Source organism: Panthera onca, chromosome D2 (genome assembly GCF_046562875.1).
Source record: "Panthera onca isolate mPanOnc1 chromosome D2, mPanOnc1 haplotype 2, whole genome shotgun sequence".
In the NCBI taxonomy this organism is placed as follows: Eukaryota; Metazoa; Chordata; class Mammalia; order Carnivora; family Felidae; genus Panthera; species Panthera onca.
This window is the reverse complement of record NC_138349.1, coordinates 19438997-19706498: the sequence shown is the minus strand read 5'-3', so window position 1 is coordinate 19706498 and position 267502 is coordinate 19438997. Positions and strand designations below refer to the sequence as shown.

General features: G+C 40.2%; 5 protein-coding genes and 2 long non-coding RNA genes across 14 annotated transcripts in view; 6 read left to right on the top strand and 1 right to left on the bottom strand.

The window, feature by feature from the left end:
- LOC132684907 (uncharacterized) overlaps positions 1-6342 on the top strand; it is a 9954-nt gene extending 3612 nt beyond the window's left edge. The window contains exons 2-3 of the long non-coding RNA XR_009612863.3: positions 689-800; positions 3864-6342. This is a non-coding gene — a long non-coding RNA (uncharacterized LOC132684907). The remainder of the gene's footprint in view (positions 1-688; positions 801-3863) is intronic.
- Positions 6343-27844: 21502 nt separating this feature from the next.
- PDCD4 (programmed cell death 4) lies at positions 27845-56316 on the top strand. Its single transcript, XM_060641510.3, has 12 exons — positions 27845-27977; positions 33669-33775; positions 37071-37373; positions 39969-40063; positions 42670-42783; positions 45709-45930; positions 47868-47965; positions 48773-48887; positions 51956-52063; positions 52316-52426; positions 53053-53192; positions 55561-56316. The coding sequence occupies exons 2-12, from the start codon at positions 33733-33735 to the stop codon at positions 55619-55621; spliced, it is 1410 nt and encodes a 469-aa protein (XP_060497493.1). The 5' UTR covers positions 27845-27977; positions 33669-33732; the 3' UTR covers positions 55622-56316.
- A 1454-nt stretch (positions 56317-57770) lies between these two features.
- BBIP1 (BBSome interacting protein 1) lies at positions 57771-69296 on the bottom strand. Of its 5 annotated transcripts, XM_081790463.1 has the most exons (4): positions 67896-68239; positions 66509-66551; positions 58841-58918; positions 57771-58147 (listed from the first exon to the last, which is right to left on the bottom strand). In XM_081790463.1, exons 3-4 carry the CDS (start codon positions 58884-58886, stop codon positions 57981-57983), a joined length of 213 nt encoding a protein of 70 aa, XP_081646589.1. In that variant the 5' UTR covers positions 58887-58918; positions 66509-66551; positions 67896-68239; the 3' UTR covers positions 57771-57980. The 5 variants fall into 5 exon arrangements, with proteins under 5 accessions (XP_081646589.1, XP_060497501.1, XP_060497497.1 ...); XM_060641518.3 differs by lacking the exons at positions 66509-66551; positions 67896-68239 and adding an exon at positions 68566-68809; XM_060641514.3 differs by lacking the exon at positions 66509-66551 and having other exon boundaries at positions 67896-68232.
- Positions 67687-175692, top strand: SHOC2 (SHOC2 leucine rich repeat scaffold protein). Of its 4 annotated transcripts, XM_078434828.2 has the most exons (10): positions 68408-68501; positions 80145-80237; positions 116630-117574; positions 146163-146300; positions 159090-159220; positions 163480-163668; positions 167487-167609; positions 170944-171081; positions 171408-171525; positions 173593-175692. In XM_078434828.2, the coding sequence occupies exons 3-10, from the start codon at positions 116872-116874 to the stop codon at positions 173799-173801; spliced, it is 1749 nt and encodes a 582-aa protein (XP_078290954.1). In that variant the 5' UTR covers positions 68408-68501; positions 80145-80237; positions 116630-116871; the 3' UTR covers positions 173802-175692. The 4 variants fall into 4 exon arrangements, with proteins under 4 accessions (XP_078290955.1, XP_078290953.1, XP_078290954.1 ...); XM_078434829.2 differs by lacking the exons at positions 68408-68501; positions 80145-80237 and adding an exon at positions 67687-67793; XM_078434827.2 differs by lacking the exon at positions 80145-80237 and having other exon boundaries at positions 68382-68501.
- Positions 175693-192112: 16420 nt separating this feature from the next.
- On the top strand, positions 192113-207655 carry LOC132684904 (uncharacterized). Its single transcript, XM_060641513.3, has 2 exons — positions 192113-195460; positions 201503-207655. The coding sequence occupies exon 2, from the start codon at positions 206438-206440 to the stop codon at positions 207653-207655; it is 1218 nt and encodes a 405-aa protein (XP_060497496.1). The 5' UTR covers positions 192113-195460; positions 201503-206437.
- ADRA2A (adrenoceptor alpha 2A) lies at positions 207630-210945 on the top strand. The gene is made up of 2 exons (XM_060641512.3): positions 207630-207732; positions 208167-210945. The coding sequence occupies exon 2, from the start codon at positions 208200-208202 to the stop codon at positions 209550-209552; it is 1353 nt and encodes a 450-aa protein (XP_060497495.1). The 5' UTR covers positions 207630-207732; positions 208167-208199; the 3' UTR covers positions 209553-210945.
- Positions 210946-215697: 4752 nt separating this feature from the next.
- LOC132684900 (uncharacterized) lies at positions 215698-234490 on the top strand. Its single transcript, XR_009612861.3, has 5 exons — positions 215698-215946; positions 218735-218847; positions 219230-219358; positions 233235-233324; positions 234385-234490. It is a non-coding gene; the product is annotated as an uncharacterized LOC132684900 (long non-coding RNA).
- The last annotated feature ends 33012 nt before the right edge of the window (positions 234491-267502 follow it).

Sequence of the window (267502 nt, the reverse complement as noted above, 5' to 3'; positions counted from 1 at the left end):
TCCTGCCCCTTGCCGCTTGGTACACCCATCTCTGTCTAGACCTACACTGTGATCTGCCTGTTTTCTCACTCCTGGCCCAAGAGTTATTCCTCTGGGACTATTCAGAGCCTCTCTCCTTCCTTGCTGAAGAAAATTCTACCTGCCAAACATTTGCCCCTTCTTTTCTTATTAGAGCAGGGCTGGGGGAGAATCAGAGGAGTGTGGCTAGTGTGTGTGTTCTTTATAGATGGCCGAGATTGATTCCCAGAGAGAAGAAGGAAGGAGGGAGAGGGAAAGAGAATGCATTCTCTGTGGGGAAGACGTCAGGGAGGCTCTGTCTTACCCTGGTGGAGAGTAGAGATTCCAAGATGGAGAGACAAAGAGGCTTCTAGCCGGCTGTACAGTATTAGAGAGTTAGAGACCAAAAGAAATGGAAGCAGGGATTTAAGGGCATGTTACTACAGATTACATATTTGATCTCATTGTCCTTTGAGTGACCCAAATAACATATTTTGTTTAATCTAAGACAGGATCCGTTGTAAATTTCATCTTTATTTCTTGTTCAAAAAGAAGGAAAAAACACCTGCCAATTAAGTTCTAACAAAGTATTCTTAGCTAATTATTTGTTAGATGCAGCCTGACTTCAGGAATGTCAAAACGTGAAAAACTGCAAGTGTTTAAATATATGAATATGGTACTTTTACTTTAGAGTCTTCAAAATTCCACGACCTGCTGGGATTTATTCTGACTGCAGTCGCATATGTGCTTGTCCCCAGCTCCACCCCCACCCGTTCCAGGGAAGGACATTGATTCTCATCCTGGTAAGCTTCACTACATGCGCCTGGCACATCGTAGGGACACATTTACTCAATTAAATTTTATGGAGCAACCACATATTCTCAGGGGGGCTGCAGTCAGAGCCTCTCCAAATGTCTTCGTAAATATTTTCACTTAAATGGCAATCTGAAAGATGGCTAGACAGGGGTGCACACACACAGGCACGCACCGCAGTCTGGAAATCTGGATTGCCAGATGACCTGATTTCAGTCCTCCTGTGTGTGTGTGTGTGCGCGTGTGTGTGTGTTTATGAGGGCCTTGGTGTCAGTGTACCAATTATTCCCATTATCTCAGGCTCTTGGGGAAAGCCTAGATGGGGACTCCACACACAACACGCGTTTGTGCATGCTGCGAGGAGAAGGGGGAGGTTTTGCAGTGGTTTTAAGAAAGAAACGCTCTCAAGGCACCCGGGTGGCTCAGTCAGTTAAGGGTCCAACTCTTTTTTTTTTTTTTTTTTTTAATTTTTTTTTCCAACGTTTTTTATTTATTTTTGGGACAGAGAGAGACAGAGCATGAACGGGGGAGGGGCAGAGAGAGAGGGAAACACAGAATCGGAAACAGGCTCCAGGCTCCGAGCCATCAGCCCAGAGCCTGACGCGGGGCTCGAACTCACGGACCGCGAGATCGTGACCTGGCTGAAGTCGGACGCTTAACCGACTGCGCCACCCAGGCGCCCAAGGGTCCAACTCTTGATTTCAGCTCACGTCATGATCTCACGGTTCATGAGTTCAAGTCCTGCATCAGGCTTCATGCTGACAGTGTGGAGCCTGCTTGGGATTTTCTCTCTCTCTGTCTCTCAAAATAAACAAACAACAACAAAAAAATGCTCTCAAGTAATTGAGAGCATGGGGACAGATCAGATTGCCTACTGAGAAGAAGGGAGGTTTTATGACAGCATCCCCGAAGACTGCCATCATTTAAGGATGCGCAAAGAAATCTAAGAAAAAGCAGCCAGAGGGGCACCTGGGTGGCTCAGTCGGTTGAGCGTCGGACTTCGGCTCAGGTCATGATCTCACAGTCTGTGAGTTTGAGCCCCACATCCAGCTCTGTGCTGACAGCTCAGAGCCCGGAGTCTGCTTCAGATTCTGTGTCTCCCTCTCTCTCTGACCTTCCCCCATTCATGCTCTCTCTCTGTCTCAAAAATAAAGATTGAAAAAAAATTTTTTAAATAAAAAGCAGCCCAAGAATCTCCCAGGAGGAAAGCTGGGAGAATATGCCATTGAGCAGACTCAAGAAAGAGGGAAGAGGTGGCCATCGAAGGTGAATAGTTGAGCTGATTATCTATAATCCTGTTAGATAGATGATAGATAGATAGATAGATAGATAGATAGATAGATAGATTCAGTCATTCTGGGAATAAACATGTAGAAGATGCAGGGTGTTCAGTGGTAAATGTGGAGAAGGCTGGACAGGTAGAATTGCCTTTGAACCAATGCCATTTTAAAACTGCAATGACTTGTGTGCCATAATCTCTGTCGATTTATGTATGGATAGTGTAGACAGTTGTCCTCCATCCCCAGCTTCTGACACGTGGATCCCCTCTGCCTTGCTCCACCCCTTACCCCTGGGGGCCCACTAGGTTCCATTTCCTGAGTCAAGCCTGACCAAGATAGGAAACATAAACAGTCACACTCCACTGTTGTTGAAGGGGGCCACAGTAGAATACTGCCCCTGTAAACACACACACACACACACACACACACACACACACACACACACACACAGAGTTTGACCCAACCCAAGCTTAGCTTACATGGTCCTGCCTGCTGGGTTGAATTAATGTGCTTCCAAACTGTCTGCAGGTCCTGTCCTCAGGGGCTGGGCTCTTGCATGGGTGCCTTCTCCTCAGCTGTGATCCATTTTCCTGCCTGACCCTGGCCTCAGGCTCCCTCGGGAATAGGACTGTCCCGTAGCCCAGACATTTATTGTCAAACTTCTTTTACCCTGTTGAACTGTACAGGGTTGTTTTGCCTGTGTAGTATCCCTTCCCTCCTCTGCAGGTGAGGGAACCGCTCCTTGTGAGACCCCATTGGCTGTGATTTGGGTGGGCTGATCTGTCCCATCCTTCTCAGGGTAAAGGGATTTTTTTCCCAATTTAATACATTATTTACTTTGAGGGTAAAGGGATTTTTTGGGGTATAATCTCCCTGCGTGATCTATGAATCGGAATCCAGCAGCTCCTTTTCCTGCCATCTTTCCTACAAACCTTTACATATGGGAGTTAATATCTTCTCTGTGACTTTTGGCAGAACCGTCCAAAACAAACAAACAACAACAGCAACCGCAAAATAGGAAAACAAAATGAAACCAAAACCCACCATACTCCAATTCTGGGATTGCTATCTGTAAGTCTGTGGTTCTGTAGATCCCTGAGGGTCCTGAGATCATTTCAATGGATTCATAAGGTCAAAACTGTTTTTATAATAATATTGAGCTTTCATGTGCCTTTTTCTCCAAGTTGACATTTTCACCAAGAGTGCAAGCACAGTGTTAGACAAAATTACTGATATGTTGGCCTGAATCAATGTCGTGGCACCAAAGTGAACTTGTAGCCATTGTATCCTTCATTGCCACACATGTGCAGGGAAAACAAAGCCAGTTTCACTTAAGAAATCTCTTGATGAAGCAGTAAAAATGATTAACTTTATTAAGCCTTAACCCTTGCGTACACACGTTTCTAATATTGTGATGTGATGAAATGGAAAGTACCCATAAAGCTTGGGGGAGCCGTGAAGATACACCACTCAGACCTCCCGCTAGGGGAGCATCTGCTGTTCTCTGAATCTACCGCCATGTTCTTGCCACGGCCACGCTTCTCTCCGTCTGCTCCCAGCCAGTGATCATGCATCAACACAAGTTCATTCTTGACATGGGATTCCAACACCGGGTGACTTTGGCTTGAAGACCCTTCATTGGCCCGACTGAATCTTTGTTGAACTCTACACTGCAATCTGAGACGTTTCTTCTCTCCTTCCCCCGGGTTAGACCAGTATGGTGGGCCAAAGAGTCTCCTTGCTTCTCTACCTCTTGCTCTTTTTCCTTCACAGGTGATCTCCCCATCATGCCCATCTAATCTCTCCTTGGGATCTGTTCCTGAGAAGTCCTACATGTACATAAAGCTCTTCTACTGCATAACAAAATACTACGATTGTCTCATGAAAACCACCCATGTGATCGTTTGCGCCGTGAGTTGAGCCAGTGACTTTTTTCATAGAATACCATTTTGGCTGAAAAGAATGGCTGACTGGCAGACTGTGGTTATTCAGACTTGGTATGGGGCAGACGTTTCCTCAGAAATGAACGAAGTGGGCTTGCCATTTCAAGGAAAACAAATGACAGTTTTGTTGTCAACGATAAAATTTGAGCGCTGAAGCACAAACTGGAATTTTGAAAAGTCCTGTATCTTCACCATGAGCTCAATGGTTTCCCCATGCTCACAGGCTTTTCTGGTGAGATAGGGGGTGATACTAAATGATGGGATATTGTGTAATGAGATGGGTCAACATTGGAAGATTTGCAAAACTCAGTGAACCAATACTTTTCAAATAGCCCATCCGTGATGTTTTAAAAATCATTCACGGGTAGAAGTCTTATTAAAGTGAAGGACAGATCAATGGATTTTATTTTATTTTACTTTTTTTTAGATTTTTTTTATTTTTAAGTAATCTCTTCACCCTACATGGGGCTTGAACTCACAACCCCAGGATCAAGGGTCGTGTGCTCCACTGACCCAGCCAGCCAGGCACCCCAGATCAATGAATTTTAATGTAACAGACTATGAAAAGTTTATTGATATGGCTTCAGATTCCCCATTGCTATGACTACCCTTTATTAACTACTTCAAGGTCCTCCTAGACAGACTAAGAATCTAGACCTTCCCTTTGAGGTCCTTCTAGACAGACTAAGAATCAAATTGACATGAGACAAATTAACAGAAGAAAATCAAATGTAGTAGTATACGTACAAGGAATCCATACAAACATGGGAATTCCAAAGACAGGCAAATGAGGTATATATGTCATTCTGAACAAAAAAGAAGGAGGTAGGGGTCTGGATATCCAAAGGGAAAGAATACAATCCTTAGGAAGAATGAAAAAGAGTAAATGTTTGGTGAACAAATGTTTGCTGGGCCACTCAGAAACAATGGAAAAAAACAGAGGACTTTGACCAAACAGGGCTTGCCAGGTTCCTCTCTGGCCTATACCTAGTTCTGATCATAAAGCAGTGATCTACGGTGATAGCACTCTTCTTGGAAAGGGTCCTCTTTCTAAATTCTTTTTAGGCCATTGTTGGAGGTAAAGAACTTTTCCGGAATCTCCTGGGTTTTGATTGCTTTTTAACTCAAGAAAATCTTTATGCTAAAGTGGCCCATCCTGGGGCAGCCTGCCCTTGGCCCCCAGTACTACCATTGAATTTTGGTGTGGTATCCAAAAAGCATTACCACAATGATCTGAAAAAGTTATTAAAATATTCTTCCCTTCTCTACCCACATATCTTTGTGAGGCCAGATTTTATTCACATACTTCAACCAAAACAACATATTGCAACAAAATGAATTCAGAAGTATATAGGAAAATCCAGCTATCTTCTCTTAATCCTAAAATTAAAGAGATTTGCAAAAATGTAAAAACAATGACACTCTTCTTAGTAAATACTGTTTGTTCTGCAAAATATTATTTCCTCATAAGAATGTGTTCTTTAAATTCACATGTAATACATTTCTTATTGTTTTTTTAAATGAATTATGCATGTTTTAAAATTTTTCTCAGTTTTATTTGCTACTGTAGTTAAATATTTATAGCTAGAGTGCACATAATCAGGGACACTTAGACGGTTAAGTATCTGATTTTGGCTCAGGTCAAAACCCTGTTTTTCTCTCTCAAAAATAAATAAATGTTAAAAAAATTTTTGTTTAATGTTTATTTACTTTTTGAGGGGAGAGAGAGAGAGTGAATGTGAACAGGGAAGGGGCAGAGAGAGACACAGAGACAGAATCTGAAGCAGGCTCCAGGTTCTGAGCTGTCAGCACAGAGCCCGGCCCAGGGCTCGAGTTCACGGGCCATGAAATCATGACCTGAGCCAAAGTCGGACACTCAACCGACTGAGCCACCCAAGCTTCCCCAAAATAAATAAATATTTAAAAAAAATTTTTTTAGAGTGCACATAATCAGAAGTTCTTTGGGGTCCTACATTATTTGAAAGAGCTACTAGAGAATGACTGTTTATAAGGTTAGACAGACAGCTGTCCTTTTGTCATCATGTGGCAAGAAGCTGCCTGAAAAGGAAGGCAAGCAGAACTGAGAAACAGAGTCAGAGTCCAGATATATAAATATTTGGACCAAATTCCTGGGTGGCATGCCTGCAACACTGAAGAAGACATTCCAATTATGAAAGGCAATGACTTGTTTGCTTTGCGTTAGCTGCAATGAGTTGGAATTATGTCACATGCAACCAAGGATACTGACCAATAGCCCCATTTGTCCATTGGGCTGGCCCAAGGCTCCCTGTCCTTGACTCCTGCCTAAACTGGACGCCCCTGGACTCTGTACTTTTTGTTGTTTTTAATTGATAAATGTTTAATTTTTAAAAACCTGTCAACTAGTCTCCTGTAATTCAACTAATCTCATATGTAGGTATATACATTTTATTGTAATGTGGGATTCTTATAATGTGGATTGGGACCTCTAAAGCCCCAGAGACCCTTAAAATGTCCCTCCTCCCCATTACTTTCTTGATCTGTCACCACTGACTTTATAATGGGCCTATATACAATATCATCTGTAATGGGACCCTCCACCCTATATATCTTGCCACCTGCCATCATCCCAGTACAAACATTCACGTGCACATGAATCACCTTAGGGATCTTACAAAATGCAATAGGCCTGAGATTGTTCATTTTTAACAGGTTCCTGGGTGCTCCCCTCTGCTTCTGGTCCATGCCTAGAGTGCTGTGTGTCAGTAAACTCATTATTCTCAGGTTTGACGCTTTCAGTTTGTACCCTTCCTTGAGTCCCAAAGGCCCAGAACATGCAGTGAGTTGTGCTTTTATTAATCCAGGAGCTTTAATTGGGCAAGCTTTGAAACTGACAAGAGGCATGAGCCACTTGGCCAATGACAACCCGGTTAACAGCCTACCATCCCTATTTTTAAAGTCAAAGTAATTGTATGCACCCAACATAAAAAGTCAAATAGTGCTAAAAGGTTTATTTTAAAAAAGGACACTTCCGGGATGCCTGGGTGGCTCAGTCAGTTAAGCGTCTAACTTTGGCTCAGGTCATGATCTCACAGTTTGTGTGTTCGAGCCCTGAGCCCCGCAGCATCGGGCTCTGCACTGATAGCTCAGACCTTGGACCCTGCTTCGGGTTCCGAGTCTTCCTCTCTCTGTCCCTTCCCCTCTCTCTGTCTCTCTCTCTAAAATAAATAAACATCAAAAAAAATAAATAAAAAATAAAAAACGGCACTTTCTTGTGCCTCCCCACCTCCCACCGGCTCCCAACCACTCTCCGTTGTTTCAGCTGTTCCTTCAGATATTTCACTCCATGTTTCTAAATAATATGCATACATTCATTCTTGATAAGTGAATTTTAAACACTATTGACTTCCTTGGATGATTCGATAATTTTAGCTTGCTTACACTCTTCTGAACCTCCCTTCCTCCCATTCCAAATGGATATTTGTGTTTTTATTGTAGTTAAGTAGATATGAATCACTCGTGAGCCAAGTAGCAAACTGATCACATTCCCTTTCTTATATATATATTTTGTTAATCATTACCTCTTTCCGTTGTTGTTAGTTTCCTTCAAACTCATGGATAGGTCTTCTCATTCTATAACTAAGATTTTCCACAGGGTCAGATAATCTCTTGGTTCCTTGGGTTTTTTTGTTTTTTGCTTTTTGTGTTTTGCTTTTTTGCCTGGAGCTTCCCCCCAAGACTCTTTATCCTCTTCTGTCCCTTCATCCAGTTCAATTGGAACCACTTGCCCTCTGGACTTCCCTTACCTGTTGTCCCTGCCATCATCCTAGATGCCCTTTGGATCTCTCCTATCTTGTATCTCCTGTTTTCTGGAGCTCATACCTTTCTCTTTGTTTATTTGCTTTTGTTTTCAGCAGAACATACATTCAAATAGCTCCTAGAAAGCCTGAGAGGTAATAATTCTGGAATTTTGTGATTCTTGAAATACTTCTAACATTGGTTGGGAGTCTGGCCTAGTAGAAATTTCTGGGTTGAAAATCATTTTCTTTTTTTTTTTTTTAATTTTTTTTTAACATGTATTCATTTTTGAGAGTGAGAGAGACAGAGCACGAGTGGGGGAGGGGCAGAGAGAGAGGGAGACACAGAATCAGAAGCAGGCTCCAGGCTCCGAGCTGTCAGCTCAGAACCCAACGCAGGGCTCGAACTCATGGACTGCAAGATCATGACCTGAGCCGAAGTCGGACGCTCAACCGACTGAGCCAGCCAGGCACCCCGAAAATCATTTTCATATGGAATATCGAAAGCATGACTGCATTGTCTTCTCACTTCCAATGCTGCTTTTGCAAACTCCATGCTATTCTTATAACAGATCCTTTGTGTGTGATCTGATTTTTTTTTTTTTTTTTTTACCCTCCCTGGAAGCTTTTAGTGTCTTTCTATCCTCAGAGTTTTACATGTAACTGTGCTGTACCTTGGTGTGGGCCTTTAAAAAACTTTTTTTTTTTTTTTTTAGATTTATTCTACTGGTTTCTTTCTGCCTGGAGACCTATGAATGTTGTACTTTGACCTCTCCGCCACCTACCCTAAGGCTATCTCTGCAACTGGGTCAGTTTTCCTGTGAACCCTGTGCTGTCCATGCTGTGCCCTGTAGTTACAGAGATCAGGTCCATCAGTCAGAAAACTCCAGGGCACCTTGGATAAATAGTCTGTGTGAGTGGTCCTGCTAAAGCCATTCAGTGCACAACCTACACGCCTCTACCCGGTGATCCTGAGAGCCATGCTCCCCAAACTGTGTTCCATGGGATTCTGGTGCCGCAGGATGCTCCTCACAAAAAGGACGTAGTTAAACCAGCCTGTGAAGGCTGCCTTCTCTACATGCCTCGCTTGGAGATTCTCAGTGGAAATCTGCATGCTAACAGTTCTAAAGTCTTAGAATAAAGTAACATGATTGACTTCATTTAATCTCTTCTTTCCCCAACTACTTTACCATTTGAATCATGTTAATTCAAGAAAAGTTAGTAATATGTCACAGAATACTGAACTTTAGCAAATGTCATTGCTAAACTCCATGAGAGCAGAAACTGTCAGTTTTATTTTCTGCAGTGGGCCCGGGGCCTAATACAGTGCCCGGGACATAACAGGCCCCTGAAAATGATCTGTTGAGTAAACTAACGAGTCAGTGAATGATCGATGCTTTCACAAGTCCCTGATCTCCTTCGTTCTCTCTATATTTACAAGAAGTGAGGTCCCCTTAGTGCATTTTGCCATTTTGCTAGCATTGAATTCTGTGCTGTGGTCAGTTGTCTCTTCCAAATGATAGGTTTTTCAGGATGCAGTGAGATTTTAGATATTGAAATTTGTTCCCTCTGTGCACAGGGCTGGACTAGCACAACTGTTTCCCATTAACACAGGCGCTCTGAGGCCTCCCTCCGCTCCGTGGTTTGGGCTGGAGAAGAAACACAGGCAAGCCCTTCCCAGCGGTTTTCATGTGGTTGGCAAAGAGCTAACGCCACAGCCTTGGGAAAGGAAGGGCTTACAGCTCTTCTGACTCTACTCTCTGATCCTAGGCGTTTGGGCAATAACGAAGCTCCTGATCCCCTTCTCGGGAGCTGTCAGGCTCAGCCTACATGTCCTCCTTTGGAAAAGAAAGGGCACCAAGAAAGGGAGTGAAAATGTCTGGGAAATGTCAAGATTTTGAAAGTGTAGGATTTAGGGAGCTGAGGTGAGAGAGTGAGGATATCCTAATTTCTTTAAAAAAAAGGTTTTTTTAATGTCTATTTATTGTTGAGAGAGAAAGAGAGAGAGACAGAATGTGAGTGGGGAGGGGCAGAGAGAGGGAGAGACAGAGACAGAATCTGAAGCAGGCTCCAGGCTCCGAGTTGTCAGCACAGAGCCCAATGTGGGGTTCGAGCTCACAAACCACGAGATCATGATCCAGGTGCCCCAAGAGTATCCTACTTTCTATTATCTTCAAGTGCAGGAATTAGCAAACTACATCCTGAAACCAAACCCAGCCCACTCCCTGTTTTTATACTGTCCATGGGCTAAGCTTCATTGGAAAAAAAAAATTAAAAGAATAATATTTTATGAAAATTATATGAAATTCAACTTTCATTTTCAAAGAATATATACATATCTCATTACCTATCAGCATTAACAGATGAATGTTTGCAATAGATTTTGATGATAGAAGACATTGACTTTGGAAAAAGATTTTTTTTACGCTTTTTTATTTAAACAATCTCTGTACCAAACGTGGGGCTCAAACTCACGACCCCAAGATCAAGAGCCACACGCTCTACCAACTGAGCCATCCAGGTGCCCCAGAAAACACTGACTTTGAAACCCAATTAGGTGAAATGTTATTCCTCAAAAACAAAATTTATTCTTCTCATTAGGAGACCTGTATTATAAAAAAATATATACTCTATTATGATTATTGTGTTTAAATGTTATTACTAAAAATCTCATTAGAAATGTGTTATCTTTGGCTTTTTAAGTACCTATACAATAGCCTCAATTTTGCCTCTTGTCTGCAAAGCCTAAACTATTTACTGTCTGACCCTTTACAGAAAAAGTTTGCTGATCTTGCTCAAGTGGATTATCTACTGCGTTGGAATGACTTAAGCTGCCATATGTGGCTGGGGAGAAGGGAGTTTAAATAGATTCATCTAGTAGTCATTCAGTCAACAAGTTCTAATGTGAGCCTCCTATGTGCTGGGCCCTGAATGTACGATTGGTGGACAAAGCTGCCATGGTCCCTGCCCTCAGGGAGCTTATAGTCCAGACTCAGAGCACTGGAAATTCACCAGCCTGCGTGTGCATGTCTGTAAGGATATGCTAAGTCAGTGACCCCTGACAGCTTTAACGTCTCAACTTGTCAGTAGGTCACCTTGGCCAGGGCACAGCTGCCCAGAAGTGCTCTGTTGAGAAGTTCTGGAAGGGTGTATAAGGAAGGCAGGATCAGGTGAACACCACGAGACTAGTGAGGGAGAAGCCAAGTCCGGGAAAGTCAACCAGGATAGGGTTGCCCTGTCATATTGGTTCAGGCAAGAGGCCAGAGAGCCAAAAGCAGAGATGGCTTCAGAGCTACTCATAGACTTAATCCTGCCTGCCTAGGTCCCAAAGAGCCTGAAGAACCCTGCAAGCTATTCTTGCAGAGAAGCCTGGCAAAGAACATGGAAAGAACATGGGCTTTGGGGCCACGTGAACCTCATCTGGAGTCCTGGTTCTGCCACTCAGTAGCAACTCTGTCATCTGAACTTGGCAAGTCACAACTTCTATGTACCAAAGTAACCTTACATGTAAAGTGAACGTAGTAATTGATCTATTTAAAAATATGTAAAGAGGAAAGTAAAAGTCCTCATCTTCACCAGTCAAATCCCCCTCCTCAGACATGCATTATTAATATTTTGGTTCAAATACTTCCAGACTTTTCCCTAGGTTTATACTGCACAGATATATATGTATACACATGCATCTATTTACAAACCAAATATTACTGTACATACTGGTCTGTAACTTGATCTATTTCTGTTCAACAATCAATCATAGGGGTGCCTGGGTGGCTCAGTCGGTTAAGCAATTGATTCTTGATCCCAGCTCAGGTCATGATCTCATGGTTTGTGGGACTGAGCCCTGTGAGGGGCCCTGAGCTGACAGAGCAGAGCCTGCTTGGGATTCTCCCTCTCCCTCTCTCTACCCCTCCCCAGCTTGCACATGCACACGTGTGGGCTCTCTCTCAAAATAAATAAACCTAAAACATCTATTATATACATCACTTTAGGTCCATACATATAAAATATGACTCTTTATACCAACTCCATAGTGCTCCTTCATATAGCTAGGTGGCAATTAACACAACCTACTGATGGAAATTTGGTCAGTTCTGATGTTTTTCTGTCATCAAACGTGCTGCAACTGATGGGGATACTTATGAATCTATGTTATTGCTTCTGTAGGAGAGAGTCTTGAAAGTAGAATTGCTGGGTCAAAAAGTACACGTGTGGAAAGTACACACATTAGATTCTAACAAATCACCTACTTCCCAGAGGTGTGCCCTTTGCACTTGGACTTGCAGTCGATAATATCACGTGCTTACACATATCCTTATAAGCACCGGGTTCCATTAATTTTTTAGTCTTTGTATTTCCTTGACAACAGTAAAGTTGAACATCTTCTTATGTTTATTGGCCATCTGCCTTTCTTCTGTGAATTCTTTGTTTATATTCCTTGCCTATTTTTCTATTTGGATGTTTGAGCTGTTCTTCCCGGTAGGCATTTTTTTGTACATTAAGTGTCTGTTGGCAGAAAGAAAGGACATTGTGTTTTGCAGCTCAGTTAAATGTCTTGAATATCTTACCCAGGTCTACTATTTGGCTTTAAACTTTATGCTGTTTTTCATCATGTAGGAGTTTTAAATGTTTCAGTATTCAAACGTGTATTTTTTTTTTTTTTTCTGGTTTCTGGGTTTCCTGTCTTGCTTAAGAAGTCATCCTACCCTGATGTTACATAATTGGTCTCCTTTGTTATCTTATCATCTTTTTAAGGCTTCATTTATTTATATTCATATTGTTAATATTTTAGGAATTTCTATTTGGAGTAGATGAGGAATGTATGTTGATGATGTGTCTCTGAGGTTTTTCTTCTCTCATCACTTTGAATGCATTCAGGGACCCATAATTTTTTTGAGCCAAAAAGGCCTGTGTGCTGTGTGTTCCTATAAATGTACTCATTCCGAAGAACAGTTCCACAACTTGTTAATACAAATGTTAATACTGGTTATTTCTGTGTGATGGGATTAAAGATGCTTTTAATTGTTCTGTCTTGTCATATGTATTTTCTTGTTTTTTTTTTTTTTTACAATTTTTTTTTTTTGGTAAGTAGGCTCCACACCCAATGTGGGGCTTGAACTTAAGACCCTGAGATGGAGAGTCACATGCTTTACCAACCGAGCCAGCCAGGCGCCCCTCATTTCCTCTATACCTAGCATAGAGCCCGATCAGAGGTAAAAGTGTGGGGCTTAATTGGTTAAATTTCTCCACCGGCCCCCAGTATTCATGTGGACCTAAAGACAACAGCTTGGCTCATTGAAAAGGACATTTTCCCTAGTCAGAAATTTTATTCCCTGCCCCCCCCCCCTTTCTCCCACAGCGGGTATGCCACACATGTTGAGAACGTGAATAAAGGCAAAACAAATTTGCATTCCAGGCTAACTCACCAATAAACATGTTTGTTAGTACCGTTGCTAAATAGTCAGTGTTCGAGAATGATTTGAGACCAAGGGGTTTACTCCCCACTATCCCAATTGTTAATTTGGATAGGGTTTCATACCTTTTCGGGAGCTTCTCCGTTCCTATTATTTGATTTGATCCTGGGCTCCAAACACTGGTATGCAGAGAACAGGTATGACTGTGCCCTCCAGAGCACTCCCGGATTATATACGTCTTTCCCAATGTCTGAACGTTCAGAATACCAAAGAGTTTTCCTTTTAAGCACCGATACTTTATTAACTTAAAACGTTTGGAAGGAGATTTTCCTAAAATAATCGTCTATAGAGCCCTGCTTTGCTAAGTCCTTGAAAGTAGCCTTTATCACACTCGGCTGCTAGGCACGATGGCCCTTAGAGCTACTGACACATGTAAATGTGTTTGCCATAGTACTAAATGGCTTGTGTGGTTTTTAAAGATCTAGTTTCTGCCCTATGGTATTTCTTTTCCCTTCCTTGCTCTCTTGGTTGCCTTCAGTGTTTTTGTCAGTCATCAGTATGTCTATCTCTAACAGACCAACCCCTGCTAATCAATTGTTTGTCATCTGTGGTATGCCAGGAAGCCAGAAAACCAAGCCATATTCTCATTATACGTAAACTAAAGAAACCCAGGCTCCAGGAGAAGATCTTCGAGGGCTTTTCTCCACGTAAAGAACATGAGATAGACTGACAGTTAGAGTAATTTCTTTTGATTACCCAGAACTGTTTGGGGATTTTTCTTCCTGGTTGGCACATTGCTAAAAGCATTGGTTGTACTTTACAGATTAGGAAACGGATGCCAATGAGACAAGGTGACTCAGTCAAGGTCACATGGTAGCTGAGTGGCAGAAAAAGTCCTAAAACCTGAGGGAGCTTCCTCACCTCCATGGCCCTGTCAGGTTCAGACTTGTACTTTTTTTTTTTTTTTTTATAAAGCAAAAAAAATTTTTTAAGTTTGTTTTCAGAGAGTAGAGAGAGAGAGACAGAGCACATGAGTGGGGGAAGGGCAAAGAGAGCAAGGGAGAGAGAGAATCCCAAGCAGGCTCTGCACTGCTTGTGCAGAGCCCAGTGTGGGGCTTGAACCCACAAACCGTGAGATCATGACCTGAGCCGAGGTCAAGGGCCAGCCACATAATCAACTGAGCCACCCAGGCGTCCCTTGTACATGCTTTCTTTGATGAGCCAAGTGGCAGGAGCCTGGTTGGGGCAGACCTCACCATTGCCTCTTCTGTGTTTCTTGCCAGAAGTGTGGGCCCACTGCAGACCTCTGTTTCTCTGGGAGATTTAACCAAACCCACTACCCACCTGGACCCCTTTTGCTAATATGGAGCCTGGTAAATTGCTGTGTTTACATCCAGAGGGCTAGTTTATTGCTGCTCGGCACTGGAGAGGATTGTTCAATCTTATCTTCTCTGGATAGTGATGTACTGAGGGCTGCTCAGTTCTGACCTAGATTGCAAATTAGCCGCAAAACACCTAGTCCTGAGTACACATGCACACACGCACACCCATACACACACTTCTCAGGGAAATTAAGCCAACTGCAACTCACTGACACATCCTTTCCTCAACAGGCCGACTCCTTCCCAGAAGGCTGTGAGCTGGGCCAAGGCAAACTGGCAGAGCAGCAAGGTCCCGGGGCGCTGTGTTTATTGAGCCAGGACCATTTCCCGGAGCTGGATGCTTGCCTCCTGTCCCATATGCCTCAATCTCCTATCTTTCGTGCAAGGAGAAGGCTGGCTGAGAGGACCCAGAGGAGAGAGAGAGTGGGCATCGGGCTGCGGTACAAAGAATAAAGGTCAGCTTTCAAACCACTACATGTTTCAAACCCTGAGTTCAGAGAACAAAGACCCTGTAAAATGGTGGAACTGGAGTCTTTCTCTGTTAGAAATTCCACAGTGGTTGCTTTGGTTGGTGGAGGTCTAATGAACTGCTCCAGCCCCCATGGCTCTGAATCTGCCCACTGCCCTCGTCAGAAGCCTTTGATGGCGCCCAACAGTCTGGCCCCATAATGTCCAAACTATCATTCAAGACCTTTTATGGATTGGCCACGGTTTTACCGCCCTCTCAGCCCAGAATCACCCTCTTTCTGCTCTCAGCCTTTGCAGTCTTATCTGTACCCCTCCTAATACACTTATCACTTCCCACTGCACACTATACTTATTTTTATGGGTCTTATCATCCCTACTGGTCTAGTCTATGAGCTCCTTAAGGGCAGGGTCTATGCTTATCTTTGTACCCGGAGTCCTTAAAACAGTACAGGATGTCATGGGGTGTTCAATAAAATTTGTTGAATTAAACCAGGAACTCTCCTACAGGGCTGAGTTCACTCTGAGAGAAACAGGACATCCAGTGTCTCATCCACTGTCCCATGAGCAGGAAGGACACCTCCAACCCAGCTTGCATAGAGAGCATTTGAGATAGAAACCTCAAGGGCTTGTGGCCCAGCCCTTGCATTTCAGAGATAGGGAGACTCAGACCCAAGCACTGGGTTAAGAACAGTGGATGTTTTCATTTCATTTACAGCTGAGATAGCTGAAGGATCTCCCAGCGGAAGCTACTTTCCTAAAGCCAGACAGGTAGAAGGTGGTAGAGCTGGGATTTAAACCTGGGAATGCCTGACTCCACACCCATTTTCTGTTGTGAAGGCCCCTCTCCCCCCAGCCCCTGAAAATTCGGTTTTCCTGCTGTTTCCCAGAAAAGGGCTCTGGCTAGCCAAGGCCAGGGAGGGTTCAGACACTGAGGCAGGCAGCATTTGGCTCCAGTCCAGCCTGAGCTCCGTGGCTGGAGAAGCTATTTATGAATTCTGCCCGTCCCAGGTCTGGCAGCGCAGCTACCTCAGCTGGGTCTTTTCACAGAAGACCCGTCAGGCAGGTAGCAGAACATCACACAGAGCCTTTGTCTACAGGACACAGTGTTTTCCTCTGAGAAGTTTGTGTTGGCCCCGCTGGTGGGGGCAAGGGAAGTAGAGGCCTCCAGCCTTCTGCCCGCAGGGCACTGCTCCAAGGGGGCAAAGCTTGTGGCTCCCGAAAGTGAAAAGGTCAGAGGGAAGGAAAGGGAACTTGAGAGGAACCCAAGTAGAAACTCAGGAGAGGAACAGTCCGGGTGGTACTCAGGACAGTGGATTAGGAACTGCACAAGAGTAAATTGGGTTTTACATTGCCAGGCCGCAGAGGGCAGGGGAAACAGTTCAGGCTAATAGGTCACTGGGGGCCAAATCCTGCCCCTTGCTGCTTGTGAGGTCTCAGGCAATTTTTTGATCTTTCCGAGCCTCAATTTCCTTATCTGTTGTGTGAGGGAATTATAAAAATATCTTGCTGGGTGTGGTGAGGACCAGACACCTGGGAGGGTGCCAGGCACAGTAGTCACTCAACAAATGGTGGGGTCTTTATGAAATTTTGTAAACATTCCCTCAGTTTCCAGATTTAGGAGCTAATAAAGGACGGGGCTGCAGAGAACACCCGGGTAACGGTGTCAGATGACTGTTGACTGAGAAAAGGAAACGAAATCACCATGAATAGACCCACATTTAGAGGAACTCTGTCCCAGAAACAGTTGGGGGGAAGACGATCTGCTTCTAATCAGGGAGCAGCCAAAGGAAGAACTGTGGAATTTAGAGTTGTTGACCCATAAATGTTTTAAAGTCAGCATGTGTATGTGTGCGTGGGGTGTATGTGTATGTGTGATATTTGTATGTATTGTGTGGTCTGTACATGTGTGTGGTACACTGTGTGCAGTGTGTGTGTGTGTGTGTGTGATATGTGTATATGTGTGTGATGTATATATATGTTGTATGGTGTGTGTGTGTGTGGTAAGAGGATGTGTTGTATGATAACGTGGATGTGCTGTGTGGTGTGTGTGTGGGGGGGTGTATGTGTGTGGTTTATTGTGGGCGGTGTGTGTATCATCTCTCACAGTAAGATTTCGTCTTCTTCCTGGAGGCCTTGTAGTTCACCTTCACGAATGCTGAATAGCAAAGGAAGGAAAGAAACTTATTACATAAACGCTTGGTTCCTTAGCCTACGCTTTTTGTTTAACTTTCCCAAAGGCTCCCAGGCCAGGAACGTGAGGCTCAGAAGGGCCACTTGTCTAAGCTCAAACCATCTGGTTTGTGGCAGAGGCCAACCCTGGAGCCCATCTGCCTGAGAATAATGGTAGGTTCTGTTGACCTGACTCCTGAAAGAAGCACCCCTCAAATGCAAATGGAGCCAGGGTTTTGTTCTTGGGTCTGATCTTCAGGCAGCTTTCTTGTGGCATGTCACCTAAATACCTGAGCTCTGCTCTGGCTCCAAGGCCCGCCACTTCCTGCGCCGCACTTCACCACCTTGGGTTTATTTTTGTCAGCTCTTCCTCTGAGCCGATCCTCACCCCGGTGAAGCAGGCTCAGTGAGAACAGAAACAGTTTGGGGTGCTGGGTCTGGCCCCTGGGCTGGGGCAGAAACAGCAATCCTGCCTCAGCCCGTCAGGCCAGAGTGTTCCTGAGACAGCTGGAGTGTTATTCTGCACGTTCTGCCTGGAATCCAGCGTGGCTGGGTCCCCGGAGAGTTCCAGCTTCCTGCCATTCCCGGAGGCCCCTACAAACTGCCACGGTTTCCCTCCTCAGCATGGCCTCAGCAAAGTCAGGCTTCAGCTGCAGGCACTGAAGGCTGCTTGTTGTAGTTTATTGTCCTGAGCAAGTCCCTGCAGACCCAGCGAATGACAGGCAGGCATCTGCTGGGCTAAACCAGGAAGTGAGACTCCCACTGATAGCTTCAGACATGCTCTTGTACAGAAAACTAAAATGGTACTAGTTTCTTTATTCCTTCACCAAAGAATCTATTGTCAAGCACCTACTAAGTGTCTGATGCAGAGGCGGGTTTTTTGTCCTTCTGGAACCTACAGTCCAGTGGGGAGCCATTGTGAAAAGAAAGAGCTGAGCCTGGGAGAGGGCCATAAGACCAGAGGAGTGTATCCTGGGAGTGGTATCTTGTGGCCCCCCTTGGATACTAGGGCGCACACACTGTCCGGTGGTGTCTGGGGAAAGCCCTTCCATGGAACAAGTTCTAACTCATCTCTGGCTTTGTTGCCTGCAGCTCTGGGCCACTGCTTTTTATGACATCTTCCCTGTGTTATGCCTGCAAAATTTTTATAGAGCTTCCTGTACCTGGGATGCAGAAAGCACATGTAGCCTTAATACTTCCCCAGGGATTGTGCAAGAGCTCAAGACCTTCACAGGTAGTACTTAATGTGCTCCCAGGCCTCTAGTATTCCCTGGGAAAGCTTGCTGTCAGGGCGGTTACTGACTCCAACACCTTTGAAAGTGAGCTAGAGCCAGCACTTTTTTTCTCTGAGATAGAAGATTCTCCCTGAGGGTAATAATGCCTGTGGGAATGACTTTGGTCCTTTGAAAAGAGGCATTTGCTCTTAAGGTCACATGGTCATGCTTAGTAAAATCTTACTGGCTTCAAAGAGGCTGTGTAATTTGCAAAAAAAACCCAGCCCCATTGCCAGAAGTATTGAGGCACCGGTGAAGACGTGAAGGTTATATTGGAAAATTCTCAGGGAGAGGGTGTTGCGCAAAGTATAGGCTTTAATACATACCTGAAGAGGAAGAGAAGGAAGAACTTTTCCACCAGCAGGAAGCCCCAAGAGCATCCAATAGAAGCTGTGCAATTATGTAAACTTCTTTTTTATTTTTTAATTTTTTTTTTTTTTTTACGTTTATTTATTTTTGAGACAGAGAGAGACAGGGCATGAATGGGGGAGGGTCAGAGAGAGAGAGAGAGGGAGACACAGAATCTGAAACAGGCTCCAGGCTCTGAGCTGTCAGCACAGAGCCTGACGCGGGGCTTGAACTCACGAACCGCAAGATCATGACCTGAGCCGAAGTCGGACGCTTAACCGACTGAGCCGCCCAGGCGCCCCGCAATTATGTAAACTTCTTAAGTCAATTGGCTTCTTCAAAATAAAGAAGTATGGTAATCCTTATCTACATACAGTATAGAGCTTCTCAGAGGCCCAGAATATTGTCATGTTTCTTTTTTTGTGAATTTTTAAGCTGCAAATCTGATGGCCTTAATTTCCTTTTTTTAAAAATTGTTTTTAATGTTTATTTACTTTTGAGACAGAGACAGACAGAGCATGAACAGGGGAGGGGTAGAGAGAGAGGGAGACACAGAATCCGAAGCAGGCTCCAGGCTCTGAGCTGTCAGCACAGAGCCCGACGCGGGGCTTGAACTGACGAACCGTGAGATCATGACCTGAGCCGAAGCCAGACGCTCAACTGACTGATCCACCCAGGCGCCCCCTTAATTTCCTTTTTTTGACACTGCAAATTCTGTAAAAGAAATCATATCCATATAATTTGTTGCAAAATGTGAATTATTGACACTGAACTAACTGTGTACTGTTTGGACAGGGTCCCTTAAATTTTCTGACATTTTTTTTGTATGGGTGTGTTTTTTTTAAGTTCTTATGAGAAAGGGAAGGGAGGGTAAATGAACCACTGGGTGTCTGGGTATAATTTGAAGGTTCCTCCATCTAGATTAGCAATTTTCTCTTGATTATTCTCTGTTATATATAGCGGTGCTGTGAGAAGGGGGAAAGTATTTTTCAATATATTGGAGTTCTGCATTGCTTTTTTGGTAATAAATAATCAAGGCTACAAAATTTTTTTCTAAATAGAAAAGAGAAATTTTATAAGAAGACGGTATTAACCTAATCATCATGTAAGCACTCTGGATGAAGGAGTCTACAAAATTTTGTTTTATGATAACTTCTTCTCTTAGATTCTTCATTCATGAAGGGGGATGGGAGTAGGGAGGTGAGAGCAGAAAGAAGGGTTTCTCTTAAAAGACATTAGTTGTGTTTTTTAAAATAGTGTAACTTGCTTAAATTCCTTATGTGACATTAACATTTGTTAGCTAGTGTTTGTATTGAATAGGGTCTATGACTGACACAACTTTGCAGTGTTGGTTCCATCCTGTTCTAGTGCCTAGACATTTACCTTATCTCTTCAAAGGAGTCTTTTCTTTAAAAAATTGAGGTATGGTTGATGCGTAATGTTACCTTAGTTTCAGGGGTACAACATAATGATCTAACAGTTCTATATGCTATGCTGTGCTCATCATGAGTGTAGCTACTGTCTGTCACCATATACTGCTATTGCGATACCATTGACTATATTCCCTGTGCTGTACCTCTCATCCCTGTGACTTATTCATTCCATAACTGGAAGCTTGTATGTCCCACTTCCAAAGGATTCTCAAGAGACGATGGCTTACTGGCATAGCAGGTACTGTCTAGTCTCCTGGATAAAAATATGCAAAATCATAGAAAAGCGCTATATGCAGGATCTTAGGCCATCAGCCAACCCAGAGATCGTAGTGGTTAGATCACAGCCCAGAAAGAATCTGGGAGGCCTTTTGTGTTCTACACTTTCAGAGCAGTCAGAAGACCTATGGTCACACAGCCACACAATCCAGTAATAGAACAAGGATTGAAATTCAGGCCTCTTGCCTTCTAGCTCAGGTCCCATTCTACTATATAAGTACTTTCTTATATTATGTAAAAAAAGTGCCATGGTCAGGTAAGTTCAGTAAACATTGGGCTAAAGAGAATTAAATAGACTAATTTATGATAGGATTTCTCAGAGCCTTTAAAACACCATTTTTTATAGCGATCCTCCAAGAGGGGAGATGATAAGTAGTTTTTCCCAGTTAAGTTTATCCCAGAACCCTTCTGTGATAGAACATCTGCAGAGCATATTTTGAGAGACACTATGTACTGCTTTGTCTCTTAGATAAGTTCGAGGTTTTTTAAAAGATAAAGTCATGGTTATTGGAGCTATGACTTTCGGAAATGTTAGGAGGTTCAGTTTATAACTCTGGCCCATAGAGGTCAACATAATGGAAGGTAGCTACCATACCTGACTAGAATGACTACTGGGATGTCCCAAGATGACATTCCGTCTCTTTTTAGGACTATTGCTATCCTAAAAACCAATTTTGTTTCCCTTTGCTTCCCTGTTGTGGTTGCTTTGAAGGTGCTTTGATTCTGTACCTGGTTTGACATATAGAGGAAAGTTGGCACTTCTTGGTGGAATACCACTCTGTATATGGGCCCAAACATAATAATATACTGTATTCCAGAAGTTCTTGATCTTCTCTGGGACATGACTGTTTCAGGGGTCTCTTAAAAAAAGTTATAGACCCCCTGGGCTGAAAATGCATATTCATAATAAAATTTTAGGGTGGACTTCTTATACCCTTTGAAGCTCATCAGTAAATCACTGACCTAGATTCATTGCTCTCAAAAAGAACTTTATAAAACAAAATGCACACACACATACACAACACAAGAAATGGTAGTGGTAAGACTTTAGGTTGCCCCCTCAGGAGTAATTTTTTTTCTTTCTTTTGAATTCTTGGTTCTTGATGCCTTGATATCTACTATTTCCTGTTTCGATGCTGACTTTGTCAGTCGTGCCATAGGGCTGCCAATCATGTTGCTTTAAATGCAGGGTTTGGGGATTTCCTGGAACTGCTTTAAAATGTCAGTCCTTGTTTTTCTTTCTGGAAACTGCCCTTTTTGGAAAGAGACAGAGAGAGACAGAGAGAGGGAGGAAAGCAAAGACTGAGGGCAAGACATATGCAGAGAAGAACCATACAGAATAAAGGAAGGCAGCTGCGTATTGTAGGAAGAGGTACTACGACTGGCTATAACTTGCCTGGAGACAGACCTCTTCCCCTCTCTAGGCTTCAGTTTTTACATTACTATGCAAACAAGTGGACCCAGGGAGGCCATCTCCCGGGATTTTCTTCTGCTTCTGACCTTCCATGAAGCTAACTTCATTTTTAATATAAACATCTAATAATACAAAACAATATCTCCCTTGGCTTGCTCCTCACCTCTTCTTATTTTCCACTACTTTTATTTTGTTTTGCCCAAGATAGAGGTTTGATTGCTTCCTTTCCTTAACTTCCTTTTCTATGTGTGTCTCCATCTACCCAGCACTGACCTCTTGGGCCACCCTCCACTCCTTTCCCTGCAGATCAGGTTCTCTTAATCACAATCCATGATCATTCATTCCTTGTGTGTGTGTGTGTGTGTGTGTGTGTGTGTGTTTTTTTTTTTTTTTTCCAGTACAAAGAATCTCTCATTTCCACACCAGGCCCCCTGGGCTCTACTGCCTCTTAGGAGTTGAGCAGAAACTATTGCAGCACAGACAGGATGGGGGCATATAGGCATCTTCTGTGAGCTCAGTGCTCACTGGAGAGAAGAGGATGAACTCTGAGAAGTGTGCAGCCTAGGATCCTGTGTTCCAGAAGAATGCAAATAAAGCCCCTGGCGACACAATTCAGAAGCGCTTCTCTTCTCTGACTCAACATAATTAATTCGATGGAGGGTGTGGCAGTTGTAGGAAGTACTGGAAAAGCATCTGCTTGCATGGTCTTGTGATTGCAAAATTCTGAGGAGCTGAAGTTTTTATAGGCTTAAAACTCAGGCCAGGTATGGGAGATGTGTTGAAAATATATGGGCTTTTTGGGAAAAGATGATCTATTGGAGTTCCTGAATCTGAATTTAGTTTGTTTCTACACCCTAAGATGGCAGGAGTGATTTGGTGGTGGAAACAAAGATAAATGTACCAAGAAAACCTCTCGAAACTTGAAATGGGGAAGTAAAACCATATCAGCTTTTCTTGGTACTATTTAAAAATATTGCATCTACTTCTTTGTGGCATGCTGCCCATTAGTCTATGTTTTTTAGTCTAGGAAAGATATTCTTAAAAAATGCCCCCATCAACAGCTTCTAAATATCATTCTAAGCCTCCCTACCACCACTCCCCCTCCTCCCTCACTTCCAGGACCTTAAATGAACTCCACAGATAGCAGGAGGCTCTGGGGACCAAAATTGGCTCAGATATTTAACTTTTATTCAAGAGACTCAAAGTTGAGTGGCAGAAAGAATCTAGTCAAGGCCTGGGTACCAGAAGGTCTGGACTCCCCTGTCAATGTTGCCCAGCCCATGCAAGGGACACTGAGACCTCATTGGTACTCTGGCTCTACTACTGACTAGCTGTGTGGCTTTGGGCAACTCACTAAACTTCTCTGGGTCTCTGTTTCTGTTTGCAAAATGAAAGGTTTGGACTAGGGATCCCCCACATTTCCTTTATCATGAAAGTCCTATGATTACCAGTTACCGGCTCAAGCCCCATTTTCCTCATATTTAAAGCCAGGAGAGTAATATCTGCTTGTCCACGTCACAGGGAGGGGGCAAAAGTATATGTGAAAGTGCTCACAGAGCCCTAAAACACAACACAGATGTTGGTTATCATCATTATCAGAATTCTTTATGCAACTCTCCCCTCAGAGTGTGTTCCATGTCTTCTATCATTTCTGCTAAAGAGCAGTTCAGTGCCTTATAGGAATTCTTAAAATTCAGTCCTTGGTTTGACGAACTAGGAGGCAGAAGTCAGCTCAGGTAGATGTTGTGGCAAATGGCAGTGGTATCTGAAAATTCTTCTTCAGGAAGTGGGCTAAGGCTTCCCTCAGTCCCCAGAGAGAGACTGACTCTTTTTGATCTTATTCAAGGGCAGGAACAGTGCTTACTGACAAACTTGTGTCCTCAAATGGGGCTTTGCCCAAAGAATGAAAAGGCCTTGGAAGTTCCAAGGACAATAATAGTAATTTGAGGTGCTTATCTTTTGCCTAACATCTATGCATTTCCAAGTCATTTACTCACAATAACTCATTAGTGCTTCTAACAAGACATGAGCCTTCAGTCTTGCCTTTGTGAAGGTAGGAGGTGACGTTATCTGAGCTTTGCATTTAGAGAGAGCCCCTGGGGCGAGAGTGACAGTTCCTCTATCCACACCTGGCGATGAATTCTTCCCTGTCACCAGTGGCAAACCCTCACACCCCTGGTCCCCCACTACCAGGACTGCAATGGTGCCATCTCAGTGCCTTGCCCAGTGTCATGGTGTCAAAACTGGAATGACTCCTTAAAGACTCCCTGCAGGGGCCAACTCCTTTTACAGTGCAAGACTGAGGCGTTCAATCCACCCAGAGAGAGGAAGTGAAACACCCGAGGCAGCACAGCTAGCTAGAGATAGTCAATAACCCATCTTAAGAGGCAACACCTAGAAACTGTCCTCCACCCTAACCCCCATACACCTTAACAAATTAAACATTCTTTGTGTCCCTCCAGGTATCAATAGTGCTTAAACCTGGGGGTATGGGGAAGAAGAGAGACACGGTGTACCTCTCTGATCACACAGCACTGGTTCTGTTGCCACCTCTGAATGGCTGTCTCATTCCAGGCAACAGTGGTGGCCCCTCCTCGCCTAAACTGGAATGGGTCATTTTTTTTTTTAAATTTTTAAAAAAATGTTTATTTTTGAAAGAGAGGGAGAGGCAGACAGAGGGAGACACAGAATCTGAAGCAGGCTCCAGGCTCTGAGCTGTCAGTACAGATCCCAATGTGGGGCTCAAACTCGTGAACTGTGAGATCATGATCTGAGCCGAAGTTGGACGCCCAACTGACTGAGCCCCCCAGGTGGCCCTGGAATGGGTCATTCTTAAAGGAAATAGAAGTTGAACTCCCGTGATTCTGGAGAGAATGAGTTAAGATGAAGGGTTTTCCCCTTTTCTCTCGTCCAACAGCTAAATTAACACAAGCCCACAAACACAGGGCTTTAGGAAACAGAAAGTCAGGTTGTGAGCAATTATAATGTGGCCCAGAAGCCTGGGCAGCTCTATGCTTCAGACACTACTTACCCTACGGTAGAATGTCATGCCTTTTGCCAAGAACACAGCTGGGTCAGCTCTGTGCTTTTCACAGAACAGTCACACAATAAATATTTGTGGATTGATTTGATGGACAAAAATTCCTAGCACTTGGATACTTTTCCATTTTTCAGGTTATTCTTCTTTAATGTTTAGCAAAGGTGCACGTGGCCAGTGTTTAATACATCTGGAAGGAATGTTGATGATAGTGGCTGTCGTCTATATTTCCCAAACTGGTTTCTAAGTAACACTGATTAAATTAATTAGTGGGAGAAAAATTAAATAAGTTGGAGAAGTGCTACTTGGCTTCTTAACTCTGGGCTCTCAAGATTCTCAAGGCTCATTAGCTCATTAAAAATACCGAGAAGAGTTGGGCCTCCCCCCAAAACCAGCTTTAACTTCGTTAAAACAATTTCTTTCTGGGTTGATATGATTATAGAATAGTCCCTCCCACATATTTCTCATGATATCCATTAAAGTTCCACAAAATTCATGTTCTTTGGAAAATACCTTGCTAACCACTAACTGAACTCGATTTCTGAATTTTACTGGTGAAAAAAGAGGTCCTGAGAGGGGTTGAAGTTCTTAGAGGTAGTTAGTAGGGGAACTAGGACTAGAATCCCATTTCTTATTGCTTGGTCCAAACTAGAATCCCATTTCTTATTGCTAGGGCCATTCTCTAGGGTGGGTGCTGGGATGCCAAACATCATATCTAGGGATGATGGGTAAAAAGGATGTGAACATTTTACTGCACAATGCATTCTTTTGGGGTAATTTGCTAAAAAGATATAGGTTGTTTCAGATGCTTTTAAAAGTGGGTGATCACATCCTACTCTTTTGTTATCTCATAGATCTTGGGGTGCTTGTTCACTGTGGCCTGGGTATGCGATAGGTGTTTAATAAATATATTAAATGAATCAGTAAATTAAAGAACCCAGCAGAAGCTCAAGGAGGTTGGTGGCAGGGAGGAAGAAGAGTCACGAGCTGAAAAGGAGTGAGAAAAGGAAAGATGTGGAGAAAGAGGGGGATGGGTGAAGCAAAGGAGCCAGCAGTTACTGCTCAGTGGAGGACGGATGAACCCTGGCAGAGAAGAGAAACGAGACAGCTGCAGGTGATGGAGAACATGAAACAAAACAAAACTGAGTGACCGGGAAGCTTTGTTTTTAAAAAGTAAAAGTGACTCATAAGGCTAATTCAGATGCTGGACAAGCCAAGACGCTCTTGTCCAGGAGCGTGGGGATGAGCACAAAGTGCTGAGAACCTTTGTGAACTCAGATCGAGGAATTTTTATTGCACCAGTACAGTAAACATGCAAGGCATCTTCTTAAGACCTACAATGGTAACACATGAGCAAGATGTGAACTTGCCTTCAACAAAGTGACAGTTTAATGGGGGAGAGGAGCTAGGACAGGGACTCAGGTAGCACAATGCCAGGCCGAATGTTTCAATGTCCCCAGAGGTACAACAAGTCATTAGTGTGAGGAATCAGGAGACAGGAAACTCATATCAAGTCATGAGGCTGAAGAAGGCCTGTGTGGGAGAGCCAAGAGGGATGGAAAGGATTGTACCAGGTAGAGGTGGGGGATAAGAGAGGCGCTTTGAGGTGATACCATAAAGAAGCCTCAGGAGGTGGGGAAGCATATGGAACCACGAGAGGTCAAAGTAGTTTCCAGCCAAAGGGGCGTGTGGCCTGTGAAGGTGTGGAGACATGGCCAGAATGTCTTAAAGCCACACTCTGGGGCCCTAAATGCCTGGTTGAGGTACTGATGCTCCGGGTGGGCCACGGAAAGCTAAGGAAGGTTTTGTTGTTGTTGCCGTTGTTCAGAGAAGTTAATACTATTAGAGATGATTCCCAGGCAGGGTGACTGGCAGATAGAGGTAAGTCAGGTGAAGGAGCTTGCTGGGGGGGTGGGGGGTGGGGGGTGGGGGGGTGGAGGGGGCAGTTTGTGCTGCTGAAAGGCCGCATAGACCATTCATTCAGGTGTTGCACATTAGACAATCGTAAAATCTGGCCAGAGATAATGGCTGAGTTCTTTCCTGAGAGCACAAAGACAGCAGAAGGTTCTGGTCATTACCTCCGGGGAGAGGGAAGGAGGAAGAATGAAAGCACGAGATAAGCCAAAGAGAATGCAGCCAAGGAGGAAAGACTCAGAGACCAGCTGCCTGGGGTGCAAGTTTCAAGAAAGAAGTTATAGCGAAGTTTGAGAACCCCAGCCTTGCAGCGGGAATGCGGGAGTTTGAATCCCAGAGGCCTGACTAGTCATGATTAGCACAGGGACTTCAAAGAGGTTTTGAGTCTGTTTGTTTCCTCATCTGTGACATGGGAATGATTTCTATCTTCAAGGGATGAGAGCTTTCACGGAGATAAAATTCTTACTGTGCACACTGGGAGCCAAGGAGTGTACAGGACCAGCGGGAGAAGCATCCGTAGAGATTAAGGGTATTCAACCGAGGAGCCTCTGCAAATGGAGGCAGGGCCCTCAGGAAGCCCAACATTCAGGCGAGATTGCTGACTACCCTGTAAGAGGAAAGGGTGAGCGGGTCAAGGCAGCCTCAGCCTAGTCCTCACCCCAGAGCACTGCCTTTTCGCCTACGCTTCCATCTGGCGGCGCCTCCCAACCTACCGCCTCCAGCTTCCCGCCCGGCTCCCACTCCAGCCTGTCCCAGGAGTCAGGTGCGCATGCGCCCTCCGGAGCCCCAGCCCGGCTTTCCACGTTTCACTTCCCTCCCTTTTCCTCCTCTGCTCCCGCTCCACCGCCGCGATTGGCCAGCGGACCTCCTCGCTTTGACCAATAAACGCCGCTCTCTCGCCCCCGTGTTACTGGGTAGAACAAAACAAAAACAAACAGAGCGAGAGGGGGCAGAGACGCTCCGAGGCGACGGCAGAGGCTGAGCAGCGGGGTTTGGGCCGGCGGACAGAGGACCTGGGCAAGCGGCGGCAGCGGCCCGAGGGGTCAGTACCAGCGGGGCGGCTCGCACTCCCGGGACGACTGCGTCCTCTCCCTCAGCTCCGTCTCCTCTTGAGGCAGCCGCACGTTGGGAGGGGGAGGGGGCGTGAGGCCGCGGCCGAGTCCCGGCCGGGTGGGCGAGGGTCCGGCCTCCTGTTCGGAGCCACGCAAGTAGGGCCGCGGCCGCCCCAACGCCCGGGCGGCGGAGGGCGGGCCCCTGTTCCCTCCTTCTGGGCCCGGGCCCGGAGCGCGGTGGCGCGGGCCCGCCCCCTCCTGCATCCCCTCCCGCGTAGCGGGGTGCGCGGGGCGCTCGCCAGCGAGGGACTACTCCTCATCCTCGAGAAGGCCGAGTTTTCATTTTTATTTTGAGGGGAGGGCGTTGGGAGACGTCTTTCTGGCCTGACTGAAATCCTGTGAGGAAGGTTCGCGCCTCCCCCCCCCCCCTCCGGCGTCCCTTGGGGGGCCCCCCTGAAGACGCGGTCCCCCGCTCGGCAATCGCCGACCCTGGCCCTCGGCCCGCAACCCGGAGCCCAGGCCCGCCCCGCTGCGGTCCAGCAGCCCCTGGGGCCTGCCTGGACTAGGGCCCGCGGGGTCCCGGCCTGCACCCGCGGCGGGGAGGAGGGCCAGCCTCTGCGGGAGGGGCCGCTGGGAGGCGGACACGTGCCCGCCTCCCCGGCCCTGCGCGGACTTGGGGCAAAGGGGCGCTTTTTTAGTTCAAGTGAAAATCTCCCAGGGAAAACAAAGACAGGAAGGGAGCCCTCTTTCTGTGAAGCGCAGGCCGAGTCTGCTGCATTTGTCAATTCGGTTCTGCAATGTACACGAGAAGGGGTCCCCCGCCCCCCCACTCCGCTGGAGCTTCAAAAACTAACTGCAGAAGTCAGTATCTCCTGTTCGTATGCCCTTGTGAGAACTGGTTATGGAACCAGCAACTGTGCAGGGTCTACAATGAGTAAAATGATCAAAAATGCGGCTTCGTGTGGAAGACAAAAAAAAAAAAAAAAAAAAAAGAGTCACCGCCTGTTTTGTATTTTTTCTGCTAAGTTTTACGATTTGGGCATTCTTACTAATGTGAGGCTTTTTAGAAACCTTCATATACTCTTCTAAAAAGGGAGCACTGCAGATGTGTTCTGAGTTTAATTATTCGTATTTGTGCCATTAACCTTCCTTCATTATAGGTTTCTTAAATTCCTTACAATCTCAGCAGGGATCTTTGAATTATATTTTAATTTTTTTTTTTTTCTGTTGTAGTAATGAGAAAGGGAAAATAGTTTCTGGGAGTGCGAAAATACAGGACACTTTGATATTTTCTGCAGTGCTTGCTTTTGCATCATTGTGGTTGAATACTTTTAGCTGATTTTAAGTTGCTAATTAGCTGTGATTGTGGCCCTGGAATGAATACAAATAATTTTCTGGTTAGCATATGGCCTAAACTTGACTCCAGAAAATGTCAGAGTGGTTTGTGGGGTGTATTTCAGGAAACAGATTTTGGGCCGGGGGGGGGGGGGGGGGGGGGTGAGGCTCTGTCTTTTAGGGAATGTCTTGGCAATTGAATACTTCTGAGTATATTTTTCTGTAAAACTATTGAAGAAATGAAAATTGTTTAATGCTAGCCTTAGTTTTGCTCAACTTATATGTAGAGTTTTGTTTTTTTATTCAAAATTTTATTGTTTAGTATGAAGGATGTGGCTTTTGGAGTTGTTGCTTTATATTTTTGTTAACTTTGGGGCAAAAATCTTAAGGATTGTTAAGTAAACTGGAAAAAAGCTCCACGAATTGAAGAGAGGAAAAACATGCAATGTATTTTTATCCTTCTCTAAATTCTTAAAATGTCTGTGTTGCTATCAAGTGTGACTGAGTTCTTGATTGTGTTACCATTGCCTAAAGACACAGACAACACTTTTTTTTTGGGTTAGGATTACTTAATAAAAACAAATATGGTAAGTTATAGATGATAGTCATTACCTAATAATTTTCTTTGACTAACTGAATGTCTTCTGTGTAATAGTTTAAATAAATATTATTTTTAGTGTTTGGAAAGTAGTATTTAAAGTAGTATCTTTAAATACTGTGTTTTAATAAGCTTCTGTCTGTTAGCCCCAAAGACTTTAATAAGTCTGTGTTTTAATAAGCTTCTGTCTGTTAGCCCTAAAAAAGAATCTTCTTGTGATATATTAAAATCTTATATTGAACTTGTGCAAGCAGTACTGGATTGAAAAGGTCTGGTTTCTAATTCTGGTTCTTCCATTGAGCAGCTGTCTCTCTCTGGACAGATTAACTACCTTCTCTGAATTTGGTTGTGTGCAAAATGGAAACCTCAAAGTTCTGAGAAGTACATGAAATGATGCATGTAAAATTCTCTGTGAATTATAAAAGGCTTTATAAATATTAGTTATAATAATTTCCTTTAGTAGCAAGGTTCTGCAGAAAGTGTCCTGTCAATGATCATACTTGCATCAAGTATGAAAAAGACTTCCTAATGTAATTCTATTAAAAAGCTCGTACACACATCATAGGACACTTTCACTTTTCTGTGTCATGTAACCCATATACTGAAGTGAGATATGAGAAATTTTAAGACACGGAGAACACTATATGTTTAGGTTTACAAACTATTTTTGTGCATATATTTATATGTATCTCTATATACATATCTTTAAGGTTCATTTTCCCCCTTAAATCCAGAGTTGCTGGAAATTATGACATTAGAAAGATCATTATGTAGAATCTGTTTATTCTGAATAGAATTAGAGAGCGATCACCCCATTTTCTTCTGAAGCAATATAGCATCTTAGTAGCCTAAGGATTATGCCATATTCAGAAGTTTACCATTTTAGCATTAAGGTGTGTTTATTCTTGTTTTACAAAATAATACCCTTTTCTGGAGCAAAGGGGCTACAAACTTTTGAGATGTTAAAACGATATATTGAGGAATTTAAAAGTCAGTTGAGGGGTGCCTCACTGGCTCAGTTCAGTGCAGCATGCAACTCTTGATCTTGGAATCCTGAGTTTGAGCCCCATGTTGGGGGAAAAGTTCACTTAAAAAAAAGTTGAGTCCCAGGAGGCATCATATATTATTATCTTAAAATGAGTCTTATAGTAGGTTATTTGAGAAAGACTTTCCTTTAATTAGTTTATTAGTCTTTTTCATTAATTTGTGCATATCTTAAAGCACACTGCTCGTGAAATGATTATAAATGACTGGAAGGGCTTATATCTAACTTATGTGATTTGAACAGATCAATGGTTAAGTACTATAAACCACTATTTGAAAAATAGTTACAGAGAGATTCTAAAATCATATTTGGTTATACCTTCTGGTAATAGTTTTCATGAAATATATTTTGCTAGTCTTTCATGTAACATTAGATTTATATCACTAAGTTAAAGGTAACTGGTTTCAACACCTTACAGCATTAATAATTTTTAAGTCATTTTGAAGCTAAGGTCTAAAATACTGAGTTGCTACTACCATTGTACTTACTCCTTTTTTAAATAGTCAAGTTTTTTAAAAAATTATTTTATTTATTCTTGAGAGAGAGTGAGAGAATGTGTGTGAGCAGGGGAAGGGCAGAGAAAGGGAAAGAGAGAATCCCAAGCAGGCTCCACACCGTCAGTGTGGAGCCCGACATGGGGCTTAGACTCACAAACTGTGGGATCATGACCTGAGCTGAAATCAAGAGCCTGATGCTTTAAAAAAAAAAAAAAAAAAAAAAAAAAAAAGAGCCTGAGCTTAAGCTGCTTAACTGACTGAGCCACCCAGGCGCCCCTAGGCACATTTTTTTTTTTTTTTTTTTTTTTTTTTTTTTAAGGAGAATAGGAGGGGTGCACCTGGCTGGCTCAGTAGAGCATGTGACTCTTTTTTTTTTTTTCTTTTAATTTTTTAAAAAATATTTTTATTTATTTTTGAGACAGAGCATGAACAAGGGAGGGGCAGAGAGAGAGGGAGACACAGAATCTGAAACAGGCTCCAGGCTCTGAGCTGTCAGCACAGAGCCCCACGCGGGGCTCGAACCCATGGACTGTGAGATCATGACTTGAGCCAAAGTCGGATGCCCAACCACCTGAGCCACAGGCACCCCTAGAGGATGTGACTCTTGATCTCAGGGTTTTAAGTTTGAGCCCCATTGGGTCTGTAGAAATTTCTTTAAAATCTTTAAAAATTTTAAAAAATAAGAATGGGGTTTTCAGATTATGAAAATACTCTTTTTTCTTTAAAAAATTTTTTAAAGGTTTATTCATTCTTCAGAGACAGAGACAGTGGGGGGGGGGGGGGAGGGGCAGAGAGAGAGGGAGACACAGAATCTGCAGCAGGCTCCAGGTTCAGAGTTGTCAGCACAGAGCCCAATGTAGGGCTCGAACTCATGGATGGTGAGATCATGACCGGAGCTGAAGTCAGACGCTTAACCAACTGATCCACCTAGGTGCCCTGATTATGAAAATACTCTTATTATAGAAAACACCATTAAAAATTTCTCCCAAAGTCTTATAATGCTAATTATAGACACCTGGGTGATGAAATGTCAGCTGTATCTGCCTTCAGATGTGTTGTGTGATAAAGAACAGAATCCTGTGATATGCTTGATTAACCAAAACTGTTGCTTGCGTTTTGTAGTAGTTCTCAATTCATTGGTAGTGAACTATACAATATTATGTACATCAGATTAATTATGAGGACTGGTAGTCCTGAAAAATTTGGAGTATGTATATGCTGCTTTAACTTGAAATAACCATGTATAGCAAATACATCTTCAAGTTAGAGGGGTGCTTTGGCACATTCAGAAGTATGGAGGGTTATTTTGGACACAGATACACTTGTCAGGAAGATTGAAACCAAATGTTAATTGTGGTAAACTGTTTTTCAAAGTAAAGAGAGCTCTTTTTTTAAAAATGAAATTAGGGGAGGGGCGCCTGGGTGGCTCGGTTGGTTAAGCGTCCGACTTTGGCTCAGGTCATGATCTCACAGTCTGTGAGTTCGAGCCCCGCGTCAGGCTCTGTGCTGACAGCTCAGAGCCTGGAGCCTGTTTCAGATTCTGTGTCTCCCTCTCTCTCTGCCCCTCCCCTGTTCACGCTCTGTCTCTCTCTGTCTCAAAAATAAATAAACGTTAAAAAAAATTAAAAAAAAAAATGAAATTAGGGGAGCCTGGGTGGCTTAGTTTGGCTCAGGTCATGATCTCATGGTTTGTGAGTTCGAGCCCCACATCAGGCTCTTTGCTGTCAATGTGACGTCTGCTTTGGATCCCCTGTTCCCCTGTCTCTCTTCCTCTCCCCTGCTCACTCACACACACATACACGCTCGCTCGCTCTCTCTCTCTCTCTCTCTCTCTCTCTCCCTCTCTCTCATAAATAAATGTTAAAAAAAAATTATGTGCTGGGGCCCCTGGGTGGCTCAGTTGGTTAAGTGTCCAATCTCGGCTCAGGTCATGATGTGGTGGTTCGTGAGTTCAAGCCCTGTGTTGGGCTCTGTGCTGACAGGTCACAGCCTGAAGCCTGCTTCAGATTCTGTGTCTCCCTCTCTGCTCTTCCCTGACTAGTGCTATGTCTTTCTCTGTCTCTCAAAGATAAATTAAAACATCTAAAAAATTTAAAAAAAAAATTATGTGCTGGTTTTATTTTTTTTTACAATGTGATTAAGTAAATTGAATTTACCTTAATTCTATCAGTTTGGAAGATGTTGAAGGTTTTTTTTTCTTTTTAAGGAAATAGATCCCAAGGGAAGACTTCCATTAGTAATTCAATCAGTGCAAGTGACATTAAGAAACAATGGATGTAGAAAATGAGCAGATACTGAATGTAAACCCCACAGGTAAGTAAGAATATTTTGAACCTTGACTATATTGTGAGAAAGTTTGAGGTCATACCAAATTTTATGAAAACATAATACTAAAACCATCTTTACTTTAAAAGCCATCTTATTATGCTACAAGTAAGTTGTATTGTTTTAAAAAATCAAGTTTGTGATTCTTATTTTTGTAGAAATTCTTCACATGTTCTTTTCTGCCCATCTTTTCACATTCCATACATTCTAACTTTCCACTGTTTATAATAAACTATGTGCTACAGAATGGAGAAGAATAGTGAACTTCCTCATTAATATTTTCAAATGAACTAGTTAGTGGTTTCTGCAATATAAACTGTTATTGATTTCTTTGATTTCTTTCCTAGTAATTTATTATAAATTACCTATGGTATTTTCCTTATTTTCCATAAAAATGGTTTTGTAGAATATTTGTCCAAATGCTGAGTAACTTCAGACAACTTAAAATATACTTATAGCTTTCAGACTAATCTTTGTAGAGTTAAGTAGGATTTTGAAATATTCTGAATGGTGAGATTTTTCATCTTTTGAATTTTGGTTTTTTTAAAGTCAGATCAATAGTGGTTATGGAACCCTAAACCTAGGTAAGTATGAATAGTGAAATATAAATGAGTAATTGATAGAAACATGAATTAAAAATTATAAGGTCTAATATATAAAATATACCTAGATATGTTCTGCTGCAGTCATACAAACATATTTGAAAGGATATTAAAATAGTTGAAAAGAAATCCAATTGTAGGAAATGATGTTTAAATTGAATACTTAGGACTCCAAGGGACAGTTTAAAGCAGTTTATTATAATTTGAGGTCCTTTATCTTCTGGATGAGTTTGGTGGTTTGCCTTAATTGTAGAATAATGAAAGCAATATGTTACAGGTAAATGTTTAATGTTTTCTTCAATTACCTACTGTTACTTGAAATTCCATTTAACTTGTCTGATCTCTGGTCTTTTTTTTCTCCTTCCTCTTCTGCTTTTCTCTCTTATAACCACTCCCTTGTCCTGTGTCTTTAGCTGTCACTACTCTGCTGTACTCTAGCTCTGTATTTTCTACAGTTATAATCATCTGATATTTAAGCGTGGATTTGAATACTGGCCATAATCCTTTTTAGATATGTGACTTTTCTACGAAACATCTTCCATCTGTAAATTGAGGATAAACAGCTTTGTTATAGAGCTTTGTGAAGATGATAGATCACGTATGTAGAGTGCCTACCATAGAACCTGGTATCTAGTGGTAACAATGGTGACGATAATGACAAAAGAAGTTGCACTACTGCTGTGACTATGACTGTTGCTAGTAGTTGTAGTATAGTAGTTCAGTTATGATGATGGTTATGATGATGTCTTACACTCACCCTCTAACACTGACTTCCCATCTGAAAACTTTTAAGACTTCATTTCATGCTTCTTTATTCTGTTTAAAAGTCCTTTATTTTTCTTTAAGTGTCACTTTATTTAACCCAAAGTTACTACCCTTGCTCTTTTCAGTTAGTGAATGAATTATTGCAACATTTTCTTAGCTGGTCTCTCACTTTATACTTTCTCTTTTTCCTTATATATTCTGTATTCCTCTGCTAAACCAATCTCTCCATCACTGCATATGATATCAGTCTAAGCTCTGACCATTTGAATGTGGTAGTGGTCAGCAGTTATTCTGGTGACATAAGCAGGGGCAAGATTATGTAGGATGTTAAGTTACAAGATAATGAGTTTAAACTTTATTTTGAACTAGTGGGAAAACCTTCAAAGGGTTTTCACTGGGGGCATGTTTTACAGAATCCATTTCCATGCAGTTTGGAGAATGGTTGGAAAGCACAGAGACTAATGATGGACTCTATTTAATGTTGTTGTTTGTTTTTGATTATCACAGTGTTCTTAACTTTCATACTTTTTTGTTAAGAATTATAAAGATTTTTTTTTAATTAAAAAAAATTTTTTTAAGAATTATAAAGATTTTAACACATCTATGTTTTTTATAGGTTGACTTAAGAAATTTTCAGCTTCAACATATTAAGACATGTTAAAGTCTATACACATGGACTTGACACAGCCTAATTACATTTAGGAATGTTTAAAACCACTTGAGAGATTCAACTCTGACTTGACTTAGCCATAACAAACAAAACTCTGCCCCAAGGGTACCTAATTCAATAGCTTTCTGAGTTTTTTAGAGCAAAGCCAGGTATCTCCGTGGACATTTGAGTTGTTAGTATGAAGGATACTCAGGTGCTGAGGGTACAAAGAAGTACAGGTAAAGGCATGGTTCCTCTTTTGAGGCTTGTGACTTATTTGGAAAAGCAAGACTCCTGCATAAATAGAAATAACAAAGTGGTTTCTGTAATGTGGTGAGTGAATAGAGTGTGGGCATTAGTGTTATTGTGGCTAGAATTGTTAGGAAAGTTATGTGAAGGAAATAAAACTTGAGTATATCCTAAAAGATTTTGATAAGTGAAAACAGCAATGAGGATGACATTCTAAGTAGGACCATTGGGAACTCCAGATATGTTGCTGTCTTTCAGGGGATAATGTACAAATCTTACATAGGCTGGAAGATTTTCAGAAGATGGTAAGTAATACAAGTCAGGTTTGGAGAGGTGAATTAAAGCTTTAAAAGCAAGCGTTATCTTTCAGAGCAATGAAGCCTCAATGGTTCAGCTCAGTAGTATTATGTGATCATTTATTTGCCAAGTATCTTTCAGGTTCTTTGGATTAGAATATTTCCTAAGTATCTATAATTAATCAGGAGGTGTTTGGCAAGGTATTTAAACACTCTCAGTCTTAGTTTCCTTATCTGTAGTAATGATCCAGTATGTAATAAATAGTTCTCAAACTTGTGGGTAAATGACAGAATGCCCAGCACAGTGCCTGATAAATAATAGGCATTCTCTAAATATTAGTTTATCTCTCCTCTCAAGATTCTTAGTCTTTTCTTACTATCTCCAATTGCTTAACTCCCTTAGCTCACAGAAGTCTAAAGGATTTATTTGTGGTTGTATATTAACATAAAATTTTATTTCTAAACATATGAGATAACATTAAACTTTGCTCATTAAAATTCACTGTCTTAGTTTATTTTCTATGATAACGTGAAAAGTAATCCTGTTTAGTTGTCATTTATTAGATTGAATCATGTGAAATTTCCAATATGTGACTTGTTACTGACCTAAAAAATGTAATTTCATGTGATTCAACTTAAGGTAACTTATGACTATAACTGGTATGACAGTGAATGGTTAAAGTACTTACTTAGAATTTTCTTTCTTCATTTTCCTCTTTAAGATCCTGATAATTTAAGTGACTCTCTCTTTTCTGGTGATGAAGAAAATGCTGGGACTGAGGAAATAAAAAATGAGATAAATGGAAATTGGATTTCGGCATCCTCCATTAATGAAGCTAGAATTAATGCCAAGGCAAAAAGGCGCCTGAGGAAAAACTCATCCCGGGACTCTGGCAGAGGCGATTCAGTCAGTGATAATGGAAGTGAAGCCCTTAGAAGTGGAGTAACTGTACCAACCAGTCCAAAGGGAAGGTTGCTAGATAGGCGATCCAGATCTGGGAAAGGAAGGGGACTGCCAAAGAAAGGTTGGTGTGTTCCATTTCCACAGAAGCAAACAAAACAATATTACCTGGTTCTTATACTATGGTTTCCTTGTTCTAGGAATATGAGAAATTTAAACAATGATGGTGTAAGAGGTTATGATTTGTGTATATGTTTTTACAAAGTAATAATCTGAGGACCATCCCACTTGTTTTTAAGTTGAGCCTTTTTTCTTGAGATTCAGTTTCTTGAGCAGAACTTTCTTTTCAACAAAATATACATGGATGTTTTGTACAGTTATGAATTGTGCATGTATTCTCTAACTTTGCTTAAAAGTAGGGTCAGAAATTCATCATACCTGGGGTACCTGGCTGGCTCAGTCAGTGGAGTATGTGACACTCGATCTCAGGGTCATGAGTTTGAGCCCAATATTGGGGGCAGAGATTACTTAACTTGTAAAAGTTAAAAAAAAAAAAAAAAAAAAAGATTCATTATACCAATTATCTAATGAATATAATTATGTCCTTTGTTAAGAATACATGATAGATATAAATTGGATTGCTAATATCTGGATCAGAATTTTTAAAAAATTTTTAAAATGTTTATTTTTGAGAGCGAGAGAGACACAATATGAGTGGGGGAGCAGCAGAGAGAGAGGGAAACACAGAATCCAAAGCAGGCTCCAGGCTCTGAGCTGTCACCACAGAGCATGATGTGGGGCTTGAACTCATGAACTGTGAGGCCATGACCTGAGCTGAAGTTGGAGGCTTAACTGAGCCACCCAGGTGCCCCCAGAATTTTTTTTTTTTTTTAAGTTTATTTTGAAAGCACTCGAGCAAGCAGGGGAGGAGGTGGGGGGGGGGGGAATCCCAATGCAGGGGCTCCAGCTCGTGAACCAAGAATGGTGAGATCATGATCTGAACTGAGACCAAGAGTCAGTCACCTAACTTTAACTGAGCTACCTAGGCGCCCCTCTGGATCAGAATTTGAATAATTTTATAGATCTGGTTTTGAGTTCTCTTTGAGTGATTGGTTGGTTGGTTGATTAAAAGATTTTATTTTGTAAGTAGTCTCTCACCCAACATAGGGCTCGAACTTACAGCTTGAGATCAAGAGTTAAGATGCTCTACCCACTGAGCCAGCCAGGCACCACCCAAGTTGTGTTTTGCTCTCTTTTGGAAACTGAAGTGGATTGGTCTGTTTCACTGCTATTTCCAGGGCCTGGAGTAATTGCATATATTTAAATATTTGTTGATAAGGGGTCTGTTAGTTTTGGTCTATGGTAGGATTTTGATGTAATTTGGAGATTTCACTAGTTTCTGAATGGTGGGAACTTCAATTTGTAGCCTAGGAATCTTGTAAAATCTTTTTGTGATCTGCCAAAAACTGTTATTCTTGTTGAATGGCTCTACAACCATTGGTTGGATAAAAATGAATCCTAGTAACCAGATTCTGTTTTGTTCTAGTGGCAGGGATTATACTCTTGGTATAAAAATACAACCTAAAAATAATTGGTGATACTGAAAAATTCTTTAAAAATAATGCAATATGTTGAGACTTACAAAAACATTTCAGTTTAGAAAAACCACTTTGAAAGTTGGAATTGTTAAACTTCAACTGGTCAGTTTGCATATAGAAGTACAGAGAAATAAAGATAAGTGCAGTTAATGCTTAAATAGCTTAGTCATTTGTAACATATTGCCAGTTGTCAAGTATAGTTTAACGTGTACATTTATATTTAAAGAGTATTTGAGGGGTGCCTGAGTGGCTTAGTCTGTTAAGCCTCTGACTCTTGATTTCAGCTCAGGTCATGATCTCATTGTTTGTGGGATTGAGCACTTCAGGCTCTACGCTGGCACCGCTGAGCCTGCTTGGGATTCTTTCTCTCTGCTCCTCCCCTGTGCACGCAGTCTGTCTGTCTGTCTCTCTCTCTCAAGATAATTAATTAAAAGAAAATAAACGGGCACTTGGGTGGCTCAGTTGGTTTAGTGTCCGACTTCGGCGCAGTTCATGATCTCACAGTTTGTGGGGTTGAGCCCTGCTTTGGGCTTTGTGCTGACAGTGTGGAGCCTGCTTCAGATTCTCTGTCTCCCTCTCTGCCACTCCCCCCTGCCCCCCAAATAAATAAACCTTAAAAAAAAGGTTGACTTTGAAACACTTAACAGTGGAAACTGCTTTTTGTTAAATAATTTTTCCCTTGTTAAGTTTCCTATGCCACATCTTACTGGCTCAACATATTGTTGTTTTGGCCTTATGAAATGTCCAATAAAATTTAGAGCTCAGCTACATACAGTATCATGGCCCCTTGGGGTCCCTGATACAGCTATTTTTCTGTTCTTTTTTGGTTTCATTTTTGCTTTTAAAGCATCTGCCTTTTTAGTTTTAACTTTATAAGCTATTTCAACTTGATGTTTTGGAAATAGGTTATAAAATATATAATATCTAATCATTACTGAAAAAGTGATCTGAGTAAAAAATTTAAAGTATAACTCAACTGGAAAAAAATTAGCATAGAAATTAAAATTCAGTTTTTAACTGTTACTTAATATCTGAATATCTAGAATTATTTCAGATTTCAACTAAACTTTATGAACTATGAACTTTGTGTTCTTTTCTTTCTCAATTCTAAACTTTTTCAGGTGGAGCAGGAGGCAAAGGTGTCTGGGGTACACCTGGACAGGTATATGATGTGGAGGAGGTGGATGTGAAAGATCCTAACTATGATGATGACCAGGTATCAGTGTTTTACTTCCTTTTTAAAATCCATGTTTAAAATGCTTATAAATTTTTCACCTTCATGTTTGTAGTTTACTCATACGTTTGTCAGGTCCTACGTTCCATATCTATACTCTGTGCCTGTCAATCATATATATATGATTTGTAGCATGTGTGTATATATGTGTGTGTATATATATAATATGTGTGTATACACACACATTAGTATCTATATGTAAATCATACATATACTCAGTACTCTCAGACTGTTAGGTAAATTTTGGATTAGGAAACCAAATTAATTGATAGTGATAAATTTTCCCTTCATTTCTAAAGTGAGTCAAAAGTAGGTCTTTACAGATTCACTTAGGATTATCAAGCTGGTTATTTTTCAGTAAATTCTGTTGAGTTAATATAATTTCTATAGTAATGAAAATCGAGAAAAATAGATATTATTTTGAATATCATAAAAGAGTTAATAGGTATTAGGTTCCTTTTAAATATTACTGTTTAGGATGATAACCTTATGGTAAATTTTATTTTGGGAACATAAATGTCTTCAATATGAGAATGTAAGTTTTGTTTTTCTTCCTTATGCTGTGCCTTTTATTCCCATGACTTACTCATTCCATAACTGGAAGCATGTATTTCCCACTCCCCTTCATCAATCTTGCCCCTCCTCTCTGGCAACTGTCAGTTTGTGTTTGCAGGTCTGATTTATTTTGTTTGTTTATTTATTTACTTTTTTAGATTCCACATATGAGTGAAATCATATGATATTTGTCTTTCTCAGTCTTATTTCACTTAGGTCCATTGATGAGAATGTAAGTTTTTAATAGATTTTATAATGAACATATACATATATTTTATTTTTATTTTTTTAAAAACTTAATTTCTAAGTAATCTCTACACCCACCATGGGGCTTAAATGTACAGCCCCCAAGGTCAAGAGTTGCACACTCTGTCGACTGAGCCAGCCAAGAGCTCCTATATATTTATATTTTTAATGGAAAATGTGTAGCTTACAAAAGTAGAATAGTGTAATGAAACTGCTTGTACTCCTCTCCCAGCTTTACTGACTTCAATAATTAATAATTCATAGGCAGTCTTATTTTATACTGTACCTCTGTTTACTCTTCCTCTTATATCCCTCCTGCATGCACCACTCCCACCCCCCCATGCTCTGGATTATTTTGAAACAAATCCCAGACGTTATGATATCTTTTCTAAAGAACTGTCTTTGCATGGTGATAAAAATTTTAGATAGGAAATTATCAGGGCATATGGTAGATTGTTTTTATTGCATATTATTTGTATATACTTGTTTGTTTTAGCTAATTGTTGGACATGGAAATATTTTTTTTTTTAAGTTTATTTATTTATTTTGAGAGCGAGAGGGAGAGTGACAGAGCTGTCAAGGCAGAGCCTGCAGTGGGGCTTGAACTCACGAACCGCGAGATAAATAACGACTGAGCTGAAATCAAGTCAGATGCTTAACCAACTGAGCCACCCAGGTGCCCCTATATATCCTAATCTTAACATACAGTCTTTCAAGTGAGACTAAAACTAGTCACAAGTTGCACATAAACATTTCTGGCCTTTTTCCAGAGGAGAAGGGAGATAGAAAATTAATAGACATGAATTTCCTTGTTTTTTGAAATTTCTGTTGAATAATGCTTTTTCTTAGAGATTTTTTTTTTTTTAATTTTTTTTTTTTTTCAACGTTTTTTATTTATTTTTGGGACAGAGAGAGACAGAGCATGAACGGGGGAGGGGCAGAGAGAGAGGGAGACACAGAATCGGAAACAGGCTCCAGGCTCTGAGCCGTCAGCCCAGAGCCTGATGCGGGGCTCGAACTCACAGACCGCGAGATCGTGACCTGGCTGAAGTCGGACGCTTAGCCGACTGCGCCACCCAGGCGCCCCTCTTAGAGATTTTTTAGTCACTACAGCATTGATTCTTGTTACAAAGACTTTTATTATAATATTAATCATGAAATCTTTGGTTCCTTCATTTTTTTTTTTTAAAGTGAAGTTTTAATGAAAACAGTAGGTATGATAGGAAGTCATCTTAAGCTTCTTGGTCACTGAAGGACTGGTATTATGAGAGGTAAAAAAAAAAAAAAAATTAAGATATGGGGGGTTGGGAGCAAGTCATATTTGCTGTCGTTAGTAGTTCTAAACTGTTAGTTTTATTCATAGATTTGTAAAAAAAAAAAAAAAAAATGACATGGATTCTATTTTAGTATCAGTGTTCAAAGCATGTAGCACATCTTTTTCTTGTCCTGAATGAGGATGGAATATAAAATTCGTTGGGATATACAGTTAGAACATAAAAGTATTTATTTATAGTGTGTATGTGAACAGAGGAAGGGCAGAGGGAGAGGGGGAGGGAGAGAGAGAGAAAGAGAGAGAGGGAGAGTCATAGGCAGGCTCCGTGCCCAGCACAGAGCCCGTTTTGTGGCTTGATCTCACCACCGTGAGGTCATGACCTGCGCCGAAATCAAGTTGGACACTTACCTGACTGAGCCACCCAGGGGCCCTGGAATATAAAATTATAAACCAAATTTCATTTTATTTAGCATTTTATTCATTAATTTGTAATTTTTTTTCCTTCCCTTCCTAGGAAAACTGTGTTTATGAAACTGTAGTTTTGCCTTTGGATGAAACAGCATTTGAGAAGACTTTAACACCAATCATACAGGAATATTTTGAGCATGGAGATACTAATGAAGTTGCGGTAGGTTTAAAATTGCATGTATAATTTACTTAACATAGAAAAAACATTATTAAAAGCAAAACATCATATCCAAAATTATCCTTGATCACTGAATAAGTTTTAATAAGCATTTTCTTTTACGTAAATGAATTTCTAAGAAATGAAGTAAAATATCCTTAACTTAGTTCTTTCCTACTTGTGATGAAGGCTATATGCCATTCCCTACCTGAAAAACGGCACAACAATATTTTAACAATTTTTGTAATTATATATTTTTGTAATTGATAGTGTATAAAATATGATATAATTTCAGGCATCTATGAACCTTCTCAAACCTCTTCAGGAATCTCAGTTAAAAATGCCTGATTTAGGGGTTCCTGGGTGGCTCAGTCGGTTGGGCATCCAACTTCGGCTCAGGTCATGATCTCGCGGTCCGTGAGTTCGAGCCCCGCATCGGGCTCTGGGCTGACAGCTCAGAGCCTGGAGCCTGTTTTGGATTCTGTGTCTCCCTCTCTCTCTGACCCTCCCCTGCTCATGCTCTGTCTCTCTGTCTCAAAAATAAATGTTAAAAAAAAAAAATTTTTTTTTTAATGCCTGATGTCGTTCTATTTTTTTTGCCATTCATTTCAATGCTCAGGATTAAGATAAAATTTATCTTTGTATTCTGTCCAAAAGAAAGAGAACACAAAGATCTGAAAAAGAATGTATACAGAAACTAAGAGAACAAATGCTTTTTTGAAATGTAATTTGCGTGGGAACATTTCCTGTGTTATGAATTGTTCATAAAATAAATCTAAAAGGGTAAAATAAAATTACCTAACTAGGATTACTGACTTAAAGTACTAAAATTGCAGGTCTTTAGGGGATCCTGGGTGGCTCAGTTGGCTGAGCAACCAACTCTTGGTTTCAGCTCAGATCATGATCTTATGGGTTTGTGGGTTCAAGCGCCGTGTCTGGCTTTGCGCTGCTGGTGCGGACCTGCTTGGGATTCTCTGTCTCCGCCTCTCCCCCATTCATCATGCGTTCTGTCTCTCTCTCTCTCTCTCTCTCTCTCTCTCTTTTCTCTCAAAAATAAGTAAACTTTAAAATTGTAACTCCTTAAAAGGCTTTTTAATTTATACTCTTTTACTTCAGACTGAGCTTTCTTGGTTTGTCTAATACCATGAGGTCTGATATCCTTATATTTGTAGAATTTGAATATAAAACCAATATTTGTTCAGTGCATACCATGTGGAGGAATTTGTAATAGGTGATTCCTGCTCTTTTGAAGCGCAGTCAGGTGAGGAAAGAGATATATAAATAGATATTAAAATATCATGTGAAGCCTTGTATTGCAGAGAAAGAGTTTAAATCCTGTAAGGACAGGGACTATTGGAATCCTATGTACCTAGCCTGGGGACTAGTGGTCTACTATGTATTTATTAACTGAGTAGTATTATGAACAGAATATTATGGAAGCATAAAATGAAGTGTGTTAGAGATGATTCTGAACTATGTAAGGATAATTAGAAGTTTGCCAGGGTAAGACGGTTGAAGAGACTTTTCCAGAAAGAAGTATCATGTTTAAAGGCAGTGAGTGAGTTGTTCAAGCATAGTCCAGGAAGTTGAAATCGAGTGGAAGAGACTGCTCACAAGGACACCAGTTAGGTGGCTGTGAAAATAGTTCTGGCACTCTTTTAGTAGTATAACATGACTTAAACACTCTGAGAAAACTGTAAAAGGAAGGCACTTTAAATAACTGAGTTAGAATTTAGCCTCTAGGGCCATACTGTCTATATCCCACTTTCAACTTGGCCACTCCAGCTATATGTCCTCAGCAGATACTTAATTTTTCATTGCTTTGGGTATGATGGATATGATGATGACATCTCCCTGAAAAGGTGGTTTTGAGTCTTAAATAAGATAATAGAAACCAAAATGCCTGTTACAATGCTTGACACATTATATACAGTAGTATTAGCAGCTGCTATTATTATTTTTAATAGGAAATTTTAACTGAATCCCAGCATTTGAAGCAATAATTCCACTTAAAAACGATGGTTTAAGAACTTTTATGGATACCTGACTGGCTCAGTCGGAAGAGCATGTGACTCTTAATCACCAGGTCATGAGTCTGAGCTTCACATTGGGTCTAGAGATTACTTAAATAAACAAACTTTAAAAAAAAAGAGGGGGGGCACCTGGATGGCTCAGTGGTTGAGTGTCTGAGTTTGGCTCAGGTCATGATCTCGTGGTTTATGAGTTGGAGCTCCATATCGGGCTCGCTGCTGTCAGCCCAGAGCCCGCTTCAGATCCTCTGTCCCCCTCTCTCTGCCCTCCCCTGCTTTCATGTGCCAAATGCTTTCTCTCAAAAATAAACATTAAAAAAAAAAAAAAGATCTCCTTTGAACTTAATGTGAACAGTATAAACTTTAGTGCAAAGAGAAAACTTTGTAAAGTAGAGTATAAACAGCTTATGATAATGTAAAATGAATCTCTCCACAAATATTCATAAAAGAATATTCCTAGAAATTAGGGGTGCCTGGCTTGCTCAGTTGGAAGGGTATGCGACTCTTGATCTTGGGTTCACGAGTTTGAGTTCCACATTGGGTGTAGAGATTACTTAAATAAAAAGAAATTAAAAAAAATTATAAGGACAGGGTTAGTTAATTCCTAACACAAACTTAGCAATATATAGTTTCATACTGTTTTAGGTGTGATTCACATTCTTGAGTTTAGTGATGTTTAGATAGTTAAAGCTTGACAAAGTGGATCAATATCTAATTTATATGCACAGAAAGATGAATTTATCCTTTCCTACAAAATTGACTGCTTTTCTGATTATTTCCAAAGGGGAAGAGGTAAGGATCTATGGATAAAATCTTGATTTTTCAAAATTAAAATCATATTGAACTAAAGGTAGTGACATACTTTTTAACTTTTTTTTTTTTTTTTTTTTTTGAATAGGAAATGCTAAGAGATTTAAATCTTGGTGAAATGAAAAGTGGAGTACCAGTGTTGGCAGTTTCCTTGGCATTGGAGGGAAAGGCTAGTCATAGAGAAATGACATCTAAGCTTCTTTCTGACCTGTGTGGGACAGTAATGAGCACAAATGATGTAGAAAAATCATTTGACAAATTATTGAAAGATCTACCTGAATTGGCATTGGATACTCCTAGAGCACCACAGGTTTGTATGATTCTTTTTATTTGTTCTCTCCTTCCCCTTTCCCCACTACACTTCCAATTATAGAAATAATACATGCTTCTAGGAAACTTTAGTAGATAAAATGGGACAAAATGACCCATATTTTTTACCATACAAAAATAGCCCTCTGACATCTTAGCATATTTTTGTCTAGCTGTTTTTCTTTTTCAAATATAGTTTTCATCATACTGTAATTTTATATCCTGCTTTTCCACCCATGCTCTGTATAGTTTGTAGGTCTTTTGTTTTTTGTTTTGTTTTTTTGCTGCTTGTATATTCTCTATTATATGTGGTTAAGCTGTTGTATGATCTAGGATTTAAAAAATATGTAGATTGTTATAATTGAAGATTGAATTGGCTTGACTGATGTTTATTATAAAAATAATCATAAATAAGTCTGTTCCCCTTTGTAGCTTTGTGGGAAAATTATTAGAAAATTTATGATTTATGTTTCTGTTTAGATTCTGATCTCAAAGCCTTATGTATTTATTAGATTCAATACATGCTGATAGTATAATGTGACTTTCTGATTTGAAATTAAAAATGTGTGAAATTGTTTCTGTTTACTTGACCAGAGTTTTAAGTCAAGGTAGGAGCACTTGGGGCACCTGGGTGGCTCAGTCCGTTAAGCATCTGAATCTTGATACTGGCTGAAGTCATGATCTCACGGTTTGTGGGATTGAGCCTGCATCAGGCTCTGCACTGACAGCTTGGAGACGGCTTGGGATTCTCTATCTCCTTCTTCTCTGTCCTCCCCACTCCCCCCCCCCCCAAATAAATAGACATTAAAAAATTTTAAAAAGGCAGGAGCACTTAAACGTTAATTTAGGAATATATATATAAGTTAATTCCTAAATGCTGTTTCTTTTCTATGCCAGACAGTAGTCTGGTAAGGTATTGAGCTATGATTCAAACGTGGACTTTTTTTTTCTTTTTATACCAGGAAACTGGTATAAAACTACTCATATGTTAAAAAAATGATTACGTAAGCTCATATTATAGAATTTCTGAAAAATAAAGTCAAAATGAAGAAAAGCCAGCAGAAATAACCAGTGTTAACTGTTAAACATTTTGGTGTTAAATCTCTTTTACTTTCTGTGGATGTTTATCAGTGTATGGTTTTTGTATATCCTTGCATTTTTGTTTTAATAAGAAATGGAATTATACTGTATGTGCTGTTTTGTAAACTTGATTTTTCTTACACTATAAAAAGTAGTAAATGTATTTCCTAATGACCCCATAATGACCCCCATTGTATGTATCATGTAACCACACCTTTATTGTTGGACACTGAAGTTGTTTCCAGTTTTTATAAGAAATAATGTTATGCATAGGGTCGTCTGGCAAGCTTAGTTGGTGGAGCATGTGACACTTGGTCTGGGGGTCATGGGTTTGAGCCCCACACTGGGTATGGAGCCTACTTTAAAAGCAAAACAAAACAAAATAACGCTATGAATATACTTTCAGATAGAAATTTCTACACAGTGTTTTCTCCATACAATAAATTCCTTTAATCAGACAGTTTTTGAGAAAAACTAGTCCCATTTTTTTTTTTTTTTAAATTTCCAGAAGAGAGTTTTCTCTTAAATTTAGGTCACTGGCTTAACAAGCGTTTTTGATTATGTACTATGTTTCAGGCAGTGTGCAAGGTGTTGGGGGATTCAGTAGTGAGCAAAACTGATATGTGTCCTTCCCACCCCCCATGGGTAGTTACCTTGGAGGTTAAGATGTGGGAATGTATGTCAAACATAACTAGCAGGTGCTAGATAGATGTTTGAGTTTCCAACATGTCTTAGTTATTGATTCTGTAGTCCAGCCAGTCTTTATCATTTATGTATTAGAAATTGTATCCTATAGAGTTTCATTTTAGATTTTTTTATACAGCTTTTTTTTTTTTTTTTTTTTTTTTTTTTTTGTAGTTGGTTGGCCAGTTTATTGCTAGAGCTGTTGGAGATGGAATTTTATGTAATACCTATATTGATAGTTACAAAGGAACTGTAGACTGTGTACAGGCTAGGTAAGTAAATTAATTTTCCTACTTAGAATTTCAAAATTGGGGAAAATTCTACAGCATTTTATTGAAATGATATTTGAATTAATCAGACATTGTGGACATCTATTTGTGATTTGTGTATATTCTCCACTGTTAAAAAAATTGAGAGATTGTTGACATGATGTAATAGGAAGAGGACAGTACTGTAATGTAGAAGTTTGGGATTTTAACTAAGCCGTTAGCTACCTTTATGTCAAGCCGCTCTTCTCTGGGCCTCAGTTTCCTTACTTATAAAAATGAAGGGTTTGACTGAGAATGTTTCTTTAAGCTCCGTTCAGGTTTTCACATTCTGTAATTATTTAATATTCTAAGAAGATGGACAGTATTAACAAAGGAGCCCCATTTTCAATTTTATTTTATATTTATCTGCTACAGAAATATTAGGAAATAATGTTTTCACTCTTGTTCTTTGTTATAATTAATTTTAAGCTAAATGTGATATTTGGGAATCATGCCGTATGGTTTTTTGTAACTTCCTGGAAACTTAAATTTAGTCAGTGCCATGTCTTAGATTTGCTCAGGTGTAGATGTTAACTTAAATTTCTAAGACTACTTCAGGTCAGAATGGAATGGTTGCCCTGGTGGGAAGGTGCAGAACTATGTAAAAGTTAAGTTTTATGTGACATGTTTCCACTCAGTGTAGATCAATTATTTTGTAATAAGGTTAGATTTTGAATTTTAGATTGATTTTAGGTTACGTGAAAGCTTTTAGGTCAACCTGAAGCATTTCTAAGTTGTCAAAATTATTATTGTTGTTATTATTTCTGGTAGAGCTGCTCTGGACAAGGCTACTGTGCTTCTGAGTATGTCTAAAGGTGGAAAGCGCAAAGACAGTGTGTGGGGCTCTGGAGGTGGGCAGCAGTCTGTTAACCACCTTGTTAAAGAGGTAACTACTGGGTATTGTCTTTAACTTAATATACATGTATTCCTCAGGGGAAGCAAACTATGCCCTCTAGCTGGTATTTTTGTGGATAAAAATTAAGTTCTGTCTTAAAGCTATAAATGGAAAATTGGATAATCTTTGTGTATTTGGCTTTATTCCCTGGTGCTATAAATTATACAATAATTATATAATTATTATTAAATTTTTATGGCTTCCCTGACTAAAAAAAAAGACTGTGTTAAATTAAAAGGGCTCTCATAAGAATGCTGTATTTGAACCTGAGAGGAATGCCTGAAGTATTTTCTTGTAGTAGTAGTTAAAATTTTTCAAATACTGTCAACATAAGACTTTCTATTTTGTAGTTATTCAATAAATACATTTAAAAAAATTTTTATAGAGAAAGAGTATGAGACAGGGAGGAGGGCAGTGGGGCAGGGGGAGAGAAAGAATCTTAAGCAGACTCTCTGCTCATCATAGAGCCCAATGCAGGGCTCGATCCACGACGCTAGGATCACAGTCTGAGCCGAAATCAAGAGTCAGATGCTCATCCTACTGAGCCACCCAGGCACCCTAGTAACTACATTTTTATATGAGCAATTCGAAACTGGATACTCTTAGATCATAAGTTAGGAATTATGAACACTAGAGTAGATCAGAGTGGTCGATTTTTGTAAGGAAGTTCACTACTTGTGTGCATGCTTTAAAGTAATTGATTTATTTCATTAAAACGCCAGATTTATTCTCTATGGATTTTTTTTTTTTTCTGGCAGTAATGTTCTATAACAAGAAACCAGAAAAAGTACTTAATATTACTTGCAGATTATTAAGAAAATTAGAAGTCTTACAGTCTATGTACTTCTGACTTTTGAGTATAATCTTTTCATGTGACTATAGTTTTGATACTTAATAAATCTTTTAATGATATGTGTACCTAGTTTGAGTGTTAAGGAGCTTAAACTATAGATTTTTGACCAGTTTGCTTTTATATATCTTAGGATAGATAATGTCATGATTATAGTATCTGTTTTCAAAAAAAAATTTCATGTGGTTAGGAAGATTGAGGTATAAAAACAGTCAAGATAATGGCATTTTGGCAAGAAAATGATATAAAATGCATCTAGATGGGAAAGGAAGAAGTAAAACTGTCTCTATTCCCAGATGACATGATCTGTATACAGGAAATCTTAATGAATCCACAAAAAACAAAAAAACTCCAAACTGTCAACTAATAAATGAATCCAGCAAGATTATAGGATATAAGATTAATATACAGTATTCAATTCTACTTTTGTACACTAGCAACGAATGATATGAAATTAGGAAAACAATTGCATTTACAATAGAATAAAAAATATCAAAATACTTAGGACTAAATTTAGCAAAAGAAGTGCAACTCTTATACACCAAAACTGCAAAACATTGTTGAAATAAATTAAAACTTAAAATAGATATCCAGATATCCTATGTTTATGGATTGGAAGACTTAATATTGTTAAGATGATAACACTTAGGGTGCTTGCCTGGCTCAGTTGGAGGAGCTGCAACTCTTGATCTCAGGGTCGTGAGTTTGAGCCCAAGTTAGGTGTAGAGATTACTAAAAAAATAATAAACTTAAAAAAAATGATGGTAATATTCCCCCAAAATTATTATTTTGAGAAAGTGCCAAACTGTTTTATGTGAATTATCTCAATGAAAAAATAGTCAAGATAGAAATGGAAATAAAACTACCAATATGAGTTGACATTATTTGGGTATTCATTTATTTTTACATGGAAGGATGAGTTGGACAAAGAGGACTTTTAGAAATGTATATGTATGTATTTATAATTTATTATTCTCAAAAAATGCATGGAGCCTGATGGGAAACATTGAAATACTTCAAGTTCTATAACAAAGTTAAAAAACTGTAAGTGATATAATTTAAATAATAAATTTATTAATTTACAATTATAAAGTAAAAACACTTTATTCAAATGCCATGCTTTAAATATGTACTTTTTTTTTTTTAATGTTTATTTTATTTCTGAGAGACAGAGCACGAGGAGGGGAGGGGTAGAGAGAGAGGGAGACAGAGAATCTGAAGCAGTCTCCAGGCTCTGAGCTGTCAGCACAGAGCCCGATGCAGGGTTTGAACCCACGAACTGTGAGATCATGACCTGAGCAGAAATCAGTCGTTTAACTGACTGAGCCACCCAGGCGCCCCTAAGTATTTACTTTTCTAAAGCATGATAATAGATATTATTCAGTATGTATCAGTATCATCGGTATGTATTCTATTGATCAAATTTTACCCTTTATTAAATATATTGCAGAAGTTGGAAGTCAAAGATACTTAAATGAGATTATTTAATTAAGTGAGCCAACATTCATTGAGTGTCCACTAGGTGCAAAGGTGATTTTAACAGGCCATGTATAGGGAAGAACATTCTTGTTTGAAGTTCTTGTGCTGGAAAACTTTCCTCCTTTTCTCTGGAGCCATAGATGTTACTGTATTTGAATAAGAAAGTCAAGACTTGCCTCTTTAGTTACAACTAGAAACTGAATTCCAGATGAACATCTTAGATAATAGGTTTCAAATCTATTTGAAGAGAAAAGAGAAGCTGTATGGATATTTTTGCCCTGTCTAGTAAAGCTCTATTATCATCATTTTTTGGCTTCCAGTGACTATTAAGGTCATCCTGATGGAAGTGAAAGTGTGTGACACTGTAAAAATATATTTTGAGACTTTCAGCCAGTGCCCTCTAGTGGTCTTTAAAATCCCTTGTTTTACAGTGAGCATTGAAGTATTATGGTCACAACTGAGATTAAGTCTAGTCATAGATCTCAGTGATTATTAAGGCACACTGAAGCCCTGCATTTTCTTTATAATTATCAGCCATGTAAAAATTGGGGATTTACTTTTTAATTATGAAAAAAATTTTGTTATGATAGTGTTGTGTCAAGTCTGTATGTTCTTACACAGCTGTTGGTGACCTGCTATTTGAGAGTAAGTAAATCCTATAGGCAGAAAGCACAGTTTAAAAAAAAAAAAATTAGGAATTCTAATACATCTAAATTTTTAAATTTAATAGATTGATATGCTGCTGAAAGAGTATTTACTCTCTGGAGATATATCTGAAGCTGAACATTGCCTTAAGGAACTGGAAGTACCTCATTTTCACCATGAGCTTGTATATGAAGTAAGATTACTTTGACATTCCAAAGAGAGTTATTATTAAGTATTCCTTTTTGCACCACAGTGACTTAATGGTTCTTTAATAGTGTACATCTATTTTTATTCTTTTAAAAAATTTCAATGTTAAGGGAGAAAGTTGTTTTTAAATTTTTATAATGATTATAATTACATATAAGACAAAAGGGATCTGATACATTTTAGGAGCAGTTTCTTATATAAATTTAAATGACCAAAAATTCATTCATTCAATTTTTAGGCTATTGTAATGGTTTTAGAGTCAACTGGAGAAAGTGCATTTAAGATGATTTTGAATTTATTAAAATCTCTTTGGAAATCTTCTACCATTACTCTAGACCAAATGAAAAGAGTAAGTATAACATTATTTTGAACAATTTTTAGGCTTCTACCTTAAATGTATAATAATTGAATACATATTATGAATTGTCAATGAAATATTCTTTTAGGTATGTTAAATAGTATTGTGCCTATAGTTTTTTTTTTTTTTTAATGGTTGTGATTATGTTTGATTTCTTGTAAAGTAACACTTCATTGAGTTTTTTTCCTGTCTTTTTTAAAGATGTGATTGTTCTTCCTCAAGAGTTCTATTTTTAAGATATGATAGTTTTTATTTTGTATCTAGAGACAAACATGAACATGATCTTCTAACAAATATTCTTTAAAGTATTTAATTTATTCCTATTTAAGATATTGGTGAGGTGCTTACTTGCCTTATATTTTAAAAAGTGTACTAAATGTATACAGATGAAGAAATGTGTCCAGTGTCTGATGTCCACCTGAACTCTTTTAAGAGAAAAATTTTAAAGAAAACATTCTATGACAAATATTGTCTATACTTTTCAAAGATCAGATCTGACTTCAGTCTAATTTTATGAATGTTTTGTCTTTAAATGTCGTTTGATGACAGTGATGGGTCATATGGCATTATGTACTTTATATGGGCTAACAATTCTGTATATAATTTCATTGTTTTAGGGTTATGAGAGAATTTACAATGAAATTCCAGACATTAATTTGGATGTCCCACATTCATACTCTGTGCTTGAACGATTTGTAGAAGAATGTTTTCAGGCTGGAATAATTTCCAAACAACTCAGAGATCTTTGTCCTTCAAGGTACTTTATTACTTTTTTCCACATAAAATATTGGCTGAGGTGCTTGGAAAGGCTAAGCTGATTTTCTGTCATTCCAGAAAAATTCTGGAATTCTGTCAGAAAAGTAATATCTCCCCTGAAGCCACTCAAGAGTGAAAATCATGAGTTTTGAGTTAATAGAAAAACTAGGGCAAAGCTTATTTTGCCCCCTTGTAAAATTTATACAGGGCTACTTCATGAAGCCCCTTTTCACTGGAAGGAAACTAATTTTGTGTAGTAGTTCTGTGTACCAGGCTCTGTTCTAAGTAGTTGAAATATTTCAGAGTAGATATTATCACCAATGAGATGAGAAAATTAAGGTTTAAGGAGATGTAATAGAAGTTTTCTAAGTTCACACACAGTAAAGACTAAGGATGAATCCAGACCTTTTCTGGCTTCCAAGATATAGGCTATTCCTTACTCCATGTAGCTTCCTTTTATTCCTTCATAGAATGGAGAATTGAGGCTAATTGGGCCTTATCTCATTAGAAAGTATATGTGTGTGATTCTTTGGAGATACTGTATTTGTGCTACTAGGATCTAACTCTTTAGGAGTTGATGAATTTTTTTGTGGTTAAAATAAAGCTTATAATGTAAGTTTATAATAAATAGGTATAAATGTTAGTAATAGCTAAACTTGTGTATATCTGTTTTGTTTTTTTTTAATGTTGTTTATTTCTGAGACAGAGAGCAGGGGAGGAGTAGAGAGGGAGACGGAGAATCCCAGGCAGGTTCTATGTAGTCAGCACACAGCCTGACACGGGGCATGACCTCACAAACCATGAGATCCTGACCTGAGGCTACCTGGGTGGCCTGTGTGTGTCTGTTTTATGTAAATTTTAACTTTTTGTAATTTTTAAACTGAAAAAATTGCAAAGCTTTGTCTATTTTAAGTGCATTGTGAGAATTAAATCTCAGAAAAATAGTTCTTGGTAGTGTCTGTTGCTCTAGAAAGTTTAGAAGCTTTTGAGAGAAGAGGAGGAAGATACTGTTTAATGGCTTTGATAAAAATGTTTGCAAATATACATCTCCAAAATCTCTCTCTGTGCTTGGTGATGGCATCATTTATGTGCCAAGTTGTATACATCAGTAAATACTGCCAATGTTGGCAAGGGTTCTTGCTACTTACTGCTTTGTTCTGTATCTCAGTCTCCTTATATTTACAGTCTGAAGCCTGTATGTGCCAGAAAATGTAGCTGATTTCCACTTAGACTTCGTGTGAAAAGGGGTCAACACCTTGGCACTGGCTTTTTAAGTTTTTCATCCTCTGTTCAGAAGTCTAAATGGTCATTTTTATTGTGGCTTTACCCTCAAGGATCAGTTGAGGGAGATACCTAAATTTTCACTGTATGCTATAGAACCTTGACTTTTTATCCTCTATCCATTAGCCTATTTGGGTGAAGTGCACACTTGTGTGTGGTCTTGAATGCTTGTGCATGTTGGTCTAGGGTCAGAAAATGAGGACTAATCCTGGACAACTCTGTTTTCCACTTACTGCTTTAGGCTGCTGGTCAAATATTTCTCCTGGGCTGTACATAGCTACTATGTTTGGCTACATACAGCATAAGTGTGCCTACATTATAAAGCAAGACCTCTTGATTTTGATATAGCAGGAATCCCGGGGCACCTGGGTGGCTCAGTCAGTGAAGCGTCTAACTCTTGAGTTTTGCTCAGGTCATGATCACACCCTTTGTGAGATTGAGCCCCATGTTGGGCTGTGTGCTGATAGCATGAATCCCATGCTCGGGATTCTCTTTCTCTCTCAAAATAAATAAATAAACATTAAAAAAAAAAAAAAAAAGAAATAGCAGGAATCCTAAAATGGGGCATAGACAGGAATTAATTGGATTCTGATTTTTCCATGTTCAGGTTACGGCTTTTCTAGATTTGAGAAAAAGTTAAAACAAAATTTTTAACGTGGATATTTTCATAGGTTCTGTAGCTTTAATTTGCATAATTCCAAATCATGTTGGTGTCTCTTTGTCTCATTGTTTAGCTTTCAAATAATACTCAGAGAAGTAAATATTGAAGTTCCAAATAGCATGTTTGCCTTATATTTTAACTTTTCTTTTACATGACTCCATTTGACAATGAACTTATTCAATAATTAAGCTCTTATTTAACTAAAAACTGCTTGGATTAACATTAATAGTTCATTTGATTTGCTACCTCCTAGGATACATAGCAAGAAAAGAGTCTTTTTTCAAAAGGATTAGAGGCATGCTCACTTTTTTTTTTAAACAGAACCCTTCAAAACCTAATGACTAACCAAAAGAACCCAAGATGTTTGTTTGTTTGTTTATAGATAGAATTGATCTCCATTTTCATGTTTGTGTTCTTTTCATTACAGGGGCAGAAAACGTTTTGTAAGTGAAGGAGATGGAGGTCGCCTTAAACCAGAGAGCTACTGAATATAAGAACTCTTACAGTCTTAGATGTTCTAAAAAATATAAATATATCTGAATTGTAAGAGTTGTTAGCACAGGTTTTTTGTTTTGTTTTGTTTTTGAAGCACTTGTTTTGGGTACAAGGCATTTCTGAAATTTTATAAACTTACAATTTAAGGGGAATTTTTAAAGGAAGTGTTTTCTTTTTTCTTTCGTATTTTTGTTTTTTTGAGGGTGTAAAGGAGGGACAGAAGAGTAACCACTTCTTAAGTGGAATATTCTCATAAGCTACCTTTTGTAAGTGCCATGTTTATGACCTAATCATTCCAAGTTTTGCATTGATGTCTGACTGCCACTCCTTTCTTTCAAGGACAGTGTTTTTGTAGTAAAATCACTGGTTTATACAAAGCTTTATTTAGGGGGTGAAGTTAAGCTGCTAAAACCCCATGTTGGCTGCTGCTGTTGGAATACTGTGCTTTGGGAGTAAAAAAAAAAAAAAAAAAAAAAAAGTTATTTCTTTGTCTTAAAGAATTTTAAGAAAATGAGTTAGTCATAAGACTTATTCATTTTTCCAGGGAACATATTGATTGGTCTCAAAGACTAGAGAGTTAAATAAATGGTGGCTGGAACATCTATTTTTCTACAAAACTGGAAAAATGAACCTGGTTCTAAAAGAATGTATGACAAAATAAAACATGTGAAGCAGTGTTGATTCTTCATTGGGAGTACATTTATTTTAGGTCTTTTTAAAAACTTTTATTTTACACAGCAAATTTTAAGTCCTCTAAGGGAGCATATTTGAACCTAGTGAATTTAAACTTTGTTCTTTGCAAACTTTTAAATGAATAGTACTTGGGGCACCTGGGTGGCTCAGTCTGTTAAGCATCCAACTTTGGCTCAGGTCATGATCTTATGGTTTGTGGGTTTGAGCCCCACATCAGGCTCTGTGCTGATAGTTCAGAGCCTGGAGCCTGCTTCAGATTCTGTGTCTCCCTCTCTCTCTGCTCCTCCCCTGCTCACGCTCTCTCTCAAAAAATAAACATTAAAAAAAATTTTAAATCAAAAGTACAATCGTAAATAAATTCTTTTAATATTATATGTGGGAAATGCACGCATACTTATTTTCTGATCTTCTCTAAAGCTCAATGAAATTTCTAAAATTTCATCATTCTTAAATTCTGTTACCAGCTAATGTTTGTGTTATAAAAAATTCTTCAGTGACTCAAAAAGTTTTACATTTATCCAGTGTTTGAGAAAATAGTAGCTACCAATAAATAGCAGTTATCTAAAGAAGGATTACATTTCTAACCTCTTGTAGAGCCTAATTACTCGGCAAGGACTCAAGGTCCATGGTAATTTAAATGGTCTATTATTGATTGTAGCAACCAGCCAAGAATTATATTCAGAATTTACAAAGGTATTAGGAATATGCCCATTGCAGGTTTAGAATTAAACCTTTTAGAATTAAAACTCCAAATTTAATGTTGATATTTATCCCATGGGTTCTTTCAAGTCTGTAGTTTTAATTGTGTGTTTGATACCTGGATGATAAAGGTAGCCAGGTAATTCTTAGTCCTTAAAGTCAGTATAATTAAAAACTCGGGACTGGGGCACCTAGGTGGCTCACTGTTAGTTAAGTGTCTGACTCGATTTCTGCTCAGGTCACTATTCATGTGGTTCATGAGTTTGAGCCCTGCTTCAGGCTGCATGCTGACAGTGCGGTGCAGTGCAGAGCCTGCTTGGGATTCTCTCTCTCTCTCTCTCTCTCTCTCTCTCTCTCTGCTCCTCCCCTTTCGCACATTCTCTCTTAAATAAACTTCAAAACGTTTTATGAAAACAAAAAGCTCAGGGGACTACTGGATAAGTGAGGGTTTCAAATTTATTTAGTTTTGTCATTACTGGTAGAATCAGTTGGTTAGGCAAAATAGCCTTAAACATGAAACACAAAATTTGTAAAAGAGTTTTAAAGTTAGGTAATGTAAAAGCCCCAAAACGCTTTGTACAAGATTAGAATGTATCGTCCAATTCAGTTTTTAATAAACGTGTAAAGATTTTGTGAACATAAGAGTTGCATTTAGTCACTTGTGCCTAAGAATTTTACCCGTAAGACTGATAGGAATGGTGAACAATAATTTACAGTTCTAAAAACTTGGGTAAAAAAAAAAACATAAAATTTGGGTTCAAAGTTTTTTTAATTGCTTATGTTCAATACAAACCACAGTGTCTAAATTCACAATACAAGTTTCATTAGTCTTGGGTATTTTTATATTATTTATAAGCACTATCAGTTTTAACACACTGTTCTCAGCATACAGGTGCAAATTATTTTCTAGCTATTGTTAATACTAAGGTAGGGTATTCTGTAGAAGTGCTAAGTTATCATTCAGTGAGTTATTTGCTGTTGTTCCTTTTCTGCCATTTCTTGTTGGCGAATCGTATCCTGGGCTGCTTGCTGCATTTTCTCCAATTTTTCCAGAGTCAGAGATTTTAAGGGTAAAAGTTTGGGTTTACACAGCACCATTGTGGTTATATCTTCCACAGACAGCTGCCCTAAGTTTAAAAAGAAACAATTTGAGTGAGATGACCCAGTTGATTGGTAGTTTGGATTTGCAGCTAGAATGAAAGTCTAAAGACTTAATCCACTATCAATGAAAATCTTTTGTTTTCACAGTTACTTCAAATATATCAACATTTAATACTAGGGAGTTCACAAGGACGCCTTTTTGAACTTGGTACCTAAAATTCCAAGCTACCTATGAGACACACGACTCATTTTGTGTCAAATGTTTAATGTGCAAAAAGATTCAGGAGAAATACATAGTGCATAAAAATACTTAATATTCATGTTAATACCATTCTTTTACTATATTAACTACTGAATGTTAAACTGTCAGCTTTTCTTAATGATTGCTTGACTTAGGTTTCTTTTTCCCCATTTCCAGACCATATTTAACATTATGGTGAGTTACAGTACTAGTTTTTTCATTGAAAATTTCATATTGTAATTTGCAAATTTGAGTGTAACAGGATTCCTAGGTTGAACAATGATTCATTTGGTATCCTTTTACGGGGGGGGCGGGGGGGAAGCAGTGGATGAGTTCTTTATACTTGTAAAAGAGTGGATGGTGAATGTGGCATACAAGACACAAAATAGTTACAGATTTTAAGCTACTTAGCCTATGTGCCTACTACTTTTTAGGTACCTGTAATATTCTGTGACCTAAGTATTTGTAATTTAGATACCTTGTTTTGGAAGGACTTCCCGGAACATTGACTTCACTTCCGCCATATCTGAATTGTTGGATACAGCTAAGTTTTTTCCTTCAATGAGAAATCAATTGTTAACATTCAAGAATGAATTTCCAAAGCATATTGCTTGAGGTATTTCCATTATACTTTAAGAAGTAAAATCACAATTCCTACAGAAAATGAACTACCCTACCCTTGCATAATTTTCCTATTAATTTCCTAGGAGTCTTTTCATTGAAACAAGGTTGAGAGAGTTAATGTAAGGATCTGGAGTGTGTCGATGTTCTTTAATCAGTGGAGGTGTTAATTTGGAAGGCTACATGTTCTACGTTTTTTTCCCTTATAGTGAAAAATTGGTAGGGCTTCATTTATTAGGCATAATTACCTAATAGAGGCCAGCTGAGGAAAACCAAAAGCATTTTTGTGCAGCCATTTGGTTCACTGATAGCATCTCCCTGAATGTGGATGGGGTAAAAAAGTGTTACCATTTGGGAAGTGGGGTAAGGCAGGTAGTTAGGAAAAAGAGGAGGTAGTAGGTAAATATTTCCTAACGTTCCCACTTCTCAACAGCTAACAGCTGGCTTCTACTTTAATCCCTTTGCTATCATGACAAAAAGCATCCTAAGGAACAGTTATTGGCTATACCGGTCCTGTTTGTAAGGAGGCAACACAAATGGGTGAAACTGGCTCTTGAAGAACAGAAGTGAGGTATGCTTTCAGTTTACTACTTTCCTTTAATACAGAGATACTACATGCTAAAGTGCTAGCAAATACCTTTATCTTGAGTATTTTGTTAAGAACATACCAGCATATATGCCATCTCTGGCTGATGGCATTTGCTTCCAGTGTTACATTCCAGATTACTGCTATGCTGTATATTCAAGGTGTTCTGGATTGTAATTTGTAGCATGATCCTTTTACAAACACAGATGCTTCTCTAGACAGACCCACCCATTTTGCGATATTTCACCATACTGATGCAACCTTACCATGTGCCTTTCGCAACATCACCACAGAAGAAAGATTTATTATTTATAAAGTGGTGATGCTGGCGTGGTGCCTGCCTTTACCGCCCACTGCAAATTAGTTACAATCAAGTGAAGCTGCTTCTGGTCTGTTATTCCCACTCTACTACTAACTTTGACATTTGTAAAGAAAGCTTCCTCTTCCATCCAAGCCTCTCCTTTCTCATTCAAATTCCCATTCTGGAACATCTAAAGTTCCTAAGGAACCTCTATACATTTTCCAGAACTTTGTCATCAAAGTTTAACCCCTACACTGCTCTGTTTGGGAGTGAAGATGAAATAGGGAATGGACCAGGAATGAAGCAGCAACTCCTCATTAAATGGAATCTGAGATAAATGTAATATGCAATTTCCTTAGAATGCACAACTTCTTCAGCCATATTCTTTTCTTGTTAGGCCTGCTGTGGTATCTAGTGATCATTTCCCTTTTTTCCCCTGGTTATGTTGAAAGCTAATAGCATTGCAGATCCCTGATTAGCCTGAATATGAACTATAAGCTATAATAAACAGCCTCTCCACTAAAATATCACCATGAACATGTTGAGTAAGCCCTTATTTGTTGCAAATCTGACATGATATGCTGCCAAAAGGGAGGATAAACATTATAGATGTTGATAAATGTGAAAAGAAATAACAGTAGCCAAGAGTTTTTGTATCACCAATTTTTTTTTTTATCAGCAAAATATTGGATGAATACTTAAAATCTTCAATGTTTTATAGAGTAGCAACTTCAGCTACTCAGAACTCAATCACAATCCTTTGCTCTCTCTAATCTGTCCCTCTTTCACATCCAAAATCTGGCTGGAGGAAAACAATGAAACTTGGTGCTCTACTAAACCTTAGTTCTGTTTCACTAAGCTGCCATTGTTACTGCAAAGGGTGTGGGGCCAAAAGCCTGGTAGGGAGTGGGTTGGGTCTGGTGTGGGGAATATCAGTGCTGGCAGTCACTTGCCTGGGTGGAGTGTTGGCTTTACTAGGGTTGGCTATTGTTCTAGGCGCCCACCCCCCCTCCCCAGGCACTGGCAGGAGAGAAACAGGAAGGGAAGGGCTAAAATAAGCAAGGTGGTGGTTGGATGACCCTCACTGGCAAGGCTACAGTGTCTTGATAATCAACTGCCCAGGGAGTCCACAGTAGGAAGGAACATTTCTTTCCTTCACCTGCTAATGGCCAAACATGGGTGTTTTGTCTGGTGTAATGTGCCCTAAGGAGTTGTGGTTGCTTCTAAAGGTACTTTCTTATTATGATGAGGTAAGATGTGTGTACCACTAGGGACAAATGGGTCAAAGAAGAAACATATCAGCTATGACAGAAATTCACATGTATCATACAAGTGCCATGTAATTCAATTCAATAAATATGTGTCTATAACGTGCAAAGCACTATTCTTTAGTGAACAAAACAGACAAAACCTCAAACCTTTTGGAGCTTACACTCTAAAGAAAGTAAATAATAGGATGCTATAAGGTAGTAAGTGCTATAGAAAATAAAGTTTAACGGGATGTAGGAGTGCTGAAGTGGGTACTGTAGTTGAAGTAGAAAAATGATCATGGATTCATGAAGCAAGTGAAAATCATGTGACATTTTGGTGTGTGTGTTAGATCTTTTGAAATTGCAAAAATAATCTAAAGCTGACAGTATCCAGAGTTAGAGAAGGTAGAGAGAAATGGGCATTCTCTGTTGGTGGGTGGGTTTCTTGGTACAGATTTTTTAGATATTTTGTAGTATCTATTAATATTTTGTATTATCTACTGAAGCTAAATATGCACATTTTCTTTGACCCAAGCATTCTAGAATGGGCCCTGAAGAAATAATGCACCGGTGTATAAAGACATAAGAATAAGAATGTTCATTAAAGCACTGCATTGAAGAGCAAAATGTTCAGCAATAGGTGAATCTAAATATTCGGCAATATATCAAAGGTTAAATAAATTCTGTAACAGCCATACAATGGACTACTATGCCAGATTTTAAAATGATACATTTGTCAAGGTATATTTTAAGAGAAAACACATTCAATTGCAGAAGTAAAATTCTTACACTAATATAACCCAAACTTTTAATGCTTGGAGAATAGAATGTCAATAATTTTTGAAGCTCTTGGTCTGGGTAATTGGAAAATAATCTACTTCCTTTCCCCCCTTAGTTTCTTTAGTTTGTAATTTGTCCCAGAGATAATGGTTTTGATGGATAGTACATTTCAAAGTCATAACAAAGTAAGCAAACCTGTCGTAGCCATTGAGCTGGATGCCTAAAATTAATGCAGAAGAACTTGGAGGGGAACCAAATCTGTCATGAAATATTTTACAAAGCTGTAGGCATGGGAGTTGAAAGACACTTAAGTCTAGGAAGGATTACTACTTTATATCAATCATACACATGTTGATAATATAAGTTAATTTTACAACTTGGACAAGTTAAAAATTTCTGGGGTGACTTAATTTGATACTTGAACTAAACTGTGTATGGGACTGGACAAGAGCACTTAAGTGTCCTGAACCCAGAGAATATATGTCAGTGGTCCTCAAATTTTATGCTTGCATTAACACGCAGAGATTTTTATTCCATTTACTCATTCATTCATTTATAGTTTATTTATTTATAGTTTACATATTGAGAGAGAGAGAGAGAGAGAGAGAGAGAGAGAGAGAGAGAGAGAATCCCAGCAGGCACTCCGCCATCAGGGCAGAGCCCACCAAGGGGCTTGAACTCACCAACCGTGAGATCATGACTGAGTGGAAATCAAGAGTTGGATGATTTGCTAACTAAGCCACCCAGGTGCCCTCAGATTTTTAAAAACTAGGTAGAAAAACTAAATACCCCTTTACACATTTCTAAATTGACAAATAAATTTATTAAGTTCAAATAGTTCTAAAGACATAATTTCCAGCATATTTAAAAATAACTGTTATATCAGTCTTTTATTTTTTCGTTTTATTTTTTGAAGTTTATTTATTTTAAGAGAGAGAGAGAGAGAGTGAGTGCACGTGGGGAAGGGGCAGAGTGGGGGAGAGAGAATCCCAAGCAGGGCTCAAACTCACGAATCAAGACATCATGACCTGAGCTGAAACCAAGAGTTGGATGCTTAACCAACTGAGCAACCCAGGTGCTCCATATCAGTCTTTTAAAAATATATCCAACATAATCTCAATATCATAAAAACTTGACAGCTATTATCCTCCATTAGTAAAAAGAATGAAGAACTTACTTTTAAGTCAGAAAGTTTACATCTTTTTTCTCCCTAGACCTCTATTACCATTCCACTTAATTTTACTGTAATATATTTTCATGCTTAACCATATTTTAATGATTGATTATCCTACCATATTTCTCTACAAAAATGTTTACAAATGAAAAACTAAAATATTCTGGATTGAGTTATTACCATTATTAGTGAAAAATTGATCAAAATAAGTTATACATGGACAAAATAATTACTGAAGATAAAAAATAAAGTTAATGGCTGTATATCTATTAATAAGGACAGAGCTTTAAAAGTAAACACTGGACAGTGAAGACTGGAGTAGAAAGGATGCTCTTTTCGGGACAAGGGAATTTACTCTTTCAGAATGAAAAACAAATGTAACAAAAGAGGAATTTGGGATCATATGTTCCTATCCAAACACATTTTTCCTTTCAACAAACATACCAATGTCTATAATGCCAGTCACAGCTAAATGAAGGAGCTACAAGCGGATAAGAACCTTTTGGGGGTGCCTGGGTGGCTCAGTTGGTTAAGCGTCCGACCCTTGATTTTGGCTTGGGTCACAATCTCACAGTTGTGAGACTGAGACCCACGTCAGGCTCCATGCTGAGTGTGGAGCCTGCTCAAGATTCTCTCTCTCTCTCTCTCTCTCTCTCTCTCTCTCTCTCTCCCTCTCTCTCTCTCTCTCTCCCCCCGTCCCCCACTCGTTTTCTTGTCGAAATAAACATTAAAACATAATAAAAAATATGATAAAGCAAATCTATTTCATAATATAATTCAAGGTTGAGCAAATGTGGGCAAGTTTTTAAGTTGGTGGCAAAGAGTAAAAACCTTTAAAATTATAGGGAATAGAAGCCTGGTGTACATAAGACTCTATCTTGAATTTTTGATGGAAGTGACAAATGGAAGTTGCCTAACCTAAGAAAATAAATGTACCTGAAATATGTTTAGAAAAACATTTCTAAAGTATTTTCAGATTCTGGCCTAACTGCCAATCCTGTTTTCATATAAGAAACAAAGGTCACAAACTGGTGGCCCTTGGTCCTATCTGGTTAAATGTTTTGCTGGCTTGCTAAATGTTTAAAAAGTATTTGAAACTATGTTTAAAAATCACAAGATCTTCACATAAAGTCCAAATTTCAGCTCCTCTTGGCAAATCTGGCAACACTTCCCACGTGGCAAAATTTGGCTAGGGCTGGAAAGTAACGTCCCAGATGAACGTGGAGACTTGTCTAGTCCCCCACTTCTGCCTATTGTTCCCTTTCCCTTACCATCCTCATTGCTATAGGCACTTGATGTCACCACTTCAATAGAATACAGAAGAACCACTATAACACATTATATTCCAAATTGTCCTATTTTACCATTAATAGGTATTAAGAAACAAGATACAATCTTAGAGAACTGAGGGAGGTACCAGAAGCAATTTGTTTATGTAAAGGACAATAGAGGGTATTTTTTGGTGAATATTTATTAGTTTAGATCTTTTTAAGTAAATTCAATCTGCCTAGTACAGGTTGTGGATGGAGTGGCAGGAATTGCAGGAAAAATATGAAAGATTTTATTTGTTTTATTCAAGACTTATGATCAACTAACAGATGAATTTTCAAATGCATATTAGATTTCTGAACGTAAACTAACATGAAGGTGAAAGAGGGAGCCCCAAAAGAAGTGTTTTCTTTTTAGCAGACACAAAGTAGTAATGCTCATTCTCACTCGAGGGCTGCCCACATACTCGCAGAGTGCTTAGTTTGGATTGATAATGTTCATCTGGAGATGCCAAATAACATCATATGTCACGTATTTGGAAACTATAATAGTTCTACTGTGTTTGCTATCTGGCATCTGCTGGTAGGAAAATGTTGCAACATGTTCAATTTGGCTAATTAATTTAGACTCATGTGAATAAAATGTGCAGTGTTTAGCTTCTGAAATGTGCCTAGGCCTAAGAACAGGAACTGTTCTTCTTGGATGAACTTGGATGATGGTATACTTCACTAGCAGACACTACTATTAAGTTAATAGAAAATGACACATCCCACTCACACAAAATACCAGATGGCCAGCAGTTGCCTTGGTATCTGCTTTGATAACATCAAGATTCATCTGTATTTGAATTGCAGGGCCCACACATCTTTCATCAACAGTCCTCAGGGTGCCAGGAGTTGAAACTCATGAAACTATGCTGACATCAGTACACTGTTGCAGATTATGTTGCATCAGCTATAAGTGTAGGCAAAGTAGCAGCAATACTTTACTAAAGGTCGACAGCCGAGGACACTAGCACTTCCTCTCTACAGACAGGAGGATTGAATGCTAAATTCTTCTTTGTAGGACAGCATAGCAGGGTGTGTGTGCAGAGAAGTGGGATGCATTTAACTAGCCACTCATGCCACTGGTAGATGTAGTCACATTTGAGAAGGCTTAATTATTAATCATGATTGGAGAAGTATGAATACTGTGAAGTATTCTTGGGAAAAAATGTTAAATGGAATCTAATCAAGCCTCTAGATCAGTTTCTGATTTACAAGAAATAAGAAAAAAGGAGACATTCAAGAAGACCTCTGCTCTGGACTCTTTAAAATGCCAACGTTGGGGCGCCTGGGTGGCTCAGTTGGTTAAGCGTCCGACTTTGGCTCAGGTCATGATCTCACGGTCCGTGAGTTCGAGCCCCGCGTTGGGCTCTGTGCTGACAGCTCAGAGCCTGAGCTTGTTTCACATTCTGTGTCTCCCTCTCTCTCTGCCCCTCCCCTATTCACGCTCTGTCTCTGTCTCAAAGGTGAATAAACGCTAAAAAAAAAAAAATTAAAAAAAAAATAAATAAAATGCCAACATCACAGGAGAAAAAAAGATAGGGGAGTTGTTCTCAATTAAGGCTGAAGAGTTACAATACCCAAGCACAATACATAAACCTTGACTGGATTCTGAATTTTGTTGGAGGAGCAGGGGTAGAGATATACAAAATATTCTTAGGTCAAATGGGAGAATGTACATACAGACTAGATTTTAAATATTACAGAACAATTAATTTCCTTTGTTGTGATAATGATACTGTGTTTTGTAGAACTTTATAATCCTTAGGGAAATACATTTTGGAAATTTTAGAGGTTCCTGCTTAACAATAGGTCGGTAACCTATTTCCAAATAGTTCAACAACAATGAAAAAAGTGTGAGAAGTAATGAAATAAATATAGCAGAATTTAACAACTGTTGGATCTAGGTAAAGGGTATATGAATATTTATTGTATTTCCTTCAACTTTTTAATGTATGATTTCTGTTTTTCGAGGGAAGAAATCATGTTGGAAGGAATTCAGAGGGGAAGACTAGGAAAAGGTTGAGTAACAGGAACCACACTGAATTTGATAAACTAAAGCTGGCAGTGTCTTAGGTCCCCAGGACACCAAAAATATTCAACCTTTTAGGAAGTACTTACCAAAATAATATCATGTGCAGGATACTATGATAGGCAGATGAATCTGATAAAAACCATTTTAGACATAAACACAGTAGTAAAGCTAAGAACGTAAGCAGCTGTTATATAAAATAGAGACCGTCCTAAAAGAAGTACAGAAAGTGCTAGGTAAGCGCAGAGAAAACTGCTTCCTGTTGGAGAGAATCTGGAAACACATCTCCAAGGGTAACTAGGACATTAATATACAATCACAAAAGGTTAGTGCTTCAGTGATTAATCTTGGAAGAAACCAGAGTAGTTCATTTTGGTTAAAGCGTGAGTAGTAAGGTAGTAGAAAGAGATTAAATAATGAAGGTAGGTCTGCACCCTTGTTGAGAAAGTTCTCCTGGTCTTTTCCCCCCGCCCCCCCCCCCCCCCCCCCGCAACTTTAGGCATCCAACCCAGCATTACCAATCTGACTGACAGTTCTTGACTTAAGCCTACAGAAGGAACTACACGAGTTAAGGTGTGACAACTTTTGGAAAGAACCATGTAAAAGTATTACGGTATTTTTAAGAATATTCACAAGCAGTAAGTTAAAATGCAGACATGGAGGATTAGGACGGTATACCTCTACCCAGAACTGCAGTTAATGCTTATAAACCCACAAAAGAGGAGAAACAAAGAAAAGGAAGAAAATTCAAAATGTGAAGACAAGAGGTGGGAAAATAAGACTTAAGAGGTGTGGCCGCTGTGGTGGAGGACCACCTTTTTTCCATTCTAGCCAGCAATGGAAAACGTTTTCCTCAAGCTCCACAATTCTCCGTCCTCCAAAGGTCGGGATGGAAGTACTCAATAGGAATTTAAGGGGGCGCGGTCAGGAGCTCCAGCGGCGGGAGTGAGGGGCTCCGCCCCGTAGCACTAGCCTAAGCTCCCGCCGGGCCCAGCTGGCTGCAGCTGGGTTAGAGAGGATGGTGGAGCGGCCTCGCCCGACAGGGAACCTCAGAGGGGCGGAGGTAGGGCGGGCCGCCGTCAGGCCAGCCCGGAAAGAAAACCTTCCTCCAGCGGAAGCGGCTGTGAGCTCCCCTCACCTCCCCGGCTCTCCGTCTCCCGCGGGCCGTCTAGCTTGGGCCGTCTAACTTGGGCCGTCCTCGCGGGACAGGGCAGATCGGATCCTCACCTCACTTGGCGGCTCCAGTGGAAATGGGCACTCCCTGGGGTGCCGGGGGCTATTCCCACCCTTCCGCCATGACCCCATTCAGAAGTGCCAAATGCAACTTCCGGGCGGGACAGGGATTTTCGGAACCCTAACCTTTTGTCCACCTAGGTAAGTGATTAGAGGTCCCAGCAAAATAAGGGCCAGGAAACCTGCTCCTTCTTCTCCCCCAACCCGGGCAGGCGGTTCCGAATATGAATTAAGTTGTCTAACCTGGGATGACTGGTCACCTTTGGTCCTTTTTCGGGCCTACTTACAGACTCCTCTCTTCCCAGACTGCCCGATTGTTGCCCAGAGCAACGGTGAGATTGGACGAAGGGAAAACTACGTCACACTGGAGACGGGAGGCCAGGAAACTCCCTTTGCCATTAGCAGTTATGGCTGCCTTAGCGTCAACAGTCACTTCCGTTTGCGAGTTGTCACTCTACCCAGCCGGAGGCTTACTCTGTGGCCCGGCTTGCCAGCGGCGCCCAGTGGGCGGGAGAGAGGGCCTAGAGCAGCTGAGGAAAGGAAAAGGGCGGAGCGAGGGAAGCTGGCGCCAATGCCTCACTCTGATTGGACAGCGTCGTTGGCGCCAGTGCCTCACTGTGATTGGGTAGTGTCGATTGCCCTGGCCCCGCCTGTTTTTCTCCCAGCGAGTGACGGGCCTGAGCCGGAGGGGTGGGGCGGGGCGGTAGGAGCGAGAGTGTGTGGAGGGGCGGGCGGGGCGGGGCGAGTGGGGGAGGGGCGGGCGGGGGGCGGCGGTTGGGCAGCGTCGCTTCTAAGGAGGAGGAGGAAGGAGGGCGAACGAAGAGGATGGCGGAGTTGGGGCTCCTGACGGTAACCCGGGGCTGCTGAGGCGGGAGGGCGTTTGTCGGTCGGTTCTTCCTGCCTTCCTTCTTACCCGTCGGGCGGTCCTGTGGCTGTCGGTAGAGGGAGGCCCCGCGCGCCCTGAGGGGCTAGAGCCGGCGGGGCCGGGGCGAGGCCCGAGGGGCTGGGGCCCTGGGAGGCGCCGCGGCCGCCGCCGCTTTCCTGGGTGCTGTCGCAGGGAGGGCTGGGCCCTCGGAGCCGGCTCTTGTGCGGGGCCCCGCAGCTGGGCGCCGAGACCGAGCCGGTCGGCTCTGACAGCGGCCGGGGCTGGGCCTGCGGTGGTGGCGGGCGGCCGGGGCAGCGCCCGGGCGAGGGCGAGCCGGCGCGAGGGCGCGGGGCCGGGGGCGCCCGGTGGACGGCCCGGCTCCACTCTGCTCCCCGGGCACCTGGCCCAGGCTGCTTGGGCGCCCCGTGGGCGTCCGGGGGCTGTGTTAGTCGTTGGTGGGGGTCCTGGCGCAGCGCTGGTGGTGCGGGGTGGGGTATTTCCTCGCCCCCTACTCAAAGCCCACCACTCTCTCCCCGTCTTCTTTCGGTGAAGAGTGGTGAGTTGGCTTTGAGTATGTTGCCTGGTGAGGCGAGTTGTAGGCATCCAAGACCGCCCTGTTGGACTTGCCTGGTGGCAACCTCTTTCCGCCGTAGCTTTTAGGGATAGAGGAAAAGTACTCTTATCTCCTCCTCTCTTCTCCCCCCCCCCGCTCTTAACGCCGAAGGCTTCTGGGCCAAAAGGTTTTTCCCCAGCCCCTCAGTATCCATTGTTTTGTACCTTCCCCCTCCCCCGCCCCATGCCTAGGTAGAAGAATGACTTCAAACCATTAATTGCCCCCTCCCCCCTTTTTTAAATCAGTAGAGGTTTTGTGTTATTGTGTTTGTATGGATTTACAAACAGGTGGAGTGAATACCGATTCGGGAGTTGGAAAGATGCTTTTGTGTGAGTTTTTAAGCTTTCAGTGCTTACAGTTGGTGGGTGATTTGATTTTGTCTGTTGCTTTGTATCATAATGGGGGTGATGAGAATAAAAGAGGAAGCAGTGTTTTGCAACCTACCCAAAGAAATGTTTTTTAAGTCTCTGGGGATGCTGAAGCAAAATTGGGTTGCAGACGTGTACTGTATAGTATTCGCTTCCATCATGATAACTACCAACAGTCTATCTCTAAGCTTTCACTTGTGCAATTTTGTACACTTCTTCATAAATGTCAGCTTCTAGTATCTACTCGGCGCGATTCCTGGATCTAAAATTTCTTGTTTGTCAGAATTCTAGGGCATACTTGTGTATCCAAGCATTTTTGTATTTGAATGCAGCATTAACACATTGTCTTATTTTAAAGACGTCAGTTTATTAGTGTACTAATTTCTACCCTCATCCTTCGATGCCATAGCCCTTATAACTGTTAACATTATTTGAAGAAACTTAGCTCTTGGGTACAATTTGTAACATTAAGTAAGCTTACATTTATAGTTTGAGTTTACCAAATGTTGATGTTTTTCTGTGTGACAGTGACAAGAATTTTTAGGAATAACATGTATATGACCCTTCCCTACCTATGGCATTTCTACTGAATAGGATAAATCTTTTAAGTATTTATTTGGACATAAGGTACACTATGAAACTTGTTACTTAATTATGAATATACATTTGAAAAATAGCTCTTAGACAAGTAAATAAAGGCTTTAAGATTTGTAACTTTCAAATGGCTTAAATATATAAAGCTAACAAACTTTTTGAAATGCTAGTTTTGAGGGATGGATCCGGCCTATTTCTAAGATTACTACTGTAATCTTGTGTTTTAGTTTTTGAAGAAACAACTACATTTATCGTAGGTTGGCATTTGTTTAGTGATCTCTCATTGTTAATACAGTTTTCAAGTGTTTTTCTCTTGTTTTAAATTGTTACGGATTAAAGAGTGATATTAAGAGATACATTAATAGCTTGCAGCTGGGTTTTTTAAACGTTTTAAAATGATATTCAGAAAGTTGATTAGAGCTGTGTTGTGATAATTGTAGCCAGACTCATACAATTTGTGAACTTTGTGTCAGAAATTTGAAACATTTCACTTTTCAAAAGGAACACCAAAATTATACATTCTTGTGTTATATTTGCTGGAATTATGACTTTTAAGTTTTACTATTTCTTTAGTGACTTGGGACAGGGCTTGTCCCATGTTTAGAGAAATATAAATTGGAATTCTATGTGGAATACTCCCAAAGATGCCTCCTGAATAGCTTCTGATATATAGTGTGTATATATACACATATGTATATGTATATATATATATATATATATATATACACATACACAATATGTGTGTATGTATATATACATATATACATATATATATATATATATATATATGTATTTTTTTAAGTTTATTTTTTTAATAATCGTTACACCCAACGTGGGGCTTGAACTCACAAACCCAGGATCAGGAATCACATGCTTTTGTGACTGAGCCAACCAGGCACCCCTCTGTTGGTGCATTTTTTGACTTGCCTTACCCATGTGGGGAAAGGTAAATAAAATTGAATTTCTTTGTTATACAGGCAGTCATATTTGTTTTGAAAATATGCTGGATTATCAATATTTGTTGTGTAATTTAATATTTCTGTAAATTTGTGTTCTTTAAACAATTTATAGATTTTTTTCTAGTAAGATATTTAAATATAAAAATAAACTGTTATGGTTTTGATGTAAAATATACCTGAACCTGTATTTGCAGATAAAAGGATGAATATTTTTTGGAGGTTGAAAGAATATATCTTTAGAATTCAGTTTACTATATTCATGTATCATTTATGTACTATTCATGTATGAAAACATAAAATCTATGCTTATAACCAAAAAAACCAAAACAAGACCAGCTATTCCTCCCTCCCCCCCCCCCCCACCCCGCCAAAAAACAAAACAAAACAACACAGTAAAACCACCAAACAGGTTGACCTACAAATCCTTCAGTGAGTTCTGAGGTTTATATTTTGGCCTAGGTGGAAGTGTTCTTGAATTAGTTTATAAAGTATCAGGAGAGGAAATTTAGATATAGAATAAACACTGACTTTTCCTAATAAGACTAATAGGGAATTGATAAATATTTTGTTGTAGATAAATTAGATAGAAATTAGCTGTAATGTAGCAGAAGTATACATTAAGTATTTTCACACGGTACTTGAGAAATTAGTACTGCAAATATTAAATTAGTTTCTGTTTTTGCTTATTGTTTGACTCATGCATTATATATTATGCATTGGCATATTATAATTTAAGGCTAAATCTTTCATAGACTAAATTATTAAAAATTGCTATCCCTGTCTTCTGAATTTTGTTTTATTTACTGGTTATACCACGTCAAAGTGATGCCATATAAATCTTTCTGAACATTTTTTCTCCGATAATATAACAGTTAAAATTTTGTAATTTTGTAGCTCTCTTGTTTACATGGACTTTTAAAATCTGAAAAATTTCTAAGTCACAAGGTGACCTATGGAATGCTTGAACTTTATATAGAGTGTTCTGAAATGTAATTGCAGTCAGTGCAGGTTGAAAGGAACACACATAAGTGGGAAAAGCTGATTTATGTTCTAAAATATGTAATTGCATTATTTTTGAGGTAAACAAACTTTCATTCTTTGGTATTTTCCCCTGGTTCCCAACTTTTTTAGCACAGGATCTTTAATTCTGCAAATCAAAGTTCTAACACATGAAAAGAATATTCTAATTACAAAGAGCTCTTTAGCTTTTGAAATGTTGGTAACATGTGCTTTCTCCGAAAGTATGAAGTTTCCATTATCAAGATTTAAAAGAACTAATTAGATTTCACACGATAAATCTCATTCCTCTTCTTTAAAGATCAGAACTGATTGCAAAAAGTAGTGCATGCTGTAAAAGGTAAGGGTTCTTTTATCGGAAAGAATGAACATACTGCTTGAAGTTAAAACATTAAAGGAGACCTTAAAAGTGAGTATAATTGGTCCCTATGTGAAATGAACCTGAAAGACTTTTTATGAAGTATTTTGGCCTGTCTTCTAATGTTTATAGCATGGTGACCGCTCACAGTTTAAGCACTTTATTTGCCCTCAAATACTATTTGTAAATCCTACAATTTTAATTAATTTCACAACTTACAAAGATAAATCTTTTTTTCTTTTGGTTTTTCAAATATTTTGGAGGTAAAGTGGAAATTACCTGTTTTGACACTGATGAAATTAACTCCAAATTCTAGATATTGTCAGTTAAATTTGCACTTTCTGAGTTTCAGGTTTTGTGTTGTATAACACTCCTTCCTGCTTTCAGGGACTTTCACAGTTTTGTAAACAGTCTTTAACTTTCAAATTTTGTTCTATAAATATTTCTTACTATGAGCTTAATATTCATAATGTCAGACTTTCTAATGAGTGCCATGTATGTCCCAGACTCTGAGGATACATAGTTAAATATACTATGTTTCCTGCTTTTAGTAAGTTCACAGTTTGTTGTATGAACTGTACAAGTCAGTAGTTAATTGCTTTACAATGAGACAAGTGCTTTGATAGCGGTATATGCTGGAGAACTGAGCTGAGTTAAGGCACAGAATGCATGTGTAACCAGCAATGCTTGCTGGAAGATAGGACTTGAACTTAACTCTTGAGGGCTAAGTAGGATAGGTAGTGGATAGAAAAGCGTAGATGTTAGACATGGTAAGCTCCATTTGGAGAATTGCAGGTGAATAGCAATTTGGATTCTATGTAAGACCTAGTATTTTAGGTGATCGAGTAGGCATTCATTAAAGCCTGTACTTTTAGAGATTGTTATTTCTTGTGTTCCTAATTTAGTTTGGGCCTTGGACTGTGGATCTGCATGAATGTTAGGGATCTGCTTCAAATTATTATTTAAAACTTTTAACTAAGTACTTTTCATTAATATTTTAATTAAATACAAGAAGAACATATCAGCCTGATGTGGAATAATCCCCCAGGTTTAGAACTTGAATAGTTGTGTTTCAGAATCACATTTAAGTATCTTTTCTCAGCATTTATGCATCATGTTAAGAGTAATATTTATGAGCCTTCTCAGAACTCATGGTAAGTTTCTATTGTGCATTTAAAGTTATTCTTCTGGGGGAGCCTGGCTGGCTCAGTTGGAAGAGCATATGAGTTTTGATCTCAGGGTTGTGAGTTCGAGCCCCACGATGGGTACAGAGATTACAAAAATAAATAAACTTAAAAAAATAAAATTGACTCTTCTGAAAACATTAAAAGTCATTTTTTTCCATACTTATTTCAAAGTGCCACTTTTTCCTTTAGGTAAGTCAGACTGTATAATCAGCAGTTATGTTGTGGTAGAAGTCTTTGTATGGCTTATTTGAATTAAAAATTCTCTGAACTTGAATATTAATAATTTTTCCTATAGTATGATTTAATACTCCTTTGAGGGCTTTTTTTTTTTTTTTTTTTTTTTTTTTTTGCCATTCCAAACTCTGTTCCCTCCAGAGTGCCATAGTTTCTCATTTTAAAACATTCTCATACTGCTTTTTGTTGTTGCTTTTGATCCTTCCACTTGTGTTTTTTGTTTTGTTTTGTTTTGTTTATTTTTGAGAGAGACAGAGAGCGTGAGTTTGTGGGAATGGGGAGCAGAGAGAGAGACAGAATCTGAAGCAGGCTCCATGCTGTCACTGCAGAGCCTGATTTGGAACTTGAACTCACGAACCTTGAGATCTTGACCTGAGCCAAAGTCAGATGCTTAACCAACTGAGCCACCCAGGAACCCCTCCAGTTATTTTCATTATTCAAACTTGAGAAATTCCTTTGTAAAATTTTCACATTTTAGTAATTACATTATAAATTTTATATCCCCACATTTATCTCAAGGTTATTTATTGGGAAACTAAAACTTTCTGGTATCATCTCCTTGGATACAACCCCAAACATTCTTTACCTGGTGAACCTAATCCCCCTTCTGGCCTCAATATCATGTCGTTTGGGAGGTCTTCTTTGATCCTTAGGTTCTGCTGTTCTAGGGTCCCTTAACACCTGCACTGCCTCTTTTTTTCTTTTAACATTTTTGTGATGATGTGTGTAATATCTGTCTTTTTTGCAGACTGTAAGTTTCATGATAGCATCAGGTATGTCTGGCTTCTTTACTACCATTTCTGTAGTATATGTACAGTGTATAACTTTGTAGGCTCCTAATAAAAAAAAAATTACTGAAACTAAGTATTGAGCCCCAAAACAGACCACTAAAAAGGACAAAGAGATGTCATAGTCTTCTGTTCTTTAACATATTTTCTGCTCTTAGATTTCCTCAGGCCTTAATTGAAGGCTTTTTTACTCAATATACAATTAAGAAAGTTTAGTAGCCAAATGTAAATAGGACTGGGATATCTCCTAGAGGCCATAAGAGTTGAAAATAAGAGCAGAGGGGAAAACACTTAAAAATCAGATACAAGACATTTTTTTTTATATAACAGTTTAAGGCAACTTCATCTTGTGATAAACATATTTAGATCTTTCAAGACCCCATTTGTTTTATATGTGGAACAGTATAGCAGTAATGCTGATAGAAGAAGAAATTAATTGCTGTTAGTAAATTTTGTTAAAACACAGGACAGGGTCGCCTGGGTGGCTCAGTCAGTTAAGCATCTGAGTCTTGATTTTGGCTCAGGTCGTAATCTCGTGGTTTGTGGGTTCAAGCGCCAAGTTGGGCTCTTCATTGACAGTGTGGAGCCATTCTCTCTCCCTCTTTCTCTGTCCCTCCCTTGCTTGTGCGCGCGCTCTCTCTCTCTCTCTCTCTCTCTCAAAATGAAAAAAAAAAAAATTACACAGGACCATGTGTTGTATTTGGGAAAAGTTTTATATCTAAAATGATGTAATTAAAAATTTCAGTGTCAAGCTTTTGTTGGAAATATTTGCTTAATGAGGGGAAAACATAGTAGGCACCATAAGTACTGAATAATAAGTTGAAACAAATAATTATCTGAAAATACTGAATCACTGCAGTATAGTATTATTGCCTTACAATTTGTAGATGTAGTTTTTATACTGATCATGTTTCTTTGTTAGCTTAGCTATGAAATATGTAAAATTGGGTAACATGTTTTTGTTAGTTTTGAATAAAAACCTACCTGTTGCAATGATGTGACAAAATGACATAAATATTTCTGCAACTTTTGTTAAAGAGAGTAAGCTCTATGTATGTATGTATGTATGTATGTATGTATGTATGTATGTATTGTGTTTCTTGGTAACCTGGACTGGAAAAATTAGGTTGAGGGTTATAATTATTTCTTTGCTAGAAGTATGTGGAATCTAACAGATTGGGTGACCTGAAATAGATTGTATTTAATTCAGTTTTATTTTATATATCTTCTGGGATAAAGTATTCAAAATTTCACCTAAGGGCTTTAGTTCTTGTTCAGATATACTGCACTTTATCTTAATATTGTAATCTGTTGCATTCTAGGACTTTATAAGGATAGGTAGAAAAGCTAGTTATTTCTTGTTACTAAAACAAATGTTGGTTTATCTACCATGTGTTAATTACCATTTTAAACTCATAGAAATAGGATACTTATATACTAGGCAGCTGAAAATAGTAAGGTTTATGATTTAATCTTGAAGACATTTATTTCTGTATCTGGAAGTAGTGATTTGAAATTCTTAATACTAGAAATATGGCCTAGTTTCAGAACACCCACTAAGCAACTGTGAGAACTCAGCATGCTAAATGGCTTGTAGTGCTGCAGTATTTTTTAATTTTCCCCACCCCCTGTTATATAATGGCTTATAGTAGTACACACAGAACATGAGTATTTGGGACAAGAACAAATTGTATTCAAGTCTCCAAAACATGTGAGGCTGTCAGGTTTTTTTGTTGAGTACTAAGGAGCTAATGATGATCAAATATAGTGCTAATTAGTGATTGAATGACATACATCAGGTGGTGATGTTTTACGCAGCAAAAAAGGCAGGAAAAGCAAGAATTGTTTTCAGGCTTGAGAAAGATGACTTTTTAAAAAATGGGGTCACTATTTTTAAAACAAAAAAGTTGAATTAAAATTTTTATTTAGGTTTGATAGCTCTGATTTAAACATTTCCATGATGCTTGTGTACAGGGCTTAAAAATTTCAGTGGAAATAATCCTAAACATTTCCCCCAGAATGTTGTGCAACGGAAACATTGCGGCATTATGTCAGCCTGTGAGAACCAGACACTGAAACTGATTAGCACCTGCCTGTAAAGAATGAAATCTACTAGTTCTTATTCACTGTCCAGGAAAGTATGGTCGTAAAGGCGTTTGGTAAAACATTTCTTTGCCATCTTATTTTGTTAAAGGGACTGAGTTGATCAGCAGGAATTGTAATATGCAGATGTATATTAGAGTTAAAATGTTTCAGTTTTAAAGGTTTTTATGATACAGAAAAGGAAAGAATAAGTTTCTTTTAAAGTCACCTATTAATTCTTGCAGTTAGCTCTGTCAGTAATGCCTTAATGCATAACTAATTATATACAAAAATATAATGAACTTATTCTCGCTTCTCTCTACTGAAACTCCATTTTATCTGACATTCTCGCGCGTGTGTGTATTTGTGTGTGTGTGTGTGTGTGTGTGTGTGTAATAATTGATAATCATGATCCTGTGGCAAGATCTTGAAGATTTCTGTTTCATCAAAGAAAGTTGAAAATAATAAAATTGAAGTTTTGCTATACTTTATTATGTTCAGATTCTTTGAAAATTGATAATCCACAAATGGTAGGTAGATTCATGTGCAAAAAATAATTTGTTAATTAGCTTCTCTCTTTCCTGATTATACCATTGTCCAGTTTTTATAATTAACAATTTGATAATTGCATTGCTTTCAAGGGTAATTAAAATTAACTATTGCCAAATGTTTTTTCTTTCTGGCATGATTTAAATATCCTATCGCTACCTGCAAGTTACTAAATGATTTACATCTTTGTGGTGTAAGAATTTTCAATGTCGAAACTTGTGTGAACTACGTGAGAATAATTTTGGGATTATAGTCACAGGATGGTAGATAGTACACACCAGCTGGGAATTGGTTGGGTTTAATGTGTTAACTTACAAAAATAATGTCCTTTTATGTATATTCAAAAATGTAAGCAAGGGCTGCCTTTGAATATTTTGGATGGTTCTGATGGGAGAAATTATTTATTAACCTTAAGTTAAACTGGACTTGGCTGCTCAGTATATTTCTTTTGATCTTGTTTGACAAATCTTTTTGTTTTGGGATATTTTTGACAAATATAATACAGAGATAATGAGATTATATTTTTAAAGCCCAAAATGCATTCTGTAAATCCTATTTTAACTACCAGGACAGGTAGATAAATAAAATGGTTAGTTGAGCATCTGGTCTTCATCTAGTCTCAAAAATGGACTGTATAAATGTGAGAAAGGATATTTGCTTTATAATGTTATTTATTTATTTTTTAAATGTTTGTTTAGTTTTTGAGAGAGCGCGCATGAAAGAGTGGGGTAGGGGAAGAGAGAGGGGGAGACAGTATCCGAAGCAGGCTCTGGTCTGACAGAGAGCTCGGTGTGGACCCATACTCACACACAAACTGTGAGATCATGAACTAAGCAGAAGTTGGATGCTTAAGTGACTGAGGCACCTAGGTGCCCCTATCATACATATTTTTTTTAAGTAGGTTCCACACCCAGTGTGGGGCTTGACAAACTCATTGACCCTGAGATGGAGTCGAATGCCCTACCAACTAAGCCAGCCAGGCATCCCTAATAATGGCAACTTGACAAATACTGATTCTTAAATGTAAGATACCTACCTTGAGGCCACATAGCTTCTCATGTTGCTGTGTATAACATTATATTTGTTTACATGTTTTCTGACTGTTTCTGGTGAATAATTTATAGAATGAGTAATAGAAAGGATTTATAATCAGATAACACCTAGTGAAGGAATACGTGGGTTTATACATACAAAAATGAAGCATTTAGATATAGGTAACTTAATTTTAGCTTACAAGTGCTGAAAAGCATTTGTTTTTTAAGTTGAAAATACTTTATTGAATATAATATTCATCTTAGTGCATATAAACTAAGATAGCAATTACATTTTTTCTTTTTTTGTTTTACACTGATAATTAGGTAATCGTCTTTTTCTTTATTGTCTGTTGGTGCATAGTAAATGAAAAGTAACATATATTTTGGGAATACTTAGGTTTTGTGTGACATGTTTTGAGTTTCTTGGTAGAAAAAGCAGTTTAAGCAAACATTGACAGGTCAGTCTTTTGGGGAGAGTTGTTTGGGTGGCATAAGAATTTTCAGAGAATGATCAAGATATTTGATGTTTACCATTATATCTTAGTTCCATTGAGACATTTAAATCCCTCCTGCCCCACCCTTGCCTTTTATTTTGAGGCTTTGTTGGAGGATCCTGCAGTTTTTCTATATGGTGAGTCGAAGTGTTGTCCCAGAGAGCTGTAATTCCAATTATGGCTTATGTTGTGGGTTGGATAAATAGGAATTTTCAGTTCTTTGCTTAAAACTGCACAGAATCAGAATTTCATAATCTTAGGCTTTTCCAAAAGAAAAAAAAAATGCAGATTTTCCTAAAAACTCTCATGTATTTATCTAAATTAGCCCTATCTCTCCCTGCCAGTCCAAACAGTTTTCATCTTGTCTCCTCAGCAAAAGGAAAAAGAGTTGAATGAATGAATTTGAAGGTGCTAGAAGTTCTGTAGTCTTGACATAATTCTAATTAGCATGGGCTAGAGTGTTGTATTTTGTCACAGACTTATTAGCCTCCATGAAAACTAACTTTACCTCTGGTTCATTCATGCTACTTAATTTAATGTATTTTTTCCATTTCTGTCTGAACAGTAACATTCCTTTGAGCATGTTAATTTTGGGTGCTTTTTCAGTTTTGGGTCTTCTAGTTTTCAAGATTCCTTTTTTACACTTTTGAACTACAAACAACATATAGGTTTATGTGATTCGGAGGGGGAAACGTTTTATTTTTGTCCTTTAAACTACTTAAAAGAATAAAGAACATTTCAGATCTTTATAAACAAGGGAAAATACAATTGAAATCTTGTCATTTTTAGGTATTCATATCAAAATCTGAGTGACTTAGAGTTAATTTTAAGTAAAGTATAGGGAAACTATTCATGGGACAAGGTTTTTGTCCTTATTGGTTGACTGTCTTTATTCAACAAGTGTTCACTGAGCACTTACTGTGTACTTAATAAAAAGTTCATGGTATCTTTGAGGTTATTGCTTTGTTGAGTAAAAATTGCTTCTTTGTGTAAGGTGCCTACTGTCTACTAGGGGAGATAAAGCTAAGTTAACAAATATTTATAATTATTTCAGTAAATATAACTGCTATGTATGGTAAGTATGGTTTCTAAGTACTGTACTAGGATATGACTGTGAAAAAGGCAAAGGTATCCCTATTTTCCCACTTTAAATGAGAGAGTCAAGACAACTAACCTGGCACTTATAAAGTGTGATAAATGTCCTGATGGGAAGTTTAAGTGGGAGCTTGGAGGGCGGTCTATTCAGAAAGGCTTTTGAGTGATCACAGAAGTCTTCCCTGACCTCTGAGCTGAAATCTGTAGACTACAGGAGACTTAGCTCAGTGAACTGTAAACCTGTGTTTCTGACAGGAGGAAAGAATCGCTTGCGTACAAGTCCTGGGGACAGGAGGTAGCAGGACCTGATATGGGATCTGAAAGAAGTTCATGTGACCTGAATGCAAGGTGGGAAATACTGGAGTTGTAGCAGGGGCCAGGTCTTGAAAGGCTTGGTAAGAATTTTGGATTTTATCCTGAAGGTTAGGTTTGTGGGGGTCATCCACTATTCCCCAAGTGTTTTAAGTTGGACAGTAACCTGATTAGATTTGAGTATTTGAAAGATCACTGTAATTACAGTGTAGTGATTTGGTTAGGAGCAGGATGGGGGTGGTGTGGATGTGGTGAGATCAGTTACAGAGATGTTAGAGGAGAGAATTTAGTATGCCCTGGAGCAGGGTAGTGGCAGTGAGAATGAAGAGAAGTTGAAGAGTCAGACATTTTACAATGGATAGATAGGAGTTGGTGATTGTTGGGATGTGAGAGTTGAGCTGAGAGGAGTCAGGGTGACTGCAAGATTCCTGGTCCCCTTCCACCCTTCTCAGTTGGTTTCTCCTTAGATGTTATCTGTTTAAGAAGCTTTTCCTTATGGGCGACTGGGTGGCTCAGTCGGACATGTACTAGGTTTCGACTCACGTCATGATATTACATTTGTGGGTTTGTGAGTTTGAGCCCCTCTCTTTGAGCTCTGCACTGACAGGATGGATCCTGCTTGGGATTGTCTTTCTCCCTTTCTCTCTGCCCCTACTCGTTTGTGCTCTCTCTCAAAAGAAATGAATTTAAAAAAAAAAAAAAAAAAAAAGCCTTTCCTTATTTCTCTAAGCTCCAACACTGGTTTTTAAGTGCTTTCTCTTTGTGCTTCAGCACCTCTTACCACACTATGTTCTTGCCTTTTCCACTGGTTTGTAAGCTTACAGGCAAGTACCATGCCACCTTGTTGCATACTTAGCATCTTGCACAGTGCATGATACTTAGTATGTATTAAATGTCTGAATGAAAATAAAGTTTTTGTATTTATAGTTGGAGGAAAAAAACTTTTTCTGAAGCACCAGGTATCCAAAAACTTTGTTTATAATTTCAGTGTGAATCAGATCAGTCCATGGTCTTTTAACTAGCTTTTGTAAAAACAAATTGTAATTATAATTCAAATCTGAAGTGCTGGATATATTAGTTCTTCATAGGTGGGTTATCTTGGATTAAGATTTATGAGCTTTGATTATTATGGTGAGCTCCTTTTGTATTATACATTGTCTTTTTTAATAAGTAATTTTTTAATTAGCTTTATCCTTTGTCAGTTTAAAGTCAACATAACCAAACTATCACTGTTAGAATTTTTCTGTTTCAAAATGAAAATAGCTTTTTGGGGGGGTGCCTGCGTGGCTCAGTCAGGTAAGCTTCTGACTTCAGCTCAAGTCATGATCTCATGGTTCATGGGTTCAAGCCCTGCATCAGGCTCTGTGCTGACAGTGCAGAACCTGCTTGGAATTCTCTGTCTCCTTATCTCTCTGCCCCCTCCCCTGCATTCACTCTCTCTCAAAAATGAATAAACATTAAGAAAAAAAAGGAAAATAGTTTTTTTTTCCTTCCCTGATTATAAGAGGAATCAATGCTTATTTTATGCATTTAAAAAATAATACAGAGATTGAAAACCATCCTAACCCCCAAGGATAAATATTGTTGTCATTTGATGGGTGTTGTAGACTTTTAGGATTTTATATATATTTATGAATGCTGTGATTAAGTTAAAGGCCATCCACAGAGAGGAAATAGTTATGACATAAATATGTAAAAAAAAGGTATTAATATCCTTCATACAAAGAATCCTGATAACTACTATATAACCAAATAACTGCATAGAGATTGGGTCCTAAACTTAAATTCCTGCAGGAAACCAGGCAGGTAACATAAATGAGGGAACACAGTAGGGAGAATATGTGAGGTGGTTGGGTTGGAGAGTACTTGGAGGGCATAGCTTCTACTCAACACTAGTTGATTTTTGACCCAGTGGTGGCAATTTTTTTTTATTTTTTAAATGAGAAGTAGAGGTCTGGATTGTAGTGGATCTCCCAATTATAAAATAGTGGCAAATAAAAAAAATTTAAAACTGTAATGTGTGTTAAACATAATGTAGCCATGGTCTATATTTTGTTAAACCACAAATAGTGGAAGAATGGAAAAGTTTGTTTGCCCTCACTAATCAAGGAACTGTAGATTAAAATATATCGTTTTTCATATATCAGATTGATAGAAATGAAAGTGATTAATAATTGGTAAGATTGGGAGAGTATAAATTGATGTAGTCTCTTTGAAAGAGACCGATTGGAACTACCTATAAATATTTAAAATACTTATTAGGGACAAGAGGGGGAAAATGACGATGTAGGAGGACTCTGGGCTCACTGCGTCCTACGGATCACTTAGATTCCACCCACACCTGCCTAAATAACCCAGAAAACCGCCAGAAGACTAGCAGAATGGATTCTCCAGAGCCAAGCATAGACGAGAGGCCCACGGAAGAGGGTAGGAAGGGTGAGGCGGTGTGCGCTGCACGGACTGGAGGGAGGGAGCCAGGGCAGAGGGGCAGCCCGCCAGCCAAGCAGAGGCCCCGAGTCTGGCTTGCAAGAGCGGAGGGGCCGGACGGAGTGTGTTGGGACAGCAAGCAGGACTTAACATCTGGAAGGTTATAAGTTAACAGCTCTGCTCGGAGAGCGGGAAGGCTGGAGGACAACGGGAGGGAGAGTTGTTGAGCCCCAGATAACAGAGCGCAGCTTGGCGGGGAACAAAGGCGCTCGCCAGCGCCATCTCCCTCGCCCATCCCCCAGCCAAAATCCCAAAGCGAACCAATTCCTGTCAGGGAACTTGCTTGCACCACGCAAACACCAAAATGCTGTGCTTCTTCGGATCCATCCCTCCGGCGGGTCTGACTCCATCCCCATGCCGCAGGGCCCCTCCTGAAGTGGATCTCCAAAGGAAAAGCGAGCTGAGCCTGCCCCTCCTGCCCCTGTGCACCTTGCCGATCCACCCCAGCTAATACACCAGATCCCCAGCACCACAAGCCTGGCAGTGGGCAAGTAGCCCAGACGGGCCACGCCACCCCATAGTGAATCCCGCCCCTAGGAGAGGGGAAGAGAAGGCACACACCAGTCTGACTGTGGCCCCAGCGGTGGGCTGGGGGCAGACATCAGGTCTGACCAGCCCGCCCACCAGTGCAGGTTATTCAAGACAGCACAGGGGAAGTGCCCCGCAGTCCTGCACCACTCCAAGGACTATCCAAAATGACGAAACAGAAGAATTCCCCTCAGAAAAACGTCCAGGAAATAACAACAGCTAACGAACTGATCAAAAACGATTTAAACAATATAACAGAAAGTGAGTTTAGAATAATAGTCATAAAATTAATCACTGGGCTTGAAAACAGTATAAAGGACAGCAGAGAATCTATTGCTACAGAGATCAAGGGACTAAGGAACAGCCAGGAAGAGCTAAAAAATGCTATTAATGAGCTGCAAAATAAAATGGAGACGACCACAGCTCGGACTGAAGAGGCAGAGGAGAGAATAGGTGAGCTAGAAGATAAAATTATGGAAAAAGAAGAAGGTGAGAAAAAGAGATAAAAAAAATCCAGGAGTATGAGGGGAAAATTAGAGAACTAAGTGATGCACTAAAGAGAAATAATCTAACCATAATTGGTATTCCAGAGGAGGAAGAGAGAGGGAAAGGTGCTGAAGGTGTACTTGAAGAAATAATAGCTGAGAACTTCCCTGATCTGGGGAAGGAAAAAGGCACTGAAATCCAAGAGACACAGAGAACTCCCTTCAGATGTAACTTGAATCGATCTTCTGCAGGACATATCGTAGTGAAACTGGCAAAATACAAGGATAAAGAGAAAATTCTGAAAGCAGCTAGGGATAAACATGCTCTAACATATAAAGGGAGACCGATAAGACTAGTGACGGATCTCTCTACTGAAACTTGGCAGGCCAGAAAGGAATGGCAGGAAATCTTCAATGTGATGAACAGAAAAAAATATGTAGCCGAGAATCCTCTATCCAGCAAATCTGTCATTTAGAATAGAAGGAAAGATCAAGGTCTTCCCAAACAAAAACTGAAGGAATTCATCACCACTAAATCAGCACTACAAGAGATCCTAAGGGGGATTCTGTGAGACAAAGTACCAGAGACATCACTACAAGCATAAAACATACAGACATCACAATGACTCTAAACCCATATCTTTCTATAATAACACTGAATGTAAATGGACTAAATGCGCCAACCAAAAGACATAGGGTATCAGAATGGATAAAAAAAAACAAGACCCATCTATTTGCTGTCTACAAGAGACTCATTTTAGATCTGAAGACACTTTCAGATTGAAAGTGAGGGGATGGAGAACTATTTATCATGCTACTGGAAGTCAAAAGAAAGCTGGAGTAGCCATACTTATATCAGACAAACTAGACTTTAAATTAAAGGCTGTAACAAGAGATGAAGAAGGGCATTGTATAATAATTACAAGGTCTATCCATCAAGAAGAACTAACAATTATAAATGTCTATGTGCCGAATACAGGAGCCCCCAAATATATGAAACAATTACAAACATAAGCAACCTTATTGACAAGAATGTGGTAATTGCAGGGGACTTTAATACCCCACTTACAACAATGGATAGATCATCTAGACACATGGTCAATCAAGAAACAAGGGCCCTGAATGATACATTGGATCAGATGGACTTGACAGATACATTTAGAACTCTGCATCCCAAAGCAACAGAATATACTTTCTTCTCAAGTGCACATGGAACATTCTCCAAGATAGATCACATACTGGGTCACAAAACAGCCCTTCATAAGTATACAAGAATTGAGATCATACCATGCATACTTTCAGACCACAATGCTATGAAGCTTGAAGTCAACCACAGGAAAAAGTCTGGAAAACCTCCAAAAGCATGGAGGTTAAAGAATACCCTACTAAAGAATGAATGGGTCAACCAGGCAATTAGAGAAGAAATTAAAAAATATATGGAAACAAATGAAAATGAAAATACAACAATCCAAACGCTTTGGGATGCAGCGAAGGCAGTCCTGAGAGGAAAATACATTGCAATCCAGGCCTATCTCAAGAAACAAGAAAAATCCCAAATACAAAATCTAACAGCACACCTAAAGGAAATAGAAGCAGAGCAGCAAAGACACCCCAAACCCAGCAGAAGAAGAGAAATAATAAAGATCAGAGCAGAAATAAACAATATAGAATCTAAAAAAACTGTAGAGCAGATCAATGAAACCAAGAGTTGGTTTTTTGAAAAAATAAACAAAATTGATAAACCTGTAGCCAGGCTTCTCAAAAAGAAAAGGGAGATGACCCAAATAGATAAAATCATGAATGAAAATGGAATTATTACAACCAATCCCTCAGAAATACAAGCAATTATTAGGGAATACTATGAAAAATTATATGCCAACAAATTGGACAACCTGGAAGAAATGGACAAATTCCTAAACACCCACACGCTTCAAAACTCAAACTGGAGGAAATAGAAAGCTTGAACAGACCCATAACCAGCGAAGAAATTGAATCAGTCATCAAAAATCTCCAAACAAATAAGAGTCCAGGACCAGATGGCTTCCCTGGGGAATTCTGCCAGACATTTAAAGCAGAGATAATACCTATCCTTCTCAAGCTATTCCAAAAAATAGAAAGGGAAGGAAAACTTCCAGACTCTCATTCTATGAAGCCAGTATTACTTTGATTCCTAAACCAGACAGAGACCCAGTAAAAAAAGAGAACTACAGGTTAATATCCCTGATGCAAAAATTCTCAATAAGATACTAGCAAATCGAATTCAACAGCTTATAAAAAGAATTATTCACCATGATCAAGTGGGATTCATTCCTGGGCTGCAGGGCTGGTTCAACATTCGCAAATCAATCAACGTGATACATCACATTAATAAAAGAAAAGATAACCATATGATCCTGCCAATCGATGCAGAAAAAGCATTTGACAAAATTCAGCATCCTTTCTTAATAAAAACCCTCGAGAAAGTCGGGGTAGAAGGAACATACTTAAACATCATAAAAGCCATTTATGAAAAGCCCACAGCTAATATCATCTTCAATGGGGAAAAACTGAGAGCTTTTCCCCTGAGATCAGGAACACGACAGGGATGTCCACTCTCACCGCTGTTGTTTAACATAGTGTTGGAAGTGCTAGCATCAGCAATCAGACAACAAAAGGAAATCAAAGGCATCAAAATTGGCAGAGATGAAGTCAGGCTTTCACTTTTTGCAGATGACATGATATTATACATGGAAAATCTGATAGACTCCACCAAAAGTCTGCTAGAACTGATACATGAATTCAGCAAAGTTGCAGGATACAAAATCAATGTACAGAAATCAGTTGCATTCTTTTTTTGTTTTTTTTTAATCAGTTGCATTCTTATACACTAATAATGAAGCAACAGAAAGACAAATAAAGAAACTGATCCCATTCACAATTGCACCAAGAAGCATAAAATACCTGGGAATAAATCTAACCAAAGATGTAAAAGATCTGTATGCTGAAAATTATAGAAAGCTTATGAAGGAAATTGAAGAAGATACAAAGAAATGGAAAAACATTCCGTGCTCATGGGTTGGAAGAATAAATATTGTTAAAATATCAATACTACCCAAAGCTATCTACACATTCAATGCAATCCCAATCAAAATTGCACCACCATTCTTCTCGAAGCTAGAACAAGCAATCCTAAAATTCATATGGAACCACAAAAAGCCCCGAATAGCCAAAGTAATTTTGAAGAAGACCAAAGCAGGAGGCATCACAATCCCAGACTTTAGCCTCTACTACAAAGCTGTAATCATCAAGACAGCATGGTATTGGCACAAAAAACAGACACATAGACCAATGGAATAGAATAGAAACCCCAGAACTAGACCCACAAAAGTATGGCCAACTAATCTTTGACAAAGCAGGAAAGAATATCCAATGGATAAAAGACAGTCTCTTTAACAAATGGTGCTGGGAGAACTGGACAGCAACATGCAGAAGAATGAAACAAGACCACTTTCTTACACCATTCACAAAAATAAACTCAAAATGGATAAAGGACCTGAACGTGAGACAGGAAACCATCAAAACCCTAGAGGAGAAAGCAGGAAAAGACCTCTCTGACCTCAGCCGCAGCAATTTCTTACTTGACACATCCCCAAAGGCAAGGGAATTAAAAGCAAAAATGAACTATTGGGACCTCATGAAGATAAAAAGCTTCTGCATTGCAAAGGAAACAATCAACAAAACTAAAAGGCAACCAACGGAATGGGAAAAGATATTTGCAAATGACATTGGACAAAGGGCTAGTATCCAAAATCTATAAAGAGCTTACCAAACTCCACACCCAAAAAACAAATAATCCAATGAAGAAATGGGCAGAAAACATGAATAGACACTTCTCTAAAGAAGACATCCAGATGGCCAACAGGCACATGAAAAGACGCTCAACATCGTTCCTCATCAGGGAAATACAAATCAAAACCACTCTCAGATATCACCTCATGCCAGTCAGAGTGGCCAAAATGAACAAATCAGGAGACTATAGATTCTGGCGAGGATGTGGAGAAACGGGAACCCTCTTGCACTGTTGGTGGGAATGCAAACTGGTGCAGCCACTCTGGAAAACAGTGTGGAGGTTCCTCAAAAAATTAAAAATAGACCTACCCTATGACCCAGCAATAGCACTGCTAGGAATTTACCCAAGGGATACAGGAGTACTGATGCATAGGGGCACTTGCACCCCAATGTTTATAGCAGCACTCTCAACAATAGCCAAATTGTGGAAAGAGCCTAAATGTCCATCAACTGATGAATGGATAAAGAAATTGTGGTTTATATACACAATGGAGTACTACGTGGCAATGAGAAAGAATGAAATATGGCCTTTTGTAGCAACGTGGATGGAACTGGAGAGTGTGATGCTATGTGAAATAAGCCACACAGAGAAAGACAGATACCATATGTTTTCCCTCTTATGTGGATCCTGAGAAACTTAACAGAAACCCATGGGGGAGGGGAAGGAAAAAAAAAAGGTTAGAGTGGGAGAGAGCCAAAGCATAAGAGACACTTAAAAATTGAGAACAAACTGAGGGTTGGTGGGGGGGTGGGAGGGAGGGGAGAGTAGGTGATGGGTATTGAAGAGGGCATCTTTTGAGATGAGCACTGGGTATTGTATGGAAACCAATTTGACAATAAATTTCATATGTTAAAAAAATAAAAATAAAAAATAAAATGCGTATTAGTTTTGACCAAACAGTTCTGCTTTCAGGAATCTGCCTTGCAGAAATAGTAGGTCCTGTTTGTGAATATTTATGCTCAAAAAGCACTATTTACTGCCCCCCCAAATATATATATTTATATATATTTTGATGTTTATTATATCTTTGAGATAGCGCGAGCAGGGGAGGGGCAGAGAGAGGGAGACGGGATTCAAAGCAGGCTATGCACTGACAGCAGAGAACCCAATGCTGGGTTCTAACTTACAAACCATGAGATCATGACCTGAGCCAAAGTTGCACGCTTAATCAACCAAGCCATGCAGGGACCCCATATATATTTTTTTAATGAAAAAAAATGTAAATGAAAAAAGGCAAATAGAAACAACCTAAATGTCAGTCGATAGGAGAATGATTATATTATAGTTATACCACAAGTCATAGCAATGAAAAGAAATGAAGTATATTTGTATTCTTGTGTGGAAAGAGTCCATAACTTACTGCCTAATGCAAAAAATTATAATTTCATACATAAATTTGTATTATGCATATGCTATCATTTCAGGTATCTATATTATATTCCATTGTGTGGCAATATAATTTATGGAGACTACTGATGCCTGTGTTTCCAATGCTTTGCTATATGCACATTGCTGTGAACATTTTTTTTGTATATGTCTTTGAAGTGTTGTCTCCAAAGATAAGTTTCTTTTTATTTTTTAGTTATTTTAATCTTTTTTTAATGTGTATTTTTGAGAGAGAGTGATGTGAGGCTCAAACTCACAAACCATGAGATCCGACCCGAAATCAAGAGTTGGACACTTAACTGAGCCACCCAGGCATCCCTAATTTTAATTTTTTTTTTTTTTTTTTTTTTTTTTTTTTTTTGAGAGAGAGCACGAGCAGGAGAGGGGGTGGGGGTTGCTGGAGAAAGTGAAATCTTAAGCAGGGTCTACGCTCTGTGTGGAGCCCGATGTAGGTAGGGCTCAATCCTATGAGCCTGGGATCATGACCTGAGAGTTCGAAGCTCAACCCACTGAGCCACCCAGGAGCCCTCTTTTGTATTTTATGTGGTAACATTAAATATCTGAACTCCTGTAGATGCTTTGGTGGAGAAAATACATTTGTCTCTGAGAGTGTTTTTTGTGACCTGTGATCTGAGTAAATATACCTTAGGCATGGAAGTCAGAGAACTAACCAGAAAAGTAGCACTGTGTTCAGTCAACTTAAATTCTTTAAGGGTTTTTTTTTTTTTTATGTTGATTTTTAAGAGAGAGAGAGAGAGAGAGAGAGAGAGAGAGAGAGAGAGCGCGCGCGCGCGCGCATGTGAGTGGGGGAGGGGCAGAGAGAGAGGGAGACACAGAATTCAAAGTGGGCTCCAGGCTCTGAGCTTTCAGCACAGAGCCTGACGCGGGGCCCGAACTCACAAACTGCAAGATCATGACCTGAGCCGAAGTCAGATGCTTAACCGAGTGAGCCACCCAGGCGCCCCAATTCTTTAAGGTTTTTAAATTTAAGTAGTAATTTTTAGCTAACCAATACATGCTTATGGTACAAAATCTAAAAGATACAGAAATGTAAAGCAAATCTTGCTCTCACTCTGCAGCAGTCTCTTCTGCGTATTTTCCTTTCCTGGGAAACCACTACCAGTTTTGTGTGTTCTTCCACAGATATTTTATACATATATATGTATATATTTTTTCATAAATGGTAACATGATGTTGTTTTAAAGCTGAGTTTTCCTCACTTAACTATAATGAATCTAAAACTTCCACAGTGTTTTATATGTTGTAGGCCCTGTTCTATCAAGCGTTTGGATATTCATTGTTAATCTTCATCACAGCCTTGAGAGGCAGGTAGTATTATTATCCCCTTCATACAGAGAAGGAAACTGAGGCACAGAAACCTTAACATGCTAGTAAGTTGGGGAGTTGGAAGTTGTGGAACTCCCAAGAGTCTGGCTGCAGAGCCTTTAGCATTAGCTAGTATGCTTTACTGTCTGACTTGAAACAAGTGAGAAACATACATGGTTGGTACAGCATACTTTTTAGTAAATATATAGTATTTCATTGAATAAACAATAGTTTATCTAACCATAATGGAGATAAACTCCCGTTGGACGTGTGTTGTTGGATATATAGATTGTTTCGGTATGTTGCTGTTACAAATAATGCTGTAGTGAATATCTTTGTGCCTATATCTTTAGAATGCCTGTTTCATTTTGAACATAGTCTGCTTGTATTTCATTTTTGTCCTTTCACATTGGGGCAGGGGGAGTGTGGATCATTTATTCATACAATTATGTTTTATGATCTATCTGAGACTTTCTTTTAATGAATCTATTTAGCTCATCTGTATTTATTACAGCATTATGCTTATTTCCTCATCTTTTAAGAAATAAATCGAGGTATAGCAATTGAAGTATACTCAAAGGTGTAAAGCAGTGCTGTATAAAGGTATAAGCATATCTCAGTCCTATTTCCTCTCCATTCTTGAGGATTGTAACATTTACATTATATTCTATAGCTATAAATCTTTTTATCTTTTTTTTTTTTTTTTTTTTTCAGGCCAATAATTAAATGGACTTTATGCTCAAAACTTGCCCTTTTTTCATAATTTTTATTTTTATTCTTTGGATAGTTGAACTTTGTCAACTAGTGTTTTCTTCAAAAGCAGTTCATAAGAACAGTATTCCTTGAGTTCTTTCATATTCATTATTGTTTAACTGTTGCCATTTATACTAAACTGTATTCTTAGACTGGATATAAATTCTTGAGTCATACCTTTTTTAAACCCTTGGAGTTCTTAATAGGTATTGCTCTACTTTTTTTTAGCATTGAGTCCCTCCTTCCCTCCATTTTTGGGTAGTAATGATTTTGCCTCGGTTCTCAAAGAATTCTGTTTATTTATTTGTGGTTTTATTTTTATTTTTAAGTAATCTCTATGCCCAATGTGAGGCTTGAACTCACAGACCTGGAATCAAGAGTCTCATGCTCTACCAACTGAGACAGCCAGGCACCTCTAGAAATTGAACTTTCATGCTTTAGCTACTACCACTAATCTAGTATTCTGAATGGCATCTTGTTTTTCTTTTCAAAAAATTTTTTTAGATTTAAAATTTTTAAATTTTGAAAGAGAGGGGGGTGGGAGAGGAGCAGAGTGGGGGGTGGAGAGAGAGAATGAGAATCCCAAGCAGCTCCACGTTGTGTGTGCAGAGCCCGATGTGGGGCTTGAACTCAGGAAATGTGAGATCACGACCTGAACTGAAATCAAGAGTCAAATGCTTAACTGACTGAGCTACCCAGGTGCCCTGGCATCTTGTTTTTCAAGAGAAATGTGAATTTATTTTCTTCACTTAATGACTCTATTAAAAGAAATGTGGTTGAAAAATCTTTATAGCTGGTGGGCAAGCTTTCTTCTAGTCTCTGATTTGAACATAATCTTGTATTCATTTGACCTTGTTCTGTTTTACCTATCCATTAGCAAGAGCAGGATGACTGCTTGGAGAAACTAGGTATTTTTGTTTTCATTCCATTCCTTCTGTATGTTGGAATGTATTACTTTCTTAGCTTCAAATACAAATACATTCTAATAGCCTTATAGAAAATTTTAATGCCTGATTATTGGAGATTTCAGGGTTTAGTCTTTGTTATTCCAGTTACTCTGGTGTTTTTTAAATCTTAGAATTTTACAAAATTATTAAAAATTTATCAGTGTTTTAATGCTGATCTAGGTTTACTAAATATTTGTCGTTTGAGCACTTGAAACACTATGAGATGTTATAGATATTCCTTAGAAATGGTTTTTTGATCCAAATGTATTGGGAAATCTTGTATATTCTCTATCACAGGGTACTTTTTTTTTTTTTTTTTAATTCATTTTTGAGTGAGAGACAGCATGAGCAGGGGAGGGGCAGAAAGAGAAGGGAGACACAATCTGAAGCAGGCTCCAGGCTCTGAGCTGTTAGCACGGAGCCCAACATGGGGCTTGAACTCACAAATTGCGAGATCATGACCTGAGCTGAAGCCAGACCCCCAACCAACTGAGCCACCTAGGTGCCCCCACAGAGTACATTTTCATATCAAAAACAGATCATTTCTGCTGTAAGGACAACAGTATAATTATGTTTGAAACACATCTTATCCTAACTATAAGCCTGTTTGACCATGGAAGTAAATGTTGTAGAAATACATTTTGAGAAATACTAAGAATATAAATACGTTGTTAGGGTATTCCAAAACGTCTGTTTGCATGATGATTATTACCTGTAGTCATGGGGACCTAATGAACTTTTTAATAGGGATAAATTGTAAGTACTGTCTCACCTTGTAAATCTACTCAACACAATTACAGCAGTACCTTTACAGTAATCTTCAGGGTTTGTTTTTTGACCTGGACATTATGTTAGAATTGGTCTTCCAGTCTGAAAGTACTTCTTGAGTACTACTATGTGTCAAACACCCAGTATTGGTCCTTGGAACTACTTCCTGCTGACTTAGCAGTAGGAGTTTTAGAGCCTTAAGGTACCTGTGAGATCATGTAGCCCCCTAAACTCATTTTTCAGATGAGGCCTTTAAACGTAGCCATGCTCAGGTCACACTGTAATTAATCAAGGGTTTTGGAGACCAAACCTTACAGCTCCAGATCTTTTGGTCTTTTTTTTGACTACATTTTCTTTTCAATATATTACTTTTAATCACATTCCTTTTAAGATTGAGATTAGTAAAGAGATACATCCATTTAACATGAGAATTTGGGTTAGATTATAAGGTGAGTAAAATTTAATATAGATAGAACTTCCCAAGTAAGTCTCTGGACATCTAGGTCTCCCTTCACATATCTGAATTATTCTTTCTTTTAGTTAAGGGAAAAAAATAGTTTTAAAGTAAGCATGTACTGTTAGTATTATTACTAAGGACTAATTAGTGCTAGTTTTTAATAATTGGTGCCTAGGTCAAGGATGCATGAGTCAGGTTCTTTTCTAAATTGATCTGCATAATCACTTCCTAGTGGTCAGTTATGGAAACATTTATTTATATGTTCTATTAATGGAAAACTGGACCTAAATGACTGTAGAATTTAACATACTGAGTTTAAATTATAAAATATATTCTTTTTGTCATACTTTTCAGGAAGATACCACTCAGTAGAAAATGAACTCAAGGTAATGTGAATTATGCATTAAGACATATAATATATTATGGGGAGAAATTTCTCTTTTAAAAGTCCGTAAAGTACTAGTGTGGTCTATAGAATTAGGTGTTAGATGAGGGGAGAAATAATTTTTTTAAGATATTTAGATTTTCTGTATTTTGTTGGCTCTTTTTAGTCAACATTTTCTCAGACTATAGAAAGCAGTCCTATCTTTTCAAGTCTTGTTCTGTCAAAAATGTTCCTTGGTTCGTGTTTATTTACATCATTATTTATACCTATTTAATGTATCCTGAAATGGTATAGACATGGGTTAAGACATGGGTTTTGGAATCAGAACTTTGTTAGTCTTATGACTTTGCTTTATGATCTGTGTGATCTTTAATAAGTAATTTGATTGTTCTTGAGCCTCATTTCTTTTTCTGTAAGTGGGGATTAATCTGCCTCAGAATTGTTGCAAGGACTGAGTGAGAAAACAGCTAAAAGCACCTAGTACAGTGCCTGGTATGTAGTAAGTACTCAGTAAATATTATCTCTTGTTGCTCATGATGTTATTGTCAGATTCACACCAGAGTGTGGCAAATAATTTAACTTCCATAAATCTTGGTTGACTCCTCTGTTAATGGGAAGAATACTTTGGGTGCCTACTTCACAGTTATTTTGGAAATCGAATGTGATCACGTGATAGCAGTTATAAACTCTCAACCTATCTGAGCTGAGGTAACAAATCTTGTACCATTAGGACCAAACAGGTAAAAACAGAGGGAATGGAAATCTGCCTTTTGGGAAAGTTTAGCTGAGGGCTTCAAGACATATCTTATTCCCTTCTACTTCCTTCTTCCCTACCCACCCCCCACCCCTACATCACTCCCAATTCCCATGTCTTTTTCAGATAGAGGGATAAGCACTTAAATGAACAGTGTGGGATATATATATATATATATTTTTTTTTTTTTAATCTTCTTTGTTCTTAAACAGATGTGTAACTCTCACATAAATTACAAACTTTCTTCTAACAAAGACCCCCCCCCCCCAAACTTATGTTAAGAAGCCATACTTTCTGAAAAGCTTTACTTGAATCATATGCCCACCAGCCATCCATTAGGTGTTCATTTTTCTGTATCCTTACTGCAATGTTTTATATTTTCATCAATTTGATATATTATTTCTTATTGTATTTTTTTAAGATAAGTTTTTTATTTTATTTTTAATTTTTTTTAAGTTTATTTATTTTTGACAGAGACAGAGTGTGAGCATGAGCTGGGGAGGGGCAGAGAGAGAGAGAGAGGGAGACACAGAATCCGAAGCAGGCTTCAGGCTCCAAGCTGTCAGCACCAGAGCCTGACACAGGGCTCGAACTCACGAGCTGTGAGATCATGACCTGGGCCAAAGTCGGACTTTTAACCGACTGAGCCATCCAGGTGCCCCTCTTATTGTATTTTTAAATGCATGTTCTTCTGATGACTAGTAAAGATAATTTTCTAGATCTTTCATATAGCCAAAGGCAGGACTCAGAATCCATTTACTTTTATTTTTTATACTTCTTTAATTTTTTACCTTCTTAAATTTATATCCAAGTTAGTTCCATATAGTGCAGTAATGATTCCAGGAGTAGAATCCATTGATTGATCCCCCACATATAATACCCAGTGCTCATCCCAACAAGTGTCCTCCTTAATGCCCCTTGCCCATTTAGCCCATCCCCCCACCCACAATCCCTCCAGCAAACCTCTGTTTGTTCTCTGTATTTAAGAGTCTCTTATGTTTTGTCATGTTTTTATATTATTTTTGCTTCCCTTCTCTTATGTTCATCTGTTTTGTATCTTAAATTCCACATCTGAGTGAAGTCATATATTTGCCTTTCTCTGACTAATTTCGCTTAGCATAATACACTGTAGATCCATCCACATTGTTGCAAATGGCAAGATTTCATTCTTTTTGATTGCCAAGTAATATTACACTGTGTGTGCACGTGCGTGCGCGTACATACACACAACACATCTTTATTCATCAGTAAATGGGACACTTGGGCTCTTTCCATACTTTACGTATTATTGATAGTGCTGCTATAAACATTGGGGTGCATGTGCCCCTTCGAAACAGCACATCTGTATCCTTTGGATAATACCTAGTAGTGTAATTGCTGGGTCATAGGGTAGTTCTATTTTTATTGTTTTGAGGAAGCTCCATACTGTTTTCCAAAGCGGCTGTACCAGTTTGCATTCCTACCAGCAACGCAAAAGGGGTTCCTCTTTCTCCGCATCCTCGCCAACATCTGTTGTTCCCGAGTTGTTAATGTTAGCCATTCTGAGTGGTTTGAGGTGGTATCTCATTGTGGTTTTGATTTGTATTTCCCTGATGAGTGATGTTGGGCATCTTTTCATGTGTCTGTTAGCCATCTGGATGTCTTCTCGGGAAAAGTGTCTATTCATGTCTTTTGCCCATTTCTTCACTGGATTATTTGTTTTTTGGGTGTTGAGTTTGAGAAGTTCTTTATAGATTTTGGATACTAACCCTTTATCTGATATGTCATTTGCAAATATCTTCTCCCATTCCGTCGGTTGCCTTTTACTTTTGCTGATTGTTTCCTTCGCTGTACAGAAGCTTTTTATTTTGATGGGGTCCCAGTAGTTCATTTCTGCTTTTGTTTCCCTTGCCTCCGGAGACGTGTTGACTAAGAAGTTGCTGTGGCCAAAATCAAAGAGGTTTTTGCCTGCTTTCTCCTCGAGGATTTCGATGGTTTCCTGTCTTACATTGAGGTCTTTCATCCATTTTGAGTTTATTTTTTGTGTATGGTGTAAGAAAGTGGTCCAGGTTCATTCTGCATGTCGCTGTCCAGTTTTCCCAGCACCATTTGCTGAAGAGACTGTCTTTTTTTGCATTGGATATTCTTTCCTGCTTTGTCAAAGATTACTTGGCCCTACATTTGTGGGTCCATTTCTGGGTTCTCTATTCTGTTGCATTGATCTGAGTGTCAGCTTTTGTGCCAGTCCTATACTGTCTTGTTGATTACAGCTTTGTAATACAGCTTGAAGTCTGGGATTGTGATGCCTCCTGCTTTGGTTTTCTTTTTCAAGATTGCTTTGGCTGTTTGGGGTCTTTTCTGGTTCCATGCAAATTTTAGGATAGTTTGTTCCAGCTCTGTGAACAATGCTGGTGTTATTTTGATAGGGATTGCATTGAATTCGTAGACTGCTTTGGGTAGTATTGACATTTTAACAATGTTTGCTCTTCCAATCCATGAGCCTGGAATATTTTTCCACTTTTGTGTGTGTGTGACGTCTTCAATTTCTTTCATAAGCTTTCTCTAGTTTCCAGTGTATAGATTTTTCACCTCTTTCATTAGATAATTTCTAGGTATTTTATGGTTTTTGGTGCAATTGTAAATGGGATCGATTCCTTGATTTCTCTTTCTGTTGCTTCATTGTTGGTGTATAGGAACACAACCAATTTCTGTGCATTGATTTTATATCCTGCAACTTTGCTGATTCATGGATCAGTTCTAGCAGTGTTTTTGTGGAATCCTTTGGGTTTTCCATGTAGAGTATCCTGTCATCTGCGAAGAGTGCAAGTTTGACCTCCTCCTGGCCATTTTGGATGCCTTTTATTTCCTTGTGTTGTCTGATTGCTGAGGCTAAGACTTCCAATACTGTGTAGAATAACAGTGGCAAGAGTGGACATCCCTGTCTTGTTCCTGACCTTAGGGGGAAAGCTCTCAGTTTTTCCCCATCGAGGATGATATTAGTGTTGGGTCTTTCATATATGGCTTTTATGATCTCGAGGTATGATCCTTCTATCCCTACTTTCTTGAGGGTTTTTATCAAGAAAGGATGCTGTATTTTGTCAAATGCTTTTTCTGCATCTATGGAGAGGATCATGTGGTTCTTGTCCTTTCTTTTACTGATGTGATGAATCACATTGATTTAACCAGCCCTGCATCCCAGGTATAAATCCTACTTGGTCGTGGTGAATAATTCTTCTAATGTATTGTTGGATCCGGTTGGCTAATACCTTGTTGAGGATTTTTGCATCCATGTTCATCAGGGAAATTGGTCTATAGTTCTGCTTTTTAGTGGGGTCTTTGTCTGGTTTTGGAATCAAGGTAATGCTGGCTTCATAGAAAGAGTTTGGAAGTTTTCCTTCCATTTCTATTTTTTGGAACAGCTTTAAGAGAATAGGTGTTAACTCTTTCTTAAATGTTTGGTAGAATTCCCCTGGAAAGCCATCTGGCCCTGGACTCTTGTGTTTTGGGAGATTTTTGATTAGTAATTCGGTTTATTTACTGGTTATGGGTCTGTTCAAATTTTCTATTTCTTCCTGTTTCACTTTTGGTAGTTTATATGTTTCTAGGAATTTGTCCATTTCTTCCAGATTGCCCATTTTATTGGCATGTAATTGTTCATAATATTCTCTTATTATTATTATTTCTGCTGTGTTGGTTGTGATCTCTCCTCTTTCATTCTTGATTTTATTTGGGTCCTTTTTGTTTTTGATCAAACTGATTAGTGGTTCATCCATTTTTTTTTTTATATATGAAATTTATTGTCAAATTGGTTTCCATACAACACCCAGTGCTCATCCCAAAAGATGCCCTCTTTAATACCCATCACCCACCCTCCCCTCCCTCCCATCCCCCCATCAATTTATCCATTTTGTTAATTCTTTCAAAGTACCAGCTTCCAGTTTCATTGATCTATTTTTTTTTATTGGTTTTGATGGCATCGATTTCTGCTCTAATATTTATGATTTCCTGTCTTCTGCTGGTTTTGGGTTTTATTTGCTGTTCCCCCCCCCCCCCCCCCAGCTCTTTAAGGGGTAAGGTTAGGTTGTGTATCTGAGACCTTTCTTCCTTCTGTACATAGGCTTGGATTGCTATATACTTTCCCCTTATGACCAAAATGGCAGTAATTTCTTAAAGTTTAATGCAATGTAGATTTTAAAACTGTTATCATTGAAGTTCCCCCCTTTTTATTTAGAAGTGGTAAACTCATAGGAAGTTGCAAAATAGTACTTCACTCAGCTTCCCCCAGTGTTGGCATTTTATATAATTGTAGTGCATTGTCAAAATAGGAAGTTGACATTGATGTATTATTTTTTATTAGACGATAGACCTTATTCATTTTTTTGCCATTTTTTTAGGTATTCATTTGGGTGTGTCCATAATTCTGTGCTTTTAAATCCCATGTATAGAGTCCTACAAGCACAGTCAAGATATAGACTGGTTTCATTATCACAAAGGAACTCCCTCTCCACCTTGTCCTATCCTGACAATTACTGCTCTGTTCTCTATTTGTATAGTTTTTCATTTGAAAAATCTTGTATACATGGAATTACAAAGTTTGTAACCTTTTGAGATTGACTTTTTCATTAAGCATAATACCCTTGAGATCCATTCAGGTTATTGAATGTATCAGTAGTTCATTCCTTTTTGTTGCTGAGCAGTGTTATTACATTGTGTTGAATATATCAGAGTTTGTTTAACCATTCACCCACTGAAGGAGATTTGGCTTGATTCTTTTTTTTTTTTTTTTTTTTTTTTTTGCATTACAAATAAATATTATGGGGCGCCTGAGTGATTCAGCTGGTTAAGCGTCCCACTCTTGATTTTGGCTCAGGTCATGATCTTGCAATTTGTGGGATTGAGCCTTGCTTTGGGCTCTTGCACTGACAGCGCGGAGCCTAATTGGGATTCTTTTCTCCCTCTCTCTCTGCCCCTCTCCTGCTCATGTTCTCTGTCTCTCTCTCTCAAAATAAACAAAAATAAACATTAAAAAAAATTCAGATATTATTGACATTTGGTGTGCAGTTTTTTGCATGTATGTGTGAACATAAATATGTTTCTGGGGTAAATGCCAGAGTGAAATTTCTGGGTCATATATGGTAAGTGTACAGTTAATTTTATAAGTAACTACTAAACTATTTCTTCAGATACCTGGTTTCTCTGCATCCTTGTTAGCATTTGATATTACCACATTTTAAGGTACTCTGATAGGTGTGTAGTGATATTGGTTTTAATTTGCATTTGCCTAATGACCAATGATGTTGAACGTTTTATTTTTGCCATTTTACCATCTGTATTTCCTCTTTGGCCAAAGGTTTGTTATGTATCTTTGCCCATTTTTTAATTGGGTTGTTTTTTTAATGTTGTTTTGAGAGTTCTTTATGTGTTTGGATTAAGTCAACAAATTCGACTGTGTGGTTTGCAAATATTTTCTCCCATAGTTTATCTTTACATCCTACTAACAGGGTCTTTTGCGGTGTGAAATTTTTAAATTTTAATGAAGTGGGATTTATGAGTTTTTTCTTTTATAAATTGTGCTTTTTATGACTTACACCTGTCAAATCTAGGCCCCAAAGAATTTCTCATTTGTTTACCTCTCAAAGTTGTTAGGTTTATATTTTACTATCCATGATTTTGAATTAACTTATTTAATTTACTTTCTAATTATTGAATTAAGTTTTTATCAGTGAGATTTAATGTGAGGCTCTTTCTCCCTTTTTCACTAATCCTATGAATGTCTGAGTTCATCTAATGAACTTTTCATTCTATTAAAATAAAATTCATTGATCTGTTTTGTACTTTCAATGGATCTTTTATCCATGTGTGGTTTTTAAGTAATCATACATTAAGTAATCATAAATGATTTTAAATAATCATACATTAAGTAATCATGCATGATTTTAAGTAATTATACATTAAGTAATTAACTGGAAGATACTGGTTTATTGAGTTATACAGATTTTCTAAATGTTGACACCTTTTATTCTCTAGTATTTTAAAAAATCCACATTTGTTAATAAGGTCACTTTTTTAAAAAATTTTTTTTTTTTTTCAACGTTTATTTATTTTTGGGACAGAGAGAGACAGAGCATGAACGGGGGAGGGACAGAGAGAGAGGGAGACACAGAATCGGAAACAGGCTCCAGGCTCTGAGCCATCAGCCCAGAGCCTGACGCGGGGCTTGAACTCACGGACCGTGAGATCGTGACCTGGCTGAAGTCGGACGCTTAACCGACTGCGCCACCCAGGCGCCCCAAGGTCACTTTTTTTAAAAGAAAAGTCTTTAAATTGAGAAATTGAGTAGCTTTGCAAATTCGTGGTAAAGGATACATATTTTCAGAGTTCTGATTTTTTTTTAAGGTGTAATTTTATCATTGGGTACAAATATACTCGGTTTTCTGTGCAGTGACAGACTTGATTTTCGAGAAAATCTTTATCAGATACCCAGTCTAAACCCCAGATACACATTCCCCTTGGCCTGCTCAAACTCTGACTTCCTTTGCCAGGGAATTAGATCCCCTCTCTTGTGATACTCTTCTCATCTGCTTGGGCTTCTAATTTCCCTTGTGTTTTTTTGCTCTGACCCATAGATAATTTAGGAGGGTGATTTTTAATTTCTACATATATGTAAATGTTTCAAATGTTTCTGTTGATTTTTTATTTTATTCAGTTGTACTTGGACAGTGTACCTTCCTTTTTATTTATTGAGACTTTAATAATGTGATTTGTCCTGGAAGATATTTCATGTTCACTTGAACAGTCTATATTTTGCTGTTGTTGGGTGGAATGTTGATAAATTTCTCTTAGGACTAGTTGGCTTATAGTGGTGTTCAAGGCTTCTGTTTTCTTGCTTAGATCCTGTCTAGTTTTATTATTGAAAGAGTATTGAAGTCATTATTATTGTTAAATCATCTATTTCTTCAGTTCTGTCAGTTGTTAATGTATTTTGGTGCTCTATTAGGTGCATATATGTTTATAATTGTTACATTTTTTTCATGGGTTTACCCTTTTTTTGGTTATAAAATGTTCTTTGTCTTTAGTAGTTTTTTAAAAATGTTTATTTTTGAGAGAGAGAGAGTGAGAGAGCAAGTGAGCATGGGTGAGGGGCAGACAGGGATATAGGGGACCTGAAGCAGTCTCCTCACTGACAACAGTGACCTCGACGTGGGGCTTGAACCCACGAACTATGAGATCATGACCTGAGCTGAAGTTGAATGCTCAAGTAATTGAGCCACCCAGGCATCCCTCTAGTAGTAATTTTTGTCTTAAAGTCTATTTTGTCTGATAATAGTGTAGCCGCTTCAACTCTTTTTGGTTACTGTTGGCATGGTATACCATTTTTTGTCCTTTTACTGTTAATTTATGTTTTTTAGTCTATAGTGTCTTATAGACAGCATATAGTTAGATCACTTTTTTTTTCCATCTATTCTACCAACTTCTGCCTTTTAATTTGAGAGTTTATTCCATTCACAATTAATGTAATTATTGGTAAGGTATAATTTACATTTGCCACTTCACTGTTTTTTGTGTCTCATCTTTTTTCTCTATTTCTTCATTACTGACTTCTTTTGTGTTAACTAGATATTTTCTAGAGTACTGTTTTAATTTCTTTGTGATTCTTAGTGGTCGTCCTACAAAATTAATGCCTTAAATCAGAAGAATCTAGTTCTGATTAATATCAAGTTAATTTCAATAGTGTACGAAAACTTTGTGTCTATATACCTCCACTCCCTCCTCCTTTTTGTTGTTTATTATCATAAATGTTATATCTTTATACACACTGTGTGCCCATCAACACAGATGTGCAAGTATTGTGTATGAGGTTTTGTTTTTGTTTTTGTTTTTTGGTGGAGCCAGAAGTAGAGCCACATGTGTTTATTTAGTTTTTATTTAAATTCCAGTTAGTTAATGTAAAAGGTAGTATTCATTTCAGGTATATAATGAAGTGACTCAACATTTCCATTCATCTTGTCTTAAATTTTGTCTTAAATTGGATAGGAGAAAAAAGCTACAAGCAAGAAATACATTTATGTGGTTCTTTATATTTATTTTTGTAGTTAATTTTACTGGTGACCTTTAGTTCTTCATTTGTATTTGAACTACTGTCTAGTGTTTTTTCATTTCAGCCTGAAGGAGTTACTTTAGTATTTCTTATAGGACAGGGCAGCAACTAATGCTCTCAGTTTTGATTATCTGGGAATGTTTTAAGTTCATCTTCATTAAAGAATAATGCTAGATAAAGAACTCTTGATTGATGGTTGTTTTTTATTTCTTTCAGAACTACCTTCTGACCTCTTTATTTTTTGATGAGAAATCTGTTAATCTTACTATCTGTTACACATAATGAGTTATTTCTCTTGCTGCTTTCAAGATTTTCTTTGTCATTTTGTCATTTAGCAGTTTGGTAATGGTGCCTATGTGTAGATTTCTTTGAATTTATCATACTTGGAGTTTTTAAGCTTCTTGGAGGTATGGATTACTGTGTTTCTTCAAAATTGGAAAGGAACTTTTAGCCATTATTTCTTCTAATATTTCTATGACTTTCTCTTGTCTCTTTCTCCATCTCTCAGTAAAAATGTGTTGGCTCACTTGATGGTGTTCGACAGATTTCTGATGCTCTGTTCATTTTTATTCATTTTTTTTTTCCTCTTTCTGTTTCTCAGGCTGGATAATTCGGTTGACCTATCTTGACGTTCACTGTTTCTTCTGCCTTCTTATACCCATTGTTGAACCTTTATAGTGACTTTTTCATTTCAGTTATTGTACTTTCAATATCAGATTATGTTTGATTTTTCCCCCCAAATAATTTTCGTCTTTTTATTCATATTCTGTATTACGTGAGACATTTTGTTGAAAAATTACATTTGGACATTTTAAATAATAAATGAACATTTAAATTTTATGAACTGTTTAAATACAAAGGTTTAAATAACAAAACATGGCAACTATGGAGATTTTGTCTTTCCCCAGGGTCTATTTTTGTTGCTGCTTGTCGTGGTGGTCGTTGGTGTAGTGACTTTTCTGAACTAAATCATTTGTGTGTGGCAACTGAAGTCTCTACTTGTTTAGCTTCGTGGTTAGCTAATGATTGAACAGATATGTCTTTAAATGCCTGGAACCAAAGAACTCTGTTGTTGGGGATGTACCTTCAGCACTCAACCAGGCATTTGACCTCTCTGCCTTAGCCTTTACTTTCTGTTTGTGCAGGGCCCCTCAGTTAAAAGAGCTTGGGGCCCTCTCAGGTTTTTCCTGAGCTTATACACAACCTTGGATGTGCACACTAACTTAAGCATGTACTTCTAGATTCCCTGGAATGTGTTGGAAGTTTTCCAAGTCCCCATGGTATCTCAATCCTAGTTTTTAAGAACTTTTGGATTAGTCTGGTGTTTGCCCCACATGTTAGCCACCACCTCAACCTATAAATGTTTTCAACAACACTTTTCTTGGGGAAAATGTCTTTTGCACTGGGCAAGCTGAATTAAGTCAAATATAGATAGCATTGCAAGTGGTATCTTTCTGGGAGCTACCAGACAGTCCTAATAGTAATAATTTGGGGAGAATGAAGCTTTCAGTGACCTCCAGCTTTGTTTTGCTCCCTCTGATGGCAGCTAGGCTGCACTGGGAATATGGGCTATAATTTTTCAAGGCTGCCATCTATTTAGAAAGCAGGGAATGGGACTAGGACAAGTTAAAATGTCACAAAACTTGTTCTTGCTGAGAGTCCGTCCTTCCTTCCTTCCTTCTTTCCTTCCTTCCTTCCTTTCTAAAAGCACCCTGGGGCAAACTTTTGGTTAATTTTGAGAGTTCTGATAAAGTTGATTCCAAATGTTTTTGCCAGTTTCCCCATTGATTTTGCAGGGGATTGAATTTTTGGAGGTACTCACTGTGCTATTTTATTTTCTCTGATGTTACCGCCACTTGGGCTCTGACATCTTACACTGACAGGCCTCCATATTTAGATGTGGCCCCAACCCTCCAGATAATTTAAAGGTTATTGTCCTAAAAATTCAGGGATATGACAGAGTTATAAATGGTGGAAACATGCTCGTTAAATATATAGGCAGCACAATACTTAGTAAGGTACTAAACTGTGGGTTTTGTAGAGTCACCTGTAAGAGCTTCATTTGCTGTCCAGTCCGTATGTGCCTAATTGCCTAAAGTGACTTATCTGGATACAACAAATGTTTTACAATCCGTTTCTTTAAGACCACTCTGTCTTTTCAGATACAACTACTTGCAACTCTGCCTCTTGGCCTTGTGGCCTTTGACACTTTTGCTGGTTTTATATCTTTGTGTTTCACAAGGTACTCCTTGTCCTAAAGAATGTTGAAATTAAGGTATAAAAAATTACCTTTAAGATTCCTTACAGTTTGAAAAATTTTCTTACCTGTGTGAAAGATTATTTTTAATCTTATATAAAATGAAGTTTTTAAGACTTAGATTTCCCTTCTTTGGTTAGGTTTAGATTATTTGCTTTTATTGCCTTATATTACCATTATTGTGATGACTTTTATGTTTAGGAAAAATAGAAGAAAAGATTTGGCTCTAGAAAAATCTTTTAATAATAAAGTATTCTTTTTAATGAATACATATTATCAGTAAAATATATTATAAGTAGCTTACTTTTGTGAGATGTCAGATGTAATTGTAGCCTGTTTGTTAATTGAAAGAAAAGGTTTTAGTTGACCTGCAAAATTAGACATCTGGGTTGCCTTTTTAGGTGAGCTTGGAACTTTGTTCAGAGATTAAGAAAACAAGATACTCATTGGGTCCTTCTTTTCTTCATCCACCTATTCTTAAATGTTTATCTTCCCCAGAGTACCAGTATTTTCTCATTTTTGAAAAAAAAAAAATTTGTTTATTTATTTTTGAGAGAGAGAGGCAGAGTGTGAGCAGGTGAGAGCCAGAGAGAGAGGGAGACACAGAATCTGAAGCAGGCTCCAGGCTCTGAGCTGTCAGCACAGAGCCCGACGCGGGGCTCGAACTCATGAACTGTGAGATCATGACCTGAGCCGAAGTCAGATACTTAACCGACTGAGCCACCCAGGCGCCCCAGTATTTTCTCATTTTATATGCCCTCTGTGGATTTTCTATTCTCAAACCTTCAGGTGCCATTATGCTATTGATACCAAAGCCATAAGCTTATTTTTAGCCTAGACCTTTCTGTTTTATTCTAAATCCTGTTTTCAGGTGTAGAGTAGATGTTTTCACGGGATCCTCAGTAGAAGTTTGTTTACAATTTTACAGGTTTTCCTTTCTGGTTCCCTAACTTGGATAATCATGCTACATGTATCTGGTTATTTAAGCCAGCAGTTTGACATTACTCTGGATCTCTTCCCATTCATGGGGAATGGGGAGGATTACTCCCATTCATCTCCAACTGGTTTCATTCATTCTGTCTCAAAAATGTCTCTTGAGTTATTCTCGTCATCTACTGTTACCTCTGGTTTTAGTTTAAATCAGTGGTTCTCAGGTGCCTCAGACCTAATGTCCCATTTATATAACAAATTATTTTGTAATACTTCCTTTACTATACTGAAACGGTGGTAACCTACATAATTAAAAAAAATCCGTGTAATTGATTAATTGAAGGGAGAAATAAAAGAAAATACACCTTTTGTTTGTCAATATGAAAATGCTCAGGCACAATACTAGAAAATAATGAACAAAAAAGCTTGTACATTTAACAGTTGGAAACTTATTTGGGAGGGTTGTGTTGGTGACTCAAATGCGAAGATCTGTATGGGTGTGTGATGGTCAGAAATAATAAAAAATGAAATTCTTGAAGTTCTAAGCTAAACACAGTAACTTTCCTTCTAGACTGTAGACATTGTTTTCATTCCTGAAAAGTGAAAAAATTTAGAGTTTATATGTAAAATGGTTAGGTTCTAGGGGTGCCTGGCTGGCTCAATTGGTAGAGCATGCAACTTTTGATCTTGGGGTCATGAATTCAAGTCCCACATTGGGCATAGAGATTACTTTAAAAAATGGAGTTAGGTTCTAAGCATTAAAAATTATAAATAGGTGTTTCACCTAGGTATGTATACCTGATGAGAATTTAAACATTGTGCAGCGTGCAGAGATGGTTCTTCATACCTCCACACCCTGGCCCGTAATGCCAGCCACACTTCCCTAAACAGTGAGACAATGAACCTATAAATTTCAAAATACTCTTATTAAAAGTTGTTGAATTTATCATTATGTTTGGCATGGCTTCATTGCATGGTTTCCAGATTTGGTCCTGCATTGGAATCACCTTGAAAACTCTTTCAGCATACAGATTGCTATTTTCTACCTCAGATACTTATTTTGATAGCATTCTTGGATTAGGGCTTAGGATTTCTAAGCTCCCCAAATGATTCTCCTAAAACATATCTAGCACTGATTTGGGAGTATTTGAGATTCAATCATTAGATTCTGTAGTGGCCCTCTAACTAGTTTTTCTGTCTTCCTTCTGAACCCTTGACCTTTTAAAATCATTCAGAACAGTACCAGATAAATTTTTAAAAATAGGTCTGTGATCATGCCCTCTTCTTTTTCATGAGTCCTCTATTGGCTCTGCATATTTACTCTTGACAGCCCCTGAAAGTATTCTTCTAGAATATTAGGGTTTAGAGTGTAGAGTTTGAAAATTGTAGTGCTGCAGAATAAAGTCCAAATTACTAAGTTTGAATACTTAGCCTTTCAAGATTAGACAGTCTTGATTTCCAACCTTATTTTGGGGCCTAAACTCCAGTGTAGAAAAACTGCTTATGGTTCCCAGTCTGGATAATTTTCTCATGCCATTTCAAACTGCGCACACAATATCTGCCCATCCCCACAGAATGAATTTGTGAACCCCTCTTCAACTTTGAGGACTCAACTGTAGCCTCATCACAGTACTCCCCCCCCCCCACCCCTTCATCTTTGTGCTCTCATATTATCTTTCCTAAAGTTTTATAACTTGCTTGTTTCCCTCTCTTTGTGAGATCACTGAAGACAAAAATATTGGTTTTTGTTTGATTGGGTTTTTTTAGCCCCAGATAGAGTATAGTACCTGACTCATAGGTGCTTGGTGACTGAGTGGGGGTTGTTAGTTAGGATGATGGGGTTGTACTAGATGATCTCATAGGTTTTTCTAGTTTTGGTATTGATGGTATAAATATGACTGATAATTCCTTTCCCAAGAAAGTGTGTGCATTGTTTACCTTTAAATTTTTAGATTTATGTACTATGTACCTTTTAACGTAAAGACATGAGTATTTTTTATCGTGGTGGCTGTGCAGGTGAACTGTATCGCTGTAACACTGAGATAAATAACATTAGATATAATGGACCATGTGAATAATATTCACATGGCAGGTATTGAAGTGCATTGAGAGAATATAATCATAAGTATACTATGATAGTTTATTTCATAGGTCTCCTTTGACATTGGAAGAGTTTATTCATGTTCATAGAATACCAAACTGTTTTCCAAATTGGGAAAACTTTTGCAATCCCAGTAGCAGAGTTAGGGTTCCAGTTTTTCCATATCCTTGTTAATACTTGCTATAATCAGGATACCATATTGTTTTGATTTTGCTTCCTAGCACTCTAGCCCATCCTTTGTCCCCAGGAACCTTCTCTACCTTATCTGTAAATTTTGTAGTTGTCTAGGGTCAGGGTGTTTGTTACAGATGTCCTGAGTCTAGTCCTGAACTCCCCCTCCCCACCGCCCTGCTTTTGGCAGTGTTTATGGTCTTATAAACTAGCAATATGCTGATAACTCCCAAATTTGTTTTTGTGTCAAACCTCTTAGTTCCAGGATTCCCTTCTTCAGCCTCTCTGTCCATATAGAATATATTACTAAGTTTGTTAATTTTTTTTACTAAACATTTCTTGAATGTACCCACTTTCCATCTGTTGCATAATATTTTAATATAAGATCAAGTCCCACCTTGTTACTGCAGTGGTCTTCTAATTGGTCTCCTGCTTCTACTCTTTGCCTCAAAATCCATTCTGTATACAGTACTGTGAGAGATTAAAAACAGATCATGTTACTCTCTTAAAATCATTGAGTGGTTTAGAAGAAAATCTGTGCTCATTATAGCTACAAAACCCTGCGTAATCTTGTGTTCTTAAGTACAGTCTGATCTCAGATAGTAAAACCTTAGCCTCCATTTAGTTCCTCTGCCTCATAATGTTCTTGCATATCTCAGCCATTACATCTTATTTTCTTTTTATGGAATGCTTTTTTGTTTCTTTTTTCTACTTGACTGTAAGCACTTTGAGGGCAGGAACCATGTCTGTTTTATTTATCACTTAGCATGATGCCTAGCACACAGAGGAGTGCAATAAATACTTTATTAAATGCTTACATGATGTAATTATATTTCTTTTGCTTGAAGTCTTCCTTGGACTGTCAGTTAGAAACTGTTTATGTATGTCTTAGTAGTATTCATCTTCTATACACATGTTATTTATAAAATGCCTGAGTAAATAAAATTTCTGTGCATTGCTTCTTTACCATATTGCCAGAATTGTGCTCCAGAATAGTCTCTAGTTCCCTTCCTCTTGGGTCCAATATAGTTATAACTCATTTACCTTTTATTTTTCCAGGGTAATGTTCACCTTCAATTCTATGATACATGTCAGTTATGTTACTTGTGTTTAAATTTTAATCAGATGAATTACAAAATAATGAAATCGTTTATTTTCAAGGAAAGAAACTACTGGAACTGTCCTTTTAATCTGACCCTCAAATTCTAAGAGTACTGGTGTGACATTTGCACAACACTACTTAGCTGGATATCGATCGGCAGGTTATACCTCAGGCTTATGGTAGCATCCACGATAGCACTGTAGATATTTTTCCTCATTCCATTCCCATTTAATTTTTTTTTTTAACTAAAAGGTCAGTTTTTGTTAGATATGAAAATAACTAAGACTGGAGTTACTGAGTATTTTGATGTGTAATATTCTAGTTATCTTTTAATTTTATCTAGAAGACAAATGTATGCTTAGAATGTTCCTGATTTACCCACCATTATTTTATGAATGATAATTGTATTAACTAAAGTGTATTTAAATGTATTTGTACTTAAAAGAATCTTTTCTTTCCTGGTAATGTTGATGGAATATGTGCCTTCCCAAATTGAATGGTATCTGTAAATGGGTATATTTTTTATCTGATATTGAACAAGATTGAGAAAAATCTTTTCCCAGCCAATTTGAATTATTATTCATTTATTTAAAATTTTTTTTTTTTTTTTTTTTTTTTTTTTTTTTTTTTAAGTTTTCAGGGCACCTGGGTGGCTCAGTTGGTTGAGCATCAGTCTCTTGATTTTGGCTCAGGTCATGATCCCAGGGTCATGGGATTGAGTCCCACATTGGGCTCTGTGCTGAGTGTGGAGGCTGCTTAAGATTCTCTCTACCCCCCCCCCCCCCCCACCTCTATCCTGGAAAAAAAAAATTATTTTCATCATCTTTTTTTCAAAAATGAGGTTTTTAAAAGTTCAATTAAAAAAAAAACCTCTATGCTTTTTTATAATTTATATATGGTAGATTTGTATTGACCACTGTATTTTGTTTACATTTTTCATTTGAAATAATTTTAGATTGATAGAATTTATAAAAATGTACAGAGTTCCCCTTCTCTGAGAAATGAAGAGAAATAAATACTCTGCATTTATTTTCCACCAATAATGACATACAACTGTAGTACAATTATCAAAATCAGTAAATTGACACTGGTACAATATTATTAAGTAAACTGCAGTCTGAGATTTCACCAGTTTTTCCATGCAGTATTTTTTTTGGAGGGTGGACGTTGATTGTCCAGTGAAATTTTTTTTAAACTTATTTTGAGAGCAAGCGAGCACAAGCAGGGAAGGGGCAGAGAGGGGTGGGGAGAGAATCCCGAGCAGTCTCTGTACTTAAGATCATGACCTGAACCAACATCAAACAAGAGGTGGATACTTAACCCATTGAGCCACCCAGGCACTCTGATAGTCCTATGAAATTTGAAAACTTGTACAAATTCTTATAACTGCTACCGTAACAGTCAAAGTACACAACTGTTTCATCACTTCAAAGAGTCTCCCTCTTGGTACCCCTTCATAGTTCTCCTTTCACCCAGCCCTAAGCCAGAGCAACCACTGGATTTGCTCTCCATGGTTACACTTTTGCCATTTAAAAATAGTCCATGAACAGAATCCTACAGAATCACACATGCTAACTTTTGATACTGTTTCACTCAGCATAATGCTCTTGAGATCCATTCCAGTTTTTGTGTGCATGGATAGTTTGATCCTTTTTATTGTTGAACAGTGTTCCATTGTATGGATGTACCACAGTTTATCATTTCACCAGATGAAAAACATTTGGGTTGTTTCCACTTTTGGAGCATTTATAAATAAAGGTGCTATGAACGTTTGTATACAGGTTTTTGTGTGAATGTAAGTTTTCATTTCTCTAGGGTAAATACCTACAGGTGCAGTTGCTGGGTTGTATAATGTATGTTTATGAGAAACTGCCACGTTGTTTTCCAGAGTGGCTGTCAGTTTACATTCTCATCAGCAATAAGTGATAGATCCAGTTTCTCCACATTTTCACCAGCACTTGGTATCATTCATAATTTTTATTTTTGCTCTTCTAATAGGCATGTAGTTATATTTGCATTTCCCTAATGACTAATGATGTAGAACATTTTTGCATGTGTTTTTTTGGGGAGTGTCTCTATAAGTCTTTCACCCCTTTTCTAATTGGATTGATTGCTTTTTTATTATTTAAAGGAGTTCTTTATGTATGCCAGATATATTTTCTCCCAGACTGTAGCTTGTCTTTTCATTCTCTTCATAGTCCTTTGACTAGAGAGAGAGGACTTTTCTTAGACTTTTTTTTTTTTGTAGGTGCCTATTGGTGTTTTTGAATTTTGGCTTTTCTACTGCCAGGATATGTAGGAAACAAAAACAAAAACAAAAAAACGTAGAATGTATTACCAGGTTATCCTTCATCCAGGGTCCCTAGCCACTGTACCTTCATTTTTGTACCTTTCAGAATCTTCTGCTAGTTGCTTTATGTATTTTATCCAGAGTTATACATTATAATTCAAGGGAGGAATGGAGTCAGAGGGGTTTATTTCATCTTGTTTGGAACCAGAAGTCCTATTCATTGTAATTCAATATGCAATATTGTAAAACTTTCACATCCACATTTATGGTAAGACAGACTAAGGAATATATTTAGTATATGTGGCCTTATTGATGTGTTTTTTAAAAATATTTATTACATTTGATGATTATCATTATAGTCTTATACCAAGAATAGATCTTACTAGGCTGGTGCTTTCTCACTTCTGTCTCCCCTCCAGTCCTCCTTCCCCTAGATTTTAGGAAATTGTAGCTATTTTAGAAATTGCTAAAAGTAATGTGAATATAAGAACAAGGAAAAGTGTTTTTGTTTGTTTTTTACTTCTTGCATTCAGTTTGCATTCCTGAAAGGAATGATTTAAAATCAGAAATTGTGGGGGCACTTGGGTGGCTCAGTCGGTTAAGCACCTGACTTCTGCTCAGGTCATGATCTCACGGTTCCTGAGTTTGAGCCCCTGTGCCGTGCTCTGTGCTGACAGCTCAGAGCCTGGAGGCTGTTTCAGATTCTGTGTTTCCCTTTCCCTCTGCCCCACCCCCACTTAGGCTCTGTCTCTCAAAAATGAATAAATGTTAAAATTTTTTCTTTTTTTTTAATCAGAAAGTATGACTTGGAAAACTATCGCCTGAGGGCCAAATTCAGTATGAAGCCTCCTTTGGTAAACTTTTATTGAAATGTAGCCATACCTAGTCATTTACATACTGTCTACAGGTGTTTTCGTGCTATAGGTGTTTCATGATGGAATTGAGTATCTGTAACAGAACATCTGGCCCACAAAACCTAAAAAAATTAATATGTGGCCCATTACAGGAAAAATTTGCTGATCCCTGACTTAGAAGGTATTGGAGGCCTAAAGCATTGTAATCAGCATCCTCCTACAATGATGATCTGGACAGTTATCTTTGAAATACACCATGGTATAGTGGAAAGAACATACATGGGCTTAGAGTAAGGCAGACCTGGTTTTGAATTTTTCCTTACTTACCAGGTATCTGACTTCAGTGCCTCAATTTTCTTGTCTATAAATTGGAAATAGAGGAACTCTTCTACTCAGGGATTTGAAGTTAAGAATTTTCATAATTTGAGGGTGCCTGGGTGGTTCAGTTGGTTAAACGTCCGACTTCAGCTTGGGTCATAATCTCATGGTTCGTGGGTTCGAGTCCTACATGGGGCTCTGTGCTGACAGCTCAGAGCCTGGAGCCTGGTTCGGATTCTGTGTCTCCCTCTGTCTCTGCCCTTCCTCCACCCATGCTCTGTCTCTTTCTCTCGCTCTCTACAAAATAAATAAACATTAAAAAAATTAACCATTAAAAAAATAATTTTCATTATTTGGAACATAGCTATATACCAGAGAAAAATTGCATCAACTTAGACCTTTACTAACAGATGGCATTGGTAGTTTCTAATTTGGTGTCATTTTTGAACTAATGATAAAATGGACTCAAGGAATCTACCTTGGTTATAAGTAGAGACACTTTAAATATCTTCCTTGATGTGGTTGTGAGAATTTGAAGTAAGATAAAAAATTCATGTCAGGTGCTCTGTACGTGGTATTATGGGATGGGGAATGAAGGCATCTTTGGGAGTGGTAAAGATCCCAGTATAAAAACACCATTGCTAGCGTCAGCTTAGTAATTGGTGCAATTTTATGTTTTTTTCACTAGATTTTAAACATTTTTAGAACGGGTACTGTCACTTTCTGTTACATAAGTGGGTGCAAGAGTCAAATTCTGTGCAAATGTAGTTGTCTCCCACTATGTTATAAAGTGATTTTAAAAAACCTATTGAATAGTTAATTTCCAAGAACCATGAAAGAGTACTCACAATACTTTTTGCTTGTCAAAAAAATATTTAGCAGTGTCACCTGAGTGAGGTCTGGATTAGACTCATAACAACTTTGGGCTGTCAAGTCATTTGTTCTCTTAGACGACCTATATTTTTACTGGATGAAAATTTTTTAGTTAATAGTCAAGCCTGGTTAGTTAATTCCTTTCAGTATGGTGAAATGTCAAAGTCCAAATTCTATTCTCTGTAACTAGTTATATTTTTATGAACTGTGACTTAACTATTGTATGTACCAGTAAATCTCATTAGGTATAAGAATTATAGGATGAGCATGTGGGTCAGTTCAAATCCATCACTATTGCAGGAAAACTATTAAACAGCTCAAGTATCTCTAGTATTAATGTCAAATACAGTGGTGGTATTTATATATTTTGGGAAGTCTCTTTTCAGACTTAAGTAGAAACTTTAAATTATTAGTAACTTGTTTTGTCATTATACAGTTTTCTTTCCTGACCTCCCCCCATCCTCAATTTTCATTTTTAGTTTATTTTTTATGGGACCATTTTTAACATTTATAGCAGTATCATGTATGCGCCATACAAATATTTATGTAGTTGTTTGTTTTTTTAATTTTTTAAAGTAACCTCTATACCTGTAGTGGGGCTTGAACTCACAACCCCAAGATCAAGAGTCAGATGCTCTACTGACTGAGCCAGCAGGCACCCTCTCAGTTTTCATTTTTAAAATAATATTTAAGGAATACAGTATTTAATATACCAGTGGTCTGATGTTTGGTGTTTAGATTTGGTTATATCAAGTATTTCCAAAGTGGATAAGCATTTGCTGAGACCTTTCTTTTTAAAACATGTTTCCGAGATTATTCTTCTTAAAGATTCCAATTAAGTGGTTTAGGATAGAACCTGGGAATTTTATTTTATTATTTTTTTTAATGTTTGTTTGTTTGTACCTGGGAATTTTATTTTATTTTTTTAATGTTTGTTTGTTTATTTATTTATTTTCAGAGAGAGAGAGAGGGAGGGAGAGAGAGAGAGAATCTCACCAGGCCCTGTGTTGACAGTGCAAAACCCAGGGCAGGGCACAAACCCATGAACTGTGAGATCATGACCTGAGCCAAAACCAAGAATCAGATGCTCAACCAACTGAGCCACCCAGGCACCCTGGGAATTTTTTTTTTTTTTTTAACCAATATCCCAGGTTTATTTTATTTTATTTTTTGTTATTAGGGAAGTTTGGGAAACATCAGAATAGAAGAACAAGGATTCCATCTTAAAAAATGCCAAGTGTGTGTTTAAAAAAGTGTCATTTTTAACTCACAAAAATGCTTTTAAATCTGATTATTAAGCAGAAACTTTACTTTTTGAGAGGCTAGATTTGTTCTTTAATATGTAACATCTTTTAATACCATCTGCAACTCACTTTAAATTCAGTACATACGTACCTTGCTAAATAGAAATTTGATTTCCAGAAACTTGGCATAATACGTTTCTTATACACAAATCAATAAGCAGTGTCTGTATTCCGTCATCTGTGTATATCTTCCATTATTCTTTGTTGTATCATTTTAATAAATGTGCTTTCATTTTGGCTCATCAGCATTGTTTCTCAATCTGTACCTCTAAGGTTTTTTTTAGTCGAGTCTCCATTGTAGCTCAAAATATTTTCTCGTTTTGAAAGGATGGTGAGTGGGGGGGAGATAATAGCTTTTCTGGTGTGCTAGCAACTAATAGCATGTTTATATAATTGTAGAATCTTATAAGCTGATAAATTCAAACTCTCTAGTCTGGGAATTTACAGATCATCAGTCTTCTACCCAGTTCTGGTTATTACTGCACCTCTTACCCTTTGCTTCAGCAAAGTTCTACCTTTTCGCTTTCCTGTGGCAAACTAAGGTCATTCAGTATTCTTGGCCTAAATTACCTTTTCATTATATGTACCTGGACTGATTTGCTGAATGTTTTGGCTGTCTAATTAAACTGTAACCTTGTGTGGCATAGGGCTCACATCTTTTATATAGAAATTCTTAGCACGATCCTGTGCACATAGACTATTAAATACTATTGGTGTTTTCATAAAATTTTATTAACTTTTTTAACCTCTTAAGCTAATTGGATATTAGTCATTTTGTCTGTAATCTTTAAGCCCTACTACCACATAAAGATCCAGTTACTTATAAAATTAACAAGAGCCATGAAATACAAATTGTATTTATTTTTTTAATGTTTATTTATTTATTTTGAGAGAGAGAGAGCACGAGCAAGAGAGGCGGAGAGAGAATCTCAAGCAGGCTCCACAATGTCAATGCAGAGCCAGCACGGGGCTCAGTCTCACAAACAGTGAGATCATGACCTGAGACAAAATCAAGATGCTTAACCATCTGAGCCACCCAGGCACCCCCAAAAACAGTGAGATCATGACCTGAGACAAAATCAAGATGCTTAACCATCTGAGCCACCCAGGCACCCCCAAATTATATTTTAAATTTGAAAATGCTTAGAGGGAGGACTGCCTCCTTCACAAAGATTTTACTCCTGTGTTTAGCCTTTGTAGCTCGTTTTGGTCATTTTACCAGTGAACTTTTTCGATTTTTAAGAACCCTTAAGAGTCCTTGTCACTATTCACATGTTTTAGTATATAGATATCATTGGAGATTGCTCTCTCTTACTGTTTCTCAAAGGTGGTCCCTGCATCTACCTGCATTAGAATCACCTGGAATGGTTATTGAACTACACATTCTTCATGCCCTTTTACCTGAACTGTTTGCTGTGCTCCATACATATTTTACTTAGCTCATTTTGTTCTCTTGTGAAACTGTTCCCAATTCTATCATCGTGGCCTTTGAAATCCTTCCTGTTACCTAACGCTGTCTGGCAGTTAATTGCAGATAGAACAATTTTAGTATAGTGATTAGGAACACAGGCTATAGATATATACATTGGAATCTCAGCTCTGTTGCTTTTCCAAGATCACAGAACTAGTTACTTAAACATATTTCTGTGCCTTTGTGTCCTATTTATAAAATAGGGACAACAGTTGATCTCATAGGGCTGTTATATGTATTAATATTTGTAAATTTCTGAACAGTAGTGCTTGTACATAGAAAGCACTCAAACATTATTATGATTTCCCCCAATTTTCAGTTCTTACAAACTTACAGTAACTTGTACGCTTATCTTACCTCTTCCTGTTAGATTATAAAGTCCTTGAAGATAGAACCTGCCTTATTAATTTTTATAGCTTTTCAGTGGATTTTGCATAACAAAATGTTCAATAGAAAATTACTGCATCAAATCATAAAATGGCCAGATTTTCAGTAAGATTGTTTTTCAGAGCCCATTTACTTAATATAAATTATAATCTAAAGTAATTTAATATTCTTTCTGTATTATATTTCAGGAATTCTAATGAATCGTTGACCAGCAGCATTTTACCAGTTGGAATGAGTTATCAGAAATGGGCATAGTGCTTTTAGATCTAACATGTAACAGATGGCTGTTACTCCATGGTGATTACTTCTTCAAGCCAACACCTTTTTTGATTGTGTAGGATCTTTGTCTCTTCATCTTTGAATTCCAATGACTGTTGTTGGCAAATAAAACAAAGGAGTTCATGTAGTTTTTGCCGAAGCTTGAGTCACCATGAGTAGTAGTTTAGGAAAAGAAAAAGACTCTAAAGAGAAAGATCCCAAAGTGCCATCAGCCAAGGAAAGAGAAAAGGAGGCAAAAGCCTCTGGAGGTTTTGGGAAAGAGAGCAAAGAAAAAGAACCTAAGACCAAAGGGAAAGATGCCAAAGATGGAAAGAAGGACTCCAGTGCTGCCCAACCAGGGGTGGCTTTTTCAGTTGACAATACGATCAAACGGCCAAATCCAGCACCTGGGACTAGAAAAAAATCTAGCAATGCAGAGGTGATTAAAGAGCTCAACAAATGCCGGGAAGAGAATTCAATGCGTTTGGACTTATCCAAGAGGTCTATACACGTATTGCCATCATCAATCAAAGAGTTGACTCAATTAACAGAACTTTATTTATATAGCAACAAATTGCAGTCCCTCCCGGCAGAGGTGGGTTGTCTAGTAAATCTCATGACACTGGCTCTAAATGAAAACTCACTTACCAGTTTGCCTGACTCTCTTGATAACTTGAAGAAGCTGCGGATGCTTGATTTACGGCATAATAAACTGAGAGAAATTCCTTCAGTGGTATATAGGCTAGATTCTCTCACCACTCTTTACCTTCGCTTTAATCGTATAACTACTGTGGAAAAGGACATCAAAAATCTGTCAAAACTCAGCATGCTTAGCATTCGAGAGAACAAAATCAAACAACTACCTGCTGAAATTGGTAAGAGACCTTGGGTTACTATTATTTGTAGTATTTGTTATGCCAGATAATTTTGTCAAGTGCTTTTCCATATCAGAAAATATCTGATACTTGCCTAAAAACAGCTGATTTCTAAATGTCTTCTTTATGTTTTACTTTAATTATTCAGTTTTAGCAATATTATATGGTTTGAGATTATTTTATAAACTTAGAGTATAAATGTAGTTGGGCCTTTTTCATATGAACCTATCCTCTCATTTTCATTTGGAGAAAGTGAATACGTAGCAGTAAAAAAATATTTCCTGAATTTTTAACTTGTTACCATCTATTTTTAAAATATTTAAAAAGTACAGTAGATTCATTAAGGGTTACGTTTTCCAGTTCTTTCATTTGCCCTTCTTTATCTGAAAAATGTTTGTTTACTTTTACTTGACTTTTCTACCTAATTTGCTACAAAAGATTGGCATATCAGAGCCTTGTAAAAAAGCAAAAGAGTGGTAGTAGTATAAAAAATAGGAAATATGTATGTGTAAACAAGTCAGTAAAAGTAGTTATTTTCATTTTTAAGTTATGGAGTATAGTAAACCTTGACTTACCAATTTTGAGAAATTGATAAAGATATCTGGGCTTGATTTATAACATTTTTAAAAATTACATAAAAGTTGATTATGGAACTTTTTAAGGGAAGGTTTCTTTGTTACGAAAGGCACATTTATTCCGAATAAAATAGGTGAATTGAATATATTGTTGCTTGAGCATTGCTCTTATAGTGGGTAACAAAGGAAACTTTAGACACTGCAGCTTTGTAGAGATATAATATTCTGTAGGTGTGTTTAAAAATTTATTTAACTTTGAAAAAGGTATAAATTTTAGGTATTGTGCTCTTCTACATTTAACTCTAACCAGAAACTTAAAATCTTAGTTTAATTGGTTTAATTAAATGCATTTAGAAAGTCCATGACAGATTTTCTCAAGCAATGAACTGTACTTTCAAAATATGACTCACTTATGAGATATTAAAATATTCTCCAGAATTTGAATGGAAATATTCATTTTCATGTCTTCAGATAGGAATTGGTTGTTGATTGACTTTTGATTTCATACCAGATTTAGTCACAATTTCACCATAGTATATATGTTTCATTCTTAAATAGAATTAGAGACTGTTAGCAAAAGAAATGCTAAATTTTTATATAGAAATATAAAATGTTATTTCTTGTTTGTGTTCTTACTGTGTTGTGTATGTATTACACTCTATATGAAAATGTTGGCTTTAATTCACATGAGAGTCTTACTAAGGATTTTTTTTCCATAGAGATGTTATCAACTTACCTGGGAATTAAAAATGTACATTTCTTAAGAAATTACAGGATTTTAAATTTACTTCAGTTTGTTCTTAGCATATAGGTATAGCATTTTTACTAAAGTGAATGTATTTTTAAAAATTGGCAAATTTTATTTGGTTGTTATTTGTGTCTGCCTCATCTTTTGACCTTTAGGCCTAAGTTTGTAATTTTAAAAATAACCATGGAATTTGTTTAAGGAGCACCCTCCCACCATTAGTGGTGTTATTGAAGTTTGTGTTCTTGTAATGTTTGTATTTCTGTAAAAATAGTAACTTCATAAATGTTATTTTATTCCAGGCAGGGCATCAGATAGACAATAAACTGCTTTTAAAGATAAAAGTTAATATTTCTTTTTAAAAATTAAAAACAATTCTTTAATGTTTGTTTATTTCGGGGAGAGGGGCAGAGAGGAGAGAGACAATCCTAAGCAGGCTCTGTGCTGCCAGTGTAGAGCCTGGCATGGGCCTAAATCCATGACCTGAGCTGAAACCAAGAGTTGACTGCTTAACTGACTGAGCCACCCAGGTGCTCCAAAAGTTAATATTTCTTATTTATTTATTTAGAGAAAAAGTGCGAGTGGGTGAGGGGCAGAGGGAGAGAGAGAGAGAATCCCAAGCAGGCTCCCAAGGTTTTATTGCAGAGCCTGATGTGAGGCCTGATTTTACAAACTGAGATCATGACCTGAGCTGAAATGAAGAGTCTGACATGAACCGACTGAGCCACCCAGCCTCCCCGAAAAGTTATTATTTCTTGAAAAGAGTTAAGATTTATAAGGTTTAACTTAGATGCATGGATTTGGGGCAGATATTGGAGAAGTTCTATAAAGAACAGGAAAATAAAAGTCCAGTAAAAATAACAATCATAATAAAATATTGTTTGAGCACAATATGTCCTATAGTATACTTTGTATATATTATTAAGTTTTTATAGTAACCCAGTGAAATAGGCATTTCTTCCTGCATTGTACTGAAGTAGGACCTGAAAATGTAGAGAGATTAGATAATTTACTGAAAGTCATGTAGCTAGGAAGTTGACAGTCAGGTTTTGAACTGGTCTTATTGTACTGCTCCTCTAGTCTAGAAAAGTGCATCCCACTTCATAGTTGATGACTTAGTGGTCTGGCTGGTTCAGGGGATCTGTACTTTCAAAGAATATGCTAGGTTATTCTATGTATAGCTGCAGTTATTAGATTTTTTTTTCCCTTGGAGGGAGGAGGATGTTAGCAGCTTACTGGAGGTATAATTCACATACTGTACAATTCACACATTTAAAGTGTACAGTTTAGTGGGTTTCAGTATATTCATAGAGATGTGCAACCATCACGGTTTTAGAACATTTTTATTACTCTAAAAAGAAACTCTGTGCACTTTAGCAGTTACCCCTCTTCTGTTTTCTTGAAACCCCTTAGCCATAGGTAGACTAATTTATTTTGTTTCTATAGATTTGCCTGTTCTGGTTATTTCAGATAAATGGAGTTATACAATATGTGGTCTTTGGTAACTGACCCCTTTTACTTAGCATGTTTTCAGAATTCATCCAGGTTGTAGCATGTATCAGTACTTCTTTCCTTCTGATTGCTGAATAATGCTCCATTGTATTAATATACCACATTTCATTTACCCATTCATCAGTTGAACATTTGGGTTGTTTCCATTTTCTGACTGTTACAAATAAAATTACTGTGAACACTTGTGTCCGAGTTTTTGTGTGGACATTTGTTTTCAATTTTCTTGAGTTATATACCTGGCTGTGGAATTACTGAATCATATGGTAACTCTATGTTTAACCTTATGAGGAACTTCTGGACTGTTTACCTCAGTGGCTGCACCTTTTTACTTTCCCACCACAGTGTATGAGGGTTCCAGTTTCTCTGTATCCTCCACACCTTTGCTATCATCTTTTTATTATAGCCATTCCATGAGTATGAAGTGGTACGTTTGTGGTTTTGATTTGCAGAGTTTCGATGACTATGAATTTGTTTTTAGTTTTTGAAAGCTATCTTTTATTATAAAGAAAAAGACAAGTATTTTTTGTGATGCAGATCTTTACTGCTTTTTTAATTACAAAAAATAAAATCCTGAACCCCTTTGAAATTGTTTACAAATTAAGACCTATGCAGAAAGAACAAGTAAAATGGAAATTTGACATTTTTTAAAGTGTTATATACCTTTTATGTAGTTTGACTTACTGCTGAAACCCCTAACGAGAATTTACAATTCGAAATACATGGTCATTATCGTTTTATTAAATTTCTCTTTCTATGTATTAGATTTGCATTATTATAGATACTAGGTTCATATTATGCATATTGCATGCTTATTCTTTTCTTATATGAGTATACTATCAGTCTTGCCATCTAGCTTGTGTTCAGCAATATATTTGAGAAATATGAGAAATTAGAAGTTTTGAAATATACCCTACTGTTTAGTTTAAATAATATATATGAAATTTGGTCATGATGATACAAGCTGCTCTGCTTTATAGAGTATTCTTTAAGCATTAATGGCATCTTTATTAATGCCATGTGATTTCATACCAGTGATATATATTCACACGGGTGAACACTGGCAGAAAACAGTAAAAGGATACCAAACAGACAGTAAATGTAACCATGTGAAGAGCCAGAGATAATACATCAGAGTAGCCTAGAAAACTTCATTTGGTAATTTTCATTTACCTTTCTTTTTGTGTGATAAGGCATGGATGGACACAAAGTAAATGTCTTCTTGTGTTAAGTAGATAGGTGGAACACTTAGTCGTTCAGATAGGTGGAACACTTAGTCGTTCTTTTACTGATTAAAAAGTCATTGCTTTTTACTTTAGTGTTCCATCCTTCCTGCCCTAACCTTCTTTTACCATTTATAATCTTAAAAGAGACTCATCACTGTATACCAAGACAGTTAAATTGTTTTGAGAGGGAAAACAGGAAATAATCACTCCCTCTTCCCATAATTCCTACTGGTTCCCTTGAGTTTCATTCTGGAGGTATGTTTTTGTTTTTATAGTTTATTTATTTATTTTGAGAGAGACACAGCGCCTGTGAGGGAGGGGCAGAGAGGGAGAGAGAGAATCCCAAGCAGGCTCTGCACTGCCAACGCAGAGCCTGATGTGGGGCTCAAACTCATGAAATTGTGAGATCAAGACCTGAGCTGAAACCAAGAGTCAGACGTTTAAAACCCACTGAGCCACCCAGGCTCCCCTGGAGATGTGCGTTTGTAAATTTTTCTTTTTTTTTCTTTTTGGCCTGGATGGATTCCACTTAGGGCCATCAAATAGTCAATTTGAATAATTAGTTTAGGGATTTCTGGAAAATGAAGTTTTAAAGGATTTTATTCTTCTAGGAAAGAAACGGTTGCTCTTTGAAGCCAGGAAAAACTCCATCTTTGTCTTTCATGAATATTCCTACAGTTTGCCTCTGTTGAAGTATGGGCTAGTAGTTTTAGGATTTCTTTAAACTTTCCCCCTTATTCTTGTTAGAAGGAATATTTTTTAAAAAAATTATTCTTCCTACATCATATGTTCAATAAAATGCTACATCATTTCTGTATAATATACAATTCACATGAATTTGTCAAAATAACCTGTTTTGCTTATGAGAACGATATGTTAAAATGTATATGCTTTTTGGGAACTCAAATCATTTTTGCTCATTTGAAAGAAACCACTCACAACATTCAGATATACAGAATCAGCAACATTTTTTTTACTCATTTGATGCAGTCACAGTTATTGAAAAAATTCCTACCATACTGAAGTACTGCTGTGTTACCTTCTGTAAGTCAAGCTACATATATATATATAATTTTTTATATATAAAATCAATTTGTTTTAAGTTGAAGGATTAGAGATTTGAATTCCTTATGTTTTCTGTGATTTTTTTGTAGGTAATAAATGGTAAGTTTTCAGTAAATGAGGCTTGAAGTGAATTTAGTGAAGCCCAATACTATTATTACTCACAAAAAAATATATTTTTTTTCATTTTATTTATTTGAGAGAGAGGGAGCATGAGCCATGGGGGGGGGGGGGGGGCGGGGGAGCCCAACATGGGGCTCGATCTAACGACCTAAGCTGAAATCAAGAGTCACATGCTCAAGTGACCCATTTTTCAATATTAAATTGTAACCTTTAGTCCCTAAAATTCTTGAAATTCTCCCAGGACTGCCAGGGATGATAAAATTGCTTTCATGGTGTGGGTAATGATATTTAATCGATCCCATTTGAGTGTTTTGCACAAGTGCTAATTAGTAACTTAGTTTGGCAGGAAAAAGAAATCAGGAAAGGGAATTCATAGTTGTTAATAAGTAACTCCTTTTGGCTAGGAATCAGCAAGAAACCCAGAGACTTGGAAATGAACTATTAACTAACTTAGTTTATTGTTACCAGATTGTCAGATGTTTCACAGAACAATAGAAACCTGTACAAGTTGTTACTGCTAAAGGAGGCGGTAAGGGAACTGAGAGAATATCACTTGAGCCATCTTAGAAGGGGTTGATAGGATCAGAGAGAGGATAAAGTTGACTTTCCACCCTACTGAGGTGTAGGGAAGAGGGCAGTCATTGTATTCTAATGACAGCATGCTACTCATCCAAAGGAATATAGTCACTGTTGTCCATGTTGCCTAGTTGCAGATGCCCCTGCTTAGAAGAGCTTCTGAATTTGTCTTTGAAATGAAAGGGAGAATTAAGCATATAATACAAATTTAAGTAATACAGTAGTATAAATTCTGATGTAAGTTCTAAATCTGCTCAAGCTTGTGTGATAGATATTTCCAGCTCTTGTTAATTATGTGATTTTACAAATTATTTTAGTAAGATTAATGTGATTTTTCATAGAGTTAATCTCTGAATATTTTGGAAATATCCCTATAAGTTCAGGAATAAGTTATTTTTAAAATATCAGCATCTTTAATGTCACTTGAAAGGGAAGGTCGTATGGCTTCATTGGGCAGGTCACAACTTGTGAAATCTAATTATTTACCAGTATTTGAGTGCCTACTATGTACATTTTAATAGGGCCTTTTTCTATGTTGGTAGATTTAATTTATTTTTTAAATTACCTATACTAAAATTTTGTTAAAGAATTTGTATCTATATTCATCATAGAGTAGAATAGAATGGAATAGAATGCATCATCTGTAATTGTCTCTCTTTAATAATGGTTTGCTGTCAGAGTAATGCTGGCTTCATTTCACAGAATGAGTTGAAAAGTATTTCTCTTTTATGTTCTTGAAGAGTTTGTGTATAATTAGTATTTCCTCAAATGTTTAGAAGAATTTATCAGATATGCAATCTGAAGCTGATGTTTTCTTTATAGGAAGGTTTTTAATTCCTGATCTATTTTAGTTAATAGATACAGAATTATTTGAGTTTTCTGCTTAGTTGAATTTTGGTAGTTTGAATTTGTCAAAGCATTTATCTAATTTGTTGAATTTTAGGCATGAAGTTCTAATAGTTCTATATTTTATTAATGTCAGCAGTATGATTTGTAATCATGTCTTTATTTCATTCCTAATATTGGTATTTTGGTCTTCTTTGCTTGATCAGTCTGGCTAGAGATACATCAGTTCTATTGGTCATTTTTTTTTTTTTAACGTTTAGTTTTGAGAGACACAGAGCTTGAGTGGGGGAGGGGCAGACAGAGAGGGAGACACAGAATGCAAAGCAGGCTCCAGGCTCTGAGCTGTCAGCACAGAGCCTGACGGTGGGCTCGAACTCATGAACCGTGAGATCATGACCTGAGCTGAAGTTGGATGCTTAATGGACTGAGCCACCCAGATGCCCCTATTGGTCTTTTCAAAAGATAAATAAGTAAACCTGTTTCAGGTTTTTTCTATTCTCTTTGATTTTTTTTTTCTTTTTTTTTTTTTTTCATGCTTATTTAGTTTTTTTTTCTTTAGGTTTAATATGCTGTTTGTCTACTTTAAGTTATCAGATTAGATTGATTTTTTTTCATTATATGAACATTTCTTTATAAATCTCCCAAGTACTATTTTAGCAGCAGCATACAAATTTTGATATGTTGTATATTCATTGTTGTTTAGTTTTAAATATTCTTTAAATATCTCTTGTTAATTCTTCTGTAACCCAGGGATTCTTTAGAAGTGAATTGTTCAATTTTCAAGTGTTTGAGAGATGTTTTCCGATATTTTTGTTATTGATTTATAAAATATGGCCTGTCTTAGTAAATGTTCTGTATGCAGCTGAAAAGAATATACACTGCAATTTTTTTTTTCAAGCAAGGTCAAGTTAGCTGATAATTCATTTATTTTGTACCCCTATCAATCTTCTGTCTGCTGTTTTTTCAATCTGTTATTGGTTATAGATATACCTAGCATTTTTTTTGATGAGGTTACTTATATCATTAATAAATGTCTGTATTTCTGATAACATTCCTGGTAATACTTCTTTTTATAAATCCTATTTTATCTGCTATTAATACAGCCACTCCAACTTCCTTGTTAATTGGTACTTGCATTGTATATCTCTTGCCATTCTTTTACCTTTTTGTGGTCTTTACATTTAAAATGGTTTCTTGTAGACAGCATATAGATAGTTCTTGTGGTTTTTAATCCTGACAGTTTTTGTCTTACTGGAAGGGTTTAGACTATTTATATTTAATACAGTTTCAAATATGATTGAATTAAATCAATCTATTTTCTGTTTGTGCCATATGTTATTCTCCACCCCCCCCCATTCCATGCCTTCTTTTAGATTGACTTTTTTTTTACTTTTTTACAAATTCCATTTATTTCAACTGTTGGCATATTAGTTATATGCGTCTTTGTTACTTTGCTTTAGTATCTGGTCTGGTATTTACAGTACATATCATAACACAGTCTGCATTCAAATAATAGTATATCACTTCACATATATCCTAAGAACCTTACATAGAACACTTTTATTCCACTTTTTGCAGTTATTGTCATACCTTTATACTTCTTCATATATTATAAATCTCACAATAATACATTGATATTATTTTTACTTTAAACTTTATCATTTTTTTAATGTTTATTATTTTTGAGAGAGAGAGCACAAGTGGGGGAGGAGCAGAGAGAGAGGGAGACATAGAATGCGAAGGAGGCTCCAGGCTCTGAGCTGTCAGCACAGAGCCCAACGTGGGGCCCAAACTCATAAACCATGAGATCATGACCTCAGTCAAAGTTGGACTCGTAACCAACTGAGCCACCCAGGAGTCCATGAACTTTATCTTTTTTAAGCTTTCCAGTCTGAACAAATTTTGGACTTAGAAATTATAAAACCAATACACAGGGTTCTCATATACCCCTTAACCCAGCTTCTTCTCTTGTTAACATTCTACATAACCATTATATAGTGATAAAAACCAAGAAATTTACATTGGTACAATAATACTAAGCTACAAATTTTATTTTGATTTCCCAGTTTTTCCACTTATGTCCTTTTCCTATTCCAGAATCCTACATTACATTTAATAGATATCTGTACTCAACTCCAACTTGTGACAGTGGGAAAGATTGAAAGTCATTCCTTTTCTTTCATGACACTGATGCTTTTCAAGAGTACTGCTCTGGACGTCTGGGTGGCTCATCCATTTAAGCATCTGACTTCAGCTCAGGTCATGATCTTGTGGTTTGTGGATTATAGCCCTGCATCAGGCTCTGTGCTAACAGCTCAGAGCCTGGACCCTGCTTCAGATTCTGTCTCCCTCTCTCTCCCTGCTCCTCCCCCATTCGAGCTCTGTCTCTATCTCTCAAAAATAAACATTTTTTAAAAATTAAAAAAAAAAGACTACTGATCAAGTATAACATACTAGATCACTCTTTTTTTTGTTTGTTTGGATTATGTTTTTGCATGACTAGTTTGAGGTTATGTGTTTTGGCAAGAAAACCACTGAGGTGATTGTGGTACCTTCCCCAGTGAATCATATTAAGAGATAGGATGTTGATATGTCTAATTGCTGGTGGTTTTGACCTTGGTTATGGTGATTTCTGCTGTTCTTCTCCACTTCATTCATTCATTCACTCATTCATTCATTCATGTATTTATTGGTGTTTGTTTTGAGGGAGGGGAGGGGTAGAGTGAGAGAGGAGAGAATCTCAAGCAGCCAGCATGAGGCTTGAACTCACCAACCAGATCATGACCTGAGCTGAAATCAAGAGTTGGACACTTAACCAACTGAGCCATCCAGGTGCCCCCAGGCACCCCTCCACTTTAAAGTTAATTATTTTTTCTTTTTAATTAATAATTACCCTGAGGAGTGCTGGTGTTAGTCTATGACAGTATCTTGTTTTTCCTTCATCCTTTGCTCCTTAATTTTAGTATTCATTGGTGGATCTTGATCTTCCCTGAAACAATTATATTACTGTATTCTAATGGTGATTTTTAAAAAATTTCCCTCATTTCCTTTGCATTAATTGAAATTCTATAATGAATAGCTGTCCCTTCTCTCCCTCACTTATTTATTTATTCCATTACTTAAATTATATCAGTCTGGATTCATTTATTCTCTTCTGTGGTTCCAGCCCAGTGTTGTTATTTTGTTGCTCAATTTGTTCTAGCTTTGGTTATTGCTGACTCTTTTAGGTTGGTTCCTGTACCTTTTGCCATACTATCATCCTTCTCAGTTATCTTGTAAAGAGATTAAAAGATGCAAAAAAAAAAAAAAAAAAAAAACCCTTTCATGATTACACATGAATTTACCATTTCTAGTACTTTCATTCTTTGTGTAAATCTGAATTTCTTTTTCCCAAGAACTTCCTTTAACATATATTGTAGTACAGTTATGCTCATAATGATTTCTCCAGGCTTTTGTTTGTCCTAAAGCCTTTGTTTTGCTTTTATTTTTGAAAGCTATTTTTCTTGGTATAGAAATCTAGATTGACAGCTTTTCTTTTTTGCTGTATTTTAAACATGTCTCTCATGTCTCTCTGGGTTTGTTTTGTTTTGTTTGTTTTTCTGGCTTGCCTAGTTTCGAGCAAGAGTTTTGCTGTTATTGTTTCTGTGTAGTCTTTTTCTCTATATTTAAAATTTTTCTTCTTTGTCCCTGGCTTCCAGCAGTTTGTTAATAATATGCCTTTGTTTGGTGTTTTTCATGTTTCTTCTGCTTGGAGTTTATGAGCTTCTTGGATCTGTGGGTTTATGGTTTTCATCAAAGGTAGAAAGATACAGGCCATTATGTTTTGAAATTTTCTTGGTTTTGGTCCCCTCTTTGCTTTTCTATTCTGTGGATCTCTAACTATGTGTATATTGAAACTCATTATGTTACCTTTCAGGTTATTGATGTTCTATTCATTTTTTATGTGTGTTTTAGAATGTTCCTGTTGCTATTTTTTTTATTGCTCTATATGGTACCTTTTTTAGTGTCTATTATTAATCCCATAGAAAAAAATTTTAATTTTAGATATTATATTTTTCTTGGCATTTAGTCTTGATATAAGGTCTTTACTTCTATAGTATTTCCCTTTTGGGGTTTTGTTTTCTGACCCCTGTAACTTGGCAGAATTGAAATTCCAAAATCTTATCCCCACTGCAGATGGTAGCTGTCAAAATCTCTGCTTGGCTGTTATAGCTTTCTAGCTATTGTTTTTCCCCTAAGCTCCTTTCAGTCTTTTCTCCCATAGGTGTACTTTTGGAGTCAGTCAGGAATTTGAGGGGTATGAATATGCAGACTTTGGGACTCCACTCTTCAAGGTTTCCTCCTTTCCAGGATATCCAACCTTGAATTCCAGCCACTGTTACAATCCTAGACCTTGTCCTTTGGCTTCTCAGGCAGTAGGACTCTGGCTTTCTACTTGAGATTTATTTTCTGCTGGCAGATTTGTGAGTAACTTCATGGTAAAAGCCTTGCAAATGTGGATATTACCCAATGTAATTTCTTATGTAAGTTATCTACTGTTGCATAAGAAATTACTCTGAAGCATAGCTCTTAAAACAACACTCACTTCGAGTCCCGCGTCAGGCTCTGTGCTGACAGCTCAGTTTCAGATTCTGTGTCTCCCTCTCTCTGACCCTCCCCTGTTCATGCTCTGTCTCTCCCTGTCTCAAAAATAAATTTAAAAAAAAAAAAAAAAAGTTAAAAAAAAATTAAAAAACCAAAACAACACTCACTTACTACTATCTTGCAGTTTCTCTGGTTCAGAATCAGGCATAGCTTAACTCTCACCCAAGGGGTAGTCAGGACTGAGGTGTCATCTGAAGGCATGTCTGGAAAAGGGTCCACATCTGAGCTCATGTGGTTATTTTCAGTATTCACTTAGCTAGCAGGTTATTGGACTAAGGGATTTCAGCTTTTCCTGGCTGTTGGCTAGAGACTGCCCTCAGTTCTTAGCCACAAGGATCTCTCCAGCAGGGCAACTTGCTTTATCAAAGGGTGTAAGCTGAGAAGGCAATAGAGTGCTAGCAAGATGAGAGCACAATCTTTTATAACTTAATCAGAGATGTGACATCATTGTTTTCATAGTCTATTCATTAGAAGCAAGTCACTAAGTTCAGCCCACACTCAAGGAAGGGGTAATTATGCAATGTATACAGTTACGCATGAGACAGGGCCATTGGGGCCATCTTAAAACTCTGCCTACCACAGTTCCCATTTTGCAAGAGTTGAATTCCTTCTAGTTTCTGCGTTTAGTCTCTCTTCATGCTTTTATATAGTGTTTTTTTTAAAATAAAATAATTTATCCAGGACTCCACCATTACTGTTATTCTGAAGACCAATATTTGACTCTTTGCAGATACTAACCCCAACTCTCTCTTTGGAAGAAAAATGTTCTATCATGAGAACATTTTCTTCAGATCTGTATATATATTTTTTTCCTAATTAACCAATAGATTGTTACCTAGATGTCTCACTGATAGATTCAGCATGGTCAAAATATAACTCCTCACCACACATCTCTTCCTTTTGGATTCTGTTTCTCTCTTAATTGCATCATTACTTTCTCTGTCAACTCAGGTTCAAGATCTTGGAATCTGAGGATTTTTCTTCCTGTTTTAGTTCTTGTCAAGGTGTGGTCTAATCACCAGACAGATTGCTGGCTAACCAATTTTTTTGTCACAAGTTAATAACAGAAATTGAGAGTAAGCATTTAGAATCTTGTATAACAATTTGACATTGCTAGAACATCCAAGAACTCAATTTTGTAGTTTACAGAATATTAGTTCACAACCCTGGGAAAAAAACAAAAACCCAAACTAGTCATTCACTGCATATGATTTGAGAATCACTGTTCTTATCACATTCCTGTTGTTTTTTCCGTGTCTCTTAGTTGCTTGTATACTGGGCCTATTTATTCCACTGCTATTGATTATTCAGTGTAGTCCTCATATTATTTCATGTAGGCTAACAGCAGTAGCTTCCTGATAGACTGTGCTTCCTAATTCTGCTTGCTCCAGTACATCTTTCAAATCTATGAGAAAATAGACTTTTATTTATTTACTTATTTAGAAAATGTTAGTGGGGGAGGGGCAGAGGGGGGGTGGAGAGAGAGAATCTTAAGCAGACACCACACCCAGTGCAGAGCTGGATATGGGGCTCAGTCTCATGAGTGTGAGATCGTGACCTGAGCTGAAATCAAGAGTTAGTTGCTTAAATGACTGAGCCACCCAGGCACCCTGAGAAAATAGACTTTAGAACAACATCCTGCATATCATGCTTATTCAGAAACTTTAAATTGTACTTTATTACCTGAGCAAAAAGGTCTATATTCTTTAGTTTTATATTTAAGACTCCAGATCTCTTTTGTTCTGTTCCTGTTTTCCTTATTTCTCCTCACCTGTCCTGTGTTTCTGTTCACATATGCACATGGTTCCTCCTTGCTGTCCGTTACACTCTCATTTCTAACTTTATTTCCTTGCTTTACTTTGGTTTACAACAGTTATCACTTCCGATTACTTTATTTCCTTATTTTCTGATTTTTTTTTTTTTAATATAATTTATTGTCCAGTTGGCTAACATATAGTGTGTAAAGTGTGCTCTTGGTTTTTGGGGTAGATTCCCGTGCTTCATCACTTAGGTACAACACCCAGTGCTCATCCCAACAAGTGCCCTCCTCCCCTCTCCCCCACTCCCCCATCAACCCTCAGTTTGTTCTCTGTATTTAAACATCTCTTATGGTTTACCTCCTTCCCTCTCTGTATCTATTTTTTCCCCTTCCCTCCCCACCATGGTCTTCTGTTAAGTTTCTCAAGATCTGCATATGAGTGAAAACATGGTTATCTGACCTCTTACTGACTTATTTCACTCAGCATAATACCTTCCAGTTCCATCCATGTTGCTGCAGATGGCATGATTTCATTCTTTCTCATTGCCAGGTAGTATTCCATTGTATGTATAAACCACATCTTCTTTGTTCATGCATCAGTTGATGGATGTTTATGCTCTTTCTATAATTTGGCTATTGTTGGAAGCACTGCTATATACATTGGGGTAAATGTGTCCCTATGAATCAGCACTCCTGTATCCCGTGGATAAATTCCTAGTAGTGCTATTTGCTGGGTCGTAGTGTAGTTCTATTTTTAATTTTTTGAGGAACCTCCACACTTTTCCAGAGTGGTTGCATCAGTTTGCCTTCTCACCAACAGTGCAAGAGGGTTCCCATTTCTCCACATCCTCACCAACATCTGTTGTTTCCTGAGTTGTTCATTTTAGCCACTCTGGCTGGTGTGAGGTGGTATCTCAGTGTGGTTTTAATATGTATTTCCCTGATTTTGAATGATGTGGAGCATCTTTTCATGTGTCTGTTGGCCATCTGGATGTCTTCTTTGGAAAAGTGTTTATTCATGTCTTCTGCCCATTTCTTTACTGGATTATTTGTTTTTCAGATGTTGAGTTTGGTAAGTTCTTTATAGATTTTGGATACTAACCCTTTATCTGATACGTCTGTCGGTTGCCTTTTAGTGCCTTTGCAGTGCAGAAGGTTTTTATCTTGATAAGGTCCTGATAGTTCATTTTTGCTTCTAATTCCCTTGCCTTTGGAGGTGTGTCGAGCAAGAAGTTGGCTGCGGCTGAAGTCAAAGAGGTTGTTGCCTGCTTTCTCCTCTAGGGTTTTGATGGTTTTCTGTCTCACATTTAGGTCTTTCATCCATTTTGAGTTTATTTTTGTGTATGGTGTAAGAAAGTGGTCTAGTTTCATTCTTCTGCATATTGCTGTCCAGTTCTCCCAGCACCATTTGCTAAAGAGACTGTCATTTTTCCATTGGATGCTGTTTCCTGCTTTGTCAAAGATTAGTTGGCCATACATTTGTGGATCCAGTTCTGGGTTCTCTATTTTATTCCGTTTGTCTGTGTGTCTGTTTTTGTGCCAATACCATACTGTCTTGATGATTACAGGTTTGTAGTAGAGGCTAAAGACTGGAATTGTGATGCCTTCCTGCTTTGGTTTTCTTCTTCAGTATTACTTGGGCTATTCAGGGTCTTTTGTGGTTCTCTACAAATTTTAGGATTGTTCTAGCTTTGAGAAGAATGCTGATGCAATTTTGATTGGGATTGCATTGAATGTGTAGATTGCTTTTACATCTTTGGTTAGGTTTATTCCTAGGTATTTTATGGTTCTTGGTGCAATTGTAAATGGGATCAGTTTCTTCATTTCTCTTTCTGTTGCTTCATTATTGGTGTATAAAGATGCAACCGATTTCTGTACATTGATTTTATACCCTGTGACTGCTGAATTCACGTATCAGTTCTAGCAGTCTTTTGGTGGAGTCTTTCAGGTTTTCCATGTAGGGTGTCATGTCGTCTGCGAAAAGTGAAAGTTTGACTTTTTCTTTGCCAATTTTGATGCCTTTTATTTCATCTTGTTGTCTGACTGCTGATGGTAGGACTTCCAACACTATGTTAAACAACAGTGGTGATAGTGGACATCCCTGTTGTGTTCCTGATCTCAGAGGGCAAGCTCTCAGGTTTTCCCCATTGAGGATGGTATTAGCTGTGGGCTTTTCATAGATGGCTTTTATGATGTTTAAGTATGTTCCATCTATCCTGACTTTCTTGAGGGTTTTTATTTAAGAAAGGATGCTATATTTTGTCAAATGCATTTTCTGCACCTATTGACAGGATCATATGATTCTTATCCTCTCTTTTATTAATGTGATGTATCACATTGATTGATTTGCAAATATTGAACCAGCCCAGCAGCTCAGGGAATGAATCCCACTTGGTCATGGTGAATAATTCTTTTTATATACTGTTGAATTCGATTTGCTAGTATTTTGTTGAGAGCTTTTTTTTTTTTTTAATATTTTTTTAATGTTTGTTTATTTTTGAGACAGAGAGAGAGCATGAATGGGGGCTTGTCAGAGAGAGGAGACACAGCATCTGAAGCAGGCTCCAGGCTCTGAGCTGTCAGCACAGAGCCCGACGCGGGGCTCAAACTCACAGACCGTGAAATCATGACCTGAGCCAAAGTCGGAAGCTCAACCGACTGAGCCACCCAGGCGCCCCTCTTGTTGAGAGTTTATGCATCCATGTTCATCAGGGGTATTGGCCTATAATCCTCCTTTTTTGTAGGGTCTCTGTCTGGTTTGGGAATCCAGGTAATGTTGGATTCATAGAATGAGTCTGGAAGTTTTCCTTCCATTTCTGTTTTTTGGAGCAGCTTGAGAAGAATAGGTATTAACTCTCCTTTAAATGTCTGGTAGAATTCCCCAGGGAAGCCATCTGGCTCAGGGCTCTTATTTGTTGGACGAGTTTTGATAACTGATTCAATTTCTTCACTAGTTATGGGTCTGTTCAACTTTTTAATTTCTTCCCCTTTGAATTTTGGTAGTATGTGGGTATCTAGGAATTTGTCCATTTCTTCCAGGTTGTCCGGTTTGTTGGCATATAATTTTTCATAATATTCCCTGATAATTGCTTGTATTTCTGAGGGATTGGTTGTAATAATTCCATTTTCATTCATGGTTTTATCTATTTGGGTCCTCTCGTTTTTGAGAAGTCTGGCTAGGGGTTTATTAATTTTTTTTATTTTTCCAAAAACCAACTCTTAGTTTCATTGATATACTGTTTTGGATTCTATATTGTTTATTTCTGCTCTGATCTTTATTATTTCTCTTCTTTTGCTAGCTTTGGGGTTTCTTTGTTATTCTGCTTCTAGTTCTTTAGGTGTGCTGTTAGATTTTGTATTTGGGAATTTTCTTATTTCTTCAGATAGGCCTGGATTGCAGTGTATTTTCCTCTTAGGACTGCCTTTGCTGCATCCCAAAGGGTTTGGATTGTTGTGTTTCCATTTTCATTTGTTTCCATATATTTTTTAATTTTTTCTTTAATTGCCTGGTTGACCCATTCATTGTTTAGTAGGATGTTCTTTAACCTCCATGCATTTGGAGGTTTTCCAAACTTTTTCCTGTGGTTGATTTCAAGTTTCATAGAATTATGATCTGAAAGTGTGCATGGTATGATTTCAATTCTTTTATATTTATTGAGGGCTCTTTTGTGACCCAGTATATGATCTGTCTTAGAGATTGTTCCATTTGTACTTGAGAAGAATGTGTATTCTGCCTGAGGATGAAAAGTTCTAAATATATCTGTCAAGTCCATCTGGTCCAGTGTATCATTCAGGGACATTGTTTATTGATTTTCTGTCTAGATCATTTGTCCTTTGCTGTAAGTGGGGTATTAAAGTCCCCCACAATTACCACATTCTTACCAATAAGATTGCTTATGTTTGTGATTTATTTTATATATTTGGGTGCTCTTGAATTCGGTGTGTAAACATTTATAATTGTTAGCTCTTGATGGATAGACCCCGTAATTATGATATAATGTCCTTCTTCATCTCTTGTTACAGCCTTTAGTTTAAAATCTAGTTTGTCTGATATAAGTATGGCTACTCCAGCTTTCTTTTGACTTGTGGTAGCATGATAGATGGTTCTCCATCCCCTCACTTTCAATCTGAAGGGGTCCTCAGGTTTAAAATGGGTCTCTTGTAGACAGCAAATAGATGGGTCTTGTTTGTTTGTTTGTTTTTAATCCATTCTGATACCCTGTCTCTTTTGATTGAAGCATTTAGTCCATTTACATTCAGTGTTATTATTGAAAGATGGATTTAGAGTCATTGTGATATCTGTAGGTTTCATGTTTCTAGTGATGTATCTGGTCCTTTGTGGTCCTTGTAACATTCCACTCACAGAGTCCCCCTTAGGATCTATTGTAGGGCTGGTTTAGTGGTGATGAATTCCTTCAGTTTTTGTTTGGGAAAACCTTGGTCTCTCCTTCTATTCTGAATGACAGGCTTGCTGGATAAAGGATTCTTGGTTGTATATTTTTCCTGTTGATCACATTGAAAATTTCCTGCCACTCCTTTCTGGTCTGCCAAGTTTCAGTAGATAGGTCTGTTACTACCCTTAGGTGTCTACCCTTGTAGGTTAAGGGCCATTTATCCTTAGCTGCTTTCAGAATTCTCTCTTTATCTTTGTATTTTGCCAGTTTCATATATGTCCTGCAGAAGATCGATTCCAGTTACGTCTGAAGGGAGTTCTCTGTGCCTCCTGGATTTCAGTGTCTGTTTCCTTCCCCATATTGGGGAAGTTCTCAGCTATGATGTGTTCAAGCACACCTTCGACCCTCTGTCTGTCTCTCCTTTTTCTGGAACTCCTATGATATGGATATTGCTCAGTTTTCATTGAACCACTTAGTTCTCTAATTCTTCCCTTGTGGTCCAGAATTTTTTTATCTCTTTTTCTCAGCTTCATCTTTTCCATAATTTTATCTTCTGGTTCACTTAATCTCCCCTCTGCCTCTTAAATTCTCGCTGTCACTGCCTCTAGTTTATTTTGCACCTCATTTATAGCATTTTTAAATTCATCATGACTTTTTTAGTTCCTTGATCTCTGCAGCAATAGATTCTCTGCTGTCTTCTATGCTTTTTTGAAGTTTAGTGATTAATCTTATGACTATTATTCTAAATTCTTGTTCAGTTATATTGTTTATATCTGTTTTGATCCATTCTTTAGCTGTCATTTCTTCCTTGAATTTCTCCTGAGAATTCTTCCGTTTTGTCATTTTGGCTAGTTTTTTTGTCTCTTACGTGTATTAAAAGCTTGTTATATGCCCTGCACCTGCGAGCACTACTATATTAAAGAGGAGTCATACACTGTCCAGAGCCTGGCCCTTTAGGAGGTGTGTTTTGGAGAGTGTTACTTGCCCTCTGTTGTTGTGACTTGGGTTACTTTATCTCCCTACTCATAGTGATGTTTTGGATCCTCCACCAGGTGTGCTTTGATTTGTTTATTGAAGTAGCTCTTCGTCCTGTCAGGTTTTCCCAGTGGGTCCCTGGAAGCATCTCTGTCACTTTGCCGCCTGGGCTCTTGGAATTCAAAGTCCTTTGGCCTCAACACTGGTTTCTTTGTTTGAGAGATGAGGGAACTTTGGATCCCCCTACTTCTCTGCCATGTTGGTGCCTCCTTATTTTCTGATTTCTCTCCCTTCGTGCATAGTAGAATATAAGCTCCTTGAGAATAGACTTTGTTCACTGCTTAATTTCCAGTAGGTACACTATAAATTTTTCTTGAATGAATAAGTAAATGAGATGGTCATCCTAAAAGTAAAGAACTTTGACAATGAAAGGCCTTGAAGATCTACAAGAATGGTTTTTTAATGGTGAGATTTCACAAGCAGTGCCCTCACTGGCCTATATCAAATCACACATTGTCTCCTACTACTTTTAAGTTTCATGAGAACAAGTATTTAATGTCTTATAGTCTCTTTGTATATTTAGTGCTTAGTATTGTGCCTGGTAAAAAGAGTACACATGCGCCTGGTAAAGAGTTTTTTTCTGACTGATTGAATTAATGCTCTTAGAGCAATAATTTATCTTCTGTTATGTTTTATGGACATAGTTTATTCAAATGTTTGTATGATAATGTTCTTTTGTTACTGGTTAAACCCAACACATTTAGTTTTATCACCTAATCATATAATTTGTTAAGCTTCTACTATGAACAAAGCCATGTATAAAATATTTTTAACAATAATTATTAAAGGTCAAAAATCTTTCTAAAATAAGAAACTTAGAAAAATTCCCAATAATCCTCAAGAAGTTGGTATTTAACTGCATTTTAATAACTTGGCAATCTCCAGAAGAGGGGAAAAAACTTTCCTCCTCCTAAAAATCACCTTTCTGTTGTTTGATGAACATTAGTTTTACATTCCAACTATCTGACTTCTGGTTTTCAGGTACCATGTGTCCTGCTGCTTTTTGCATGTGGAACCACTACCTTTCTGTATTACAAAATGAAAGTGGATTGAATATATTAGAGTAACCTGGGGGACAATATTGCTTACAGAAATAGCGGGAAGAATCTCCCAACAAGAGTCTAGACAGTGTCGTCACCTTTGAGAAAGAATAAGTCCAGCATGCTCCATTGTCTGGATGTAGGATAATATATAATATCATGCTTAAAGAGTCTTAGATATAGTGTGCAACCTTTGCCTCCTCTAAAGATAAGATGAAAGGAAAATAATTTTTTCAGAATGGAATTAATTTAGACTTAAATTTTTAACTAAAAATTTTGAAGATTATTCATCTAAATACAAATTGAAGAAATGTTTTTTTCTGTTTCTCTGCCAGGTTTGGATTAAAGCATGTCCAAAGCAGGAGCTTGGGCCAGAGTTGGGGTTGTTTTGTTTTGTTTACTTTTTATTGATATATCATAAATGGACAACTGAAGATTGTTTGCCAACAAACAATTACGCTGTGTAATATCAGCGTCCAAGTTAAAAAATAGAGCATCAAGACCACTCAGGAGACTCCTTTCAGTCCCTATTCATTCCCATCAAGTAAACTTAGTATCCTGACTTCTACAGTCAAACATTAATTTTCCTTGTTTTTATATAAATGGAACCATAATCTCTGTATGTTTTTGTGTTTGAGTTCTTGGCATTATTCATCATAATTGATGTATGTATTAGAGGTAGTTTATTCTCGTTATTGCATATTATCCCGTAGTGTGAATATGCCACAATTTATCCATTCTGTTATTTGGTATTGTAATTTGGGGCTAATACAGATAGTGCTACTGTGTTATTGTGATAAAAGTCTACTGGTAAATATATGGATTCATTTTTATTGAATATATCCCTAGCAAAAGAATTGTTGAGCCTTTTTTTTTTTTTTTTTTTTGCCTCCCTAGTTTCCTCATATTATTTCTTTTTTGGGGCGTTATCTGTAGTTTCTGACCATCTTTTAAAATCTAGCTTTCCCCAATCCACCCAGCCAGAATCTTGTTTCTTGATTTACCCATCACTTTGTATTTATGTATTTACCTCCTATTTGATGCCTACAACATTCTACTTATTATTATATTTGTAGGTCTTAATTTTCCAGAATAAATTTTGTTCTTTTGGGGCAAACATTATCACATCATTACTGCTTTTCCATAGGGCTACTTTATGTCCTGTAAAGCTATACTTTCAAAAGACAACCACAATCGCTACGTACCTATTAGAATGATTAAAATCCAAAACACTGACTCCACCAAATACAGATGCAAAGTCTTTTTTCGTACTGGTGAGAATGCACAATGGTATAGACCCTTAGCAGACAGTGGCATATTCTTTCAAAGCTATACATAGGCTTACCATCACAGTCTATCAGACATGCTCCTAGTTATTTACCCAAATGAGTTGAAAACTTCTGTCCATACAAAAAGTTGCACCCAAAATATTTTTAGTGGTTTTATTCATAATTGTTAAAAATAGGAAGCAACCAAGATATCCTTCAATAAATGAAGGATAAACTGTGATATAGCCATACAATGGAGTATTGTTCGGTGATAAATGAACTATCAAGCCACAGAAAGACATAAAGGGACCTTAAATGCATATTGCTAAATGAAAGAAGCCAGTCTAAAAAATTTTACATCATTTATGATTCCAACTATACGTAACACTCTAGAAAAGGAAAAAGGAAAAGATCAGTGGTTGCCAGGGCCTCTGGGGGAGAGGGAAAGTGGGGTGAATAACTAGGTGAAGCAGGTGATTTTTAGGGCAGTTAAACTATTCTATACGATATTTGTAATGATGGATACATGATATTTTGTATTTATCAAGGCCCATAGAACTGGACAACCCAAAGAGTGAATGCTAATGTAAAATAAGAACTTTCAATTAGAAATAATATATCAGTGTTGATCTATCAGCTGCAACATGTGTACCACCTAATAATGGAAGATGTTAATAGGGGAAATTGTGGGGAAGAGCTATATGGGAACTCTCTGTACTTGCTGTGCAATTTTTCTGTAAACTGCTATAAAAACAACAACAACAAAAAACACTCTTATTACCATTACCACTATCTCCTTAGTCAAAGCTGAAATCCTTACCTTAGCCTATAAGACCTTAAATGAATCTGACTGAGATCTACTTCATCTCCTACCACCTGATTTCCTTAATCATGATTCCAGCCACATTGGCCTTCTGTTGTGTTTTGAACTACTCTCTTGCCTCAGAGTCTTTGTGCTTGCTCTTCACTCAGCCTGGAAAATTATTCCACCAGATAGTCTCATTGTTTCTTCCCTCTCCCATTATTTTAGGTCTGTTTTCAAATGCTACTTCATCGAGGGGCGCCTGGGTGACTCAGTCGATTGAGCGTCTGACTTTGGCTCAGGTCATGATCTCACGGTTCATGAGTTCTAGCCCCACATCAGGCTCTGTGCTGACAGAGCCTGGAGCCTGCTTCCAATTCTGTCTCCCTCTCTCTATGCTCCTCCCCTGCTCACACCCTGTCTCTCTCTCAAGAATAAAGAAAGGAAAAATATTTTTTAAAAAGTGCTACTTCATCGGGGTTTCTTTTCCTTTTATTTATTGTCAGCATCTACAATCTCCTTCCCCCATCATACTCTTCTGCTTTTATCTGGCTTTATTTTCTTTTATAGCTCTTAATACTTCCTCACCTTGATCATATGTTAGTTTATTTTTTCCTAATTAAAATATAAGTTCTATGAAGGCAAGCATTTTATCTTTTTTTCTCTTACCGTATCCTAGCACATGGTAGATGTTTAATAAACATTTGTAGAATGGATGACTGAATGAAGTCCGTGTTCTCTCTGTAGGCATATGTGTGGGAAATCAAATTTAAAATCAAAAGATTGCTTAGTAAGTGTGGAATATGAGTCCTAAGATGCATAATATTAATGGCTGACGTTAGCAGTACAATAGGGTGATCCGTTTGTTTTCACTGAAGGATGCATCTGCTCCACAGACAGGAAGCTTCTATTTGGGATCAGAAAGTGCTCTTCCATGAATAGTGGAGGAGAGACTGCTAGTGTTTCCCTCTTGAATCTCCCCCCTTTTTTTCTTCTTGGAATTAAAAAATACATAAAAACAAAAATTGCAAAATACAAATGTATGAAGTAGAAAATAAAAACCACTCTTAAACCCCATCAGAAGCAAGTCACTGTTAACACCTTGGTTATTGTCCTTGAAAACCATCTAGAATGGACTTACATTTTGTTTTGTTTTTTATTATATTTCATATGTGGTGAAACATGTTTACTGTGTAGCTGGACAGAGTGTAGAAATAGCAAATAGTGCTGTAGCAAATTATTTCATGAAGTGCTTAGATATTTAATATGTAAATATCTTGCAAATTGTAACCTAGGCTCTTACCCTGGCACAGTGTTGCCAACTACAGAATTTATCATATATTCATAATTTTCAGAGGTTTCTAACTGTCTGAATATGAACAAGAGAAGCTTGGGAAGTTATGAGTATTACTCTAAAGAAGAGCAATCTTAAACTGTCCCACCACCACCACCACTAAGAAGGTTTTGTTAATTGCATTAAATAGGACATTTTGGATTAGTTTTGAAAATATTTCAGATTTTCATGGAAACTATATATAAATGATAAACTTCCCTGAATTTTCCTAGATCTTTTTCTTTGGACTGAAGAAAATTTTAAGTTCTTCATGGGTCTTAAAATTTATACATGGATTTTGGGGAAAGTCTAAAATAATTTTCACATTTAATCCACAATACTATATATAACTATACTTAACTATATAATATATATAATATGCATTAATATAATGTATATAATAGAGTGTACAATCCAATATTTCAGGGACTAACAGACCAGATTTTTAAATCGTTATTTTTTTGTGTGTTGTTAAAATTAAATCACATTTCCTGAGTTTTAATCATCTTCAAAATATTTAGAGATTACTAGATTGTGAGAAAGAAGTATTAGTGTTACTAGGTGACACTCTTTCCTAATATGTCAGTATTACCATGATTTGCTGACTTTGCAGAGTTTTGTAGTGCTGGAGGATAACTTTCTGGAGAGAATATGTGTTCAAAATAGTCCAGTTGCCATGTGGTGATTTACACAAATCAAAAGGGTTTAACTTAATTTGAGTCCAGGTGATTATATTCTGCTTTTTAAAAACACTTTTTAGTTTTAATATTAGATAGTCGTATGCAAATTTCTGTCCTAAAATGTTAGTAACTAATCTATGTTCAGAGGTTATCAAACTGGCATTCTGAATACTGAAAAAGGTCCACAAATGTGTTTAGTAAGACAGTGTTTTGTTCTGTTTTAACCTAAGAATTAGTTAACATTTAAGCATTAAAAGATTTTACATGAAAATCTACGTTTCCAGCTTCTTTTGAAAAGTGTGAAAATTGGATAGTATTGAATTTTATTCCATCGTATCCGTGATTCTCAACTGAGGGCAATTTTGTTAATGTTACAACAGAGGACATTTGTTAATGTCTAGAGACAATTTTGATTGTTACAGCTTGGTTGGTGGGTGCTATTTGCATTTAATGGGTAAAGGCTAGGGGTGCTGCTTATACATAAGACAGCCTCCTATAGCAATGAATTATCCAGTCCAAAATGTCATAGTACTTAAGTTGAGGAGTCCCGCAGTATATTGGTAACTGAGTTGAATCACCCCTGTTCCATATGGGTTAAAGTTAAAGAAAGTCTTCCATCTTGCTTTATTTACTTGCCTCAACTCACTTTTGGAGTATCTTCCTTTAGGGTAGTAGAAGTTATTTTAATGGAAACTAAATAAGTATCATTTATTAGAAAATATGATGGCAAATATAAAAAAAAATGTTTTTGTTACTTCTGGCTTGAAGAGCATTAGAGCCCAAATTTTACCTTCCCCAGTTATCTTCATTCATTCTTTAAGTTAACGTGATGCTATAATACACACACACACACACACACACACACACACACACACACACACACACACACACAAAATACTAGATATAGAGGAGATAAGCAGGTATGTACACTTTAAGGATTATGTTTTGGAGAGTTGCTCCATTTGCCATTATGTAATGCTTTCTATATCCCTGATAATTTTCCTTACTTTGAAGTCAACTTTGTCTGAATTTATTGTAGCTACTCCAGCTTTCGTTTGATTAACATTAACTTTGTATTTCTCTATCCCATTACTTTTAATCTACCGGTGTCTGTATTTAAAGTGGCTTTTTGAAGACAACATGCAGTTGGGGTTTTTTTAATGTTTTTTTTAATGTTTTTGTTTTTGAGAGAGAGAGAGAGAGAGAGAGAGAGAGAACGAGTGGGGGAGGGGCAGAGAGAAAGGGAAACCCAGAATCTGAAGCAGGCTCCAGGCTCTGAGCTGTCAGCACAGAGCCCGACGCAGGGCTTGAACTCGTGGACCCTGAGATCATGTCCTGAGCTGAAGTTGGACGAACACTTAACTGAGCTACCCAGGTGCCCCTGGGTTTTTTGTTTTTTTTTTAATGTTTGTTTATTTTGAAAAAGAGAGTGCATGCGCACATGAGCAGTAGAGGAGCTGAGAGAATCCCAAGCAGGCTCCACACTGTCACCCCAGAGCCTGAAGAGGGACTCCATCTCAGAAACCCAAACTGTGAGATCGTGACAGGAGTCGAAATCAAGAGTCAGATGCTTAACCGACTGAGCCCCTCTGACAGTCTCTTTTATTTGGTATATTTATTACATATAAAATGTTTACTGGTTCTATTGGATTAATATAAACTATATTGGTAACTGTTTTCTATTAGCTGAACTTGTTCTTTCATCATCTTTTGCATTATTTGGTCTTAACTGAGGATTTTATATTACTCCATTTTCTCTCTTCTTAGTGTATTGTTTATACTTCTTTTAATTTTTAGATGTAAGAGTGAGTGTTTTGTCCTAGAGTCTGCAGTATGAATTTACAGCTAATATTAGTCAACTTTCAAATAACACTATACCACTTCATGGGTAGTGTGGTTACCTTAAAACAGAATATAGCCAATTCCTCCCTTCTGTCCCTTATAACACTGCTGTCATTCGTTTCATTTATCCTTAATCTGCAATCATCTAATATATTGTTGCTATTATTACTTTGAACAAGCCTGTTATCTGTTAGGTCATGCTCTTCTTTCATATAGATCCAAATTACCATCCTATATAATTTTCTTCTTTTTGAAGAACTTCTTTTAGTATTTCTTGCAAGACAGGTCTACTGGCGACAAACTTCGTCAATTTTTGTTTGACAAAGTCTTTATTTCTCTTTTACTTTTTTTTTTTTTTTAACGTTTATTTATTTTTGAGACAGAGAGAGACAGAGCATGAACAGGGGAGGGTCAGAGAGAGGGAGACACAGAATCCGAAACAGGCTCCAGGCTCTGAGCTGTCAGCACAGAGCCTGATACGGGGCTTGAACTCACTGACCGCGAGATCATGACCCGAGCCGAAGTCGGCTGCTTAACCGACTGAGCCACCCAGGCGCCCCAATTTCTCTTTTACTTTTGAAGGATACTTTCACTGGATACAGACTTTTAGGTTGATGGTTTTTTTCTTTCAAGACTAAGTATTTCATTTCTTTCTTTCTTTCTTTCTTTCTTTCTTTCTTTTTTTTTTTTTTTTTGCTTAAGTGGTATTCTGAAGAGAAGTCTAGTACAGTTCTTACCCTTGTTCCTCTAAAAGTAAGGTGCTTTTATCCTGTAGCTTCTTCCAAAATTTTCTTTGTGTCTTGGATTTTCTACAATTTGATTATACAGTGCTTGGGTAAGAACAGGAGGGGATTTTTCTTCTGTCTTCATCCTGAGAAACCTGAGTGGTAAGGCACAAGGGTCCAGTTTCTCCATCTCCTTGCCAACATTTGTTACTTTCTGTTTTTTGATTATAGCCATTCTTTTTATTTATTTATTTATTTATTTATTTATTTATTTATTATGTTTTTAATGTTTATTTTTTTTTTATTTATATATATATTTTTTTATTTTTTTTATTTTTTAATTTTTTTTAACGTTTTTTATTTATTTTTGGGACAGAGAGAGACAGAGCATGAACGGGGGAGGGGCAGAGAGAGAGGGAGACACAGAATCGGAAACAGGCTCCAGGCTCCGAGCCATCAGCCCAGAGCCTGACGCGGGGCTCGAACTCACAGACCGCGAGATCGTGAGATCGTGACCTGGCTGAAGTCGGTCGCTTAACCAACTGCGCCACCCAGGCGCCCCTTTAATGTTTATTTTTGAGAGAGAGAGACAGAGTGTGAGCAGGGTAGGGGCAGAGAGAGAGGGAGACACAGAATCTGAAGCAAGCTCCAGGTTCCAAGCTGTCAGCACAGCCCGACGCGAGGCTGAACTCACAAGCCATGAGATCGTGACCTGAGCCGAAGTTGGACACTTAACCGACTGAGCCACCCAGGTGCCCCTCAATTATAGCCATTCTAATGGATGTGAGGTGGTATCTCACTGTACCTTTGATTTGATTTTTTTTTTTAGTGAGTAGTGATATTGAGCATATTCGTATATTTAGTGGCCATTTGTAGATTTTTTTGGACAAATGTCTATTAAAGTTCTTTGACCATTTATGAATCGGGGTTTTTGTTGTTGTTGAGTTGTAAGAGTTCTTTATATGTTCTAGATATTAATCCTTTAGCAGATAACATGATTTGCAGATATTTTCTCCCATTTTGTGGGTTGCCTTTTCACTCTCGATAGTATCCTTTAATGGAACATATGTTTTTAATTTTGATGAAATTCAGTTTATCCATTTTCTCTTTTGTTGCCTGTATTTATAACAATGTGGCTTAATAATCCCAGACCCAATTTTCAGAGTTCTATGCACTTTATTTGCTCATCTTACTTTTTCAGTATTTCCAGCTTCTGCTTTTAGAACAAAAGGGAAATCATGAGGGAACCAATGTAGCTGTTCAAAAACTTTATGTTCAAATGTGCAACATTCTTTGTTGCAGAATAACACTAAGAATAATTTAAATTGCCAGTATAGCCCTTTCAACCAGAATGAGGAAAAATATACCTTATTTTCTAACCTTTTGCAGTACTGTTAAATCTAGAGTCAGTTTATAAATCTCATTTTGTTCATTTTTTTGTTTTTTAATATTTGTTTATTTTCGGGAGAGAGACAGAGTGTGAACAGGGGAGGAGCAGAGAGAGAGGGAGACATAGAATCTGAAGCAGCCTCCGGGCTCTGAGCTGTCAGTACAGAGCCTGACACGGGGCTCGAATTCACAAACTGCAAGAGGTCACGACCTGAGCCGAAGTCCAACGTTTAACTGACTGAGCCACTCAGGTGCCCCTCACTTTGTACATTTCTGTGACATCAGAATGTATGCCTATTTGAAAGCATATATGTTTTGAGATAGAAGGTGACCTGACCGTCAAATTGAACTCAAGATGAATTTGATATTTTGTGTTGAATTTGGTTAAAAAATTGGTGAGCTCTAGGGGCGCCTGGGTGGTGCAGTCGGTTAAGCGTCCGACTTCAGCCAGGTCACGATCTCGTGGTCCGTGAGTTCGAGCCCCGCGTCGGGCTCTGGGCTGATGGCTCGGAGTCTGGAGCCTGTTTCCGATTCTGTGTCTCCCTCTCTCTCTCTGCCCCTCCCCCGTTCATGCTCTGTCTCTCTCTGTCCCAAAAATAAATAAAAAACGGTGAAAAAAAAAATTAAAAAAAAAAAATTGGTGAGCTCTATTTAAAGTATGGAATTTACAAACATAAATGTGGTTGAATTGGTTACTTGAATCTATGTGTATAATATTGGTCGTCATTTATATTGATTGGTAGTCATTTATAATCAACATTTTAACTTTATTAGATGTCATTTTCTTTTTTATCATTATTGAGGTATAATTGACAGATAACATTACAGTAGTTCCAGGTGTACAACATAATGATTTAATATTTGTAAGCTGTCATTTTCTAACAGTTTCAGATCTTGTGTTTGTTACCTTTTCAGAAAGTATAATTATGATAAAAAACATGAAGTTTTCTTTCAGTTTTATTTAATATATTCATTAATAATTCTTGTTAAATTTTTATGTTGGTCAATTTTACAGGTGAATTATGTAACCTCATTACGCTGGATGTAGCTCACAATCAACTTGAACACCTCCCAAAGGAGATTGGAAACTGCACACAGATAACCAACCTTGACTTGCAGCACAATGAACTGCTAGACCTCCCAGATACTATAGGTATGAATGGAGAGAGAAGATACTGATAGTCATTTGTAACTACTTGGACATTAAAAAGACTATTTTTGATCCATTTCTATAAGAAAAGTTAAAAGATTAAAATTACCATTAAAGTAGTAAAACTTCTAAAAGAGAGTATTTTAAAAGTGGTTTTTATTTCCATTTCTTGGTGAAGAAAATAATTAGGTTTTAGGAAAGGAGTTCAATTAGACTATAAAAAAGAATGTTGAATATTGGATATTGAATATATATTTTATAACTGCTTAAATTGCAGAATGAGTGCATTTTTTGTTTTTGCTTATTTCAGAATGTTGCATGCTATTATATAGGGTGTGGTCCCTTTGCTAAAGCAAACCACACTGAAAAATAAAACCACTACTGTTCAGTTTTTAAAATCTTGGCCAACATAGCTTAAAGTTTGTTCATCTCTGCTATTGAAGGGACTAAGATAAGAGATGTCTTGACGTACAAAATGTGTTTCAAAGACCTAGCCACAGCCTCCAAAAGTTGGAAGTGCTTGTTGTGATATGTTTTATATTTATAGAGTCATGTTTATCTTTCTAAATGCCCATATAGTTGTACAAACCAGTAAAAGAAATTTTAAAAAGTTTGGACACCTTTTTAGTTATTAGTTTGTTATAAGGATACTATAATGTTTATTTAGGAAACTTATACCTGTACTTAATTTTTATAATTTCTATAATGAATATTTATGTGGTTCTGTTACTAAATCATAAGAGCCCTATGATGGTGATATCTTTCTCCAGAAAGATTTTCGTTTGTTTCTGTCAGGTACCTAAGGGACCACTTGAATGCTTCTGTGTTCTAAGGTTTGAGATTTTTCTGGTCCCTCGTCATTCAAAAGTACCGTGTAGACTAATTGGAGGGTTGTTTTACTTTGGTTTACTCTTAGTGCTAAGGTACAGCCCTTAGCTGTTGACATTGATTTCTGGACTCTCCACCCTTGGCTGGCTGTAGGTTTTGACTCTTGGCAGAAACATGCCCAATTAGCTGAATCTTCTAGTTAGAGAAGCACTCTTAGGACAAAATTTTCTCCATTATTTTGCTTATTTCTTTGGGTTCCCACCTGATTTCTGCCCTGGTTATTAGTCATTATCTTGTTAGCTCTGTGACTTTTGTTTTGGAAGAGTTTTAAATTTTTTTCAGTGGAAGGGTTTGTCTGAATTACCTAGTCTACTGTTACTTGAAACAGAAGCAGTCATTAAAAAATTTTTAAATAAGTTATATTAAATTGTTCTAGGTTACAGGACTACTATTTCTTCACGGGAAAGCAGTCTGAGACTTCTTTAGGATGTAACAGCTAGCCATTAGAACCTGTATCTTTGTGATTCTTGGTCCAGAGTTCTTTATATCACATTGTTATTTGTAAGACTAAGTGTTCTAGTTAGTCTTTGGATGTGTTTGGATGCAGTCTAGTCTTTGGATGCAGTCTAGTTAACTGCATTAGATTCATCTCTGAAAGGCAAGATGATGTACAGCATATAGTGAATTGCTCTACTAATATTCATAGTAATTTTACCAGATTTCCTGTGTAAATAAAAGAATCCCAATTTCTGGTTCAATAGAGACTGAATGCAATTCTTTCTTCCTTTTCTCTCTAAAATCTATTGAAATGGCCAAAAAAAACAAAGAAAAATGGCCCTTGAGGAAAAAGAGAAAAGATCTGTATTACATCTATAGAACATGATCAGGCTGATATAAAAAAGAAACAAAGAATACTTTGCTTAGAAATATCCTTGCCATGGGGCGCCTGGGTGGCGCAGTCGGTTAAGCGTCCGACTTCAGCCAGGTCACGATCTCGCGGTCCGTGAGTTCGAGCCCCGCGTCAGGCTCTGGGCTGATGGCTCAGAGCCTGGAGCCTGATTCCGATTCTGTGTCTCCCTCTCTCTCTGCCCCTCCCCCATTCATGCTCTGTCTCTCTCTGTCCCAAAAATAAATAAAAACCGTTGAAAAAAAAAAAATTAAAAAAAAAAAAAAAGAAATATCCTTGCCATATAAAGTTTAACTTTAAAGGAAATACTGTATAATATAATGAACACATCCAAAGACCAAAAGAGCGATGGTGTAGGATCAGTGGAAGAAGTCCCTTAGAATCTGGAACAAAAAGAAGATACAAAATATTTGAAATAGATACAAAATAATTGAAAAAGAGTCTCAGGAGACAAGACTAGGAGTTCTAGAAAGAGAATATAAGTAATACAATGAAGAAACTAATAAAATACACTTTTATAATCTTGCCCTGAACTTGACAAAAACCCAGCTAATATGATTGACATTGCTTACCAAGAAGACATAGTGAAAAAAGATACATTCTGGTAGTTTTAAAAATTAGATTTACGTAATTGCTTTGAATATACCTTCTAGTCACATATAATGTTCTAAAACTTGTCTTTGTCTAGTTTCAGTTTTAGGGTAATGCTGGTTACATATAGTAAGTATGGAAGTGTTTTCTACTCTTCAGTTTTGGGAACAGTTTGTATAAAATTATCATTATTTCTTCCTTTAAGCTGTGGTAAGATTCATCAGTGAAGCCACCTGGGTCCAGATGTTTCTTTGTAGGAATGCTTTTAAAAACAATTTGTTTCCTTAAAAGAGAGCTGTTTAGGTTATCACTTTATTCTTGAGCAAACATAATCATTTATGTCTTTCAAGGAATAGGTTCATTTCATTTAAGTTGTCACATTTAATAGGCATAAAATTGTTTATAATACTCCCTTATTAATAATAATATGGTAGTATTATAGAATCTATACTCTCATTCCTGATATCAGTAACTTAGTAGTAACTTAGATCTTCTCTTTTCCTGTTTGATTAGATTGTATCAATTATATTGATCATCTCTAAATTTTATTGATTTTCTCTGTTTCTTTGACTTTTATTTCATTGATTTCCACTTTGGCCTTTATTATCTGCTATGAGTTTTATTCTTTTTGGGTTTCTTATATTGGAAGCTTGATGTCATTGATGTGAGGTAGAGTTTGTACTACATACGGACATATTTAATTTGTGTTGTATGCTGTTACTTTGAAGATTTCTTCTCATACATGTATCTAGTGCTATAAATTTCTCCTTATGTACTGCTTTAGTACCATTCCCCAAATCCTGATATATTGTGTTTTTCTCTTTGGTTTTGTTCAAAATACCTTCTAATTTACTTTTTCGTTTCTTCTGTGATCTGTGATTTATTTAGAAGTGCGTTATTTAGTTCCCAGTATCTGACAATTGTCCAAGGGGTTTTCTGTTCATGATTTCTAATGTAATTCTGTTGTGATTGAAAACATAACTTGTGACCTGAATCATTTAAATTTATTGAGACTTCTTTTATGGCTCAGTATGTGATAAGTCTTCCATGTGCAGCTGAATATGTGTTCTGTGTTTACTGAGTGGAGTGACATAGATGAGGCAATCAGTAAATTTATTCTACTACCTGTCCTTTTTTGTCCTTATTTCCTCCTAATTTGTGTTACACTGTTGGGACATTCATGGTATATCTTGTGCTGACTGATCTCTGGTTCTTTTTCATCTTCATGTTCATTGACAGTTGTGTTGCCATGGTTGTCCCAGTCATCTCTTGGTTGGCTTAAGTCAGTCTTGTAGTGTTTTCTTAGAAACAGTTCATAAATAACCGTTCCCTAGTTATAGAATGTTTGTAGCCTTTATTTTTTTTTTTAATTAATTAATTTATTTTGAGAGAGAAAGAGAGAATCCCAAGCAAGCTCTGTGCTGTCAACACAGAGCCTGATTCAGGGCTTGAACTCAATGAACCATGAGATCATGACCTAAACCAAAACTGAGAGTCAGACAGTTAACTGATTCAGCCACCCAGGCATCTCTGTTTGTAATCTTTATATTTGAACAGTTTGGATGGATATAAAAATCATTGGGTCCAGCTTTGTTTACTTTAAGAATCTTTGTAAAACTAAGAGAGAGTTCTACTGTCTTCTGGCATTGAATGTACAAAAGTATGAGGCCAGTTCAATTTTTTCCCCATTGCAAGTGACTTAATCTTTTTGCCTGGCCATGCAGAGTACTTTTCTTCATTTCTGAAATTCAAGAACTCTAGTATATTTAAGAACTCTATTATAATTTTTTAGTGTTGATCTTTCATGGTCCATTTACCTGGGATACTCTGAGCCAACTAAACACATAGGTTTAATTTTGATAGTTTTATGTAGTTTATATACTTATTATAGTTTTCTTGGGTTATGTAGACCTATTTACATAGATTGTATATTCCTACATTGAAAGATAGGTCTGTAAGTTTGCTTGTTCTAAACAGCCAACTAATGGCAACAGTAAAGGAAAAAAGAAAGAATGATGCATAATCTTAACATGATCAGTTTTCAGTGGAATGTTATATAAAAGCACTTTAAAAAAGCAACTTCTTTTATAAAATTAAAGTCTTGCTCGGTTGTAGAAAGAAAAATAAAGGTTATTTATTGCAAATCAGCTAGGGAAACCAAAATTAAAGATGCTTGAACTGGTATTAATACTCATATCCCTCTCACTGATGCTTAGTCACTGTATATTTCTTAGGATATTATAGATGCTAACACTTTATTGGTCCTTAAGCGTTATCAGGCAAGTTCTAGTGTAGGGGCCTTTATTTATACTTCTTGGTGTCTCTGCTTATGATCTTTCTCTTAAATACCCACATAATTTCCTCTACTCTTTTAGCTGATCAAATGGATATATATAGGGTTTGTTCCTCAATCAGCCCTGTTCTTACTCTTAAATAGTCCAACAATGTTTTGTTTAATATTTTATGCATGTGTCTATATCTCTGTTATGTTAAATAACAATCAAAGGGGGATGAAATTAAAGTACAAAAATGAACAGCCCTGGCAAAAAGAGGAAGTATAGGTGGTAGTGGATGATAAAATCTTCCATTTACTAGGACTAGGGTCAGGGTGTCTTGGATTTACTTCCTTTGACAAAGAGTGACTTCTCCATGTAGCCGCCTTTCTCCTGGATTTCTTAATTGTATGTATCTCTTCTTCTATCAGAATTACTATATTTTAAGTATGTTTATTAATATGAAAACATTTGACTTCATTATTAATCTGTTGTGGTTAAGATATCATCTCAGAATAACACAAATGCCTCGCTTCTAGCATATTCTATGTGATCAGGTTACAAGTATGTATTGGAAATCAATGAGAACTGAAATATTAACAATAAGAAAAATTTTATTAAAAATTTTTTTAATGTGTATTTTTAAGAAAGAGAGAGAGAGAGAGACAGAGAATGAGCAGGGGAGGGGCAGAGAGAAGGAGACACAGAGTCCAAAGCAGGCTCCAGGCTCTGAGCCGTCAGCACAGAGCCCAATATGGGGCTTAAACTCCTGAACCGCAAGGTCATGCATGACCTGAGCTGAAGTTGGCCACTTAACCAACTGAGCCACCCAGGTGCCCCGACAATAAGAAAAAATTTAATATTTTATTTATTTTTATATGCTTTGATAGTTTTCAGCAAACGGAGTATTTATAACTGTTAATCCAAATAATGGCAAAGTGAATAAGTAATGTTTATTATAATTTTTTATAATATTGTCATTTTTTTAAGTTTATTATTTTGAGAGAGACAGAGACAGAGCGCCCAAGAATGGGAAGGAGAGAGAGAGAGAGAGAGAGAGAGAGAGAATGAGAATCCCAAGCAGGGTCCTATGCTCTCAGCACAGAGTCCTATGTGGGGCCCATACTCACAAACCATGAGATTATGACCTGAGCTGTAATCGAGGGTCAGACAATCAACTGAGCCACTCAGGTGCCCCTGTAATACTGTCATTTATTATTATTAAAAATGATTACTTTGCCTTTTCCATCCCTCTCATCCCCAGTATTTTGTATAGCAGAAGGTTGAGATTTGGTGAGAAATTTGAACATTTGGGTCTTGGTCTGTTATAAATCTCAACAGTCTTAATTGACCTTTGAGATTCTTCCTCTTGTTTATTGGAGAAGAGAAATTCACCCCAAAACATTTAGTAGCAAACTAACTGGAATATTGTTCTTCTGATACTTTTCCTTTTTTTTCCTAGTCTGCTTCTTGAAAAGTATAACTTAAAATGAAAAACAAACAAACAAAAATGAACACCTGTCCTGCACAGTTGATTTGAGTCCTGAGCAGCTGCTCTTCTCTCTTTTTTCTGGACCAGAGAAACTTGCCCTAATTCACAATTGAAATGAGATCTTTTAATTGTCACCTGACAGTCAGTTTTCTAAAAATCACTTTATTTCCTTGCCTTTTTTTTCTTACAAGTAGACCAAGATGTTTTTACCCCTTTCTTTAATTAACATGGACCCTCCTAGAGTAGTTATCACTGGTTGGCGGTAGTCACTGCCATTTACACCTTGTTCTGTGAAGAAGAGACAGAAGGAAGTGGGGAGGGGACAGCTGGTTGCAGTTAAGTGAGAGAGGACTTAAAAACATATTTACAGTCTCTCTGATTTAACCGTTAGTCTGCCCTGCTGAGTAAAAAGTATATTCTTTTTCATGTAAATATTTTCCCATTCAAGAGTCAGTTATGACTAAAAATAATTAAACTTCATTACAGCAGCCATTTTGTTTCGTTAAAGCCTTCTGAGATAACTCTGGTGATTTTCTGAAACCAGCGGTGGATAGTGGTGAAAGGTCTGAAATTGGAAAAAATGTTTTATTTTCTATTTCTTCTCAAATGAGATAAAGAAAGAAATCTGCAACAAGACCTGGCCTTGGAGGCTGGAGCACAGAACAATTCAGAGATCTTTTGTTGCACTGGGCTCTGAAGAAATGTTACAGTAATTATGGTTATAGCAACAAGTAGAGTTTTAATAATTACGTTTTAGGTAATTGCAGTGCAAATTCATATTGCAGCTTTACTAGTTTTCTTTTTAATTGTGGCATTCTTGTAGGTTTTCATTTAAGAATTCTTTATATTGCTTGCTTTTCAGTTTGATTTTAGTTTCTTAGTTCACCATTTCTGGAAAAAAAACCTTTGACATTATTTAATCATTAAAACTGTGTGTCTTTTCTGATTTGGTTTTTTTTTTTTTTTTTTTTTTGAGACTTTGTTAAAATAAGATTAAGATCATTTGAGTAAGAAATTTACTCAAAAGTTATACTGAATTAACCTAAAGGTGCTGATTATATTTGCTGAAGTTAAAAGCATCCAATTTTAATTCATAGCCATTTGATGTTGCTGTAATTTAAAAATGTGACAGCATAAGAAAGCAAGCTGTCAGAGCAGAGCACAGAACAACTTACATTTAAAGTTAAGCACTTAAAGCTAAATGCCAGTGATTGGCAGTGATCAGCCTACATTTATACACAGAAGCTCAGCAACATTGATTTTATTTCTTAGTCACAATGGCTCAACATTAAAGCAAGCTATGGCTTGATTTCTAGGCTGTGGTTTAGTTTGTGGTAAAACCTGCTTACTGAAAGAGGTTAGAGTTGAAACCACTGCAGCGGGTGAATCACAGTAAATATCAGATTTCTGATGTCCAGGTTTTTTTTCTGGCACAAGAGAGTTTTGATATTTCACCCTTCTTTTTTTTGAGAGTAATGGATTTTGGCAAAATGTGGATGACTCTGAACATGCCATGCTCTCAGTAAAGTGGTAAGGGCTTCACAAATGTGAGCTGTTCATCAGAATAGCATATTCTTACAGATTACAGTTTTGGAAGTTCAACTTCTTCTACCCCACAAAAAAGGAAAAAGAAAAAGTTCAAGAAAGTTGGAGGTACTATTTTTGCTTAAATAACCACTAATTTCTGTATTAGATAATGTCATGTGGCATTTTGACTACATCATTTTCATTTTGTAAATTTTTTTAATGTTTATTTTTGAGAGAGCACAAGCACAAGAGGGGCAGAAAGAGAGGGAGATACAAGATCGTATTTATTTTTGAGAAAGACAGAGACAGAGTGCAAGCAGGGGAGGAGGGGCAGAGAGAGACACACACACAGAATCTGAAGCAGGCTCCAGGCTCTGAGTTGTTATCAGTGAGCCGGATGGGAGAGCTCAAACTCCTGAACCGTGAGATCATGACCTGAGCTGAAGTCAGATGCTTAATCCACTGAGCCACGCAGGCTCCCCTCATTTTATAATTTTTAAAGAAACCTGTTCTAACTTTTTATTTTTATTTTTATTTTTATTTTTATTTTTATTTTTATTTATTTATTTATTTGAGAGAGAAAGAGAAAGCACATGAGTGGGGAAGGGCAGAAACAGAGGGAGAGAGAATCCCAAGCAGGCTCCATGCTCAGCAGGAGCCCGAATTGGGGCTTGATCTCTGGAATCCTGAGATAATGACGTGAGCTGAAATCAAGAGTCAGACACTTAACTGACTGAGCCACCCAGGCACCCCCATTCATACTTTTTAATACTGTAGAAACTAAAACATTTTACTATTTGTCCTCCTCTCTCTATTAGGGAGCAAAATGTAAAATCTTAAAATTATATGAGATGCTTTTCTTTGGTTCTCATTTTAAAATAGGGAGGGAAGGAAGGAAGGAATATTTTATTCTTTGCCTCTCCCATGCCCTCTGGCCACTATAGCTACAAGGCTGGTCAAGGTGGAAATTTTTCTACACACAGTGATAACATCTGATTTTAAAGAGCTTCAAAATGTTATAGTAAAAGTTTAATTTGCTATATGAAGTTAAAGGTAAAAAAGGCAGTCAACCTTAGGGAAAAAAATGGAAGTAAGACAGACCATCCCTTTCTGTCCTTCATACCACTGCTTTGCCTGTGGAAGAAACCTGTTGCATTTAATAAAAGGCTGAAGCATTTGCCAAGGAGTCTTTGAAATCTGCCTGAAGAGTAAAGTGCAAAGACTCCATAATTTTGTTCCATCAGTTGACATGCTTCATTCAATCACTGTTAAGAGTACAATAGTACAGAAATACAATATTTTAAACATTTTTAATTCTGATCAAGACCTAGAAGCTTTCTCTAATAACAAAAGATTAGTTATGGTAACCAAATTCTAAATGCTTATCAACTTAAAAGCCCAATAAATAGAAGCAGATTCCTAAAATTTATCGTCCAAAAGCAAAATAACTTTTGAATTTCTCACTTTCAAAATCAGAATAGGGGCACTTGGGTGGCTTAGTCAGTTAAGCATCTGCCCGTTAAGCATCAGGCTTTTAATTTCGGTTCAGGTCATGATCTCATGGTTTTTTAGATCATCCCCTACTTCGGGTTCTGTACGCGCTCGCTCACGCGCTCGCTCTCTCTCTCTCTCTCTCTCTCTCTCAAAATAAATAAACATTAAAGAAAAAAAGATAGTATGAGTGAAGGCCTGCTGTGTGCTTAGCACTGAAGCATACTCTGTGGGGAGATAGAAGTATGTAAGGTCTGTTACTTAAAGGGGTTTATCTATTGGGTGGAGGTAACTCATCTATGAAATGACAACATAAAAACAAGTATAATTAAATGCCATCTTATAGTGAAAACAGTATGCAGCCATAAGTCCAGTGTACAGGAAAATCAATGAGATCTTGATGGAATGGCCAGGGAAAGCTTCGTAAATGAATGAATCTGTTGGACTCCGTATGGAATAAAAATGTATTCCACGAGCACTACAGCATGGACCAACAGCATGGGAGTAAGAATGAACATATTTTGCTTCTGTGTCAAGAGGTATAACAAGCAAACTGGAGCACAATCAGTAGAGATCTTGAAGAATGATTACTTGATATAAGGAGCCCTCTGAGTTTGATTCTTGCTTTGCCAGTAACTAGTTGGTGGCTTTGGTAAGTCTCTTCCCATATCTTATGCTAAAGTCCATGCTTATTACCCTCAGATGGTTCTTTCTGCTGTTTCTTAGGTATTTTATCATCTTTTGCCTTTTTTCTTTTTAATCAGGGTGTCTATCTAAGAATTCAAACCACCACACTCTGTTTTTGCAGTTTATCTCATATCTACCCTTTATGCAGAAGATGAGCCTCACAATGTAAAGTGTCCAAATGTCTTACCTCTACATTAGTATAAAACCTCTCCATAATGTAAAATACTCATTCAAAAAAAGAATGGTAAAAGATTTTGCAGATTTTAAAATTAAAATACTTTAGAATTACAGATTTTTCTTTATCAAAATGTTTTTAAATGACAAAGCTATAGGGGCGCCTGGGTGAGCGTCCGACTTCGGCTCAGGCCATGATCTCACAGTCTGTGAGTTCGAGCCTCGTATCGGGCTCTGTGCTGATGGCTCGGAGCCTGGAGCCTGCTTCTGATTCTGTGTCTCCCTCTCTCTCTGCTCCTTCCCTGCTCATGCTCTGTCTCTCTCTGTCTCAAAAATAAATAAAAACATTTAAAAAAATTATAAATGACAAAGCTATAGAAAATTAGGAAAAGGCAAGTTCAAAGAAAAACATTTTAACCTTCGGTAATTCTACCACATAGAGATAACTTTAGTTTTGATATTTTCTTTCCACTCTTTTCCACTTGTTTTTTACATTGTTGAGATCATACAAAATGCATAATTTTTATTACCTTTTTTCACTTAACATCATAAAGTCACATCTTAAAATTTTTGTAACATAATTTTAATAGGTATAGGATATAGCAGAATATAGACATGTTCTATAGAATAAAATCATGTTTTGACCATCTGTTATGTATCACTCATTGTGCTACATATCTTATGCACATTGTTTAACCCTTAGAACCACACTGTGGAATATTTGGTGTTATCCCCACTTTATGGAAGAGGAAATAGTCTCAGTTAAGTAACTTTCCCAGAGTCCTATAGATCATGTAAAATCCTTTGTTTTGTCTGACACTGTGGTGTCTCCAGTTTAAGTAATTCTTCATGTATTCTTGAGTAAATAGGTTGACCCCATTTTTGTCACTACAAATATGACTATAATTAACATTTCATCATAAAACAGCTTATTTTATTTTTGCCAACCCAACTTTTAAGAAACATTTGTATCATATTCAATGTCATAATACAGTAATAACAATAGTAAATATTATTCTTGCCCTTATTTCTATTCTCTAAATTCTCTGGGGCTTTGGAAAGTCCTCCAAGCCTCAGCTTGTTTTTTTCCCCCTCCAAAATTGACACGTCTTACCAGAATGTCATTAGAAAGATTCTAGTGAAGCATCCTTAGTTAATTTAGAAAACATTTTAAAGACAAAATTGATTTGTTTTTGTTAAGTGATAGTTTTTATTGTTGCTTTTGAATTCAGTTTTCTGCCTATTGGAATCTTGCTTAAACAGAACCAGCAAACTATTGGCCCAGTTTCCAGACACTATCATAAGAAAGTAATGTAAATGAAAATAACATACCTCTGGAATAGATCTAATTACAATTCCTACAGGAATTGAAATGTATGCTAAGTTTTTCTGCATTATATAATGCTGGCTAGATTTATGGTATTGTCAGAATACTTTATGAATGACTAATTATTGTCTTGGAGATGTAAAGAGTAAGAATTGGCTCTGTTTAATCATTTTTTACAACTTTAATCACTGATCTCTTCAGCAAGAGGGAACGATGCAGATGAGTGATGACTAGATAGGATTATGAGGCGTAGTGACCTCCCTCGTGGGGTTCCAGGGCTTAATTTGTGTTAAAAGCTAATTATGTGTTTTCTGTAAGTACTGTGGTAATGTTACATCTCAGAAAGAAAGTTACCCAATAACTTTCTGAGAAATGGTCAAAGCAAAGAGAAAGAAATGGGAAGACTTCAGAAAGTTGGTAGAAGTTGACAGACATCAAAATATTGGTCTCCAAAAAGTTAAGTGTGGCACAGGAGGTATCTGCTGCTGTAATTTTTTTAACATTAGTAATACTGTTCAATTTAAAACTAGAGGCTACATTTGACATTTAAACCTGGCCCATCTAAAAATGTGACAGCAGCAGTTGTAATGTGAAGTCAGAAAAGAAATTAACCAGCCATGACAAATAGTTACATTGAACTAAATTCTTGCAACTGTTACCTTTTTTTCCCCCCTTTCTGGTATCAAAAATAAACTTGTTCTCTAGTGTATATTGTTTGGGAAATCAAGTTTGATTAAATTTTTTATGATGGCAGGTATCCTCATATTCATCTATGTAAGCTTACATGTAACTTGCCAATAAACTAGCCTATATTTCTACTCTGCTTTTTAATGTATTCAGTTATAGCTAATTTGTGCTTAAATTGGTTATGCTTAGATTATTAAGAGAGAATATAACTTTAACTTTCTAAAAAAATTTTAATGTAAAGGAATTTAAAAGAAAAATTCAGAAAATTTTTACCATCAGGTTGATCTTCAGAAATTTTGGAACGTTTGTATTTAAACTCATGAAAAATACTGAACCTTTCCAATCTCACAGAATAATTGTGCATTTGTATTTTAAATAATGCCATTTTAGAAATTTGGAAATTTATTTAAAATTACATGAACATTTTTATATATAACCATTGTTCTTTGTTGGATCAAGATCCCATATATACAAATGGGATGATTATTATAAATTTAAAACATACAGTACTTTGTCATTCAATTAGGCCATATCTAAATAGGTCAATTTGTTATTAAAGTATGCCAATAGTTTGTAATAATTCATTTTTAAAATTGACTTTATGACTGTGTATTTCATTATTTCTCTAAGACAAGTGGACACAAAAGTGGTTTCAGTTTCATCCTAATTGAAAGGGTAGTGTGTAGTTCCTTGGTGCTAGGAATTAAGGATCCTGCTGAAATAGTACTTCACAGTAATTCATATTACTGCCAGGGAGAGTGACAAGTTCATCAGATTTAAAAAAAAAAATTCTTTTTTGTGTTCACAGGAAACCTGTCCAGTTTAAGTCGTCTTGGTCTGAGATACAACAGATTGTCAGCAATACCCAGATCCTTGGCAAAATGCAGTGCCCTTGAAGAGCTGAATTTAGAGAACAATAACATTTCTGCTCTACCAGAGGTGAGAGGTGGTAAATCTTTACAGCTGGGTGAATAATTTGATTATTGAGATTGTTTAAATAATGAGCATGCTACAGACATTTAGCCATCACTAAGATAAATATTCCAAAGAAGAAAGAATAGGTATGATTATAGGAACACACTAATTTTTTTCTTTTTTTGTGTATAAAAGAGAGAAACTAAAGTGAGAGATCAGTGGCTGCTTTCCCGTAGAAATCTTGCTTGTGTCATTTTGGAATTGACAGCAAATGCTATTAAGGAAAAGTTGTATGGTTAGTTGTTTTAAAACTCTACCCCACCCAGTTCAGTTATTTTAAGAAGTCCTATAGAAAGATCATACAAGAAAGGAATGAGCTACATAGAATAGAACATACTATTTATTAATCAGATTAATATTAGCCACAACACTTCCATGACCCATATTATTACCCTGCGTATACAATAATATTAAAGCCTATTTAGCATATGCCAGTCACCAAAATTTGTTATTTTTTAACACATTATTTTTAATTTGGGTTTTGTTCTATGAAAAAATATTTTCACTTATTTTGCTTAGAGATTTATTGGGCAGAATGCAATATTCTTTTGTCTTTCCTTCTTTTGCTATATATGATTTTATCATACCCACAACTTGTATGTTTGCTTATGGTTTTTCAAGCATACTATCTTACTGTAGTATTCTAACAAATAAAAGAATGGAATTATGGGCTTAATTGATTGAGCTTTGCAAAAAAGTCTTAGACTATTTCTAGTTTTCCCGTGTGTGTGTGCGTGTGTGTGTGTGTGTGTGTGTGTGTGTGTGTGTGTATTTGAATTTAAAATAAAGGTATTTTGGGGGCGCCTGGGTGGCTCAGTCGGGTAAGTGTCCCAACTTTGCCTCAGGTCATGATCTCACGGTTTGTGACTTTGAGCCCAGCATTGGACCCTGTGCTGACAGCCTGGAGCCTGCTTTGGATTGTGTGTCCCCCTCTCTCTCTCTGCCCCTCCCATGCTGGTGCTTGTGCGCTTGCTCTGTCTCTCTCTGTCTCTCTATTTCTCTCAAAAATAAATAAACGTTAAAAATAAAGTTGCTTTGGGTGGATATTTTCAGATACATACTATGATTTATAACAATTTGAGTACATGAAGCTATGAACTTGTAGTGATTAGTTTATAAAATGTATTTAATTGATTTCTTAGGGATACAGCAAAAAGTAGTACCTATTAATTTTGCTTCTGTTGTTCTGGCTGTTTGGATTTTTAGAATACTGATCAGAGTACAAAAATGAGTTTTCCAGGATTGTAGTCTTCTAGGATGGACCAGTTTACTGCCACTGCTGTGTGACAGTATCTCACCCTGCGTTTTAAATAGGATAAGGAATAGAATCCACAGATTGTAGATACAGCCCTAACAGCTAGACTGTCTGGATTTTTGTCTTTCTTTGCTAGCGGTAATTTAGAATGGTAAAAATGGGTGGGGTTCTACTATTTAATATCATCCCCTTTGCTAACAGTAATTAGCACAGTATTTAGACCTTGTTGGGATTCTTTTAGGATGTGAGCTTAAATAAGACTGACTACTTTTACAATGTCTAGAAGACTAAATACAAAGACTGGGTACTTATTAAATTTCAAAAAGTGAGAAAATTAAAATTTTTTTTTATATCCACTTATATGTGGGGGGAAACTAATAATTGGGTATCTCTTAGGATACAGACATTGTGCTGAGTAGTTTCACATAAAATATTTTGCGACTGAAATTAGTCAAGATTTATTTTTGATAAGAGAATTATAAAGAGAACAGCTCTCTTCAGTCTTGCTGTGGAAGAAGTGGTGTGTGCGTGTGTGTGCACATGTATTTAAACTGGCCTGTTTGCAGATAGAGAAGCTCTGGGGAAAACCCTTGACTGGCCTTGTCCAAATCTGGGAAAGCATTAAGTCTCAAATAAGTACTTAAAAAAAGTGGTCTGTGTGCTTTGGAAGCAGCATATTCCTAATGCAAATATGTAATTATCTGCATTTATAATGAGCACAGTAAGGAAAACAATAAAATCCATTAGACAGCACTTACTAGACATTCAAGCTGGGTTAGGCATGTAAAATCAGGAAAGTGGTTTCAGTTGGGGCTCATGGCTGAAATCAGAGCCAGCAAAATGACTATATACTTTTCCATTTGATGACTGTCTGAAAATAGACTAGTTTTAGTGTGGATACAAACACATAAGAAAAAGGAATGTAATAAATTCAAGCACATGAGCTTAAGGTGTAAGGCTAGGAGCTCTACATGGATTATCCCATTTAATTCTTCACTATAATCGTACTAATTATTGGGGTATTATCAGCTAGGAAGGGTAATAAGACTTAAGGAGAGTTATGTTTTTGGCCAAATTTGTTACCTTAGATATTTTTCTGGGAGTACTGTGAGATACATATTGATTGTCTAATTCACTAAAAGTTACAAAACTGGTAAGTGGAAGTCCTAAGTGGGGATCCACATGTGTCTGACTTTAAAACAATGGTGAGCAACTGCAAAGCTTCATCATATGACCTAGGAATGAAAGGTTGGAGACCTGCCTTCTTGTTGCCACTTTTTAGATACCCTCAGTTGTTTGCAAAGAAGAATGTCCATAAAGTTAGCTGTAAGAATAATAAAAATAACATTTTTGCCATGAGACTCAAAACTTTGTGCATTGTTTCTGTAAAGTAGGATGTAGACATTTTTCTTGAATTGACTGCCATGCGGTTTTCTCACCACTCTCACCTGAGCTCTTCCTTTTATCTGTGCACATCAGTAGACAAATGTTGAAAGCTGCTTAATGTTAAGAATAAAGAACAAGTTTCAGTTCACCATATAATTATACCTTCAATTACATAGTTATTTCATTCCTTCGGCTGGCCTTGCAAATCAGCTGACACTTCAGGTACTAAGTCTTCAGTTTTCTCATGGTATACAGCTGGTATTTGAGCACTATTTAAAATAACACACCTCACATGGTTTGTTTCTTCCCTGCTTTCACTGTTTTTTCTACTTCTGAATATTTAAATTTTTTCCATCCTTCAAGATGTCAGTCTCTTCCTGCTTTTCCAGTTATTCCAGTATTCCTTCTTTTCTTTAAATAGAGAAGGGACTTACAATTTAAGCACTTATTATATGCTAGAGATTGTAAAGCTATGTATTTTATCTCTTTAAAGTGTCTCCACTACAACTTATAAAATAAGGCATCATCATTTTACAAAGGAATTAATTAAGGCTTGGAGAAATATTTTGCCCAAAGTCACAAGCTACTGAAAGGTAGAGCCAGAATTCCAAACTATTTTATAGCTCATACCAGTGTTTCTCAAATATTAATGGGGCTACAAATCACTTGGGAATCTCGTTAAGATTCATATCGATTCTGTAGGAGTGGGACCTAAGAGTCTAGATTTCTAACAAGCTAATGCTACTTTTCTTTCAAACATACTTTGAGTAACAAGAGTCAATTACATGTAATTTATTATTGATTATACAGTTATGTATTATTTTTTTACTATCCGTGTGCTTTATTTCTCTAAATAGGGTTTAGTCTTTTTAATGGCAGAGATTGTTTTGTAATACCTGAACACCTCGCACTGTGGTTACATGGTAGGAGGCTGAAGTAAAGGGATATGGGGCTATTCTGTGCAGTAAACACTGGATTGATAGATGGATATTTCCCTCTGAAATTTTCCCATATGGAAAAGCAATATTATGTAATATCAGGAAGTGTTATCTTCTGAATCGAATATTCCTTAGAGGAGCCATTAAATTACTGCATAACAGCTTACTCTGAGCCAGGTATTATGTTAATAATAATTTAGAGGATAATTAACTCAGACCTGAATAGGCTTGGTCATATAGCAAGTGGCAGGGCTGGGACTCAGACCCAGGACTGTCGGATGCCAAAGATTCTGCTCTGCAAAGTTCTTAAACTGGACGCTCAGGAGATAACCTCTTACAGACATATTTTCTTCATTGAGTGTTTTAAATAAGCCGAAGCCAATGAATAAAAATCAGAGTTTATATGAGTTTTCTGTTCTTTGTAAAATCTGAAAATCTGACTGTTGGCTTCACATTCCTAGAAGGCAACAATTAGCTAGAGCTGAGAAGTGACTGCTCTATATGAGGCATTACAGAGCCATCCCAACCAGTCTCTGTCATTTGTTACCTGTAAGGCCCTTTGAGGCATTTGTGACTGTCGCTCTGTACTCTGAAGTAAATCTTGTTACAATTCTGATTCCTATGTTTATTTTATTTGTTTACAGAGTCTTCTATCAAGTCTTGTGAAACTGAACAGTTTGACCTTAGCCAGAAATTGCTTCCAGTTATATCCAGTAGGTGGTCCATCTCAGTTTTCCACCATCTATTCCCTCAACATGGAACACAATCGAATCAATAAAATCCCATTTGGAATTTTCTCCAGAGCAAAAGTATTAAGTAAGCTAAATATGAAGGTAAGCCTCTGTTTGTATTGAGGGGGGAAATTTTGCTCCTATTACTAGTACTTCTATTAATATTGGCATTTTCTCTATCAGTGTGGAGAATAGGTACTTGTGTTTTGCTGATGGGGTCTAAACTGATAATGATAGTTCAGGGCAATTTGTATTAGATAACAAATATTTTAGCATTTTGTCCTAAAGAAATAATCATGAATGTCCATAAAAGCACAGTTGTAGGGATATTTATTGTAGAGCTTTCTATTTAACTGTTTAATTGGTACCAACTTAATAAAAATTTCATTTTTTAAAACTCCTATATCTTCAATGGAATTCTCTGAAGTCATTAAAAATAATACTCTAGTTAGGAGAATATTAAATGCCAGTTGAAACATTCTCAGTTTATCAACTAGAAAAAAGTTACAGCATGCAAGACTTTCCACGGTTTTTAAAAACTATTCTTAACGTTCATAATTAAATACTAGATATCTGTAGATTTATATGTATACATATAACCAACATTTATCAAAATGTTTATTTTTGGATATCAGAACTATGGATGGTCTTTTTTATTGAGGAATAATTGACATTGTATTTCAGTTGCACAACATAATGGTTCAATATTTGTATATTGGGAAATGATCATCACAATAAGTCTACTTAGCACTGATCGCCATACATACTTACAGAATTTTTTTTTCTTGTGATGAGAACTTCTAAGATTTAGTCTCTTAACAACTTTCAGATATGGAATACAGTATTATTAACTGTAGCTGCCATGCTGTATCTGACAGCGTCATGACTTATTTTGACTCTGTTCACCTAGTTTTCCACCTAACCTTCACCTCTGACAACCATCAATATGTTCTTTTTATTTTTGAGTTTGGTGTTTTGTTTTGATTCTGCATAAGTGAGATCATATGGTATCTGTCTTTCTCCATCTGATTTACTTCACTGAACATGATGCTCTCAAGGTCCATTCATGTTGTCACAAATGACAAGATTTTTTATGGCTGAATACTGTTTGTGTGTGTGTGTGTGTGTGTACTGAAACTTCTTTATTCATTCATCTGTGAACACTTAGGTTGCTTCCGTATCTTGGCTATCGTAAATAATGCTGCAATGAACAGGGGGATGCATATGTCTTTTTGAGTTAATGTTGTCATTTCCTTCAGATAAATACCAAGAAGTGGGATTGGGGGATTATATGGTAATTCTACTTTTGATTTTTTGAGGAACCTCCATACCATTTTCCATAGTGGCTGCACCCATTTACATTCCCACCAACAGTGCACAAAGGTTCTCTTATTTTTCTTATCTTCACCAATACTTGTTGTTTCTTGTCTTTTTGCTAACAACCATTCTGATAGGTGTGAGATGGTATCTCATTGTGGTTTTGATTTGCATTTTCCTGATGACTAGTGATGTTGAACATCTTTTCATGTACCTGTTGGTCATCTGTATGTCTTTGGGAAAATGTCTATCCACATCCGCTGCCTATTTTTTAATCGGATTGTTCTTTTGCTATTGAGTTATAGGGATTCTTCATATATTTTGGATGTTAACCCCTTATGAGATACATTACTTGGAAGTATTTTCTTTTGATGGGTGATCTTTAGTTTCTTTTTGCTTATCTATATTCTCTACAGTGAATATGTTTCACATTAAAAAGGAGGAACGAAATGAAACCTGATTTTTCCAATGATTTAATTTATAGTGAATAAACTTTAGGCTGAGAGGTGATAAATAAATTGGCCATATAGCTAATTTATGGCTGAAGTGTAGGAATCCAGGAGACCTAGATTTCCTGCTTCCAGGTATAAGTGTTCTTTCTGTTGTATCTTACTACATTCTTTTATCTTTGGTGAACTATTTCAGCATAATTGTGGTTCTTTAAACTGTAGTCTAAATGTACAATTTATTGATTCTATCTATACTTGTTCATAAATACATATTTTATATTCTTTAGAAGTATATAAGTGAACTAGTGGAAATTCAAGATAATCTTATAATCTTAAGCAGGTATAAAATGTATTGTTCATCATTTCAGTTACATAAGATTTACCAGTGGTAATGGTATTAATTCTGAATGGTCAGTAGAGGCTTAGAACAGCAGCAGTCCAGGTGTTCATTGGCTTTTGCATTTGGTGATACATTTTTATAGATATGACATTATTATAATGTTAGCTTAGGAAGGCTTGTTGTTTTCAGTGAAATAAGAAAAGTTTGAGTAGATCTTTGCCTTAATTTTTCTTCAATATGACAAATGTTTAATAAAACTTTTTTGTAAGAAGTCAAAATGAAACCTGACATTTTCCTCCTCATATAAACACCAGTAGTAAATTTTTTTAATGAAAATGCCTTATACAATTAATTACCAGTAGTTAATAAGTTTAATTGTTACAGTGGGGGCACCTGGATGGCTCTCAGTCGGTTTAGCATATGACTTCAGTTCAGGTTATGATCTCATGTTTGTGGCTTTGAGCCTTGCGTCATGCTCTGTGCTGACAGCTCAGAGCCTGGAGCCTGCTTCGGATTTTGTCTCTTTCTCTGCCCCTCTCCCACTTGCACTCCGTCTCTCTCTCTCTCTCTCTCTCTCTCTCTCTCTCTCAAAAATAAGCATTAAAAAATTTGTTTAATGTTATACTGAATAGGTAGTAAATATAAATATTATAATAAAATAAAAACTTGGTTTCAAATGGATGTTTGCTACTTTAGACTTCTCTTATGGATGGTTTTGTGTAAAATAAGACAAGTAATCCATGTATATTGCAGAAAAAATTTAAAATACAGATTAACAAAAAGGACATAAAATAATCCTACCACTGAGAGGTAGCATCACTGTTAACACATTAGTGAACATCAGGGTACTGATGGTCCTCTTTTGATACCAAAAGCCCCAACAAAAACAGTGTGGTAAGAGTTATTGATGAAGATGTGTTTAGACATAGACACGAAGAAGCAAGAAGAAAAATAGTGAATCACTGGCATATATTTCACTTTTTTCTGCATATAGCAATATCTACTTTTTTTTTTAATGTCTATTTTTGAGAAAGCACCAGCAGGGGAGGGGCAGAGAGAGAGGGGGACAGAGTTCGAAGTGGGCTCTGCAATGACAGCAGTGAACCCAATGCAGGGCTCAAACTCACGAACCGTGAGATCATGACTTGAGCCAAAGTTAGACGCTCAACTGACTGAACCACCCAGGCATCCCTATATATATCTCATTTTTAAACAAAATTAGTATCCTACTGTTTCATCATCTGTTTTTATTATTCACTGAAAAATGTATTTTTACCATCTCTTATATGGATTTTTAAAGTATAATTGTGGATACTTCCAATTAGTGTTTTAATGATTTAATTTGCTGTCTTCTTTAGACTTTTTTCTCTCCTATTTATTGCTCAGTATTTCTAGAATAGCTGAGCTTATTTGGTTTCCTCATGGGCTATAATTAGATGTTTCTTCTTCTATTGTGCTCATGACCATCCACATTTTATTCCATGATTGCTGTATATTATTGTGAAATGGGGAAAACCTGGTTTTCACTGGAACCTTTGACATCTCAGTGTTAGGTCTGTATAGTCTATTTTTCCATATCCAATACTGATAATCACATAAGGAACAAGCTTCCAGTTCAAAATAAAAACCTAATTACTGTCTGAAAAACTTTGGAGGCTTATATTTTTTGTTGCTTTTAAATTTCTTTATTTGGATATCAAAAAGGGGAATAAAGTTTTGTGTTTAATTAAGCATTCTCTTTCCATAGGGAGGTATATATATGGAGCTTAGTTTTTGTGGTTCTACCTTGGTTACTTTTTTTTTGTCTTTGCCAGGACAATCAGTTGACATCACTTCCCTTGGATTTTGGAACTTGGACCAGTATGGTAGAATTGAATTTAGCCACTAATCAGCTCACAAAGATTCCTGAGGATGTGTCTGGTCTTGTTTCTCTTGAGGTGAGTATAAAAGAGCCGTTTATTTAGAACTCCTTAAACCGTTCTGCAGTTACCTCACTTACAAACTTTCCAGTTCAAATAAGCAATTTCTTTGGGAGAAGATCATATGTAAAAATATTAGAGCTCTCTTAAACCTACAACTCCATTAGCTTGATGAAGTGTGAACATAATCTGGGCTCAATGCTTCTGAATTACTCTTGTCCACTAAAAGTTGGTAGGTTTGAATGCTATAATGTGTCTTTGAAAGAAAAGGTCTCTAGAATTTAGCATATTTTAGAACATATTTTTTCCCTTAACTGTGTTCAAGAATCCTGCACTCCTGGATAGGAAGAACAAATATTGTTAAAATGTCGATACTACCCAAAGCAATCTACGTATTCAGTGCAATCCCTATCAAAGTAACACCAGCATTCTTCACAGAGCTAGAACAAATAATCCTAAAATTTGTGTGGAACCAGAAAAGACCCCGAATAGCCAAAGCAATCTTGAAAAAGAAAACCAAAGCAGGAGGCATCACAATCTCAGACTTCAAGCTATACTACAAAGCTTAATCATCAAGGCAGTATGGTATTGGCACAAGAACAGACACTCAGATCAATGGATCAGAAGAGAGAACCCAGAAATGGACCCACAAACGTATGGCCAAGTAATCTTTGACAAAGCAGGAAAGAATATCCAATGGAATAAAGACAGTCTCTTCAGCAAGTGGTGCTGGGAAAACTGGACAGCGACATGCAGAAGAATGAACCTGGACCACTTTCTTACACCATACACAAAAATAAACTCAAAATGGATGAAAGACCTCAATGTAAGACAGGAAGCTATCAAAATCCTCGAGGAGAAAGCAGGCAAAAACCTCTTTGATCTTGCCCACAGCAACTTCTTACTCAACACATCTCTGGAGGCAAGGGAAACAAAAGCAAAAATGAACTACTGGGACCTCATCAAACTAAAAAGCTTCTGCACAGCAAAGGAAACAGTCAGCAAAACTAAAAGGCAGCCGACGGAATGGGAGAAGATGTTTGCAAATGACATAACAGATAAAGGGTTAGTATCCAAAATTTATACATACAGAACTTCTCAAACTCAACACCCAAAAAACAAATAATCCAGTGAAGAAATGGGCAAAAGACATGAATAGACACTTCTCCAAGGAAGACATCCAGATGGCCAACCAACACATGAAAAAACGCTCAACATCACTCATCATCAGGGAAATACAAATCAAAACCACAATGAGATACCACCTTACACCTGTCAGAATGGCTAACATTAACAACTCAGGCAGCAACGGCGGCACTATCGACAATAGCCAAAGTATGGAAAGAGCCCAAATGTCCATCGATGGATGAATGGATAAAGAAGATGTGGGGTGTGTGTGTGTGTATGTGTATATATATATGTATATATATACACATACACACACATACATACATATATATATATATATATATACACACATATATATGTATATATACGTATATATGTGTGTGTGTGTGTATATATATATATATATATATATATATATATATATATATATATATATGATGGAGTATTACTTGGCAATCAAAAAGAATAAAATCTTGCCATTTGCAACTACATGGATGGAACTGGAGGGTATTATGCTAAGTGAAATTAGAGAAAGACAAAAATCGTATGACTTCACTCATATGAGGACCTTAAGAAACGAAACAGATGAACATAAGGGAAGGGAAACAAAAATAATATAAAAACAGGAAGGGGGACAAAACAGAAGAGACTCATAAATATAGAGAACAAACAGAGTTGCTGGAAGGGTTGTGGGAGGGGGGATGGGTTAAATGAGTAAGGGGCATTAAGAAATCTACTCCTGAAATCATTGTTTCACTATATCCTAACTAATTTGGATGTAAATTTTAAAAAATAAAATTATTTAAAAAAAAAAACCAACACACAAAACCAAAAAAAAAAAAAAAAAAAGAATCCTGTATTGTTGTCTACCAAAATAATTCTAGATTCCTCAGACTGGCATTGAGAACCTTTCATACGATTCTGGCCCACTTTTACATACTATTTACCCATGTATTCTTTTATTTACTAATTAGACTGTTTTCTTTGTTGGAAATTTGTGCGTGTTTCTAACTCTGCACATTTAGTCTTACTGTTCCCAATATCTAGAATGCCCTCCCCTCATCCCTTTAATTTTTTCTTTTAAAAATTTTTTCCATAATTAAAGATTCATCTTAATGTTCTCTTTAGTCAAGGATGATTTCTCCTGCTTCTGAGTCCCTAGAATTTTCATCCTTTTGATGAAAAAGCTTACTAATAGTAAAATATTTTTTAAAAGTTTCCTCTGTATCCATGTTTTTAAAAAAAATCTAATTTCTTTTTTTTTAATCATTTTATTTAGTAAGCCAAAATAGTATGGCATAATGGTTAAAAAGCATGAGCTTTGAAGCAAGACAGATCTAGGTACAATTCCACTTTTATCTCTATGGATTTAACTTGTCCAAGCTTCTGTTTCCTCAGCTGTGAAATGAAGAAGATAGTATTTACCTCACAGGCTGTAGTTAGGATTAAATGTGATAACACACATACGCAATGCATTTAGTGCCTTGCAAGTAGTAAACTCAATAAATAATAGCTATTATCATTATTATCATTATTTTTTGGTCTTATTACATATGTTCATTTTACTATGTATGGTATAACTTTGGGGAAAACAAGTGGGCATAAAATATTAGCCCAAAACCTTACGTAGGTCTTTCCATTCAGTGCTTTTTTCACTGTCCCATACCTAGTATTGTCTCCCTACTTTCTCCACCACCACCACTGTAATTTCTCTAAGAAGAGGAACTATCTTTCTCAACCACTTTTTTCTCTCTTCGGTGTATTACAGGATGGCTTGCAATGTAATAAATATACCATAGCTAATAACTGTAGGGCTTTGAATTAGCAGTTTAGAAATCAGTTGTTAACCACCCTTAAATGATAGTTTGTAAGGGGTTTTGAACAAATAAGTGGCTTCCTATCAGATTCCCATTGGTAATCATTCAGTATCAAAACACCATTAACTATATGAATTTTAGTGCAAGTAGTTAATTTTACATTTTTTTGTAATATGGTTAAAGTTAAACTTTTGCTTTCATTAGCTTTGACTTAAAATCTTTTATTTCCAGTAACTATGGTGGTTTTTTTAAGAATAGTAAATTAAATGTTTTATGTTATATAAATGAACATTACCCTTAATATTCACTGTTTAGAAAATTAGTAGTTTAATAAATTTTAAGCCACACATGGTAATATATAACTCCCATTTCTTGAGTTACTAAATACTGTCAATAATTTCTCTTAGGTTCTAATACTGTCAAACAATCTTCTAAAAAAGCTTCCCCATGGTCTTGGAAACCTTAGGAAGTTAAGAGAATTGGATCTAGAAGAGAACAAATTGGAGTCCTTGCCAAATGAAATTGCTTATCTTAAGGATTTACAGGTAAAACATTATCCTGGTGATTTTATAGTTCTATGACTAAAGTTTTTGGGGTGCATTCCAAATTGTGCATTTTTCTTAAGAATTTGATCTAATTCTTGAATTAGAGATTTTTCTGTTGTAGCAGTAAGGCTCAGTTTTATGCTTATGTAGCCTGCTTTTTGTTTTCTAACAAATGATATATTTTGAAAGTAAAATTTATTGAGTGATTCTTACCCAATCTAATTTACTTATTAATTTCTTATTAGTTTAGTAGATGTATTGTTTTACATTTACATCAGTAGTAAGGAATATATATGTATTTCTCTTTTGTTTTGTTAATCTTTTAGAAATTAGTCTTGACAAACAACCAGTTGACTACCCTTCCTAGAGGCATTGGTCACCTTACCAATCTCACACATCTAGGCCTTGGAGAGAACCTACTTACTCATCTTCCTGAAGAAATTGGTATGAACCTTTTGGATGCTTGACTCTGTACTTACTAATTTGCTCTTGTATGTTCAAGCAGTGTTTCAGATAGGACAAATCTGTTTTTGTCATCTGATGTTACATCAGAGTCAAGATTTTTTATTTTGTATTTTTATAGAGCACCAGTTCTTAGTTCGTTGGTTAGTTTTGGTGAGATTTCCGCATGGGGTATTAGAGTTAATATTTTATTTGAGAATGTTGTAGCATACTTACATTTCCAGTATTTAACCTTATTTTAGAAAAGTTATCCTCTGTTTCCTCTACATTTAAAAATTATATAAACTTGAATTAAATTGGTAATATCCAATGCCAAAAGAACATTTCCTTATGAGGTTTTAGGATATTTGATTAAATTAATATTTGACAGTACTTTCAAATTTTCTAAGTGTTCATATCCATTATTTCATATAATCAATATGACTACCTTGAATTTTAGGCAATTCAAGTTGTAACCCCATTTTACAAAGAGAATCGATTGAGGTCACATTATAGTTCTTAAATTAGTAGTTTCACGCATTATTTTCTTGCATATATACCATGCTGTTTCAGACGCTTTTTAGAATAGTGATTAAGAATGAGTTTGGAATTGGGGTGCCTGGGTGGCTCAGCTGGTTAAATGTCCGACTCTTGATTTCAGCTCAGGTCATGATCCTCATGGTTGTGAGATCGAGCTCCATGTTGGGCTCCACTCAGGGTGTGGAGCCTGCTTAAGATTCTCTTTCCCCCTCTTCCTCTGCTTGTATGTGCACGTGCTCGCTCTCTCTCTCTCTCTCTCTCTCTCTCCCCCTCCCCCCCTCCCCCCTCCCCCCCCCCGTCTCTCTCTCTCAAAAAGAATGATTTTGAAGTTATAATGTAAATTATACTTCAATTAAAAAAAAAGAAGTAAAATAGACCATTCAAAATCTGGCCGTGCTGCTCATTGGCTTTATGGCTTTGGATAAGCCATAAGCCTTTAGGTTTTCTACTTGTGCAAAGGAAGGATGATAATAGTAACTTCTCATAGGGTTGCTCTGAATATTAAGTAAAATCTTAAATGTGAATATCCATTACCCGGTAGCCATTATTTTCATTAGTCTTCTGCATACAGCTATCAAATATTACAGATTTTTAAGTTTAAAAATTAGAAAACACTGGAGGTGACTTCATTTTTAGTATGTTTATTCATCTAGCCTCATGTGATTGCAGGAGACATTTGCCTACAAAGCGTGAATATCCTAAGAGAGTCTAAGATAAATTTTTCAAAGATTACATAAGTTGATTTTTGGCTTCCTGCCACATATGTGATAACCTCTCTTTGTGAAGGATTTATATACCCAGTAACAAAAATCTTTCCACATGATAAATTTATTAGTAAAAGAGATTATCACAGTATCTATAATAGGAAAGTGATGATAAGCACTGATTTACAATAAACTTACCTCTGGAGTTTTGAAAAAATGCATACCAATGCCAAGTTGTTCTGAACAGAATCCTTGGAGATACAGCATGTGTGTTAAAAAAAAAAAAAAAAAAAAAAAGTTTAAAAACCTACCATAAAGGAAGAAATTCTGGTTTAATTGGTATGGAGTGTGACCTGGATATAAGGGTTCTTTAAATTGGCCCCACTTGATTTGAATATGCAGCAAAATCTAAGACTGTGGTTGTAGAGCTTTAAAACTAAGAGACAAGAGGAAGAGGAAATATGTATTCAGTGTATATAATGCCCACATCATTCCCAATTGAATTTCTAAAATAGTAATGAATTAAAAAAAAATTTTTTAATGTTTTCTTATCTGAGAGACAGAGAGCAAGCAGGGAAGGGGCAGAGAGAGAGGGAGACACAGAGTCAGAAGCAGGCTCCAGGCTCTAGGCTCTGAGCTGTCAGCATAGAGCCCGATGTGGGGCTCGAACCCACGAACAGTGAGATCATGACCTGAGCCGAAGTTGGACACTTAACCAATTGAGCCACCCAGGTGCCCCTAAAATAGTAATGAATTTGTTAAAAAATAGTAATTGATTTTCTTTCTCTTTTTTTCTTTTTTTTTCTTTTTTTTTTTTTTTTTACAGGTACACTGGAGAACCTAGAAGAACTGTATTTGAATGACAACCCCAATCTACATAGCCTTCCCTTTGAGCTGGCTCTTTGCAGCAAGCTTTCAATCATGAGTATTGAGAACTGTCCACTCAGTCACCTTCCACCTCAGATTGTTGCTGGGGGTCCTTCTTTTATCATTCAGTTCCTAAAGATGCAGGGTCCGTATCGTACCATGGTCTGATACAAATCTGCTGGTCCCACACACTGTTCAAAAATAGACTGCCATTAATGTTTCATATCTATATCTGTATCTATTTATGTAGATATCGATATATTTGGCAGATTTATAAAGACTGCATTATGTGTTTCTGCTAATAGAGGAATCATAGCCATTTAGATTTTTTTTTTTAATTCTGTACAAAAGGCTTATATAAGTTTTCTTTGCTGAACTTCATGGATGTTTTTCTGTTGTGTAATATGATAATGCCAGTTTGCTTAAAACATTTGCCAACAAATTATGAAGTTATTAAATTTAAGGGCCAGAGGTAGTATAGTTACATATACTTTCTCTTAGCAAAAATAATGGACAGTTTTGTTGCAACTTTTTGTATACATTTTCCCCTTACCAATTGTCAGATCATTATAGTATTATAGGCCCTAAAAGTAGAATTTTTCTTTAACTTATTTTGAAATTTGAGATTTAAATTTTATATATTGTTTACAGTCAGAGTAAATCACTGGATTTTTTGTTGTTGTTGTTTGATTTGCTCTGTTTTAATCAGTGAAATCTAGTTTATATCCTCTGCTAAAGAATTTGCATCAGCTGGTTTAAATATTAAAAGATATTTGCTTGTTGAAACAACTGGCAAGTGAAAAGATACAGTCAAAAATTCTAGAATTCCTTTAATTGTGTTTCTCTGATCAATTGTAAAGCAAAATATCTGAAGTGAGTCTTTAGGTCGGGGGGAGGGTATTGAGACCTTTTCTAGTATAAATAAATATCTTTTCTTAAGTTTGGGGGAACAGAAACTTGTAGTATGAAAGTTGTCACTCCTGAAAGTTGCAGAATGACAAAAACTAACATTAATTTGGCAAAACAAAAACAAACCCTACACACCCATACACACACACATTCTATATATGTATATACAATGCTATATAGATATGTATTTATTATATCATAAACTACAATAGGTAACTTTAAGGATTTCTCCCTAGCCTTGTACAATGAAATGAATGTTTTTTCTTTGAACACTGCAATATATGTATGTTTCAAGGTTATTTAACAGTGTACTATGGTTTTATATCTTGACTTGCCTTGTACATCTTTCAGTTCTGGAATATCTGCGTCTAAGCACAATATCTTCACACTGTGCTGTATTGCTGCTGAACTAAATGCACTTTTCCCCACATGTGGGGCACTGGCTTCAAACAATTCAGTTCAGTACCTTTGATTTTAATCTCATCTTTCCTTTCTTGGTAGTTGTTAATACAATTATGGAGAAGAGGCACATTGTATAGAAGCCATTGACAGTTCAGTGGAAGTTCTGTAAGATGTGCATGTGCTATTTGATACATTTTCTTTTGCTTTACTGCTTTTAAGGCTAGCAGTATTGTAAGTGTGTGCCCCTTATACAGTAATCTTACTTTTGGTAGTGTCAGCCTAAGTCGATTTAATTATTGAAGAGACAGAGCAAGTGCATTCTAGATATCATCCTAGAAAACACTTCCCATATAACGAATATTATGTATAATTAAGTATTGCTGCTTGGTTTTCTTTTTTTTTTTTTTTTTTCTTCCCATTTAGATGGGCATTGTGTTTTAAATAAAACCATTTTTTAATTGAAGCTGTATTAAGGTAGAAATTTGGAATGTTTTGCTTTTTCTGGCACTCAAAATCAAGACTAAGTTTGTGGTTGAACCTGTATTCATAATTGGCAATTTTTTAAGGAACAAGTAAGAAATGGAAGGCAGGTGAAGATATAAAACCCTAGAATGCTTAAATGTGCTGTAAAACTATTGTAGATGTCACTGGATTTTACCAAGTAATATCCTTTCTTCTTTTTTTCCATCTACTGTGGCTTTTCAGTTAAAATTTTGTTTATAAAAGGAATTTGTTTATTACAGCTCTATATGCCTGTGTGTATGTGTGGTTTTTTAAAAAATATCATATCCAGGTGTGTTTATGTATAAAGATGATAGAACTTGAACTTTAAAGGCAGTAACCTAATGTCTTTTTTTTTTTTTTTTTGAGAGAAAAGGTTATTGTTTCTTAAAAATGAAAATAGATTTGATTTTTAAAACATTTTGGTTCCCCTGCTGTCATTTATGTTAGTCTTCAACAGAAAGAAATGCAGAAGGATCACACTCTTAACGTGAACAAGTAATGTTCTAGGCAAACCATATATAGCTGAGGACTTCTATAAAAAAGTTGTAAGAAGTATAAAACATATGTCCTTTTTAAGGCTGCTACCTTGTAAGAGCCCATGAATTTTGTTACTTCTAACAAGAAACTAAGTGGACTCTAATTGGGATACCCTTATGAAATTGATATTTAATATTTAAATAGTTTAGGGATACTGTTCAATGACTACATATAAGCAAATACTTTTCCTGAAACTGCAGTGGGACTCATTGGCATATCCAAACATTTTTCTTTCTTTTGAAGAAATCAGGTTTAAGTCTCTCTGTTAGGCTCAGTAAGTCTAAAAAAGGTTGGGGGGGGGGGGGGGGTTAGAATGTTACATTGTAAAAAGTTGCTCTAAACTTTGCTTTTTGTTAATATATAGTAGCAAAACTGCAATGACCATATCAACCAGTCCCTTTGTTGATAGTTCAGTACTTTTTAAATCCCATATGGTTATTTCATACAAAAAGGGGGAGATGCTAAATAATTTATGGACTTGATAGATGCACATGAAAACAGAAGATAGAAACTCTTGGAGGAGAAAATACACTAAACGTTTATTTGTACTTCTATTAAAAGGTGGGTGATAAATTGGAATGGCCTCTAAAAATGTAATTGCATATTTCTAACTTACCTCATTCTAAAGGCTGAATCATTTAAAATGTATAAATGGTTATACATTACAATTTATATAGTCTTTCTGTGATAACATTTGTTACAACTTTTCATGTCAGTTACTGCTAAGCCATGCATCTTGAGTCCAAATTTCAGCTTGCAGAATTTATAATTATTTATCAGTAAGAATGGGTTGTGGTTGAAGTGTATAAAATGGAACGCTTAGAAATGGGGAGCACTATTAGTCATTATGTTGGGCCCAACAGCCATGTGTCAGAACTGTCTCTGGAAAACCAGGTTATATGGTTATTCTTGGGTGATTAACATGAGATCCAAACAAATGGCACAGTGTATATAAACAAGCGAATAAATTCCTGAAATGTCCAAATTTAACTAAAACAAACAACTTATAAAGAAATGTTTCCTTCTGCCTATACCAGAGGATAAGGATGGTGTACTATATATCTTTGCTAAAACTTTCCTCTTGCTGTGTTCTTTGGTTTGTTTAGACTTTACAAGCCAATTTGGGCAGTTGGAAGACACGTGACAGTGGTAGACTCCCACATCTCTGAGAATTCGAATATGAAAGAATTATGATGTTTATACATAAAAGGATATCTTGAGTGTTATGTTTAAGAAAGAATGAAGAGAATGTTTTATAAAATAGATATCTGTACTTTGTTACTGACTAGAATGCCTTCTTAACCTGATTAACACTAATTCCAAGGAAACATTTGTGTGTTTATTTTTAACTTTGAAATAGAAGTTAAAATGTAAGTTTTTGGAGATTTTTAACTTTTAAAACTGAAGTTGGATCATTATTACCTTTAAACAAACTTTACACACTTGTTAACTATCCTGCTGACATTCTGTATTGTAGATATAAACTGTTTTGAATGTAAATACTTGCTAACAATCAAGACTTCACACTGGATCGTAATTTGTGGTGTTTTAGATTGGGGACTTGTTAAGGTTTGATAGGAGGAAGTATTACTGTCTATACTATGAAGTGTCTGCACCATTCAGAGTAGTGTGGATAGGACTGTCACAGGTTTTGCAGGTTGTGCGTTGTGCAACAACACTACACTGGTGGATGTAGTCACATCATAGATTTGCAGTTTTTCAGCAGATGGCAGTAAAGTGCCTCATTCTAACAAAATCAGTATATTATGTCAAATTTCTGACAGATGGAAGTAGAGAGTCTAGAGGAAGGAGCGTTTTTTTCACCCTCATTTGCCCAGTGGTACTAAGTGGGCTAGTGAGTCTTTGTGCAGATTATCAGAGCTCCGACCTAACAATTGTAACAATAATTGAATAATATTTAAGTTACATTATAAGCATTTTATATGTTATAGGTACTAGTAAAAATGCTGTTGATGCTCTTATTTGGAGGGGCACCTTGGTGGCTCAGTCTGTTAAGCGGCCGATTTTGGTTCAGGTCATGATCTCACGGCTCGTGAGTTTAAGCCCTGCATCAGGCTCTGCCTGCCTGGGATTCTCTCTCTCCCTCATTGCGCCCCCTCCTCGAAATAAACAAATAAAAAAATACTCTTAGAAAGTCTAAGAGGGACTTTATTAATGACCATTATTAATCAGATTTCATATGTTATTACTGGTATTATTTATATGGAGAATTCCAGTGGTCTGATCAGACTTAATATGCAAATAGCATTTGCTTTAGTTGTCTATACCATTTTCTTTAGATAATTTTGTAGAAATTATTCAGTAAGTCTGTCTAGCTAGCACTTAAAACTTGGTATCTACTACTGAAGGGAATATCATGTGTATGGCTCAAATGTTTTTTTATTTTAATATTTGTCTTTAATAGAAACATATACATAATTTTTCCTTGTTTAGTGTTTTTCTTCTTAGCTCAAAACTCACTTAAAAAAATTTTTTTTAACCTTTATTTTCAAGAGACAGAGACAGAGTGCGAGTGGGGGAGGGGCAGAGAGAGAGAGGGAGACTCAGAATCCAAAGCAGGCTCCAGGCTCTGAGCTGTCCCCTCAGAGCCCTACACAGGGCTCAAACCCACTAACCATGAGATCATCACCTGATCTGAAGTCAGACGCTTAACTGACTGAGCCAGCCAGGCGCCCCTCAAAACTCATTTTTAACAGTTGTCTTGTGATTGCTAAACAAGAATGTTAACAAAGTATTTTGTATATGGTGTCCTTTGATTATATTTTAACTTGCATGTCAGAACTTGTTTTTAATTAGATACATGATAATTTGCACAGTACAGAGTTTATAAGATAGGCAGTTACAAGATAGAACATTACAAAAATGATAGTATCTTAAAACCATATTTAACAGTTTTGACTTTTTTTTCCTAGTAAAGCTCAGCCTTCCCTTGATGTTTAACAGGACGTATACCGTGGTGAATACTTAGCTCTTCTGAATTATGTTTCAAGATCGGGAGGTATAAAATAGCATATAGAAAATGTACTTTCCTTTTTTTGTTTTTAAGTTTATTTTTATTTTATTTTATTCATTCATTCATTCATTCATTCATTCATTCAGAGAGACAGGGACAGTGTGAGTGTGGGAACAGCAGAGAGAGGGAGAGAGAGAATTCCAAGCAGGCTCTACGCTGCCAGCTGATGCAGGGCTTGAACTCCCGAAACTGAGATGATGAAATCAGAGTTGGAAGCTCAAGCGACTGAGCCACCCAGGCGCCCCAGAAAATGTACTGTTAACCTGAATTATATTGTCCATTATTTTGACCACATAAAAGTTACCTTTTTAAATTATCCTATATGAAGGTATTCAGTATAAATTATGTCTTTGTAAATGTTGTGCCACTGAGTCTTAAAAATTTTTCAGTGCTGCATGTAACTGAAATTGGACATGAAATCAGCCTTTGCAGTGTCCTTGAACTACAAAAATGTGGAACTGAGAGAAGGGACTCTACTACCATTTAATCTGGAAAACTTTAAAACAGCAAATGGCAACCATGAAGTATAGAAAAATAGGTGTACAAAAAATGCACCAAAGTATTTTGTATGGTCAAGAGTGACCTTCATTATACTTACTTATATTGTTTACTATTTATAAAACTACCAGCTATATGGGTTTTTGGTTTTTTTCCTGTTTTGGTTTTTCTACTAGGGTATATAATGACTGTATCGTGGAGATACTGAATTAGTAGAGGTAATCCATTCTTTGAGCCTTCACAAGCAAATGCTTTTGTAAGTTTTCATAAGAAAGTCTGCTCTGCCATTTAGGATGTCTTAGTAACTAAAGGAATTGAGCACAGGATTCCTAGAAAAATGAAGTTGGGATATTGGCTAATAAAGAACATTATTTAAATTAATGTTTTTAAATGTTTCATGATAACAACACCCATAAGGTTTGCCCAGTGGAAACTATCTAATTGGCTGAAGAAAAAAAGTTCTCAGGGGAGGCCACAAATACCAGTCCTATGCACAAGGTGATTAACTGTATCCTCTTTCCTCTTAACATTCTTTGGTACATGTTTTTTAAAAGGTCATTCTGACCACTTTGAGAAAGAGTGGATGAAGGGAATCAAAACTAGAGGTCAAGTGACCAAATGGGAAGCTGTTGGAGTAATCCGGGTGAGAGATGACAGTGGCATCAGGATTGAAGTAGTGGGGATGGAAAAAAATAAACATTAAGGGAGCCTTAGGAAGATATAGTGGTAAGACTTCATGATTGATCCGAAAAAGTGAGAGAATCAAATCTTAGTTCTAGGATTGTGGCTTAAGCATCTGAATGTATTTACTAAACTGGAACTTTGCAGGAGGACCAGGTTCTTCTAGTTTTTTGGGTATGGGGATAGGACGTGTTCTATCTGGTACCTGTGGGACCTCAAGTGGAGAGGTCAAGTAAGCATTTGGATGCTTATATCTGGTGCTTGATAGGTTAGACCTGGAAACCGACAATCCAGCATACAGGTGATAATTGAAACAATTTCCTAGGTAGCTCACGTTGAAAGGGAAGAGAATGGAATCCTCCAGGATGGAATCCTGATGAACTCCAAAATGTAGCTTTTGCAAGGTAGGGAGGGGCCTGGAAAGATTGCAGTAGCTGTAGTAGAATTGGGAAGGAAAGGAGGAATACGGTGTTCAGGAAATAGCCAGTTTCATTCAGAGTTCAATTTGTAAGTTATCAGTGTATTCTTCAATATCATTTTAATTTCTGTACCAGTTTTTCTGGAACTCTGCACTGTCCAAAATTGTTGCCACTGACTAGCTGCATGTAACTATTTAAAGTTAGATTAATTAAAACTAATTAAAATTTAACTTTAATTCCTCAGTCACACTAGTAACATGAATTTGTCAATAACTGTGTATGGTTGCTGACTAATGTATTAATGGAAATACAGAACATTTGTGTCATCAAAGAAAATCTGTTGCACAGTAATTCTCATTTATAGCCACTGTCCATAATTAGTTTTCAACCCTAAAGCTTGGAGATTATACCAAGTGCTTGTTTTTAAGATTGAGTGGAGGGTGCCAGATAAGGAATGTTAAGGGCAACTCTTCATGGTCTTTCCAATAAATTTTATATGGTTGCTTAGTTAAATTTGATTCCCTTTAATCTTATCTCTAGAAAAGTCACCTAAAGATTTAACCTATTTTTCTTTTTTTAAAAATTTTTTTTTTTAACGTTTATTTATTTTTGAGACAGAGAGAGACAGAGCATGAACGGGGGAGGGTCAGAGAGAGAGGGAGACACAGAATCTGAAACAGGCTCCAGGCTCTGAGCAGTCAGCACAGAGCCCGACGCGGGGCTCAACTCACATACCGCGAGATCGTGACCTGAGCCGAAGTCGGACGCTTAACCGACTGAGCCACCCAGGCGCCCCTAACCTATTTTTCTTTATTTAAAAAATTATTACCTGTTCTTTTCCATATTCTGATTATTTAATCAACCTGTTTATGGTGGTTTTTCTTCCCTTTTGCTGTTTAACTCTTTGTAGTTAATTTTTTGGAATAGATTAGACTTGAAGTAACTGGCAAGTTTTATACAATTTTTTTTTTTTTTTTTTTTTTTTTTGAGAGAGAATTCCAAGCAGACTCCACATCCAGTGCGGAGCTTGATGCGGGGCTCGATCCCACGACTCCGGGATCATGACTTGAGCCAAAATCAGGAGTCAGGACTGAACGACCCAGGTGCCCCATACATTTTTTTTTTTAAACAAATCTTTGATTAAGGCTGGCTTACCTAGTCTAGCTAAAGAACTAGATTTTCACGATCTTAGCCCTGTTAATAAAAAGTAGACCCAGGAAGAGCATGTCTGTATTTGGGAAGGGTACAATTTTAAAATGCATACCAAAAAATTCTGACTTGCACACCATTATATAAAAACTTAGATTAAAGTTAACTGATTAGATGATTGGTTCTTTAATGACTTATGTAGATAAAAGCAACGAAACTGTCAACTCTTAAACTGTTTTCAACTGAGATTTTTAAAAACTGGGTAATAATTTATCCTTTAAATTATAAGTGCATCAATGCCTAGTGAGAGAGCTAGTATATATATTAAAAATTACTTTCAAGATTAGGCATTGTGAATGTCCAAGTCTTTTTAAATATTTCATTTGATTGAATAACTATATCATTATTTAAATTTCCCTGTTGAGATTAGGGGTAAGAATATGAATGTTTGGATTTCTTTTTTAGTTTCTATTGCTAACTTTGAAAATTAGAAAACCTAACTTTAATGTAATTTATTCGAGAGGGAATTTTAATGCTCACTGTTTAAGCATCTAAATGGTCATATTTTTTATGATAGAAGTAACACTCAGAATGCTTGGAGTTAGCCTTTTAATATCTAGTGTAAAGATATATGCCATATATGTGAGTACATCTGTATTAATGTGAGAGTTAAAAGCATAATGATGAAAACATAAATGAAGTCTACTTTGTTTCAACTCAGGTGGGTGAACAATTTGTCAAGAAGTTCTCTGTTTTTTCTTGATTTGGAAGGTCACGTTTTGCTGAATTTTATTAAAGATTCCATGCATTTTGACTGGCACTGTTCTGGTGCAAAAGTGTTTATTGTATATCTTTCCTTGTCAAACACACACTACAGACAAATTTTCGCCATTGAGGAGGTCAGAATTTAATGGATTTCACACCTATTTTCAGTAATCTACTTAAAAATTAAGAATAGCTGATTTCATTCAATTTTTCTGACCTCCAAAGCACCTTCTGTTACTGCTTAATAAAGGCATCCTAAGGCATTTGAGAGCATTGATTGCCATTTAAGAGTACCAATAGACTGGTTTGTAGAGAAGAAAATATTAACGTGAGTTACGGATGAGCCTGGGTTTGGAATGATTACCATTTTCTTCTAAAATGTCTGGTGACTTACGTTTTCCTTCCGTGAACATCAGCATAGATGGAAGTAATCTACACTTTTTGGCTTTGATGTGAACTTCAAAAGAACACTGTACAATCAATTCTTCGAAGTAACCGCTAATTTATTCAGATTGCAGATGAAAACTAAAAGCAAAAGTTTTCTAGTTTTCTGCTTTTGTACGGTTATAACTTATTGGGCTACTTTTCACAGGGCATAATTAGTCTTAACCACATTCATTAAGTTTTCCCATGGATGAGATATCTGAGTGTTAGGGTTAACTTTTTTTCATTTTATATACATACACCCATGTACATATATGCGCTCCAACTTTTTAAAAGCACGTTTGAATATCATGTAGTAAATACCAGCTTTTAAAAACATTCTAAAATATACCAACTTTTCTACCAAGGAAAGTCTTTAAGTTCTAGGTTCAACAAGAGTTTGCTTGTACCTAAGTGCTTTTGGCAGTTATTATATACATTTTCTCCACAATGTACTATTGTTTGTCCAAGACTGAATTTTAAAATAACTTGGAGTACTGGAATTCAATGGGCTATGAATTTCACTAAGGATTGTTAAGGTATTTTGGACCTTTAAAAGCTTGACAACCTTGGTAATCATTTTTTCCACTTAATTGGTTTTGGTTAGGTTTTTTAAAGGATCATTTGTATATTATTTTAAGTAATTTCATTTTTCCCTTGCTGTTCCTTTGATTTTTATGTAAATCTGACTCCATTATCTTTATTTTCAAGATGATGGAATATCCAGGGTAATTGAATGAGTTATACACTAATACAGTATCATGTCAACATTGAAATTAGAGCCTGAGCCTTCTGACACCTTAGAATTCCTTCCTCCATTGTATGGCCACCCCATCTGGCTCACATCATCTACACTGCCCCGGGTGAAATCGGCTAACCAGGTGAAAGCCAACTCAAACAACACTTTTCCTCCGCTGCGAATCTTCTAATTTGAAAAGCCGTATATTGTAACAGCCGTCAATTTGAGCAATTTCTATTGAGTTCCACACTTCCTTCCTTTTCATCCTTTTAAACCACAAATGCAAGGTATAAACTACAAGTAAAGTGTTTTAACTTAAATCTACAATGTATAATTTATATACTTAACTGCTACGATTTTTGTGGGGGTGGGTAATCTTTCATACTGATTATACGTGAAATATTTGCTGATAAAATTTTTGGACAAAAGCAAGGATCAATGACTTTATAGTTGATGGTTCAAAGAAATCGCATGAACCATTTCTGTCTTTCAGGTAGAGTGAGACACTACTTATTTTAAAGATAATCAAATCCAAAGACTTGTTAAGCCAACTAGCTAACAAGTAGTACAGTGACATTGGAGACTACCGCTACTCGTTCAGTGTTCTTTTGACTTTATCATGTTGGCTTTGTAATATTGTATGCTTGGCTGTGAATGCATTTTCCTTTCTGAAGGTTTGGGAGAGATGTTTGGAGCTGGTGAGTAGTAATTAAGAAAGGGGGCCTGCTACTTAGCCCTCCTGATCAGTTTATTATTTTTTTTTAAATTTATAATGGTCTGTGCAGCATGTTTATTTATTTATTTTTTTAACATTTATTTTTGAGAGAGGAGAGAGAGAATGAGCAGGGGAGGGACAGAGAGAGGGAGACTGAGAATCTGAAGCGGGCTCTGTATTGACAGCACAGGGCCTGATATGGGGCTCAAACTGGCAAACTGAGCAATCATGAGCCAAAGTCAGACGCTCAACTGACTGAGCCACCCAGGCACCCCCTGGTCAGTTTAAATGAATTCAAGGGAACAATGGAGTGACAGGTGTTCTAGGTTGTATTTACTTATCTAAGACCGTAGAAGCCAGATGGCCTATAAAGTATAGATCCAAATTAAGATTCTCATAGTTGCCTTTTGAGACATGGCTGATAAAGAATTCTGCATTCAAGTTCATTTGTTTTTATATCCTAGGCTTGGGTGTGAAGAAATGGTGTACTGTACATTCATTCAGCAAATATTTGAGCACTAAGATGCCAGGCACCTATCTAGATGCAGAATATAATAGTCAACAAAACAGGTCATAGTAATGAAACTTATATTCTAGTGAGGCAAGGCCAGTGGTAAGCAGTAAGTAAATTTTTTAGTCTGTTCAAGGTTGCTAAATGTTTTTAAAAAGCAAAAACAAACTTACAGTTTCTGGTCCAGCATATAAGGAGCTTGGAAGTTGTCACTCTGTCCTAACAATAAAGACAAAGCTTAACAAACTGAAAATCTTAAGATTTGTAAGAGAATTGAGGCCACAGGGCAACTAGTGCCCCTCAAACGGGAGAAATAGGTGGATACAGAGAATCACAATTACCTGAGCAGATGGCCATGAGCATAAATCTTCATGGAAACCAGTGTGGGGTTAGGAAAACCTAAACTGTAATACCCAAATTCCTAATGGCTCAGTGCGGACAAGTCTGAGAGTTAAAAAAAAAAAAAAAAAAAAATCCTAGCAGCCCAAACTAAAGGGACCAGGTCCCCACACTTTTAAAGTTTTTGCCCCCAGAAGCTCTAGCAGGTTCTTACAGTGAAGACTGAAGAATAATTTCCTCATGCTTCCATTGTGGGAAGGGGAAAGGTGGCCATTTTGAAATCTACTGAGAGGATTTCTGTTCTGTTTTTTGAGAGAGCACATGAGTGGGGGAGAGGGAGAGAGAGAATCCCAAGCAGACTCCACACCCAGCTCAGAGCTGGACACAGGGCTCCATCTCACGACCATGAGATCATGGCCTCAGCCAAAGTCAAGGTTTGGACACTTAACTGAGCCACCCAGGTGCCTCTCAGAGCATTTCCGTCCTTAACAAGCCCTGCCCTTAAGCGAAACCATTTTACCATAGTCTAACCTGCTGGAGATTTAGCCTATTTGACTTGGCTAAAAGTATTTCTTGAAGAGAAATACCCAACCACAGGCTCCTCTAGCTTTTCATGTGGGGGAATAGAAACATCCAACTGTAGCCTTCCTGTTTCACTGAAATGGTGGGGGTGGGAAAGGGGAAGACTAAGAAGTATTTATCTCTTTGCACAGCCCGGGAGCACAGGCTCACTAAAAGACCTGCTCAGGACTATAGAACACTTCCTCTCCCCCAACATCCTATCACCACATCACCGAAGACCTATTTACATCGGTTCATTTCACTTGATACATCACGTCTGGCTTTCAACAAAAGCTTGCAAAGCATATTAAGTGGGAAAAAAATTTTTTTGAAGGGACAGAGCCACCACATATTAAGAGGGAAAAACTTTTCTTGAAGGGACACAGGCACCATGAGAACCAAACTGATATCACAGGAGGTTTGGAACTGTTAGACCAGGAATTTAAGATAACTGGTTAATATGCAAAGGGCTCAAATGGAAAAAGTGCACAACATACACAAATAGAGGAATGTAAGCAGAGGTGGGAATTCTAAGAATGAATTTTAACATGCTATAAGTAAAAACAATAACAAATGTCTTTGATGGACTCATTAGCAAATGACACAGCTGAGGAAGAAATCAGTGAGCTTGAAGTTCAGTAGAAACTACCCAAATGAAAGCAAGGAGAAAAACTAATTAGTTAACTAACTAAATAAAAAGTACGCAAGAACTATGAGGCAATTACAAAAGATATACATGTAATGGGAAAACTAGAAGAAGAGAGGAACAATATTTCAGCAATAATGACTGAGAATTAGATTTAATGTCAGACACCAAAGTACGGATTCCAGGGAGCTCCAAGAACACCAAGCGGAATAAATGCTCTCAAATCTATACTTAGGCATATCCTATTCAAATGGCAGAAAAATCAAAGATAAAATCTTGAAAGAAACCAGAGGGAAATAACATCTTACTCGTGGAGAAGCAAGAAGAATTATCTCAGACTTGTTTTTGAAACCATGCAAGAAAAGAGTGAGGTAATTTAAGTGTGTGGGGTGGGGGGAGCACCAACCTAGGGCTTTGTACCTTGTGAAGTTATCCTTTCAAAGGAAAACTATTTTCTCACACACACTAAGATTTAGGGAATTTGTCACCAGTAGACTTGCTTTACCAGAATTGCCGAAAGAAGTTCTTAAGAGAGAAGAGAGATGATATGGGTCAGAAACTTAATCTACATAAAGAAAAATCATTAAAGAATTAATGATGGTAAAATAGAATCATTTTTCTTTTTTTTTTTTTAAATAATGGTTATTTGGAGAGAGAGAAAGCATGCAGGGGTGGAGGGGCAGAGAGGGAAAGCATGACTGTGAGATCATGACCTGAGCCAGAATCAAGAGTTGGACATTAATGCCCTTAGAATAATTTTTCTTACTAATTGATCTAAAGGTAACAGTTTGTTCCAAATAATAACAACAATGTATTTGGTGAATATAGATTATAGATAAGTGAAATGAATGACTGCAGCGTTGTAAGAGATGGGGGGATGAATTGAAAAATACTGTTATAAAGTGCTTACTCTACCAATAAGGTGATGTATGATTTGAAAGTGGACTTGGATTAGTTGTATATTGCAAACTCTAGGGAAACCACTAACAATGAAAAAATTACAGTTGATATGCTAAGAGAAGAGAGAAAATGGAATCCTATAAAATATTCAGTTCAAAGCACAGAAAGAAAAAATGTGGAAGGCAAAACAACGTCAATGAATAAAAGATATTAATCCAACTATATCAATAATCACCTTAAGCATCAATGATCCAAATGCACCAATTAAAACTGTCACAGTACATAAAACAAGACCAACTATATGTTGCCTACAAGAAGTCATTTATAAAGACATAGATTACAAGGAAAAGGATGGAGGAAGATATACCATGCTAGCACTAATCAAAGTTGGAGTAGCTATATTAATTTCAGACAAAACAAACTTTAGAGGAAGGAAAATTATCAGTGATAAAAGGGCATTACAAAAGAGGTCAATTTTCTAAGAAGGCATAACAATATGTAGGTGCTTACCAATAGAGCATCAAGATATGTGAGGCAAAAACAGATTTAACTATAAGGAGAAACAGGTCAACCCACTATCTAGTTGGAAACTTCAGTACCCCTCTATCTCTAATGGACAGATTCAGCAGTCAGAAAATCAGTAAGAACATAGTTGAACTCAATTGCATCGACTGGACCTAACTGACATCTATAGACTACTTCATTCAAGAGCAGAATACACATTTTTCTCAAGATCACCTGGAACAATCATGGAAATGGACCACATTATGGGCCATAAAATACACCTAAACAAATTTAAAGGAAAGCATACAAATATGTTCTCAGATCACAATGGAATTAAGCTACAAATCAATAACAAAGATGGTTAGAAAATCTGAAAATACTGCACATTAAATACATTTCTGAATATTGAAAGAAATTTCAATAACAATTTTAAAATATTTTGAACAAAATAAAATGAAAATACAACTTCTCAAAATCTGTGGGATGTGGTAAAAGCAGTACCTAGAGAGAAATGTATAGCACTGAATGGAGAATATTAGAGAATATTAGAGAAAAGATCTGAAATCAGTCTAGCTTTCAACTTAGGAAAATGGGGTGGGGGGAAGATGGTCAAATTAAATCCAAAGTAGGTAGAAGAAAAGAAATAATAAAAATTAGCATACACCAGTGAAAATAAAAACAGGAAATCAATAGAAACCAAACCAAAAGCTGATTTGAAAAAATCAGTAAAATTGAGAGGACTCTACCAGGCTAACTAGAAAGAGAGACAAGCGGAGACACAAATTACAAATAGCAGAAATAAAAAAGAGGCCGTCACCACAGTGTCCATGGATATTAAAAGGATAAAAAAGGAATATGATGAATAATTCTATGCCCACAAATTTGGTAACCTAGATTAAATATACCAATTCCCTGAGAGACACAATCTGCCAAAACTCACACAAGAAATAGTCTGAACAGGCCTATTTCTATTAAAGAAATTGAATCAATAATCTTTCAAAACAGCACCAGTGCCAAATGGTTTCAGTGGTGAATTCTACCAAACATTTAACTAAGATTAGATACCAATTCCCCACAGTCTCTTCCAAAAGATGGAATCAGAGAGAATACTTAAGTCATTCTATGAGGCCATCATTCTCTTAATACCAAAGCCAGACAAAGGCATTACAAGAAAACTTCAGACCATTATCTCTCATAAACAATGCAAAAATTTTTGGCAAAATATTATCCATTTGAATGAAAAAAATGTATGAAAAGTATAAAAAGAACTGTACACCATGACCAAATGGGATTTATTCCAGATATGTGAGGCTATTTTAACATTCCAAAATAAATACAATCATCATATCAATAGACTAAAGAAGCATCCAATGATTATATAAGTTATGGAAAAAACATTTGATAAAATATCCCTTTATGAAAAATCTCAGCAAACTAGAAATAGAGGGTAACTTCCTCAACCTGATAACATTTACAAAAAAACAAAACAAAACAAAAACTGTACGGTTAACAACATACTAAAGAGTGAGAAACTGGAAACTTTTCTATTAAAAACAGGAGGCAAAATGTCTTGTCTCATTCTTTTTTTAGAATTATTAGAATTTAGAATTATGTTATTATGTTATTTAGAAGTATGTTATTGCTAACGCAATAACAGAAGATAAGGAAATAAAAGTCATACAAACTGGGAAGGAAAAATAAAACTGTTTGCAGATGACATGATTGTCTATGTAAAAAATGCAAAAGAATTGACCGAAAAAACCCTCCTAGATAGTAAGTGACTATAGTAAGGTTACAGGATTCAAAGTTCATATACAAAAGTCAGTTGCTGGGGCGCCTGGGTGGCTTAGTTGGTTAAATGTCTGACTTCAGCTCAGGTCATGATCTCGAGGTTTGTCGCGCTCTGCGCTGACAGCTCAGAGCCTGGAACCTGCTTCAGATCCTGTGTCTCCCTCCCTCTCTGCCCCTCCCCCCCCCCCATGCTCTGTCTCTCTGTCTCTCAAAAATGAATAAACGTTAAAAACAAAAGTCAATTGCTAAAAAAAAAAAAAAGCCAATTGCTTTCCTATGTACTAGCAACAAGCAATTGAAATTTGAAATTAAAAACAATACCTTTTAACATTAGCACCCAAATAATGAAATACTTTGGTATAAATCTAACAAAATATGTATAAGATCTACATGGTAAAAAATACAAATCTCTGATGAGAGAAACCGGTAACTGAAAATGGACAGATTCTAGCGGGGGGCACCTGGGTGGCTCACTTGGTTAAGCTACCCACTCTTGATTTTGGCTCAGGTCATGATTTTATGGTTTGTGAGATCGAGCCCCCGTGCTGTCAGTGCAGAGCCTGCTTGGGATTCTCTTTCCCCCTCTTTCTCTGGCCCTACCTTGCCTGTGCTCTCTCTTGCAAAATGAACAAACATTTTACAAAATGGGGAGATATTCTATGTTCATCAGTCAAGATGTCAGTTCTTCCTCAACTTGATCTATAGCGTCAACACAATCCTGATCAAAATGTCATAAAATTATTTTGTGGATATTGACACACTGACTGTAAAATCTATGAGGAATGGCAAAAGACCCAAAATCTCTGGCACAATATTGAAGGAGAAAGACAAAGTTGAGGATATACTACCTGATTTCAAGACTTAACTAATGCTGCGGTAATCAAGATTGTGTGGTATTAGTGAAAAAACAGACAAGTGAATGGAACTGAATAGACACCTCAGAAATAGATGCACACAGATATAGTTAACTGATATTTGACAAAGGAGCAAAGACAATTCAATGGAGAAAGGGTAGTCTTTTCAACAAATTCTGTTGGAGCAACCAGATATCCACATGTAAAAGAAAAAAACAGACCTTACACCTTTCACAAAAATTAACTCGAACCATATGCCTAGATGTAAAATACAAAACTATAAAACACATAGATGATAACACAGGAGACAATTTAGATGACCTTGGATCTGGTGTTGTGTTTATAGATACAATACCAAAGTCATGATCTATGAAGTAAATTCAGATTTCACTAAAATTAAAAAAATTCTGTTCTGTGAAATACACTGGCAAAAGAATGAGGAGTCACTAACTGGAAGAAAATAGTTGCAGAAGACTTATCCGATAAAGGACTTATCCAAAAAAAAAAAAAAAAAAATTACAAAGAACTCTTAAAATTCAACATTAAGAAACCCAACCTGGGGCACCTGGGTGGCTCAGTTGGTTAAGCCTGTGACTTCAGCTCAGGTCATGATCTCGTGATTTGTGGGTTTGTGCCCCACGTTGGGCTCCGTGCTGACAGTGCAGAGCCTGCTTGGGATTCTCTCCTCCTCTCTCTCTGCCCCTCCCCCCCTCAAAATAAACTTAAAAACCTGACCTCAGTAAAATATGGTCAAGAGATTTAAATACAACTCACCTAGGAAGATAAACATGGTAAATAAATATATCAAAAAAATGTCCAACATCATGTGTCATTGGGGAATTGCAAATATAAAATAACGAGATACCACTGCACAGCTAAAATCCAAAACCCTGCTAACAAATGTGAGAATGTAGAACAACAAGAATGCAAAATGGTACAGACACGTTGGAAGACCATTTGGTAGTTTCTTATAAAACTAGACATACACTTGCAATCATGCTCCTAGGTGTTTACCCAAATGAGTTGAAATTATGGCCACACAAAAACCTGCACTCAGATGTTTGTGGGAGCTGTATTCATAATAGCCCAAACTTGGAAGGAAGTCAGATGTCCTCCGGGAGGTGAATGGATAAATTGTGGTACTTCCAGACAACGAAATATTCTGTGCCAAAAATAAATAAGCTATCAAGGCATGAAAAGACATGGAGGAACCCTAAATGCATATTGTTAAGTATGATTCCAGCTATATCACGTTCTGGAAAAGGCAAAACTATTGAGACGGTGAAAAGATCAGTGGTTGCCAAGGGCTTTGTGGGGATGACAAGAAGGAGCATGGAATTTTGAGGAGAGGGAAACTATTCTGTATGATACTATGATGGGGCGGGGGATACATGTTATTATACATTTGTATCCGTACAACATACAACCAAGAGTGAACCCTAGTATGAAGTGTGGATTTTGGTGATAATGAGATGTCAGTGTTAGTTCATCATTGGTAACAAATGTATCAATGCAGTGCCCTGTTCTGATGGTTAGAAAGGCTGGGGGGGAGGGGGAGGGGATGTACATACAATAGGACTCTACTTTCAGCTCAATTTCCTGAACCTATAACTGCTCTAAAAAAATAAAGTCTAAAAAAAAAAAGTGGAGGATCGGAAGAGGACAGAGAGTGCACAAATGAGATTCATAGTGTTGCATTTAGTTGTAGTTTGGTGATTTGCATTGCTGTATAGCATTTCATCCTGGGGATAGACCACAATTTATTTAACCATTATACTGTTGATAGATATTTGAATCGTTTCCAGTTTTGAGTTTCTATGAATATTTTTAAATGTGTCTTTTACCAAACACATATATACATATCTGTTGAGTATATGCCTAAGAATGGAATTATTATTTATAGACAATACACATGATCAGCTTTAGTAGATACTGCTGAACAATTTTTCAAAGTGGTTGAATTAATGTACACATAAACCAATATATGGATAAAAATTCCAGTAGCTCCACATTTTGCCTGACAGTATTATTTTTGTCATTTTAGCCATTCTGGTATGTTTATAGTTAGCCTCTCAAATTTTGAGACACCATTTTTTCCTCAGAAATTCGCTAGTTGTTATCTCTTCTGGGGATAAGCCAACTCCTTGCCTTTCCCAAGAAATTAGGACAGTACTCTGATGCCCCAAGTGGTAATAAGCAGCCTCAAGGTATCAATTCTTTATGATTTTGCACCATCTTGCTCGTGGCTGTGCAGGTGACTTATAAGCCCTAGCACGTGGTTATTGTGTAAGTCTCAGAGTTACCCTTGATAATGTGTTAACATTCCCAGATCCTGCATATTGAATTCTGCCATGCTAGCAGTGAGCATGGTTTAGCCCCTCTTTAGCACATTAAAAAAAAAAATCATTTTATATTGCAATCAATACTGTGAAAATCATGCCACTTTTAAAAGTTTCTTTTGTTGGGATATTGTCTATTAAAAGCTAATTAATTGCCTTCACCAAAATTCAGTCTTCAGATGGCCTTTCTGCATTTCTCTAGTATGTCTTTCTTATTTTTTTTTTTAATTTTTTTAACGTTTTTTATTTATTTTTGAGACAGAGAGAGACAGAGCATGAACAGGGGAGGGGCAGAGAGAGAGGGAGACACAGAACTGGAAGCAGGCTCCAGGCCCTGAGCCATCAGCCCAGAGCCCGATGTGGGGCTCGAACTCACGGACCCTGAGGTCGTGACCTGAGCCGAAGTCGGATGCTCAACCGACTGAGCCACCCAGGCACCCCGTCTTTCTTATTTTAAAACGTTCACTACTTTTCCTCACCAGTAATATTCTTCTGGCTCATTACATGCTAACGTTGAGAAAAACAAGAAATACATATGTTGGTGATTGAGGGAAGATGTAAAAAATAGAACACAATGTAGTGAAGTCTCACTGTCAACAAGAGAGGATATTGAGGTGTTGGTGGAAAAGACGTGAGTTTGTCTGAGTGGGTCTGGCAAACCTGGCGTTGCTTCTACTGTTTCCCTTTAGATCTCTGGGTTACCTGACACCTACGTTAGTGTGGTCTGAGATTGACTGGAAACTCATTTTCTAGCCAAGTCTCTATGGATAGCTGCTTAGACATTCCAATCTGGTTCTCCAGTGCTCATGCATAGCGCTCCCTAGCATAATGAACTTTGTGCTAAGATCCATGTGAGGGGATGTGAGGACTCTTTCTCGTGCTCTTCCAGAGTTTTAGAAAACAGTGTCCTTAAACATGCATCATTACCAAATCACCTTCCACAAAACATCTTTTTGAGGGGAGGTCTCTTTCTACTCGGTGGCCTCTCTCGTGCTATTGGCAGCCTTTACTTCCCATCCTGTTTACCTCCTGTATGCCACTTATGTATAGGAGACTAGGACATAATTGGCGATATTAGTGATGATACATGTCATTAACCAGCCACGACTATATGGTAGGCACTTTTTTAAACACTTAATATACATCATGTCATCTAATTCCCACCACAGGAAATAAGCTCTATTATTCCCAGCTTACAGATGCTGAAACTGAGGTTCACAGAGGTTAAGTGACATCTGTGTGGGTGCAGAAGAAGAAAGTAGAGAAAGCTGATTCAAGTGCAGGTCTGCCTGTTTCAAAGGTGCCTAGAGTCTTAAATTTCCAGCTTAGATTTAGAAATTTAAGAAATAGACTTATGAGGATCACAGGTAACTTGTGTGTCAGCCGTGTGTGTGTGTGTGTGTGTGTGTGTGTGTGTGCACGCTAAAAGATGCATATGAATATTGTTGCACATAACCTTAGGGGTCAATGTAGATATGGTATGTGAGAATCGTTGAAATAAAGAAAACTCAATCACCTCAATCTGAGTTAATTCAATGACATTCTCTGTTGCTCTGCCCCTGTCTCAACTTCATTTCTTCATCCCCGAATTAGAGATTTAAATACTCATAGCAGCACCTTCCCCTATATGTGGAAATGGAATTAGCTGGGATAGTGGGTAGGGCTCACAGTCTTTGTTTCTTGGAAGGTCTTTCTGCTATCATAAAGTATATTACAATATTGCAAAAAAAACAAGGCCCATTGGCAGCCAAAACTTTTAAATAAAAGGAGGTTTTAAATAGAGCAGAAAATACAGCTCAGGTTGTGTATGTTATCATATGGCATTTGGTGGGGTCTGATGTGCTTTTGTACTTTGGTCTGGGCTTACCTTTGGACTTTCTTTCAGTCTGGTCGAGAACTTCCAGGTGTGGAGAACGAGGTGGCTTCCTGATTTTGAATTTCCCCACCATCCCGGAGCCCTCGATACCCCTCCTGAGCCTTTCATAAAACTTGCAAGACCAAATGAAACCACACACGACCCACATCCTCAGCACGACTCAAAGACAGAAGACAAATTTGAAAGGCGTTTCCACTTCCAGCAGCTGCTGCAAGCCCGTGAATGTGGGGAGTAGGGAGTGGGATGTTTAAGAAGCAGAGATAAATGTACCCCAGCAAGAGGAATCTCGACAGTAAATGCCCAAATACTGACTAGAAGTAAAGACTTGATAGGGCACCACATTTGCTACAGGGAAGATGACTTTCCAGAAACGAAGGAAGATCTGTCTGTGCACATTGAAAGGGCCCACTGGGTACCTGGGAAAATCGACCAGAACAACTGACTCAGAAACTATCACAAAACTGTCAGACTTAAAGATTTAAAAAACTTCTTGAAGCCTCTGGCCAAAGGATAATTTACAAAGACAAGAGGCTGAGAGACATCAGACTTCTCGAAAACAACATGCAAAGCACAGCAACAGTGAAGCATCATGACCATCACGAAATCTAGTGTCAGCCAAGATTATTACATCCAGGAAAGCTGATTTTCAAGTATTAAGCCTACAAGTAGTGTTAGACGTGCAAGATCCTAATACCACCAATATGGGCCCCTTCTGAAGAATCTCCTAGATGGTGAGTACTATTTAGTCAAAAGATGACTGAAAAAAACAAACACCAACTGAGGATTTGGGATATTTAACTGTAGAGCTGAGATGGAAACAAGGATGGAGTGAGTGTAGAAGAATAATATGGGAGCATCAAATGTTCTAGCCAAGTAGAAAGAACGCAGTCCCCCAAAGGGGAGGAGATGCATATCAACAGCACAGTGAGACGTTACTTCATACCCACGGGGATGGCTGTAGTAAAGACAGCTAATAGTACACATTGATGAGGATGTGAACAAACAGGAATGCTCAGATTGTTCCAAAATGTGAAACGTAGGCTTCCTAGATGACCCAACAGTTCCACTCCTAGATATATACCCAAGGGAAATGAAAACATTTGTCTTCACAAAAACTTGTACATTAATGTTCATACAGCATTATTAATGATAGCTAAAAGTGGACATAATGAATCATCAACTAATGAATGAATAGAATGCGATGTACCCACAGAATGGAATGATGATTGTATTACAACATGGATAAGCACTGAAAACCTGCTAAATGAAATAAGCCAGCCACAAAAGACCACAAATTATATGATTCCATCTACATAAATGTCCAGTGTAGGCAAAACTCTAGAGACAGAAAGAACTAATGGTTGGTTGGGGCTGGGAGAAGCAGGGAAAATGGAAAGTGATTGCTAATGGGCGTAGGATTTCTTTTTGGAGTTATGAAAATTTCCTAAAATTGATTGTGGGGATGCTTGTGCAGCTCTGTGGATATACTAAAAATCATTGAATTGTGTACTTTAGGTGGAATAGTTGTGTTATGTGAATTATATCCCAGTAAAATTGTTAAAAAGAGGGAGAGAGAAGGAAAAGAGAATAAAATAATTGTTGTGTAGATAAGAGTTGAAAGATACCACTTAAAAGCAACATATCATATGATCAAAGGTTAGTAAGAAAAAAAAAACTAGGGCATTATAAAAAAGTATTAATACAAAGATAAACACTAGAAGAAAAAGACAAGCCTTCCTACACTTATTTTATTTTATTTTATTTTATTTTATTTTATATTTTATTGTATTGTTTATCTTATCTTATCTTATCTTATCTTATCTTATCTTATCTTATCTTATCTTACCTTACCTTACCTTACCTTACCTTACCTTACCTTACCTACCTTACCTTACCTTACCTTACCTTACCTTACCTTACCTTATCTTAAGTAAGCTCTACACCCAGCATGGGGCTTGAACTCACGACCCTGATATCAAGAGTTGTATGCTCTACTGACCTAGCCAGTCAGGGGCCCTGGCCTTCCCAAATATCTAAAATTTTTAAAAAGCAAGAAAAGATAAAGTAGAGAAAGAAACACAATAAATGTAGTACAGAACTTACAAAATACTATGACAGAGTTGAGGCCAAACCTTAACACAACATGCTGTACTCTGTTTACTGTAACTCTTTGGAGATCCACAAACCATTGTAATATCATGTTTTTCATTCCTAAAGCAATTTTTGTCTTTTGAGGGGCAATAATCCCTTATTGAAAATGCATGATATACATGAATAATAACCAGTTAGTAGATGCAACAGATGAAAAAAAGTCCCATTTACATTAGTAAGAAGAAAAATAAAATAAGGGGTGCCTGGGTGGCTTAAGTTGGTTAAGTCCAACTCTTGATTTTGGCTCAGGTCACGATCTCATGATGGTCGTGGGATTAAGCCTTGCAATGGGTTCTGTGCTGGGTATGGAGCCTGATTAAGATTCTCTCTATCCCTTTGCCCCTCTCCCCTGCCCTCTCCCTCTCTCTTCTTCTCAAAAAAAAAAAAAAAAAAAAAAAAAAAGAGTTCAAAAATACAGATACAGATGTATCTATGTATGACAAAAGATACTGAAACTTAACATGTGATACCGATGCATTGTATAGACAGACCAGTGGATTGGTGTAGAAAATTCAGAAATGCCTCACTTGCATATAAAAAACTAGTATGTGCTAAAGGTAGTGTCTCAAATCACTGGGGGAAATATGGTCTTCTAAATAAATGGTGTTGGGACAACCGGGCAGCCATTTGAAAAAGTTAACATTAGATCAGCCCTTCCGCCAGAAGCGAGAATGCCCTCCAAATGGATCAGAGATCTAAATGTAAAAATTAAAGCTATACAAGTAAGTAGGAGAAAACATAGGGGTTTCCTTTTTAATTGGGCAGAGAAACCCTTTCCAACTATGACCACTTTGTCAACATTTGTTGCTGTTTTTTTGTTGAGCCATTATAGTGTCTGTGAAGTGGTAAATCATTGAGGGTTTGATTTGCATTTCACTAATGACTAATGTTATTGAAGATCTTTTCTTGTGTTCGTTGGCCATTTGTGTATCTTTGGAGAAATGTCTATTCAAATCATAATCTATTTTAAAGTCTGGTTATTTGTTGTTAAGTTATAAATGTTCTTAAACACTCTAGATACTAGACTCTTATTTTCTTCTGCAAATATTTTCTTCTATTCCGTGAGTTGTATTTCACTTTCTTGATACTGTCCTTTGGAACACAAAAGTTTTCAATTTTTAGAAAGTACAATTTATTTTATTTTATTTTATTTTATTTTATTTTATTTTATTTTATTTTGGTTGCTTATGCTTTAAGTATTGTATCTAAGATACCATTGTCTAATCTAAGGTCACAAAGATTAACACATATGTTTTCTCCTAAGAGTGTTATAGTTTTAGCTCTTGCATTTAGGTCTTTGATCCATTTTGAGTTATTTTTTTATATAGCATGAGGTAGGTGTTCAAGTTCAATCTTTTGCTTGTGGAAATCCAGTTGTCCAAGCACCATATTTTGAAAAGACTATTCTTTTCCTCCTTTGGTTGTCTCGGCACTGACTGTTGTGGAAAATCAATGTATATAGATGTGTGGGTTTATTTATGGACTTTTGATTCTAGCCCACTGCTTCAGTTATTGTCGCTTATAACAAGTTTTGAAGTCAGGAAGTCTGAGTCCTCCAACCTTTTCTTACTTTCCAAGATTGTTTTGGCCATTCTGGGTCATTTTTATTTCCATGTGAATTTTAGGATCAGCTTATCACCTTCTGCTAAAAAGCCAGTTGTAGTTTTAATAAGGATTGCATTGGATCTGCAGATCATTTTGGTGAGTACTGTCACCTTAATATTTAGTCTCCCAGTATATGAACAACAGGTTGTCTTTCTGATATGGTCTACCTTGATGAGTATTCCTTGTGTACTTAAAAAGAGTATGTCTTTTGTTCTATAAATGTCCATTTGATCCAATTGATTGATAGTTTTGTTTAGGACTTCTACATTTGATTATTAAGAGAGGAGTGTGGAGCTTTCAAACTGTAATTGTGGATTTTTCTATTTCTTCTTTCAACTTTATCAGTTTTTGCTTAATGTATTTGAAGTTCTTAAATGTGCATATACATTTAGGATTTTATTTTATTTTTTAAAGTTTATTTGTTTATTTTGAGAGAGACAGAGAGAGGGAGGGAGAATCCCAAACAGGCTCCATGCTGTAAGCACAGAGCCTGACGGGGGCTTTATCTCATCATGAAATCATGATCTGAGCCAAGATCAAGAGTCAGATGCTTAACTGACTGAGCCACCCAGGTGCCCCTACACGTTTAGGATTTTAATGTTTTCTTTTGTTTAGGGTTTTAATTTTTTCTTTTTTTCATTTTTTTAAGGCTTTTAATGTTTTCTTGATGTATCTACTTTGTTATCATTACGTAGTATCCTTCTTTATTCTGACAATTTCCCTTGTTCTGAAGCTGACCTTAATATTAATTTAGCTTCTTTAGCTTCATTTTGATTAGTGTTTATATTTGATTAATATTCTTTGATTGCATGGTATCTCCTCCAATCTTTTTACTTTTAATTTATCTATGTCATTACATTTAAATTGGGTTTCTTGTAGACAGAATCTAGTTGGGTCTTGTTTTATTTATCCTATCTAATGATCTCTTTTTACTGGGGGGCTTAGACTTTCTCTTTAATGTAATTATTTTTATTGGATTTAGGTTTACATGTTATTATTTGTTTTCTGTTTTTCACCTCAGTTTTTTTGGTTCTGTTCCCTTTACTGTCTCTTTTGATTATTCAAATGCTTTTGTTTGTTTTAATTTCTCTGTTCTATTTTTTGGTTATAATCCTTGCATTATTTTTCTAGTGGCTGTTCTAGAGATGGCAATATATGTGCCTAATCATTCATAGTCTTCTTAGACTTAATGCTTTACCATTTCAAATAAAATGTAGAAGCCTTACAACTATGGAAATTCTTTTATGTTTCCTCTTTATAATTGTCATATATATTACAATTACTGGCATTGAAAGCCCTGTCAGATATTGTAATTTTCATTTTAATATCAATAATATTTAAAAAAAATTTTAATGTTTATTTTTGAGAGAGAGAGAGAGAGAGAGAGCACAAGTGGGGAAGGGGCAGAGAGAGAGACACACACAGAAACCGAAGCAGGCTCCAGGCTCTGAGCTGTCAGCACAGAGCCTGATGTGGGGCTTGAACCCATGAACTGTGAGATCATGACCTGAGCCAAAGTCAGATGCTTAACTGACTGAGCCATCAAGCACCCCAACATCAATAACATTTTAAAAGAATGTTTGAAGAAAACTAGTCTGTTATTTTTGCCCAAGTGTTGTGGGTTGAATTATGTCCTTCAAGAAAAGGGATGCTGGGGTCCTAACCCTCCAGTACCTCAGACTGTGCCCTTATTTGGAGATAGAGGTAGGATCTTTAATAGGCCATCAAGTGAAAATGAGGTCATTTGAGTAGGCCCCAGTCCAGTATGACTAGTATCCTTATCAAAAGGGGAAATTTGGACACACGACACACACAAGGAGATTATCACGTTGAGGATGAAGGAAGAGATCAGGGTGATGCATCTATAAGCCAAGGAGCGCCAAAGATTGCCAGCAAACCACCAAAAGCTGGGCAAAGCTCTCTCTCACAGCCCTCAGAAGGAACCAACCTTGCTGACCCCTTGATCTTGGACTTCTAGCCTCCAGAACTGTGAGACAAAACTTTTCTTTTGTTTAAGCCACTCAGTGGGTAGTGCTTTGTTATGGCAGCCTTAGCAAACTAATACACCAAGTATTTCCTATTCCTGTTATTCTTCTTCCATTCCTTAAGTTCCAGATTGCCTTCTGGTATCATTGCTCTGCAGACCAAGCAACTTCCTCAAGTGTTTTTAGTGCTCTATCTTCAAGTTCACTGACTCTTTCTTCTGTTATCACTCCTCTGCTGTTGAGCCTGTAATGGGCCGAGTAGTGTATCCCCCAAAATTCATGTTCATCTAGAACTTCAGAATGTGACCTTATTTGGAAATAGGGTCTTTGGAGATGTAACTAGTTAAGGATCTCAAGATAAAATCTTCCTAGATTTAGGATGGGCTCTACTTCCAATGACTAGTGTTTTTAAAAGAGAAAGTGCAGGGATATTTGGACACAGAGAGGCACAGAGGGAGGAAGGCCATGGGAAGGGGGAGCCAGAGGATGGAGTGATGCTGTCATAAGCCAAGGGGCCACCAAGAGCTGGAAAAGGCAAAGAAGAATCTCCCTAAAGCTTTTGGAGATAATGTGGCCCCGCTGACATGTCATTTCAGACTTCTAGCCTCTAAGACTGTGAGAGAATAACTGTTATTTTAAATCACCTCGTTTGTGGTCATTTGTTTTGGTAGTCCTAGAAAACAAATACAGAGGCCTTCCTGTGAGGCATTTTTTTTCTTTTTAATTCCAGATTGTGTATTCTTTAGCTTAAAATTTTACATTTGATCCCTTTTTGTAGTTCCTATTTTTCTGCTGATGACTTCTATCTTTTAATTTATTTCATGAGCATTTATCTTTACCTCTTGGCACATAGTTGTAACAGCAGCTTTAGATTATTTATTGGACAATTCTGACATCTCAGGTTAGGCATCTATTCATGATTTTATTTCCTGATATATACCTGGTCCTTTGTATGTTGAGTAATTTGGGGTTATATCCTGCCCATTATATTACTCTGGGTCCTGTTAAAATCTGTTTTGTTTCTTTTCATAGGAAATCAACCTACTTGGTTTCAGATCACAGGTTTTGTCCCTCCTCTGATGGCCACTGTTTCCAAAATGAAGTGTTTGAAGCCTTTGCCATGCTACCTTCTGTTGGTCACATGCACGACCAGCTCACAGGTGAGCCTGGGTTTATGTCAGCCATATACAGGCTTAGAGGATGCCTTCTCCCTTCTCTCTGGGTTTCCCTGCTACCGTCACTTGTGTGCTTCCAGGAAGCCCATTTCTGATTTTTCTGGTTAGAAAGATGGCTTTCTCTTGGAGTTTGTGAAATCATTTCCAGGGAACAGTGATAGCCCGGCCATCTCTTAAATAGGGTGTGTGTGTGTGTGTTATGTTTAGGCACGATGTCTCCATGGTTTCTTTGAGTAAATGTGAAGGGTGTTTCACCTTACCTACCTAGATTAATGAATGTTAGTTTAAGAGTTATTAACACTGGTGACAGATTATGGCCCTTATACCCAAGGCTGTAGCTCACGTCTTATCCCTGAGAATGCATTCTCATCACTTGCCATAACTCATTCAAGGTTTGCTTTTCCTCATGCTTCTGGACAGAACAGGCGAGATAATCACCTGGATGTGGTGGGAAGGGACACTTATCTGTGAGGACTAACCTGGAGGACTGCGAGAGGTGACGATAAGGTTCCGGTGTGTGCACAGCTCTCCACAGTCACATTTTAGTGGAAACACAAACACGTCCTGCAGGGTTAGGCAGCAGCAAGGATCCAGGCAGGAGCCCATCCTTTTTGTGTACCCTGAAGAAGAACTGATGGTGGCATAATCCTCTCTGCCTGGTCTGGGCCAGGGGCCCTTGCAGGGGCAGAAAGCACCTGGCTTAATCTTCCAGGGATGATGGTGGCATGGGCCAGTACTTTAGAAAAACAGCTGGGGGCAGTGGTAGCACTTCGCACTTGACTTTGTGGGTTCAGCGGGACCGGTCTGGCAGTTAGTGATGAAACTCATGGAAGGGGGTAAATGAGGTAGCACCCTGTAACAACACTCTTGTTGCTGATGCTTTTCTTTTGGCGTATGTTCACCTCCAATAACAGTGTGACTCCAAAAGGCTCCAGCACAGGTGCAAGAAAGCGGAAGAATTAAATAATGGCTCAGAGGGAGCAATAGAATTTTTTTCTAGTGACTGCCCTCCCTCCGCCTCCAACGTCAATAACGCAGTGACTTGACGGATGTTTGTAGCTCGCTGTAGCATTTGGTTCCAGCTGTGCACATGGCAAGGGCAGCAGTGGGAACATGGTGTTTGCCACCTGCTCATCACGTTCAGATGGGTGAGAACGTGTGTTTAAGTATGGTCTCTGTGCGTGGGTGTGTGGCCTATGTTTGTGTGTCTAAACTTCTATTTGTGAGGATTATATCACAGCCTAGGTGCCCAAGCTAACGAGGCATGTAGTTTTGTTTTGTTTTTTTTTTAGTCAAGTCTAAAAGAAAGAAAGAAAGAAAGAAAGAAAGAAAGAAAGAAAGAAAGAACAAGTAAGCTATTAATACTACCTCCTACCCACTTTCCTCACTCCCTTAGATGAAGTCAAGGTATATTTTTGGTGTTGCCTGACACTTTAATTACAGATGTAAATTCAGGACAAACAGATCATTTAGCTTAAGCAGCTTTCATTTATTGGTAAATTGCCTAGCTGACAGTTATAAATAGAACATCTCTCACTGTTTCCATTTTTTTTGTTGTTGTTGTTTTTAGGAGAAAAAAATCTATAGAGAGGTAATAAGAGAGAGAGAGAATATGAGAGAATCCTATACTGAACCACCCCTATACTGAATGCTATCCCTGAACTAGTTAGGATACCTCAACTAAATCCTGATTTTGGGAAGAAACGCTAGCCACCTTAGGCACCTTCTTCTGGGCCTTTTATGTCTTGGATAGTATAATCAAAAGTAATACCCATTCATTCACTAATTCTTTCATTCAGTCATCACACAAACATTCATCAAATATCTATGCCTGTGTGTCTTACATTTTGGTATTACTGGATTCCTCAGGTATTCATTAAAAACATAAGTCCTACTGTAGTCCTGTTGAATCTCCAAGGGGTAAGTCCCAGAAACCTGAGTTTTGGAAAGGCTGTTTTATGTTCTAGGAATGCAAAGGTGAACAGAACAGTCCTCCCCCCTTACTATGCCATCATTCAAGTGAACAGGTGAGCTAGTGCAATAAAAGTTCACCCAAGCCATGGAAGAAATATGCACAGGCGCCCATGAGACAGAGTGGTGACCTCCACCAAGGAAAGGACACAACTCCAGGCTGGCACCATCAGGTAGTGCCGCATTGGCCCTCCATCAGTCATGGGGAAATGTTCAGTATTGTGTAGAGTGTGCCTAACGCTTTCTCCAATGCAGTAGCATCAGGTGTGGAATGAAGGGATGCGTCTGGCCCTCTACTGTCCTGCCCTCGCAGCGACAAGCGGACTAGGAGGACAGGGATATAGGGAGGATCTGACAGCTCGCCAACCCTTTCATTTCTGATGAGCCTCTTGGAGGTTTCTCTTTGCAGTGTGGTAGAGGACGGACACTCTCAGAAAGATAGTTAGAAAGCTTACTGGGCTTATAGTCAGGAAACTCCAAGTCCAGATCTGACCCTTACCCTGGGCAATCTACTTAACCTCTTTCAGCCTTGTTTTCTCCATCTGTAAAGTCCGGTAATATCCACATTGCAGAGTTGTTTTTGGAATTATATAAAAAATATGTAGTACATAAACTGCTCAGCATTGTGCCAGGCAGGGGGTTAGTGCTAATGAAAAGTATTTATTTTTATTAATAGTAGCAATCTCAATGGACCCCCACAGGTGACTCCTTGGCCATGAAAAGTCAACCTCCATATTATAGTGGCTCTCAACCATTCTGCCTCAGATCCCTGAGGACTGTGTCACCCTCCTGGCTGTCCCACCAGGGCAGTGATTTTTAATCTGGGGCACTTCTTTGTAGCTTAGGTTGGCCTCATCAAAGTCCTCAGGTCATTTGGACACTCTCTTCCTGCCCCCCGCTGGGATTTACTGCTTAGAGCAGTGAGTCTTGAGTGTGTGTGTGTTAGCATCTGCCGAGGAACTTTGTTAAAATACACATGCTGCATCCCACCACAGCCCTGATGAATAATAACTTCCCTGGTGGAGCATTGATAAATGTATTTTACGTTCCCGGGCAATGCTGATATACAGGCCTGGTTAAGAACGATTATCTTTGTGGATGTCTCTCTGCTTAATGCTGTCTCATTCAGCTAGCACGGCACTAAAAATTCTAGCAAAAAATAATGGTGTCCACGTGGCTTTTCAAAACTCAGATAGACAGACACCGTGTGTCCAACTAAGGAGGTGATAAGGTGCATGTATAAGAGGAAGAACTTGGCACATGAGGGCCCTGTACACAGCCCCGCCTATGATCATACTAGGTACTTAACAAAAGACAGCCCTTGTTGTTTATTGGTCTCAGAGACCTTAGTTCCTTGAAACACCTGTTTTCATTCTAGTAGAAGACTCCAAACCTAGGAATTGCGGAACTCACTGGCTATTTGGGAAGCATTTAGAAAATGGGACAAGAGGTGTCATACACAGGCTGGCAGCAGAGATCCAGAAGGGAAAGTACCATGGCCTCTGTTTTCCTTTTCCTTTTTGCTTCCGAAATGAGACAGGGAGAGCATCATATTAGCAGCTGGTGCGGCCATGGACAGTGATGGCTGTCCGATACTCACTCCCCGAGTGTGAACAACACCGTGATCCCCAGACTGCCTCAGGCTTTGCTTTTGTCTTTCTTATCATTCATACTTGAAGTCAGGGGCTCCTGGTCGCTGTGCAAAAACGAGTATAATCACATTTCCAACCGAGCCTACTGCAATGTTTCTGCCTCGCCATGAGACTCAGAACCGAGATTTGAGTAGATGGGAAGTGAGGGACTCAACAGAGGGAGGAAATTCTGTCTTTTCAGCCCACAGAAGAGGGCATTTTTGGCTCCTGAGAATTAAGACTGGTGGAGGAGTTCACCCAGCTGGATCAGAGATTGGGAGATAAAGGTACTGAAGTCAGATGAGACATCTGTGGAGTACTTTCAAAAAATAAAGACTTCATGACAATGTATGGCAAGAGCTTGAATAACTATCACTGGTGCAGGCTCTCAACGACGGTTGGGGCTGAACTCCACGCTCAAGGTCCTTAATTTGTCCTTAGCCCCCAGCCAGACCTGCACCCTGCCAGGCAGAGAGGTGATCTGTTCGATCTGGAACCTCCAACTTTGGTGACTACGTATTCTGCTTTATCGGGTCCTTAAATAAAGGCAACTTTTCTGTTAATCTCTCCTGTTAACAGTTCCTATCGCCCTGGGCTTACCCTTAAACTGCCTGCCTATTAGAAAAGTGCAGACAGCACAATACAAGCTGGTACTCCAGCAATTGTTAAGATCTATTGTAGGACATCCAGCATGCTGAGAAAAACTAGCCATTCACCTCACTCCATGCTATTCCTATCAGAAACAACGTGGAAAATATTCTCTCTTCTTTTGGCCAGCACCCCCCTCCTTAACTGAAAGATGATGTGCCTGCATCTGAAATGGGGGCGAGATGGGGTGGAGTATAGCTTTCCTGCCTCTAGAAAGACAAACTCGTTCACAGCAGGCCAGAACTGGTCAATCATTAGGGCAGGGTCCAGGCCTCTCATATTTGCGGGAACAGTGGGCTGTGTCAGTCCAGCATGGAATGCCAGTCCTGGCCTCTGAGCCTGCTAAGCCCTTCCCGGCGTGACTTTACCAGGCGAACTCCCACTCCCGACACACAAGTACATGCTTTCGGAAGATTTCTTCAACGTGACAAAGTGCACTTTAAAATCTGGGTTCTCCTTTCCCGAGCTCGGACCCAAACTTATCCTGAAATAGGAGAAGGCGCTGTAGGCAAAGACTGCAGAGGCGGAAGAAAGCGCCCGGCATGGCAGCGGTGACGACGAGTTGCCAGCAGGTGTCAGTGCGCCCTCGCTCAGTCGTGGCGCGCGGCCTCCGCCGCCAAGACCCCTCCTCACCGCGTTCTAAGGAGGTGCGGTCCAGACCCGCGACGGCTGGGTGTCCCGCAGACTACTCTGCGGCTAGAACCACAGGTGGCCTCCTCTTCCCCAAGCGGAGCTCCGGACTCGGGCGGGTCCCGCTTCCCGGGGGTGCTTCCCATTCCGCAGCTGGGGTTCGATCCGAACCTGTGCCTTCCTTTCTCACCAGAACCCCACTCGCCTCGCCGCCAGGAGCACTTGCGGTCGAGGGTGGCCTGGCCCAGGACCAGCGTGCTACGGATGCTACTTGTACCCGTGGCGGCCTCTCCCGATTCGGGCCCGGGTCCCCAACTCTCTTTCCTCCCAGGACCCAGCTGGATGGGGAGCACTCCCGGGTTCCCGCTGCTTTCTGTTCCGCGGGCCCGGAGCTGCGCGGCCAATTCCCAGCAGGGGCCGCTTCCACTCCCGGGGCACGCTCTTTAAACCCCTCGCTCACGGTACCCGCCTCTCCAAAGCGCCCGTCCCGGCCGGGGGGCAAGCGCTCCTCAAGGTCCCGCGCGGGGCGCGGGCGCCAGACCCACGGAGGGGAGGCGCAAGGGGCGGGGGAGGGTCGGTTTCCCACGTGGGGGCTGACGCCGGCTGCTCGGCAACGCTGGCTTGATCCTGGGGCTATAAAACCAGTCCACGGTGAGCGCGGCGGAGCAGCAGAGGCTCTGGCTTCGGTGGAGACGCCCAGCAGCCGGAGCGCTGCCGCCCGGCCACCCCCAGCAGCTTCTCCCCCTAGCCCCGCGTTCCTGCCCCAACTCACGGTGCCCTCGGACCCCGGCCCGTCCGGCTGGGCTGCGGCCAGCGCCCGCAGCTCGCCGGGCCAACGCCCAGAAGACCCTCTGCCTCGGCCGCGGCTCCCGGCGGGCCGGTCGCCCACCTGCCCCGGCCCACCTGAGGACGGGGGCGTCTTCATGCGGCCCGCACAGCGCTCACCCCGCCGCCGTCGCCGCCCCACAGCTCCGCGCGCTGCGACCCAGCCCCAGCTGGGCACGCAACTTTGGAAGTCCGGCGGCGCTCCAAGAGGCGGTAGAGTCCGCACGCTAGCCCCAGCCCGGGCCCGGCCGGCACCGCCGCGTCTGGGGGAAGCGGGAGAGTCGGTATTCGCTTCGGGGATGTAAGAAGACAGGCGCGAGACCCCAGGCCCGCGTCAGCGCCCTTCGGCTGCCTCCCGGGGTGGGGGCGGGCCCCGCACACGGTAAGACCTCTTGCTTTCGCTCGGGCTCAAGAGTCAAGATATAGATATATTTTTAAAAATTTTCCGTCATCCTTCCAAGTCCTCAGGCCACCGATGGTGTTTGTTCTCCCTTCTTGAAGGATCTCTCTCCCTTTCCCCATCGGCTCGACCTACTCTCTCCCGCCGCTTAGAAATAAAACTTGTGCTGAGCTGGGAAAGAGAAGGCGCCCACCACGAGCGCCGCAAGCGCAGGCCGGGCGCCGTTCGCGGGAGCCGGGCCCATGGGCTGCTAGCGGCTCTCCAGCTCCGGCCGGCGTCCCTGCGGTCCCCTCCCCATGTGAGGCGCGTAAGGGCGAGCGGGGCGCGGGAGGAAGAGGAGGACCCACGGGCGCTGGGCCGGAAGGCAACTGGCAGCAGGCCCAGGCAAGCGGGCATCCGCGTTCATGTTCCGCCAGGAGCAGCCGCTGGCCGAGGGCAGCTTCGCGCCCATGGGCTCCCTGCAGCTGGACGCGGGCAACGCGAGCTGGAATGGGACCGACACGCCGGGGGGCGGCGCCCGGGCCACCCCTTACTCCCTGCAGGTGACGCTGACTCTGGTGTGCCTGGCCGGCCTGCTCATGCTGCTCACGGTATTCGGCAACGTGCTGGTCATCATCGCGGTGTTCACGAGCCGCGCACTTAAGGCGCCCCAGAACCTCTTTCTGGTGTCTCTGGCCTCGGCCGACATCCTGGTGGCCACGCTAGTCATCCCTTTCTCGCTGGCCAACGAGGTCATGGGCTACTGGTATTTCGGCAAGGCGTGGTGTGAGATCTACCTGGCGCTCGACGTGCTCTTCTGCACCTCGTCCATCGTGCACCTGTGCGCCATCAGCCTGGATCGCTACTGGTCCATCACGCAAGCCATCGAGTATAACCTGAAGCGCACGCCGCGCCGCATCAAGGCCATCATCGTCACCGTGTGGGTCATCTCGGCCGTCATCTCCTTCCCGCCGCTCATCTCCATCGAGAAGAAGGGCGGCGGCGGCGGCGAGCAGCCGACCGAGCCGCGCTGCGAGATCAACGACCAGAAGTGGTACGTAATCTCGTCGTGCATCGGCTCCTTCTTCGCGCCCTGCCTCATCATGATCCTGGTCTACGTGCGCATCTACCAGATTGCCAAGCGCCGCACCCGCGTGCCGCCCAGCCGCCGGGGTCCGGACGCCGCCGCCGCGCCGCCGGGGGGAGCCGAGCGCAGGCCCAACGGCCTGGGCCCGGAGCGCGGCGTGGGCCCCGTGGGCGCCGAGGCCGAGGCCCTGCCCGCCCAGCTCAACGGTGCCCCCGGGGAACCCGCGCCCGCAGGGCCACGCGACGCTGACGCTCTGGACTTGGAGGAGAGCTCGTCCTCCGAGCACGCCGAGCGGCCCCCGGGGCCCCGCAGGTCCGAGCGCGGCCCCCGGGCCAAGGGCAAGCCCCGGGCGAGCCAGGTAAAGCCCGGGGACAGCCTGCCCCGGCGTGGGCCGGGGGCAACGGGGCCCGGGGCATCGGCGGCGGGGCCCGGGGAGGAGCGCGGCGGGGGCGCCAAGGCGTCGCGCTGGCGCGGGCGGCAGAACCGCGAAAAGCGCTTCACGTTCGTGCTGGCCGTGGTCATCGGCGTGTTCGTGGTGTGCTGGTTCCCCTTCTTTTTCACTTACACGCTCACGGCCGTGGGCTGCTCCGTGCCGCGCACGCTTTTCAAGTTCTTCTTCTGGTTCGGCTACTGCAACAGCTCCCTGAACCCAGTCATCTACACCATCTTCAACCACGACTTCCGCCGCGCCTTCAAGAAGATCCTCTGCCGAGGGGACAGGAAACGGATCGTGTGAGCGCCGGGTCCGCGACCCGCCAACAGACTGGCGCCCACTGCAGTCAGCGGGGATCGAGGGTAGCGTCTATATAGCCCAGCACTCTGAAACCCGGGTCCTGCCTGCTCCGTGTTTCCTGGCCCGACCTTGCTCTGTGGCCTTTGTTCTTCCCTCTCAGGGAAAGGCTGAGAGGGCCACCGGCCTCCCAGTTGTTGTTAGGGCCGCTTGTGACTTGGAACGATCTTCCTGGGTTCTTGGGCCCTCCCTAATCAGTATTGTTCCCTAAAGGTATTTTCACCTCCCCTGAGTCCAGTTCTCAATGCCGATCAGAGCAAGCAAACACTGGGCCCCAGAGGGTACTGCTCACAAAGGATTAATGGATGGGGTTACCCAGCCCTGGCTAATTGCTCTCCCCCTTATTCTAACTCTGTTTTTAAACAAATGCTCAGGGCAGCCCTGCCCATCCCCCCATCCCCCACTGTAAATACACACTATTTTTGATAGTACACGCTAGGATCCCCAATGTCTGGGCTTTTGATGCTGTTGGAGATGCCCTTGAGGCTGATACATTGTCTTTGGTTCAGGCCAACCCCCTTTGTAATGCAAGTCGTTTTCCAGTGTCATTACCTCCTGTGTCCTTTTCACCAGCAACTGGTGACTGTCCCTTGGGCCTGGACCTGCTTTGAGATATCCTGAGGGGGAAAAGATTTCTGTCCATTTTTTTCCTGTGCCTAACAGCATAATTGCCTTTTCCTATGTAAATACTACAACGAAGGACCAAGACAGAAGTAAAGGAACCTTTCTGCCATGCAGCAGCCCTGTGTATAAAGCCATTATCCTCTGATGCACCCTTCACCCCAGCAACTCACTTTAAAAGTATCTCTTTCCTGTGTCCCTCCCTCCCTCTTTCCTTCCTTCCCTCCTCTCTCCAGGGCCACTGCTTGAAGAATATGTATGTTTCTATCTTGTATGTTTCTGCACCTGCCCCTCCCTCCCCAAAAGTGCTGACTGCAAGAAATCTTTTGGCTGCTGTTTTTAGACGGAGGAGTGGAAATTATGTGGAAGAAGCAAACCTGATACAATTTGCCCAAGGTAAACAGTTTGAAAAGACAAATGAGCCTGCCAAACTGTACAGTTCCTGCCCCAAGAGCTCTTAGGTATCAAAGTGTTGTCCTTTCCCCCCTGCTTTTCTGGTTGAGATCATGTCATTGATGAACTCCCCAAATCAAGGGAGAAGGGCAGAGACCTCGTGTTTACATCTGAGTTTCTACGTGTTTTAGACAGAGACTCTCTAAGGCCTGCGCTCTTATTTCACTAAAGACAAACTAATGTCAGCACATGTTGCTAATGATGGTGAATTTTTTTTAATAAAAAGTTTACAGATCAAATGTGAAATAAATATGAATTAAATGGTTCTGTTTGTTATCTGAGTTTCGAAAGCTTTGAGACTCTGGGAACATCTGATTTTATATATATATATACACATATATGTATATGTATATATATATATATATTAAATAGTACATTACATTATAAAACACTTTTGAAAGTGCAAGCAATAACAAGGATACCATTTACTAAGTGTTTCTTATGTCCTGGGCACTATGATGAGCCCATCATGGGCTCTGCTTCATTTACTCTCCCTGCAAAACCTATGAGGTAGATACTATTTTTATCTCCATTTTACAGGTGAAGAAACTGAGTCTCAGAGGGCAAGTGCTTTGCTCAAGGTTAACAAGTGGTGGAGAAGCATCATACCCGGCTTTATCAGGTTCCAGGGTCTGTACTCTTAACCTCAGAGCCTTGCCAAAATTACATGGACACTGTAGAATGCTCCCAGCTGTGAAGTCTCTACCTAAAGTGTGCTATATACACAAAGTATGGGATGTAGCCCAAGTGTGTGGATACACACAAAGTGTTACATACTGCAAAGTGTCTGTATGCCCTAAAGTGTGTATATACCTCAAAGCGTGGGTATACCTTAAAGTGTGGAATATACTTCAAAATGTGTATCGCACCTCACAGTGTGATAATATGCAACATGTGTTCCAACATGTGGGCCCTCTGTGTATGGCCCAGAGTGTGGCATATGCACAAAGTGTAGTATAAACACCGGAAAAAACCCCACATATTGGTTGGTGGCTTGAACTGTCTGGCCAAAGGCACGGATCCTTCCTATTGTGTTTCTGTAGTATTGAGTTCCACTCTGCTGTCTAGGAGGGCTTAAGATCCTCACCCTACGGTTCTGGTTATGTGACTTTGAAGCTGGAAGGGCTTTTAGAGATTCAGGAACCCAATCCCTCGTCTTCAAAGAGGAAGTGACTTGCTCAGCGTCTCACAGTTCTGGGTGACAGGTCTCTGCACCCAGGCTGCCTCATTCAGATAGGAACAGCCGAGCAGTGTGGAGTGGTTCTGTGCGTATGTATAATCAGATGAGGCGCTGATGGAGAGCCACTCATGGGCGAGCTGGTCTGAGGCAGTCAAGGGACAGGTCACGGTTTAGGAGGGTGGAGTTGTAAGGCCAGCCACCTCTCACACATGTGCACACAAGGGCAAGGGTGTGTGTGTGGGGGTGGGAGAGCAGAGAGCTCTGGGAAGCGATCTGGGCCCTGAGGGGCCTGGGAGAGGGAAAACAGTGGTTCCGAGGGGTCTTTGTTAAAGGTGGGAAGTTCCTGCCATCACCAGGCCTTCTGAGCTGCAGAGAGAAGAGTGGGCAGGCCCTTGGCTCCTTGCCCAGGGGCTTCATAAGCCATGGCCTTTGGCACCAAGGCTGGCTGCCTGGTCTGGAGCTGGATCCTGCTCCCCACCCGCACTCAGCCTGTCTCTTCCCTACCACCGCCCCCCCCCCAACTCCAGGGCACCTATCGCCCCAAAGGCAAACAATGCCAGACAATAGGCCACCCTGGCAGGCCCTCAGGAACTGGGCTGTGTGTCCCAGACAAAGGGACAGATATAAACACTGCTGCTGTTGACTGTCTATTCTGCTGTTTGCCCTGCCCTCACCCCCAGGTGCCCTGCTCCCTGGTAAAGGGGGAAGTGTGAGCAATAGTGCCACGCAGTGCAGGCCTCTGGTGTCACCCCACATCCTCATTCCAGCGGCGGAGAAGCCTCCAAGATGGATAGGGCTGGGGAAAATAGGGGAAACAGGGCTTGGGTGCTGGGGTTTTGAGTTCCTGATGGACATCCCTGATGGCTCACCGCAGAGGGCTCAAGCAACAGTCTGCAGAGGTCTGGGGTGGGGAGGGGATCTGAGGAGGTGAAAGGGCTCCGCACAGAGATCTTAGCGGAAAGATCAGGAGATGACTCACCCCACAGCTTTCTGTCTGCATCTGATCCTGACTATCCGGGCCCAGAGAATCTGTCTTTGTGGCCGCCTCTCCTATTTTATGTAACTTTGGTTGAGGTATCAAAACCCACCGGCTTTTGGGTCTGAAGTCTGTCTTGCCAGATTTACTCCTGTGAGGTGCCTTGAGTTGGGGAAGGGTAGTGCCCTGTGTGAGCCTGGACACAAGCACAGCCTTCTCCCCCCAAGGCTTTGTTCATGGTCAGTTTCTGCTACACTAACGGGCTGGAGAGAATGGGAAGCGCTTGGGCTCTCCCTCTCTGTGAGTCTATAATCGAATCAGAGTTTGAGAGCCAGAAATGTCCTCCTGCATCTTCAGCCCCCACGTTGTGCTGTTCAGGGACCTGAGACCCTGACAAGCTGATCGACAGTGTGACATCACAGTCCCTCCAGCAGATCCTCCCGGCTGTCTGTCCGATCACAGATATTCAGCATGAATTCTTTTCCGTGGTTCGATAAGGGAGTTGCTGATAAACCCCAGACACCCCTCTGTGCCTGCTGTGTGCTGAGCAGCACGCCAGGCACCGCAAGGCGGTTCTCTTTCTTTCCATGCATGGGTCCTGCAGAGCCTGGCACTTGTCTCTGTGGGAGGCAGTGGAAATTAGGGTCTTCCCTGCACTCTAGAAGCCTTAAGGCCGTGTGGGGAGACAGGAAGTGCCTGCGGGAAGCATCAAGTAGCCATTCGGCAGTGACAGTGTGGCGGGGGGCAGTGGATGTGTGCGCCCACCAAGGGCATTGGGCATCTATCTGTGCCAGGTGTGTGCAGCGAGGGAGAGGACACTGTGCCTGGGAGCTCAGGGGGTAGGATGTGGGAGGCAGGGTGTCAGGACTTTGGCTGAGTGAGGAGGGGCATGAGCTCCTGTCCCCATTTGAGTATACCTGTCAGGAAGCCTGCCTCCCCACCTCAAGGAGAGTAGCCGGATCCCGGTCTCCAGGCCCCTGCCCTTGCCGGAGTCAGCAGCCCATATAGGGCGTGGCGGTCAGGCCTCTGCCCTGGGCCCCGCCGCCCCTCGCAGTGGACCTGGGAGTCTGGGATGAAGGAAGGGGAGTCTTCCGCAGCACGGGGTGTGCCTGGGAGGGAAGCCATGTGAAGGCACCAAGCACAATCACAAACACCAGGGTTTGTTTTGAAAATAACATTGATCTCTTTGATTTCCAGAAATCCTGGGGTTTAGAGTTAAGTACAAAAATGGAACAGAGTCTGTTGGAAGGAACCTGGACCTGAGCATTAGGAGGCCTGGGTTCTAGTGCCACCTTTGCCTTTTACTAGTGGTGTGACCTGTGACCTTGGGCAGAGCCCTTTCTGAGCCCCCGTTTCTTCACTTTTTTTTTTTCATTTATAAAATGAAGAAGGTTGGTCTAGGTCAGTGTTACTTAAATGTGTGTTCCATGGAGTTTATGTAACTACAAAATCTCAATCTCTCTCCCTCTTTTTTCCTTCCTCTCTCACATATTTACCATCTGTCTCTCTGTCCATCTTTCTGTCTGTCAACTATCAGTGAAATACTGGGTTGCATGACCTTTAGCAGGAAACTTTTCTTCAGGTCCTGTCAGAGCCTTGGGATTCTCTGAGAGGAGATCATATGGTGGGTTGTGTTTCGCAAACTCCCTGGACTGCAGAATTCTATTTTTCAAAGAGCAGCTCGGTGAATCATGTTCACTGGAACACTTGTTGGGTACTGTTAGCCTAAGAAATCACACTGGGCTTTTCTGTTGATCTCTTTTAAGATTCTAGAAAATGCTGGCTTTACTTTTTCTGTCCTGCTTTTAGGTGAGGCACACGGGGCCGGGAGCAAGCCATAGGTTTTCCTTGGGGACGCTGGGGACTCTATAAGAGCCGTGAGTCTCACTGAGGCTTGGGGTGGAAGTGAGAGTTTGGTGTGAATCTCAAATGTGGCCTCTACCTCTGTGTATGTGTGCCCATGTGAGTAGTGTGTGTGTGTGTATGCAGTGTGAATGGCTATGTGTCCATGTGCGAGAGTGTACATGAATGTATTTGTGTGTGCACGTGTCTCTGTGTGCAAACAGGTTAAAAACCTCTTTCACAGGGATATTTTGCTCACCAGGACCTGGGGTGGAAGCATCGGGGGAGTTGAGGACAAATGTGTATGTAGTGGAAGAAGAGGTCACACAGAGAATTAAAGGGGAGTGTAGTGTGTCATTGATTCTCATAACAATTAGCCCCTCTCCAACTTGTGGTTTGTCTCCTCCTCCTCCTCACCGCCCCCCCCCCCCGCCCCCCCATGCTGGAATGTGGATTCCCTACCAGGGTAATGGAGCTGAGCTAGAAGGAGGACAGGATGATGGAATGTGGACGTTAAAAAAAATTTTTTTTAGTGTTTATTTATTTTTGAGAGAGAGAGAAAGAGTGTGAGTGTGCAAGTAGGGCAGGGGCAGAGAGGGGTGGAGGGTGGGGACAGAGGATCCAAAGCAGGCTTTGTCCTGACAACAGTGAGCCTGATATGGGGCTCGAATTCGGGAACTGGGAGGTCATGACCCGAACCTGGAGTCGGACGCTCAACCGACTGAGCCACCCAGATGTCCTGGACTGTGGACATTTGGGAGAGGCCAACACTGGTTCTCTAGCAGGTGTTCTTTAATTTTTTAAATTAATTTTTAAAAGTTTTTACATTTGAGAGAGCGTGCACGCATGTGCGCAGGCACCTGAGTGGGGGGGGGGAGAGAGAGAGAGAGAGAGAGAGAGAATCCTAAGCAGGTTCCTTTCTGTCATTGCACAGCCCCAGGTGGCGGGGGGGCGGGGCTTGATCTCCCGAAGAAGCGCGAGATCACGATCCGGAGCTGAAATCGAAAGTCCCACGCTTAACTGCCTGAGTCACCCGGGGGCCCCTCTACCAGCTGTTTTTTTTTTTTTTTTTTTTTTTTTTTTTTTTTAGCCGCCGGGCTCTCCTGTTCTCCGTGGAAGGGGGAATTTATTTCATTACAGGGAGTTCTGGAGGGTGTGGGAGGCCAAGCTGGAGTGGGCTTTAAGGCTCTTTCCAGCTGTTCGAAGGCAGGAACTTGGGGCCTCTTTGGAATCTATATCTGAGCTAAAGAAGATGGCGCACAGAGAAGGTGAGTAAAGAGAGATTGAAAGGGGTCTATTTACAAGGTGCAGGCAAGGGGAACCCACAAGCGGTGCTGAAGGACCTTGGGAGTGCACAGTGGGAGCTGTTAGCACCCTCTACCCAAAGGGGTGAGGGGAGGGAGATGTTACCAAAACCATTAGAACCGCAGTTCTGGGGCCCCCCGTCCCCCGCAGCCACGGTCAAAGCTTGTCTGGACGGGGTGGGGGAACCCCGAGAATCAGTACCTTCCCCGCTCTCACTCCCACACCCGAATGGCTGCCCTTAGCCGCAACACAGAGAGCACGGAAGAAAGTAAGGGTGAGGGAGCGGCTCCTGGGGACAGCCTTCCAGGGCTTGGAAGAGGGTGGACGAGGGCAGGGGCTGTAGCCAGAGGGGAAAATCAGGAATAGCTAGTGTAGGACCCGACACCTGAGAACGGCCAAGTGCCACCACTTCGGGGAACAGACTGGAAGGAGGCCAGCTGCTCGGTTCCTTCAGTGTGGCCGTGGGCTAGCAGCTTGGGTCACTGGGCGGCTCTAGAAGAATAACACAGGTCCTCTTTCCGTCCACTCTGTGTTGGGGTTGTTACGAATATGACAGAGTGTGTATGCATACAGACACCCAGACGTATGTGCGCGCGCACACACAGACACACACACACACACACACGCACCCATCCTCCCCGCCTGCTGGTGAGTCAGGTGAGAGACGGCCCTAGGGAACCCGAGGAGCTGGCTGTTGACCAGATTTCTCTAGGCTCTCCTCATGTCTGTGACTTGGTCCCCACATAGGAGGCCAAGAAGCAGACTCTGAGCTGCCCAGCAGTGGTGAGCCATGAGGCAGGGCCTGGTGAGGAGGGGTCGGTGGTCACACCTGTCCGTGGGGTACACTCGGGATTGTGTGGGTCCTTACTCAGCACCTGTGAGTACCCCATAGCCTTCCTTCTTGGAAGATACTCACTGAACGATTCTTTTTTATGCCCAGGCCCCAGAGAAGGCACGGAGTTTTAGTGAATGATAGATTCCTTTCTTCATGCATTCACGTATTTATTTAACAACTCTGTTTGGGAGCTGTCCCCAGACTAGTCTCACTGATCTTGCTCTGTTTGTGCTCAGTGCTGTGGTGAACAGGATGAGGGGCTTTGCTCTGCCAGACTTCTTTAGGGAGGAGACAGATCTAAGCGGGCAGCCGGGAGTGGTTAAGGAGGGTGATGGGGTTGGGGGTGCAGTGAGTGGTGGGACCTCACTGCCAGGGGGCCTGGCCTGGGCTAAGGCATCAGAGGAGGGTCCCTGGAGAGGTGACAGCAGGATGAGAACGGAGGAATGGGCGAGAATGGGTCTGGCAAAGATGGTGGGGGTGAGAGGGGAAGCCTCGTATGTTCCAGCTACCAGACAAAGTCCACTTCGGTGGGACTGCGTGTGAGAGGCCGAAAGGCGAGTGGAGAAGCGGGAGAGGGCAGGGCCCCTCATAGAGCCACCTGGAAAGATTTGTCCTGAGGTCAGTGGGGGGCCACTGGAGGGATTTTAGGGAGAAGAGGAGCACAATCAGATTTTGTTTTAAAATGTTGATTTATTTCTGAGAGAGCGTGCGTGGGGGAGGGGCAGAGAGAGAGTGGAGACAGGATCCAAAGTGGACTCTGAGCTGTCAGCACAGAGCCCGATGCAGGGCTCGAACTCACAAACCGTGAGATCATGACCTGAGCCAAAGTTGGACACTTAATGGACTGAGCCACCCAGGAGCCTCCAGATTTTTTGTTTGTTTGTTTGGAACGATCATTCTGACTGCACCTGGAGGCTAGTGGGGGGGAGCCGGGCAGTAACCCAGAAGTGACAGTGGTCTGACCAGGGTGCTGACAGGACACTCGGGAAGCCAGGGCTCCTGCCTCCCCCACGGTTGCCCAAGGGCAGTGCCAGCCTCTGTGCAGACCGAGATACTGGGATTTCAGAGGGACCCTTGCTTGTGAAGTGCACCTCCGATCCCCCCACTCCCATCGTGGATTTCTCTGTCTTTAGAGAGTGGTTCCTGGGCTCAGAGCTTCCTGCTCACGGTTCCGTGAAATCACCCCTCGGAGGGTGAACTCAGTTGCCTCGGTGCTGCGTAGAGGCCTCGTCTCTGGCTGGCTGGCTGTGAGGCCTCATCTGCACCCTCCCGTTTCTGAACCTTGGCTGCCTGGTGTGTACCACAGGCCAGGGAGGAAAGCACGCAGGCCGTGTGCACTGCCCAGCTGCTGAAGCCTAGGTTGTAATGTGAGCTCAGATGAGGGCCGGGCAGGCATCCGGCACCCCAGGGATTCTGCTTGGAGTCCAGATAAAGCCCCAACACTGGGGCTGGCCCTGCTGGCTGCTGGGCCTGGCTTGTGCAGGCGTCTCCGGGAGAAAAGCCTTCTGTTTGCAAGGAGTTTGGGGAACTTGTGATTCGACCCCCCTGTCTGCTCTGCCTGCCCCAAGAACTCTCAGCTACAAACTCACTGCTCCTGGGGGGGTCTTTTCCTAGATCTTCCACTTTGTTTGCTTGAAACCCAGTGCTTACGCTTTCAACATTTCCTTGCTTGGGAGGGATCTGTCTCTCTCAGGAGTTCCCAGAGAGGGTGCCAGGTCTTGGTGGGAATGGGCTGGTGTCCCTGAGAAGGGCATTTTATTTTTATTTTATTTTATTTTATTTTATTTTATTTTATTTTATTTTTTTTAAGTTTACGTATTTATTTTGAGAGAGAGGGAGAGAGCACGCGTGTGCACCAGTGGGGGAGGGGCAGAGAGAGTACGAGAGAGCATCCTGAGCAGGCTCTGTGTGGACAGATCGACACAAGGCTCCATCCCACAAACCTCGAGATCATGACCTAAGCCGAAATCAAGAGTTGGAAGCTTAACCGACTGAATCACCCAGGTGCCCCGAGAAGGGCATTTTAAAGGTAAGACTCTGGGGTTGGAAAGATGTGATTCCGATCCTGGTTCCATCACGTAGCTTTGAATGGAACCCTGCAAAGACGATCGAGCCTCTTTTTTTTTTATTGTAACCTGGAGATCATGGTTGCTGGTGTTTGGGTGGGTTACCCAGGTCAGTGCCTGGCAGAGGCTGGAGGCTCGTGTGTGCCAGCCTTTCCCACTTCAGTGGGAGCTGGAGGCTTGTTCTTGGCTCGTGAAGCCGCTCTGGGCTGGGCCGCGCAGCGCTGGCCAGTTTGGAGGCGGCGGGGGGTGGGGGGGTTCGGCGAGCAGCCTGCACTTAGAGCCAGTGTTTTAGGGTGACTTGTGACAAAGATTTGACCTCTCAGGCTCTTAACTCTCTCTTTCCAGCCTTCAATAGAGCGAGAAAGTGGGACCGGATGAACTCTGAGGACCAGGCGAGACCCAGGATGACCACAAAGGTCTGTAGCGAGGCGGCCCCGAAAGCAAGGTCTCCCGGCTCCCCTTGTTGTACCGCAGGTGAATTTTACTGTCTCCTGATTCTAACACTCTTGTTTCTGCTCCGTAACTCCTCAGGCGATTCTCCACGTAGAACGGTCTGCACACTCTCCCCCCGGCTGCCTCGCAAAATCACACCCAAACTTGAAAGCCAAGCTACGCCACAACTTTCTAATTTTAATAGAGGAAAGAGCCTGAGGTTTGGCATCAATTTTTCCAGGGCTTATACCTTGGGTCTGAGTCCCTGCCAACTTCCCTCCTTGTCCCCGAAGGTGGCAGATGCCCACATGGGGCTGCATGGTGAGGGGCTCCGTGTGCTGCAGAGAGGGGCTTCCTACCTCCTCCTCCAGGCACTGTGGGAGGAGCTTTTCACCTTTCTACTCGTTCAAACGGGTTTGGAGCCAAGGGTTCGTGTCTTCACAACTCTACTGTGCCCGCTTCGTAGGGAACTCTTGGTCAGAAGAGCTTCAGGCGTAAAGCAAGAGGGGAACGTGAGAGACGTAGACATTTTGCTTTTGGAAAGAAGACATCTCCCCTTCCAGCACTCCCCACCTGCCTCCCCCCTTGCCTGCATGGTCTCCCAAGGTCTCCGGCAGCCGGGAAAGAGGAGCTTGGTTGTTGGTGTTAGATGGACATGGCTAGCACCGTAGCTCCATTCCTGGCTGTCTCTGTGACCTTGGACAGGGTGTTTCATTTTCCAGGGTTTCAGTGTCCTTTTCTGAAAAAGGGGTAAGACATTACCTGTTTCCACAGTGTCATGGCTGCAGGGCTGTCATGTCGTATCCACATGTTTGTCATGTTTTATCCCTGAGAGTGTGAGTTCCACCAGGCGAAGGGCTCGGTTTCCTGCTGAGTCCCAAGCTCTTCCAGCCCATAGTTGGTGTCCAATAGACCTTTGTCAGATGGATGAGTGAATGACACTTAATGTGATGGGGTGCGTCAAGGCAGTAGGTGGGACCATCGGGCACCATGCTGACACACGGAATCGTGGGTGCAGAGGTGAATACATAGTGTCAGGAATGAAATAGGCACACCCTCTGTGTGACCCTCCCTCACAGGCATGCCTGCTGGGTAGGATGGAGCGGATTATGTTCTTGGAGAACAGGGGCAACAGTCTTTTGGGGAAGAGCCTGTCTCCAGCTTGATGAAGTTCTCTCTCCTCAAGGTCGTTAAGCAGAGGTGGATCTGGTAAAAGGGTTCCTTCTCTGGGCTAAGGCTGAATCAACTGAGATCTTTGGGTTTTCTGACCTCCCAAGAGCTACAGTTCTGCTTGGTGCCTGAAATGACTAGAGAATGAAGGCAGGTACGCCAGGGTGTGTGGACAGACCTGAAGGGTGTAGACTCTGGGGCCTGAGGGTCATGGAGGGACCTCCAGAGAGAACACCTTTGTGCAGAGCCTTGTGGGATGGAGGTGTGTGTGTATATATATGGCGTATGCTATATAGATACAACTATATATGGTATATGGTATATGGTATATATGATATGTATACATCTCGTATCCAGTGGGATAAGTGATTGGGGATGTGGAAAGGGTTTCAGCTTTTAAACCCAGAGAGATGATATATTTAGTCAGGGTTCTCCAGAGAAACAGAACCAACAGGATGTGTGCATGTATACGTTTTTCTCTCTATATCATCTCTCTCTTTTCTTTCTCTCTCTCTCTGTTTTATCTCTCTCTCTTTCTCCATATGTATGTATGTATGAATGTATTTATGCATGTATGTATCATTTATCATATGGATTTATTTTAGAGAATTGGCTGACACATTTGTGGAGGCTGGCAATTCCAAAATTTGCAGGGTAGGCTGGCGGGCTGGAAGCCCCAGGAAGAGATGTAGTTTGAGTCCAAAGGTAGTCTGCTGGCAGAATTCCCTCTTGCTTGGGGGAGGTCAGTCTTTCTCTGTTGAGGCCCTCAACTGACTGGATGAGGCCCACCACATTATGGCAGGCTAACTGCTTTACTCAAAGTCTACTGATCTAAATGTTAATCTCATCTAAAAATGCCTTCACAGAAACATCTTGAGCAATGTTTGACCAAGTATCTGGGGCTAGCCAGATAGCCAAGTTGACCGTCATAAAATTAACCATCACAAATGGGTTTAAAACAAAACTCTGATCTAGACGTTTGTACTCAGAACAGTGAAGTTGGGGGAGGGGCAGGTGTTCCTGTGCCAGCTGTTAGTTAGCCCATGTACGAAAGGTGGTTTCAGCTCAGTAAGACTGGCCCTGATTCAATGGGGAAGGACAAGAAAGGGGTCAGAAGTAATCAGTTTATGTGATTCAGTGTTTCACAGTCACATTCATGGCGATCCCCTGTGTGTACAAGAGCACACCCCAGCCTTTATTTTGCTCTCTGGATGACTCAACTTCATGCTACTCCCTGTGGAGACTGTGAGGGGAGAGCCTCAAAGTCAGGGGCACTTTGTGCATGCGTGAGTAGCCACTTCTGGGTTACTATTACGTGGCTTGGACCTGGCAGGGTTTGGGCCTTCTGATCACTCTCATTGATCTTCACGCAGCCCTGGGATGAACTCACTGTTCACGGTATTGGTCCTGAACCACTCACTGCAATTCACCTGCCCAACACTGTCACGTCTTACTCTTGATTGTCCAGGTGACCAATGTGGTCACTCGTTTTGTCATTTTTAAATTTGTTTTGTTTTGGATTTGGCACATGCTGTTGTCTTCTGAGCCTTGGATGTTCTTGAAAATGTTGATGATGATGATACTTGCTCAGTAATGGTGATGACTGCTCTCTGTCCCAGCAACGCATAAGAGAACGTCTTGGACGTGCCTCTCTGACCCGGTCCCTAGGAGGGTGACAGGCATGACTCATACTCTGCTGATCACAGCTTTGCAGATGAGGCCTGCACGGCCCTCATGGGGGAGGACCATGGTAACAGTGGAGGGGGGCAGTAGATACAGGGTAATCTTTGCTAGGTATCACCTCCAAGTTCTTTATGGGGTTGGACACTTTGTTTGACCTTCTTCGTATCCCCGGCTTTCCCAGCGCACTCCCAGGAATCTCTCTACACTGGAGCAGAGAGAACGAAGGTGATGGTTTCTATTTGTAGCTCACCAAGGTCATGTGTATGATGATGTCAACATGTGAAAATTGATCTATTTATTATAAATCCTGTGGTGAACATTTGTGGTTTGCCTCCCCAGACCCCATTTCCTCCTCTGCTTCCCCCCACCCCAGTCTGTGTTTGGATACTTCCCTCTTACCACTCTTAGTCTGCAGGGTTGGTGTGGGGCTCCAAGGTAGTCATAGGAGCTAAGCCCAGACCTGTAGGCTACAGTGTATGTCCTACCCTAACTGCAGTGACCAGGTCATTGTCTTAGTCCATTCAGTCCCCTGCTACATAGACTATGATACTATACACAGCGTGGCTTATAAACAACAGAGATTTATTTCTCACAGTTCTTGGGGCTGGGAAGTTCAAGATCAGGGTGCCAGCATGGTTGAGTGAGGACCGTCTTCCATGTTGAAGACTTTGTTTTATCCTCGTATGGCAGATGGGGCAAGGAACTCTCCGAGGTCTCTTTTATAAGAAGATTGTCTTCTTACAATTTGATTTATAATGGGATTTTCTAATCCCATTCATGAGGGCTCTACCCTCATGACCTAAGCACCTCCCATTGGCCCTACCTCCTGTGAAGGCCCCACCTCCCCTACCATCACAATGGGGGGTTAGGATTTCAACATACAAATTTTGAGGGGGACATGAACATTCAGATGATGGCAGTTATGGTCCCATCCTTGAATTAGTCAGAACCAGTGAGATGCCAGAAGGCGTTTGCTGGAATTGTTGGGAGAGAGGTAGGTGTACTTTTTGACTGGACCTGTTGAGTCCATCTGTCACCTGGGAGGGACCATGGTAGTTAGAAGAGCTCTGAAAGAGATGGAGCCTTGATGGTACCAATTTAGCCCTTAATTCAGATGTGTGTGAAATAAGACTTAACCTCTAGATTAAAAAAAAAAAATTTCATTTGGCTTAAAGTGACAGATTTTTCTGTTACTTGCAACCAACAAAAACCTAATGGATATAGCCCTGTGACCTTTGGGTCAAAATCACCTCATCCATATTCTCAAAGGTTGCATGACTTTGAAGTGAGTTTACTTGTTTTGTTTTACTTCTTTTGTAGGTGCCACTTGGTCCTTATGTTCTGATCAATTCTGCAGTTCCAACTGTGTTGACACTGCTCTTTGTTTTCAACAGCCTTACGTAGTTCTTTGAACTTGTGTGGAGGCCATCATTTCAAATTCAGAGATTCATAGCCCACATGCTATGGGAGCCTACAGACCACGTATATAGGGCTAGTGGGTACAACTCCTCAGATGAGTTGGGAGGAGCTGTCATTCATTGATTCCTGGAATTCTTTTATGCTGTGAGTAGGAGGCAGAAGACTCCTGGTCACCTGGACTTCCAGTTCTGGGGTCGAGTTTACCCTTCATGTGTTTCTGATGAGGACAGAACAGTTGTTCTCACAGCAGTTTCCTGCCTGAGCAAATTGTCTGACACAGTCATCATTACCAAAAGCAATCAAGTTCATGGCCCAAATCCCAACTGTCCCCAAACAGGAGCTGTTGTCACTCTGATTTATTTCATGGCTAAACCTTCCAGGAACTGGGTTTAGAGATTGTTGAAATGTGGATGCATTTTGTTGTTGTTGTTGTTGAGTTTTGGGGATATTCTTCTTTGATCTGGTTGGCAAAATGAAACCATATGAGCTAAGAGCGTGGGTGGTTTGGGCTTCTAGCTTCCTGTACTTACGTTCTGCCTCTTTACACACTTGTGTAGATGTGAGCCTTCGAAACTGTGCATTGGAGATTGGGCATGAATCTTATAAGTGTCCTTTTATGTCTGTAAATCGGTTGTGTGTAATGTGAGTCCAGTGAGAAATTAAAGAGTGTTGTGGTCAAGAGTATGTACTCTGTGCTCCTTATAAGTGACGCCATACCAGAAAGAGAAAAGTCTGAAGTCCACGTTCATTCATCTTGTCTTTCCGAGACAAGCTGGGGTGTCACCAGCTCCACCCATTCCTCTATGTTTCTATCCCCCCACTTATGATCTTTCCAGACTGCTTAATTCTACCACCTAGTGGGATGAATCCTAGATCTTTATCTTGCCATGTTATTTGAGGTGGTGGTGGTGGTGGGGTCTATGTATGCCTTTCCTTTCTCTCCAACTAACCTGAAATGGCTGGGTGGGTCAAGGCTGTGCCTTATTTCTCTACAAAGCAACCTCTCCTGCCCCCACCTGGCATCTATCACAGTGCCCTGCATAAAGAGGGTATTTGGTATGGCTTTGTTGACCCTAGGATCTTTTCTGCCATGGGGATAGGTGAGGGTCAATGAGTGTGAAGAAAGAGCCTGAGGAGAGCAGTTAGATGTGGGAGGGGAGGTGTAGGTCGGGTGGCCGAAAGAGAAGGGAAGTGGTCAGTGACAGAAGGAAGTTAACTCCTCCGCCATTGTCTAGTCTGTGTTAATGTGCCCCATTGGCTGCACTGAGCCCCGAGTAAAGTGAGCCTGGGCTTGTAACTTGAAGTGAAGCTGGGGACATGGATGCAAAAGTGACCACAGCCTCGTAAACAAGGTGAATTGACCTGCCGATGTGGTACACTTCCCCTAGGCCAGTCCTATTAGTGGTCTGTGTCCTAAACCATGAAGTGTGAGTAACATGGCAGGGCTACGGGCCACAGAGCAGTGGACAAAGGGCTTGCCCTTGCCCTTCTTGGGCAGAGAGTGTGGAAGGCATCTGGAATTGGTCCCTGACCCTCCATCATCTGCAGCCTTATCATAAAGATCTCATGAGCACAGAGATCTTGTAGATCCCAGCCCTGTTTCCAAAGCAGCTGCATTAAAATGGGACTTCATCCCTCTACTACCTCTGCCCCAGTGTGACCAATAGTCCCCCTCTGGGAGCCACCCTTCACCCTTAGGCCCTGTGCTCGATTGTTGACCAGGGAAGAACAAGAGGAATAGCCCTGCCCTCCTCCTCCAATCTGAGATGGCCTGGAGGGTTCTCTTAGATGCTGGATCCCAGACTCGCCTACGTGCACGTGTGTATGTCGTGTGAGAGACACAGAGCAAGAGAGGGTGACTTAAAGTTGAACAGGAATAGGGGCCAGTCACAGGCAGAAAGTCACAGGGAGCACTTCCTCTGTCTCTGCTGTCCTAGGCCCAGCCCTGGGGATGGTGACTCTCCTGGCACAAGATGTCCTGAGCAGGAGAGAAGCACAGAGGGCCCAGGCACTTGGAGGGCTCCTCCCTTCCAGCAGTGAGCAGTGTGCTTCAGGGAGAGAAGCCCATGAATGACAGCTTTTCCTTGCTTACCAAGTGTGTGGCCTTAAACAGGCAGCCGGGCCTTGGCTTCTGAGCCGAGCCCCAGGCTCTGTGAGAGGCCCCGGTGCCCCCACTTACTATCCCCATGACTTGGGCACATCATCTCCCTTTGCTTTGTCTCAGCTTCCTCATCTGTAAACTCGGTATCCTACCATCACCCCTGCAGGTAAGTCAGATGCGACGGTGAATGGGGCAGCACTTTGCAAACCGTAATGTTCCTGCCACAAAGCAGGTGATAGACCACAGGGACCCCATGCTGCGGTGCTGGGGCTCTGCAGAGGACATGGGGACAGGGAAGGCTGCTCTGAGGAAGGCAGTCTGGTCCACATAGGAGTCTTGAATCTTTGTCCCTTTGCAGTGGGCCATGAGAAATCAGGAGCTCAGCTGGGCTTTGGGGCAGTGAGTGTAGGTGGCTGCAGTGGATGGAAAAACAGGCAGAGGGACCTTGTCTCTTGTTGCTTCCAATTTATCTAGTCACTTGCTCCTCTTCTCAGAGCTGAGTCCTTCCTAAACTGCAGCAGGAACCATGGGGGCCCTAGGACCTTCAAGTGTGAAATTTTTATGGAGGTGGTGCTTGGGGACTCGGGAAGAAAAGCAGCCCTCTGGCATTGTCTCAGTCTTGGCCGCCCCTAAAAATACGATGTGATGCAGCTAATGAGAAAGCACGACAGGCCTGGCTCAGCATGACCTAATATAGCCTGGCATTCAAGCCCGAACCAGGACGTAAATGGGGACTTGAAATTGAAAACACAAGATGTCTCCAATGGGATGGCAGGGAGCCCGCTGTGATCTTGATGGCAGGGCACACAAAGGGGGTCTGAGTAGAGGTCCCTGGAGGCTCTGCTGGGTTTACTGGTGTGAATGGGGTTGGGACTCAGTGGAGAGCACCCGCCTGCAGCCTCTTGCCTACTTTTTGGCGAGTGGGTCAGCATCAGGTTGATCAGCCCAGTTAACTCTTGTGGGGAGTAGTGATGGGCTCTGTGCCACCAGGTTATAAACTCCATCACGCCAACCCTTTAGAGAGCAGCACAGACCAGCCCCCCGCTGCTCTCTGGCCCTGTAGACACCCCAGCTAGCCTGGTTTTTGCCCTACATTAAATCTCTGAGAGACTCTGGCACAGCCCTCGGACAGTGGGCCACCTTGGACAGTGGATCGAAGCTAGCCTCCAGTGTAGAAACATCATGGCGGCAACACCAAAGTCTTGTTCTTCCTCTTCCTCCCTCCTTCTGCATTGACATGGTCCCACCGCTCAGCCTTGAAGCCAGAGGGCTCAGTGTGGCTCTGCGCTGACTTGTGATTCGGGCCTGGGGAAGGGGAATGGGGTAAAACATGGCAGGGAAGAAGCAAGGCTTTGAGTGACCGACTCACCCTGTTTGCCCAAGACTCCTGGTTTTGACGCTGAAATTTTTCCTAAATTTCAGGAAACCTCTCAGGCCCATGGAAGCCAGGATGGTTGGTTATCCTACTGCATCACCTCTCCCCCTCCCCAAACCTGCTCATCATAGGAGCCCAGCGTACCCTCGGCACTGGTGTCCTATGTGACTCACCTAAGGTCATGGGGCTGCCAGCTGGCAGAGCAAGGACTTGAATCCAGGGCCCCTGACTACAAGTTCAGGGCTCTTTGCACCGCCCCCTCCCCTGCCCCCTGCTTTTCTCACGTCACTTGTGAGCTCTCTCCAAAGATCTTGGCCAAGGCCTTTCCCTAGGATGGAAGTGATGGTGAAACAGCAGAAGGAGGGAACAGAGAAGAACTGGTCACCCTGAGGGAAGGGGTCAAAGGCTCAGGGCTAGAGGACCCCAAGAGGGGAAGGACTCAATCTCTGCCCTTAGGAATTTGACACTCTGGTTGGAAAGGTGCAGCGGGCTTGCCCGTGGGTGCCTGGCCCACATGCCACTCGAGGACACCTCTGCACACCTACCAGGAAACAATAGATAAAGGGTGTGGCTTCCCAAGATTGCATTACTCTCCCTTAAAGATTATTTGTTCAACAAATATTGATTGAATATCTGTTCTTAAACATGTTGTTCAGTCTGTCTGGAACACACTCTTCCCCTCCTTCCTCCTTTATCTCTGCCTCATCCCCACACCCAATTCCATCCATTCCTCAGCCCTTAGTTTAATAGATAGTATTTATTGAACACTTAGTCTGAAGCATGTTGTACTATATAACTCATATAATCCCCATGAAAACTGTATGAAGCTGTTGCACCCATTTCATAGATGAGGAAACTGAGTGGTTAACTGGCTTGCCCAGGGATACACAGACCTTAACTGTTAGGCTGGAGTACAGTCTGGCTGATGCTCTCCATGGAAGGAACGCTTTCCTGATCCCTGCCTTCCTGCTTCCAGAGCCTCCGTGGTTATTCCCTGTTGGAACACTCATCAAGGAGCTATGCAATGCCTCCTGTCCTTGTCTGTTTCCCCCCTGGGACAGTTCCTGAAGGGCTGGAATCCTTCTTGCTTTATCCCAAGGTCTAGGCATTTAAAAGGAGCCTAGGGGTGCCCGGGTGGCTCAGTCGGTTGAGCGTCCAACTCTTGATTTCAGCTCAGGTCATGATCCCAGGGTCATGGGATCAAGCTCCATGTTGGGTACTGTGCTTAGTGTGGAGCATGCTTAAGATTCTCTCTCTCTCTCTCTCTCTCTCTCTCTCTCTCTCTGTCTCTTTCTCTGCCCCTTCCCCACTCTCAAATTAAAAAAAAAACGATCCTAGTAAATACCTGTTGAATGAATAAATGCATGAGTTGATGGATGAATGAATGATTTCCTTCAGTGGCTGAAGGAGCTCTGAGGCTGAGGTTCTCAGCGAAGGCTTTTGTTCTGTCACTGTGGGGCACCACACACTGGCGGTGCTGAGCCAGGGGATGCTTGATGTCCCAGGATAAACATGACCCTCCTTTCTGGAGTAAGATTGGGGAGGAAACTGATTTTTAAATGCTAACACAAAGTTGGCTTTTTTTTTTTGTAGGGGATATTTTCATGAATTTTTGGGATAAGACTGAGATTTGGAGGAAATTTTGTGCTGTGGTAGCCTCTATAGGCAGGTCTCAGATCTGACCCTCCCACCTCATTGTAATTTCTCCTCTGCTGTTGGGGGTGCTTTGGCAAAAAACTTTGGAAAATGCTGCTTAGGGGAGTAGCTAGAACCCAGGGCACAGGGGCCCCTTGACTCCATGTGGGGGGAATGGCGGTGTTCTGGGGAGGGGCTTGGCCAGGAGCAGAGGCCTGAGATTGAAATAGGCTCCAACTCTCTGCTCCCAGGGCCTGGTGAGCAGACAGACTGTGAATGGCTTTGGCTTTGAGTGCGCCAATATCTGTTGAAATAAATGCTTCATAGCCACATCCTGAAGTGCCACTACAGCCTCTTGGAAAACCTCACACTATTTTTAGTCCCTGTAGCTCAAGAAAATGCCTTCTCTTTTCCTCCCCACAAGCCAATTCATTGTTGATTTTGCCCGGGTCTTAAAACCCCGTTCTCCTTTTTAGCTATAAGTGAAACCATCAGCAGTCGGGTTGAATTTCCTGTCCCTTTCTATTTTCATATCTTGTGTTACTTGTTCACGTGGGAAAAATCCAGCCATCTCCCCATGTTGGGCCCTGTGCAACCTGGCTTCGCATGTAGCCGTGTGATTGCACTGAGTCACGGGGTGGGGGGGGGGCACACGTGAACGATGGAGCATCAGGACTTAGGGTTCAAGGAGCCTGAAGGTGGCATGACTGGGGCTTGACACAGCGCTTGTTTATCTCATAAAGTGTCTCCAAGGAGAAGAGGAGGAACCGGGGCCTTCCAGGCTGCGAGGAGTGAAAGGGGTGCCTTTCTCCCTCGGAAGAATTCGCTCTGATTCAACAAGAACACTAGGAGACGCTGGGCGGTCATGGTCCTTTGCAGTTTATGAAGGCTTTTTTTGCACTGTTTATATGTCCATTACTATGAGAGGGAAACGAACAGAACACTGTGGGAAAACAGACGATGGAGGGGCAGATTCCTTGTGGGGGTCAGGGAAGACTTCACAGGGGAAGGGACATACAGGGCTGGGTCTAAAAAAAAAGAAGAAAGGGAGAGATGTTCCAGGGAACATCACCGGCAGTCGCAAGGAGCTCTAAAAGAACATGTATTGATAAGACTGGGGAGAAGAGTTGACCCTGAATTTGAAGGGCCACATGTGTTGTTGCCGGCGGTGGGGAGCTGGTGTCTATTTTGTAGGAAGTTCACAGTGGAAGCTGAGCAGAGGCCAGAGCATTCTGGAACGTGTAGGGCTCTGTGCTGGGCACAGCGTATTGGACTCCTGTATAAGACCATTGACCTGTTATTTTATTTTATTTATTTTTTTTTAAATTTTTTTAACGTTTATTTATTTTTGAGACAGAGAGAGACAGAGCATGAACGGGGGAGGGTCAGAGAGAGAGGGAGACACAGAATCTGAAACAGGCTCCAGGCTCTGAGCTGTTGGCACAGAGCCTGACGTGGGGCTCGAACTCACGGACTGTCAGATCGTGACCTGAGCCGAAGTCGGACGCTCAACCGACTGAGCCACCCAGGTGCCCCTGACCTGTTATTTTAAAGGTCTTATGACTACAGAGTGGGCAGGTAGGGGTAAGGAAATTTAATTTAATCCCCAAATAGGGGACAGAACAGGTGCCACCCCTCCTTCATCCCATGCCCGTAGCAGGTACTACTAACCAATCACAGGATCATCCTCATCCCACAATTGAGGAAACAGATAGAGGTGGAAAGGTGGGCCCAGGGCTCCACCAGATAGGAAACAACAGAGCCAGGACTGCTGTCCACAAAGAGAGGGGTAGTGACTGACAGGCCCTGGGTTCAGACGAACCTATGTGTGCAAACAGGTTTTTCCATTTACTGGTTGAGTGTCTACATGGTCACTTATCTTCTCTGTGCCACAGTCTCCCCAGCTGTAAAATGGGGATAATAAACTCTCTTTATAGGCTGGCTGGAATGGGATATGTTAAGTGTGAGTTCAGAGCCAGACATGTATTACGTGCTCAATAAATGGCAGCTATTAGTAATATTAATGATACTATTGTTTCTCACTGCTGACATACCGTCTTTCTATATATCTTGCCCAACATTCCGCCCTGTCCTCATTGCAGGGGCCCCGTCTTCTCTATCTTTCAACACGCTAACAAATAGGCTGGGTGGGAAGTTCTTTAAATAGTCATGGTACAGACAGATAGATGCATGCCTGCTTTGATGTCTCTGTTTGATTCTGGGTGGACCAAGAGACCGCTTTGTCCTTTCAGCAGTAAAGGACGAAGAGGAAACACAGCTGCAAGGGGCTGGGATCTGACCTGGGGTTTCTGTGCAATCACTTGGGTTTCTAAGAAGGGAATTATCTCGGGACCTTAGCAATATTAACACGTGGCCAGCCAGGCAGCTGCCCAGAGCCCCATCTGTAAGAGGGGACACCGAAACCCCACTGGAAATGTCATATGATGAGGCATATTTAACAGAGTTGCTTTCAGGGAAAGTCCTATGAATATTGGAAGATTTTTCTGGATAAGCTCTTTAGGATAGGGAGTGTTCTCAATGGTGCACACTGAATATGTAAGATGGTCCCTACACCGGATGGAGACAACTCTCTGGTGAGCTTTCAATTTCCTGGGTACATTTGGGGCCAGAGCTGAATGGTTTAGGGCAGGGGAGGAGAGGCTGAGGACCACCACCTGGGTCCTCCCTGATCTCTTCTGCATTATGGAGGAGTTAGGCTTTTTTTTTTTTTTATGTTTATTTTTGAGAGTTTAGAAAGAGTACAACAGGGAAGGGGCAGAGAGAGGGGGACAGAGGATCCAAAGTGGGCTCTGCACTGACAGCAGGGAGCCCAGTGCGGGGTTTGAACTCACGAACTGTGAGGTCATGATCTGAGCTAAAGTTGGTCGCTTAACCGACTGAGCCACCCAGGTGCCCCGGAGGAGTTAGTGTTTAAGGGGCACCTAAATATTTGCCAGCCTGGGGCAGCCAGCTCTGCTTGGTACCTTCCAGGGCAGCACAGGCCTCAGGGCCCAAGGGACTGCTGTGGGCTCTCGACGGAGGGCCCTCCATGGGAAGCGGGAACCTCCTTCCACCAGGGTTGCAGGGGTCTCTGTCTGGAGCCTGGTCAGAAGCAGGAAAACTGGGAAAGGGGAGGAAAGAGGGGTGCCGGGCACACATTCTCCTGCTTTGATGTCATTCACCGAGCGTGTGCAGCCCCAGCCCGTGCCAGGCAGATGTTGCAGGAAGTGCTGGAGCTCACCTGGTCACGTGAGAAGAAAACAGGCCCCATCAGGAATTCAGGTGGCCCAGGGAAGTGGGCCAGTGAGTGTGTGCCCTGAAGGCCACTGACCCCGAGGCAGAGGCTGAGCCAGTTTCTTGCCAGGATCTGCTTGTAATTTAACAGGCCCAAGGGCTGACCGTGGGCAGGAGGGGTGGCCTGGCCTGGCTCCCCCGCGTGCAAACGCTTCACACTTTACTTCTTGCTGGAACAGCAACCTCCCTGCCACTGTTAAGAACGAGTGATGACTCTAAGTGTCTGGGCCTCCCCATGGGCTACGAGGGCCGTCCAGCTAGCGCTCCTGTTACCTGGACACTCCTAGAGCGAGTGAACCGAGGCCCAGACAACACAGCCAGCACATGCGAAGCCCCTGCTGTGTGTGCCCGGTACCCTATTATTGGCTTGTACTGCACACCATCTTTAATCCTCAGGACAAGCCTGCAGCGTCGGTTGTTAGAGCCCGCATTTCTCCAGAGGAGGAAACTGAGGTTCAGGTTAAGGACTTAGCCCCAGGTTGGCCAGGGACCCTGCCCTGGTCTGGAAAGAGCCTCCCGTGGGGGACCTACAGCTATATCGGTGATGATGGATGAGCCTTCTATCGCATGGAGTGGCCCTGCCTGAGGGGTCCTAGTAGGGTTTGCAGAATCCACCCCTCCTTAGGTCAGAGAACTAGCATGCGTAGTAAGCCCAGCCAGGCGATGGGGTTGTCAGCCTGTTAGGGACCCAATGGGGTTTTGTACACCAAAGTGAGAGGGAAGCAAATACTGGTTATTCACAGTGCCCAGCAAGGAAAGGGGGCGGGGCCCCTTCACACAGCGCCTTGCAGGCTGTTCTCTTCTGGGGATATGGGGGTCTGAAACACCAGGACCATATCTTTCCTTCTGCTTCTTGGGGTGGGGCAGAGGAAGCGGGAGAAGAAAAGGCAGGCCCTGGGCAAGGGTCAAGCACAGAGAAGGGAGGATCAAAAGGCCAACGTGGTATTTGCTTGTCCCATTTGCTTGCCAAAGGCCACGGGGAAGCTGACTGGCAGCTGGGGCACAAAGCCCAAATCGTCCTCAGAACTTAAGTCCTACTGGCATTCTGGAATTCTCCAGGGGGAAAGGGCAGGGGGGAAGGGTTTGGATGGATCCTCACTTCTTTCCTAGCCAAGGGAAGAGTGGCCTTCTTGGGCCAGATAAGGCAGATGGCTACCCTGCCCCCTGCACCCTCCGGGAACCCCAACTAGATGATTTCTTGTTTACATCAGACTTTTTGCAACTCTCTTCTCGTTCTGCAGGCAAAAGCGGAAATTGGAAGGCAAGCCCTGTGATGGCGAGGACTTGAAAATTGCTTCTAATTTCCAAGTGTGTGGCAGAGAGAGAGACAGGTGCGTGATGATTACTGTGCAATTCTGCCGCTTTGTAGGAAAATTAATCCCGAGGTACTTCTTTTAAAAGTACTTTCTCAAGGTTGTGAACTTGATTCTTCTCCACCAACACCTTGTATTTATTTTGAGTACTTCTTGGGGACTTTTACATTAAGCTTTCCTAGCTGGTGCTGCTTGCTTTAGCCTAATGTCAATGTTCGGTTTTATTTTCCTGGGACAAGAATGGCAAATATACCTGATTTTTCATGTGCCACCTCAGCTAAATGGGGGGTGGTGACCCGGAGCTCTGCCTTGGGAAGAAATCTGTGGCTGAGACCAGACTCAGCAGGAAATAGTGCTGTGATCGATTAGTAATACCTACCATGGGCATGGAATAGAGGAACGGTAGCACCTGTTCTCTCCCCTATTTGGGGGTTAAATTTCCTCACCCCTACATGGCCTGTCTATAGCCATAAAACTTTTAAAATAAATGGTTAAGAGGTCCATGGTCTCATACAGGAGTCCGGTATGCTGTGTCTGTCACAGAGCCCTACACACTCCAGAATGCTCTGGCCTCCGTTCGGCTTCCACTGTGAGCTTCCTACAAAATAGACACCAGCTCCCCACTGCCGGCAACAACACATGTGGCCCTTCAAATTCAGGGTCAACTCTTCTCCCCAGTCTTATCAACACATGTTCTTTTAGAGCTCCTTGTCTGGAACATCTCTCCCTTTCTTCTTAACTTTTTAGACCCAGCCCTACAAGTCCCTTCCTCTGCGAAGTCTTCCCTGACCCCCACATGGAATCTGCCCCTCCATCGTCTGTTTTCCCACAGTCTTCTGTTCACCTTCCTGTTATAGAAGTGGCTATAGAAGCAGACAAGTCAAGACACAGCAGGCTGCCGCGTGTTAGCCCATGGGCCGCCACAGGGCGGGGACCGCAGTGTGGCTCTGCAGTGTGGCCCCGCCCCCTTCTCCCAGAAGAGGCTGGGGGAAGGTTTATGGAGGGCGCCAATGTGAGGGTGCAGGAACTCTGGGATGTGTTGGGAAGTGACTTGAATTTTTATCCCCATTTGTTCCAGCCTGCCAAGGACACGGCCTAAGTCACCCTCCTTGTAATGAGAGAAGAGGAGGAAGAGCGGTGATTAAATGTGCTTGATAAAACTTCTCTATTTCGTGTTTGGAATAAAAAAGGGAAGGTTGAGATAAAGCAGTGCTTGTTTGGTGTCGTTCATGACACGGCTGAGCCAGGCAGGGCCAGTGTCTCTAATCCTCCCCTGGTGAGCACAGGGGTGGGGCAGCTGGCACCCAGCTGGGCCGTGGGACAGAGATTGGAAGGGCCTTTGCCACCAGTGGGAGGGTGGCAGTGGTGTCACAGAGGAGAAGCCAGAGCCAAGATGTGAGGGCAGAGCGGGAGGTTTATCAGGTGGGGAGGCCGTTCCGGGCAATGAACGGCATGTGCAGGGTGTGGGGCCCCCTGGCTGGAGCTCCATGCTGAGTAGGGGGGAACGTTCTGCCTCAGTTCTCCTCGGCCGGATCCCGCCTCCAGAAGGCCGAGTCCCACCCTGTGCTCAGCACAGCGCTGGCCACTGTGGGGGAACCAGCGGACTGTTTGTTGTTCTGCTGGTGTGTCTTCCCCTGGGGGCCTGTTGACGCCCTGTGTGTGTCTGTCCGGGTGGCACGTGACATCTTCTGGAGGTGAGTGGGCTGCGGCCCCGTCTCGTTCTCACACTCTGCTTGTCCGATGAACTGGAAGGGCGGGGAGGGAGGGCAACCCCTCACAAGGCCACTGTCCTAGCCCATCACCTTTTCTATCTCAGAACAGGGCAGGCAGACTCAGAGGAGCAGGTCCAGGGAGGCGAGGGCAAGGATTGGGCCCCAAGAGCGGAGTCCAGAGTGTCCCTGGGTCCCATCCCCAGCTGAGCTGGCTGAGGCCTCCCGTGGCCTCGTTGGCCTCCCAGGTTCTCCACCTGAGGAGGCCTGGTGAGGACTTCACTTGTGTCATTACCACGATCGTCCTCTGCTGACCCTGGCGGAGGCCGTGCCAGGCCCCTGGTGCCCCGCCCTGGCACTTACCCCAAAGGCCTGCACTCCCAGTGCTCAGGGCCCAGGAGAGAGAAGGGACCCACAGGGAGAGTCAACTAATGCACGTTTGGATACAACCCGAAGCTGGCTGCGAAACACATACACCCTCAGAAAGTGTATGTGAAACGAGTGTCAGTCATACACAGGGTCTGGCCTGACTCAAATGTATGCCATGGCCGGTTCCCCTTAACTTAGGTCCCAAAGCAGTTCTGCTCACTAGAAATATAATGTAAGATATATATGTAATTTAAAAATGTCTAGTAGTCACATTAAAAAAGTAAAAAAAAAAAAAAGTTGGAATTAAATTTAATAATATATTTTACTTAATCCAACATATCTAAAATATTATCAATTCAGCATGTAATCAATATAAAAATTGTCAATGAGGTAGTTTGCATTCTTTTCCTCATACTTTGCTTGAACTGCAGTGCATTCTGCACTTACAAGGCATTCCAGGTCAAACTGGCCACTTAAGAGGGCTCATTAGCGCATTAGCTACACATTGTTAGCGGTTATTGTATCGGATGGCAGGTTGAGGAGTTAAGGGGGGGGGCAGACACCAAAGTGTCTCAGTTTCTTCCTCTGTCAAATGGGGCTGATACATACAAAGGGGTAATACATACAAAGGGCTTAGCACAGCCCCTGGCTCAGAAAGCTTTCAGTAGTGTTCCTTCATGGAATGGTTGGTTGTTAGTATGCTTGAGGTGCTGGGTTTGAAAGGGACTCTGACCCTGGATAGGAATGAAGAGGGTGACATGGGAGAAACCACCCATGGGGTCCGCTCCAGGCCTCCCGGACTCCCCATGGGTCCCATACCCTGAGCACCTCACCTGTGGTTCCTTAGCTCTTCCACATGTCTGTGTGGACCATTGCCTTATGCCCTTAAGGGAAGCAACTTTCCTTGGAACTGGCTCCTGTGTCCATCTTGGTGGTGGACCCTTTGTCTCCTGGTCCCCACCCTCTGGCTCTCTAGGACTTTCAATGCCTCCATGGGTAATAAGCTACCTGAGCAAAAATGCTAGAGGTGTGGGGCTACTTACTAAAAGAAAGCCCCCCCCCCCCCCCCACATCCCAAGCACCGCCTTGCTAGCTGTTTTGAGTCATGGGATCCAGTTTATTTGTCCCAGATGACTTCTGTTGAGTGAGCACCTACAGGTTGTGCCACAATAAGCCCAAGTCAGGTATTATTCCACAGTTGACAGGTGAGCAGAGTGAGACCCAGAGCGTCTGGGTGACCTGTGCAGTCGCACAGTGACGGGCTGAGCCCAGAAGTCAGTTCTGATTCCTTTTTTGTCCCGCCAAGGAGAAAGGCTGAGAGGGTGGGGCAGGACCTCCTGCATACGGCCTCTCACCACTTGATTGCTTTTTCTCCTGTGCACATATGGGGCTCCTTAGGGGCTGTGGAAGTCATGGTGTCCAGGGCAGGGTGACCCAGCCTCACTCCTTGCTGTGGGCTGCACTTAGGATTGTCTGCCAATCAGACAGTCTTCAGCGACTGCTCAGAGTTGAGCATCAATATTAACCTGGTTATTGGTGGGACTGATCAGCTTCCTAGAGAAAGCGATTTCCCTGTCACAGCTCACCATGGGCTGCTGGGCCTAGAGGTGCCTCAACGAGGGGTCCTGGAAGGGACCTCTTTCTGGCCTAGCTATTGCCTTATCTCCTTGCCCCCCGGCCCTGCTTCTTTCTCCCGGTCCCAGGATTCATTCATTCATCCATCTAATACTTATTGAGCACCAACTATTTGCTAGGCACGTGGGACACACTGTGAGCAAAGAAAACATTGATCCTACACCCATCACCTTACAGTCCAAGAGCACGAAACACTAATCAGACAATCACATGCACAAATGGGCAGTTACAACTGCATCCAGTGTCTGGGGTGAAAGCAGGTATCACAGGGGGAGGTCCGGCCTGGTCTGAGCAGTTTAGTGGTGGGTCACGGCATTGGTATAAGTTTTTAAAAAAATTTTTTTTTAATGTTTGTTTATTTTTTTTTTTAATTTTTTATTTTTTCAACGTTTTTAATTTATTTTTGGGACAGAGAGAGACAGAGCATGAATGGGGGAGGGGCAGAGAGAGAGGGAGACACAGAATCGGAAACAGGCTCCGAGCCATCAGCCCAGAGCCCGACGCGGGGCTCGAACTCACGGACCGCAAGATCGTGACCTGGCTGAAGTCGGACGCCTAACCGACTGCGCCACCCAGGCGCCCCTGTTTGTTTATTTTTTAAGAGAGAGAGAGTCGAGCAGGGGAGGGGCAGGGAGAGAGGGAGACACAGAATCCAAAGCAGGTTCATTCTGAGCTGTCAGCACAGAGCCTAATGATGGGCTCAAACCCAAGAACTGTGAAATCATGACCTGAGCTGAAGTCCGAGGCTTAACCGACTGAGCCACCCAGAAGCCCTAAGCATTGGTGTAAGTTTTAAAGCCCCAGGTGAGGTGAAGGTGCAACACCTTCAACCAGGCCTCAGAAGCACCAGGGGGTGAGGCAGAGTATGGGGCGGGGATGTGCTTTGGATTCTGAACTTGGGGGTGCTCTCTGCGGTTTTCTGCCTGTATGACTGGATGTGGGACATTTTGATATGACCTCATCAAGATGCAAAAATTGATGTTTTAATTTCCAAGTAACACACCCAGCAGTTACTGTTAACCCTCATTTATTTATATTTATTTATTTTTACTTTTTTTAATGTTTAGTTTTTGAGAGAGAGAGAGAGAGAGCAGGGGAGGGCAGAGAGAGAGGGGGACAGAAGATCTGAAGCAGGCTCTGGGCTGACAGCAGAGACCCCGATATGGGGTTTGAACTCATGAACTGTGAGATCATGCCCTGAGCCAAAGTCAGATGCTTCCAAGTTGAGCCACCCAGGTGCCCTGACCCTCATTTTTGTTTTTTTAACTTAAATGGTCCCTGAGCTTCACTTGAGGGTCTGGGATGGCAGGCAGCTGAGGGAGTGGGGGAGGATGTCTGTTTTCACATAGCGCTTGGTAAATGGTGAATAAGTTGAAAACATAACATCAAAATGTTTAAAAATATTAATTTTTGAAATAGTAATATATTCACATGGTTAAAGAAAAGATTGAGAGTGAAAATTCTCCCTCCTACCTCAGTCGCCCTCTGTGCCGTTCCTGTCTCCCACCTTTAATAGGCAATCAGTTTTGTTTCTTTTGTTAATTTTAGTTTCTCTTGAAAACATAAGTAAATTAAAAAAATACCCCCCCCTTTTATATGAAAAGTAGCATATTATAAACACTGTTCTGCACTTTCCTCACTATATATTTTGGAGTTCTTTCTGTATCAGGGCATAAAGAGCTTCTTCTTTCTTATTTTTTTTTCCAAACAGCTGTGCAACGCCTCATTGAGTGGATGTATGATAACGTCATAATTTACTTAGCCAGGCCCTATTGATGAACATTTGGCCGTTTCCCATCTTTTTCTGCTGTAACAAATTATGCTGCGGTGAATAACCATGTCAGTACAATGTTTGCAAGTCCGTGTGTAGGGTAAGTTCCCAGAAGTGAGATTACTGGTGAGGGGGTACATGCATTTGTAACTCTGATCGATGTTGCCACATTGCCCTTCAAGGGGGCTTTTCCATAAGCGATGTGTGAGGGACCTTATTTCTCCACGGGCTCCCAATAGAGCGGAGGGTTAAACTCTTGGCTTTTGGCCAACTTGCTAGATAAACAGTATTATCTCAAAGAAGTTTTCCCTCACATTTTTCTTACTATGAATCAGGTTGAGCATCTTTTCATATATCGAAGGGCCATTTCTGTTTCCTTTTCTATGCACTGTCTGCTCATTCCCATTTGTGTTCTTGTCTTTCCTTGGCAGTATGTAAGATTTTGCACATTTTAGAGAGATTAGCCCTCTCTCTGTGATATGGGTTATAAATATTTTCTCCCAGATTTTTTTTGCTTATCACTTTTTCCATGCAGAAGTTTTAATTTGTGTTAGTCAAACTGATCTGTCTTTTCTTTTATGACTTCTGGAATTTTGAGTCTTGGTTAGAGATGTCTACCCCTGGCTTAGACATTTCTTTTTTCTTTGAGTTTAGGATTTCATATTTTTTCACTTTAAAATCTTTGATCAGTTTGGAGTTTGTCAGTTGTATATGGTATGGAGCATGGGGCCGACTTTATTTTTTTCCAGATGGCCACCCAATTGGCCCATACCGTTTGATTCATCCTTATTTCCCTCCCTGATCTGAGATATCACATTTATCAAATACTCAATTCCACATGTAGCTGGGTCTCTTTCTCACATTTTTCTTCTGTTTGATTGGGAGAATTGTCTGGGCATGTGCTGTGACACACTGATTTAATTATTGGGGATATAGAGCATATTCTTCTTCATTAGATATTTTTCAGAGTTTCCATGGATATTTTAGTTTGTTTATGTCTCTTTTTGAACTTTAGAATCTGATTTTCTACTTCTGTATCTTCCACCCCAAATTCTGTTGGTATTTTATAAACCGATGGTTAGGAGTATGGGTTCTGGGATGAGATCACTTGCGTTCAAATCCCAGTTACCATTTACTCCATGAGTTTGGGCACATTTCTTAATTAATTAAGTTTTTTATTATTATTATTGGTTTTTTATTTTATTTTATTTATTTATTTTTTTAGAGAGAGAGTGAGTAGGGAAGAGGGGCAGAGGGAGAGAGAGAATTTCAAGAAGGCTCCACGCTCAGCATGGAGCCCAATGCAGGGCTCGATCCTGTGACCCTAGGATTGTGACCTGAGCCCAAACCAAGAGTTGGACACTCAACTGATTGAGCCACCCAGGTACCCCTATTTCTTAATTTTTTAAAGGTTCATATTCCCCATTGTAGATTTCATAAGGTATTGTGGTACAAGAATATTCACGTGAAGAGCTCAGCTAGCATTTATTTTGCTATGTTCTAGGTACACTACAACGATTATTTCTGATGTTATTATTCTTACAATCATCAAAATATCTCCATGACAAAATTTGGCCACATCAAGAACATCCATATCTCAATGTCATTTGTCACTGGTGGGTGGGGAAGGGCAGAGGTCTCCAGCAGCTCACGTGTGACCACAAGATTAGAGTGATGGGAATTCAGGACCTTGGTCACAGAGGGCCCTGGGTGTGTTCTTGCCACCAGTGAGAGAGCCTTTTTGAGCCCGTGTGCCCTGAGATTTAATACATTGCAGCCTCCGGGGACTGGGGGTGTTGCTGGCTGGACATGCTGTGTTCTTCTAAATCTTAGCAAACGACACTCCTCTTCCTTCCTCCCTCCTCTTCCCGGCTCCTCTCCCCAGCTTGGAGAGGTTCTTTGACTAAAGGAGAGGGAGGCCCAAATAATAAAAAGAATGATGAATAAATACAACAACATTTGTCAGTATTTCATGTCTCTTTCTTATCATGAATCCTCCCAATAACCCAGAAGGAGAAGCTGGGAAGGAGTCTAAGTCAACTTGGCCATTCAACAACCGTCAGGGTTTTTGTTGTTGCTGTTGTTAATATAGAGCTTCCAGTGATCACAGTTGGGCTGGAGTTCCGCATCTTCTTCTTGCTACTTGGATATGCACGGCAATGAGTGTGAGTCTCAGGCTAGTCTTAGTCTCTGCCACATGAAGACCTGTAGGTCAGTGACTGCTGAAGTGGCATACCTGTTCCTACAAGCTCAGGGTGCTCCCTGCCCTGACCTTGGCACTTGGGCAAGCTCTGTGCATAAGAACACACCAGGTGGAGGAAATGTTGCTTTGATGGCAGGACCTGCCACCCTTTGAGGCAGATCGGATGACAGACACACCCCCTCCCCCCCAATTAAGTAAAAGGTGGGCACACAGAACCAAAGGAACTCGAATGCCAGCACTCTGCTAGGTGGCTGGGTTTTTGGATTCTTGAACTCCTTTTATGCTAAGGCTAGAATGCCAGACAGTTTTTCCAGCCAGCCCCATTTCCGGAGCCTCTGTCATTTCACCCATGACAAGCATGTCTGCCCTTCATTAGGTTAGTCTACAGACCCTACGGTGCACATTTACATAGGATATTTGAAGCCCTTGGTAGCACCTACTAGGATGTGGATTCCTGATAAGGAACTGCAATTATCAATAATTGCCTTAGGGTGAAGTTGAAAATTAATTCATATGCACATATACATTTGTTTCACATTGTTTATCCTTATTTTATTAAAAATGTTTTAAAAATATTTATTTTGAGAGAGTGTGTGTGCATGTGAGTGGGAGGAGGGACAGAGGCAGAGGAAAGAAAGAATCCTAAGCAAGCTCTATTCTGTCAGAGCAGAGCCCCACGTGGGGCTCGATCTCACGAATCATGAGCCAAAATCAAGAGTCGGATACTTCACCGACTGAGCCACTCAGATGCCCCTATACTTAAGTATTTTAAAGTAAGTAATATATCAAAAATAGGGACATATTTCAATCCTGACCTCACACACAGGGAAATGAAGCCTCAGGAAGGGAAAGCAGCTTGCCCAAAGTCACATAAGCCACTAAGTGGGGTGTCAGGATTGGAACCCAGGTCTCTGCAAGCCCAAAGCCTAGAACTCTGCCTGAGTTTCCATTGTTCTTGGTCATGGAGTTAGTTGGGGGAATGGCAGCCCCCTCCCGTGCCCACAGTAGGCCTGGGAGGGTCCAGGGATGCCTGAGACTGGGTGGGTGTTCTGTCTAGTTTGAGGTTCAATATCAGGAGCCCAGATGCTTGCAGCGCTCAGTCAGATCCCCCATCCGCTTTCTCAGCCATGAAGGTGATATTTTGGTCTTCCTCATTCTCGTTCCTCTTTCACCATTTGTTGAGACCTGGCAGAGAAGAGGGGGATGCAGCGTGGTAACTTGGGGCTTGGTGAGGGGGTGTATTGGTGCTATCCCAGAAGCCCCTCAGGGTGTTGAAACCTTTTTGGAGGATAGTTCACTACTAAGCGAGAGAAAACGAGAGATTTGGAGTAGAGTTGCCAGATCAAATATAGGATGCCCAGTTAAATTTGGGGCTCAGATAAGCAATAATTTTTTTAGTAGAAGTATGTCTTAAATATAGCATAGGATACACTTATACTAGAAAAACGATTTATTGGGGCGCCTGGATGGCGCAGTCGGTTAAGCGTCCGACTTCAGCCAGGTCACGATCTCGCAGTCCGTGAGTTCGAGCCCCGCGTCAGGCTCTGGGCTGATGGCTCGGAGCCTGGAGCCTGTTTCCGATTCTGTGTCTCCCTCTCTCTCTGCCCCTCCCCCGTTCATGCTCTGTCTCTCTCTGTCCCAAAAATAAATAAAAAACGTTGAAAAAAAAAAAAACATTAAAAAAAAAAAAAAAAAAGAAAAACGATTTATTGTTTACCTGGAGTTTAAATTTAACTGGTGTCCTATATTTTTATTTGCTAACCTTAGTTTTATTTGGCAACCCGAGGCTCTGGATATTTTTCAAGCATGATGCGGGGAGGAGAGAGAAGATGGGGTCTCTAAATCTCTCCGAAGGCCCACAGCTAACAAAACCCCTAGTGGCTGGGCTTGGACACTAAGGGGATTTACTATTAGTCATGAGTCCAGAGGCAGGGAGTCCCCTGAGCTCCAGCTCTACCTGCTCTGAGGTTGCCTCAGCTTTGCCTCCAGGATGGCGCCCCTCAGGGTCACTAGATGGATGCATTATCTCCAGATGCCACATCCATATGGTTGCCATCAGATGGCTGTTGCTTCCCTGCAAGGAACCTTTGACCAGCGGCCCTCCAGCAGGCTTGCATGTTATTGGCCAGAATCACAGATCCAAGCCCAAAGCACCACCACGATTCGCCGAAAGCAATCAGACCCACCTCTTGGGGCTTGGCCTCTTCAGAAGCCTGTTAACAGAGAGGAGACTGTGTACCTGAGCTACCCGGGGTTCTCCAGAGTCTGAGATCACCGCATGCTCCATGGATGGGGAGCAGTGTGGCCCGAGAGCAGCTTCTGACCGCTGACCTCTGCAGGCAGGTGTTCTCCAAGTCGGTGTTTCTCCCAGCATCCCTGGGGGTGCTCATTTCAGATCCCAGATGCAAGGCCTTCAACACTCCCCGGGCTTCAGGTATTCATCCCTGCTTTTCCTGTGGTCCTGCCCTGCCTCACTGGAAATGACCCACATTCTGTGGATTTCTCTGTCCTCTGCCCTGGGCACCTCTCTACTGGTCTGTGAGCACTTCTGTGATGGACATGCTGCTAGTCCTGCGTCCCCACTGAAGCATCTTTGAGACATCCCTGTGGCCCTTTGCCACAGCCTTAGAAAACTGGCATGGGCACAGTGATCTCCCGTCCCCCCACATCCCCACCTCCTTCCGCAGATGGAGTACCTCATTTTCCCCTGTAAGGGGTGCAGAGCCCGGCACACAACAGATGCCTGACTGTTGACTGAGTTGTCGGAATAGGCTTGGCTCCAGGAACCTGGGCTGGCTGGGGGTTAGCGTCTAAGACCACGGCCGCCTGTAGTCCTGTCTTTGGTTGGTTAAGCAGTCAGTGGAGGCTGCTAGGGCCAGATGTGACAGGCGTGGGTCTAACTCCCTTCTGGGTTCAGAGCAAGAAGTCCCTTTCGAGGAGGCCCTTCATAAAGGGCAGGGTAGGTAGGTGTCAGAGAGAAACTAGGGTGTTCAGGCTAAAGCTGTTAGGCCTGGTCGAGATGGGAGCAAGGCTCATAGGGAGGTCCCCCCTCTCTCCTTCATTTCTGCATACCCCCTGCCCTGGGGCTGAAGGAGCATGAGCCTTAGGCTCTCCGAATTCTTCAGAGCTCTTGTCTCCCCTGGTAGATCTTAGGTGGGGAGGCCCCCATCTCCTTGACCTTGGCTCCTGCTGACACAGGTGAGGTGAGGGGGTGCTGGGAGACAGCTGCCTTCACCCCAGAATCCTCTTTTAGACAGACCTAGGAGCTGGTGAGTATTCCTGACAGACTCCAGCTTGATTCAGTTTGATGAGTGTTTAGTCAGAGGTTAATCTGCCAGGTTTTGGGGCAGGGGTTTCTCTAGTGAGATCTAACTCCCACATTTACTCAGTACTGAATGCCAAGGATCAGACTACATGTTTTATGTGCTTTAATCTCTTTCAACCTTATGGTAGCCCTGTGAGACAGGTACGATTCTTATTCTCATTCCTGTTTTACAGATAAAGAAACTGAGGTTCTGGGGCACCTGGGTGGCTCAGTCGGCTAGGTGTCTGACTTCAGCTCAGGTCACGATCTCGTGGTCTGTGGGTTTGAGCCCTGCGTTGGGCCCTCTGCTGAGAGCTCAGAACCTGGAGCCTTCTTCTCCCTGTGTCTCCCTCTCTCTCTGCCCCTCCCCCTCTCATGCTCTGTCTCTCTCAAAAATAAATGAACATTACAAAAACAAAAAACAAAAAAAACCACTGAGTTTCTGAGAGGTTCTGTTACCTCACAGATGTACAGGTAGTGAGCAACAGGGCCAGGATTTGAGTCAGGCCTATCTGCTTGACCTGCAAATCTGTCCTTAGCCTTGAGGCGCTCACTATCCCTACAGGGAGAACAAATAAACTCCCCATTCCCAAGGGGAAGGAGGATAAAAAAGGCTCGCCCTTCCTTCCTCCCTTCCTCCCTTCCTTCCTCCCTCTCTTCCTCCCTTCTCTCTCTGTCTCTCTCTCTTTCTTTTAAAGTTTATCTATTTTGAGAGAGAAAGAGTGTGAGTGGGGGAGAGACAAAGTAAAAGGGAGAGAATCCTAATGAACTTTGAGATCATGACCTAAGCCAAAGTCAGACGCTTAACCAGTTGAGCTACCCAGGCACCCCAAGGCTGTTTCTTTCCATGTGGAGCCAAAGAGTCCTGCCTAGAGGGTGCACCCACCCAACCCAGCTGCTGGTCCCAGGTACTCTCACCCCAAACCTGGTCCTTCCCTCTTTATTCTGTTTCTCTTCTAGGCTCTCTTCTCTTATAAAGGGAAGGTGGTCGGGGCAGGAGATGAGGATATAAGGCCATACAAAGCCAGATGTGCTTGGGAAAGAGATGGTTTCCCTTGTATTCCCAGCTCCTGAGGAGGCTGTGCTCAGTATGGAAAGAACTCTCAGACATGTGCAAGAAGCAAGGAACACCTGATGGGCGGGTCCTGGGGGATTGTCCACAATGTATAGGGCGATGTCAGAATATTCCACAACTGGTGACTGGCTGTTGGGCCAGGCTCCTGTTGAGCCAGGCATTAACCCCTGGATCGCTAGACTGTAGAGCAGTCCAGGGGGTCATGGGGATGGGGCTGGCGCAGAGGGTTCTCGGGGGGGGGGGGGTTCTGTCTCAGTGGGTATACAGAGTGTTCAACATATGACCAAGCAGTGTGGTTGTCTGAATGTTCTGGCAACATGGCAGCTCTGGCCTGGGAGACTGCAGGACAACAGGTCAGTATTTTCATGGGGGCCATGCTATTTGGACACAGCTGCTTCTCTAGCCAGCACACGAACTTATTCTTTTTCCCATTTGGCTCCCAAAGGGCCTGATAATGGAATTGAAGAAATCTGAATGAATTGTTTGATGCATCATGACTAAGCTTGCAGTGTGCCAAGTGTCCCCCAGGAGAGGCGCTTGGACAGCAGGGCCAGAGTGCTAGCACTGCATGGCTCTTCCTAGGGACAGCCACCCATGTAAGCTGCTCTGAGTTCTAGAAGTGCTTGGAGGGGTTGGGGAATTGTCACATGCATTTGTGGCACCAGCCTCTGGCCTCTGACGGTTTCGTTGGCCTGGCTGTTCCTGGTGGCAGACGGATGACTCAGGCCTCACAGCATGCTTCACTTTTGGGTAGCTTCAGAGGCTCCCAAGTTCTGTTACTGATCCCATTTTGACTTCCCAGGAAGCTCCATATATTGGTCTTTGTTTAACCTTATGGAGGGGCCTTGTAGGATAATTCTCATTTCATTTTCATGGATACTCTAGTTCAAGTATGTTCAGGGAGCCCTTAATCGTTTCTTTTCCTGCTTCCACTTTCCCCTGCCTCCTGCCTACATCCATTCTCCAGGGAGAACATTCTCAATTTTATTAACTGTTCTTCCTGTGGTTTTTATGTCCAGGTTCTTTCACCAAGCTAATCAATGGATATAAGATTTATTTATCTTACCTGACATGGATTCTTTGAAAATCTTGTGTGCATATTAATGTAGCAGCCAGGAGCTTTCACTGAGGTTGAACTGTATGCCACAACACTTCCTGTTCATTTTCTCTTTAATTTCACAAAGACCTTTTGAAACTGATAATGTTAGTGCCCCCCACTTTACAGATGAGGACGCTGAGATTCAGGTGAGGCAAGTACCTTCCTTGTTCAAAGTCTCGCAGCAAGTGAAGGGGCAGAGCTGGGACTCTAACTCCAGGCCTGTGCTCTTGACCCCTCCACCTGCCGCTCGTAGTGTGGCCCGTGGCCCAGCAGGTGGTCACTTGGACCTTGTGGGAAATGCTGAATCTCGGACCTCCGCCCAGGATCCCAGGTGATTCACATGCACATTCAAATTGGAGAAGCTCTGGTCTAGACCCCCCTGAAAGGACATGGGTCCTGTGACCTCTACTGCTGTCTAGAATAGCACCCAAGTTCGGTAGTCACAGCCCCCTTCCATCCTGGTCGACGCTGTCCTCAGGCCCGTCTTTGTCCTGCACAGGTCACTCCCTCCGTAGGCATATTTGTCGGAATGATGGGGCGAAGGTTAATTTTTTGTCAGCTTGGCCACTGGACTCAGATATTTGGTCAAACATTGATCGTAATTGTTTCTATGGAGGTTTTTCGACGAGATTAGCACTTAAATCAATGGACATTGAGCAAAGCAGGTTACTGCCCCCATAATGGGATTCAGCTGCATCCTATCAGCTGAAGGCCTTAATAAAAACCACTGACCTCCTAAATAGAAAAAGACCTCCTAAATAGGAAAAGATGAAGAAGAGGAATTTCTGCAGAAGACTGCTTTCGGACTCAGACTGCAATGTCAGCTCTTCCCTGGGCCTCCACCCTGCCAGCCCACGCTGCAGAGTTGGGAACCGCCAGCCTCCACGACTGTGGCGGCCAAGTCCGTGAAATCAATCAATCTCTCTGTCTCTCCACATACAGTTACGTTTTATTGGTTCTGTTTCTTTAGAGAACTCTGACTGATACAGATAGCCAAGGACCAGTCAGGTAATTTTATTATTTGGCTGTCTAGTCCCTAAGCTGAACCAATAACCAGGGCCTGTTTTTATAGTGGCTACGACAGGCAGTGTGAGTTGGAGAGTGAAAGAAAATTCCCTGTCATTCCATATTCTCTGTTACTGATGCCTGAAACTCCACCAGTAGCAACTAATTGCGGGGGGGTCCTGTCTATTTTCTAACACTGTCTGGATAGAAGGCCCCTATACTTCTTCCCCTTACGGCTGCGATCTCTGGATTCAATGCCAAGAGGGTGAGTGGCATTAGATTGCCATATATTAGTCCCCATCAACCTCCCACCTTTGATGTAGACAAGTGCCATATTCCCAGTGGCAGGTAGAGTACTGCCCAGAAGCCTGAGGACTTCTCTCTGGCACCTCACTCTGATTGCTGCTCCTGAGTCCCTCCTATTCAGAAATTCCAAAGCAGCTCCTGGCCAGCTGCTTGGGCTAACCTGATTTCTGGTTTTACATGAACTTTGCATTCACACTCAGCCCCAACCCCTCCACCTTCTCCCATGATTTGGGAGCCACGGGCAGCAGCAGGAGGTGATGGAGGTATGAAATCCCCTTCTCTGGAAGCTTTGGCCCTGCTGAGCCTCTGGGCTGTTTGGACACAGGGCCTGAACTAGATAGTTATACTTGACTTTGATGCTAAACTTGATACTTTTCTCTCCCTGCTCTGAGAATTGGGTGTTAGCAGGACTGTATTTCCTAACACCCTTGAGAAATACCTCTCTGGAGGAGGGATTCTGGGCCCTGAGTGCTCACTCTCTGGTGCTAGATCTCAGAGAGCTTCAAGCCATAAGTGCTGAGAGGTCCTGCTTTTAAAGCCATGAGCAGCCCTGGGTAGAAATAGCATATTCTCTTTCTCTTCTCTGGAATCAGGATTCGCAGTTTGGGGAAGACGTGGCTCTAGATTTCAGTGGAGATGGATAAATGCAGAGAGGGAGGCCGACTGTTTCTCCAGGAAATGGGTATTATTTCTGTGGAAAATAATGAGGTGTTCCTCACCAGACAGCCCACAGCGTGCTCTGCTTTGCAGAGTGTAGACGGTGGCATAAATCTGGACCCATACCTTTCCTAGGTAGTCACACCTCCCCACCTACCCGCATGCCTGCTGGTCCCATGGTTCTAGATCCTCCTGAGCACCTCTCTCTTTGGTGGCGAAACTCAAGGATGCTTCCCCCTTGACTCTACCTTCTTCATCAGGGAAGATCTGAAGTCAGAGCCACATTCATACCAGACCAGGTAAGAGGGAGAAGGGCTGGGACAAGGGAGAGGCAAGTGAGGCATTCAGCGGTTTGACTGCCATGCACCAGGTTGTACTTTTTCATTTAAAAATTTTTTGGTTTTGTTTATTTTTGCTTCCTGGTTCTATAAGTTGATTTTTTTTTTTAAATCAAATTTGCAATTTTAAAAATTACTTCTTAAAGTTTTTTTTTTCCCCTCAATCTCATTCTCTTCACTTTTAGCACTCAAATTACAGGTAGGTGAAGCCATATTATATTGCCCTATTGGTCTTTGGGGCTCTATTTTTTCTTTGATCTCTGTTCTCTTTGTTCTTCAGATTAATAATTTCTATAGGTCTGTCTTTTAGTTTACTGACTCTTCTATCTTCTGTTTGAAGTTAAGCCTATCTAGTGAAACTTTCATTTCAGCAATGATAATTTTCAGGTGTGTAATTTGTATTTGCTTCTTTTTTTTTTAATATAGCTTCTATTTTTTGTCCTTATGAGATTCCCCATCTATGCGCTTATTAAGGCAACATTTTCCTTTAATTCCTTGAATTCTGGTTTCTCATCTGGATGCATAGCATGTTAATGATGTATTAGATCTCAGCATGATGGCTGAGTCAGAGGATTAAGGAGGATTCAGTGAGGGGATTGTTTACAAAGGAGTGGGCTGGGTTAAAGGACACTGACAAGTATGATGAAGGACCCCAGGGTTAGTAACAGCAGAATGCCCTTTCCACACCTGCGTGTTAAAGATTCAAGGGAGGGAGCAGTTATGGAACCTGGGGAGAGCTATAGCAAAGGAGAGGGCCACGTGGCAGGAGTTGTGGACTTGTGCAGAAGATTACAACCATGACCCATCAGGGAGGTTGTTGGGGAAAAACCCTGACCTGTCTCCCTTTTATCTCCTGATCTCCTGGTAGCACCGGCCCATTGACTGAAACCATCTGGAAGCCAGCTACCAAGGAGAACTGGTTGATGCAGTTCATGGAGTTCAGCCTCCCAGGACACAGAATGGAGCAGAGAAGGGTGGAGGGAGGACTTGGAGGGGCAGATGGAGAGTAGCCAGCATATCATAATAATGCTTATGCCCCCTCAGCTCCAGAAGACAGAGTGTCTTCACTCTTCAGAAGTTCATATGTCTAGATAGAGGGGCAGATGTCAACAGGTAACCAAAGCCCGAGACTGAAATGCCAGTATGGAGCAGAGAAGATTGGTCAGCAGGCTGCATCTGCCCCAGGAATGCGGGTGAAATTCTCAGGAAGCTTCCCCCTTAGGTAGGGCTTACTGCTCTCTGCACCTGTGGGGAGAGAGAAAGGATTCTCTCAGCTCAATTGACTTAAACAAGTATTTATTGAGTGCATACTGTTTGTCAAGGGTTGGGCCCCTAAAGATGGATAGACCAGTCACTACCTTTGAGAGATTCCGAGTCCGATGAGCGAGACAGATAGGTGACCAGCACAACATCACTTTCCTGCACTAGGGATGGGGAGGCAAACTTACTTCCTGATTCACTAGCTGACAAGGTGAGACTTCCCTGGCAGTCCTGAGTGTGTGCCTGGGCTTGGCTCAGCTTTGATACAGGAATGTTTTAGAGCTTTGCCTTCTGCCACCTCTCTGACTTCCTAATCAAAAGGAGAGTTTTGATCTGTGGCCGTTCTGTGAATGATCATGGTCTTGGCACTTGACAGTGTAGACACTTTCCAGTTTGTTCTGCATATGTTGTATAACAGAAGCTCACAGGGCTCAGAACAGCTTTGTCTTTGAGAGTGTGAGGAGTGTGCATGAGTGACAGAGAAGATCCCCAAGTGTGTTAGGAGCATGCACTGTAGGTTTGGGGCTCTTTTCCTTTTGGGAGATGTGTGAGAGGATACTTTTCAAAACCCAAACCTGTGCCTTGATGGTGTAATAATGACAATAGCCAAAATTGGTTGAGCTCTTCCATGTGCCGGGTGCTTTGTTAATGCTCTACAAGCATTATCTGGATGCATTCTTACCAAAGCCTTAGGAAGTAGGTACTAGGAGGAAAGTGAATCTGAAAGGATTAGGAGACTTGCCCAAGGTCACCCAGCTTATACATGGGAGAGCCAGAATCCTACTCAACTCTGTCTGCCTGTGAAATGTTACCTCGGTGTGCAGGTGCTGAAAGTGGTGTTGGTCTCCAGTTCCGCATCATTCCGTGCTCGATAGGATCTAAATCTCTTGTCTTCACATATGATGGATTTACTGACCTTTCCTCCTGCTACCCAGGCTCTCTCTTGATGCATAGAATGTGTGGGAAGCCAGAGCAGACCTCTGGAGGGCTGTGCAACTCAAACAAACCCCCTGAAAAACAAATCAGGTGGAAGGAGCCTGGAGACCAAGGACATTATGAAAGCTGGCTGCCTAATCTCCTCTCCTCTCTCCCCATGAGGCCAAGAGAAAGAGTCAGAGGGCCAGCAGAGTTGATACCAGACATGATGGGTGAGAAGATCCTTATCTTTCAAAGCACAGATGCTCTTCCTTGAAACACAACCCTGTTATTCTTTGCTTTTGGTCTGACCTGCTTTGGTAGGAAGCAGGACGGATCAGTCAACCCTCTGGTTCACATCCTTCTCTATTGGGTGTGGTGTCCCCTGGGGAATGACAAAGTCTGTTGACCAGGGGTCCATTCAGTCATTCATAATATGTGAGGACTCCACAGTTCACATAACCCTTTTATGTTTCCTCTGGTCTTCACAACAACCTGATGTGGAAGGAACTCCTCATCCCTGGCTTAGAGATAAGGAAACTGAGGCCCAGAGATGTCAAGCCACCTATCCAAAATCACCAACCTAAGATGAGTCCCGTGGTTTATTTCACAAGCATCCATTGAGTGCCGGCCAGCTCTAGGTCCTGTGTTAGGGGACTGGGGATGCAGAGATGAGCAAGCCATGGGACCAACCCTGTCCTCCAGGGGGCCTGGGTTCAGAGGACAATGTTGCCACATTTCCCAATCTACTACCTCTGTCTTAAGTCAAACCATTTCCTGAGTACTGTCTTTCTGTGAGACAAGGGGCAGCTACTCAACTACATCATTCCTGTTTTCAGGAGCTTATAGTTTCCTGAGACAGGAGAATTATGTATGAAATAGTAACCAATGCTATTAGGCCAATTCAATGCTGCTTTAAAAATTGAAGAAGACATCAGCCAGCTCTAGCCTGTGGGTGGTCCCTAGACATGTCAGAAAGAAGGTGGGATTAAAGCTATTTTTCTGCAGGATGAATGGTCCATGTGCAGGTAGAGAGGAAATTACACAGCATTTTAAGGAGGAATATCATAACAGCTTAGAGGTAGGAAAGCAGGAAACTTGTTCTGGAGATAGGGAGGCCAGCCTGGTGCAGCTGAGGACAGGAGAGGAAGGTGGTCTTTGTACAAGAGAAAAGGGACATGTGTTGAGTTATAGAAGGAAATTCTCAACCCAGGTCCTGTGGCAGGGAGAGAGAAGACTGGACTAACTGCTCTTTAGTCTTCTAGTGTCTTCTCTAGCCTTCCAGGCTTAGCGCTAGTGTCACCCGTCCTCAAGGCCCTGGACTCAGCTTCAGGCTGTGTTGTTCTGAGGTTCTAGTGGACTCTTGCTCACAGGATATCGACAACTCCCCTTGCAGTGGGGAAAGGATACCCAGGATCTGGGTTAGACAGCATGAACACATACCCAAGACCCACATGATCTGGCCCCTGCTGACCTCTCTGACTCTTTGTCTCACTTCAACTTCTACCACTGCCGACTTCACTCACTAAGACCCCACCACACTGGCCTTCTGTCTACCCATCCAGCACACTGATCTCTTCCTGCCACATGGCCTTTGCACTTGCTGTTTCCTGCCTGGAAAGCTTTTATTCTAGCCAGGCACATGTCTTTCTCCTTCTGATCCTTCTGTTTTGATTTCAGGTGTCACCTCTCAGAGCGGCCTTCCCTGACCTCTCCATCTAAAGTAGGTCTCTCCCAACATTCCAGTTACTCTGTTACATCACACTCTTGTTCATTACCTTGATAGTATTTACTACCTGCTGTAATTTCCCCACTTATTTTCTGTTAATCCCTTCTAGAATGTAAAACCCGTGAGAACATGGACCTGTTCTGTCTTGTTTCCCTTCCAGAACGTGCCTGACATAGTAGATGCTCCGTTAACACGTATTGAATTGATGAATGAGTCCTACTTCTCCCCAGTTTCCTTTGAACATGTTCAGAAAGTATAAAGGGTGGACTGGGCTTGGAATGTCTGTGGACCTGCTAGAATTATGAGCGAGCTTCTACATTGCATTCTTTCCCCCTGGGAAGTAGGTTAGTGGTAATCATTAGTGTTCTTCACCAAATACCTCTGGCTCTTCATCTTCTGGACACTCCCTTGGCCTTTTTGAAATGAGGCAGTGAAGGGGGACTCGTTTGGTCTCTGAAATATGTGTAGAAGTGACATATGTCACTTCTGACCAGATGCTGTCCTGGGCCTGTCCACCAACATGATGAACATGCACTTATACATTGAGATGGAGGTTCTATCATCAGAGTCTGAATGACTACAATGAGCAGAGCCCTCCTGACCCATGCTGGACACGTAGCAGAAGCATGGAGTAAACTTTGGTTGTGTTAAAAGCCATGGAGATTTTGGACTTTTTGTTACCACTGCACAGTCTAGCCCATGACTGGTAAAGAACCTTTAGTTCTTGTTAGGTTCTCAGAGGGTCTGTTGGCCAAACAAGGTCAAGAACCACTGGCTCAGGGGTCAGCTAGAAAGATAGAGAAGTGCAGGGAAGGCAAAACTCATATTTGTTACACGCCCCATTGTGTGCCTGACACTTTGCTGGGAACTTCACAGATATGATGGTGTTTAGTCTCTGACAGCTTTATGGGGTAGCTAATGTGAGCCCCATTTTACAGATGAAACTGAGGATCCAGGAGTTTAGGGCATTACTACTCAAGGTGTGGTCTGCAGACCAGTAGCATGAATATCCCTGAGAGCTTAATAAAAATGCAGAATTTCAGGCCCTTGCCCAATCCTGCTACATTAAAACCTATGTCCCCAGGTGGTTCATATGGACATTAAAGTTTGAGATACATGGATATGGGGGACTTGGTTGATATTATCTAGCTAGCTTATGGCAGATGTGAATAAGGGACCCAGGCAGTCATTGTTCGAGAGATGGGGATGATTCTTCCCCCAAACCCCCACACTAGGAGAGTGGGGACAAGGATGTGAAGCACTCGGGTCAGGCACCTGAATCTCCCTCCCAGCCTGTGTTCATTGGCTTCACATCTTCAACCACTTTGAATGGTTGATGGTAACTAAAGCTATTTATTGATTTGGAAAACCACCCAGACTGTGTGTCCAGGGTATGTGTGTGTATGTGTGTGTGTGTTCCTTCCAGCTCAGTGGATCACTGAATGAACATTGGTGATGGGCTGGAGTGGGGTCAGATGCAGTGTCCATGGTGGGGAAATCTCCCTTTCAGTATGTGAAATGGGACTAGGAAGCTGGGACAATTCTTTGATAATGGGAGCCACATGTCTTGGTGCCTTTGTGAATGGCAGTGTTGGGCTCCCTTGACTTTGAGCTTGGTGCCTGACTGGACCATGAAGTGTCCTGACTCCCTAGTGCTGAACCCTCCAGATGGTGCTGGGGTCTGCCAGTGGCCTGAACACAATCTTGGGAGCCTGTAGTTCCTGGCTCTGTCTTCAGGGGCTGGGCAAAGCTGCTCTGTTATCGTGTTCTAGATGAGGAAGTGACCAGGAAACTGTGCCAGGAGAAAGATTGCAGCTCCCTGGGTACTTGGCCAGGGCGGGGCATCCGGGAGAGGCAGATTCCCATAGCCCATGGCCTCTGGCACCGTTATCAGTTGGAGGCATTCATCTTCACAGAGGCACAGGGGAGTTGCTGGGGAAATCGGAGCTCCTGGGCAGAGGAGCAAAATTTGGCTTCTCCCCACTGGAATGACTAGACTGCCCTCAGCTCTTCTCTCGCCAGATATCTAGATTTCCCGTGAAAAAGGCGCGATTTCCTCTCCCCTGGTTAAGATCTGGTTACCCATTCAGCTAAGTGAGAAATGTCATATCACAGGGTGATCAATTAATTCAACAAATATATATTGGGTAGCTGCTGAGTGCCAAGCACTGGGAATACAAAGAATAATAAAGCACTTCGGGTTTGGTTAGGCACTGGAGTCATTTAGATATAAAGAAGAGAACAATAGTGCCTTGTCTTCAGTTGCTCACAGTCCCGGGAGGTAGGGTTTCGCGTTGCTGTGATGTGGGCGATCGAGGTGCGCGAACAGTGTCCCCTGCACCACATGGAACGAGATGACGTTGCAGGGTACTGGCTCAGAGCACCGGCTGAGCTGAGGCTCAGGCCCGGATTCTGGTTCTGGCGCCACCATTTGCTAGCTCAGAGCCACATCTGTTAGATACAAGTAGCGATAGTACCTGGGAGTGAGGAGGAAGGAGAGCTCTGCCCTTGAGTGAGTGCTTAGTAGAACCTGAATGTCGTGCTAAGGCACAAGGATTCCTGGAAGTTTGCATCAGCCGGTGCTTGGGGATATTCCTGGGGAAAGGCGCATCACCTTTGGAGAATCTCATTTATGAGCTGGGGACGGAGTTGCTCAAGGCCCTAGAGCCAGTGGGTGGCAGAGTTGGCTCTGGCTTCTGGGCTTCTGGTCTCTTCCTGTGTTGACTGGGCACTTGCCCCATTTTCCCAAGCTGGGCTCGTTTTTTTGTTCCGATATGGAAATGTGGCTGCAGAGGGGCTGAATGTAGCAGAGAGTCTCATGCAGGAGCCCGGCCAACTCCCTTCCCATAGATAAATGGAGCCTGGACCTCCATTTGGCAATCGGCAGAAAAACAAATTAAAACAGAGAAGCTCTCATCTCCTTTCCCCCTCACCCCACTCTGACGGATTTATTTTGGAAAGCGACAGGAGGCTAATGGAATCACTTCATTTCCCTGATAATAAATTACCCCCAAGTGCAATAATTAAACGTCTCACAACAAACAGTTTCCTTCTGCGCAGTCTTCATCCTAGGCTTCTCCGGCTCCGACAGCCCTCCTCCTTCCCCTTCTCCCTCCTGGCCCCTGATCCGCCCGATTTGGCCTGGCCTCTCTGGTGAATCATTTTTCATTTCCGGGCCTCGGGATCCTGACCAGGTAACAGAGACTGCAGGAGCGCGCGACAGGATTGTGGGAAAGGAAAGAAAGTGTGATGAGGGAATCAACCATCACACAGGGTTTGAATCCTGCCTCTGCCACTTCCCAGCTGTGTGACTTGGGGAAGTCCCTTAATTGCCTTTGGCTGCCTTTGCTTCCTTCTCAGATGGAGATAATAGGGCTCAGCCTGCAGGGTGTTTGTGAGGCTTAGGGCTGTGCCTGGCGCACAGTAGGCTTTCAGCGAAATATAACTGCTGTGTTGTTTTTAAATGAATATCGTGAGTCTAATTTAAAAAAAAATTTTTTTTAATGTTTATTTTTGAGAGAGAGCGACGGAGCGTGAGCAGTGGAGGGGCAGAGAGAGAGAATCAGAATCAGAAGCTGGCTCCAGGCCCCGAGCTGTCAGCACGGAGCCTGACGCGGGGCTTGAACTCACAAACTTAGAGATCATGACCTGGGCTGAAGTCAGACGCTTAACCGACTGAACTACCCAGGCACCCCCAGTGAGTCTAATAGTTTTTAACATGCACTGCCCTGAACTGTTGAGAGAGAGAGAGAGAGAGAGAGAGAATAGACTAGAACACAGAGGGAGAAGGAAGAGGCGTGAGCTGAGGCGGGTGCCCTCAGACCATCGTAGGGCCGGAGGGAGTGAACATAGCTTTGCAAATGGTGCTCAAACCCTTATGTAATCATGTGCTCCACAGCCAAGGGACTGCGCATTTGCCAGTCTTTCTAGCCAGATGTCTGAGGCTTTATAGCAGTCAGAGAGCGGCCAGCTGGGATTTAGAGCCGTGTCTCTATTCCCCAGCAGCTCAGAAGCTGGGTGCCCGGTGCCCGTCTGTGTGTTCGCAAAAGACTTGGAAGCAGCCATGGCACGTCCCCTATGATGCATGATTAATGTACAGTCAACTGTGGAATGCACAGCTGTTGGGTATTTTTAAGGCAAATGACTCCGTAAGATCAAGAAAACGCTGCAAGGTCTGGCGTTGCTGTTACTTATAGACAGTGGGCGAGAGTCAGCCCCGGTGTCCTTCGGACCTGGGGGGTGGGAACAGGGTGTCTAGTGGTGTTTTCAGTGTCAGCACCTCTGGAAAGGAAGGCCTGGTAAAGCAGCCGGGTTCTTATGGTTTCCTCTTGGGTCATCTCACCTGGTGTCGCGGTGTCTAGTCAGCTCAGTTGGGATCCAAGATGGACAAGGCATGAGCCTGACACCCAGTGCACCCAGCAGGGGGTGTTCGCATCTGTTCCTAAGAGGGACAGAGCCTGGGGAAAGTGCTATCCTAGGTTGGGGGCTGCGAAGAGGCATCTGCCTCTACCTGAGAAAGTGAGGAATGCTTCATGGAGAGTGGGCAAAAGGCATCCCATGAACTGAGCCCTTAAAAATGTTATTTTTTATAGGCGAGGGGAGCCACAAATTTGCTTTCTTATAGGGTCAGCCTACCATGTTGTGTCTCAGTCGCATCAGTTAGAGAAAATAGTTTGTGTCATTTGAAAATTAAATGAGACGATGCCCATCCAGCATACTGTCCACACTTGACCCCTCTTGAGCAGGCAGCTGAGTGGGGGGGGGGGGCGGGAAATGGAGTCGTGCCCTGAGCCCACCATCCCCTTCGGTTCTTCCCCCCCCCCCCCCCCCCCCCCCCCGCCATGCTTCTGACCAGTAATCCTGACCCCTTCCTGCTAGACTTGCTCTCTGGGTTGGCTTGGCCTGAGCTACCTGGAGGGCGGAGGAGAGGAGAGGACTATTGCCTGGCTCCTCCTTCTCAGGGAACCCCCTGTTCCTGCCTGCCTCCTGTAAAGATGCTATGAACCCCTTAACCCCTTGGACCAAGAGTATTTTGGAGTGCTCATCCAGCCTGCTTTCCTCTGGTAAAAACAAGGTACCTCTGGGGCCTTGCCCCTGCTCATTTGGGAATGAATGTCCATTTGTTTCAAAAGTAAAGCTTTGAGGGGCACCGGGGTGGCTCAGTCGGTTAAGCCTCTGACATCGGCTGAGGTCATCATCTCCCGGTTTGGTTCCTGAGTTCCAACCCTGCATTGGGCTCTCTGCTGTCAGCACAAAGACTGCTTCAGATCCTCTGTCTCCCTCTCTTTCTGCCCCTCCTCTGCTTGCACTCTCTCTCTCTTTCTCCAAGATAAATAAAAACGTTAAAAAAAAGAAATAACTGCCTGTATGGTACAAAAGCAAAGCTTTGAGCTAAGGGAATTTAGCTGGGAACGTGGGGATAATCCAATGACCACAAGCGCTGAGGTTGAAAGCTGCATTGGCCACGCCCTTGTTTAGGCAACCTGTGGGATTAGCCGGGTGGGAAGGCAGTGTTACTGATTTACCAAGCCCTGGGTTTGGAATGTGGCTCAGGTGAGTAACCTGAGAGGCTGGTGTGGCAGGAGCAGAGCATAATCAGTGCAGTTTAGAAATGAAGCGGCCCAAGAGTCTCCTTTATAAGTGAGAGGATCCACACTCAGAGTGTAGGGTGAGCTCCGCAGTTTTTCCTTTTGTAATGCAAGTGCCTGATTTAAGCTTTGATTGCTGAGGCATCCACTTCAAAGTCAGCTATCTGAATAAAAACTGTGCCAGCCTCCAGGAAAGAGCTGCCCTTTTCCCCACCCCCAAGCTCCTTTGTTTTAAAAGCCTTTGGTTGATTTAGATAACTGACCTGTTGGCCACTTTTCCCCCCCTTTTCTTCTTGTGATATTAAAAAAAATTTTTTTAAGTTTATTTATTTTGAGAGAGGGAAAGAAAGAGCCTTAGGCATGCGTGAGCAGGGGAGGGGCAGAGAGAGAGGATCCCAAGCAGCAAAAAGCCCAGTGCCAGGTTCCATCTCACAAACCATGAGATCATGACCTGAGCCGAAATCGAGTCGGATGCTTAACTGAGCCACCCAGGAGCCCCTCTTCTTGTGTTTAAATTCTCACTTTTATGTTTTAAATTCACCGATAAAGAGTGAATCTGCAAAACCCAGGTCCTCATCCTTGATAAAAGCAGAACCCCAGTCCTGTGCAACCCCACCCCCACCCCCCTCTCTCTTTCTCTACCCATGACCTCGTTGTGTGGCCCCAGGTGTACTGTGTGTCCTCCCAGGACCTGTGAGTGATAAATGTTGTTTTCCAAAGTTTCCTCCTGGGTATTTTTGAGGGTGTTGTATAATCATAAAAAGAACCACAAGGGCTGGTCGAGCCACAACATTGGTTTTGAAAGTGGAACCAGGACCCAGGTATGTGCTTCTAGGCATTTCTAGCCAACAGCATCACAATCCATAGGCTGAGACCAGTGCAACATAGAGAGGTGCCCACGGTTCTCTGCAGGTGCTCAGAGTTCTGTTCTTTCTACTGGGGCAGGTTGACTCTTGCCGTCACTGATGCTGCCTGCAACATGTACCGTGCGCATCCTGGAAAGGAAAAGTATCATGCAGCTGTGTGTCCCAGAACCAGCAAGTATTTGTTGAGAGAATGGACCTGTGTTTGCTCCTTTGATTTAAACTATGGTCTCTAGATAATCTGGTGAAAATACAGATATGTTTTCTGGGAGATGCTGCCGGTTAAGCTGTTGAGTCTATAACACCAGTTTCTTGAATTAGTTCTGGTTACTTAAGTGGATCCTGAGAACCCCAGCTGGTCATTTTGGTGGCTGGATACAGAAGCACAGGACAGGACTATAGGGTGGGGTTGTTTTCAGTTAAGGACCTGCCAGGGAGTCCCAGGCTCCGGAAGGAGAATGGCCTAGTTTAGCATTTTGCCAATCCTGTTGGCAGAGTTTTGGACACTCAAGAGGAGGAATTGAAAATTGTGTCCTTTCAGGATCCTTACAAATGCAGGTCTCCAGAAAGGAACTGAAGCTGGCCAGCTTGGGACAGTTCCTCCATTGCCATTTTGCCAGCTATTATACTGAAACAATTAAGGAGAAATTGAGAACCAACCCAAACAGCACACCACAAAAAAGTATTTTATATATATATATATATATATATATATATATATATATACACACACATATATATATATATACACACACACACACTATATATATATATATATATAGTATATATACTATATATATATATATATAGTGTGTGTGTGTGTGTGGCCACACAGCGAGGTCATGGGTAGAGAAAGAGAGAGGGGGTGGGGGTGGGGTTGCACAGGACTGGGGTTCTGCTTTTATCAAGGATGAGGACCTGGGTTTTGCAGATTCACTGCAAATATATATATATGTATACATATATATATATTTATTTATGGTGTGAGGTGGCTATACTGTAGAATAAAAGTATTCTATATATGTATATATTTTTTTTTATTGTGCTAAAATATGCATGGCATAAAATTCATCATTTTAACCACTGTTAAAACCACTGTTAAGTGTAGATTTCAGCAGTATAAAGTACAATTACAATGTTGCACAACCATCATTTCTATACCCTTCAAACAACAACTCCCTATTACCCCCTCTCCTGGCTCCTGGTGACCACCCTTCTCTTCCTGTCTGTGTGAATTTGCCTATTCTAGGTACCTCATATAAGTAGAATCATACAATATTTGTCCTTTTATGTCTGGCTTATTTCACTTAGTATAATGTCTTCAAGGGTCATCCATGTGTAGCATTATATCAGAATTTCCTTTCTTTTTAAGGCTGGGTAATATTCCTTTGTATGTGTGTACCACATCTTGGTTATTCGTTCGTGTTTTGGTAGACATTTGGGTTGTTTCCACCTTTTGCCTATTGTAAATAATGCTGCTGTGAACACTGTTGTAGAAGTATCTGTTCCGGTCTCTGCTTTTGATTCTTTCGAGTAAAAATCCAGAAGTGGAACTGTTGGATTACATGGCATTTCTAGTTTTAATTTTTTGAGGGACTGCCTACTGTTTCCCCCTGTGGCTGCACCATTTTTAAATCCCACTGGCAATGCACAAGGATTCCAGTTCCTCCACCTCCTTACCAACATGACAGTTGTCACTTCCCATTTTGTTGATAATTGCCACTCTAATGGGTGCATCCATGTATTTTTTTAAGTTGCTTTTTTCTTGGTCACAAATATCAGCAAGAACGAGAGGCAACACATTCTAAAATTTTTAAAAGTGGTAGCTGTCTGACTTCAACAAATAAGCAACACATTAATGAAGATGCCGCGTGCATACTAACATATAGTCCAGTGAAGCCAAATATATTTAATCATGTGCATGAGTATACAATTAGGCACAAGTAGCAAGTGGTTCCTGTAAAGGAGCGTGTCATATTTTATATAGCCAAAATAAGCTGAGTTTTTCCACATTATCATACCCAGCATCTGGGTGTGTGTGTGTGTGTGTGTGTGTGTGTGTGTGTGTGTGTGTGTGTGTGTGTGGTGTGTCTGATGGTTTTTCCTGCTGCTTTCTCTCAGCCCCACCCCTAGTCCAATTGGATAAGGCACCTTTTTTTCCCCCCAAGGAGTCAATGCTTCACTTCTGTTTTCTATTCTTCCTTCCTCTTCTTATTTTGGATGCTGATAGGATGGATACAAATAAAATTCTAGGTCCTGAGGTTGAGGTACAGGAAAGAAGTCTAGCAAAGCCACAGAACCAAGTTCATACCCTACCGATGTCCGTTGACTACCACGTCAGGCCTGTGTTAGAAACTTTCTCATGTATTGATTTTTTGGGATTCCCACAGCCAGGCAAGGCAAATTATGCCTATTTTTACAGATGAGGAAACTGTTTCCCAGATTGGCAAGTGATTTGCCCAAGGTCACCCAGCTGCTAAGCAGCAGAGCTAGGACCTAAACCTGGGTTTTCTGACTGAGTGCTTTTTTTTCCTTGTAACACCACCTGTTCCTTCATAACTAGGTGGTTTAAATAGAAGAATGTGGACAGTTGGATTCCAAGCTGGCACCACGGTATAGCCATCTCACACCACAAATACTCATCATGCTGCAAATATTTACCAGGGTGCCTACTGTGTGCTATCTCAGTGGACACAGGCTTACGTGTTCCTACAAGAGCAGTAAATCAACTTTTGAATGGTCTTCGTGCTTTTGCTATTGCATAGTTATCACATTGACTGCATAAGGAAGGTAGTTATATCTGAGACCTGAGAAAGTCTTTTGATTGATGTGGGTTGTTTAGGAGACTAGTGCAAGAAAATCCTCCACAGAGGGTCTTGAGTTTTCTCAGTTACACCACCTGTATTGCTGCGATCTTAATGATCCTGATGATGAAGATGATGCTGATGCTGGTGGTGATTTAGGAGTTACTATTTATCAAGCTCAAACAAAATTCTGGTTTCAGTTGTAGTGACTTTTTGACTAGCATTAAAAGTTATTTATTTATGTGTGCACTCAGAAATACATACTTGGTACTTGATAGGTGCCAGGTACTTGGGATGCAAAGGTGAAAGATGACAAGGTTGTTACTGTAGCCCTTGGCCACCTCACTGTCTATGACAAAGAGTGGAGGCAGACACATAAACCTTCAGTGCACAATGTAAGGAGGGCTTCAGTAGAGAGGGGTACAAAAGGACTGTAGCAACAGGGATGGAGTAACAATGACCTCTCCCCACAGAAATCCATTAAGGTTCTACTGAGCAAGGGGCACTAGAGCTGGGCATTGAAGGTTGAGTGGAAGCTTGCACTATGCGGAATTGGAAGGTTAGTGTGTGAAGTAACAAGACTGGCAATTTGGCCTGAGGCTAACTTAGTAAGATTTATATAGGGCAGGCTCAGGCATTTGGACTTTTCCCTATTGGAGTTAAAGACTTGTTGAAAGAAGGGCTTTAAATGGACTACTGAAAGCACAGAGCTCCTTTCTGATCCTCACACTCTCACACTTTTCCAGATTGCCAGGACAACTGGTAAACCTCACATCTCTAAAAATGTGCTCATCATAAGCATCCTCTGAACTATAAAATGACTTCCAAATTACTAACAAGATACTTTTGGATTTTGTTTTTAATTTTTGAGGAATCTTCCAAGTTGTGGTGGTTTCAAAACTCTTTCCAGCCCTTTACTTCATAAGCTTCCCTGCTGGGTTGATTATGCTTTTCTTGTAGAGCTGCTCTCAGGAATTCACGAGCTCTTTGCCAGGACATGGTTGGCATACAGGATTTCAATAGCTAAGATTTCATCGAGCCAACTTGCCATTTCACAGATGAGTAAACTCCACCATGAAGAAGGTGAGTGCCTTGAATAAGGTCTCCCAGCTAGTAAATAGTGGAGCCAGGATTTAAACCCAGGATGCCTGGCTACTGAACCCTAGTCTCTTTTTTTTTAAATTTTTTAAAAATTTTATTTTTGAGAGAGAGAGAGGTGGGGGGCAGGGGCAGAGGGAGAGAGAGCGAGAGAAAGAGAGACAGAATCCAAAGCAGGCTCCAGGTTCTGAGCTGTCAGCCCAGAGCCCGACTCAGGGCTTGAACCCATGAACTATGAAATCATGACTTGAGCCGAAGTTGGATGCTTGACCGACTGAGCCACCCAGGTGCCCCTGAACCCTATTCTTTTTTTTTTTAATTTTTTTTAACGTTTATTTATTTTTGAGACAGAGAGAGACAGAGCATGAACGGGGGTGGGTCAGAGAGAGGGAGACACAGAATCTGAAACAGGCTCCAGGCTCTGAGCTGTCAGCACAGAGCCCGACGCGGGGCTCGAACTCACAGACCGCGAGATCATGACCTGAGCCGAAGTCGGACGCTTAACCGACTGAGCCACCCAGGTGCCCCCCTGAACCCTATTCTTAACCATGACATTACTCTTCGCCCAATAAAACCACCAAAGTACAGCTCAATAATTCACGATCTGCAGGAAGAGTCTTAGAGTTTACCAGAGAACACTGAACGGTGGAGAGAGTAGGAATATGGAGTTAGATCTCAGGTTTAAATCCTGACTTCATGAATTTTGAGTAGTCAGACCGTGGGCAAATCACTGCACCTCTCTGTGCCTTAATATCTCCCATTTCTAATGTGGAATCAGGACTTACCTTGTGCTAGTATTGCAATGATTGGAAACACTATGCCCAGATCACATAGAGCAGGACCTGGTTCATAACAGCTGCATAGTAAATGAAGGTGATTAACAGCAGCAGCAACAACAATGATGTAATTACGATGAGTTATAATGAGTTTCTTTTGTAGGGGTTTTTTCCTAACTTCAGACTTCTGAATGTTAGGGAGGTAAGTGTTTACATAATAATGGTTGTTAGGAATGATTGTAAATCCTTCTTTTTCATAGGAAATCAGATATAGATATAGTACAGTGCAGTATAGTATAATGTATATATAGTACATTGGTAGTATAATATAGTATGAGTATAGTACATATAGTATGAGAAACTCCAAGCCAGGTACACCAAGCCCATGAACTTGGGTTTATACTGTATGCAAAGCATAAAAGAACAGGAGGTGGTAGTCTTTCCTCCCTGTAGGAGCTGACACTCTCCCTTACGCTGGCTCCCCACCCCACCTCCCCCCACCCCTCTACTGTCCTTAGATGCTTGCTTCAGAAGTGCTGGAGAGAAAAAAAGTTCCCTGTGAGCGCTGGAGAGCACTCCTAATTCTGCCTAATGAGAGCTGAGAAGACTTCAGGAGAAGGTGGCCTTTGCCAGGCCCTGAAGGACAGGAAGGACGGGCAGAGATGCTGGGGAGCAGGGAAGAGCTGGAGGTATTAGGGGGCATGGGAGGAGGAGGGTAAGGACAGCAAGTGGGATCCTTTTTGCAGCTTAGCTGGGGACTGTGGCTCCCAGGAAAGAGGGAGGCAAGGGACCCAGAAGAGACCTGGAAGGAAATGAAGAGAGAAAAGGGGCCGTGATGGGGCCACCTGGCTGAGTCATGGAGACTGGCTGGGGTTCTGGAGATGAGTAATGAGGGCATCAGTGTGGAGCCAGCTCAGGGGTTTTCAGGATAAACACACAGAGGTGCTTCACAGAGGCTGACAGAACCCGCCCCTAATGCATCCAGGGGACGCTAAACACTTTAGTATATTCTCTGATGAAGAATTTCTCCAGCTCTAACCACATTAGGGACACACGGGGCCATGGCTCGATGCTCTGTCTGTCAGATGTCGTTGCCATTTAAGTGAGTGATGCAGAATGGGTCAACCACAGTGCCTGGGTCTGCGGATGAGGCAGCCAGCCAGGAGAGCTGGCCCCGGAGGTCTTATTTCTTTGGCTCTGTAATCAGATTGGAGGCAGAATGTTTTTCTGTGGCTCCTCCATATAATCTCTCTGTTTTGATACTATTTCCCTCTTTGCCATTCTGTTCCCGTGTCCTGGGGGTCGACATGGTTAACTGCGCTGTCTCTTCTTCTTCCCGATCCACTGCCCATGCAGGATTAGACGGGGTGGGGAGGGGGGCGGTTGGGGATGACCCCACAGCAGCCCATCCTCCATTCTGTACCCAGGGGGAGCGGGGGAAGGAGAAGAAGGAGTTGATTAAATTTCCCAAAGGTACTGAGCCAGGAAGCTAAGGTATCCATGATAGAGACGGGAGTCAAAAGGACCCCAGCAGGCTGGAAGTCAGTGTCCCAGCCAAAATGATGACATTCTGCAGGCATAAATGCAAAAATTGGCATTTAGGTTAAAAACTCAACTAGGTAACACCAGGAAACAAGATTTCCTGGGCTTTATTTTTTATGAAAGATTAAACATGAACAGATTGTGTGGTAGAGCTTCTTAAAACACTGAATGTAATCTTAGCTCACAATACAGAATTTTACTAGTAGAAAAGAAACCGATAATCATTGCCAAAAAAACTGGAAAATTACAAAGAAATGAGAGAGAGAGGAAGAGAGTGAGTGAATCCCATTTCTCACGATCATCTGTTAACCCTTCAGGTTATAACCTATTAATTTCTCTAGACAAATAGACATGGTGTATACGTTATAGTACGATTTTTTAAAGAACACATTTTAAAACTGGCTTTTTTTTTTACAGCTAAATCTCATAATCAACTTTTAAAGTCATTAAGTATTTTTCCACAACACTATTCTCAAGGGTTACAAAGTATTCTATTTCAGGGATTTATCATGGTTTGTTTTAAAAAAAATTCTATTTTGTACATCTTTTCCTCAATTTTTATCTACTGTAGTGAATTCTGGGATGAATAGCACCGGAAATACATTTTTGTGCACACTTTCGAGTATTTCCTTAATATAAAGTCCTAGAATTGGAAGTTCTAAGATTGAAAGGATTGTGAACATTTTAAGGTGTTTCTTTTTCTTTCTGTTTTTGCTTTTTTTTTTTTAAATTTTTTTTTTAACGTTTATTTATTTTTGAGACAGAGAGAGACAGAGCAAGAACAGGGGAGGGGCAGAGAGAGAGGGAGACACAGAATCCGAAACGGGCTCCAGGCTCTGAGCTGTCAGCACAGAGCCCGACGCGGGGCTCAAACCCACGGACCGTGAGATCATGACCTGAGATCATGACCTGAGCCGAAGTCGGCTGCTTAACCGACTGAGCCACCCGGGCGCCCCTGTTTTTGCTTTTGATGTGTGTGGCCAAACTGTTGTGTAGGCTGTCCTACTGATATGTGAGTACCTACTTCCCTACATTTCCCCTAGCCCTGGGTATTATGATTTTAGAATAACTTGCCAGATTGATCAGCAAAATGTAGTATCTTGCCTTAATTTGTATGTTTTGGATTATTAGTGAGGTTAAGTGTTTTTTCTTTCAGATTTGGCCTTTTTTATACCTTCTTATGAATTGCCTATTTGTGTCTTTTCCCTATTTTTTTCTGCCTGTCTTATCTTTTTCTTGTTGATGTTAAAAGTTTTTAATATGAAGACTCTTAGCCCTTGCTTGCCATCTAGGTTGCAAGTGTTTCTTTTCAGTTTCTTTCTTGCCTTTGATTTAGTGTATACATATTTCAGATACTTATACTGCCAACTTCATCAAAAATTTTACTTAATTTTTAATCCATCAAAAATTTAATTAATTCTCTTCTGGTGGCATATCTAGAAAAATCTCTCCTGATCCTTAGATCATATCATCTTAATGATATGTTTCCCTATATTTTTTCCCAATACCCTTTGGGTTTTATTTTTATATTTAAATCCTCATAGTTTAATTACAATGCAGTTTTTAATTTAATTTAATTTTTCCTTTTTTAATTTAAATTTTAGTTAATATACAGTGCAATGTTGGTTTCAGGAGTAGAATTCAGTGACTTATTATTTACATATAGCACCCAGTGCTCATCATAGGTGCCCTCCTTAGGACCCGTCGCCCATCTCCCAACAATGCAGTTTAATATCTAAATCAAAGGAGGTAAGTTATGGGAAGGAAGATTTTGGTTCAAACTGTGAACGGACTTTCTAATGATTTGGAGATGTACAACGGAATAAAAGGATAGCTGAGGAAGAAAGGAAGCTGATCTCACTGCTCCTTTTACCAGGGTTTAGGGGTTGGTTATCATTCTGTAAATACTCAGTTAACATTTGCTGGATGAATGGTGGAACGAGAAACCTCCGCGGTGCCTTTCAGCACCGCTTCCCTGACTTGGCTCAGTCTTCAACCCTCTCTGTGTCCCAGGTCATTCCAGAATTGGAGACTGTGGTTCTCAGGGGTGGAGCAGGCAGGAGGACAGGATGGCACAGGGGAGAGTGGATACCAGGGCCGCTGCTTCTCAGATCTCAACTTCCACATGTTGAGGGGAGAGTTGCAGGGGC

What these genes read in the sequence shown, in the direction of transcription:
- PDCD4 (XM_060641510.3), top strand. Translation starts at nt 33,733, where the DNA reads ATGGATGTAGAAAATGAGCAGATACTGAATGTAAACCCCACAG. An exon ending in ACTGAATGTAAACCCCACAG is followed by an intron (nt 33,776 to 37,070) that starts GTAAGTAAGAAT and finishes TTCCTCTTTAAG; the next exon opens with ATCCTGATAATTTAAGTGAC. An exon ending in GAGATACTAATGAAGTTGCG is followed by an intron (nt 42,784 to 45,708) that starts GTAGGTTTAAAA and finishes TTTTTTGAATAG; the next exon opens with GAAATGCTAAGAGATTTAAA.
- BBIP1 (XM_078434832.2), bottom strand. Translation starts at nt 69,120, where the DNA reads ATGCCTACAACTCGCCTCACCAGGCAACATACTCAAAGCCAACTCACC.
- SHOC2 (XM_078434829.2), top strand. Translation starts at nt 116,872, where the DNA reads ATGAGTAGTAGTTTAGGAAAAGAAAAAGACTCTAAAGAGAAAGATCCC. An exon ending in ACAACTACCTGCTGAAATTG is followed by an intron (nt 117,575 to 146,162) that starts GTAAGAGACCTT and finishes TCAATTTTACAG; the next exon opens with GTGAATTATGTAACCTCATT. An exon ending in TAAGTAAGCTAAATATGAAG is followed by an intron (nt 163,669 to 167,486) that starts GTAAGCCTCTGT and finishes TGTCTTTGCCAG; the next exon opens with GACAATCAGTTGACATCACT.
- LOC132684904 (XM_060641513.3), top strand. Translation starts at nt 206,438, where the DNA reads ATGGCAGCGGTGACGACGAGTTGCCAGCAGGTGTCAGTGCGCCCTCGC.
- ADRA2A (XM_060641512.3), top strand. Translation starts at nt 208,200, where the DNA reads ATGGGCTCCCTGCAGCTGGACGCGGGCAACGCGAGCTGGAATGGGACC.